This window comes from Pagrus major, chromosome 20 (assembly GCF_040436345.1).
Source record: "Pagrus major chromosome 20, Pma_NU_1.0".
Classification (NCBI taxonomy): Eukaryota; Metazoa; Chordata; class Actinopteri; order Spariformes; family Sparidae; genus Pagrus; species Pagrus major.
The window spans coordinates 9,836,819-10,125,176 of record NC_133234.1 but is presented as its reverse complement, the minus strand read 5'-3'; the positions used below and the strand labels follow the sequence as shown (position 1 = coordinate 10,125,176).

At 41.1% G+C, this 288,358-nt stretch overlaps 9 protein-coding genes and 1 non-coding gene across 14 annotated transcripts; 1 reads left to right on the top strand and 9 right to left on the bottom strand.

Moving 5' to 3' along the window:
- Positions 1–59,807: 59,807 nt before the first annotated feature.
- On the bottom strand, positions 59,808–208,011 carry snx29 (sorting nexin 29). Of its 2 annotated transcripts, XM_073490286.1 has the most exons (21): positions 207,643–208,011; positions 205,915–205,979; positions 204,921–204,973; positions 204,203–204,327; positions 201,270–201,450; positions 200,937–201,007; positions 199,383–199,643; positions 198,247–198,649; positions 197,029–197,141; positions 196,595–196,691; positions 196,310–196,392; positions 188,753–188,816; positions 188,038–188,166; positions 173,173–173,258; positions 134,349–134,455; positions 116,820–116,936; positions 115,262–115,317; positions 114,780–114,861; positions 88,256–88,396; positions 73,256–73,395; positions 59,808–64,343 (listed from the first exon to the last, which is right to left on the bottom strand). In XM_073490286.1, the coding sequence occupies exons 1-21, from the start codon at positions 207,647–207,649 to the stop codon at positions 64,217–64,219; spliced, it is 2,508 nt and encodes an 835-aa protein (XP_073346387.1). In that variant the 5' UTR covers positions 207,650–208,011; the 3' UTR covers positions 59,808–64,216. The 2 variants fall into 2 exon arrangements, with proteins under 2 accessions (XP_073346387.1, XP_073346388.1); XM_073490287.1 differs by lacking the exons at positions 200,937–201,007; positions 201,270–201,450; positions 204,203–204,327; ... (1 more) ...; positions 205,915–205,979; positions 207,643–208,011 and adding an exon at positions 200,611–200,658.
- Positions 208,012–219,027: 11,016 nt separating this feature from the next.
- Positions 219,028–220,793, bottom strand: LOC141015387 (transmembrane protein 238-like). Its single transcript, XM_073489446.1, has one exon. It carries the CDS (start codon positions 220,678–220,680, stop codon positions 220,210–220,212), a length of 471 nt encoding a protein of 156 aa, XP_073345547.1. The 5' UTR covers positions 220,681–220,793; the 3' UTR covers positions 219,028–220,209.
- A 2,321-nt stretch (positions 220,794–223,114) lies between these two features.
- Positions 223,115–226,319, bottom strand: rsl1d1 (ribosomal L1 domain containing 1). Its single transcript, XM_073489445.1, has 9 exons — positions 226,225–226,319; positions 225,823–225,962; positions 225,579–225,717; positions 225,217–225,365; positions 224,503–224,604; positions 224,024–224,117; positions 223,747–223,878; positions 223,533–223,664; positions 223,115–223,406 (listed from the first exon to the last, which is right to left on the bottom strand). The coding sequence occupies exons 1-9, from the start codon at positions 226,261–226,263 to the stop codon at positions 223,269–223,271; spliced, it is 1,065 nt and encodes a 354-aa protein (XP_073345546.1). The 5' UTR covers positions 226,264–226,319; the 3' UTR covers positions 223,115–223,268.
- LOC141016144 (small nucleolar RNA SNORA55) lies at positions 224,220–224,350 on the bottom strand. The gene has a single exon (XR_012180582.1). It is a non-coding gene; the product is annotated as a small nucleolar RNA SNORA55 (small nucleolar RNA).
- Positions 226,320–226,929: 610 nt separating the features above from the next.
- gspt1 (G1 to S phase transition 1) lies at positions 226,930–238,531 on the bottom strand. The gene is made up of 14 exons (XM_073489262.1): positions 238,107–238,531; positions 237,768–237,812; positions 235,287–235,553; positions 235,163–235,196; positions 234,337–234,414; positions 233,890–234,070; positions 233,589–233,743; positions 233,218–233,358; positions 231,387–231,480; positions 229,125–229,205; positions 228,710–228,883; positions 228,084–228,173; positions 227,824–227,992; positions 226,930–227,664 (listed from the first exon to the last, which is right to left on the bottom strand). The coding sequence occupies exons 1-14, from the start codon at positions 238,300–238,302 to the stop codon at positions 227,612–227,614; spliced, it is 1,758 nt and encodes a 585-aa protein (XP_073345363.1). The 5' UTR covers positions 238,303–238,531; the 3' UTR covers positions 226,930–227,611.
- A 3,160-nt stretch (positions 238,532–241,691) lies between these two features.
- On the bottom strand, positions 241,692–245,621 carry dmc1 (DNA meiotic recombinase 1). The gene is made up of 13 exons (XM_073489861.1): positions 245,278–245,621; positions 244,874–244,918; positions 244,528–244,674; positions 244,327–244,409; positions 244,064–244,116; positions 243,927–243,968; positions 243,746–243,818; positions 243,565–243,656; positions 243,367–243,440; positions 243,011–243,125; positions 242,781–242,841; positions 242,524–242,640; positions 241,692–241,888 (listed from the first exon to the last, which is right to left on the bottom strand). Exons 1-13 carry the CDS (start codon positions 245,341–245,343, stop codon positions 241,819–241,821), a joined length of 1,038 nt encoding a protein of 345 aa, XP_073345962.1. The 5' UTR covers positions 245,344–245,621; the 3' UTR covers positions 241,692–241,818.
- Positions 245,622–246,608: 987 nt separating this feature from the next.
- tomm22 (translocase of outer mitochondrial membrane 22 homolog (yeast)) lies at positions 246,609–248,686 on the bottom strand. Its single transcript, XM_073489512.1, has 4 exons — positions 248,410–248,686; positions 247,829–247,947; positions 247,508–247,625; positions 246,609–247,401 (listed from the first exon to the last, which is right to left on the bottom strand). The coding sequence occupies exons 1-4, from the start codon at positions 248,497–248,499 to the stop codon at positions 247,327–247,329; spliced, it is 402 nt and encodes a 133-aa protein (XP_073345613.1). The 5' UTR covers positions 248,500–248,686; the 3' UTR covers positions 246,609–247,326.
- A 1,337-nt stretch (positions 248,687–250,023) lies between these two features.
- Positions 250,024–257,146, top strand: maff (v-maf avian musculoaponeurotic fibrosarcoma oncogene homolog F). The gene is made up of 3 exons (XM_073490220.1): positions 250,024–250,116; positions 253,779–253,872; positions 254,242–257,146. The coding sequence occupies exons 2-3, from the start codon at positions 253,840–253,842 to the stop codon at positions 254,683–254,685; spliced, it is 477 nt and encodes a 158-aa protein (XP_073346321.1). The 5' UTR covers positions 250,024–250,116; positions 253,779–253,839; the 3' UTR covers positions 254,686–257,146.
- A 649-nt stretch (positions 257,147–257,795) lies between these two features.
- On the bottom strand, positions 257,796–272,671 carry tmem184ba (transmembrane protein 184ba). Its single transcript, XM_073490292.1, has 9 exons — positions 272,341–272,671; positions 272,202–272,248; positions 269,995–270,228; positions 268,721–268,886; positions 265,162–265,252; positions 264,809–264,976; positions 262,141–262,310; positions 261,852–262,046; positions 257,796–260,885 (listed from the first exon to the last, which is right to left on the bottom strand). The coding sequence occupies exons 3-9, from the start codon at positions 270,226–270,228 to the stop codon at positions 260,656–260,658; spliced, it is 1,254 nt and encodes a 417-aa protein (XP_073346393.1). The 5' UTR covers positions 272,202–272,248; positions 272,341–272,671; the 3' UTR covers positions 257,796–260,655.
- Positions 272,672–274,943: 2,272 nt separating this feature from the next.
- On the bottom strand, positions 274,944–287,227 carry csnk1e (casein kinase 1, epsilon). 4 transcript variants are annotated; one of them, XM_073490291.1, is made up of 11 exons: positions 287,176–287,227; positions 285,722–285,819; positions 285,425–285,535; positions 283,498–283,646; positions 279,728–279,956; positions 279,259–279,429; positions 278,981–279,129; positions 278,649–278,847; positions 278,397–278,542; positions 277,160–277,225; positions 274,944–276,314 (listed from the first exon to the last, which is right to left on the bottom strand). In XM_073490291.1, the coding sequence occupies exons 2-10, from the start codon at positions 285,795–285,797 to the stop codon at positions 277,193–277,195; spliced, it is 1,263 nt and encodes a 420-aa protein (XP_073346392.1). In that variant the 5' UTR covers positions 285,798–285,819; positions 287,176–287,227; the 3' UTR covers positions 274,944–276,314; positions 277,160–277,192. The 4 variants fall into 4 exon arrangements, with proteins under 4 accessions (XP_073346392.1, XP_073346389.1, XP_073346390.1 ...); XM_073490288.1 differs by lacking the exon at positions 287,176–287,227 and having other exon boundaries at positions 285,722–285,855; XM_073490289.1 differs by lacking the exon at positions 287,176–287,227 and having other exon boundaries at positions 274,944–276,311; positions 285,722–285,855.
- Positions 287,228–288,358: the final 1,131 nt, after the last annotated feature.

Genomic DNA, 288,358 nt, shown 5'->3' with positions numbered 1-288,358 from the left:
TTGGGATCTCAGGACTAGTTAGGACTACGTCAAACTAGCTGTATGGAGCCATTTTTTAAACGCTACAAAGCTGTTTTGATGTGACGCTCCAGAAATGTTTTGTGGACTACAAAACTTCACTTTACTTTCAATCGGCATGAGGGCGAGTAGACGATGACTGAATTTTCATTTTAGGGTGAACTTATCCTTTAAGGAAGTTCAATCATGGTAAAAGTTCAATGTGTAGAAGTATCTTTAGCTAGAAATTTGTCAAATCAGACATAATGTATATATTTGTGTTTTAATCCTCTTATTTAACACATAAAGATCAATTTTAATGACATGACAAGCTTTCTGGAACATTTCCCAGCATGCATTGGAAGGACATGTCACCACTCTGTCACAAAGCTAAGCTACAGTTAAACCTGCACTTTTACACTTGGAGTACTGGCAGTTTAATGTCGGAAATTCACCTGTGTGTGTGTGTGTGAGAGAGAGAGAGAGTGTGTGAGTGAGAGAGAGAGAGAGAGAGAGAGGAGTGTGGGTTGTCTGACATTTACACATTGATTTATACAGGAACATCATAAATGTCCCATAAAGCTTTGGTTCAGATGTTACAGTATAACTGTTTAATATGCACATTATATTCATCATATGCATCTTATTTCCTACATACTGTATTATAGCTGTCTGACAAAGCTGTCTGTGTGCATTTACATCTGCGTCACTCTCCTCATTAGCACAACTCCAAAGAAATCAACATTTAGCACAGGCTATCAACCAAGTCAACTGCAGGAGATTACCATGCATCTTGTCACACTCTCTCAGTCGAACGCCTTAATAAGGACTGGATTTATTCTGAGTAATTAGTGGCAATATTCCAGCAACGCATACATACACACACGTACTGGCCTAGAAATGGGTGTAAGTCTTCAAAAGCATTACATCTGTTCTACAGTGACAGATTATCTCTCCTTTTTCAGAATACAGATTTATGAATTACAGCCAATAACGCTTTGATCGATGGAAAAAAAATAAAAGCACCATTTTCCAGGCGGTGGAAAACAGCAGCATATGTCAGTGTCATGGTACATTTTGTAATTCCCTGGCTCTGGAAATGGGGAGGAGAAAACATTTGTTTTGTGTTGTCTCGTGAGCCTGGTAAATTACCTGTTGAACGGCAGATTCATAAAACAGAAATGGCAAATGCAGATTGTAGATGTGTGCACAATTTAAGGTTCACACATCAGACTAATGACTATTTACATGATGTATAGCAGTGCACTGACTATTAGTAGACTCTTAAAGGCGCAATATGTAAGAATTTTAGTTTAAAATATGCGATAAGTAACACTGTAAAATCTGACTAGGTGATCTTATGTAAAAAATAATAGTAAACCGATTACCTCAAAATTACCACGTGGACTACTAAATGTAAGTTTAAAAAGCAATTTTAAAGTCAACTTTTTACAATTTACAGTGTATCAACAGAACATGAAGAAATAATAGTTTTAATGTAATGTCAGTACAGTAGCCTTTTCATTGTGTTGAAGAGATATCTACTGAAAACTCAGAGCTCACACGTGTCCTTAGCGACTCTGTAAGGACACTCCCACACAGAGTTTAAAAGCCTGCAACTCCGCTCCAGTTAGTTAGAACTGAAGAAGCCTCTTGGATGAGAGGTGACACGTCTTCAAGAAACTGAAACAAGTCCAGTTGCCAACGATACAGCACTTAGTATTACCATGACCTGGATGACTGAGAACCTTCATCAACATACTGAATTTAACATGCTAACCAGCTAGCCGCACCTCATCCTTACTTATCATACCACTCCAAGCCCCCATACTTTACCTTAAAAATAAAAATCAAGGAAACCGATTACCTCAAAATTGACAATTAGATCAAATCATTTTAGCCCTTGACTTAAATTTGATAGTCTACTTCACTTGGTAATTCTGAGGTAATGGGTTTCCTGACTTTTTTAAAGTAAAGGCGACTTTTAAATGTACAGTGTAGCTGCAAGGCTAACTGAGCTAACTAGCTTATAGCAGCTACAGTTAGCAGTGGTTAGAGGTTAAACCGGCGATATGTGGCTCCCTATTTGGGTCAGGAGCATTCGGACCCCGAATTTCTAGGAAAAAGAGAGATTTGTCACCCTCAATAACCTTTATCAGTGAAAACATATAATTTGAATCATTGAAAACACTTATACACTTACATAGTCCATATGCTTTACAATGGTCCACTGCAAACCAACCTGCACCTCACACACCTGTCTCAGTGGAGCATCTCTCAGTGCGCTGCTGGTGGTGCTGGCGGACAATAAAACAAAGTTTTAGGTATAAGGACAAGAAACGCTTGGTCGGTGTGAGAAAAACACAGTGCTTTGGCTTAAAATAGCTCCCTGCTTCAGTCACCACAAACACAGCTGTAGATGTCCTGAGATCTTGGTCAAAACACCTGGTTTTGTCGCTAAAAATAGGGCTAGAAACTTTCCCGGGTTGCCCTTAAAAACATTCAGGGATGTCCCCTTCAGGAATTGAACTTGAGAATGTTTTCTGTTTATTGCCCCCTCCCCAACAGTCAAGCGAAATATCCGCCCTTATTGACGTCGAGTGCTCGATGACATACATACGGTGAAATGTCTTGTAGCTCAGAGCTAACACTGTTGTCTGTCACAAACAATAGCAGTTTGTGAACGGCCCAACTACACGTTCTTGTCACAAAGGAAAGATGCAGTGGCATCTAGATCTACACATAAAATCAAAAAGTTTAATTAGTTGCAAATTTGTTCATGATTGTTGCTACCTACAAGAAAAAAAAGTAAAATTTAATTCCCATGGTCAATCTTAATTTAGATATACTGGTTTAATGAGAGTCTTCTGGGCGTCATTAGATGTTACATGTTGTAATTATAACTACAAACAAGATGAACAACTGACAAGAGCTACAATTAAACCATAAAATAGATGATTTGAAAGAAACAGCCCTCAGACCAGCTTTGATTAATTAAACAAGAGAGATCGGTTTGAAAGCCTTATTAAATAATAAAGAATTTGGTTACTACTAATATGGTACCCCAGCTGTAGCTTATGAAATGAAGGCATGAACTTGCATCAAAAAGAAAAATCCAAGGCACTCTTCTGGCAAAAAAAGAGCCTTTATTGAAATGCTGAAATCCTTAAAAACATTTTTTTGTAATAACCACCCAAGTATCAGCACAAAAGACCTTCTTCACCATGTAACCCTGGGCACTGTTTCTCTTCTTCTTTTTTAAGATAGAAGATTAAACATTATTGATTGTAGAAAATATGGACAGCGCTTCCAGGTCTGAAAAATAAAGTCAATGCGGAAGTGCCTTAAACATGCATTCCTTCCAATGGCCTGCAGGGGGCAACTCCACTGGTTTCAAAAAGATGTTGGATTGTATTAAGCTTATGAGAAAATAACCCTAATTCTCACTTGATAAATCACCTCAGTAAACATTTTCCTAATGAGTAAATGTCTCAATTGTTAGTTTCAAGTCTTCTTCAATGCAGCATGATGTTCATTTTGTGAATGATGGTCCTGTTTGGACTAAAATAGACAACAAAGAAGGATATCTTTCTATCTGTCTTGTGATAGCTATCATGGTGTGTCCTCAGGGTCTCAGTCAGATCCAATCAGGATTCAGCTCCCTAGCAACACCATCTTGGCCAAATGTCACTTCTTGCTCCAAGAAATCAAGATGACGATAATCTTAATGCCAAACTCAAGTCTTCAAAATAGTAGTTCACAAACAAACTGGTGACATCATGATGGGTTTAGACTTGTGCTATGTTCCAGACTCAACAGACAGACCAGACAGCTCCTTCTTATTCTTCTTCTTCACTTCAGTCTGGATCGAAGTGATGGACTAACTGATATGGTCGTCCCTTGAGCACCTCCCCAAAAAATTGAAAGTACATCGAGGGTGAAATGTTCCCTTTGGGCATTCTCTGGTGGAGCAGAATATTCTATTACAAAAAAAACCTGATAAGACACATTTGTGGAAATCTGTTAACCTGCAAGGTTAATATTTTGGCAATGGCACCAATTCTATTTCCTGTAATTTTGGGGAAATGGTGGACCTGTCTGCACTTTTGCAGTTTATTCATAGAACATATAAAGACATCAGTCCAGACTGTCTCCAATCTCAGCGCAGCTCTCCAAACATACCGAGGGGACATCTGTCTCCTCGGATCTAATATACTCACAAAGATTTAGAGTGTGTTAACTTAATTCCCATACACTGAAGCACTGGAAGCACTTCCGTCGTCTCTTCTTCATTTTTGTGGCGTCTTTGTAACTTATTACTTAAAATGATTGAATACACAGCTGGCCTGCGTGGAGACTGGATGTACTCATATTTACTGCCCGGTCCAGCCTCTTATCTAGCTGACAAAAAAAAAATAATGAGCTTGTTCGTGCAGCAAAACCTAAAACAGATGACTGAAGTTAAAAAGATGCATGATGAAGGTTAGAAGGTACTCATTGTCACAAACGTCATGCTTGCCCCGACAAGCAGACATCCTTCACTGTCACAGAGTATAAAAAGTGCTCCTGATCAGTAACTCTTTGATACGATGGATGTGACACGGGAAAGTTGGTTTTCATAAGGCAGTGCAGGTCAAACACACGGCTGAATGATGATGAATCACGATGTGATGAGGATGACATGACCGACTTCAAAGGCACCAGTGGAGATCACATTAACTTTCTGACAGCATTTTATACACCGCTGGGATGTGCCTCATGCAGGCATGGCTGCACATGAATTAGCGCGCACGCGTTCGGATACACTCCATACACACAGAAAGCAAACAACAGACAAGCAAAGAGACACACAGGCATACAAACATTCATCAATCTCTTTCCTTTCACAGCTATATTCTCTCTTTTCGTCTTGTCTTTTCTCCCTCTCTCTCTCTTGCTTTCACATACAAACACACAGCCACTCAGGTGGGGTAATTGAATGTGACAGCAAATCCTGAGAGGGTTGTTGGCGGGTTATCAGGTTAACCTGTGAAATGGAACCCACCTGACACCAGCAGGTTGGCTCTGACACCTACAGCAGACACGGTTGAATCACTCCAGCTAAGACCGGAGGCTAAATACAGTAGCTTCTTCTTCTTCTTCTTCTTCTTCTTCTTCTTCTTCTTCTTCTTCTTCTTCTTCTTCTTCGTCTTCTTCTTCTTCTTCAGCACAGGCATTTTCACTTTTCTTCAGCAGTGCAAAGTAACAGCAAATGTAATCACATTTTTATCAGAGCTGATGTAACATTGGTGATAACTCCAGCTTTGCTGGAAAAATCCACCATAATTTAAAGACTCTCTCCCATCTAAAAGTGGCATCACTAAAGTCATGGCACTTGGCACTTCCCCTCAGTTTCACAGGTTCACGGCTAGAGACACACTTTAAACCATGGGTTATGAAAACTCTGTTGTTTCAATGTATTATGGTTCTTGAAAACAAGCATAATAAGGAAACAATAGCTACCAGTTTGCTAATGTCTCCGTGGCTAACTTGACAGCCAGCTAACATTACATTTTTATTTCTGATTTGTGCACGACAGTCCTGCATTTTGACTTACTTCAATGTTGCTGTCCCCCCTTTGATGGCATGTGATGTCCAAAATGAAACTAAAGTCCAGCGTCAAAGTTGCTGCTCTTGGTACCGCTCCTCTGATATCAGTACAGACTGGCAGTCATCAGTTACTTAACACACATGTTTATATTTTGGATTTTTGTGTAATCAGCTAGGCCCTGTGCAACTTAAGTATAAAGTGATTTGATGAACAAAACTTTGGTCAAAACATAAGACAACTTTATGTGGTTCATTTGACTCTCAAGAACTTCTTAAGCACTTTGTTTTTGTGTTTTTTGAAGGGGCTATTTTCAAGGTGTTGCAGTACTTGATTTTTCACCCCCTCAAAACTCTAGCACCTTGCAGCAGTGATGTAGGGTTAAAAGGAGCAGGTAAAAGAGAAATATTGAATAGACATCAATATTAGGTCATTTGTCTGAACACAAGGCTATGCTCCAAGGCTGGATTTTGACTTATTTGCATTACAAATGTAAATGGGATTTTGAACGAGGTTTTCTTACTTCAGACCTCCCGAAGGTAACTTCAGCTCTTTTAGCCAAACATCTTTGACAGCCTAACTAGATTCAGTTCGCCCACTCATGCAAATCCACTGATTGTGGCGAGTCCATCAATACGGATTTTGCTGGTAAATTCGGCTGCTTTAAATGCTGGTGTGACTCAACCTTTAGGGTTCCTGAATAATAAACATTTTTATCCGAATACATAGCCTAATAAAAGTGCATTCTCCTTGAACAGCTACTCCTACTGCTCCCATGCATATGAAATACATTTTATGATGTTCAGTACACTTTAATGGCAACCAGATGCAGAGGGAAGAAGATAAACTTACACACACATCAGTAGAATGGCAAGAAGATCCTCAGGTTATTAAGTTGCAGCCAATATTGCACAATCTCAGCTGTGTAACACCTTAAAATCCCACTAATATCTCAGTGCATCTCCTCCTTTGTAGTAGATACATGTCCAAAAGGAACAGAGGTTTTCATACCTGGATTATGTTGTCAAAAACAAAGACATGCTTTGTGAAAGAATATGTGCAGCATATTGCAATTACACTTCTCTCCTCTGGCAGCAAAATAGTGTAAGAGTTAAAATGGGATTGCGGTTGCTGTCAATTAATGGAGTGTGATGAGTATCTCCAGCTCGAGGCGCCCGTTCTGATGCGGAGACGCCCGCCACACTCCATTTATTGACAGCTCCAGAATCAACAATGTACCCATAACCAATCCGTCAGTGATTCCCGTTTCAACTGTTAAAATCTGCAAGTCTACAGCAGTTCAACTGACACCAACAAAGCACATGCATGATGAAATGGAGCGCAATTGCTGTGGCGCCATGTGTTGTTGCTGTCAGCCACTTCTCCCACACAATGAGGGAGTTCGAACTCAGTGAGGGACAGAAACATCAGTCACCGGTCTTCAGTCACTGATGGCAGCTTTGATCAGCAGGATAAAGGTGACTTTGAGGCCTTCTGCATGCGACCATGGCTTGCAAGCGCGATGATGACATGAAAATGTAACGATGGATACATCAGATACGTAAGATCAGGAAGAGGAAGAGATGGAGGATCAGAAGGAGATAACTCTGCTGTTGATAGTAGTGATATTGATGGTGATAATGAGGAGCTAAAGAGGAAGAGAGGAGGGTATATAAGCCTTTGATCATAATCATGATTATAATGATGATGGTTTCGCTCTGGTACCACCGGAAGGTTGACCTTTTTTTTTTGTTTAGTAAAGTTTCTCAACAACTATTGGATGGATGGCCATGACATTTGACACAGATATTAATGGTGCCCATGGAATGAATCTTAATAACTGTGGTTATCCTCTGTCTTTTCATCTTGTGCCACCAGCAGGTCAAATTTAAACTGTCAAGTGAAATATTCAGCCCGACCTCATCAGAAAAACGACCATATGGGTCAACTGTGAAGGCGGATTATTGCGACCCATATTTATGTTTCTTGCAAGGTGGGAACCCTCTAGTGGCCGTAGTAATTATAACATCAGCAAAGGAGGATGTTAGGTGAAGGTGTGTAAGGAACGACAAAGTCTGCAAAGGGAGGAGGTCGAGTCATAAGTTGCATCACGTACATAATGTAACTGAATTTACATAAGTTACGTACATTTGAATTTTTTCTTAAACATAACCGGGTAGTTTTTTCTTGCCAACCATATGACGAAGGTTCAATTCACCTGTCACCAGTACTCTGTAACGGTCATGGTTTTTTTGGAATGGTGGTATATGGTGTCATTTTAGGAGTTAGTAGCAGTGTACTAAGGTTTATGTATGAGGGTTTGTTGGTAATGCCGTAACATCTGGTGGCTGACTTTCCCTCTAGCACCACCTTTTGGTTCAGATTTGTAGTTTTGAGTGAAATGTCCTTACAACTATTGGATGGATTGCCATGACATTTAGTACAGTCATGTGTCTTCCCCTAAAAAAAAAATCATCATCACCCTGGCGATTCCTTTTCATCTACAGCCATGTGCAGGTTGAAATGTTTTACTTGTCCAGTACTTTGTCCAACATAAATGACTTCTCCACCTGCCTCAGTTATACTTTATGTTGAGTGTATAGCGTGCCAATGATAAAAATCTAAACTAAGATGGAGAACATGGTGAACGCCATACCTGGACATTGTCACTGTGAGCATCTTAGCATGCTAACATTAGCATTTAACTCAATCCACCACTGTGCCTAAGATTCATAACACACCCACACGACCCACCATCACACATGAACATGAACACCCCCGAAGGGACATTGTCGCAGGAGACCTTAACCATAACTGTGAAATTTCATTACAATTCCCTCCCTTGTATCCAGTTATCTTCCTTCTCTCTCTACAATTGCCGTTGTATAACTGTGTATCCTCTTGCTCTAGTATGAGTATATAGGTTACAATATAGTATAGAATTGAGTATTGACAGTATATAGCTCAGAGAATATTATAGATCCGAGGCAAAACATACGGAAGGTCAGAACTGAGAGAGAAAGGCTCAATAACAGAGCTGTCTGCTACTTCAGCACCAAGGACAGCGCCAACATATTTCAGAGCCATGGATTGAAACTTGCACAAACTGCAGTCTGCAGCAGACTACACCAACAAATTCAACTGAGAACCCCCTCTTTGCCCCTGCACTCCATCTGCTTCTAGGGGAGATGGAAGGTAAACAAGTGGGATGCATTTAATGAATCACCTACTGCTGCTCTCATGGCTGTAGAAACTTGTTTTCCCATATTCAGTGTTTTTTTTTTTTTTTTAATTCTCCTCTGTAGGCTTCAGTTAAACTTATCAAATGCTGGCGTGCTTCAATCTGAAGTCAAACAATTAGCTGTGAAGTAAGTTTAAATCCTGAGGGGAAAAGAACAAATTGTGACTTTCTAATGTTTTTTGGCTAAGTTCAATTCAATTCTGACTGAGAAATGAGCAGATTGGAGCCCCCAAAATGGAAGCAGAACTTGAGACTTTTTCTCTGATCTGTCTGGGAAGCGAGCACTTTCCCTTGCTAATCGACTTCACGCTGGCTCCTCAAGTGTGCTGTTGTAAATACTTTTCCTCCTGCAGTTAGTATTCTGGCTCCATAACCTTGGTGAGAAACCCTTGGTAATCGTGTCTTTTTTCTGCATTTCAGATGAATAATGGCCAGTTATGACCCCGGCATTATATTCAACAGCTTACCTGGCTTTGATCGCATTGATCACGCTACACTCATTGCCCATAATCCATCTTCACAAATCAATAAGAGCATTGTGACACTGTGAAATCGCTCCTGCAGCCCCTCACACATGCGTGATCATCATACTTCTGAGCTGCAAACTTTGTACTCTCCCTTTGAATTTATTTCAGGCTCCCTTTATGTGCATAAAGGAAGTGGGGGGTATTAGAGAGTGGATCACAGGTGTTTGAGAGATAGATATGGCTCTTTAACACATTTATGCACTCCACACACTCGCACATGCACACACACATTAATCTGTAGCCGTGGGCAACAGCTGGATCCATTCCCATTCCAGGAGCTAGCGGTAGCTTTGGAGGCTCATGTGGCTTTTGCATATGCATATGTAAACACACACTCGGAGTGCAATGCTGGTAAATTCTATCTGCTATCTCCATCAACAACTGGCTCGGAGAGATGTAGCCGCTGTGCATGGAGCGCTGTGTAAATATGCTCACATCCCCTCCTTTGGATTATTTGAAATTGCAGGTCTATTGTTTGTTTTTGATATTGCAATTTGCCCCAACAATAATATGTGAACCGTGAGACAGTTATCGGTTATTTTGCTGTCTGTGCGCGCCTGTGTTTGTGTACAATTGTGCCCCTTTGATGTGCATTTGTAGATATTTGTGCTTTGTGAATATGTTGCTTTGAAGCGCTCGGGCTGTTTGAGTTAAAGGGGCATTATGCAGTTTTAGAGAACTCAGTATTTTAATGTTTAAAATATTAATGAGGTAATAATACAAACTCAAACTTTCCATAAGTGAATAAACAAGCTGTTCTCAGAGGAAAATAAGGTCCCCAGAACACTGTTTGAAGCTAGAAAGGTGGCAGGGTCCGCCACATATAAACAAAGTAAAACAGTATGAAATTGTGTTGTCCTTTAAGGTCAGTTTGTTTATTCAGTTTATTCAGTCATGCCTTTAAATGTCAGTTTCATCACCTCTCAAAATATGAATTATTTTTTCCACAGGTAAATAACATTTTCGGCTTCTTAACCATTAAAAGGGACATTCATGTTGGTCTGGTGCACTGGAGCCATGTGATCCTTATCAAAGCGTGGCATGTATCTTGTGGCTTGATCCTCTGGATAAACAAGGAGCACCTAATAATGCAGGATTCCTCTGATTATTGCAGAGTTAGGTTTACGCCCTGCAGGGTGGCCACATGGGAGCATCTGGTTCTACATTACTGTATGTAACAGACACATATAGACAAACACAGCAGCCTGCCTGGATGCCAATCTCTCTATTATGGCTTTGATGTGCGTGCGAGGCAGCACTCCTGCAAGACACTCTGTGCTTGCCCCGGTGTGGATTGGCATTACTGGCATTATTACACACAGAATTATTATTAAGATTTCCTTAGAGGCGAAGGGGAAACACTGGAGGGTGTGTGTGTGTGTGTGTGTGTGTGTGTGTGTGTGTGTGTGTGTGTGTGTGTGTGTGTGAGTGTGAGTGTAAGTTGAACGGGCTTTGTGATTGTTTGTGCGTGTATAGTTTGCATGCGTTCGGAGACATGTGGAAAGAAATATGTGTTGGAAGTAGAAGCACCAGACTCAGAGGAGATCCTCTGTAGGATATGGCATCACGAGACACGCCCCCGCACACATAATGTAAATGACTGCAAGGAATATGGAGCATTGCTCGGTCCTCTGGGATCGATGCACACATGTAGCTGTGAAAGACAAACATAAAGACGTATCGCACACAGTCCAATATGCTGAGGAAATGATCTGATGCAACATGAGGCACGAGGAGTGAGATTCAATTCTTCAGAGCCTCGTGAAAGATCACTTGAAGAGCAACACTCAGTGAGCGTGTTCATCAGCTGAGAAATACTTCAGAGAGGTCACGCATTGATCACACAGCGGCTCATCTAGTGGGCTGAAATCAGATGGGTGAGAGTGTTGGTTTCCTCTCAGTGTGATGTTACAGATGGTGGGTGAGTCTGTGGTCACTTACAGTAGAATGTATGTTTGAAAACATACTTGAACATATAACTAACTTCATATATAATGTATGATAGTAGTTGCATAACAAATGATTCACCATGTTTCTTCTTCGGGGTGTGTGAATTTGATCTTCCTTCTCCATGGGAAGTGTTAAATACCCCTTGCGACATCAAGAGGGTTAGTTTATATTTTGTAAGTACATTCCTGCAAAGCACGGATATGTTGAAACTTTTCATTTTCTTACGCTGCGGCTTTACGTTTCTTTAGGTTCTATTTGTTTAAAGCCCCACTCCTGTCTGTGTTTCTTCCTGTCTTAAGGTCAACATTATGTCTAAAAGCAGAAAATGGGGGTGTGGTTAAAAGTCTGATGTAATCCATCACCATCACAACTGAACTGCTGTTCTAGCAAGATTAACAGCATTAGCATTGATAGCGATAGCATTGATATCAGCACACATAATAAAGCATGGATATTAGCATGAGAGAGATAGTAGTCGCTTTCTTGGGTATAGACCCTTTTCCGGCAGACATTTTGACTTGTCAAAGCAGGAACAGCACAGGTGCAATTTCTAACATTAATGATGGTTGCGCTGGTGAGCTAGTTCCAGGGCTCTGGTTGTCAGGTTTATCCAGAAATAGACCCAAACACAAGACCCACACAAAGGCAGGCAGGTTAGGAAGGGAAGAACAGAGGGTTAAATAAATATTGATACACAGGTGTACAGAAAAAGGGCGGGAAAACAGAAAACGAGAGGAAGTGGAGAGTAAAACATGACACATGGAAATCACAAAACTAAAACCCCAACCATGACACTGGTATTGTACCTGATCACTCACTGACACATCTTACTGTGACACTTAACAGAACTAAACTAACTAAAACTGAACTAATCTGCATGTATAGAAGCGCCAGTCAAATCTAATTGAAAAAAAGCCTTCAAGAGATTTTGCCCCCAAATAAGGTGCTTACAGCTAAAGGTAACTTATCTGTGTGCCTGTTTGTAATGTAGCTCAAATGTTGAACCCTCACAGTATACAGTAAAGTCTTGGCGAGTGTAAAAGTTCCCATTTCACACACTCATCATTTATCTAGCGTTCATTCCATCTAACAGGATTATAAGGAGGAGTTCCTGGCTAACATCAATCTTCTGAATGTCTCCAGAGACACAGAAAAACATGATTTTTTTTGCAGTGCTTTCGAAGATCGAGCCAAAGTGCGGCAGTTCACACACAACGGCAGGCAGTTATCTGGTTTTGAATGGGGACAGGGCAAGAGCTTTCTTTTGTTTCTACCCGTGATGAGATCTGTCATGATGATGTATTGCTCTATAAAGAGTGAACTAGTGACGCTGGAAGAGCTATGTGTCGCGATGGAGCCGAGGATAAGGTTCTGGTTGGGAACTTCCAGCTCTTTAATTGATTAAAGCGGACCAAAGGTTTTCTGGAATTACATTTGATGTTCATAAACACCAAATGAGTTATTTGGGGCAGTAAGAATATAATCTTATCAGCCTGGTTGCCAGAAAAAAATGGTGGCATTTTTCATTTTAGCAAACCACTGATACATTTAAATCTGTATTAAATCAACATTTCTACAATGTGTGTCATATCATGTTAATATCACATGTACATGAGGTGACTTTCCTGTCGGGAGGTGGTGGAGAATGTGGTGGCCTGATGGCTGGGTGGGACAGCTACCAAGCCAGAGACCACTGTTCAAGAATATGTTTTAACATTTGTAAGTGAGCAAGAACTGGATATTTTTGAGGAGACATCGGAACATTTCCCAGCCATGTTTGTGGCAACAGATACAGGAAAGCCAAACCATGAGCCTTCTCTAACCCTAACCGAGTGGTTATATACAGTTTCAACATTTATTATGACGATTGTGTTGGATGTTATTGCTTTAGAAGGAGCTGTATGACTTCTTATGTCTTACAGTAAATCTCTACTTTAGCTTTTATATTGCACATGAGATTGTAGTTGTCTTGAAAATCTGGGCTATGCGTCCAAAATCCACAGTCCTGCCACAACAAACTGTATGCAGGTGATCTGGTCGCTGTGATTGTCTTTTCAGTCCTTATTGATACAAATTCCTTGGATGAGGTTCACCATCTGGTGTCCTGTACATCCGTGCTGCTCTCCTCTGGCACACACACCAACAGAGGATCAATTTAAAAAAGAAAAACTCACAAAATGTCAGAAAGAGGGAACATTTGCAGACTGTTTTTCTTATTAAACTGAATAATACAACTGTACACTGTCTGAATTCAAGTTTCTCTCTAACTAGATGAGCTTAATAATTTTTGTTAACTCGTCTGCGAAACAAACATTCATTCCAACTTGACAAAAACAAAGTAAAAGTCATCCAAACCTCCTGGTTAGTTTTTCCACAGTTTTGACCATCACCAACTCAATATTTGTATATTACATGCATTTAGCATCTCATTATGCTCCTTTATGTTATGTGTTATGCACAACGTGTGTGTCACAGCCTTTTTTTTTGCTGGAAATGAATGCCTGCTGTGGCTGGAAACTAGCTTAAGAGAGTGTGGAACCAAAACAGAGAAACTGTGGGATGTAAAGGCAAAACTGAAAGAAGCTAAAATTCTCCATAAAGCTGCTCCACTCCACTCCAACACACGTCCAGAGACTGCTCCATAACACTTAACATTTACATTAACATCATGTATGCAGAGGTGCACAGAGTTGTTAGGCATTGGACCAATCCACTGTGAAGTAAATGAAGCGGGGCCCAGTCTTTAAAACTGTTGTCCTTCCTTTGAGGGCATCATAGTTCACATCTTGGCCAGAGAAGACAGATGGTTTGAAAGAGGTGTAAAAGAATCCATTTAAGTCAAACTGGAACGACCATCTTTGAACAGAGAAGGTGGCCTTTACTTGTCACCCACCTACAATGCAGTCCTGCGTTCCCTCCCCAGACAGCTTAACAACCATTAACACCCGGACTCACCTAGCCCTCGCAACCCACATGAAGGCCAGTTGGGTCAACGACCCACAAGTGGCCCTAACGCCTCTGTAACTCAGAGTTCACTTGTGACCTTTAAACTTTGTAAGGACACTCCCACACAGGGTTTAAAAGCCTGCAACTCCTCTCCAGTTAGTTAGAACTGAAGAAGCCTCTTGGATGAGAGGTGAAACATCTTCAAGAATCTGAAACAAGTCCAGTCGCCTATGATACAGCACTTAAAATTTAAAAAACTTAAGTTACACTGTTTACAATACAGTGATATAGGCTAGTGAGGAGGACATCTCTCTGTTTTTTCTACTAATACTAAGATTAAATGTGACAACATGTCTGTGTCTAGTGTCTAGTGTACTGTAGCCACAATATACCAAAATTCAATGCAATCAGAAGACACAAAGGGGCTGGACAGGTAACCTTCATGCGAAGATTCTGCACGTATTGTCTGGGAGGTAATTGAAAGAAATTCTGGGAAATGTAATTAATCACTTCAGTTACCAAAGTATAAAAGTTAAGCAGTCTGAGGCAAAGTGGGTAAAACAAATTAGTTAATTATAACATTTCATCAAACATAACCTTTAAATAAATTGACCATCGCTGATAATAAACAGTGTAGGAGCTGGAGAGTGCATGTTTACTGTGCATACAGTACAAACATGCAAGGGCATGCATTTTAGAAGCACAGTATCCACTAATTAAATTATCATGGACTGAGGCTCTCAATCCTTAATTAACCCTTGGTTAATTACATATGCAGATATTAAAGGACGGAATAAATTATTTCCTTTGGCCTGATAAGCTTATAAACAACCAATGATGAATCTTCTGGGTGAGATCCAACATAACCCCTTTCTGTTACATTTGTATTGCAGTTATCTTTGATAGGTATAATGCAGATAGATAGTAGTATTAGTAGAAGGAGTTTGGTTCGAGGGACAGAACATCTCGTCTCCACTTGACCTCGACTAACTGTACATCTGAACAGATTAATACATTTCTTGCTTTTGGCTCACTGAGCAGAGAGACACAGAAAGCTAACATCATGAATAGCATTATGCGTGATTCAATTTGCATTACTGGGAGTTAACATTTTGTGTGTGTCTGTTTGCAAAGATTTTCGTGTGTGTGCCGACTGGATTGAAGCAGAGTGAATTTATTGAAATCCTCTGCGGTCAGTGATTAGGTCTGCACAGACACAAACCTCTAACTAGCTATCATGAGCTCATCTCCAAACAAGATATCGACACCCTCTGGATCCAGATTCTCATTCTGCTCGGGTGTTCCCCAGTGCTGTGGTCTGAAAAGGCCAGGAGTTATTTCCATATTTATTGTGCTGCTTCAGTCCCCGATGAATAAATCAAAGGCGTAGCTAATGGCCTTCTACAGATTCCTTAATAAATCTCTGCTTTAATGCGCATCATTAAGTACTCGCTTGTGTGTGAGGTGGCTCGAAATGCCACAACTACTTTGTTTTCATTTACTAAATAGTCATTTCTAACTCTGTCGGTGTGCTAAGTCGCTCTCTTTCTCCTGACGCCATTTTCTTAGTCTGAGTTCTTGTTGTGTCTGAGCTTTGTGGAGGCAGTCATAGGGTCTTAATCGTGGTACTCTCCCTGATTAAAACCAGTGTACTAAGCCAATTAGGATGCCCACAGGTGGGCAATTAGGGGAGTGAATGTGCAGCACAGAGCTGAAGTGGGTCAGACGAGGCTACAGGTCGGGGACATGTTCTCCTTTGATTGTGAGACACTTTTCGACGTCGGCTCCAACAGTCATTAACAGAACTCCACTGAAATATACTTTGTTTGTTTCTCCTCCCTGGTAATGAACAACAAAATCACAAGCTAGTTTCAATCTTTCTCTCATGCTACCTTCCAGTACAGTAAGAGCCTCTCTTTTGTCATCCACAGTGGTACTCACTTATTTTCTTGACAAAATTCCTCTTTTATCCCATAAAATCTAAAGGTGTTGCATGCTGTGATGAAAAGCAGGCGGGACAGAGAATACAGTGGGTGGTACTTGTATTATACTGCTATGCAATACCATTAAGAAAGCAAGAATATACACCGAGCAGCCATAACAGTAAAACCATTGACTGGTGAAGTGAATAACAGTGATCATCTCGTTAAAATCAAATGTTCCTCTGGAGAAACTTTGGGTCCTGGTGTTCATGTGGATGCTATCTGACGTCCAAACACCGTTGCAGACCAAGTACCCTCCCTCACGGCACCAATGGTCCCTGCCACATGTTCCCCTGCCCACAGAACGTGACAAAGAGCTTGAGGTGTCAACCTGACCTCCAAACTCCCCCAGGTCCAAATCTGACCGAGCATTTGTGAGACGTCTCTGAACAAATCCAATCCATTGAAACCCAATCATGGATCAGACTTGGCTCTGAACCGTCAAGGCATGGATACAGGACCTCTGGGGTTGTCCTGTGGTTTCTGGCACTAGGGCGTTGGTAGCAGATCCTTTGTGTTTCTTTAGTCTTTCACCTCTTTTGACAGTACAGAACAGTACCTTATCATTGTTATCAAATAAAAACCAACCTGACCTCCCTTCCAAAACATGACATTATATAGTTCATGTAAACATAATGTTTAGGTAGTCGGTTTTTAAGAACCGCATACAAGAAACCCTTTAATGCAAGTTCCTTTCAAATTTCTGTTTTGCAGCTCAATACTTTTCCTTCAAATTCTTGTTTTCTTGCATTAGGCTGCCAACAGATCTCCGCCAGCTCAGTTCAGAACGCCTGAAACATAATTTTCAATCATCAGTTTCTACTTAAATTCTGGTCTTGCAAGCAGCATGACTGGGGACAGCAACGTCAGTCTGTCAGCCGCTTAATCCAACACATTGGTCCAGATTGAAATATCCAAAAAACCATGGCTCTGAAATTCATCCAGATGATACCGATTCGTTGTAACATTTTAGTCATCCCCAGATTTTTTCTTTTGCTCTACCAAGAGTTGACCATCACTATTTGACCACATTCATACCTAAAACTGATCATCTACACCAAGAAAAATACAATCTACAGTTTACCATCACAGATGATTGCCTTCCATCCTCCTACTTCTTCTATTTTTCATGTGAATTTACTCCCAGAGGGTGCAACATAAAAGCACTAGGGAGAGACCAACCAGTTTTATATTTGGTTTCTGCTTTCTAAATGGAAAAGGCCAGGGGAAGGGCTGAATGGCTGGTGCTGAGGAAGACAGCACCATTGAAGAGCCTGTGAAATGGGTAGCTGGGCTGTGCATTGTTCACATGGGGGAGAATGTCTCTGTGAATGGTGTTTGAGTTGACAGTCGGAGGTCCAGGACTCACACAGCCATCACTCTTCTCATGCTCTCTCTTCCTCCTTTCCCCCTCTTCCTCGCCTCCTTCTCCTCCCTTTCCTCCCAGAGGCTTTATCATTTTCAAACACACACACACACACACACCCTCTGTGCCACCATCACCATGCCTGTGTGTGGAAAGCTCATAATGGAACATCTGCATGAATAGGACATTTTCAGTATGAGCAGGGGAGAGGAGAGCAACATAAAAGTGGCTGGGCTAAAAGGGAGCTCGGCTTTGTGAGGCCGAATTAATCATTTTAATATCTGCAACCTTAATTCTAATGCTAAGCTCATGGGTTCAGATACTCAGCTTGTGGCATGGCTGAGAGAAAATAACACATAGCAGGCACCCCGAAACAGCCTCTCCCCCTCCACCTCCTCCTCCTCCTCCTCCAGCAGCACAGAGAGAAAAAGTTGGAATGCAGAAACAGAGCCTCAACTTCCCTTTTAAATAATTCAAGAACTGGACAAAAAAAAAAGAAAGTTTTTTATGAGACAGAAACTTCTGGTAAGAATTTCTCCCTGCAGGGAGCCGCTGTGCAGGCCCAGGTATGAAGCAGGGATGATTCTCTGGAGAATCTGAGAAGGAATGGTGTTGGGAAAGGGAGGTATTACTACAGCCAGCGAGCCGGTACTCGCTGCTCTGTGATCTATTCAAAGAATCCCCTCTTCAGAGGATATTAATGTAAACTCAAACTCACTTCCATCCAGTTCAGCATATTCGGTTCAGCTCCACTCGCCAGTTTTCTGGCTGCGCGCACCCACTCGGTGCGTCTCAGGAGGATTTCCTCTGAAGCGTTCAGCGTGATTTAATTAAACAGAACCCTATTCCCATCAAGCTTAAAATGGATGCTGTTATTTTCTCTGCCAATAAAGTTTATTAAATTCACTGTATGTTTGTTAGAAATTCGACGGGAGTTTGGTGGGCAGCTCACCCTCGAGAAAGTTTATTAGATGTTTTTTTTTTTTTTACGAACTATAGTCATCTCATTAAAAACAATGCATAACGTTCATCCTTCCAGCAGCTTGTCTCTTTGTAACAAGTGTGTGAAATAATTAGAGCCCACACTTAAGGGAAGGTGAGGAGAACGTTCAGCAGACTGCAGCAAATCTGTCAAATTAATGGCCATTGTAGAAAAAACAGAATGTCATTGGTGTTATCTTTAGAGTTAGCACTAGTCGTGTCACTCTGATCAGCAAACCTGACGGTGTTCATTTGTCCTTATAAAATCAACAGCGCCATGTTTATATTAAGTCCTCACCCATCAGAGTTCATTTGAACAGCTGCCTCCGAGCCGTATCAGCTCTACGAGTGGACAAACAGCCACTGCAAATAACTGTCACCAGGATCACAGTAGAAAATCGGTAGTGTGTGTGTGTTGTGGAACGGCCTGTCGAGGCTCAGGAGAACAAGAGGTGACTGACAAAAGCCCTTTGAAGACAATGTAAGCTCTTCCTGGGGCAAAGGGCAACCTCATTCAAGAGATAGCAGCCAGTTCAGTACATTTTTCTGCTCTAGAGGCCCGATTTCGATGCAGCGCTCCGGCCTTGACTTCTCTTCGCCTGTCTGTATTTTAGTCTCAGTCTGGTGGGAGGTTCATTCAAGTGAGGCAAATTCTTGGTGGAAATTGGGTCCAAGAAAGCATTCATCAGTCCTGTTCCTCTGGGCCCCCTGCTCTGCATGTTTTGGATGTTTCCCTGCCCCATAATTCACCCGATTCAAATGATCAGCTCGTCATCAAGTTTTACTGAAGCCCCATAACAACCCAGTGTCATAAAAGCAAATCACACCTACGTGGGCATTTATTGACAAGCTGAAGGACTTGGAACCAGCAAAAACAACCTCAAGTGCCACAGAACCTGACATAGTAGTGTAACGTCACACAGGGTCAGCAGGTCTGTGCGACGAAAACCAGCCCAGTTGTCAATCTTACCCACCCCAAAACAGTCAAACTGTTCCACTTCGTTGTAGATAGTTGAACCCAAAAGCGGACAATGAGGCAGAGAGTAGTGTGCAAAGTAATTTATTTGGCTTCACAAGGTATCTTGCAGGTGAAGGCGGGGAGAGACTCAGGCTGAGTCTCCGACCGGGTGGTGGAGGGAGGAGGAGGGGTCGCTCATGGTTAGCGTGGCGAGTAAAGACTCAGGTGAGCGTAGAGCAAGGCTGTTGGGTGGTGCGGAGAGCTGGGTTGCTGGAAATGGAGCCACTGGTAGCTGGATATGCTGGCGAACACTGGAGGTAGAGCAAAGAAATATTAGATCTCCTGAAGAAAGCACAAAAACACAAGTAGTCACACTAGAAGGCGATATAGCCAGAGCCATGTACCACGTCTGACTGACGAAATCATCTGGCAGCAGGTAGCATGAAGACCAGAGCTTATCAGCAGGCGCTGATTGCCAACCTGCTGCAGGTGCGTGTGTGAATGGAAAGCTCCGCCCAGCCTCTCAGTGCACCTCTGCAAGCACAACAAAAAGCAAACACCAAAAACACAAAAATCCACCACAGAGTTATGACAGAATGTAACACAAACAGCGAATAAAACCAGACAATTTAAAAATGCCCTTCCTAAAAGTCCAACAGCACTGGTATCATTGCCAAATGTACTGTGAGATCCACAAAGTAACACTATACATGTTTAGTGTGCCAGCATTACAAGCAGTCCTGTAACAGTTACTTCAGCTTGGTCTTAAAATGTTCATGTGTAATCACATACAGTGTGTTATCATCCAACCTGTTGCTCTGTCTTTAAGCTGCCTCTGTTCCCTCTTCCTCTCTGTCTGGACAACATGAATGTGCTGTTTTTACTTCATATGCGTTCACTGTAATTAACGCAATACCTTATTTCCACTGAAGCACCTTATCATGTGAGATTTTTAATCACATCCTTGCTGTAAATACTTCAGTTAATAGGTTTTGTATTTCCTGTCAGCTTTTTGTTTACCTTATCGTGACCAATACACCTTATCCTGTTATTTTACAACATTTTAATCATATACACAGTATATGTGAAAACAGGCTATGCATTCACAGAACTGAAATCCTTTCATCTTACCTGTTTAACTTGTATAAGGCTCACGACCTCAGAGGCATTGCTTCTTCTCAGTGTTGCTAGGTAGTTGTTAGCTTGTGTATTTCGCTAACGAGAAGAGTTGGGATTGTGAGGCAAAGAGCATAGGAACGTTGTGTGTGTGTGTGTCCCATGTCCTTGTGTGTATATATGCTAAACGCATCAGTCAGTCTGGTAAATTTGGGTTTAGATGAATGATTTCAATTAAAATATGGAATTTTGTTTATACATATTATTCATGTAATTTGCATGAAACAATTCTACCCAAGCAGCAACAAAAAGTTAAATATGCGGCAACACTTCAAAAGTAGATTATACAGGATTTCACACAAATAGGTTTATTTATTGTGACACAGCAGATGCTCAATAACAAAAGAATGAAAAAAAGAATGACAAACTTTTAACGCTTTTCTAGCCTATACACATTGTTTGCTAAGTATTTGAACTGTCCATCACAGCTATGTGCAGTAAGGTGGTGCTTGTGGCTGTAGCCAAACTGCTTCCCGCATATGACTTTTGAGAATTCTCCAAAGGCCCTGTCAGATGAGGTTTCATTTCAAAGCCTCTCTCTTATTCCTCTGTGCAAATAAAAAATTGGATCACACAATAATTGTGATGTGCCAGGCAGACAATCCTAAGCACCAGATTTTGCATACAAAACAGGAAACAGGGAAAAATCGTCTCAAGCAGTATAACACTTCACAAAGTAGTGAGCAAAGTGCTCATGTGTAAGTATAAAATCATGGCAAATACCAGCTTTTGCATGAATAGAAGCACGCCTGAAGGTGAAGAACTTTTTTTACATCCCTCAACCTAGCACTTGGCTAGCACCTGGTGAGCTTCTAAATCTATAACCACATCATATCATAGTGTGTAGAGCGTCTGAGTTCATTCACAGCAACAGAAACACCCCCAGGCTTCATGGTTTTAATTCCCTCGCTTTATCCACGCCTTGTCTTGACGACTGTCATCCATCGACTCACGCTCACAGCAGCCAGGTGCCCACAGTGTTGATTGTGGACATGATGTCAGACACAATGCCACATCATCTCCAAAAATATGACATTTTATAATCAATATTTAAACATAATATACCATCCAACCAAAAGTAAAACAGCAATATTGTTTTCTTTACTTCTACACTACACACATTTTCTCCCAACATATTTTTAATGTGCTCCTCGGTTGGTGTTTGTTTGCATCAATACCAAAAGTGGTTCATAATGTGTTTGATCCACACCGTGATTGCAGATTGGTCCTTTACGGTGCTGCTCTGATTGCAAGATACACAAGTGTTTAACAGGCACCGTGGATGCGCTGCCATAAAAGGTTCGCAGTCAGGTGTCAACATTTGGAAATCCAATCTTTGACAAAATCACATCAAATCAATTTTATTTATATAGATCAAAATCACAATCACATTGCCTCAGTGGGCTTTTCAATCTGTACAGTGAACGACATGCTCTGTCCTTAGACCCTCAATTTGAGTAAGGAAATACTTCCCATACTGTAAAAAAAGATGGAGGAAACCTCAGGAAGAGCCACAGAGGAGGGATCCCTCTCTCGGGACGGACAGACATGCAATTGATGACGCGTGTACAGAACAGAACAACAAAATTACAGAATATACAAATGTCATTGACAGAATATCTGATACAAGTAAATTAAATAAAACATATGTGAAGAGTGTGGATCCAGGAGGACGACGATGAGCAGGCCGTGGCCTCGCCAAGTGGTGCCCTAGCCACACAACTTCCACCGCACACACAAGATAATTAGCTAGATAATTTCAGAAGGTATGAAGATTTAATTTTACAAAAGTACAGGTATAGAGGGCTGAAGTTCCGCCCCCCAGCCAATAGTTGCATCAGTTATGTTGTTTCGATGAACGCTCACCAAAACACGTAACTGAAACTTTGTAGTATTATTCCTGAGTATTTGCAGTTCACAAAACTGACAAACTCCCCTTTTACATAACTGCAGTTGTCTATATGGGCAGATTTATTGTGATTTTCACCTTTGTTAATGAATCACCTTTCCCATTTTCATTCATTTAAAGAGGAGTGCAATTTTGCCATATTTGTTCCCTGACAGCAGTACATTTGTAGAATAAGATTTCCAGTGTTGGCTGCAAAGGATTGTTTCCAAATTGTGTCATCCAAACATTTCCAAGAACTCCAGAGCATTGTATGAGGATTAGTTCAAAAAAACAAAAGATTATATTCTGTATCTGCATCAGCATCCTACTAAATCCGATGAATCGCTTTATTCAACGTGAGGATTTGGCTGTAGGATTTTCTTTTACAGGTGATGACGTCGTAAAATATGACGACGGACATTCGTACCTTCATTCTCTTCATTCAGGCGTTGTCTTCTAGGATCTCCAAAGAGAGAGAGAGAGCCATGAGAAATTGCAAACTAGGAAAAGAGGGAGGGAAGGAGAGAGGCTGAATCCCCCTGGGGGACGAAGATCCAGACCAGCGACTGGACGAGACACCGACAGCCAGGAGAGGGAGAGACAGATCCCAGGGTGGCTGATGGTCCAGCATAGAGAGGAGAAGGGGAAGAGGCTGGGGAGAGAGAGGGTGGGGCAGAAACAGCTTGGCAGTATTACAGTCAAACTACCACCAAGACAAAATCAGGAATCCAAATAATCCGTTTTCCTTACTAAGCAATGCTGTTATCTCTGTGCGAGCATCCGTGACCAGTTCTTTCACAGGAATTGCCCATGTCAACGGCCCTAATGAAGCATTCTCTCTCCATAATGAAGGATTTTTTGTCAGTTTGCATGTTGTCAACGGTCACAATATGCACAATTGCCTCTTGATCAATGCTTGTGTATGTGCAGTAATGTGCACAGTGGCCTGCAGAATGAAGAGCACACCTGCCAGTGTGTTAAATGTATGCATCATCACAAAATACACACACACACACATTGAGAATCTATTGTGCCATCTCCCAATGAATACAGAAAAAGATATTGCAATATTACAGTAATTATATTATGTACTTTACTTCACAGACATGTCAATGTAATCAGGCCTCACTGAGGACAACCACAGTTTAAAACATTAGCTCTGTTCCTTTCTCTGAATTGTTCCACTAATTTAATACAGTACATGTACTAAATCTTAAAAAAAGTGGACAGAGCCTCAGTTTCCATTTGCATAGATTTAAAAAAAAGAGTGTGATAATTGCTCCCTGACAGCAGTATATTCATGGCCAGCATGAGGTCTCCACTATGCATGCCAAACCACAATACTACCAGGAGCTTTTAATTGGTTATGAAATAGTATCAATTTAATATCGATGGCTCTATATCACACTGCAGTAAGTCAGTCAGACCACAAGTGAGAAGATTGGCTCTTTCTATATAGTTATTATAGTTTTGCTTAATGACTGTCACTGGGTTGGATTCTGACTTTTTCATAGCAGCATGCTGAGGATGAATTGAGAGGTCTCACAGGCTGAGGTGAGAAGCTGCTCTGTAGTTGGGCGGTACGGCACTAAAGCAAAGTTTACTTTGCTGCACCATCGTCGTATGATACGTTTCATTTTCCTTTCACTCGCTTTCAAAACAAATACACGCACTAGCCAGATCAAGTTCCGGACAAAAGGGACCAAAGGTGGTGGCTCTTCTACTGTTTTTGTCCACAGGGGGCGCCACAATCAACACAATGAAAGTTCTTCGTAGCTGCTTTAATGGCTGTGAATTCCCCTTTCACAAACAGTCAAAAGCGGCAAAACTGTAACGTGAAGAAAAGGTATTGTTTTTATTTTTAATGTAAGATATTTACATAAAATCACAGACATTTTGTTTACATCTTCAGTAATCTTCAGGTGATTTTCTCTTGTCTCGCCCCTTGTTTGTCATCATTTCAACATAGGACCCAAATGCAGACACACAGAGGCAGGTAGGTTGAAAACAAAAAGTGAGCTTTAATGTCCAAAAAAAAACCAACAACAAGCAATTCACAAAAGACAGGCAAAGGAAAGTCCAAGTAGAAAACTAAAGAGAAAAACAAAACTGAGGAAAAAACAGAAAACCATGAGGAATAAATCAGGAACACAGGGATCTCAGGAGGACTGGGGAACAGGGACAGAAGCACAGAAGGTGTGTGGACAAAAACAACAACCAACGAAAGACTGAACTAATGACTGGACTTAAACACAAACTAAACTAATGAGGTGCAGGTGGAGAGAGAAAAACAGGTGAGGTGAATGAGTAGAGGGAACAAGAGAGCAGGGAAGGAGCTGATAAACTGGGAAAAACACTCGGAACAGGGCAGGGCTAATGAGGCTGACACGAGACAGGTGTGGAGGGAAAAGTCTGGCTGGGGAGGAGCACAAGAACACTGGAGGGAAACAGAACACTGGGAACACAGCGAGCAGGAAAAGGGCAGGAAAACAGACAAAGAGAGGAAGTGGACAGTGAAACGTGACACAAGGATGTAAAATACAAAATGAAACGGGAAAGCTAGGTCCTTCTTGTTGCTGGCTGAAGACCCACAGTTGGGGTGTGACGTAGTGCTGTAAAGCGTTATGCACATCGAGCAGGAGATCATAACCGGTCAGGGCGCAGAGTGGGAATTACAGGGGCACCTTTCTCCTGTACCATCAAAATAATTTGAAGCTGTTATTTTAAATAGTTACAGAATGTTGCTTTGAACCCTTTCCAACCAATAGATGTGTTTAAAGTACTTTCTACTGTATGATAAGTTTCTTCAGTTAACTAAATCCCTGTAGCCATCTGGGGGCAGGTCGTATATGTTGATAAATCTGCAGCAATTTAAGAGGTGCAGCACCAGAATGCAGTGCCATTATGCTCGACTAATAACATTGTTCATCTTTACAAAGTGTCCCACAAAAATCCACAAAAATATATTTAAGGTAGGAACTGGCCTTGCAGTTGCTCTGCTGCATTTCATACCTAAAACACTCAGTTCAGGTTGCTCGTGAGGTACAGAAATCAAGGTTAAAATTCAAAACACAGCGTTGGTTGTTGTTACCATAAACAACCCTCCATAGTCTGCAGCGAGGGCTGACTTCTAACTGCCTGGCTCAATTCTCAACGGCTCTTTTCCAGACAAACATCTCATAGTTAAAACTGGCTTTGGGAGCTATCATCAACCATGTTTTGACATTTATAAGAGGTGACCTGGGAACGGCCATCTGTAGCAGCCCTTAAATGAGATGAGAACATCTTTCATCTAATTAAGAATACCCAGCAGAGGATCTCCTTTCTGTGTCCACTCGGTGTATCACGGCTAATTCGATTCTATTGGTCATCACGCATCACAGGCTCATACATTTCTGTCTTGTACCACTGCAGGTTGTGCACAGCGAGCGAGAGAAGGATGAAGGAGACCACCTGTTTGACCTCTAACCCTCAGGAGGATGGTTTCATTTATCAGCAACAGTCTCCTCACACAGTGGCATCACTGCTCAACCCCGTCTCCCACAGAATGTTAATGTCCCTGCTTCCTGTTGTTCACCAGCATGCACAATGCTCACTAAACCTGCTTTTTGGTGTAAGGATTATAGCAGCTAGGAGGCTATGAAATGGGTATGGCTAACACGTTAGCAAACAGTTGCCTAGCTACAAATCCAGCAGACATGAAGTGGCATTAGCATTCATTAGGAGTCAGCCTGACAAAAATAAGTCTGGTATTTCCCTCTCCGCTCAGCTCTAGTTGGATTTCCACCAACTCCTGAGGGAAATATTTGTCTCTCTAACTGCTGAATGGACCACTGTGTTGAGCAACTAGTTGCTAACTTTGTCTGTCAGCCATATCTTGTGGGCAGGTAGCAGACAGAGGGACTATAAAACTTTTTCTTAGGCTTTAAACAGCTGTCTCCTGCTGGTTTTGGTTACTGTATGAATTCTTAAAACCCAGAAATAAGTGAACATTTTTTCCAATTCGTTTCACTTGTCTCAAAGTCAATAAGGTTTTCTGAAAGACTTTTTGGTTAAATGACTTAAATAAAGTCTGAGGTTAACTCAAGCTTGAAAGATTTTCACATTTTGTTCTGCAGCATAAAATACATCAGTAAATACCCCAAATGTTAATTATAAAGTTCTTATACGTATCTTTAAAAAGTCTGATGCTGACAAGTGGCTAAATGAGACTACAGAAGTTGTCAGGGACATTAAACGTTATCACACAGAACACAGAGACTCATCTACTCACTAGTCCGTCTGTACAGGGGCAAAATATTCCAACTCTAACTTTACAACATGTAGATTCATCAATTTATAGTAAAATGTGTATAGAATAGTGTAGTAAGAAGCTCAGTGGTGGTGAAGCTGAAGTCATTCAACCCCGATGTTGCTCTTTTGTAAGCTAACGTTAGCTCACTAGTTTGCTTCCGGCAAATGCAGTTACTCTTCAGAAAAAATAATTAAAGTGATGTTCATTTGTGAAGATTATCTTACTGAATAAAACTTGCAAGTATCATACATCCAAATTCAAAATCCCACTGGCTTTTTGTCGAATGAACCAGGACAAAGCTAACTTTCAGTTTAGCCTACAGAAACACGTCATCCCTACAGCACTCTATTACAGTCTGGTTAGCAACTCTGTGAGTTGTAGTTTACTTGCTTTGCTTTGAGCTAAATGCTAAAGTCAACATACTAATGTCCACAGCGACAATGCTTACATTCTGATGTTCAGCAGATCATGTAATGTTTATTAGTTTAGGGTGTTAGCAATATTTGCTAATTAGCACTAAACCCAACGTAAAGCTGAGGTGGATGTGAATGTTTTTGCTTGTCATCAGTTTCAGATGGATGTTGTTCTTTGCATATTTGTGACTTTAGGGGAACTTATTAGGCAAAACAAACAAAAGAATAAATCTATATTTTATACTTTTTTAGTGTTGTTATTTAAATTTTGTATAGATGAGGTTCAGTTGTGTTAAATTCCAACAAATGTCCCTGTGTCATTGTTCTGATTACTTACCCTTTCCTCTTCTTCCTACTGCGTCTTGTTTCTTCTCTGACTGTGTTAACTACCCATTTATCTTATTTCCCTCGCTTTCTTCCACTTGGATCCACTTGTCGTTTTCTCCTCTCCATCATTGCATCTTGCCTCTTAAATTCTCATCCCTCCTCACCACTTCCCCTGCCACCTCTAATTCCTCCCTCTTCTGTCTTCCGCGCGCCTTATCCCTCTCTTGTTTGCCTCCATCCGTCCCGTAACACCCTCCAATCCCTTCATGCCATCTTCCCCCTTTTTTCTCCTCTGCGTTTTCCCGCACTAGCTGATAGAAAGTGGCAGGAGGTCACATCAGCCCTTAGCCTGGCCGTGCAGTTCCAGGCTCTATCATGCCCGGCCAACTGTTCCGCTCTGTTTGGCACACCTGACTGGGCTGGGGTCTTTACAACAACCCTACCTGTAAATACCCTCCGTCCTCGTCCTGTGTCTCCTCCTCCTCTTCAATCCCACAACAATCAAACTCCACGCCAGTCACTGGGCCTGTTCTCAACTGTCATTAGCCTAATTGTCACAATGCCTGGCTCTTTTCTCACTGCCAAGTGTCGGACTCGTCCACCTGAATGCCAAATACTGGACTCATCCAAATGAGCTACACCCTACTGCGCCTGGATAAAGGCTAATGCTGTGCCAAGCAAATGCATCCCAATTATCTTTAACAACCCTGACTCTCCATCAGGGATTCAGTACAAAACAGTCCCACATCTCTTCTTCCATGAACTGATAATTATCAACTTAACTGGACCACACGGGCATCTGTAAATGTACCCGTTAGTCTTACCGGGTTGCTTTATTCACAAGCTGACTGTTGTCTACCATCACAGTATGAAATGGGAGTCATGGGAAATTAGACTTGCCCAATCTAGTCAAACAAATACACCAAAAACATGAAAAATCTTTTGAATCTAATGTTAGACAACACATTATCCAATCATGTCATGGTGCTGTGAGCTTGTTTTAGAGTCTTCTTATTCCTCTCTAGTGGTCAGAAATCATTTGGTAGAGCTTAAAACATGTCTTGTGGTTAAGAAACCATTAAAATAAGAATAATTGTTTTCATTTGACATACAAAAACACAGTGATAAACTCCTGCAATGTGGTTTGTCACACAGGCATGCTATTCCACCATTCATCCGACGTTTCCGTCCCCTTGGACCTTCCTCAAGAGTGTTAAAAACAATGATGCTCCGCCTGTTTGTCGTGCACAGATGTGGCTCAACTATTTGTCCCTTGATGATAAACCCTTTTCATAGCAGACATTTTGACTTGTCAAAGCAGGAAAAAAACAGGTGGAATTCGGATGATAAATGATGGATTGCTGCTGGGACACTTATAAGAATGGAGCCATTGTTTGCGTTATTGTTCACACCTGCTTTTCTTGCTTTGTCCAGTCATAATGCTGTGAGAAGGGTGTGTTGACTGTGTGTTCAATCTGTCACATTAATAAACATAAACAAGTGAGTTATCTCAACCCATATTCAAGTCTATTTACAAGAATATTTCCAGAAAATACATATCTAATAAATGAAAACATCAGCTATACAGCTTTTGTAAGTCATTCAAAGTTATTGTATGAACTGGTTCTATCTTGAGTGTACCATGGAGGAGGATATCCTCCAGAGATCCGGAGGATACTCAAGAGGAAGATAAATGTGTTTGTACAATAAAAAAAAAAAACTGACATGCCATGGAATCTCATCACTCAATCCTTTGGGGGATAAAGTCTTGCAAAGTAAATATCCAATATACTTCTATTCAGAACTTCTTCAGTGTTACCTCCTCCTTCTGGCAAAGTCACTTTTCCAATGCCATGGAACCAAAATGATGAGATGTCATGTATGAAGTCATTAAATGTTATAAACTATTGGGTCATCTCTATCATGTCTCCTTATGGAGCTCTTGTGTTCACTTGTTCTCTGCTTTAAAAGAGCAATTTATAAGATAAGGCCTTTTTTTAAATTAAAACATTAAAATGAACTAACATCAACAGAGTGTGAAGAAACAACCGTGTTGACATTATGCCAAAGACGTCCATGTGCTGTGCCCTGGTCCGTCCTGTCTTGGATTACCACTTTGTGAGAGGCAATAGTCGATAGTACGGAAGCCCTAAAGGGCCATGCATTCATACATTTTATTTCCTCCGTTTTCCCGTGATAACGAGTTCATTTCATTTGTTTTCTCGAGATCTCGAGTTATTATCTCGAAATAACAACTGCCGTTTTCCCGTGATAACGAGTTAATTTCATTTGTTTTCTCGAGATCTCGAGTTATTATCTCGAAATAACAACTGCAGTTTTCCCGAGATAACAGGATAATTTTCTCGAGATCTCGAGATAACGAAACTTTGTTTTCCCGAGATAACTATATAATTAATTCGAGATCTTGAGCTGTTGTAACATTCATTCATCCCTTCATCAAAAAATAATTTAGTATAGAAAGCATAAACGCACAAAACAATCGGTCAGCATGCCATGCCACTTGTGTGTGATGGAAATCTCAGGCCTATCATATCACAGTCATTATCTCGAGATTTCGAATTAATTATATCGTTATCTCGGGAAAACAAAGTTTCGTTATCTCAAGATCTCGAGAAAATTATCCTGTTATCTCGGGAAAACGGCAGTTGTTATTTCGAGATAATAACTCGAGATCTCGAGAAAACAAATGAAATTAACTCGTTATCACGGGAAAACGACAGTTGTTATTTCGAGATAATAACTCGAGATCTCGAGAAAACAAATGAAATTAACTCGTTATCACGGGAAAACGGAGGAAATAAAATGTATGAATGCATGGCCCTTTAGGGCTTCCGTTTGATAGAGCAGCAAGTGAACAAAAGAAACTCACAAAATGTCAAGAAATTAAATACTCTTACTTTCATTTTCCTACTAAACATTAAAATACAACCTTACACCTTCTGAATTCAACTTTCTCTCTTTTCAATCAATCAATCTTTATTTGTATAGTGCCTATTCACAACAAAAGGCATCTCATGACACTTTCCAAACTGAGCAGGTCTAGACCATACTCCTTAATTACTTTATTTACAGAGACCCAACATTTCTCCGATGAGCAAGCACTTGGCGAGAGTGGCAAGAAAAAACTGCCTTTCAACAGGCCGAAACCTCCGAGCAGAACCGGACTCAGTGGTGGGCGGCCATTTGTCTCGACCGGTTGGGTTGAGAGAGAGAGAGAGAGAGGGGGAGAGAGAGAACCGAGCTTACACAAGCTTGTTTGCCTCGTTAACCCATCGTGAAACACACTTCGAACTCGACATCCGCTTGCCGTGTCTCGTCGTCACCGAAGTCACATTCTTGGTGAGAGCTGTCGTATTACCTCTGTATTGTATCCCCTGTTGCAGTGGCTCTGGATGTTTGAGGGGCAAGGGCGAAGAAAATAAAAAGGACACTGGATATATGCGATGGGGCACTTTGTAGAGTTTTATCTTCCATAGGGGCATCCTAGAGGGCACTTTTTCATACCCTCATCCCACTGATCACCTTGATTTGATAAGCAGCCAATGAATTCCTGTTCCAATTGTCATGACAATCCATCCGATGTTGAGCCATTTTATTCAAAACCACAGATGTCGACCTCCTGTTGGCAGGGGATCATTATTATCTTTATTGTTATTCAGGATGTAAGTAAATGTGTAGATTTTGCATTCTAACTCATTATTTTAGTTAGATTACATTATTAGTCCATAGCATTATTCTGTCACCATTACATATCACCTCATTTATGGCATTATAATAGCTGATATTCACTTATGTGGGTTGTCATTCCATCCATTAACTCATTTGATATTTGTAGTTCATTATGAGACACATTTTATTCCATTTTAATAAGGCTACCGGCACTTATTATTGTATACTACAGTATCTGTCATTGCATTACTATATTTGCATTTTTCTGTATGTGTTTTAATAACTCTGACTTAAGCGTCAGCAACCAAGGGCACCAGGAGAGAGGAGAGGAGAGGAGGGGGGAGGAGACGGTGGGAGGGCTGGCTTTGACAGGTGGACGGATGACGACGATAGCTGCCTGTATCTGAGAGCTTTTCTGCACTTTGATCCGCAGCAGATGACTGATTGATCAACAGACAGACAGATGTTATCATCAACGCGAGACACAGGTGACAAATGACAGTCTGGGGGACGGGATGAGGGTGGAGGGTGGAGGGTGAAACTGAGGTGATGTTGGAAGGAAGTGGGGGGGAGTTGCAAGGAGAGGGAGAGAGAGACAGGTGAGCAGACAGGTCGATAAATAGCTGAACGGGGGGGAGGGGTTGTATGTGCATGAACGTACACAGACTGATAAAAATAGAGATTTAAGTCGGAGGAGGAATCAACAGAGAAATAGAAACAGCGAGAGATCCTATGCTCAGTAAACTGTGATAACTGACAGGATGAGAGAGATGTTGTTCTGCCTCCAAATTACTGACTGCAGCGTGTAAACATGATGCTGGGCAGAACGAAGCTGCTGCTGCACTGATCAGTGAGAAACCAAAATAACAATAATAAAGGTGAAGCCAGGAAAAGTACATTTACAGGCCAGGACAGCTGTTTGCAGCACCTACAGGTGTCGTGTGTGTCTGTACGTGTGAATCAGGTGTTAACGTGTGCAAGCGTGAACATACTTTTCCACACACAATCAGTTGGAAAACAAACAGCGCCGACGGCGCCGAAAAGCAACCACAAAACAGCCTCACTGTGTTTCAGACGGTGCTGTTGTCCTCTGAAGCCTGAGGCACAGCTCGGTGCTAGCGAGCATCCCAAAATGCAACAAGTCGAGCCGGACACACACGCAGACATACACACACACACACACCCAACCCTTGTTGCTATGGAAACAGGGCCCTCAAAAAAGGCTCAAAGAGTTTTGAAGGATGCAAAAAAATGTGCTGTGAGAGGTTCTGACTCGCAGGGAAATAGCTGCGTGAGAAAAGAAAAATGTAAGCACTTTTTTTTGGTGTGTTTCTCGATGCCATCAACAAGTCATGAATAAGTTTATTTGATTTATCGGTAAGGTAAAGGGTGTTCGCTTTGTACCACCTAACAGTGTGCGTTAGCTGTTTTAGGTTTTTTAGTACACTGAGGAGAACGCTTGGTATGCAGCGCGGCGGCTTGGCCCACTTTGTTCCTTCGAGCCGCATATAACACATTCGACTCGACAAAAGACATTAAAATAGATGTCTAATCCTTGACTAATTCTAACCAAATCCTTTTGTTCGTGTCCTGTCACATCATAAGCAAGGAGAGGCATGCGCACACACACACATACACACACATGCACACGTGCGCACACAGAGGTATCTTATTCCAGGATTTCAGACAGACCATTGTAATATAGAGAGCTCCCACCACCGGCCGAAGCACCCACACACACACACCAATCATCCCCCTCCCACGCTGCCGCCTACCGCTCTACCCACACACACACACACACACACACACACACACACACACAAATGTATCCTTCACAAATTTCACTATTGACAGGAAGGGAAAGTCTCCATATCAGCATTTATTCATGAAACTCTTAACTGAAACCCAGACTAATGAAATTCTTGAAATTGATCCACAAAACTATTCAATGATAGGGAAAAATCTTGACAGACACACACACACACACACACACACACAGTTAGTACCCACCCTCCATACTGTGCTATTTGACACTTGCCAGGGTTGCCTCTTGGTCTTGTGCCAGCCGGCTCCCCTCTCGCTCCGGCAGGCAAACAAATTAGCGAAGGAGACTTGACCCCTGTTCAAAGAGAGGGCATCGCCGGGAAATTGGAATTCAAGACTCGATTAGAGGCTCCACGAGCAGCGTCCGTGGATGCATGCCACCGATACGCCGCTTCGCCCTGCGCTTCGTTAGGGCCTGTAATTAACACACACCGCTGATGCTCATCGGGTGACAAGCATGGACAAGGGTGCGTAGATTCATTTTAACCACGGGTGCATGAATATACAGTGCGTGCCTGCAAATGGCTCTTTTGTATTCAAGGCGTTAATTACACGCTCTTTTGGTTTGACAGCTTCCAAAAAGGTGCTGAAATTCAGAGTCCCATTAATGTCTCGGCACAGAAATATTTATAAAGCTCCATTCAGCTGCTTTGGAAGCCAAAGCAACAAATTCCATTGTTACTGTGCTCACAAAACATGCTCGACACCACCCAAACATTGTTCACAGTCCTAATCTATTTGCTAGAAAGTCGAGCTTCTTTTTAAACTTTGCATAATGGTTTCATCAATATCCTTGTTAACAGCGTCGTCGCGTACGGCCTGTTTACATCAGCCTGTCGCTTTTTGCCCCTTTTTTTTCAGTCATTATGTCCCATTTGTCAATCTGTTGTCTATTTCATCCACTTTCTCATCTATTTTCTTCCCTCTCTCTCCGGCTATTTCAGAGTACATAAATGCCAGGCGGCAAGTAAGGGAGCAGGGGTGTTTCCAAACCCAAACAGACAGATAGATTTGGGCTGCTTATTGAATCCATTTGTCTTTGGATTGGCACTAATGAAAGAGCTATTAGGCCTGAGAACACATTAGGCTCTGCATATATATGCGTGTGTGTGTGTGTGTGTGTGTGTGTCAGAAAGACAGACAGAGCAAGAGCAATGATGGGTTACCTTTCTATCGGCCACTAAAGGCCAGTAGTCTTTAAAAGAGGATATTAGTCCTTTCTACTGTAGTGCTCTCCTCAGCAGTCCTCCGGGTGCTATTAGTGTAATGTATATGGACTGACTGCATCACTTAAATGCTTCCTTACACACGCAGCATGACTCATCTTCACAGATGGGCAAAGGATGTGAAGAAGGGTCAGGTTTGTTTATGGACCTGCACTAATTACAGTATTTAGATGTTGTAGTATGAGCTGTTTACTCCGGGAAAAAGGAGACAGACGAGCCCAGCTGCTGTCCTGTCAGCTCAGATGAACCACGCTGTGCTGCCGCGTCATTCCCCGTTGACATTCAAGTACAGATGAACCGAGCTCCTCTCTTATAAAAAATAGGCTTCTCTATTACCTCCACCTGACACTGCAAGCCTTCCTCTCTTCATCTCCACCTGCTCCTCCCACAGCCGAAGTAGCTAATTCAATAAACAAACCATTTGTTTCTGTTCTAATCAGTGTCTATCTTCCTGATGGAATAGAGTCTGACTCCAGTGATTGTTTCCTGTTGTTTTTCGGGCTTTCTTTTCCCAAAGTTTAAGTTTGATGATATGCTTGGCAAATGGGGATTTGCATTAGGAATGAAAGAGAACCGGTTCAGGGAAAACCCATCAGTTCTACTGGTTGCAAATAACAGACTATATGCTTCAATAGCTCTAGTTTAAGAGATTAAGTTTAGGCAACCCAAAACCTTTAGCTAAAGTTTGGGTGAAGTCTCGATACTGGAGAGAAGGTTTAGGATTCACTCAATTTATTAGTCTATTTCTAAAGAGAAGTAGTTCACATTTTGGGTTTGTCGCTTATTCTGTTTTCTGCCAAAGTTAGACAAAAAGAGACCAAAAGCTCTCCAATTAAAATGTTATCTTCTTTGTTTAATCAGCACAAAAACCCAGCCTGGCTGATGATGGTTTCCAGACTATAATCTTGTCCAAAGGCAGTATGTGATTTGAGTGTGGACAAGGGGGAACGCCATACCCCTTGTTATCAAAAATGTTGAGAATGCACCCCCCAACCCCCCCAAGGTCACCAATAGGTGGACTGCAGTCTGGGTCCGTTTTAAGCGGTGCAGCTTTTCTAGCCTTTTACGGCACAAGCTGCACAGGAAACTTACAACCAATTACATGTAAATCATCCTTCGTGATGCTACTACAAATCAGTGCATTTTGATAAGTCTTGTGAATCAAGTAGACAGATCCACACACAGAAAAGACAGAAAAGAGAGAAAGTCAGAGAGAAGACAAACAGAGACAGCGAAAACAGCTTTTAATCAAGAATGGACTCTTACATTTTCATTCTTCTCACTGGCAGTTCAAAAAGTCTCATATGAGAGACTGTGGTGATTATTAAATGCCACGATGTGAAGCACTACTATTAGATAAAGCAAAAAACATCTTTTGAGCAAACATACCCACTCAGGTTCGTACCGACGCCACGGATAAAAACAAATCAAATCATGACAACCGAGTCACCTCCTGTCCAACAGCACTGAGAGGTGGCAGGGTGTTACACTGCCATTATTGATCGAGTGAGAGTGATTTTCAATTTGTGGAATAAAAAACAGAGTGAAACGCTGATAATTGAAGAAAAAAAAATGCGACAAAGTGCAATGAAAACAGACTTAGCAACTAGACTGGCTCTCTACAGAGCTGTGCCATTGTTACGCTGTGATCGTAAAATACAATCCAAGATTCAGCCTTAATGAGATACTAAAAAGCACACACACACACTCAAAAGGTTACGAAACCCTCACAAAACTTTACAACTTTCGTGCCCACGAAACTGCACAGAAGCACCCTCACTCAGAATACATGAGCACATTTGATTAGCTCTATTGTCAAGGCGCTACATGATTTCGCAGTGTCTCGCACTTCCCTTTTGGCAATTTCTCTTCACCCATCTATTACCGCATGTAACATCATGGACGAGCTCCCCCCCCCCCCCCCCCCCCCCCCCCCACTCCCTCTTTTTTCTGCCTAAAAAATGCCTCATCTAGGTCTGAGTCAATGCGAGCCTGTGAGAAATTAAATTCCCCTAATTAGGCCAGCAGATTTGCCTGCTTTATCCTTCTGCCTCCCAAACCTCCCCTCATCCAGACAAATCTCTAATTAATCGCCGCATGCTGCTGTTGACTATACTTCAGAGGCCGGGCCTCAGTGAATGGTGGAGGGATTCTCATGCTTCTTCACTCTAGAAATGGGATTCTAAAAAAAGGCTATTATAATCAAACCTCTCTGCTCATATATATATGGAGCGTGTGTGTGTGTGTGTGTGTGTGTGTGTGTGTGTGTGTGTGTGTGTGTGTTCTCTCTTATGGGGTATACAGTGCGTACATCAAAGGAGAACTGCTCCCAGCTGTAATTAAGGATGATATACAGTAGTTCTGTGAATTTAAGGAGGACTAGTGGATGTTATATGAACTCTGCCTTCGCTGTCTGTGCATTGTAACGGCTGTGTGGCAGACTTTGGGTGTGTGCGTGTCTAAAAAAACCAACTTTCTATATGGACAAGTCGGCATTATGAGAACAAGAGGGCAAAGATGAAGCATTTCTGTAGATTTCTTTCGCTAATTAAGGATCAAAGTTGCCTTTACAGACAACTTCAAAAGTTCAGATAGACAACTGCGGCATCAGCTTCTTGGTTATGTACAAAAGTCCACAAAAATATCTGAGCTCACGAGTTAGAGTTTTTTGCATTAATCTCTTTCTAGATACTCCTGGAAAGATACTCAGTGGGCATTTTTAGTACGCTTGGATTATGTCGGCATTTTGGCCCATTTCAGGTGAACTTTTGTTGAACTCTGAACAATTTGCATTGCATTTTTGGAAAAAGGAACTCTCAATCTCTACAAGTAACAAGGCAGCAGGTCTTGCTAAAAGAGTGTGGCTTTTTTTTTATCAGTGAACAACAGAAAGAAATGGTCTGCAATGTCAATGTGGGAAAACATTGAAGTATTAACACCTTTTGACGGGACACGTCATCACTTGTGCAGCCAAGAAGTCACATAATTAGTTAAATGGTTAAATGGGCTGTGGGAAGTGACTGAAAGAATGATATCGGGGATACTGAAATGAGTTTCCTCTGTAGGATGGCTAGGTTCACTCTTAGAGATAGAGGGTGAGGCGGAGCTAAGAGTAGAGCCACTCGTCCTTTGTGTCTTCGAGACAGTTGAGGTGGTTCATCTGGTCACGACATGTTCACACTCCTACTTGTAAAATGAAGCAGCTTGGTCAGTGGGCCTACGCTTCAAAGTATTACAGTTTCGCACAACAGGGCTCCGTGGTCAAGTTAGCAATTATAAATAAAAACCATCTGACTAGACTTTCCAAATAAAGCTTGCTGACAATCATTTCACAAATTATGATTTCAGTTTTTGGACTGTTATAAATGCTGTGAAACAGTAGGGTTAGGCACAAAAACCACTTGGTTAGGTTTAGGAAAAGATCTTGCTTTGGGTTGAGGTAACTATGTTACTTACGTGAGTTCCCTAATGTGAAGTCACTTACGTTAGATTATTTACGTAGGTATCTCTACTTACGTAATGTAACTAAAAAACAAATCAAGCGTCACACATGGTTGCACACAGGACTCGAACCACACTCTCCTAGGAAGAGTCTTGTGTATGACCCACCAAACCACCCCGTCCATCACCCAACTCAGACTTTTCTCGCGATCAAGGGGCACTTCCAGATGTCACATTTATCGAGGTAACTACAGCGTCATACTTTTAATAGGGCCACTGACCACCCAGTGTGAGCTGTCTTCTGGTCATGATACCTCTTCCTGAAGGTTCTCCAGGCACGTTCAACTCAAAGGAGACTTAGAAATAGACCCTGAGCACATTGGAGGAATTATGCGTCTCATCTAGCCAGTAAGGAGGTGCTGCACAAGGTTGGTGGGGAGAGGGACATGTGGACAACCTTTTTGCCTGCTGCCCACCGTGATTCGGCCATGGATCAGCGGAAGAAATTGGATAGAAGGTTGGATGTGTGTAGTCCAAAAAGAAATTCAAAATACTTTTATGGTACGTAGATGTTGAAAAAGTTTGTTTTATCAATAAAAGCAAAATGTGAATGAAAACAGGCTTTATTTGAATTTTTTTTTAGGGATGATGCAGTTTGACATAGTGCCAATACAGAGTGTGAAACTGATGTGCTACACAGAGTTTATAAGCTATTGCTAATTTTATATTTTTGTGCTTAGCTGGGCTTTTACATGTACAGCATATGTAAAATATACAGTTTTCAGTGGTCAGTACTTGGTAAATAAATCATGAAATACATGACTTGACTTTAAAAATTCTGCTCTACATGTTCAAGCCTCATTTCCACCCCCGTTAGCCATAAATAGATGTACATATAGAGACAACCGAGCGTATCGATACTTGTGCCTGCTCCACCACTCATTCCACCTGTCAATGAGGACAACGACAAAGAAGAAAAAGAGCAATTTGACAGATTGTGTAACATCAGCAAAAGTTCTCCAACAGCACCAGAACAGCTGTTACTACATGCAACTGTTACACATAGCTGTGGGTATTTATGTCGCCCATACCACTACATCATCACATGTACCTATAAACCACCACCATGTGATATCTCAGGTGAAATTTATAATCTATAGAGCTCAAATTGATACAGATGTTACAAAGTGTTTTTACAATACAGGATAAAATTTAATGAAATATACTTAAAAAAATAGTAATGATATTAACTCATAATTTAAAATTAAGGTTATAAATTAGGGCTGCACGATATATATATAATGGAAAATGTACTTTATTGGTTATCGAGAGATAATGAAATTATAGCCAATAAATAGAACTGATAATACAAAGCCAAAGTGCTTAAGGTGACTTAACAAGTGCAGTATTTACACACGGTATGTGGCGGAATGCACCTTTAAAGCCAGCCGCCAATAAACACAGAAGAACAACAACAACAATGCTGCTGCACCTGTGTAGAGCCACGCAATGTAGACAAGAGCCACACATGTCGGCGCTGGGGTGGGCGAAGACAACACAATAGTTACTTGCAATACGCAAGTGTTCGGAGAGGAGAGAAGAAGTCTACGAGTTCAACACAATAAATCTTATCAGAGCTGTAAATAATAAATCATCCATCTTTGCCTGCTACATCTTAGCCTTTTTACCCTCAGGGCTGAATAAACTACAGGTTATGATATTATTTCTAGAATGCAAAAATGTGAAATTATTAATGGTTATTGGTATTGGCCGTGAGAAGCAAGTAATTATCGGTTATTGTATCAGCTGAAAAAATCCATATCGCTCATCCTTATTATAAATGCGCCCCTGTATTATATTGCATTCTACAAGTTCAATGGCAAACACTTTTTTAAAAAAAGTTTTTCTACAAGGTTGTGTTTCTTTATGTCCATCTCATGTGTAGCTCCCTAGAAAACATTATTCTCACACTGATGCTCCACAGATTCACATATAGATTATATGGAACATGGTTTGATCTATGAGGAATACAAACCAATTCCTACCCCACAAACGAGCTTTTCTTTGTAGTAATTGTCTACATTATGTGGCCGTGAGCATATAGTAGGTGTAATGCATATGAATCACACTCTCCCCAGCCAATATCCACACCCCACACACACACACACACACACACACACACACTAACACACAGACAGTCACCTGCTGTTTACCCCAGCGCTGCTACCGTCCCACTAAACCTCAGTTAGAGAGAGCAATAGAGAATCCATCTCAGACTCTCAGCTGGTCTGAAGCAATCAGTGTGATGGGATTCCACTCGCTGCTGGCTTTACATATTCAGCCCGTCTCCATCCTCTTTAGATAAACATAGCTTCACCGAGGTCCCCAGCTGCAGTTGCACTGTGGCTTCAGCGTAATGAGTCGACGACGGCTGACAGAGATGAGGGGAGAGACTCTGTTTCTGCCGCCGTGTGGGCCGAGCACTGCGGAGGTATGTGTGTACTGTATGGGTGTCTGTGTGTGTACATATCTGCGCAAATGAGTGTGTGTGCAGTATGTGAAAGTGTGTCACTGCCTGGACAGTCCCACTCCTGCACATTTATATGGAGCAGATGCATTACTTCTATAATGCACTCACACACACACACACACACACACCGCCACATCTGTCAGAGGTTAATTCAGTTCCTCTGAGGGTTGGGGGAAGAATGAAACACAACTAACTCTGTTCATTCATGTGTGTGTGTGCGTGTGTGTGCCACACTGGGGCCACGGCGGCAAAGTGAGGCTGGAATCTGTGTAAAGTCAGCAAACCCTGTACGTGGTCGCCATCATCTCCATGTTTACGTCCCATGTGGACGACCGTGGCCGTACGTGTATTCGCTAGCTGTACAGGCCTCATGGGTTTGAGTGCAATGAGCCAATCACCTTCCTCCGATGGGGTCAGGACGTCACAAAGCAGAACCGTCAGAACCACAAACATGACGTTCATTTACAGTGTAACACTGTGCATGACTGTACATTTGGGGTTGTTTGCTTAAATATAGAATCTCTCATTTTGTCTTAATATCTTCAAAGAGAGGCTGAAATTTAATGAACATCAGCGTTTCCATGGTGACGTGCGAAAGGGATGAAAAGGCCGGGTTTGCCATGGGGTTTGAGGCGTATATTGAGTTAAAAGCTCCCTAAATACACTGTCAACACACTCAGCAGTCTCCCGGGACATTACTGGGAGGATCTCTCTCTCGCACACACACACACACACACACAGGCTGACTGACAGAGACAGGGAGTGAGCACACTTAAAGACAAGGGCACATCAATCATCAGAAAAATCGGATTTAATTATAGATTTCTAAATTTATCAAGAGCTGATTTGCTTAAAAGTCCAGCTTCACTGTTTTTTCTGTTAAAAGCTGTGTCATGGTGAAAGGCGTCAGAAGAGTAGAGAGTCTGCTTTATAAAAGCAATATGAAGCATTTGATAATCGAACTATTATTTTTTATAGACTTAGATTTCTTTATTTGCATAGTTTATTGCTGTGAGAGAATCTTTGAATCGTGTGCATTTTCTTGACTGTGACACTTGCTGAATTGAAATCATCTAGTATTCTCAGCAGTCGTTACTTTCCTCAACATCTTACGTTTATTTGCTGTCTCCCACTCAGGTAGGCTGCTGCAAGTTTGCTCAAGATTTTTCCCCACTGTGGCTTCATGTGCAAACAGCTCACAGTGACTTCCATGGCCAGGTCAATTGTCCTCCCTAAACCTCTTGATTTCAGGCGACCTTTCAAGTGGGTCACAGCTGCTCGCCACTCTGCAGATGCCCCATGCTTACTACTGTCAAAACTTGACAAAACAACCAGACTGAGAGTACTACAGCCATGCTAACAGCACAGTGAGGCTGCACTAGATTTGGTGGTGCTTTGACCATCATATCAACAATAATGCTAACATGCTTATGTTGAGCAGTTATAATGTTAACCATGGATGTCGTATTAGTTTTGTGTGTTAACATGATGCAAAACCAAGTAAAATGTCTTTAAAATCTGACCTGGTGGCAGCACTGGATGGAGTTAGAGAACATGTCAGTGCCACATCTCATCTGAACAGAAGTGGTGGATGGTGAAGTGTTGAACCAAAACAACAAGCAACTGAAAGCTGCAAAAAATCTGCACAGGTGGGTGTTGATTCACAGTGGGACCAGCAGTACTAACAACTCTTTCACAATAAGAGCTGATTACAGCTGATGAGTCTTCACATGACCATGTTAGATGTGTACAGTCTACGCCTAATAGAAATGTACCTGACTTGTTTTTTTGCATCTTTAAAAAAAAAAAAAAAAAGTAGAAACTGCACTATATTTATTTACACAGATGTGTTCACATCATCACATCATTTCCAGCACAGATCAAAATTTCAACCTGAGCAGACATCTAGTCAGCCAGAATAAGCAGAAACACCAGTGTAGGAGTGCAGGGGCTTTAATGGAGCCTCAAATAATTGACAAGATGGGTCAATCAGTTAAATTAGAGCCAGGTGAGTTGACTTCACTTTTGTCAGCAGATAAATCATAATGGACTAATCTACCACTGACCTTTAATGGAATGGCCACTTCCCAGAATTTTCATTTTCTTCACTCATTGACACACCTGTTTTTAAGAGAAGTCCTTGAAATGTTGCTTTCAAATGAAAGGTCAGATTGTGTTTTTACTCTACCTTATTTCCTGCTCTGGGTTGAAGCCAGACATCGTTAATGGATACAGAGATGGAACTAGAAATGTGTGAGGGGTGTTTTTAGAAACTCTTTTAACGAGGAGGGTTTGTAGAGTGAACTGAGCCACACACAGATTTGACTTTATTCTGTGCAGTGCATGAAAGTAAAAGCAAACAAAGCCAAAAGAGGGTAAAGGTTAAATACCAAGGTGATGCAGATTATCTCAAAGGCAACAGTGGTGAATTGTCATCTCCACTGTATATACTGGGTGGAGTAATGACTCATGGGAAGCAGCTGTGCAGCCAGGCCACTGGGTCAGGTAATCACAGTAGCAGGTGACTGAACAGAGGTGACTAGTGGACAGGTGAGGCATTACAGGATCTGTCAGAGTCCCATGTCATCAATTACATTTTCCTGTGACCAGACATTAGTGTGGGCCGGCCTTAATTCAAAGCTGGATTAGTATGGCTCCCATCCTGGATCCTTCCCCTCTCCTCCCTGGGGTGATCCGGCTGGTCAGGATGGATGGTTGTTACATGCCACCAGGTATACCAAAGTAGAATTTGAACTTGCACTGACAGATTATTTCTAACTGTGTGAAAGTGATCAGGTGTTACTGAAAAAGAGAGGGTTGCTCTCAGTGAAGTCTCCCTGAATAATTAATAATAATAGAAAAGAAATGAGACAAATTAAAGCAACATTATGTGATGATGATGATTGATTTGGCGCCCCCCACAGTTTCTTAGTGCAACACCACTGTTGTGCATACAAATCCCAGGTCTGTAACAACTTGTCAGACGTAATGTAGGTGCTAAATACAAACAAAACATGTATGTAACGCTCCTTTTAAACCTCCATCGGCCAGGACACATTGGACCATCCCCCAAAGTCCTTGCAGACTTTTTGTTGTTGCACATTTGTATTTATGAGGATTCTGGCTGTCCTCCTAGTCTTTTTTTATGATTAATTCTCTTTAACATCGTTCGTACATTACTTAACAATTATTTGGCAGACTTGTTGTCCAAAGTGACTTGCTTTGAGGGCATCCTTTTCCATTTAATTAAAGGAAAAGTGACTGAGCAAAGTAACACTTTTTTTTTTTACCTTCATGAGGGTGTATGAGAGCCATTGTGGGTTTTAAAAAAATTGCAGAGCAAGGGATGGGGGCTAATATTAAAGAGAATAACGTTTTAAATTTGGTAGGTAAAATTCATCAACTTACAAGACAAGAAATCCTTGTTCCTTGACATTCTTTTGTCAAGGCACTACTTTGCTTCAAGACTTGATCAACCTCGTCGTCGTATAATGCCTGCAGTGAACGACCTAATCAAATTATACTCTGCAGTCAGATTTAGCAGTAAGGGAATACTCGTGATTTCAGCTGAGAATCATCATAATATCATAATCAATAGACTTTGAAGAAATTGCCTCTTAACAAATTATATCCTTGCATCTGATGCACAAAAGCTTTCCCCTTATCCAATCAGTATGTTGTTTTCTTCTGAATAGACTCAATTCACGGCAACGCCTCTTCAAAGTCCGGAAGCTTATGATAATATGGTGAGAGAATTTTAGATTCTTGGGAACTGAGTCAAACAAGACACACTGGACTCATGCCTTGTTCAGAATGCCAGCCCAAATCCTTTTTTCAGCGTATCCAGATTGATTTTAGGTAGTTAAATGTGATTTTTGCAAATTTGATCCAAGCTGCATTTGGAGGGGGTTTGAAATCCGATTCCAAACAGATTTCCACGGATGCATCTCAGCCTGACTTTGGCATCAGTTGCAACACAACAACATCAAATCCAGAATGATGGAAGTGCATCAGAGAGGCTGAGAAGAGTCCAGAGATGAGTGCAGATAAGTTGGTTATGTCTGGAAGGAGGAACAAATCTGATTTGCCTGCAGTCTGAACAAAGCCTTACCGTACATGAACGTCACGGGACCAATGTCTGACTACTTTGTCCTGGCTGACAAGTCTGCCCAAGGCCCCATTACAACCATATACTGTATGAACACTTTTGGCCCAGCTGTTCTCTAATCCCCAGTGCCATGTTGGAGCAGAGACGTCCTGTTCCAGCTGTAGGTGGAGCGGTGGCTGTCTTCCAGATCAGACAAAGAGGAGCCACCTCCTGCCCTGGGCCGCATGTAATAACTCCCACAACAAAAAGCACAAGTGAGCAGAGGAGGAGCGGCTGCCAGGCTTGTTGGAAAAAAAGGCAAACTCTGCCTCTCTCTCCTTATCTGTCTCTCTCAGTCTCACTGTCTGTCCCAGGGTTTTGTCTTTTCCCCACACTGTCTATTTCACTTTATCTCCCTTTTTTTCTCCTATACACACACATAAATAATGAAGCACAACAACACAAGCTCCCTCAGCTTCACATGAATCAGTTGGTTCGCGAGCGTCTGCACGCACACATACAAACCCAGACACAAACAAGCGGATTCCCACACAACAACAACAACAGCGCCTTCAGGAGTCCCGGAGGTTTTGTGGAGCACTATGGTTCATGGAGACGGTCTTATGTAATGTGAGAGACTGACTACGAGACCCAGCCAGAGCTGAAGCACTTCAGATACAGCAGTGCGTACGCTCACAGTCAGTGTTACAGCTGGAGCTACTGTACTTTCAAAAATATCCCAGACTGGGGGTGTAATAGGGTTGAACGTCGATACAAATGACTCAATAATTGCATCACTAAGTACTGAGATTTCAAAGTTTTTGGTCTATAATCTATTTTTGAAGAAAACTTTTTTGAACAGCTCCCAATCCCCCCCAGCTTTCCATTCGCACTTTTAGCTGCTTAACAAAGGAGGATGAGGAGCTGGTGTTGCAAGAAATGCCAGCATGGGATAAAAAGTTCCATTCCGCAAACCAAAAAGAAAATGTGCGATAGAGTCGCAAATAGACGTGTCTTAAAATAAATGAGCGCTCGGGGGCACAAGTTGACATGATTTTGATGTATTAAAGGATGCTAGATGTTCTGGCTCCTGTCTGTGTGAAAGAGCCACCTGTTTTGCAAAAACAGAAACATGTTAAAAATGAAACCGACAAGCCAATTGTCAGCTGTGATGAGACTGAATCGGAATACTAAAAAAGAAGTGTTCAGATAACCTGTGAAAACGAGGCGATCAGCCCGGCCGACCTGAGATGGTGTGATGTTGCACTTCTCTGAAATAGCAGCAGTCGCCACTGTTGCTGAGAAATCAAGGTAATTAGCACAAGCAACACGCACACATATTTGTGCACATGAACAAACAAAACTCACCCTGGGACTGATGCACGCACAATTAAATCAAAAACAGCGAGAGAAAAGTGTCTGTAAACACACACACAGAGATGCACCTTCTTCAAACAAAGCGCCAACACTTTGCAGCATGTGAGGGAAGCCTTGTGTAGGCGAGGAGGGAGTCTACAGGACTAAGAGTGTGATATTTAACACGTCTTTCACGGCACTAAATCACGAGGATTCCACCTATGACTCAGCAGTTGGGAAACTTCTGCCGTCGATGTTCTTCGCAAAAGGAAAACCTGCCACTTTCTTGCATTAAAGAAGCTGTTTGCCTGTGTGCTATCTACATACCTTTAAATACCACACTTAACATTCAGTGATGATCGATGTGACGTTAAAAAAAACCAGAGTGAAACATACAGCAGATGCTAGCTGCTGTCAGGGTGCTCTCAACCATGAGTCTTTAAAGTATCAAAATTGATGTTTAAGTGTTTTTATCACATATTTGCTCTGTATGTCAACTATACGCCATTATCAGGCCCAGTGATGGCAAAAAAAAAAAGTCATCGTGTAGGTATACTTAATGATATTTTTGAGTGTGAAACTTCCTGGGAAATGATTTTAAAAAATTGTTGATGAGTCATCCTGCACTCGTGGGCGTATACTGATTTTTCTTCCAATAAACGCTTTCTTCATTTTTATAATGCTGCCATGAATGTATAAAAAGATGGACCCCACGCTTTATTTACAGATTTGTGTTAAACTGGGTCATATTTTCTGTGTCCTTTGGCTGCTCTGCCGCAACTATGGACGGATAGCTTCACCTGTTGCTAAAGTAACCGCTAACCACTGCTAACCAGTAACCTCCAAATTAACACCCCCAGATCGAGCCTCCGAGAACGATGAAGGCCTGTTACAGTACAGAGTTGATTCATGGAGTTTCATGATAGTCAGATCACAGTAGCTCTGTTGCTAAAGTAAGCGCTAACTTAATGAAGCTGCTATTGGATAGTTAACTCAGTTAGCTGTGGGTTAGTGGTCTTATTTGCTGACTTATCAGGGTGCAGGGAGCCAATCCCACCAAAACCAGTTCAGTACTGCATTCCTTTTCATCAAACTGGCCTTGGTCTTCTTGGTGGATGTATTGTTGCATCCCGGTCCGGCTGTGTTCACTACTGGGAGCTGCCAGGCTGCAGAGTCTGCAGCGGAACGCTAGCACTAATGGCCAGGGAGGGGGGTGGAGTGCGGAAGGTGGTGGTAATGCACATTCAGCGATATCCATGACCCATGACTCCCAAGCTTCTTGTTTTACAGGATTTTCCAAAACTCCATTTCTGTCTATTTGTGTGGACGTGTAAAACAGAGCATTTAGGAAAAGACGTATCATTTAAATTTGGCGTGCCCATTGTTGTTTTGTGTAATGAGCATCCACCAGAAACAACAACAGTGGCGGACACCGAGTTTGTTTATGTTTGGTTAACATCAATGTGAGTTCATTGTTAGCACTGCTAGGTCTAGCATAGCTTAAATAAGCAGTTTTCTAAAGTTTGGATCGTTTTAGAATGGGCTCACTAGGCATGCTCCAAAAGTTTTTCTGTGGTGTTTAATGCATCACTGACATAGACTTCATCACCACCTCCTAGCTTGTTTGACTGGATGGAAAAAAATCTGTTTAGAAAAATATCCATGTGTATGGAAAAGGCGTCATGAAATAGAACCAGGAGACATAACCTGCTCAGAGATACCAAAGTGGGACGTAGCTTTTGACTTTTCATTGCAAAGGGTGCACAGGTATAATTAATAACATTAATGATCCGTTCCACTGACTGTAGGTCTAACGGGAACCATGTTGGTGAGCCAGCATGCACAGGAACCTTCAACTGGCACAACTGAACTGAATGTAGCACACCTAAGTGACACCAAGTACACTTTGAAAGAAGAAAGTCTGGTGGTTGTTCTATATTGACTTTTGGCCGGCTGCATAGTCTGATCAAAAAAGTGTTCACATCTCTCATTCACAATGAATTCAAACAGAATCAGCCAGAGAGCCTCGGGAGGAACAGAAGCTGTATTCAGGTGTGGAGTTTTGACACCTCAGCTGATAAAATATGATCACGGTGAAATGAAAATCAAGTGACTCTCTTATTATTCATTTCACACATATTTTACAAAGCTTTGCAAACATTTTCGCTCCGCTCCCTTGTCATTTTCCAACCCTGAATACATTTTAAGCCTTGAATTATTCAGACTTCAAAAGTTCTCAGTGTTACTCTGGGCTCCAGACAAGCAAAATTTGCCTTGTTCAGCCTTGAAGAGCGACCCGGGAGAAAGAAGTTGGAAAGGACTTTGCTGGAAGCCATCAAAGCATGTCATTTTTCACCCATGAAGGCCGTCCTTTTATATTCAGCGCGTGAAACACCATTACACATTCATGAGAAGCACCTGTTTGACAGTCAAATGTATTCCCTTTCTGTCAATTGTGTGTGTGCCTGCCTGTGACAAGAACACACAAGATGAAATCAACCTTCATGTTTCCCATCGCCGACCGTCTCATCTATCATCCCCTCTGTGCTCCCCAATCTCTCTCTTTGGTCACATGAAGGACCTCCTTGTCTCGGCGGAGAAAAAAAATGAGGCTGACCTTCGTTCTACGCACATGAGATGGATCCGCTGTGGCGTGCTCGGCGGCGGCTTTGAATTCTGCCTCCCCTGTACGCTCCATTTCCGTTTCTGAAGAGGAGAGTAGGCGGGTGGCTTCTCTCTGTCCGTTCTCTCCATCTTTTGTCTCAATCCCGTGATCTCAATTTTCTCCCTTCTTTTCCATCCACCCTCCTCCACCTCTCTGCTCATTTGTCATCTCCTCTTTGTCTCAATCGAAATATAACTTCTTCTTATTTCCCACACCTCCTCCTTACATCTTTTCTTTTCACTTTTCCTCTATCACGTGCTCCACATTCGTCATTTTCTACCCTGTCTGTTCGACTGTCTGCGCCCTACCAACTTCTCTTTGCCCTCCTTTTGCTGCCTGTCTGAGTGCACCGGCAGAACAGAGAGGAGATATAGAGTCTCTGTGGTAATGACAGGGGTTACTGTCCGGGGTCAGCGATTTCTGCCTCTGAGCTAACTACTATAAATGTCATGTTGTAGCCAGAAAATGGGTCCAGGTGAGACACAGAGAGAGGGAGACAAAGAGTAAGAGAGAGGGAGGAGCTGGAGGCACAAAAACTTGGTCATGAAATTCTTTTTTTTTTAAAAGTGGCAGTTTTTTTAGCTGGTATGGCCAGTCCCGCCACATCAGGGTCATCATGATAGTCTTCTTTCCTCCTCCGCCACTCCACCCATCCCTCGCTTCTATTAAGGGTCATCAGTTCTGGCCGTAAAACACCACTTCCCGTGATTAAGTGTCCAATTACAATCCCATTCTCCTCCCACGCCTGCTCTTACTCATTGCATGAAAGGGGCTTTCAAATCACGCTGTCTGGACGGGTCTCCGTTATTGATAGAGTCCACCAGGAGGAAAAAGCTGTGCAATTCTTGAAATTAAAGATTGAATTTACCTGAAGGAGCAGTGAGAGGGTTTAGTGGCCTGTCACATGACATTCAGACTCAGGTTTGATTGTGTTACCTTTTCTTTTATGTGCAGGGCTGGATTAACTGTCCCAGGGCTGAAACGCTGTTGAGGAAGATGCACCACTAAACTGCCTTTCGGGTGAATCTCTTCCTAATCTTGAAGGCCTTGCATGACTGTGTCAAAACCCAGCCTCTGGGCGTCTATTTCAGGCAGCAATCTCCACTATGAGGCGCCTTTCGGGACATTATTCAGAATTCCCTGTCACATATGAAACCAAAGTCATCCACATTCTATATTGAAAACCACACACACGTACAAGTGAAATGCTTTTACATGAACAACTGAAATTGACTGAAATCCTTGAGTTGAGAAAGAGTTTGGTTTCATATGTGTATGTGAGAGGTAATTCTGAATAACATCCCTAACGGCCCCTCATACATCATATCCCTCCCACTATATGCTGTTACTTTGTGTTACTGCATTTCATTTAGGTAGCTAATTCCAGGGCTCTGGTTATATGCAAGCTCACTCACTTACATGACTTACTGGGAATTGAGCCATCGTTAACGTCATTGGTCACACCGGTGCTTGCTCCTGCTTTGACAAGTCAAAAATATCTGCCGTGAAAAGTTCTATCGGTGCAGCCTGACCTTCCTTCAGGCTGACTCAGTGCTTTGGAGATAGGTTTTTTTATGCAAGACGAGGGAAAAGGGATCACAAACTGTCTTTATCTGTTTGCAAATCAGCAAACACATGCTCCAAAAGGTGTTGGGTTCAAAACGCTTACATAAAATCACATACTAGTGTCTCAAGGGAAGTAAAAGACAGCAACCTTCTTTCTTTCTCAGCACAGTGAGTCAAATCTTAAGTTTATACCTTTAGTCCATGAATAGCGATGAACAAATCTGAATCTGTTTACTCCTCCAAATTTATTTTCAATTCATTTTTGAGTGACCATTGATATTGGTGTATGAGCTTCAGGTCTCTCCTCTTGAAACTGTGTTGAAAGAATCAGAAATTATGTAAGGGCTAATGCCCCACGAGGTTAATGGACAGGTTAAAGAAAGAAAATTAAGCCCATTAAATATTTTCATGCATTTTGCGATCAAAAAACCTTTTCACAAGCCATAACTCTGTTTCCCTGGCCAATGTTTGGGGGGGACACCAAAGGTGCCGTTAAAAGTACTGTTGCATTAAAAAATGGTGTGATATTACTATTAAACCACACTGGATAATTGAAAAGTAAATAACTAACAGCATGTTAAAAGATGTGGCTGCTAAGTGTCAATATTGGGGGCGCGTTGACTCGCAAAATTCAACCGTGAGGTAATGGACTGGACAAAATGCAGTCTGGTTCTAACTGTGAATGTGTTTTGTTCTGTTAAGTGTTAGAAGTAAATAAAAATGTCAGTTACATTGTGTAAGTTAAGTTTTGTAAAGTAGCTACTTACTAGAGGTCAGCCACCAAGTGTTTTCAATGCATATTATTATACCATTTAAAATGATATGTTTACATTAATACAGGCTATTGAGGGGGACAACTCTCTGTTTTTTCCAGGGTGGGGGGTCCCTGACCCCCTTTCTCCCCTGTGATAAAAATAATATAACAATAGTTTTGTTCTTGGGTGGTGAAACTGAGACAGTCGTTAGCACTGAGAGGCGAAAAAGGCACAGAAAGGAATTCAGCTGGACCGAGAAGCCTTCTCTTGTTCCATCTGTCTGGATCTACTGAAGGATTCGGTGACTACTTCCTGTGGACACAGCTACTGCGTTAAGTGTATTAAAGCCCACTGGGATGAAGAGGATGAGAAGAAAATCTACAGCTGCCCTCAGTGTAGGCAGAGCTTCACACCGAGGCCTGTCCTGCTAACAAGCAGCATGTTAGCAGTTGTAGTGGAGGAACTGAAGAAGACTGGACTTCAAGCTGCTCCTGCTGATCACTGCTATGCTGGACCTGAAGATGTGGCCTGTGATGTCGGCACTGGGAGAAACCTGAAAGCCCTCAAGTGCTGTCTGGTCTGTTTGGCCCCTTACTTTGAGGAACACCTCAAGCCTCATTATGAAACAGCTCCTTTGAAGAAACACAAGCTGGTGGAGCCCTCTGAGAAGCTCCAGGAGAAAATCTGCTCTCATCAAAATGAGGTGATGAAGATGTTCTGCCATACTGATCAGCAGCGTATCTGTTATCTCTGCTCTGTGGATGAACATAAAGGCCACAACACAGTCTCAGCTGCAGCAGAAGGGACTGAGAGGCAGGGAGCTCAGGGCAGTCGACACAACATCCAGCAGACAATCCAGGACAGAGAGAAAGATTTGAAGGTGCTTCAACAGGAGGTGGAGGACAATGAGGAGCTGATCCATCTCATGGAGAAAAGACGCTCTGATGTGAAGCAGCAGATCAGATCTCAGCAGGAAACTGAAGTGAGTCAAGTCAAAGAACTTCAAGAGAAGGTGGAGCAGGAGATCACTGAGCTGAAGAGGAAATACGCGGAGTTGGAGCAGCTCTCACACACAGAGGATCACACCCAGTTTCTACGCAACTTCCCCTCACTGTCACGACTCAGTGAATCTACAGACTCATCCAGTATCAATATCCATCCTCTGAGGTACTTTGAGAATGCGTTTTTCTCAATGTGGTGCTCCATCTTTATCCATGGAGGCCATCATTGCTCCTGATAAGGTTTGTTGAACTGTAGCCTGAAGTAGCTAGTTCCTAGGTTGGTTCAGTTTTTGCAGCCTGTGTGGTACACACGCCATCAGCAGTCTTAGAGCATTATTGACAGAGGTGCGTCAATACTTGGAAAAACACTGTGTCATTTTCAAAATCAAATGACTACACAGCAAACCAGGGACCAGCTAGTATTCAGTGCACATTGCAAGTAGAGTCGGGTTAGAGGTCCCAAAGGGTTAATTTGGGGGATTAATCAGGTCATGTCTCCATGATCAGGTGAGTTTTATTTAACCATTCCAAGCCTGGTGAATAGTACAGTGCATCAGAGTTTTAAATTTCTCGCCCACATCACACAGATCAGTTGTGTTTCTATCAGCGACAACAAAAAGCTGCATAGAGCTGCCACCGGGGCCATAACCATTGCAACCCACTGTACTTATGACTTGAATTTTAACACAGTAAGCAGCTTCTGTTGCCACAATTCAAGTAATCTTTCATAACTGACCCGAGGCCACCCACGCCACTTGAGCTTAGCCAGCATTAGTATGGAGGACACAGCAACAAAGTAAAGAAGGCTGTGACTAACAGTTAATAAAATGTGTTCAAACGAAACAAAGAGCGGATGGTGGAGTTAATGTTGCTCTGTGCACACCCTGCCAGTCTGTGTTAACAGTGAGGCTCGTGTCCTTGAACAGGTGTAAGCAGCCTTCTAAGCTATCCATAGCTGCCCTTGAGGTCTGGAGGTGTGAATGTAGCCTGTATGGCCCACAGATATAAATGTGAGTGTGTGCCCGTCTGTGCAGTGGAATCACCACCTGCAGCGTGTTTCGCTGCCCTCCACACAATGGACGCTGGGATTGGCTGCTGCCCCTGTAACCCTGGAAAGGATTAGAGGCAGGTAGAGAAAATCCTGAATGAAGGTTTGGCTCAAGTGCTTTAGGATCATCTACATCCCGTATGTCCCTGAGATTTCTGAAAAATCAAAATATCTTCTTTGTCTCTCGGACGCTCTGCCTAAGGGGTCGCCTCAAAGATCATCTGTTTCCGGCCTTACCCGACCCTGCATGGAAATTGTTTTTTGATTAGCATATTGGATTTGGCATTGGCTTTTTACAGATTAGATCAGATCAGATCAGATCATCAGATTATTATAATGCTTTAATAATAATAATAAGAATAATAATAATAAGAATAATAATAATAATAATAATAATAATAATAATAATAATAATAATAATAATAATAATATTTAACAGTATTTAACAGTATTTGACTTTAATGTAAAAGCTACATGGAATAAGTTGAGATGGCCTTTAAAAGGAAAGTAAGCATTTATCTGTGCTCGGAAAACAAATAAATCAACAAATAATTCATATCAACATATATTATATATATATTCAAAAAAGTAAAAGTCAAATGTACAACAATGTGCACATATAAATTTCCTTCAGAGAAAACACACGTACACATATGTATGTTTTCTATTGAACTGTTACATTTGCGTGCTGTGATATGGTCAGGTTACTGACTGTTACTGTGTAAAACTGGAAAATTACAATCATATGTCTCCTTTAAGTATTTCAGAAAAGGAGACATTCCTGGCTAATTGTTTTAATATTGGAATATCGCAGTCTATTTAAGTGTAGTCATTTTAAGGTGTCAGTTCTATTCCTGATTCAAGTTATCAGACGCCGGCAGCTCTGCCGTTACCTCCGCACAGCTGCACCTCACCTCCGCTCATCTTGCACTTCCTCTCCTGCTACGATCGAGCAACGCCCCGAGGTGTTCAGATCAAGCTTCTGGGTTGATCAAAAGAGTGCCGCGGGCTATTGTGTGAGCCTGTGATAGCTTTGAGTGGCAGGCAGCGCACACTTCAGGATCCGATTGCATTGTGTAGGGGAGGCAGCCTGCTGGTAAAGGAAACAAATTCAAATAAGAGGCCAAAAGGTAAGCCGCGTGAGATATAATACAATATTGGTTTGGTAAGAACTGAAGCTGGAGCTAAAGAGTCCATCCTACCTGTTTACCTACAACAATTTGAAATTAACACGCTTATTTGCTTCTCGGTTCTTATCTGAGCCCCAACATGGTGAGAATCAGCATATCCGTGATCTAATTAAGTTGATGTTAACAGTGCTATAATACTGAAAAAGTTTCTAAACAGCTTAGGGATAAAGCACATAGTTTATTTCCCATGTTCCCACAACTGATAGCATATTAATTAACATAATCCATTATGGCTTAACTTGGGCTTTCATTCAGATAAGATACAACAGAAATGTACCCTCCTGTTCAGAGCCTTAGGTGATCCATTTTCACGATCCACCCTCCCTGCTCCCTTTAATTACAGGTCATGTGAACGTCACATAACAGGCACGAGTCGTCACTCGGCATGGGATGAATTGAAAAAGATGAAAGGATGGAAAAAAAACCCTGAAACAATCAATTTTCCAATGCAACATTTTAAGATTCAGTGACGGACAACAGAGTGAAAATCCTCCTGAGGGCTGGTTCTGCCTGTCTCTCCTGCCTCAGTGCCGAGGAGGTAATAAACAGAGGCAGCCAGTGACGGGCTGAGTAAATACAGTGTGCCAAGCAGGCTGAGTCTCAGGGGGGAACGAGAGATGGAGAGGGAGGGGGAGGGAGGGGGTGAGGTGGTGTGAGGGAAGTAGAGGGAAAGAAAGCAGAGAGAGGAGGATAAAGGTGGAGAGATAATTGGGAGATGAAGAGAGGATAGAGGAGATCAGTGTGGGGGGAGGGGGAGGACGGGGGAGCGTGAGATGAAAGGGGTAATCTGTAGAAGAAGACGATGGGGGTGAGGGAAGAAGAAAAATGAAGGAAAGGGCAGACAACGGGAAGGGACAAAAAGACAGGAAGAGATGACAGAGAAGAGGGGAAGATAGAGGAAACAAGGGATAGAGAGACAATAGAGGAGAGAGCAGGATGGAGACGGAGAGAGACGGAGAAGGTGTTGTGCTGTGCGTGTCGAAAGTACAGAGGAGGAGCATCTCACCATCTGCAGGGAATACAGTGAACCTTCAATTCAACTTCTGCCAGCTGTAGAGCCTGTATGACCAGAAAAGTGCTCACACACTTGTTTTCTGACAAATAATTTAAAACCTGGAAAAAAATTAAGAAAACAAACAGCGGTGCTGAAATACAGGCTGCTGGAAACTGACAGTGGAAAGAAGAAAAAGAGCTCCCAAATGTGACTTATTCGAGGAAAATATGCCACTTTCACTGCATGGATACAGGTCAGAACACATATTGTAGTGTTGGCATTATTACAGCGTGTTCGGGTCGCTCTACAAACCTAATAAAGCAAAAGAGTCAGACAATGCCGTGACCTATATATCCCTCCAAACATCTGCTTTCATTTTCTGAGAGATATTTTTTTCTTAGGGAATTGACATTTTATTGCAAAGGTCACACAGTTTGTGGAAGTAATAACATTTGTATGATTGTGATCGGATGTTACTCGTCAGCTTGTAGCCAGAAAAAATACAATTCTCCAATTATTATGTGTCAAGTCATGTTAAGTCGAGTCCTAATTTAAGGCAATTTAGGTCCCAAATCAAGTTAAATGGCTAAATACGAAATAAAAAGGTAAGACCTGCTCCTGACTATGTTGATGAGCCATGCTGTTCGCCAAATATTTTCAGACAAATAACTTAATTTTGTGTTCAAAGTCACTAAATGTACGCTGTTGCTAAGCCAGTACAAGTCATTTTTCAGTGTTTATGTGTGGCCTTATGGTAGAGGTTATATGCCACCTGTTGCTTTGGCGTGCGTTTGACAATGCTTGACAGCAGACAGATTTTTTTTAAATACCATTGGTGTGGACGGGAAGTCTTTTGAAACCGGAGGAGGAAAAAAATGTGTTTTTAAAAATACCCGTGTATGTGTGGACAAGGTCTTAGAGTAACTTGCCATTTTCAGTTTCTAGGTTGATAGCTCAGAGGTTGTGAACGTGGGCTAAAAGGCATCCGATGGCAGGTTTATACCAACAGTCTACATCCCCTGATTCAGACTAGTGAAATACTGACAGCCAGGCTACAACATGAAAAACTGGTAACAGATTCAGGCTTGTGGATTTTTTGTTCCCACCCACTATTTAAATAGCCATCTATGGAAACAAATCAAATATGTAAAATGGACATGGACAAGTCAATCAAGACATCGTGTGTCAAGTCAAGTCATGAGTCTTCAAGGGTTGAAAGTTGCTTTTTGAGTCTCATTTCCAACTTGCTTTGGGATTATGTACCTATTCAGTCATTTGAGTATGTGCTGGAGAAAAGGTTTTGTGTCCCAACAGATTTTCCCTCTAATACGTTTTACTTTTGCTTGCACTCAGAAACACATTTGAAATGATGAGTGTTACTACTATGTTATTATATCAAACAATGGAAGCTTCTGCCCTGATAGATATTATTCTTACCTGAGATTGTTGAAGTGGGTCTCTACAGTGGAGTGAAATATCATTGTAACCAATTGTCATAATGGACAGATAAATAGAAGAATAACACTCATGAATTCGCCTTTTAACCTCTAACTAAAAACCAACTAAAAGTTCCTGTGCTTGCTAAGCACTCATTGTAGTTTATGCCCTACATACTGCACACCACTCTATATTTTATCAGGGAACTGGGGTAATGAAAAATATCTCCTACAGTATGTATGAGCAAGCAGAATGCCCCAGCAATCAAAAGCAGCGTAGGCTGAAGTTACGGTAATTACTGACACAAGCATTTCATATAGATGCTGCTCAGCAGAGCTGGTGGAAACTCCTCAGTCTCTGAGGAACATCTGCTGTTGCCCTTCTGCTAAGCATAAATACGAAGCACATGCTAATTTCTATTACTAATCTATTAGGAAGCTCCTTCCTGAAGGTCCCGTTGTCTATAGGGTGCCTGAGACGTCAGCGTGTTCCTTATCATCATAATGAACATGCGTCCCGATGCCAAACCGGCATTGTGTCTTGAAGAGATAGGAGGACTGCTTATACAGTGACCCTGTTTAAACTAGGGTCCCCGTCTCCTTGATGTTCCTCACACAAAGGTAAGAGCTTGGTAATTACATACAGTCCTGTCCTAAAGAGAGCCAAGCAGGACCTCCATATCTTCAAGGAGAGGAAGGAGAAAGGGACAGAGGACAAGTGGACAGGTGAGGATGAGGAGGTGAAACACTGCAGATTTATTCAGACTGGTGGACGTTGTGACAAGGACAGTCTTTGTTCAAGTCCAACTCCCTCTAGTGGAGGAGTCCTTCATTGGGAAATAGATAAATCAAAAAAAAAGAAAAGAAAAGAAAAGGTGGTGTAACATCCATTTAAATAATACAATTAAATGTACCCGGCTATAACTACCTCTCCGATATTATACCCTGTTGCTTATGTCACTCAAGGTGCTCACCTCTGTTTCTCTACAGCATTCATCTAAGATCCACTTTTCAGCAACCTCATAAACATCTTGAGATCTCTTCAGTTAAGTCACATTTTTAGTCACAGAAGATAAATAGCTTTCATTTATGAGTTTGCAAGTAGGAGTAGAAGACAAGGATTTCTTTTATATTTTGCTCTAAAGTCGGACATTTTTGCAGCAATGGCTGCTTTTATGTGGAGCAAAAAGACCTATTCACACACATTATATGTCAAGCAGCATGAGGTTATAGACATGATTTACATAATGTGCATCAGTGAGTGAATATAGTAGGCTGTATAAACATGAAGCATTAGTCAGCAGGAAAGGTGTACCCAAACTGCAACTATGGTATTAACATTCATTTTAACTGTATAATTAGCCTTTATCAGGACAACAGGGTCTCAAAGGAAGCACTGCCTTAAAGTCTCAACTCAGGCTCAAACCGCCTGCTACATATTCACTGTAACATTTGTACCAAATCAAATACTAATGCACAAGGAGTTGGTCATTTGTGTTCCAGGTGCTGTTGTAATCACAGACATGAATCTGTGCTGTTGCTGGACATTAGAAAACATGACCTACCCTCCACCTAATGTGCCTGTTTGTCCACTGTGAGCGCTTTCTATACTCCTGGCCTGAGAGGAACAGGGGCCTCATTTATAAAACAAACCTACAATTTTGATTGATCATAAGTGTGTTTTCATATTTATGAATATTGCTTTGAGGTGGAAATGATCTCACCTCTAAGCAAAGTCTAGACTTGACTCAAGTGATTTTGCTGCTGGTTATGTTGTGGAGGTTGGGATGCGTGTGCAACCAAACCTGTGATGAATTATGCATGAGCTTTATGTGCAAAAACCCAAGCGGCGTGTTTGTCTGGCTTTAATCTCCTTTACCATTGCTGTGATCTTGTCTGCCGAGCCTGATTTTCTCTTTCCAACCATGGCTACTCCGGTCTGCACCCTTGAGGTTGTTATAACATTACGCAAACGATTCCTACCCAGACAGACCTTTTTGTCAAATAATAATGTCTATTTCTAGGAGAGGTCTCACTCTGAAATCTCGCAAGATGAGTTGGTAATAGTTGTTGCTGGCAGTTCCTGCAGGTCAACTCAAACCCCTCCCTCAACTCTTTTCCATCGTCGTCCATTCCTGTAGCAACTCACCTCACGAGATTTCTCCTAGAGCGTGACTTGTTACTGCTTACAAAACGGGTACCATTATTTAACAGCATCTCCATAGGAATCGTTCCTGTAATGTTTTCAGACACTTTGAATAAAAACCTCAGCCCTGCAGCGGCAAAAACAAGCTCTTTTCGCAGACGTGACTTTGACTGTTGGCAGTTGCCCCGAAGGATTTCATTGCAGCCATGTTGCGGCTGCCAGCTGAGGCAAAACAACTGAATAAACAATTCACCCTTGAGTTGCTGCTTTCCTGGTGTCTCCCAGCTGTTTCACATTAGTGGCTGATTTGAAGTCAGACTTGTCCCCCCGTGGGTGATCCGCTCCAATCTTCTAATCTCTTCCTACACAGCAAATAACATATTGTAAGACATATACTGTCTGTAACTTAAACAGTTAAAGACAGGTCAAGCATCATCTCATTGACTGTATTTATAATGATACAATGTTGGTTACACTTTTACAGCTGTGTTCTAAAATGTCAAAGCCAAACCAGGCTACCCTAATCCAGTCTATTAAAACAACAGAAACATTGTCGCAGATGTGTTGTGTCAGCGCTCTGGGTACTTGGCTTGCATGCAGCCAGTTGTGTTAGTGTGTGTGTGTATGTGTAATGTACTACTATTGCCAAAAGCAACCATCCACATCCTAAACGGGCTTGTAACCAATTTTCTGGTCAATGGACAATGAGCTATTTGAACATCCTCGCCATTCTTCTCTCTGGCGACCTGGTGCTGCATACCCAGTGCGGGTAAAAAAAAAACCTAAAAAAAACATGGCAGTCTTCCCCAAATTGGCTGGGTGGGTTGAATGAAAGCTCAGAGACTGCTTAGTGGAGCGGTGAAGGTTAAAGAACCATTTGACAAACAGAACAGATGCGAGGGGGCCGCAGATGCTCGGAAAGATGGATTTCACATTATCTATCCATCCATTTATGCATACAGCTCATATGCAGAATATAATGCAGGCGCTGCTGTGTTCATCTCACCATATAAACATGTGCACCTACCGTATGTATTCAAATGAGACTATACACACCTATTGTATGTTCCTACACATGCATGAATGCATAAACGTACGCTGACATGAATCGACACCGAAAAGCTTACTGTTGCAGCAGGATTGTGCGATGACCTTTTGCCCTCATCCACAGATACGAACAACAAGGTTAACGATGGCAGCACAGACACAGAGGCGTTGGTATTGTTCTGTACACGCTGTACTTTATTGTTGAGCCCCTCTTTACTGTGATACTGACAGATAAGGCCTGACTGCTGACTAAGGCAAGGACAGAAAAATATGCAAGAACAGACATGGTATACTGCAAGAGAACACTTTGGCTGCGTCTCAATAAACTAAACCTGCTTCCTTTGCTTATCATCGCTCTGATTGCAGCCTCAAAGTACAGTAAGATGCAATTCATCCAGCGTCTGGTGCTTTCTGAGGGAAGGAGATGAAGCCATTTAAAAGAGCTTGTGATCATAATGTGAAAACTTCTTTACCCCACGACAGAGCAGTAAACCTACATGGCTGCCAGGAACTCTCTGTACAGCGCTGGCCTCTTGTTTATTGTTATTCTTGTTTTTATCAGCCGTGTTTCCATCCAAGGAACTTTATGTCCCAGGAACTACTTTTTCGAATACTAAAAGGTTTGATCGGCGTGTTTTTCTCTGCATTCCCACCACAGAGATTAGGCAAATTGGTCTGCTGAAATATGAAACAGCGACATGGTTTTTACAATGGTCATTTTGTTGATCTGTCAGAGCACAATTAATGGCTGCTGCTGGTTGAAAATGGTGGCTGAAATAAAATTTCTAAAATTTAGACCCTGGTCCCTTGTGGTGGAAAGAGTTTCTCCAAAGGTGAGTCCCTGGGGAAAGTTGCTGTGGTGGAAACACGGCTACTGGCTTGCACTTGTGTAATCTCAACAGCACCTGAGTGTTATTTTTTAGCATTCAGAGCTTCAAACCATAGAAGAAACTTCATTTTGATTTAAGCGAAACAATCCTGATCAGAAACATAAAGTTTCTTGCTTCTCGGTAAAGTTTTCAGTTCATTTCAATTTCACTGTAACTCACCAAAATAAAAATAAAATGTTATATGCATTTCCTTCCAAATAAAAACATTTGCAAAGCTCATTATTTTCAAGGTGCAATATGTAAGAATGTTGGTTAAAAAGCATTCAAAACTAATCTAAAATATAATTATCAACAGAATGTGAGCGAATAACAGTTTTGATGTGATGACTTCTCTGTATTTTGTTGAAAAGCATGTTTAGCATGCTAACCAGCTAGCCCTGGCCCATTCTGGTCCAAAGATCCTTTGCGAGTAAGCAGTTAGTGGCCAAGTTTTACATATTGCACCTTTAATCTTTTAAGGGCATACTATGCGGGATTTGTGGGTTGCTGCTTGTAAACACACCATTCAAAGATGAAAAATAGTTGATGACTTCAATCTTTCTCAGGAATCACACAAAAATGTCCCGAACACAACACAAATACTAATAAAAGTAAAGGCAGGGTCTCTGCAGTTACAAACACCGCCACATACTTCTAGTGATGATTGCGTAGAATTATATTTGTATGAGCCTTTACAAATCCTGCATACTATACCTTTAAACCCCTTCATTGTTTACATCCATGTTTGCTAGCTAGCAGGCCTCTTCTCCACTCTTTGCACGTTACCTCCACCCAGCAGACTAACATGAAACAAGCAACAAGAGAGTGTAGAATGAGTCCCGTGTGCTCGTGAATCACAGAATCAAAATGGTGACCCACACATACAAACATTGCTCCATGGCGCTACAAGTGGTCAAAAACTCCAATGTGCATAATTACAGTACATTACCAATTCACTATGGATAATTGTGCAGGGATGTTAGACCCACCAGTGGTCCCAGAGACACACTGATCCCAAGCTTGGTTGTAAAAGAGACGTCTATGAAAAGGCTGTTGGTTATAATGGAGAGACTACTGTATGTTCTTCAGCGGTACAGGATTCAGTAAGATGCCGTGGGCTGATTAAAATGCATACAAGGCAGTGCTACACTTAAAATATCCCCAACTCTGCTGTTTTACTGCATCACAGCAGTGGAGTGTGTTATAAAAAGAACAAAAGAAATCCATGTTGATACTATATCGTGTTTTCTTTCCGATTCATTTTTTTTTAATAGACAGATCACCACGTGTTGACCTCAGACGTATTCTCGTTAAAAAAAACCTTTATTTGACGGCATCCCTGGGAGAATCCCCTAACAAGTGTGCAGTGTTTACCAGTAGTCAGATACTTGTGAGGGTCACTTCTGTGTAAGAATAACAACTTAATTAAAACCCACATGCCTTGTTTGTTTGTTCGCCTCCCCTAATAGACGGTGAACAGTGTTTACCGTTCTGCGAGCCGACCCTTTGATTCAAGTTTTTTCCAAAACCCTTCCGACACAATCGCTCCTCGTTTGAACATAGTCTCTGACTACTCTTGGGTAAACCATACATATGCATGAGCTTCTGTTTTACACACACTTGATGCTCAGCAGCCCTTTCCGTGCACTCTTACAAGCGGCTCTTCTTCAAGTGTTTAGTCGTCGTTAAAACATTCATTTGCAACATAACGCTGCATTAAATCCTGCTAAGACACATTAGTTAAACAATCTTTAAACATTGAATTTTTCAGTACAGCCAGCCGACCTCTGATGAAGACCCTTGTTCACATGATATAGTAGAAACACAGCTCACCCATCTATTTGAATGGTTAACTTGTGTGTTTCCTTCTTTCTGCTCAAAGAAACACATCACAGCAGGTATCTGAATCTAACCTAAGACGTGGATATGAGGAATATATTTTTTTTGTGAGGAAACAGCTAAAATGTATGCTTATATATGACCTTTTCAATTAGGGACCGTCCAAAAATTATTAGTGGGGAGGGGAGGTTAAAAAAAAGGGGGAGGGTGATGTATTCTATCTTTTTGCTGAAAGGAGGGTTGACAGAGACTTACAGACAGAGGTATTTTATATTTCAGCATTTCCTTGTGAGATGATAAAAAACAAAAAAATAAAAAATAAACAACTTATATAAATGTATTTACATTTAAATTTAGTTTTGGTTTAATATCTTTTTATTGTAAAACAGTGGAGCTTGAAAACTGAAATTTGTTATGTTTGGGGGTTTAAAGTATACATATAATTATCACTTTCAGGTTCATAATTTTATTTTGGGTTACTGCTAGAATAGGTTTACATGCTCTAATGCTCAAAAGACACATCAGTTTTCTCATACTGTCCAGTCCTGCAGCTCTGTATTCGCCCCCTCTGTCTGCAACGCTCTGTTTTAGCTCCTGTCTCTTTAAGCCCCCCTGAATACCTCCTCTGATTGGTCAGCTCCCACACGCCTGACGCAGCACCACTAACAACAACAGAGCAGCTGCGCTAAATTAATTTGTAACTGCCAAACTAGCCGATAGGCACTAAATATGCAAATGTGTGACATGGCAACGTAGTGTGATGTCAGAAAGTCATAGAATTAAAGGTGAGACTACTGACGAGGCGTTTCAGGAGCATTGTTTTCTGTGGGAGAGAGGAGCTTCTGTTGGTGCGGACTTTAAACTTTTAAGATCTTTTACAGTACATGCCCAAGAACCTATATGAAAAACTAAAGGAAAGGAAAAAAACAAAAAGCATAATGGGTCTCCTTTAAATGTGACTTCAATTCTTTGAACTTTGTCTCTTTTATTTGCTAATGGTGAGAGTCTTGCCTTTTCAAAAAAGTGAAAAATAAGATTCAACCCTTCTCTCCACCCCAATAATTTTCATACAGTCCCTAAGAGACTTTGGTTTTATCACTGGAGCTTAACCCTAATCCTCTAATATGATCATTATACGGAATTTAAAAAGATATTTTGATAATGATTGCATCCCTGGTGATATTGAGATATGTTACACTTCCTGCAGATAATCTGTAATAATGGTAATAATATAACAGAAGTAGGAAAAAGGAATGCTCGTTGCCTGGTGGTCCACGCCAGAGATTGTCGTCGTCTAAAATGCAATGGCACAATGACGCTGACACATTAGCTGAAAAACATTGTTCATTCCCCATGAGGACACTTTAATCTGCACCCTCTTTACCTCTCTACACACCTGTCCCAGAGCAGGAAAGCAGCTACAAAACACTGTAGGCACTGTGACCATGATACACTGTCACTACAAAACTGAGCAGAGTAAGAAAAAAAAAAAAAACACGTGCCCATCATCTCATTGTGTTTGAGAGTAGAAAGAGCAGTCCAGGCTAGTTCATGTGCAGTTTACAGAGAGTCTTTTGGTCTCTCTGTGAGGTAAGAGGTGCTGTATGACTGGGTCCATCGATAGGCAGCCTCGGGGGAGTCATTTATCCTTTACTCAATGAACAGAAACATTTACATATCTCCTGGAGAGGCCTACGACGTGAACGCATCCATCTCCCCTCCTCAGCTGAGGCATTGTTTCTGTAAGGCTTTGAAGGTCCATCAGATGCCCTTAATGTCATCACACACTGTGAGCCAGTCTGTCACAGTCCAGTCTAAGTTGTCCTTACAGTTGCCTCTACAGTGAGAAATTAATAGTCCAAAGGCTCTGGGGTTAAAGATCGCCACTCTGGGGCTCAGGTCTGGCCTCCTGGTTGCGGTTGCGGCCCAGTCTGGGGAACCGGGATGAAGTTTTGGACCGGGGGGTCTTGGCTCCTCCATCGTTGGCCTGGGGTGTGTCTCTAGATGAGAGGAGACAGCAGGAAGGAGAAGTCAAGAGCCATGGATGTTAAGTGAACATCTGGTGAAGTTTATTACCAAGTTTATTATTCCAATAAACCACTGATGCTGCATCTGGAGATTTAAATGCATCATTTCCCCTCTGCCGGAGGACTTTTTCCTGGCAAAACCCTACATTAGTCAAAAAAAAGCAAGCAGAGACGCTTTCATGAACCAAATAAGCTGAATCTCAATTATTCGACATTAATTGTTGATAGAGAGAAGCAACATGGACATGTCTCTAACAGACTGTAGCCTCCCTTTAGATTTGCTACATGTGAAAGGGACTTCTTCTTTTATCCTGTAACCCCTCAAAGGCTGGTAGTGGGTACTGGAAATAAAGCCATGTTACTAGTTGTTGTTGTTGGTGTTGTTTTACATTCGAAGCTTCTAATGAGGTTTTCAGATGAATCTACGTATGTCTTTCATCAGAGTTTATTACATGATCACATTAAATAGAAAGTAACAACCTTCAAACAAAATCTTCATTTGAAATAAAGTGATTCATTGGATTAAATTAGCAATTGAATTAACTTTCTTTAATGAATACAACCGAACCAAACTGGTGATTTCTTCTCTATCTTTCTACGGTCATTATGCAATTGCAGAGACATAATACTTTTTTGTAAAGACTTCAATAATTTGCTATATTAGCGTTAGAGCCGAGATACACATGCTGCTAGCCCCGCCCCCCTTTAGTACGAGTGTGTGCCTCCCTTTGTGTGCTGCAGGCAGGAGAGCGAACTCTTCTTTTGACTGCAAAGAAAATGCTGTTTTTGAGAGGCTAAACACAAACAGAGATGGATTGAAACAGAATATTTCATCAGATGTTGTGCATTCAGGAATTGATTACATCTTTCTTTTTTTCAATAAATTCTGGCTCTTGGCTTCACAACACTCTGGGGTTATTGGAAATCTTTGGATTTATCTGCAACTGTGCAGAAATACCAGGTTTAAACAGAATGAATTAGCATGTGAAAAGAAATAATAAAACAAATAAACTGGGCAGCATTTAAATGTTGATTTAGAAGTGAATGCCAAAGTTATGAATGAAACTGAAGCATCAAACTATTCAGTACAGTCCTAGTGTGTAGTGAGTTAGTTTGCAGGCCAATGTTTGTAGCTTATGTTGGAGAAGATTGTTTCATTCATTCTGTTGCTTTTCTCTTAATTTCTTTTCTTTTAGGTTTTGGAAAGGCTAAAACAAGACACCACCGTCAAACTCTTTAAATGATGAGTATCATGACTGAGTATAGTCCACATCGTGACAGGCAACTATTTCACTTTAATGTAGTCATAAGGGATTAATCTTCCAGTTTAGCTGTTGTTATGTTTTGTTTTTTTCATCATCTAAAAACCTAATCGCTTCTGCCCTCGCCACCGGAAGCCATTATTTGTGACAGCAGGAACCAAATTATAGTAATTTCAGATCTTATGATGATGTTAAGGCTCCTTATTACCCGAGAGGAAATAAGCTCAGCCACTTGATGACATCATCGCCTTAGTTACCCTGCCTACCGTCTTCACTACACATGAACCCCTGATCCCTCGTCTTATCTGATAGCGATGAGGATGAATGAGAGGCACTTGTCAAAGGCAGGAAATGAAAAGCAGAGACCGAACGCCTGGAGTTAAATGCTTTCTCATCGGAGACTTCTGAAGCATTTCATCCCCAAGACAGTGACCTCTCACCTGCTGCCTGTGATGCTCCAGTGATTCTGTAATAGGAGTGGTGAGTTCAAGTGCTTCTTCGACGAAGGGATTTTCAATAGATATTCAAAACAGCGAAAAGGCAGAGGGCATTTCTCTGTTGATGTCCAACTGGCCTCTTTAATTACACACCCCAGCTGCTACAGAGCTGTGATTAAGGTTATCTGGGACATCTTGGTGGTCCTGTGTTAGGAGTTTGATTCCCATTCGGACAACACGTGCTAAAAATAAATGCACTCGTGGTGAGGTGCTGTTGCTGAAATTGTCACTGTGAGCCATATGCTTGTATGTGAGGCAGCAGGGCCTAAAAAAGCAGCACAGTACGAGAGCTGAGAGGCTCTGTCGTGTTAAAGTAGGCCGAGACACGGAATAGACAGTTGCAGCGTGGCCCTGTAAGCACAAGTTGAGATTCAAACTTAGGTATGAAAAATGTATGGCTGCTAAGCGTCCCTGTCGTAACCATCAAGATCAAACAGCGCAGAGGGGACGGCGTGACCGGCCAATCTGAGAACAGCCTGAACTTTGTTAATATTTCGAGCGTTATTCCTTTTTCCCTTTGGCACAAAATGTACATTTAGTGGTGGCTCAAGTACCACTTAGTCCCATATCTCCACAGCACCAGGCAAGCTCAATCAAGTCCAGTCACACAATTTGGAATTTGACCGAGCTTAGCCAAACAGCGATGCGTTGGGGAGTAAAATCAGCAAAAATCACACTAAATTGGGAGCAGCATGCAGAGCTGAGACTGCATGCCATCTCATTTATTCATATCAATCTGGCTAAAGTAGCTAAATGTGCTAAATTAATTAGGCTTATAGATTTTTTTTCTCTGACTCTCAGCATGTGCTTGTCCCCCATTTGGACATGATATTGACTTGTGCAGCATAATAACTTTCCCAGGCACTGTTGGAATATTAATAATGTGACTGCAAAGTAGGATAATTAGAGTAAACGGGTACAGAAAAACAAGCACGCATTAAATTGATTGTCTGACAGCAAAATGCCTGGGACAGCGAACAGAACAGTCTGATCATATCTCGATTCCATTCTCTCTCTCTCACAACCTACCATACACGGACCTCTATACTTGTGAGGACCCTCATTGACATAATGCATTCTTGAGCACCTTACCTTCACCTTACAACACATCTAATCACCTAACCCTATCTTAAACCTATTTCTAGCCTAACTATAAAAAGCAAGACTTATCCTTTTTTGAGGAATGACCAAAATGTCCACACTTTGCAAAAATGTCCTCACTATGTTGGTTAAAAGCCAACATGCATGTGTACAGGTAGGCACAAATGAATTGTCTCAGGTCATTCTGACATCATGTGGCCTCAAACTGCTCTTGACAGTGAGACAAAGCAATGCTTTTTTCTGAGGTGACAGGTCAGTAAGGCCATAACCCAGACTGAGCGTGTGTGTACTTTGTGTTCTGTGTAAACCATTCAAGTGTTGCAGCCCGGCTGCATACTAAGTGGTGGCAAATCTAGGGAGAGTTTTGACCATGCTCTTTCCTGCTATTCTAGATAAGTGAGGAAAATTGTAGCAAGGTCCAAAGAAGTGAAGAGAGTGTGAAGAGGCACAAAGCGACCTGTACGTATCAGTGTGTTAGCCATCGAGCACAAACATCGTCAAACTAGCTGCTAACCAACAGGTTTGTCTAGTGAATTAGTTACGAGAAAGACGCTTCTCACCTCACTATGGATTCCAAACCCTTGAGCGAATGCACTTAACATTTAAAGTGAAAAGAGACTAGATCTGTGAAGAACTTCTTTTTTAAACTCTCAGATTCAAGTTTGACATCCTAAGTTGACCTCAGCAATTTAAACCAACAGAAAATGATAATAAATGGAAAACAGTGGGGCACCCCTACATCAAGAGACTCCTGGAAACTTACAGGATTTACAGAATCTGCATTATATCTGCCAAATGCATATAAATGAGACTGATGCCTAAATTTTCATTTGAATGTTTATTTTAGTATTTAAATTATTTATTTATTTAATTAGTTAGTTAGTATTACAGGCCTGCATGCTGATCTTTAACAGGCATTATATTGACCATGTTCAGAGTCTTTATTTAGGCTGATGATGAGATCATTAGTTTTGCAGGTACTGAGCTTTCACCCAAAAAATTGACAAGGGATCATCAACATAATTCAAATCCATTTTGAAGGGCATATAAAGAGCTGTTGAATTAGAGGTTGAGATATTTTGCTGAATAAGTTAATATTTTGACTTGATGGTGGTGCTGAAAGGCCAGGTAGTCATTGAGGTCATTCGCATTGATCCCCTGGACACCATGAAAATCGATGCCAAATTTCTTGGCAATCCGATAGTTTTGGATCTACTGACTGACACAGCCGTCGTTATCAGCAATTCCGCTAGCATCGCTGATAACAATTACAAAAAATACTCAAAAACCACAGTTTTACAAATCAATCCCAACAATTATACACTACTATACTGAACACTCGTATTTCTCCTGGGAGCAGCTATTTGATCCTCTGAAAACACAAGAAGTCATCCACTTTATCTTTGATCTTGTCTGTAAGGGATCAGTGCGATCAAATACCAACGTCTGGTGTCAGCGCCTTTGTCAAACTACTGCGTAAGTAAGTCAAAGCAGTGGGAACCTTTTTTTTTTTGAATGACTCAACTTCAAGCTGACATTTTTCTCTGACTTTGTAACAGGATATTTGTCACTGAAAATTACATAATAATTCATGACACTGCCAGTTACTACATCCTATTTTCATCAGGCGAATAGGTCAGTGCAGCATCATTAAGGGGTTTTGAGATCCATCTGGTGTTTGAGCACCGAGCACCCCAGCGGGAGATCTTGAGTGCTGAAACCCAATTTGTCATCCCCCTCTTTCTTTTGTCTCCTCCTCAGACAGGCTTTCTCTCCCTCTATTCTCTGCCGTCTCCTTCACTTCATCTTTCTTAGTAAACTGCTTCCTGTCATTTTCTATCTACGCTGGCCTCGAATTCTCTCAATGCACCAGAACATCTGTCATCTCTTGTTTGAGTCTCACCACCCTCATGAGGGCTTTGCCATTGTGTCACAAATCTGCCAGCAACAAAATATGGTGACATCATGGAGATCCAGAGGATAATTAGCTAGCAATACTACCTTATCTGTGGGCACAGATTAAATTGGTAATGTTCACGGTAAAAGTGAACATTCTGAGAAAGAACATATGATGTTTAGTCCATTAATGTCTATTTATACGGTGGAAATGAGCTGTGGATATGAACAATATGCTGAATTTACCACATTAGCCGTTAATTTCTGCGCCCTCAATGTTCAATTTTTTACTAACTGGATCAGTCACGGTTGTTACGTGATCAAGTAACGTATGGTTTCCATTTAGGGCCAAACAGTATTCTTGCTTACTTCAGCATCCTCTCCACGTACGTTCCCTCCCCCCTCATCAACTTAATGAGCAGACTAATCAGGCTTTCAACCCTCACTGAAGATGTTAGACCAGCGCAGGTTTGATCACGCCAACTGAGCAGGCAGTTACGGAATCTGGATTAGACAGTAACATCATGTTAACCCATTAAACATCATGACAACACCGGCTAGAAACTAGAGAGTACTGTATGCCTTAACACACACATGAGACAGGTTTATTATGGTATGCTGATCGGTGTTGATCCAATGTCGGCTGCAATTCCATCGACTCATGGTGGTGAGAATTCCAGTGTCAGCACAGATCACAGCAGGCCGAGACAGACCTGCGTATGCAAGTAAAAGTCATTTACTTTCAACTCCCTGTCAGCCGTCACCATAAAGTTTCATCAAACTCTGACAGGTTTGCAGGCTCTGTGCAACATGTTATGCTCAAGATGTTGCTGTGCAAACTTGTTAACTTGATGTACGGATCAACTTTCTCCGCAGGTTGCTGTGGTTGTTTCTCTGTTGCATCATCTCCCCTTCAGTGCTAACCCTTTCCTGAGGAGTTCTGGCACATAACATCAGCTTTTGTGAAAGAAAAGAGTTTGGCCAGCATCTCCTTTTGTTTGCTGTGTACCGACGGTTAACCTGCTGTGTTCCTTGGATAAAACTCAGAAGTAATTGGTACATAAGCAGGATTCAGACTCCCCAAAACACAAAGTAATTGTAACATTATTCAGTGCTGGAGGAACAGAGGAAAGTGATGTCAAGAAGTTTCAAACAGACTTTGCTGCACGGCAATATTTCATGCCATTCAAAGACGTGCAATTGAAATGTTTCTATTTCAGCTCTGAGATATGAGAAAGACAGATAGGATTATTAAGCCTCTCAGAGCAGACTAAATAATGAGCAGTCTGTGCTTTGGAGGTTTTCATTGGGTCAATGTTGTCTGCTGCCTTCAGAGACTTACCTCTCAAATTTAATTGTTCTATTCTTATGTACGATATGGAAAATATCTATCTATATATATATATATTTATTTTTTTTAATAATTGCACTGATGCTTCCCTGGTTTGGTGCCACTTGAAAATCCGTTTTTTTTTTAAAAAGGCTATTTCCTATTCAATTATTCAAGTCAACCTCAGCAAAGTTCCACCTTCCCTCAACATGAGCAATGGTCTAATCAGCCAGAAAATAAAAACACAGTGTGGGTGTGCAGGGTTTTTAAACGTCTCCACGACTGTTGTTCTAATCACGGACAACTGGCCACACATTTGCCAATCTGTCAAAAACAGCATTTCTAAAGTTCCCTGATAATCCCAGACTGTCTTTGTATAGAATACATGTCTCTATTCCAGTGATGTTACAAAAAATCCAATGATCATTGGGAAACCAGAGCCATAATGAAAGGCGATATGTTCCCATCTTAGGTTGATTTCATGTCTGTAGTTGGTCTGGTCTAAGAAACAGAAAGATACTTTTTTTGGCATTAACGTCTGGTTTCATGTTCAAACTGACTTATTACAAAAGAACCAAACGTCATATAGTTGGACAGACGATTCATTCATTGGACAGTTTTGGTGCTACCATCCTGCACCATCAGTGCTACACGAACCTGCAGGGAGTTTTAATTCCTGTGTCTGACGGCCAGTGATGGTAATTACATTTACTCAGAATGAGGGAGTACACCATTATCTGTATCTGTACTCAGAATGGGCGGGGCTTAAAGCTGAAGTGTGTGGAACTAACAGGAAGTTGTTATTTTAAGCCTGAAATTGATATGGGTTGATCAGAGGTTGCTATATTTTCTGTTCATCAGAAAACTATTTACAGCACAGCCTCCGAATTGATATTCAGATCAATGTTTTTGATCACACAAGTAAGAACTATTTATAGAATAGGTTTTTTATAAACTTGAACGAATGGACTTCAGTTAGCTACCCAATGAGGATTTCCTTTATCACAACACAAGTACAGATACTGACACAATTTACTCCGATGAAACATGCACTTGTAAAAAGTGAATTATCTACATAGGATATTCATTTTAGCCGAGCACTGCTCTACCCTATCTACTACTGAGATTAAGTACAATTCTGAGGTACTTGTACTGTACTACCATTTTATGCTACAAACTCCATTACATTTAATTTCCTTTTAACTCCAATGCATTTATCTGACAACTTAGGTCACAGTTACTTTGCAATTCTAATTATCACAACAAAATTTAAATCAGCTAATAGATTATGATGTAAAATTGTTATGCAGCAGTCTATAAAGTAGTAACAATTAGCCCCAGCTTTACCAGCTGCAGAAAGTATGCTTACTGTACATGTTAATGCATCCACAGTTATAATTTATAATATAATACGTGTGATTGAGATATAGGTCATTTTGCATGATTAGTACTTTTACTTTTGTTAGTTTGGAGTATATTTTCAGGCTAGTACTCATTTATTCACTGTTGTATTGCTGTATCTACTTAAGTAGTACTTCTCTCGTCACTGCTGACAGCAGGTCATGCTGCACTTTAAGGCAGCTAATGAGTTAACTGATCTCTCATTAACTCATGAAGGAATTATTGATTACAAGCATAATTAGTTAAGACTGCAACTGGACCTCATATGCCATAATTAATGTAGAATAGGTAGAAATAGGATATAGTATACGGTATACATGGAGTGGGACAGAAGAACAGCACACCTCTGTTTAAATTCTCTGCCTCCTGATGTATCTGGGAAAATCTCTGCAATCCCATGCTGATGTGCAAACATGTTACCATGGTTACCAAATGATCTTGTGTAATTATTTAGATCTTGAAGTTTGTCCTGGGAATTCATTATAAAATAACATCACACAGTGCAGTGAAAAATGCTCCGATCACATAAAAAATCTACACACAGTGGCTTTAAACGAGACCACAAAGTGAAGGGCCTGTGTTTATGTCATTTAGGTTGTTGTTGTTGCCTTAGCACGATGACTCAGATGTCTCCAGAGAGGAAATGACATTCCAGTCAGACAGCGCGACGGGTCACGTTCGCTGATGATCGCAGTAAGTGGAAACTGATGTGAGTATTGACAGGAAATGACTGGAATATCTCATTTTCAGATGTAGCCTGGTTGGTAGGTGGGTAGCTGAGGCATCATGCACTTTCACACTTGCTAGTCTGAGACTGTGTGAATGTGTTTATGTGAGAGAACATATACGCTGTATGTGTGAATATGTGTATAAGTGTAAAACGCAGGGAGACAGTGAAGTTTGTTTACAAGGGATTTGGATTTCCAGTGACATTAATCCTCTCTTTTTGTATCCTGTAACAACCACTACCACAACAGCCCTGGCAGCTGATACTTTCTGTAAATCTTGTTGATTTAATTAGTATAATGAATACAAACTACTGCCAAAAACTGGCCGACAGTTTAGATGTTATGTGAGCATACAAAGGGATTTCTGCAATGGTAAAACGCAGCTCTACATTTTTTTAAAGAGGTAAATAAAGAGCAAAAAAAAAACAGCGAAAAAACGCCATCTGATGCTATCAAGAACAATTTCCTGATTTCTCTCCTCATGTTCCCTGACTTTTCCTCTTTGGACTCCTCCACTCAAATCTCATCATTCTTTCACAGACAGGAGTCCTGCACCTGCACACATGTGTTGGCATCTTCTGCCTGAGTCTCTCACACCCACGCATGCATCGACACACAAAGGCTTAAGTGCTGTATCGAACACGCCTGTATGTGTCATGTGTCCACTTACAGACAGAAAGGCAGCAGAGACAGCAGGGTCTCTTTGGTGGGGCGGGCTGTGAACTCCGGCAGTGTCTGGATCAGTTTGTTCATCACCATGCGAAGGTAGCCCTGCAGCTGCTTCCTCCTCTCCTCCACAAACTTGGCATCCTGCAGACAGAGAGAGGGAGAGAGACAAACAGAGCGCGGAAGGAGAGAGAAGAACAAGTCAGTTCTGGCTAAAATGGTGTTTGGAAAAGCTGAGGTTAAAGCTGCAACATGCAACTTTTTATCACACTAAAGTAAATCAATGGGATGTATTAAAGCAGCTACAATCAATATTGATTTTTCAGCAATGGATCGCATGACTTTATGTAATGTGTAATGTGATCGGGTTGGAAAGAACTGGCACCCAATCTGTAGTTCCCCTCAGCTAGATGGAGCTTTATAGCCTCTTTAAGCTAACTGTTTTAGTTTTCCAGCTAACACCTTTCCAGATTTCCAGATGCAACAGGCAGCTGTTTAGAGGGAAAAAAAGCACTAAAAAGCAACCATATGTTACGTTAAGAAACAGTGACAAGCTGGTGAACACAAGGGAGCAACATTTTTCCCTCAGGAGTTGGTGGAGACTGAGCAATAAAGACAGTAAATATTGTGAATAAATGCTAAAAGTGTTTGCTCGATTGTTTGTCGAAAAGTTTGCCATATTCACTTCAAAGGTGACAATATGTCAGCGTTGTGTTCACAGCACTGTCCCTAAGTGGCCAAAAATTCTGCTATTGTAGTTCTTATAATTCTGATTTATTGCAACCTGTGTCTCATAGATGTAGTTTCAGCCATTGTTTCTATCCGCTGTTCTAACACTGTACTCACAAAAGTCATTGCTGAGACCCAGGGACATAGCGACAGTGCTATAAGAAACACGAGCAATCAAACTGGCTGTAAACCAGCAGTGAAGCCAAATCATATAAACCTGTTTTATGAGGTAAAAGTGAAAGTGAACAAACCTGAAATGTGAAAAATAATCACAAACATTGTGTGCACAAACACAAATGGTCAGAGCGGAAGGTCTGCACTATGATGGATGTTTATAACAGGCTGTCTGGGTAGTAGTTTTACAATTCTGTTTTAACTTGGTAAGTACAATTGTATTTTCAACTGGTAGGAATAATTACTAAAAACTACGACGATAAGATCGAACTTGGTGGGAAAAAAAACACTTGTTCTTTTAATTCTATCTCTTTGCAATGTTCAACAACTCTAATTTGCTTTATATTTACTTTTTTATGGTTGTACAATACTGATTATGGGCATGATGAATAAACTGGGTTGCAGACATCAAAGTAAGAACTGTAGCAGTCACATGTAGAACCATTAATGATGGCAGAAACCATGACATAACTAAAGACCGGCAAAGTAATATACAGTATATCAATTATATTAAGTAGACAGACAATTTCTTCAATGGCCATATATATGCTGCTTCTCTCAGCCTCAGGCCAAATGATGTTTCAAGTTACTTCATCAAGAATGACATTTATGGAGGTGTAGGTTGTCCAGCGCAGAGGGAGGATGGTGGGTCTTACAAACACATGCTGCCTCGAGGCAACAAGTTGCAAATTGTGACTTTAAGACCTGTGAATGATTATGTCTTGTTACTGTGCTACGATCAAATCCTGCATAGGTGTGCCCTGTGATTTGTCTTCATATGGCATGTTTGCAGTTAAAACCAACACTTGCTGCAAATGACTGGGCCTCCAAATCCTGTGTATCCCTTGACGAGCGATGCTCCACACAAAAAACATGCGTTCTCGAGGATTTACACACCTCAATATTTGTGTTTATTTTGTCATTTGGTTGCTGATGTTGGACAAAAAAAAATCATCCATTTGAGCTTTTAGTTTTCCCTCGCTGAGCGACTCTGGAAGCAGAGGCACAAAGCCACATGGCCGGTGTTAGCATGGCTAATCGGTGTCCAGCCAGGCTCAGAACAAAGGCTGGGCAATGTTCCGTTTTACTCTCTGGTGCTTGGGACTGGAACAAACAGCTACTGCAGGAGGCCAAGGTTTTTCTTTTTTTGAAACTACTGCTTCCTCTTTTCTAAAATCCCAGCACCCAAGTGAATTTAATTGATTTAAAAAAACAAATGTGATTCTTTTGACAAGAATGAACTCTGAATAGGGCTAAATGACTGCAGAACAAGCACCAATTGGAAAAAGACAAATGAAGGGACACAATTTAATATATACTGCATGTAGTAAACATGATGTTAAAACATAAGCCACAATTAAAGCACTGGTACCCAAGGCTGTTGTTGGTTCAAATTCATTAATCAAGGGTGCAATGAAATTATTGCTAGTTTGTTAATTGTTAATATATGAAGCCCAAAGGGATTTCTCACATTTGTTTTCAACAAGCCGCTTACCCAGGGGCAGTGACATTTACACTTGTACTACCAGAAATGCTTTTGAAAAAATGACGAAATTAAAGATTGCTCTACCTCTAATTTGAAAATTGGCTGGCAGTAAGGCAGACAATAATATCCATAACAGATATAAAAGAGATAAAACACAACAACAAGCACTATGAAAAATATTGGTCATTGGTAGGTAGGAATTACAGTGTACAGTGTCTGCAACATTACATTCAGAGCTCATTAGTTTTGCTTTCATTAATAAAAAAATTTAAAAAAACATACATTTGTCATTATAACTAATAACAACTAAGAGAAAAGTTGCCATGCGTCTGGTGTAGGTGGCTTTACAGACAAGTGCAAAGATTGATTTTTTTACTCCCAACAAGGAAATGATCCCTCACTGGCTTCCCATCAGTGAATACAGCCAAAATCTGCCGACAACTGGGATGAAACCCAGGTCTCTGCAGTAATGGCCAAGAATTCCGGCCCTACCAGGTGATAGGTGTGAGTCAAGAGTTTATTTTCCGAAAAGAAAAATAATCCACAACTCTCTGAATTTTGTAAGCAGACTCCTGTGTCACGAAAAGTTTTGTGAGCACTGACACACCTGAACTTGACAAAATGTAAGTTCATCTAACACTATTCATTAAACTTTTACGTGCGTTGTTGTACCCTCATGCTGAATCAGTAACTAGGATGACTGGGTATCCAAATAAAGCTGTGGAAAGGTGGTGAGAAAGAATTTCAATATCTCCAAAAATTCAATTTACAGAGGCACATCAGCCGCCTTTGGCTGCATACTTATGGTACAGTATATTCTCTGAACCTACCAAAAAGTTGGTATAAGATATGCACGTAGAGTGGTCAGAGAGAACTTTTAAAATGGGGGGGTAGATAAGAGGTTCACTGTCCCTCCTTGTAGTGGATAAGTGTGTAAGTTTAGGGCAGTATGAGTGGATAACTAAACTCTGCTGCATGCAGGGTAGACACGGCCGGGCCACGTAAATCTGATGTGTCAGATTAGGCTGTGCATGCCAGCGTGGGTTTCATGCTATGTCAACACAATAAGGGACACCCCGACTGCTTTCATGGATGTCAGAGCAGTAATAACACTAATGGACATCATGACACATTCATCCTCTCGTGGTGACAGAGAGGAGGGCTGAAGAGGCCAGGTGCTGTCTCTTGTTTGCAGAGAGGAACGAGAGGGCAGAGCAGAAACTACTGTGGCACACTGATGCGGGTACAAGGCTGATTCTGTCCTCTTACATCTGTCTGCTACATCCAGCTATATCAACACTGCTCTTTCCTAGTTTCCTCCCCCTCCCTGTACCTGCGCATGAGCAAGGCTCTGCAAGATAAGACATTTCTACATTCACGCTTATCTGCAACGTATGTTTGCCTTGCCGTTACGTGCATGAAATGTACCTCTATGGGATCATAAATGCTCATGTAATGGCAGAAAGAGAGACTGTATGTACAGTTTGTATACATGCACACCCACACATACATAAATACAGTAAATACGCATGCCACAGCTAAATGTCACTTCCCAGAGAGTACAGATAAGCAGGAAACGGGAGCCGTAAACGGAAGAGAAGCGTAAAGTAGTCATATAAGCATCAGGGTCTCCACAACTGCTCAGTGAATTTGCTGCCAGCTTCACACCATTGAATTCTTGGGGAGGAAAAAAAACCACACCAAATAGCACATCTGAAGAACTAAATGTTGCCTGGCAACAAAAAACACTTTCAGAAGTAAAAGTATCTGCACCCCACGGTAGCAACCACTTTCTTTTTTCTTCCAACAGAAAATCAATGCTTTTGACAGAGACTTCGATCCTGCTTGAAATTCTAAAATTAAAGTATGTTTACAGTGATACATATTCCTGTTGTGGGTGTCTGGTTTTATTTCTTTACAGAGAGCGAGAGACAGGAGTGGTTCAGGGATGCCATGTAATGGAAGTCCCAGGCTAAAAAAGCTGGTTGCATAATGAGCTGCTGTATTGGCAATTCAACACTTATAACAAGCAGACTGCAAGCAAACATTCTGTGTATGTATCTCTGGCCGTTGGGTGTTTCAAGGAAAACAAAAGGTTTATTAGCTTCACATATGAAGCAAATATAAAAAAACAGAATCTCCCCAGTCTCCACACTAAACAGGAACATCAACCTGAGTGCTGATTTGATCCTGTGGTACACTTGAATTTAATGAGAGTGGACAGCATTGGTACACGCTGGCAACTAAACAAGGTCAACGCTTTCCACCAAGTCAGCCCACACTGGACCACAGAGAGGCTGAACGGACTGTTCTCTCAGTGCCGCCTTTAAACAAGGCACCACAGCGCGGGTCCGGGCCATGCATAAAACATCACAGGCAATTCAGGAATGCTCATACAAGACCTCTGCAACATCTCTTTGTCATAATTAAAAGCGTAAAACATGTATATTGCATAATATGTGAACACAACATACTAAGCCTGGTTAATAATTCACTCTGTAGTTTCTGATTAATTAATCAGGGAAGCCTTGGCACTCCTCTCTCTCTCTCTCTCTGTTTGTATGTGCAGATGGGGCACCTGCCGAGGGCAAATGGTAGTTGTGTAAGTGCCGGTTTTTTCTGCGATCATTACCTTTCAGGACTTTATATAACTATATAATGTAACTAATCACAATCATCAAAGGTGTGAAGTATAACAAACTCAATCAAAACAAATATCTGGTATTGAGGGAAGCATCAATTAATGATTTTAATCGTTGTTTTCATCTTGTCTTAACAGCCCTGAGTAAATGTCATCCTGTATGTCACCGTCCTGTCACCAAGTATGCATTTCTTACTTGTAGGCTTCAACATTATATTAGTCAAGCATACAGTATGATTGGCTGATCAACTGAGCAGTCCGATCCGGGGAGGGAGAGGAATGATCACATATTCCAGTGTCAACTAACATTAACATTGATTTATTGGCTGGGAGCCAATCATTTGTAAAAGAGCAAATTGTTGTTCTTACACTTCTGTAGTTGTTGTATTGATTAAACAAACAGATTAAAGTGTTAATTAGTGCACCTTAAATGTGCTGATAGGTGGATTTTCTTCGCATTGGACAGAGCCAGGCAAGCTGTTTTGCCCATTTTCTGGTCTTTGCTCCAAGCTAAGCTAGATGGCTACAAGCTGTTGACTAACAGATAGGAGAGTTAAAGATCCTCTCATCTAACTCTTTGACAGAAGGTGAATAAGCATATTTCTCCAAATGTGGACCTAAAAAATATCATCTTACAGGCAACACGCTAAATCAGACCCTATGGTCAACAGTGGAAATGTATTGATGATAGTCAGACCGGTGACATAAGTTTATTCGACCAAAGCTTCCTATCTGGGAAATTCATGGTCTGGTGTTACCAGGTCAACATGTACCGATATCTGATGTGGCCCCTGAAATTATGTGACATCAGCACAGCAACAGCTCTGAAGATGGCCTCAAAAGCCAACAAATAGATCCATAAATGGCTGAGCCTTGGGAAAAACACCCTGAAGCTTCCAATGAAATCCATCAGTTTGGGATACAAACAGTATAAGATGAGGCTTGTGTTTGAACTCAGACACACTTCACCCTTCTGTCCACAACACCAAGGCCCAAGTTCTAGTGCTAGTCGTAAGTGGAACACGATGCAGACAGTAGACAAGCCAGTCAACCGGCTGAAACACCAGGAGATTGTTGGATTCCTGCAGCCAGGCAGCGATGGTAAAGATGTGGTCCAAAGCCACAGAAAATGAAACACACACAGACATTGTGATCTCGGAAGTTGGAAGAGAAAAGCTACAAAATCAGAGCTGTGAGGCAACAGCAACAAGGGAGATGGGCAGCCTGGGAGGCTGTGATGAACAGGACCGTTACATGGGTGGATATGTGGTGGATGCCCAAAGCAGTAGAGACAGGTAAATAGAAGTACAGCTACCCTCTAAACCACAGAGACTCAGTATGTAGCTCAACACAGACACACATTTGTCGTGGGTTGCCGTGGTAGCCCTTGCTGCTACCAAGTAGGAACAAAACAATGCAGCTCAGCGGCTTGGTGGGGCTGCATTTGCAGGCAGATAATGTGCAAAAATTATCTGCAGAGTGACTGTGTGGTCACTAAGAAATGGGAAAAATAGCATTCAGACTGAAGAATTCTTTAAGATTTTGTCTTTAAATGTGTGGCTTCTTAGAAAAGAAAACCACCATGTCTCCATTTGCAGCCTTGAAAATAAAAGCAGAGAGACAAAAGCCTCACAAGAAAATGAAGCGATTTTTATCAAAGCCTAAAGCGGGCGAGTGACTTGAAAGAGCAGGACGGGAGACAGTGATACAAGTGGGCAAATGAGAGAAATTGATATTGAGGGAGGAGAACAAAAACGAATCACAAACGCCTTTGGACATAAGCCATAAAATGTGGATGAGGTGCGGCCAGTGAGAAAATCTGACAGTCAGACTCTGGGGTCTGAAAACAACACAGCTTTGATGTAATCATTCTGCCCCCTCTCTGTCTCTGTGTTAGCATCAGGAGGGATTTGACAGGCGCGACTTGGGAACATTTAGCCTGTATGCCTGGCCAGGCCCCTGACAAATCAGCTGGTTAAGAGCTGTCTTGGGGAGTATGTGTGCGACTGTATGTGTGTAAAACATTCATCTGTATTGTTGGGTTACACAGCTGGACAGTCTCGCCTAAAGCACTTGGATACACAGAGAGGGAGAGTCTCATTAGCTCATTAGCAGGACTGAGAGACACAGATGCACAAATGAGTCACAGAGGCACGGTCCTGATGGTGACAAGGACCACAGTTAACACTGTCAGGGGTCAGCTCTGCCACTGGCTGTGGTGACATAAGCCAATTTACTTCTAAACGTAATTAATCCAAATGATGATTCGTTCAACGGTATTTACATGACTGCTACTAATGTAGTGATAGCTTAAGGTGTTTGGTTTACAAGCACCACAGTCAGCGGTGTTAATGAAGGTTTCTGCTACACGATGGATGGCCTTCACTAAAGACACTAAAAGGATGAGTCAGACTCAATTTACATTGCAGCTTTTGATCTGCTGAATCTTTTAAAATGAGATGGTTTGTTCTGATACCATGCGTTAGTCCTAGAGGTGTCGTGATACACTCAGCTCATGAGACGATACACGATATTGGGTTCACGAGATGAGACAATATTCTAACACTATTTTTAAGAAAACTTAAATGACGAAATATGTGACTGGAAAAATAGTCTTTTATTCCATCAAAAGTCACAGATTTTAAAACAATGCAGGTCCATTTTGAAATGTTTTAACTTGTGAAATAAAATAAATAGCACAACGTTTTTTTAGTCTGTGGAAGTTGAGATGCAAAGGCATTTGTCAGCGTAGTCTGGCCTTTCAGGGTTTTATTTACAGGCACGGTTTATATTAGTGTACGGCACTATTTTCTTGTTCGTGTCTTGTCTGTTACTCCAACACCGTTTATTGTTTCCACCAGGTACCCAAAATGCTGCCACACAAATGATTTACAAGTGTATAAATTTCAAGTTCAACATCAGACTCCGTCATGCTGGCTGCTGTTCTGTCTGTTATGTACTGATACTGCAAGATCGCTTTTCACCTCAACGATAATATTGTCATGTTTTAATATTGCGAGAACTTGTGGCACGAGATCTTGTCACACCCCTAGTTAGTCCTGCATCTATCCTGCAGATAAATCAGTATCATGACTCTCAACTGTCCACTATACAATTCCAAATAATGGAGCTTCTTTTCCGAACTGTAATCACAGTTTTCATATTTTTCACATTCTTTTGCTTTCTTGCTCAAGGTGAAGTCGAGGTAACATCAATCAAAGCTGTGTATCACTCTGATCTCATTGAAGCAGAAGAACCTTTATGTATCAGTGTTCAGAGAAATACACTTAAAATGCTTCAAAGAGCCAAAAAGTTCTTTGCTAAAAGAAAAAGAAACATCTTTCAAGTGATAAACTCCTTCTTATGGCTCAATCACTCAAGTGCTCCTGCAATCTATTAAAGAAAAATAGCCGATCAGCAGCTAGGGCGGGAAGGGGTACAGACCAATCCAGTGGCTGATTGGTGTTGCACTCCAAAGCGGCGCGGTCATTACTGTTGGACCAAATTTCATTGAAAAGTTGATGTTTTGTAGATAATAACCACTATATCTATCAGGTTTAGCAAAAACTGACACAAAGACACAAAAGACACACACAGAGGCAGGCTGGTAAATGAACACAAAGCAAGCTTTAAAGCTGGTAACCAAAATCCGAAAAGCAAGCGACAAAAAGGCAACCTCAAGAATCCAACACAACTAAAGAGTTATACGAAAATTGAGAACAAACAGACGCAGGATGAAAGTGGGATTGATGTGGGGAAACAGATGAACCAACAAAGAGCGAGGGAACAACACAGGCTTAAATACACAGGGAGTGATTAAGTAATGAGACACAGGTGTACACAGAAAAATGGTGGGGAAACAGACAAAGAGAGTAAAATATTACACGTGAGGAGAAACTTTGAAGAAAAAACAGGAAATCACAAAACTAAAAACCCAAACCATGACAACATCATAATGGCATCGATGATATCTTCAACAAATGCCTGGTTCTTCAGGATCTCTTCGACAGATTTTTATTTTTTGCAGAAGAGCTCAAAATTGAAATCCTTTATATAGATGACAGTGTTAAATGCAGAGGAGGGGTGCCACCGCAGTATGGCACCTTGTGGCACTAAATATGGCAGCTTGTCTGCTTCCACCTACAACCCAAATGTAGGATCCAATTTTATGGGAAAAAAAAACCTCATTTGGCATCTTCTAAAATCTGTCTGACTCCAAACTGGCTAAAATAAGGTGTCAGTGTAAACTCCAACAGTAGCAGGATAAACATGGACAAAGTAACTCCAATTCTCCACTTCAGCACAAGTCTGGAGAACATTTGTTTTAAATATCGCTAAGTTTCATGTCAATACAGCATGACCTGGAAACTGTCGGTAATGGATTTAGGTAACTGAAATACAAAATTCGGAAAAATAAGGCAAATTTTCCTGATAGAACATTGCCTTCATTACAATATAAAAGGCGACAATACAGGGGGAAAGTCATGATGTTCACCGAAGGTTCAAAAATGTCCCTGACAGGAAACAGGTTGAGCACGTTAGGTAAAATTCATGTCTTGCCTGATGTAACATGTGATTCATGTACAGTGTTCTGGAGCTAAGCGCACATCCGGTTTACAGCTCAGTGATTCACCTGATTCTCCCTTCCTGTGTTGAGTCCTGACGGCAACAAAGGCAGGAGATTAGCTTAACAGTCCAATCACAGGGCACTGGCATGTGTCACGAGTGAGTCAAGTGTTCGCATAGATAATCTCGCAAAAGTGTGTGTGTTTGTGCAGGTTAGCATTAGCATGTGATAGGTGTGTGCACAACGTTTTCCCATAAGATTCCTCATGACATAAATCCATAGCAGAGCAGATGCTCTTTGATGACTACAGCTGTGTTTCTCTCCGAGTTGTCAATCATTTTGGGAAGTAAGTGTGTATGTGTGTGTGTGTGTATAATGATGAAACTGAGAGAGTCCTTGGCAGGTAATACTGTTAGTAAGGGATGTGTATGCACACGTTTCCCCTGCTACCTGATCTCTACTGACAGTTCGTGTGTTTCATCCTTACGGCAGAGCAGATATTCACGGTGCTGTTAAAAGGCTTCTGAAGGCCTCCTCCTCTCACATCGTACCAGGTAACCGATTCCTAACGTTAACATTTCTCCATCATTAAGGCCCTGTGTGTGTTTAATGCATGTGTATGTGCGTATCAGAGTCAGCTTTGGATTTGCAAAACTCTGTGTCACTTTGTAATGGATGAAAGTGGGAAAGAGGCAGAAAAACAGATAGTAGTAAGAGACGGGGATGAGAAACTTTACAGAGAGGAAGACAAAAACAGAAACAGATGGACTGGGAAAGGAGATGAAAAACAACAACACCTTTTATCAACACAGGTGTTGTCACAGTCCTCGACTACATTTTTGGAGAAGCTGTCAGCTGAGGCTGGAAGTAAATAAATTCATTATAATCAAACATCATCACTTATTGAGTTCTTTCTGTGCATTTGTAACTTTTGGAGGACACTACAGTGACTGTGCCTTTTAATGTTTGACTGATGCATTACTGTATGCCTGAAGAAATATTTAATATTCATTCAAAACAGAGAACTAATTATGCAGTATTTCCAAAGCACTGCATGAGGAACTTATGAAAACCTCAAACCCTGAGGTCACCTTGTGTGGCTTCTGACCACTAGTAATGTTTTTAAGTGTTGGTCCCTGTTTTTTACACACGCACACACACACACACACACACACACACACACACACACACACACACACACAAACAAAAACTCAGATAGTCTGGACCTAATCCACTGATCAGCATTTGATGGTTTAACCTGCACAGTAAAGTACCAAAACTTCCACTAAGGCAAGAACAAGATAACTAACAAGCATATGTTAATGTGTCACTTACTATACATTATTATAAAGGAGACCTGTTATGCTGTGTGTTATATAGGTTCTTGTGTTCATGTAAAAGGTCCTGAAAGTATGCCGAACAGGTGCTCCTTTCTCCCATAGGAAACACAGCTCCTGAAACGCCTCGTCATTAATTCCATGACTTTGTGAAATCACACTAATGCTGTGTTCAGATCAAACACGAAGAAAATATTCCCGTTGCATTACTTGCGTGAGTTTGATCGCGGGGAAACACATTTTTAACTGTGTATACTCAAATAAAAATAACCATCAGTATGAACCCAAAACGAAAACATTTCTCTGTGGTCTGACTGCACTAAAAGCATCAGAAGGACGCAGAAATAACATCATAATGCCATCTTGTAAAAAACCTGAATTCATGCTTCATCAGGTCTGTCGGCCAGACGACAAGCAAACAACCTTCAAAATGCTTGTTCCCTGAATGGAGTTCGGATCAATAAGAGCTATGCTGTGCGGTGCTGAGACGTATTTAAAAACTTACCAGATAGCCTGACCTTCTCGTTCATTTTATTATTGTACGAGTGTCCGCAAACGGCCAGGATAAGTGATTATTATCCTCTCCATTGTTGTTTTATTCAATGTCCTGAAATCAGTGGCGTGAACGACATCACGTCAGTCTGAATGACAGCGCCGATAGGCTTTGCGACACAGCGTCACACAAAAATGTTGCTTAAGTTTAATATTTTCAACTCACTTGATGCAATTTTCGCATCATCGCTTCAATTTACAGTGCAACAGACTGGAGTAGTTTACCTTGAAGATCCAGAAGACAGTGCTCTTAAAAACTCACTATCAGCTCGACCTGTTGCATTGCAAATTCATTTTAAATGTGACTTTTTCAAAAAGTCAGCCCTATAATGAAAATAAGGTAGGTTTCAATATTTTTCTTCTTTCAAATTCTTGAAGAAATCAGCTTTGCCAACGTTTTAGAAGAAGAAAAAGGCATTTTACATTTTTGCTAGGCCTCCGGACACAATATGTTTGGTGAGAAACAGTGAATGTCAATATCAACGTAACAACTGTTTGTTCTTATACATAATCCCCAAATTTCAGGAAAACACAGCAGGACAGGGATCTTGTTTCGATAGTAAAGGCAGCCCAAATGGCCAGAGAGTGGCCAGCTCTTGACTGCCAAAGTTAATCATCTGATCTCAATCTAAATGATTATTTGTTTTAATTGCTGAAGACTGACTGATGGCAAATCACTCCTGAAATAAGCAAAAAAGTGAAGATGGCAGAGGATCACCAGGAAAGATACCAGGTGTCTTATGGAAGTTATTTATTGTATTCTTTAACAGCAGTTATCATAAATACTATAAAACTTTAAAAACATCAGATTAAGCTGTATTCATTGTGTTTGTATCTTTAGAACAACAGCTCTATTTAGGCCTATTTAAAAATCCCAGCCTTCTACAGCAGCTTTTCTCTCCACTTCACCTGAAGAAGAAGCTCTTGGCTGCTCCAGACTCTCCAAAGTACTTGTAGAGAGTCACAAACAAACACTGACTGGATTGAAATAACAGGGAACTCAGAGCGGCAGGCCTGCTGATTACTGAGAAAACCACACACACTTGAAATACAAAACACACACTCCATGCTGCAGAGACTCAATTCTGCAGTATAAAAACATAGTGGTACATATAGAGACACACAGAGACAGTACAGCACCTCTCGACAAAAGGTTCACACGCAAAGGCAGTGTGTATCTGCTCTTTTATGCTGCTCAGCTTCAGCTTTCACAGAGAAATTAATGTTTTGCATTCACACACACATTAAACATACACACGCATACTTCTCCAATCTGGTACTTATCAAACTATAAGCCATAAAGCCCTCCACCTGCTACCTCATTTCATTTCAGTCTGGCCCCCGAAGGCCTTCATCTCTGGTTTTTGTTGGCAAGTTTCTCCAAAACTTCTTCTACTGGAGTAACTCGTTTCAAATAAGTGAAGAAATTATTACATTTAATTAATTTTACAGCTCGAAGGACTTCCTCATATCCACTAGTTTGTGGTGAATTAAAGATTCTCCTCAGCCTAGTCTATACTTGTTAACAGCTGTAGCATGCATGGCTTAGGTTATATAAATTTTGCGAAAGTTGATCATTAGATTGTTACTACAGCATCACCGTCAAGAGAACTTTCCCTCAAACTGAGTCCGAATTGTAAGTGGGCCAGAGACCTCTCCGCAAAAATGTGTGAAACTTCAACCACTGGATGTGAGAAGAAAAATGTTTTAAGTTACTCTGATATATTTGCTAGACTACAGGAAGTCCAAAGCAAGGGCTCAGTGTGTGTTGGTCTTTCCAGCAGCGTGTGGTTTGCCTGCTTCAAAATGCGGTCAGAGAGTAACAAAGCCACGGCTGCTTTCCCTGGAGTGGTGGCTGACTTCCTGGAGATGGTGAAAACCAATAATTCACACAAACCTGCAGAGTAATGGGCTTTCAGAGAGCTTTCCAGGACACAATGACACAGACTGTCTAGGCCTTTGACAGAAACTTGCACTTCCTCATGATACCATACGGTTATGCGCGCACACACACACACACACACACACACACACACACACACACACACAACCTTTACTCTTATTTGCAGCTTCTGCGACTAAACGTTCAAACCGTGAAAGCACAATGTCTTTGAAGGTGGGGAGTCAGACCGAAGCTTTTGGCTGTGGCAGCGCCAAATCCAACCAGCCAGAGAATCGGGGTCAGAACCAAATTAGCTCCAAAAGGTTGGAGGGAGACAGAGAACAGGATAAAAAGGGGGAGCAACAAGGGGTGAGGAGGAGGAGAGAGAGAGAAATGGGAGTTCTACGAGTAACTACAAAGGTAAGTGAGTCATGGGGACCTGGAGCAGCAATTGTCCGCCGTAGGTTTGGTGTGTGTGTCAGCAAAATAGAAAAAGATGAGGCAGTGATGTTTAACCCCATCTAATAACCACTGTATTTGCTAATATTTGGACTATTCACTAAAACCCCTGGCTTTTAAATGTCCAATCAGAGCTTAGCATCCATAACTAGGCACAGCAAGTCTGACAAGCTTTGGATTCCTCTACATGTGAGCTGTAAACACTGCACCTAAAGTGTTTGGAGGGTGGTGTTTATTATAAGGGTTTTCAAAACCAAAAACACAAGCGACAAAGTGTGAAGAACGCCTTGACTATGTACTCTAAAAGAAGCTGCAAATGTTAGCACGTCCGGCTAACTAGCTTAGTAATGTACCTACACTAGTAAGCTAACCCAGTATTACTTCCAAGGCCAAGAAGCATTTCATTGGCTAACTACTTTATTTTGAGGGGTAACAATTTACATTATAAAAAAGCTCCATTCTCAATAGCACATGCACCGTGTAGTCTTTTGTCACTGCGTGGAAGTTACTAAATCAAAATATAAGGTACTGATAGCACTATTATCCTGCTGTGTTGGATTTGAATGCAGCGTTAGCTTCTGTCTTTTAGCACAATATCATGTATATAGCCATTGTGTGCCTAATTTAGAGCCCTTTGACAAGATTCACATTTAAAAACAAGTCAGTTATTAACATTAAAATGTCAGCTGGATGTGCTATAGTATTTTCAACCAACTCATGGAGCTAACTTTAGTTTACTTAGCTAGCTAGCTACAGCTTAACAGTTCTCATTTCAGCCGACAAAATCTTCTGTCGATGGCTAGAAATTATTAGTCTGCGTGTGTCTACCGATGCCTGAAATCAAGGACTGTAAATTTGTAAACTAGAGCCCGACAAACATATCTGTTGGCCTATGCTATCAGCCGATGTTGGCCTATAAGCGATTATAAGTGTTTGTTATCAACATTTGAGGGATTATTGCAAAAAATGTGTGTATATTGGCCAATATATCAATATAGGAATATTTAACTTCTTAACATAGTATTTGCATCAGCCCCCCCATTTCTTTTGTCCATCATTATCAATAGGAAGTTAACCAGCATTGTTTATGTACAACTACACTTTGACAGAGAGAGACAGCCACAGAGAAAGACCAACAATCAGTCACACAAACAGGTAATTGTTACATTTAACTCACCTTGTTCCCTATGGCTTTCTTGGGTGGGAAGTTGAAGGTGTCCACCTGTGGAAACTGGGTTCTCAGGTGGTTGTGGAGCTCCCTGAACTCAGTGTAACGTCTGTATACATTCCACTCGTTGTCCAGGATACGGATGTACACCTGAGGACAAGAAATACACATCATCATCATCGTCATCATCATAAGAAGAACAAGCATCAGTGGCATGTCGTGACTTCACCAAATCACTCAATGCTCAAATCTCTATTCAAATGCAGCACTGCATGAGACAAACTGAGCGCCTGTATGCTGAGTTATTTCAGTAAACCAGCACCCAGGCTTCGCCTCTCTATGAGAAGCGACTAAACCAGGACTCAGTAATCTCACATTCTAATGGATAAGAAAAAAAACATTTTTCATTAAGCCCTTACAGTGCCTCACAACACAGAATATAAATGAGATGGGTGAAAGAATGACTTCCTCTCATCCTCATAAATGTACATTTTCACTTACATACTGCAACACATAAGAGAGAAAGAGTCTGTCTATAGGCATGACTGTGCTGCCACCATTTCCACGCACCATTAGCTGCTTTATTCAGACTCACGAAAGAGAGAGAGAGCTGGGAGAGAGGGAAAGATGAGCCTATTACAAGAAAGAGAGGGAGAAACAGAGCAGGAGATGGGTTCCATTTTCACAGTAAAAAACACAGAGACAAAAGGGAGAGCAGAGCAGCTTTTGAGAATTCAATTTCAAAATGCCCAACCACAAAAAATACAGACTTGATGCAGGTACTGAAAACAGAAATTGATTTAAAAATCGACCAAATGTACCCAGGCACTGCTCCCCCCTACCAGGCAAATATGAGGTAAATAAAAAGGCAAAAACATCAGAACTGCGGCACAATGTCGAACTGCATGTTCCCTCCTGAGCTTTGTCATTATCAGCAAGAAAGCAAACATGAAAAGTCAAGAAAGTAGAATGGATTAGAGGGACTGGAGTGCGTCAACACCAGAGGCCACAACAACAGCGGGTGAACGAAAGGAGAATCTAGAAGTACCAGGATGTTCCAACAAGAGTACTTTCTTGTCAGTGGTCAAAAATTGAAAATGTTGCATGAGACAATTCAAGATTGATGCCCCTCTCACACAGTGATTGTCCAGATGTAGTGAAGAGAGAACGTGAGCAATGTTTGAAACGTCTCTGCAGCAGCTCTACAGCTCGCTCTATCGCTCTGTTGGTCAGTCAACAAACATTTCTTCACCCTTTCACAGCCACCCTAGGAGGCTGAAATTGGGCATGGAGGTCAAGTGTGTGTGTGTGTGTGTGTGTGTGTGTGTGTGTGTGTGTGTGTGTGTGTGTGTGTGTGTGTGTGTGTGTGTGTGTGTGTGTGTGTGTGTGTTCATGCTGACAGGCTAAAAGGGGGTGATGCAATGGCCAAGTGCAAATCACCAAAATGTGCATAACTTCCAAATGGATTTAGAGACTTGCACAAGATTTTTTGGAAAGGTTGGTCACAAGCCAAAGTACAGCTGATCAACTGTTCATGCCAATTGACCAATTGACAGAAGCGGGCGTGGCAGTAGGAGTGGCCTATAATTTCCTTGGTTGGTCCATCTGGTCATTGGTCCGAAAAGCTGCGTCCGTATCAATGAGGCTGAAAGTGTGCATAACTTAGTTTTACAGAACTACTTCTGGTACTTTCCATGTGTAAAGTTGAGTGCAGCACTATAAATAGCCTGTCATTAGTTAGCTCTTGACACACTTCATAAAAGACATTTGATGTCATTTAACGCCCTTTTCAAAAGTGCAGACAACAAACTGTCAGGGCTACAGCACAGGAACTCCACCACATTTTGGGTTTTGACGGACACAGGGGCTTATGAGTAATGACAGTTTATTTTCGTTTGGAGATGGCTGCTCCTTTACCAAGAGATCTTTTGTCAGCATGTGCAGTCTGGGTTACATGGTAAACATGAAAAAATGTGACATTTTGGACAGCCATTAACAGGAGACAGGCAGCTGAAGCTTTGTTAGCTGTCCACCATGTTAATACATCAGCATCAGTGACAGACACGTCTAGACATCATTAATGTTATAAAAAGAGATTAGAAAAAGAAACTTCCCAGTATAGGCGAATAAATGATCTAAAAGCATGTACCATCATTGAAATGGACATCTACTGGGTAAGTGGGAGGTGAGAAAGAATACCATGTTTTTTATTCAAATCCTGTGCTTGCTTCTCAATGTCTTTATCCATTACTGCTCTCTTATTTACAGTATCCTCACAGAATAGTAGGAACATATGCACCAGGGGGATAGGATTCTTATATAGTGGCACACTGTAATCATGCTCCAGTTCAGTTAGCTGGATGTGCAAATACATTGCACCTAAGGCAGTTACAGTATGCTGACCTTTTTCATGTTTTACATATTTTAATCTTTTATTAGTCCAGCACCTTAAACAGTCTTTGGATGTGCACAACTACTAACTATGCATTGTTTATATAGTGGTACAAACACATATTTTATATGAATGAAAACTTCTTTCTGATCTGAAGACAAAGAAATCAAATCAGCTCCTTGAATTTGGAAGAAACACAAACAGCAGAAGACACAAACATACTGCGTGAGGTGAAAGCTACAGGTGCACAATGGGAAATCATTGCAGTTTAGCACACTCATTGTACTGAGGCTACGCCTTTGTAGTTACAGCTGTTAAATCCAAACCCGCATACACAGAGATACACAGTTTTTAGATTTAGTGTGACTGACATTGTGAATTAGCTCCTTGTAAATCCAGAACTTGCCTGAGAATCATGGGGCTCTATCTTAGGCTCACTGCAAAGCGGCACAGAGTTCAGGCCAACTCAGTTGTAATTTTCAAGGCTAGCACCCACGTTGTGTAAAAAACAAATGTACTTGCGCCCACCTGTACACCCCCGGGTGTGTTGGTCTTAAAATGAGTTGTGGTCAGGCGCACTGATGGCGCATTGTTATCTTGAGGCGGCAGAAAGCGAAACAAAACTTTTGGCTTCTGAAATACATATGTTTAGACAGGATCTCAGGATTTATCAGGACAGTTGCTTTACGCCAAACTATTGTACTGTTTAATCTGAACGGCGTGTGTGACGTTTTGATGTGTAGAACAACACAGAACATTAACATGAAATACTAACCGATCCTAAATCTAAATAGAGGCCCGTGATGTTTTTAACTTTTCCTCAATATCAGAGTTATTCAGTGATAGTTGTCTGTACATCCACGTTACCACTGCAAACAGGAAGTGCTAGTAGATAATTCGGTATACTTTTTGTGGTGTCAACTCTCTTTTTCGTCTGGGAGGTTGCAAAGTGACAGACATCTCATAGTTACTTGTATGAAAAGCAGCTGCTCCAAAGGAAAGATGGGAAATCTAGTAAATGACAGTAGTCGCTGACAGGATTGAAGGAGACAAGGCCGCTAATGGACTGGAGACCTGTCATCTCAGCACTTTGTGTCTGACCTACAGAAGCACATCTAAGTTTTTACCAACTTCTTTTTTTGCAAGTTAAGAGAAGGACTGACTTGGTGTGGTCTGGCTGCATGTGTGTGTGTGCGTGTGTGTGCTATGCTTTCTTCTAGCTTCTTTTATAGCTGACTAAACTGGGCCATCATGCATTATCCAGGACATATCACAGCGTCTTTGGCTTTATTTTGGAATTCTGTGTACACAGATATTTTAAGCACTTGGATAAAGAAGAAATTAAAGTTCTGGTATTTCAGCTTTTGACAGATGGCCAAAAAAATAAAGAAAAACGGTCAATGTCACCAAGTGAATTTTTCACAAATCACCTTGATCAAATTTTCATAACTCACAACTTAAGCTGAGACTTGTAGTGTTAATTTTATTTTAAAAAAACAAACATTCTAATATTTCGGTCACCTTCACAATCTCACATGCGCTTTGTACAAAAACACAAGGAAGATGAATTTAAAGACATACACATCTGCATGCTTTGCCTCAATCACTTCATCACAAAACCAGGCCATGTCAAAGTGAAAGCATGAGCCCCACTGAACGATAACTGCAGCATTAAGGTGACACATTTCATGATGTGTTCCATACACCAATAAATATTCCATATGTGTGTGCTGAAATACCCTGCTGAACATTAAGCCCTCCAAGCACGACAAATATCAGTGCATTTTAATCACTTTTAAAGTGGCAGTTGATAGTTTTGGAGAAGAAATTCAAACTTAGTAAGTAATAATATTCCATAATGAGGTAATAATACAAACTCAGAAGTATTTATCTTTTCCATAACTGAATAAACAAGCTGTTCTCAGAGGAAAATAAGGTCTCCAGAACACTGTTTGAAGCTAGAAAGGTGGCAGGGTCCGCCAAATATAAACAAAGTAAAACCGTATGAATTGTGTTGTCCTTTAAGGTCAGTTTGTTTATTCAGTTTATTCAGTCATGAAAACAAAGAGAGTTTGCTTATTAAGTTTGTTTAGAAATAAAAATAAAAACCTTTAATTTCTGACACAATCCACTTCACAGACCTAAAAGTAACATTTGAACGAGTGTGTGCGACGTGATATCCTGGACCAAAATGTATCGCGAGTCAAATTGAGTAATCCTCATCAGAATTCTACATAATCCATAATGAATATCCTGCACATCCTGCTTCAAAGACCAGACTGTTCTTACTGTATAAACCAGCCACATGTAGCCTCTCGGGTCTGAATACACATTAGGCGCTGTATTAACAAAGATGTGATGATAGAACGGGCCCCATAGTGTCTGTAGTTTCTCAGACGTCGAATGGCTCCACACATATGGCAGTATTAGCACAGCGAGCTTAATCCACTTTACACCGTCTCATTGGCATACTTATTTATGGCAACACATTAGCCTCTGCACACAGCTACCAGCTCTCTCCTCCTGACTAATCACAAATAGTCTTTCATTATCTCCGACAAAAATCTTGGCAACGTCCAAACTGCAGCATCCCTGAATATTTGAGCACCGGCGCTTTGATATCTCGAATGAAAGCCGTCTTCAAACGGGGGACGGGGGGCTCTAATCATGGTTCAGAGGGACCTCGTGGAAAAGGGTTGATGGGTTTTGGCTGTTGTTGAAAGCTCCACAGTGATGGACACAGTCCTATTGTCAGTATTTAAATGGCTTATGAGAATATCTGAGAAAGCATAATAATATGTGTGATGAAGATATAACCTCAATGGTCGACATAAGAAGGAAAATCCACCTTTGGTTACTGAAGTATCAGCAATTTAAGATGCTGAGAAAGGTTTTCTTTCTTAGTGAAGTGCCGTAATTCTTCAGTATACTGATTTTTCTCCCCAAAAATTGACTCACTGAGTTCAGGTGCAAACTCATTGCATTCAGCTTCACATTCAGCCACCCACATTGTAGCAAAGTGAAGGTCAAGAAAAAGAGAAAGTGCTGCTCCTTAGTCCTAACACTACAATTTCTTATTGAGTAACAGCATTTTTTATCTATTGAGACTAATGTAGGTGCAGAGTTGTCCCTGCTTCTCGCACGATGGATTTCTTACTGTATGATACTAAACTGCAGGAAACAAGTCTAGAAACAAGTACTCACTATTTTGAGTCTGAGGAGGAATCCACAGGAATACATCAAATGGGTGTAGAGACTGGAACTGTAAGAGTGACCCATCGTATGCTTTACATTCACATCAGCAATGGGCACTGGGAGCCCAACACACAATCACTGTAGGCAGGGATTGATTCAAGTATAAAATGTACAACACAAACCAAACAGGCAACTAAAAAATTGGGCCAAAATGTTTCCTGTGTAGACACACTGTAAACTTTTCCATTTTGTAGTTTATATCTTCATGTGTCTTGTTTTATTTACCGCTTCTTCTCTTTGTCTGTTTTCCCCGCCTTTTTCTGTGTACACCTGTGTTCCATTAATTAATCATTCCTGTGTTTACCCCTCACTCTTTGTTGGTTCGTCTGTGTCTCCTGTGCCTGTTCCCCAGTCGTTGCGTGTTCCCTGCATTTGTCCACAGTTTTTTTCCTTGGACTTTCCTTTGCCTGCTTTTTGTTGCTTGCTTTTTGGATTTTTGGACATGGGTTTCCCAGCATTAAAGCTCACTTTTTTTTGTTCTTCTACCTGCCTGCCTCTGAGTGTCTTGCTTTTGGGTCCATCCAAACTGTTTCAGTTCACACAAAAAACAGGCAAAGGAAAGTCCAAGGAAAAAACTAAAGCAAAATAAAAAAAGTGAGGACAAACCAGAAAGCCAAGGGGAACAAATCAGGAACACACGAGGACCAGGAAACAGGAACAGGAGACACAGATGAACCAACACAGGCTTACATAAAGACGAATGATTAATTAATGGAACACAGGTGTACACAGAAAAAGGGCGGGAAAACAGACAAAGAGAGGAAGTGAAAAGTAAATACACATGCGGATATAAACTACAAAATAAAACAGAAAATGACCAAACCATGACAGTTTGCTCGTCCAAGTGTTCCAAGTCAGATTCACCAGACTCTCTTAACTGCACAACCTTGTTGTAAATTGCTCATTTCAATGTGTTGAATGCCACCTGTTGAGGAGTAGCTTCCACGTTCATTTGAGATTAAGGATTTGATCAGTGGTTCCGCTCCACTTGTTGGAAAGCATCACATTCACAAAGGTGTCACCCAAGAGTAAAAAGCGGAAATCACACAGCGGAAATCCTGTTGTCAGAAACCAACAGACAATTAGAGATTAAAGAAAATTAATTTAGCAGTGTTAGCAGTCATGTAGTCGGTGGCCCAGAACAATTCAATAATGTTAACAATGCAACAACAGCTGTACTGTGACAGAAGTAAAGGAGGAAAAGTTTTAATTGAAGTTAGATGCTATAAAACATCTCTAAAGCAAATGAATGGTCCATGTCTTGGGGGCAAAGGTGTAAAGGGGGATGTGACAGTCATGGAGATCATAGAGAACTTCACCTTGTACTGGTCGGTGTTGCAATGGAGGATGGTCCCCTGGACGGGACCTACTTAAAGACTTTAAGTCAGCTGTCTGAGTGACAGAGAAAAACTGATGAACTGATGAACCTCTTAATAAATTAGTAAGCCATTATGATAGACTTGATTATATGGTGAATAGAAGATTACATTTGCATTACAGTAATTTTGATTTTGTTAGCATACTTTTTTTCCAGGGGATTTTCGTATAATTTTAAAGGAGACATATTACGCTCATTTTCAGGTTCATAATTTTATTTTGGGTTAATACTAAAATAAGTTTACATGCTCTAATGCTCAAAAAACACACCAGTTTTTCATACTGTTCAGTGCTGCAGCACCGTATTCCCCCTCTGCCTGAAAACACTCTGTTTAAGCTCACGCAATCTCACATCAATTCTTGTTTGCCAAACTATGCATAAATGACGCAAATATGTGACATGGTGATGTAGCGTGATGTCAAGAAGTCACGGAATTAAAGGCGGGACTACTGACGAGGCGTTTTCATCACTTCAGGAGCAGTGTTTTCTGTGGGAGAGAGGTAGTGTAGGTGTTGACTTTGACCTTTTTAACTTTCAAGATCTTTCACATACACTAAAACCTAGATCAGAAGTAAAAGCACCGCAGTAAAGGAAAAATACAGCAGGTCTCCTTTGAACTTCAAGTTCATTCAAAATAAGGCACTATCATTTTCCAGTCAACAGGTGTCTTTGTCCTGTGAAAAAAGGTCAGACGGCTAAAACTGTTTGTAACTCACAAGACAGGTCTTAACCACTCAAGAATTTCATTCGTACCAAAGAAAAAAGTCTGAGCACAGGGAAGTCGGCGAATGCAGCAAGTTGTCTTAAATCATTTGTATGTGCCACTTCAGAACAGACGTGTCCATACGAGTGGTTCTTGTGAGAAATTAAATAGTTTTCCATTCAGTAATCAATGTACTGTAAAGACCATATCAGGATGTGAGAGGAGGAGGGGATAATCCTCCTTAGGTGTAAGGGTCATAAAGTCACGTGAAGGGCAATTCTCTCTGCCTGAGGTGGTTACAGGAAGGATGATAAGATGACATTTACATTTCAATGAAACAGCAAATGGTCACTGCCCTGGGAAAGACATGATCAAAACAAACACCAGGGGGTCATTGCTATGGGAAGAAGTAATTCATGACTGTCGTAAAGTATGCAACCACTGTATTTAAGGCAGAAACATTTGGAAGACTGGAGAGAACACTCCAGGTCTTCTCTCCATGCTGCATGTATTAAAGAGATCTGATTCATCACGCTGAGTCTACAATTCTTCTGAGATTTAGCAACTCTCAACCTCACAAGGAGAATTTCCACTACATTCTTCAATGAGGCCAACTCTTTCAGACCTCAAACAATTCAAACTTTTCAAACAAAAAAAGCACTTTTGAAGTGGACTGTCATCAAAAAAGATCAGAAATCTTCTTGTTATCTAGAAAATAGAAATTTCATCACAGAAACTGTAAAAGAAACGTATTGTCCTTCGGTGTGTCTTGAAATACTAACCCTGTGCTTTTTTTTAGATGCTCACTGAAATGAGTTGGACTAATTCATGTGGATCAGTGGTGACATTTAAGATGAAACGTCATTGAGCGAGAACAAGATTATTACTCTTAGCTGAGGCTCAACATACACGCACATAGAAATGATAAAGACAGAGGAAATAAAATGGCCAACGGACATCAAATGAACAATTTAAATCAGTTCCTCTGTTGAGAGTTTGTGCATATGTGTGTTTTCTTTTGTACTTGACATTCCAGCGATAATTCATTTCAACAATTGATTAGGAGAGATTCTACTCTCAGTTATCAAATCATATTAACTAAGCCTGAACAGTGACACTATAATAAAAGCTGTGCTCTGTGTTTTCCCAGCCTGCCTAGCTGTTAAAAAGCCTAGCGTGTCCTTTCATTTATTCATTAAGACCCCCATTAGCGGACACCTCAGCAACTGCAAGCTGAGGTCTGCATACACACATCCACAATGATACATGATTCAAAGTAACTAATTGCATGTCTGAAATGTGTGAAAATGTTCCAGAAACACACATGAAGCTGAGGAGAATCTTATTCAGGGTGACAGACACTGCACGGCGTCTTCCTGAGGAAGGGAGCACTTGCATACAATGAAATAACTTCAGAAAGAAAAGATCTGAACTAGGAAGTCTGTGAACGGATAATTGCAGCTTTTTCTTTGCTTGACATTCAACTGGATCTTTAGCCTGAGGGTATTCCCGACAAGCAGGTGGAACCCGGAGTAGTCGTGAGCCACAACTGAGAATTGCAGAAAGTGCAGATGATAATGATGTCTCTCTCCCTGCTGTATCTCTCTGAGAAGACCCTGGTCTGTTGTTCCTCTATCTGACAGGCAGGCTAACTGTAGGAGTTCCTGCGTGCAAACCCATTTCCAGCACCACAGGAGAGCCACACAGAGAGCCCTCTTGCTCACTTCACAGTTGGAAGGCTATGCAAGGCACAGGAATAAGATGGCTGACGTCTTCTTTGACCAATGAGCGATATTGCCACACTGACTGGTACTTGGAGCAAGCAAATAAAATCAGTTAAATCCATCTGCCTCTGAGCTGTTACAGCAAGTTCTGGTTGACTTAAAAGAGATGTAACACTGGTTGAAGGTGTTGATCGAACCAGAAGGAAGCAAGAACGACAACAAATTACAGGAAGAAATTAGCGGGTATTCATTGCAACCCATTAAAAAACAATTAGAACAGCGGGAAGAAAATGAAAAAGAAAAGCTTTGGAGCCCAATAGAGACATAAGAGGTTGTCTTTAAAAGGTGTGTTGAATGTGTTTTTTAGTAACTGAAGGAAAATGAGTGAGGAAAAGAAAAAAGCAAGCCAAGTCCAACCAACGCAGAGCCAGCAGAGCCTCATGTCATCCTCCTCCCTCTTCACAGATCATTGTAGGCCAACACATTTGCCCAATTAGGCAGAAAATAGAATCCATTTGGAGGTTTGGAGAGGGGACGGTAGCAAAGGACCACAAGAAATGAAAAAATGATTGCATGTGTGCCTGCAACCCCCATCGCAAGCAAGTACTTTTTAGCCATACTAGTGGAGAGGGTTGACGATGTTAGTTAGTCGCTCAGTCCTCTACTTTATCCAGACTAAAATATCTCAACAACTACCTGATGGATTGCTGTGAAATCCTGTACTGACATCGACAGGCCCATAGAGGATGAACCCTGATGACTTTGGTGATCCCTTGACTTTTCCTCTTGGGCCAACATGAGGTTGAGGTTTGTGTTTTTGAGTTAAGTCACGTTGAGTCACGTTCCTGAGAGGATGATAGTAATTTGAGTAATGCTCTGATATCTAGCGCCGTCATCAAGTCAAAATAAAAAAATTTGCCATTTATAACCAAAAACCTGCTAAACAAATTTCCATCAACTTCAGCTGTATTTGAACTTTGTACTGGCTAGAAAGGTAACCCCACTAAACTAAGATGGTGACCGTGGTCAACATTATACCTGCTAAACATCAGTACGTTAACACTTAACACTCATTGTGAGCATGTGAACATGCTGATGCTGAATTAGCTGTTAGCTAACTCTGGTGGGACTACTTTGAATTGTGTGCTTTTCCTGTCAAAATAAACAATAAACAAACAAAAAACTGACAAGGGCTGAAGGAGATCTTCTAATTGATATAAAAAGCAATTAACTAAGAGAACTGAGAGTAAGTCTAGAAAGATAGAGGCAATACAAAGAAAAACTGTCTTGGAGAGACAATGCCAAAGACAAAAAGGAGAGAGGGTGATTACTACCTTGACTGCAGTAAGGATGTTTATTTTAGAGCTCTGCCGCTCCTGACATCCTATAGAATTAGACACTGTGAGGAGAAGAGCTAGTGGATGCAGATGAACAAGAGACAAGAAGGAGGAGGAGGGAGGTGGAGGACTGTTGTTGAAGGTGTGGAGATGAGGAGGAGGAGGAACTAAAGACATCCAAGACAAGGGGCAACAATAGTTAAACCTGCAAAGAAACAAAAGAAAAAAGGGTGGAAGGGCAAGAAAAGTGAGAAAAAAGAGAAGAAAATGGAGGTGCATGGTCAGAAAATACGCAGTCCTTTAATGATTATGCTTGCAACTAAATTATGTCTAACTAGACCCATGTGTAACCTCATGTGCTGCGCACGGCCACAGTTACCACCAACACTATGGAGGCGAGTACAACAATTGCTGCTGCTCTCCTGTTTATCATAAGCTTTGCCAACAGGAACCTCACACAAGGCGCAAACAAAAGAATTGCCAAATGCAACGTTTGTGGAATGAATAAAAAAGGATGCTGGATCGACCACAATCAAATTTTATCAGGCACCTGAAAACACACCTGGATAGGTCAGTCACATGGTCATGTGAAAGTTAACCTCAGCACGGCTAGCAAACATGTTAAGCTCAGCATGTTAAACTCAGCATCGGCTATCTAAAGTTACATTAGCATGCTACTTGCTTTGTAGCTGAGGGAGGTTCACTTGATTAGATTGGTGTGTTGTGGATTGGCGTGTTGACTTGGACATCTCTGTTGTCTGTCTGTCTATGTATTGAGTAATAAATTAATTGATAAATGAGTCATTAGTTTAATCGACTACTCGAAAAAAGAATAATTCAATTGATCAGTAAAAAGTAATCGTTAGGTGCAGACCTAGATCACGTCGAGAGAGGCTTAGGGTTGACCGTCTCTGTCGATGTCGCTGGTTATCCTGGACCAGGCATCAGCTAATTCAAGCTTTAATGATAACGTTTTGACAACACCATGCAGAGTCGAGCGTGAAGCAGTTTGGGCGGGCGGCTCTTGAGAAAGCTGCAAGCCGATCTGAACAGGCACGTTTTGAACGAGCACGGCACTAGTGTATGATTAGAAATGAATGACTGATTGAAGTCCACAAAGAAATCAACAAGCAAAACAACTTCTAGCATCATTGTGGCAGCATGATGAAGCAACGGGTGGCAAAATAATAAGAACATTGTTCTGTTGCTCAGTGGAAGCCGATGAAAGCCACAGAGCAGTTACACCAAACACCAAAGACTACTGTGTCCTTTTGATTAACTTGATTCATGGATTCTGCGACGATGCAGGAAACATAACAGCCCCCCTCCTTCTTCGCACATCGATATAACTACTGCCCATCTTCGAATAAAAGCCAAGATATTTATTTTGGCAGATAAAATAAAGGTGTTCACCTTTAGTGTGTCCTACACCCTCTGTCTCTGTTTGGGGGAGGTTGCTGGAGGTTTATGAGGTAGAGGTGAGCTCTTAAATGCAGAGGCAAAAAAAAAAAGGCTTTCCCTCAAATCTGCCTCAACAATTACCTTAACCTTGACTTGTGTCCTACGGCAAGAAGATTCACCAGGACAAAGAAACCGATGGTAAATAAGGAGTTAGACCTTTGTTCTTCAACTGATCAAAGGATATAAGGAAACACAATTTCATTATGTTATTGAATAAGCCACCCTTCTATGTTGGGAAAATAGTCCTAGAATTGGGAATATGTGGTGCATACACTTTTGTGCTGCTGACATTAGTTTGTGAAATATGTACAAAAGTAGCTTTTCATTAAAATGTAATAACTGAAACTAAAAGAGAGTGACAAGTGAGGGATTTTACAAACTACCCAAGCCTCTCCTGTCTTAAACTCTTCTCTTAGAATGGGAAAGTGAAATATCACTAAAATATTCTGTTTTCTGTTTTATTGTTAGAATTGAAGAAATGTCATATCGCTCTGCAAGTCTTGGCAAACAACACTGCACCTGTAACCAATCCCTGAGTGCATACTGGTGTTTTTGAAAGACTTTTTTGAATTTGAGTTTTGTTGAAAAGAACATTGCCGGGCGGCAAACTGCATGTACTTCTGCAGCATAATAAGAAGGCAAAAACAGTTGTTGTTTGAAATGCATGTGTTTAAGAAAATAATGCAAAAACCTCATGGAAAAAGATGTCAGCACATAAGCTACTTAACTACAGTTACTAACACTGACCACAAACACACGTCATATTAGACTGAATACATCAATCAAAGCATTTCTTTGCCCTAACAGTACTTAAGCAATTGGCACTTGGACTTGCACCACATTAATTAATCAACTAAGCTATAAGGAACTGCAAATCATCTGTACCAAACTTTAAAAAATCATGACAACCACAGATAAACAGTACTGTATTTAAAGCTGCAAGAACTGCTATGGCCTCTTGAGGGCAGCGGACAAACTGTCAACACACCGTTTTAATATTATCACCCCTAAAGTTGATAAGGTGAACTTTCCACTATTCACTTTTAGTTCTGTTTTGGTCTCCGCCAACAAGGGAAATATCTGGCGTTTTTGTTGCTAAATGCTCCACCGTGTTCCCCAATGAGGGGCTAACTTTCTGTCAAGTCATATAGACGTAGAAAATTTGATAAAGTGTTATCATTTCACCCCATTCTGTTTGATCAGCAACTGAAAAGACAATGGACAGCGACAATTTTGAGGGTCATCATACCAGCTTTCAAGGCAAAACAATATATTTGAAAACCCATTAGCTAGCATTGGCATTTAACCAGGCTAATATATAATATTGTATTATATGTAGTGCATTTCACTGCCAGGCTTATATAAATGTGTCCTAGATGTGCGTTGATATTTTGGAATTAATGTACACCTTTCTTATTGCATAGCAAAACACTATGAAACAGTAATGTTAGCTAGGAAGTAGTTGGATGCTAATGATAGCTCTTGTCTAAAAAGAAGCTAATGGGTTATCAAATATGTTGTTTTACGGTGAAACGTGCTCAATGATTTTCACTATCTATTGGCTTTCACTTGCTGATCAATGGAGAAGCAGCGAATTGCTAACAGATTCCCAGTGTTTACTGGACTTGCAACCTGGAACATGGCCGTACGACATTTGAGCAGCAGCTTTAAAATAACATGAGCCAAGAATAAAGAAGCAGGGTCCTCTGTGACCTTTTGAATTTTTTGGATAATCATGATAATCACAGATTAACTATCTTGTCAAAGACAAAAAGTAATAAAGGAAAAGACATACTGTACTGGACAAATCCAATGGCCCATATGTGAGGCAGTGTTTTCGTGATGAGTAACTGCAAAGTTAATGAAGATTATTCTATCTGTTGCCTCAACCAAACAGCAGAAGAGGGACATATAAAGTAAGGTCTGTGAATAAGTCTCAACGCTGGTGGTAAGAACATATTCAGGGCCACTGGGCATGCTGGACAAAGATTGAATCCCACCAATGTAAAATACAGCTTTGAAGGCCCATCTGTAAAAACAGCTCTTTCTTTTTTCTTCTCTTCCTCACACACAACAGCCATCAATACCCCAGACACTGTAAGCTTTTTATCACTTGAGGACTCAGCACAAGTTCTTTAAGACCCGCGGGTGGTAACCAGATATGAGCACTCAACGTCTAAGTTGGAGGCTACCTTGGAAAAACTATCCGACGCCGCAGCGGGGGGAAAAGGGGACAAGCAGCAGTTCTTATCTCCGTCTTTCATCGCAATTGCTTCCCTCATTCTGTTCTCTTCATCTCCCACTCCCTTCTCCTGTCAGCTCCCTCCCTCCCATTCCTCCTCCTCCTCCTCGTGCATCCTCCCTTAAACACTTGACTAAAAACTCAGTCACAGTGGGGGACTCTTCCTCTCTCCCCCTCTTTCATGTGAATGAATGAGTCACTGACAAGTCCGAAAATTGGCTTTTAGCATAGTAAGGTACACAGTAAAGCCAGCGAGCAAATGATTGAAGGTGAGGGCGGGGAGTGGAGCATGTAGAGCAAAGTAGACCTGAATGAGGCTGCAAGAAAGAGAGGAGGGGAAAGAGGAGTGATGGGGAAAATGAAGCATGAGCGGGAGAGGCAGACAATTAGAGATGCAAACAAAATGGGTAAATATAAATTGGGAGTAACAAGGGAGAGGGAGCAGAGAGAGCAGAGCGGGGAGAGGAGGGGAGGATGACTGACGAATTATGTTCCAACACAAGATCTAATCACATGTCTTGAGGCTAAAGCAGAGATCATCACTCTGCCTTCTGACTCCCTCGAAGGGACAACGCCATCACCAGCCAAATACTGATTCCGCAACCCTATCCCCGCCGCAGGGTGAGAACAAAGTCCCCACCCCACCCCTCACATCCTATTTCCACCTGTTAACCACTCACCTTTGAAGTTTTTATTGGAGGGCAGTTCGCTGATGAAGTGACACAGCAGGACTTCACATCCGCTCTGGCTGCTGGGCGCCCATCAAGAGACCACATAGCTCAAAGTGTTTCTGTGCTAAGTTAAAAATCCAGATGATGTACACGGTGGACAAAAAGACGCAGCATGATGAAACAAGCTGCAGCTCTTGTCAGTAGAGTCACACCTGAACTCAATATACAGGTTTGAGGGAAGGTGCAGAAAAATAAAAAAAAACTCCTGGACACCATTGCTCCAAATCATGGGCTGTTTAGGGATTCAGAGACTTGTAATGTAGGATTTTGTTGTGGCTGTGTTAGGAAGTTGTCGTATGGTAATTTTAGAGGTTGTATATGTGGTGCAATGCAGTCCAACACTACAAACTACAGTATGGCAAAATAGGGCTTGGCACAATATAGTAAAAAAGATAATGGGAATCTCTAATGATTAGAGAATAATGGGAATGGTCATTTTTGCCTAATTTTATGACTAGCATTTCTAATTTAAGTTGAATAAAGTTTAAATTTGTTTTAATTCAACATTATTATTTAATACAGTTCAATAAGACCTTTGATTTTTTTACAGTTCCAACGACATTTCCTCATTATAAGGAGACACATTTCATAGTTAAAAAATATTTTTTCTTATTATAATGACTCACTATGTTTCTCATACCAAATTTTTTTTACAAGAAACATTCTTTGTTATGACAAAATATGAATTTATCTTTGTTAAATCACAGCACATTCATTATTAAAACTAACATATAAAGATATAACCTGATAAACTGGTTTATTATTATAACCACAAACTCCCATTTGTTCTAAAAGAAAAATATCCAGTCAATGCCTAAAAAGTGGAGGGCTGGAAACATTTGTAATGACTAATTTATATGGGTCGATTAAGTTTCATTCAATGCTTGAGGTGAGACACAGCCAGAGTATTCATTTATCCATCCATCCATCCTTAAAATCCTTAAACTATACCCACTGATCATGTACTGGGCTGTGGGAGGCTGAAACCTAGCCTGATGACAGTGTCACCCACTGTGAGCCTTGTTCAGCTTGTAGAGACTGTGTGCAGGTCACGAGTCTCACAAGGCTGACAAACATCGTAGACAGACAGTATTCACAGCAAGTGATTCTGCACTGAATATCATGAATATCTTTTTGGTCACATTACAAGCCATATGTAAAATGAACATAAACATGCAGGTAATAAAACGATGAGTTATTATTACGGCATCAATCAAATCGGATTCAGAAGTATCTCAATCATAAAAGGCTTCTTAATGTTTTGAATTCATGGAAAAGAAGATTATCAGCTGATATGTTATCATTTTTCGCAGAATATTGTGACGTCACAGTGCATTTAAACTCTGACCTTGTGATTATGAGATGTCATAACTTTATCATTTTATCCTATTAGACATTGGTTTGACAAACTTTATCCTGATTATGTAATGAATTCTTGATAAATGCCAAAAATGTGTTTTGTGAGGTCACAGTGACTGTGCTACCAAATTCTTATCAGTTCATCCTCGAGTCATAGTGGACATTTGTACCAAATTGAAGAAATTCCCTCAAGGCGTTACTGAGATATCGTGTTCACAAGAATGGGACTGATGTAAGGACAAACATACAGATAGATGGATGGACAACCCGAAAACATTATGCCCATTGCCACGGCTGTTGCTGTCGCCAAGGCATAAAAAAAAATCCAGTTTCATTTTGGATTTAGTGAAGAGGTGAAATGAAGGTTTGTTGTATTGTGTTGCATTATACTGTACAGGTGTTGCTATTATTGTGTCCTCCCCTTCTAGCCAATAGATCAAAATTTCGAGCCCTGCCACTGCCAACACATGCCCATCAACAGTTGTGCAGCTTGTTAAAGTGCCATTGAACGAGACACTGAACCACAACCTCCCTATTGTGAATCACTCTGAATAAGAGCACTGACTTAAGTGCCTAAAATGGAAATGTAATGTAAATTACGCTGATGCATGAAGTTGATGCGGTGCCCGTGCTGCAGTGTGAAAACAGGAGTAAAAGCGGCCTCTGTGCCTTCCCGAGGGTGTTTAATCTCTGACTGATGGAAGTAGGACCAAAGACAACGATCGTAATTATCATCATCATCATTGTAAAACATTCATCATTACCATCATCAACGTAATACTTATCTCCCTCTGTCACCAACCAGCCATTATCATAACCATTATCACTCACGTGCACGTCCGCACACACACGCAGGACCGCCGGCATTACAAGCATTTAAAAAAGGAACATCTATAAATGCAACACGCACGCACTCAAAAGTTCATATTAATACATATGGATGTATTATCTCATCACCATGCGGTCGGAGCCTCTGGCTAATCAGAGCAACTTACACCGAGCAGGCCTGGATGTAAAGCTCTCCACCTCAGCGGCCACAAGTCTCTCAAGCTAACTCAGCTATACGCAATGGATAATATAGAAATTAAAGGTACCAACACATTTCCCACATTGCATTTCTCTGGGGGCCTACAGACCATTGCAGGCAGCGGTGCACACTTCTGAAAGAGTGTCAGCGAGGACGTCTCAATTATTCATTGAGTGGCTGATTTATGTGGTTTCATACGGTGCATATTAAAGGCTTTGGGAGGCACGGGGAAGAGGAAGATGGTTTATGTAACTGCTATTAATTGGGGCCCTCTATCACTCTTTCTCCCAGAGTACACACAAACAGCCACTGTTAAAGGTATTGTTCTATGCATGAAGACACGCATATGCAGAAAAGGTAATACAAAGGCACTTTTGAAAAATGCAGTGGACGAGAGCGCTCTTTACACACAGTATCTCTTAAACTTGGTGTATAGAAGTAGAACAAAGGTGTGAAGGACAGATAGAGGAAAGGAATGAGAAAGAGAAAAGTGAGAGTTGACATTATCCAGCCTCATTAGCATAATCAAAACAGTGAGAAGTTTGCAGTGAGCCCCCCTGACTTTGTGTGGAAACTATAGGCTCAGCTTTTTGCTGATCAAAGAGAATTGCTCATTTGGAATATATGCACATATATCTATTAAATGTATATGTAAAACAGCCTGTGAGTCGGGGATCAGAGGTTCTCAACATTTGCGTGCAGCTATTTGTATATACTGTAATATACATACTCTTCATTCACACTGCATTCCATTGGTTCTTGGTATTTAGATGTTTGTGTGTGCATGGATGGATGCACAAGTACATGCAGATTTGAACAAAATAGGTTTTTGCGGTGAGCGGTCCCTCATTTTCCCCCCCTGTGGATAAAATACACACAGGAGAAAAAGACGAAAAGTGTTAGTCTCATCAGGGGAAGTGGCGTGAGGATACATTTGTGATTCATTGTTGTTGTCAAACTGCAGTGGAAGGGGGAGCGTCCCACCCATTATTGCCCTGAAACTCATCATGAGGAGCAACCCTCCTGAACCCGTCTATGAATGGAAAGTGATTGGGAGAAGACTGACAAAAGAGTGGGAGAGAGGGCGTACAAGACAGGAAAGACAAGACTGATTAACAAAAAGAAGAACATGAGGCAGATAATAGAGAAAAGCAGAGTAAAGGGGAAGGAAGGGGAGAAAGGCGGAGAGATGGATGATGAGGGGTCGAATCCATGAAAGAGGCAATAAACACGGCAAGCTTATTGGGCTAAAACTCTTAAATAACCTTTAGCGCCATTGCTAGCTGAACATTAAGAAGAAAAAGATGAAGATGACTGATTATGTGTTGGTTGTTAAAGGTTCTGCCCCAACATCACTGGCATGTAAGCAGTGTGCATGTGTGTCTGGAGGGGATAAGTAGCTACTAATAAGGTCTTTTAAGCTCCTGCTATCACAGCTTTGCCCTCTTTTGTCGTAAACTGAGGTGTGAAGATGTTTCTCTGTGAACTTTTATTAACTCTGCCCTAATTCAGCAGAGTGAAACTGCATTTACTATATGCGACTTGTGAAATTATCCAGACGCCCAATCAGAGCGTACAACTCAAGATTAGTCAACAAGGAGTCACAATTATATTTGTCTCTTCTTTGTCAGCAAACAAAACTTTATCAAAGCTCGACGGCGTCAGCTGCTATACAAAGAGTATATCCCTCCCGCTGCTGCAGCACTGCAGGTATGACACCCAGTAATCAACGACCTGAAAGCTCCCATCAGAAGGCAGCACAGCAGTCAGCTTCTCAGCAGGACTACCCCAGAGTGTCTGACAAGAGAAATGTAAAGTACTCTGAGCTAAATAGGTTGATTCAGAGTTAAAGCTTTTATGTTGGATATAAACATGAGGGAACTTTAGCAACAATCCCAGAACTTAAAGGTCTCATACTGTAGAAAGGTAGATTTCTGTCTTTTTTCAGAATAAAGCAGGTCTAGGTACCCCAATAAATACAGTGAAAGTATCAAAACGCTCGATCCACGGAGAAATACATGCAGCCCATGTGCAGAAACAACCATCAAACGAGCCATCAGGACTTCTGTATGGTTGTGCTGTCACAACTACACAGTCACCCCCCTCAGCCACAGCCCCAGAAAAGCCACATTTCACTTCTCACGTGACAAGGAGAGTGGAATGATGGCGGAGGATTTGTTGTCAAAGCAAACAGCAAAAGCAGCTATTTGGCAATATTTCGGATTCAAACCCAATGCTAATAAGAAATTTGATCATGTTAATGAGAGAGAAGGAGTCGGTTACCTTACTGAGAAGTTGGAGGTGTGCAGCCTGTTGCCTGCAGCTCTTATTTGAAACTGATCTGCTGTCAACAAATGCTAAAAAAGACTGTTGTTTTGCTCTGTAAATGCATTTTTGATGAACAGTAGCGGTAAGTGCTAAATTCACTGAACACATCGCAATTCCTGCAACTACGTCACCCTACTTCATAATAAAAGTCAACTCACATTTCGGCAGTTGAATGCTTTTAATGTGAAGTCTGCATTACTTACTTTACTGCATACAGTAAATCAACAGTGCTCCACAGGACATCTTTTCTCATAAAAAAGCCTGGTTATTAGTTGGTGGAAAATTCCATCACCGCGGCAACCTTAATATGAAGTAAAGAAAAGTTAATTGGAAATTTAAACCTTGGAGAAAAGTGCACCATGAAGACAGGTACAGTAAGTCAAGGTTCAGCAGTCTAGATGTGCCAAATAAGCTTTTCATTAAAAACCAAAAAAGTCGATCTCACGGTGGTGATAAAAGAAAAGTTAAAGGCAAAGAAAACATCACGTGGGAACAATGAATGTCTGTACAAGTGTATTTTGTGCTGATCTTAGCAAGTAGAAGTTGTGCTATTTCACTGGAAAAGTGTAAACAGTGACCTGCTAGCAGCACTAAAAGGTCAAAGGATCAGGAAAGTACTGGACCTATCCTGTGGCTACCTCTCCTGTAATTCATAGCTCTCGTTCCCAGAGTGACCTTTAGCTGACTGGCTTATTGCACACACAAATCCACACATCTTCAGATCCTGATAACATACAACAAGCCAGCAACTCATTTATTGAGAAATGAAAGAGTTCCTCATCAGCTTCTGACTGATGCTCTTTTCACAGCACAATGCCAGCCTAAAATACACAGGTGATGAAAACACAGACACTGCACACACCAAATGACTCCTCGTGTTCGTTGTCGGCGTGAAAACGATTCTTCCTTCCCTCCTCTCATGATAGCCTCTATTGTTGGTATTGTGTGGGAGGGAGACACTGATTTGCTGCGGCCGGTATAATTCTTTCATTATGAGTTCAGAAGGGAAAAAGAGGCACAGCGAGGGATGGAGCAATGGAGGGATGAAGGCCCAGAGGGACGGGGTGCCACAAAGAGCAAAACCTCACTGATAATGGAGCAAATCAATCAGCCTCTTGCTTTCCATCTCTGTCTGTCTCTCGTCATCCATCCACAGGCCTTACTGAGCTTTGGATGGAAGTCATTTCGGAAAGCTTGGAGAGAAAAGTAGCTCTGAGCAAATGCAAAGAGAGAAAATGGAGTACAAGCCGTTTAAGCGGCGCCATAATGCCATGCAATCTGGCAGAGGGAGGGCGATGGAAAGGGAGGCTGAAAAAGACAGGCAAAGAGAATGGAGAGATGACACAGGAGGGGAAGAGAAGACAGATTAGAGACACATTATGAGAGGTGGTGGTTAGATCAGCCCATCTTCCTCTTTGGGTGAGTTAAGCAGCAGTGTAGAGCTGTTAGCGTGCTTATTTTCAACCACAAGGTTGCTGTGACCTAACTTAGGCTCCAGCTTCGAAAAATCCCACTCACTCTCCGAGCCTCCCAAAACCCTCTCTAGCTTCAGCTATGGCTCATTGCTCTCATCATTGGTTCAATTTTGTAGTCATATGCGTGTGTGTGTGTGTGCGTCAGAATGAGAAAAATACTGAGAAAAAAGTCCATGCACCCGCTTGAGGGTATTTTAAAGAGACCCCTGCCTTCTCCCTCATGATACTCTCCGGTCTTTAAGAGTGTTGGCTCGGTGTTCAATCACCATAACCACCTCACCTTAACAACAATGACTCCAGTCACCTTGGCCATCCATTAGCCTGTCTAAGAACAAAAGCTGTTCCATAGGGAGCCATTAGACGAATATAGCTCTGGGAAGGGAAGTATCCAATACACCAGATGGGCTTCGCTTTATATCCGCTCCAGGGCTGGACAGCAGTCTCACAGAGACCATTGTCGAGAGGGAGAAATTAGGCTAAATCGGTGCAACACATGGAAAATGTTCAGGTTCGATGCTGGACTCCATCCATGAATGTGGAACTGCAGGTGGACACTGATTATTGCCCAAAGCATGGCAGATATCCACACACTCCACACAATAGTTTGGATCAAACTATTATCATCTTTAATTAAATTGAAGAGTGTGGGATTTCCTCAGGTAAACCATTACACTATCTATCTACTCTCAAGAAGATACTGACTTCTTTTATTGTTTGTTGATGGGAAATTTGTACCTTCATGCTCCAGTTTGTGCCTCTCCGATATTACCAATTCTGTACATATGAGTCACAAAGTTAAAGGGTAACTCCACTCATTTTACACATTAAAGTGTGTTTACAGGGCTTGGGGAGTACTACTGCATATATAGAAAAAGTAGCATGAAGCCTAGTGGCTCCAGTGGAAGCTGCATGTAATCTGATAAACTGCCTCCTGTGATGTCACTCACTGGCTAAGTTGCATTGTGGGTAATGTAGGCACCACATTTTTCCACAATACAATATGTCCCGGCTCCTTCTGTAAAACTGAATATTGAAATATTAAGATTATATAACATTCGTTTTGCATAAAAATGTTTACGGTGCAATATGTAAGAGTAACATTATCAACAGACTTTGAGGATAAACAGTTTTGACATAATGTTATGGCACGGATCCCTGCCAGCATTCCCCACTGGGTCCACTCCATCCCGGGCATGAAAACCTCCTCCTCCTGACAATCCTAACCCCCTGTGAAATGTACAAAATGTAAAATGCAAGTCTTCAAAAACAATCCAAGCACACATATATCTGAAATAGCCAATGCATCAACAACAGATCTTCATCAGGGTCATTGTCAGCAGTAATTTGCAGACTTATATTGCATTAAACCAATAAGGTGAGTGGGATGAAGGTTCTCTATCAATGTGCAAGCATATTGGTCAAAAACGAGGAAGTGATAAATCTTCAATACAAGGTAGAGGGGAGGAGGTGGGAAGAGAAGGGATGAGAGAAGATTTTTAATAATTTTTTAATCTTGGTTCACTTTGCAGAAGGTGAGCAGGAACATATATTTGGATAAGGGCAAAGAGGTACAACATGTTAAAAAAAAGTTATTCATCAAAATGCAGGTGAAATATTTTGCGTCCTTAGAGAAGTGTGTGGAACTGCCTTTGGGTAAGTATTGTTAAGTGATCAAAGATCAGAGGGTATTTATTTACTCAGAACATCAGATGCTTAGCTCAACTCAAACGTAATGGTACTTCATGAGAGGCACAAACTGGGGCTGTTCAGTAATATGCAGTGATAGTGCCACATCACTCTGTAATGAATCCTCCAAAACCGTGCTTTTGTGACAGTACCATTACAATCCACTCACCTTTAAGTCCTCCTGCATAAATAAACTCCCAAATTGTAGGTAACAAGTCGCTTTCCAAACACTGTGCTGCAATTTCAAAGTAAGCTGCTTCCCACATGAGCATTTTACCGCTGCCAATGCCAGAAAATTCGAAATCATTTTCATCACACATTTTGAGAAAAGGACAGATATTTTTATCAAAGCATCTGCTTTTCAATACACTTAACCAAAGTTCCAAGCAGGCATGTTTAAAGATTTAAGAGACACGAACAAGTGGAATTAAAACAACGCATCTCATTTGCCACTGACAAGCTTCTGTCGTGTCGGGAGGATGTTGATAATATCACACAAAAAGGTGTCAGGGAGCTCACAGCTCGAACCCCGAGTTGTGAATTTACATCTATTATTTATAAGTTGAGCCGGGCTGAGCTCCGTGGTCAGCCAGTCCTGACTATCAGTTAGAGCTGAGGATGTGTCACCTGTCTCTTCCAGTCCCATATGGTTTCCCCTGACTAACGTTACAGCTGTACCTCCGGCTACAGAGCAGATAACAGCACAGTGTTTGTGTGTTTGTGGGCGTGTGTGTGTGTGATATTCTGTCTCACAAATGGTTCTGTACAGCATGAAGAAGTGTGTCTACTGTACCTGCTCTTGCACATATTTCTGTGTGTGTGTGTGTGTGTGTGTGTGTGTTTGTGTTTATCTGTATGTGCGTATTCCACCCAGTGACCATTATATTTGTGTCTGTACAACTATGGACATGGGTGTTTATTCATGTGTGTTAGTGCGACAGGCTGTCTGCATGTGTGCCACACTGTCAGTCTCACAAAACTGGACCAGGGGACTGAATGTCTGAGTGAGTGTGTGTGTGTGTGTGTGTGTGTGTGTGTGTGTGTGTGTGTGTGTGTGTGTGTGCTTGCTTCTGTCTCATAGGGGGGAACCGGTGGACGGCTGCAGCGAGAGAGCTGAGGTGTAACTACTTGTTAATGTGACAGACACAGTAAAACAGTCACAGAGGGAATGAGCCGCCATTGTCTACTTTGCTCGATAACTTGACAGATAGAAGAAAAAGCAGCAGTTCAGTTTGTTAAGCCGCTCTTGAGTTCAGTTCCCAACACACCTGACTTAGATAAGTGCCTGGCGCAGAGCTCAGGAACCACTATTTTGATTAAGTGCAGCTGTGCCATTATCATTGGCATAAATGCCAATGATAAGACTTGACTACAAACTTAGAAATGGCTCAGACTGAAGTGGGAAGTGCCGTCACTATTTTGGGATTGACTTTGGTCTAGAAAGGTTTCGGAGAGATGCCAATCAGTGATAAGGGACACAGCTATGATGGAGGGGTGACAACATAAAAAAGACACTGTCACTTTAAACTTCTTCTTCTGTGATAAAGATCAGTGAAAAAGAGGCTTAAACATACTATCTTTCCTTTTGGCACTTAGAAATGGCTTTATGTTCGAGAAGACAATTCTTCTCTCAGTTGAAAAGTGTTCTTTTTTCACATGATAGGAGGCATACAGTATATTTTAGCCAGTCTTCGGGAAACAAGACATAAGGGCAGTCCACACCAAGACCGATCATTACAGTATAGCAATAACTATAAAAACAATGATGTGAGCATCCACACTGATGAATGATAATGTTCTGGAAACGGTGGCGCTGAGCACGCACTGTGCGTTCCAACTGTGTCCGCAGCTTAGGAAAATGGATATTTATGACCTGTCACTGCTGTATGTTGTATAGAGACACAAAAGAAGAAAACCCCAAGAAGGATATGGTTTATGAAATTCTTCACTGATGTGAATCCAACACTCTGTTAGGATGGTTGCTGTCTTTTGAAAAAAATTTTGTATTCATACTTTTGGCTGAGTTAACATCAATTATCCTGCAATCATTTTAAAAAACATCAAAGCAAACTTCAGAGACCCCATCAGCACCAAAGATCATTTGGCAGTATGTCTCGAGTAAAATGTTTTTTGTGTAATTTGCAGCCTAATAAAGGTTATTTAAGCATTTACTAAGTTGGATAAATATCCAAGACTGAGCTGTTGGAGTAGACCATCTAAAAAGTGTCTCCTAAATGCCATCAATTAGCTTACACAAAAGAAGTAGGCTACAGTTAGAAATCAACATCATTCATCAAATCGCCCTGAAAGTGATCCCAACATTATTGTTTCCCGCTGTGGTTGTCATTATAGTTGTGGTGTGGATGCCGCCATCTACTTGAGTAAGAAAGATTTTTAAAACAATCTCTTTATAGTTATTGTTATAGTTAATGTTCTTGGTGTGGCCCTTAAGAGTCAAATGCTAACATTAGCATGGTAACAAGAGTTAACATTTTACATGAACATAATACCCAACCATGTTCATCATCATACTTTAGTGTGGTAGCATGCTAGCATTTGCTAATAAGCACTAAAAACAGAGTAACGCTGAAGATGATGGAACTGCCATTAATTCTGCAGGTATTTGATCATAAACCCAAGTATTGGACGAATTACAAATTTGACCTGATGATGGCGCGAAAGGACAGAGGATCACCAAAGTAGTTACAAGTGGAACATAATTGTCTTCACCAAATTTCAATCAATCATTGGCAATCAATACAACATTTTATTAGGCAATTTACTAAAAACCACACATTAACCTCATTGAGATGTTGGCTAAATCAAGAAAACATGAAAATCATGATGATTTATCACCTGGGGACCACGGATATCTGCACCAAATTTCACTGCAGTTCATCAAATGTTTGTTGAGATATTTCAGTCCGGACAAAAGTGTTGGAGCTGACAGACCAGCAGACCAACACTGGCATCCCTTGAGCTTCCCCGCTAGCTAGGTTAACAATAGGTTTGTCCCTGCTGATTTAAAAAAACACTGGCCAGCAAAGAGTTGAGAGGCACAAAAAGCCTGGAGTGCAACAATGCTAATGAACACTGATTATGAGGCATTCATGCAAACTTGGATTAATGCATAATTATTTCAGAGCTGGCTCATTCGTTTCCTCGCTCCGTGCCTTAATTAACTTGTAACACCATCCCTCTGTTGTTTTGTTAAGTCAAGCAAATTGATCACAAAAACTTCTCCCTTAACGCTCTATTGCTCTTCATTTTCATCAGCTTCTTTATCCTCTAGGGAGGTTATCCCACAAATCGCAACAGCATAGATGTGGCCATTTGTTTGTGAGCAATATGTCCTTTTTTGATGACTGTACTAGTTTTGCCTGGTAACCAGAGGACACGACTCAGACAGACAGATATAACAGTCGCTGAATGTACCTGATAGACGTGGTAGGCGTTGGCAGCTCTGCCCTGCAGGAACACAGAGGGGATCCACACGTTGATAAGAGCGCGATGAGCCCTGAGTGACACAAACAACATACCGTCCTCACTACCATCGTCATTATCATCATCATTATCATTATCACTGGCAGCAGCAACATCAACAGTTAGTCAGCAGTATGCTTGGACAGCTACGGCAAATTACAGCTCACTCTGGTAAAACACCTCGAAATCTAATTTGGTCACGATCTGGGAGCGGAACGAATGAATGAATGTATGAATTCAAACAGTGTTTGAGCTTTGCTCCAAGGTAAACTTGAGGAAGAATAACACACAATTATACTGGAAGAGCAGATATTTTACAAGAGAAACTCAGAAAGTAGGTAGATATCAATATAAAAAGAGGGAAGGTTGGGGAAGGGGTAAGAGAAAGACTGAGTTAGAGAGTTCCAGAGGAAAAATAAAATAAATATTCTTACGTTTCAAAATCTGACAGGCTGGGATCATCTGACGTCTGGCTTAAATCGCCTGGAACCTGGAAAAAAGAGAGAGGGGGAGATTAATTATGAGTAAGAGAGAAACAAAAGAAAGACAGTCATTACACATAGACTACAAACTCATGCACAAATGCATATATATATATATATATATATATATATATAGATATACACACACAGACACACAGTGTCCTAAATGCAAGTGATCCGCAACAATGGGTAATTACGGAGTAGCTCAACTAATTTGAAAAAATGCTTTAAAAACATACGCTTAATACATTTGTTCTAAATGTCCAAATGAGATGACAAGCTGGTGTGATAGGTATCTGAAATACCTCTTGATGCACATGAGTGTGGTTTGTGTGTGATGCTGTTTTTGATGAGTATCCTCGGTTAGCAATGGTTATCCTAATCTGACACCCATTATGTAATTTTTATGTGTGTGCGTCCATCTTCCCTCCATCTCTCTTGTCCAGAGCAGGTCTGTCAGCTTTTCAGCTCTCCCGCAGAGACTATCTAAACCTGGGCCAAGACACAACGAGGCCACAGCCGAGTCACACACAGACACATACAAACAAAACACACACACATAATGAAAGAAACAGAGGACTGAGAGGAGGAGAAAGAGTGCGGTACAGAGGCAGGGAGATAGTGACCCGGGTTTGGTCAACTGCAGCAACTCTTGGGAGCTGGAAGCATGCAGCAGGACACACACACACACACACAGAGGGAGTGAGTGGTCCAGCAGAGCAGGGCTGAAGCTGGGGGATAAGAGGTCCTATCTTCAGCCTGGGGCTCCCATCATTGCCACTGTGGACAGTTTGTGTGTGTGTGTGTGTGTGTGTGTGTGTGTGTGTGTGTGTGTGTGTGTGTGTGTGTGTGTGTGTGTGTGTGTGTGTGTGTGTGTGTGGGTGTCTAAACTGCTTCCAGCTCTCCTGAGCATGACCAGATGTTGGCATTATGTGTGTGTTTGTTGTTATTGTAGAGGACAACTTTGAAAGTGGTGGGGAAAGTAGTTTGTTTGAAAAAATGGACAGATAGCATTAGCAGTGATAGCTGCCGTGGTAGAACAGGCACCAAAAGAGCACCACTCACAGAAAATCAAACTTCATCAACAGAAAAGTAGAAAGACGCGAGCACACACTGTTGACTGACAGATTATCTCTGGGAACTGCAGTGCAGCAGCATCAAAGAAAACTCAAAACAGGAGTCTCACAGATGACAACTTCAAGCAAAATGCAGTTAACTGTTATTGGCAGCCATTGACCGGCTAGAAAAATGAGCAGAGGACAAAACAAACAGGGCAAAGTGGAGATGAAAATCAAACAAAATCACTAGGAGAGTCAGAGAAATGGCAGGGTGACAGAGATGGGAGGCTGGAGGGAAAAAGAGAAAACCTGCAGAGAAATCAGATGAGAGGGGACAGCACTGTGTGTGCGTGTGTGTGTGTGTGTGTGTGTGTGTGTGTGTGTGTGTGTGTGTGTGTGTGTGTGTGTGTGTGTGTGTGTGTGTGTGTGTGTGTGTGTGTCCAGTCACTCACCGGTCCTCTCAGGTCAATCAGTTCCTGTCTCATCTGGACAATGAGGTGGTCTTTGGCCATGAGGGAACGGTACAGTCGCTCATTAAACTCTATCAGCTCACCATGCATCTCGGCTACCTGCAGCGCGCACAAGCACAGAGGAACAAAACACACAAAAAGGTACTTCAATTAATCATCCTGAACAACATTATTATTAACAAAACAATGTTAAATAATGGACAATAGAATATCACGTGAACACTTTATGTATAGTGTCAGACCATTAAAAAAAAACAACAATTCTCAGCTTCCGTTTAACACACAAAAGGCAGAAACACTCCAGGTGAAACGTAATGCGTGTTGACAGCAAGACAGATTCTGGGAAACAGTCAAACCCCTGACAGAGACGGGAGGCATGGAGGGAGAAATGGGAGAGAGACATAGAGAGAAACAGACAGGGAGAGAGAGAGAGAGAGAGAGTGAAAAAGTGAGGGGGTGAAACCAGTTCATATCCTAAACAGTCAGACTCCTGCCAGCCTGCTAATCAATTGTCATCAGCTCTAACTAACCTTGACGTGGTGTTATTCACATCTGTGTGTATGCGTGTGCTCATGCAAATACAGCCACCCTGTTCTGTGTGTGTGTATACGTGTGCGCCTGTCTGCCTAACCATGCCGGACAGTGTGGACAGGTCTCTGTCAGGAGACTGACAGCTGTGACACACACTGTGCTGTATGGAGGACACCTGCTGTCACAGCCACTTCTGCAGAGCGCTGACAGGTGAGCCGAGTCGCTGCGGCGCCGTTGCTCCAACACCGACCCTAAAACATTAACTTATTCACATTCCATTTAAGAGCCCACACACTGCCATAAAGGAGGAGAGGCTTCTTATGTAATAACAACAACAGCGATGATGAGCATAATAAACTTGATTTATCACAACACTTCAGACACTGAATGCTTCGCAAAATAGTTTTTTGCTGAAGTAGATTTACTGGTTTGAATCCAAAATTCAAAGCTGTGACAATAAAGCATGAGAGCCTGGACCCGTGCTAACGTTATAGGTGACAGTTAGGATGACACTGCAATAACAATTTGTAGCACTTCTGATGTTGCTGGGCATCTATCTTTGTTGGTTCAGTTCCATTTCATCTTTATTTAACCAGGTATGTTCCATGGAGGTTGGTAAGCTCTTTCCCATCAGCTACATATTTTTAAAAAAAGTCTATCATAACAACCAACTTGTGGTTTGAAGCAGTTAGTTCCTGAAGTCTCCATTTGTCGGTGGTGACAAGACTTCAGGAAACTGCTCACGCCAAGAAATAGTCATGGAAACATGAAACATGATGCCAATAAAAACCAAAAAGCAAACAATATAATATGTTAATTAGTGAGCTTTAGAGGTGCTGGCAGGTGGATTTCATTACCTTCTGGCAGAGCCAGTTTTTATGCTAAGCTAAGCCAACTGGTTGGTAGCTGTGGTCTTTTATTTAACAGACATGCATGGAAGTGGCATCGATCTTCTCATTTTTCTCTCACCAAAAGAGTGAATAAGCTCAGATCACAAAATGTTGAATTATTAATTTGAAACAACATTTACAATAATGAAATAACTTCTCACAAGGTAACTGAATTCAGTCTTTCGTAGTGGCATTGAAGTAGATCCAAACCTTCAGCTGTCACGGCAGCCCTCTTTGAAAAATAAAGATCCACCTTTGTTTTGTCGATTTTTGTCAGTAATGCGCTGGTTACAAAATCAACAAAGATAAAAAGGTTTTTCTCTCAGTTTGCCCATAACCATTATCAAACACGATATGTAACAGACAGACGATTCATACTAACCCAAAGCAAATACAAGTATGATACAGAAAGCAGTTATTCACAGAGCCATGTCCGGTGGAATTCAATTACACTGCATATTATTCAAGAGAAAGATCAGTTCAAAATGTCTGTTGGAACGGTATCTTCAAATGTTTGTGAAACCAAAACTGAATTATGTGTTTTGTAAATATAAAATGGTGTAAGTGTGTTTTTCTGGGTGAAATTAGAAATTACCCGTGACAGTGAAATTATTTCCATACCCTATTTTCTTGGAATCAAATATGTGAGGGTGTATGAAGGATTAACTATAATTTAAGACTGTCAATCAGAGAAAGAGTTACAATTATGAAGAATTATTACATGTATTTGACTGAGTGCTGAAATCAAGTTTGCTGTGATTTTTTGTGGAATTGTGATTGATTTATTATTTTGTGTTTACTGAAAGGATCACAATGTTGTTTCTCTTCCTCTTCTCTTCAACTTTGATGTTTATTTGTTGAGATGAGATGGTTTGCTCGTTGTGTTTATTCATATGACTGTATGTGGGGTGGAACGAAAGGGGACTAGCCAGTGCTTGGGCTGGTGCTAGTGGGGGATCCTAATAAAAAGAAGAAAAGAAAGAAACATGCCTCCTGAAAAAAAAAAAAAAAAAAAAAAAAAACAACATGCCTCCTCATTTGACCTCCAACTTTTTTTATACACAAATAAAAGCTTACAAATGTTAGTGGGCATGATGGGCAAAATCGAACGTGTTGCATAAAGATCAGTTTACGCGTGAATGTTTGAAAAGACTGAATGGAATGAATTTATTCCAGAGGTAAGGCATTCAGTATAACAGGGGCCCTGATGGCAAAAGAGTTGCGGATTTGCAGTATTCACCACCACAGGAGCACAGATTACACTCGTCAGGAGGTCTGCTGTCTGTTTTCCTTAAATTATGACAGCTTTCACACACCATTGCTAACTTAGGTGGGGATGCTAAAATGTTGCTTCTGGTGTCCTACGATAACACCAACTTGTACTTCCATTGTTAATGTCCATATTTAGGGTTAGGGTTGCAGCGCAGAGGTTCTGGACAGGCAAGGGCGATCACTGCGTAAGTTCATGTGTTACATTTGTAGCAACAGACACCAAAAAGCCGGACAGGACAGAGAGAGAACATGAAAACTGGATGGAACGCATAACTACCATTAATTTTGTGTTCAACAGGCAGAATCAGAGTAACATGACTTTACAGATTATGACGCATAAAATGACAGTACACAACCACTTTCACTAAACAATACTAATCAAACCACAGGTAATGATAACAACCACCCTTGTCTATATTATAGCGCTAGTAATTGGACTCTCCTGTCAGCAATCAGTCCCTCTCATCAACACAGCAGCTGCTAGAAAGACAGAAAGTTTTACCAAACAGTCCCAGCTTTGATTTGCCAGTATGTCTGCCTTTGTTTCTTGATATTACTGCCATTACTGCAGCTCATCATAGCTCAGTTATGAGGTGAATAACAATGTGTGTATCCTCAGGCAGGCTATTAAATCCCTCCACTGTCAAACACAACCTATAGGCAGTAATCCATCCAAAGAGGCTGCAGAAAGTCTGGGAGTTGTGGAAGGCCTTCGGTCGCTGGTGGCAGATTTCAGTGATAATCATTTTAACACAAAAACTGCAAGTACCTCTTTTTACTTAAGGGTGACATATACTGGAGGACTACGCATCAAAAATCTTGAAACATGGGAATCATATTGCATGAAACCCTTTGGGCTCCGCTGATCCCCTGCCTTGCCACATTTTATTTTAACCGAATAACAGATATATCAATGTGTTCAGTCAATATCTACATGTCTCTAAACGACTGAGGCTTTTGAAATCTCAGCATCGGACAGAGCCGCAAAGCAATAAAACACAGCCGATGGTAATCTCAGAACGTAAAACACAAACGTCTGCGGCTCAAAAACGAATCCCCAAACCTGACATCTTAATGTGTCTGTTTGTATCCGAGAAGGGGACACAAACACACACTCCTGAGTCACGTTTAAGCCAGGTCCAACAGACACATGTCGCCTCCTGTCATTTTCAAGTCAGGGGAACAGGAAGTGCACACCCATGGTTACACACTAAAACACTCCTTGGCACAGCAGCCATCCATCACCTCTATTTATTTAACCAAGCCACAACGCTTAAATGGGACATTATAAAAGAGGGAATTAATTTTAAGCGTGAAGAAACCCAATTAATTCTCAGTGAGAGGGAGCTAATCAGTTTGTCACTCTCCAACCGCGCATGTGTGTGTGTCTGCATTTACAGTATGGTGTGTATGTGCATGCACATGCGTGTCAGCTTGCGTGAACGTGAATGTGAGAAACACTGTCGTCTATAATAAGCAGTGGTTATGTGCTAGTGTTTGAACAGGCAAGTTCATCTTATCCACTGTTACTACGCAAGACGCACAACCGGTTTCAGCGTCCTCACACTCACACCTGGACCTCACATGCAAGCGACATTAATCAGTTGCATTATTTTAATCTCTGGTCAATCTTTCCTCTAGTCACCAAAATGCTTGCTTTAGGTTTGCATCAGGCAGTAAATATCTGCAGGACAAGGGCCAATTTGGTGGCTGCAGAAATCTCCATTCACATGACAAAATATATGAGAAAGAAAAAGAGATCGGTACAGCACAAGGTAGTTATGGAGACTTCAAATGCTAAAGGGTGCTGTCAGAATGAGTTAGGTTTGGAGTTGAGTTTGACTGCATGCGTGACAACAAAGACAAGAAATACAAAAAGAAAACATGACAAGCAATGACATAAATTGGATCCAAAGGACATGGCACACAAACAAAACTTAATGAACAAGCTGTGAGTGTGACAGAATACAGCGTGTGTGTCTACTTTCGCTGAGTCTTTTCACCTGACACTCACAACCCGAGCAAAAACTTGTTAGTCTTGAAGGTGACGGACTGGCTTACAATTTCTTTCGAGCCGAACCAGTTTCAAGTTGAAAAGCTCTGAGTGTGAAACCATAAAAACATCACAATGAACCTGACAGTTCAACAAGCCAGCAAAGTAGAAGCCTGACAGACTGCTGCTGTCTGCTTTAGGCTGCAGGGCTGATCAGAAGCCTTGAAGCCATGGATGAGCCGGCAAGCAGGAAGCTTCCAAAGACATCATGCTGTCAAAGATCAGGAGCAAAAGTGACCAGTGTTGAAATGCTCTGCCTCGGGAGCTGGGACAGGAAAAATCAGCTTCATGTTTACAGGTCTGTTTTCTTTTTGCAGTCTCATGAGAAGAATGGAAGTGTATTTCTTGACTAAAGGTGCACTATGGTACACTAGAGAATTAGTGGGCAGCATATGACCAGAATAACCACTAACTGCTGCTAAGTGTAGCTGCCATTAGCTTGTTAGCTTAGTTAGCAGTGCAGCTGGCAGCCTGGATTGTGAAGTTAGAGAATCGGAGTAGTGTTGGTGAGCTTTGGACCGGGACAAGCTGGGACTAGATGAACCTGCAACCAATTAATGAAAGGGAGTAGTATGTTTGGCAGGTTTAAAGTTACCCTGTAAAAGTCTCAGCACAAGTAATACTATGGAGCAATGTTTTTGACGAGTGGTACCCCACTTTGTCTGTATCTCTGTTTGTAAAGTATGCAGGCACACTAGCGATGTGCTACAAATTCCTGCTTCCAGTTTAATGCCATTCCACTGATTGACAGTTGGTGGCAGTAATGTGAAAATAGAAGAAGAAGACTGAGCTAGCAAACAGGGAGGTAAACAATGCAGATCTTAATTAAAAAATAGCTTTCCAAATGTTTTGTGAGCGGTGAAATGTAATCTATATGTTTGTTAGGCATCAAGAATACCTGTGAATTTGTTTTAAAAGCGAGTAAAAGAACATTTTTAAATACAGCTGTTTGCACGATGGTGATTAGGTAACGTATCTATTTGAGTCTTTGTTCGATTATTAACTGAAAACTTTGTACCGTACCATGAGACCACAGAGCAGCTTCTTTTCTCAGGCAGTGAGAACCCTCAATTCATCCTCAGCACTCAGCAAAGTATTTTTAATAGTCTTCATTTTATGACTTATCCAACCTGGATACGTCAGAAAGTCTGAACATGACAGCCCTAAATAGATCCATTGACTGTTTGCTCTGTTTAATCCTCCATAAAATCAAATTGATTAAAAAGTATCTTAATCATACTGCAGAGGACTTTTAATTATGAATTATGAATGTTATGAAACAATCTCAGTTTAAAAACTGAGGAGACTGTCAGGACCAAAACAACAAATAAAATATTGTGATCAGTTCAGGTCTTGTTGGCTCAAACTTGAACATAGTGATGATGTAATCTGCCACACATTTAGAACGTATGTATGTAATATAGAGTAAGGGGTTTTTTGACCCAATATACTAAAAATGGGGCCGAAGCAGAGCAAATTGTTGTTTGTTATCAAACATTTTTTATGGCCTGCAGGGCTGGTTTAGCATGATGCAACTTGTCAACACTGCTGGAGTCATCACAGTTAAGTGCCACCCAAGTGATGCTGACCTCCCTCCTCTCCCACATAAACACACTCACACCATCACACCATTTCCAAAGCACACATGCAGACACACACAAAATCTCCTCCTTCACACAACGCCTTATCCTCCTCCTCTGCGCTCCTCTCCCATCTTTACTGAATCTCTTTGTGCCTCTTCCTCTCCTCTCTCTTGTGTATGATCTGATCGGAGCTGCGCCAAGCTGAGCTGGCCTGAATAAAAAAGGCTAAGAAAGCCTTGGCTGAGTGGAGCCCCCCTAAAAAGAGTCAGAGACAGAAAAGGAGAGCGAGAGGAGCAGTGATATAGCCGACCCAAAACCTAATAACCTTAATTAGACGGGACTCAAATGATGAATGGGGTGAACCAAAATGAGGTCAAGAGGATGGAAAAAAAATATAAAAACATGTCAGCGTACAGATGGACGGACAAGTGGCAAGAAGAGGGCAGAGCGGGACATGAAGAGAGGACAGGGGACGGTTGATATCAGTGCACAGGGTCACATACAGTAAGGTGGCAGTGTTAACGTGCACGTGAACCTTGGCACTCAAGTAATGGTATACTCATGCCAGTTATGATTTGGATAAAATATTCCAGAAATGTTGGCATCTGTTGCTGTTTCTCATCAAAGCATGTATTTGTGTTTTGATGAAAAATTGGTTTTGTTGCTATGGTGATAGACCAAGAGACATGCATCAAGGGCCTCTGTCTGGACTCAAACACCTCCGTTCTTTTTATAGCTTTTATTTTAAAGGTATAATATGTAGGCTTTGTCGGTCGCTGTTTGTGAACACATCATTTAGAGGTGGCCCCCCCCCGCTCCGGCTCAACAGAGACACAGAGAGAGATCAGCGGTGGCCAAGCAAGCTACAGAGTGAATGAAGAGAGGGAGCGACATTAGTGAGAACAGTCATGAAAATAAAGCTTAATACTTAAGAGAGTGCAGCGAGAGGGCAGGATCTCTGCAGATACAAACACCACCAAACTTCTAGCAGGTCATGAGTGATGACTGAGAGAGATTACTTTGGTATGTGTCCAGGGTTCGAGTTATAATCCGAGTTTTGTGGGGGCTTCACTTCCCCGCTCTTTATGCAAATATTCACCCACATCACTAGAACAAACAGATACAATGCTTTAGAAACACAGGATATTGCCGTTACTAGAGGTATGACAGCGCAGAGAGAGAGACTGACGTGGTCATTCTCACTGTCATTCAGAAGAGAATATACTCATTACATTGACAAATTCATTACTTATGATTGAAATAATGGTTGTTGGTAATGTATTTGTGATCCCCACAGATGTGTGATTTTACTGGTTTCATGTGAGCTCAGCTCCCATTGGCTCCCACGTAACTAGTTTTATGAGTCTATACAATGTTTTTGAGAAAAATCGGCATAGAATATTTTTATGGGGGGTTTCTTGGGGAGTGGGAGCCTGTAACATTGAGTTACAGCATCACATGTACGCTTTGTTTATTGAAGAAGGTACAGAGGCAGATACAGCAATGGAAACTAACCTCCTGTTGGAAAAACACAACTTTCTTTCATTGTACATTGTACATGTATTTTATGTACATTTTATATTTTGTGCATTGTTTCAGTGTTAACAATCTGTACTAGAATACATGATATGTTTCAGCACAAAGCTCAGTCAGTCAGAGGTCAGATCTATTGCTGCCCTTTTGGCAACATTACAAAAGTTAAAAAAAACAAAACACAAATACAGTACAACAGAGATCATGAGCCAGACTGCTACGAATGATACCGTTATACTGTACACATTTTAGAATACAACTTCATTAATCTTATACACTATGTTTAATTTCATAACATATTCAACTGAATCGTTTCTTAAAAATGATGTTACATAAAACCTAAAGGCTCTTAGTATTCATATTACAACTGGGACCATTTCATAGTGGGCAGGACACCGGGACTTGAAAGGGAAATTCTTTCATGTCTTTTTATTCATGGCAAAAGGGAGACCCATGCAGTCGCATGGTATCAAAGGTTCATTTAAACATCTTAAACTGGGTGAGACCTCAAAGGGAATATGGCCAATAGTGAGTTACTTTGTAAATCTAAATGCAGCTTGTGTCTCTATCTGCGTTCCTGACTCACTTCAGCACAGCTGCTCCTAAACATGAAGAGACGTGGCTGAGAGACGGGAAAAGAGGAAGAAAAAGAGGGTGAGAAAGGACCAATATAGACATCACAAGCTGTGCTGTCCACTCTGAACCGAGGTGGAAAAACGATACAAAGAGAGAGTGAGAGAGACAAGCTAAGAAGTGTGAGCACATGAGAGCGGCAGATGGACCAACAGAAAGGACAGAAAGGAGTTTATAGAAAAGGCTAAATCTGGCCCGTGGTACAGAAGTACCTCTTTGTCACTGCCGCATCATACAGCAAGCTCCGAGAGCACTTGGATCACATATTTTTTAGTTATGTGGTATTATTACTTTGACAAGCCGCAGTGATGACAATGTTAAAGTACAGTCTGCCAGCTTTAGTTTCGGGGTATTTTCATCACAACCAGATGAACACTGAAAGTACTAAAGCCCTCTCTTAGAGCCGGTTCTCCTAGTCTACGGGTGCCAAAAGTATTTGGACAGATTAAGATTAGGTTTACATTCAAAAAGTAGTCACTTTCACTATCAACAGCCCAACGCTGACAGGACTTTGCCGTATGAAAACAGCGGATTAAACGGCAGTCAGCCGGTAGGATAACTGCAGAAACATGGTAAAGTAGTTTTCACTTGTTCACTCGTCACGGATGACTAACAGCGATTTTCCAATCATAGCTTTGCAACCATAACTAGACATGGCTGGTCTGTCATGGAGCAGCGACACTTAACATTAAAAGAGTACGGAGGTGTGTGTGTTTTTTTGTATTTTAGCCTTTCCAAAACCAAGTAAACAAGAGCAACAGTGTAAAAAAATGGATTAAACGGTGTATTTATCTTCTCTAACGTAAACTGCAGTCGTTAGCATGTCAGGCTAACCAGCTTTCTATCTACAGTAGTAAAAACTGAGCATGACTTCCAAGGCCATGAGCTTATTATTCCTACATTAGTTTGTGGGTTGCAGGTAAAACACCTTATTATTATCTTTAAGGCTTAAAGTGAAAGCTTTACTATGTGTTATTTGAAAATACCGCATCATCAAATATATGAACCAAGCAGCCAAACAGCAATTTTGGAATTAAATAACAGTCTGGTCTTCTAGTTTTCCTTGTCATATTTATCATTCTAAGACTAAGAAGCTTTATCCTGCAATGCAAGAACAATGCTGTTTATTTATTTAGCATTACATGCCTCAGTCACAGTTTTAGCCTCAATATTTTAGCATGTCATCATGTATGTAGCAATCAAGGACATACTATGAGAGACTCACATTTTAAAACAAGTCGGCTTGAAACACTAAAAAGCCGGCTAGGAGGCAGCATTTTCAAACAATTCATGGTGCTAGCACTGGCTTAATTAGCTAATTAGCAACAGCTGACAAAATGTTCCTGCTCGATTTTTCACTTCTGAAACCAGAAACTGATGGTTGTGGGCTACAAATGAGAACATGCTTTTGTCTACCTCCGTCTAAAATTAAGGACCAATTGTTTCAAAAATGACTTGATGATTTTTGATTTTCATTGTAAAATGTGAATGTGCCGTGCGAGAACTGTAAGTTTAAGACGTGTAGCGACTGAAAGGTTCTTAGCGAACAGAATACAAGGCCGGCAAAAGTCTAATCACATTAATGTTGCTTTAAACAGACCTTCAAACCTCACCATCCTGCTACAGAGCTTAAGTACCAACAAGCATGACTCCACCAATCATTTCTGAAATAATACTAGAAGTAGCCAAGATGAACTGCATGACTTTAACATACATGCACATCCTTAAGCTCCATAGCAGGAGCATTAAGTTTTAATAAAGCGCTATAGGTCTTTAATGATTAATCCAAAGAGGAATTAAATGCCTTCAAATTGTAACTGAAAAACTGAAATCATTATTGCATTACGCTTTTGCATCCAAAGGCATTAGTAAAAAGATTTCTACTAATATTTCCTATTCTGAACATGGACATCCTTACATGGAGTCTTACAAAACAAAAAATAATTCCAGCGAAAGCTAATTTAATAAGGCCTAGGAAGGCTTTTGTTCTCTGAGCGTGTGTGAACACTTCAAAGCAGATTCACCTGCATTATTCTGAGAAGAATAGCATGCATTATGCAGTATTTTGGCTTTTCAAGAGTCACATTCACTTGCATTACACAGCAAAGACAACAGGCATTATACAGGCGTATCGGTTCATATCCTCCCAGTTATTACTGCCTCTCCTCTCCGAACAGAGGAGATTCTGAGTCGGTGGCTTGTAATTGTTGTTCTTGTTCTTGATGTTGTTTATGGTTAATTAATGAGCTTGTGGATCAAAGGGAGAATCCCTGATCCCACTGGAAGTTTCGACCCATATCTCTTCTCTATCCTCCAAGAGCGCTCTCCCGCTACTTATCAATACAACAGAGCAGATATAAAAATACACCATGGGATAACAAAAACCAAAAAAAGTTCTGCTGTAACTGCAACGGCATAGTCACAAGACTTCTAATGTAGTTAGAGTCTGTTTGTTTATTGGATGTGAGTCAGACGACTGCTGAACAACAGACGAGTTGGTTTACGACCAACGAGATGCTTTAGTTTTAGCTGCTTTCTAATTATTTACATCAGCGGGTATCTTGAGTAAGAATATGTTGTTCTGTAGCAGTGACTGACCATGACTTACTACCTCTGCACAGGTTTATTTGTGTTTTTTATTAACAGCTGCTGAGGTTTCTCATCTTCCAGTCTGTATTATGGTTAACACTTTCAAGTATTGTAACACATTTTTTTCACGAGCCAAATGGACACGTTACAAAACAGTATTAGTCTGCACTGTGATATCTCTTCAGGCAATTGTGTTGGACCACTGCTCTAATAAACTGGCTAACCATTAGTGCTTAGAACGTGCACGTGCTACAGTAACCTGTTTAATATGATGGTCATCGACAGAGACTGACAAAAGTCATAAAAACTACTTCATGTATCTTCAAAGCCTTCATGAAAATCTCCATGCTTAGACAAGCAAAATCAAAGTAGAAATAAAGTCGTTAGATATAATTCATCTACACTCTGCTGATCTGCTTCATCAGGACTGTGTGGGTGTGCTTTGATCATGTGTGATGTACGGTAATAAAACGACCTACCAACTGACATCACGTTATGATTCAGATGTTGCCGAATGCTGATTTATGCACGAAAGAACATGACATCACCTTTTCCTAGCTGAGCCCCATCCACTTTAAAGGAGGCATAATATGCTCATTTTCTAGCGCTGTAGTCCCCCTCTGTCTGACAAGCTCCGTTTTAGTGCCTGTCTCTGTAAGGGCCCCCTCCCAAATACCCAGTCTCCTCTTGATTAGTCAGCTCACACGCCTGCAGTACTACTGTTCATACCTGCGCTTTTCTTCCACCATGGTTTAATGGCAAACAACTGGAGAATAAGCTCCACCGACTGCTTATCTTGTTGCTCGAGTACAGAGGTGGATGGAAACTTATATTAATAAGCATTTTCTTTTGCAAGATTGTGCTACATTTGGATGGAAACTTGGCAAATGAAAAAAGAGGACCAAACTGATGTCTAAAATTTGGGAGGTTTTCATAGCCCATAAGGATAAAAATGTATTATCTTATAACATAAATATACCACAATTTTGTCACTACATAATGAAGCCAGAATGTTTTTTTGATTTTAGAAGTATTCATATTGCAGATTGCAGGCCGAGGTGAGGTGGATTCCCAGATGTCAAACATTGATGTGAAGATGCCGACCATATTATCAAAAGAAAAAGATGCACTATGTGTTTAAGTATATTTGTATATAAATAATTGCATATATGTTCTGTAATCTATGTCGTGGGAAGGAGTTCATGAACTTCCATTTTGTTATGCAACCCTGTGTTGTATAATGGCGATTAAATTACCTTGTACCTTGTATCTGCAACTACAGACTTAGTTTCTATCAATTGTTTTTCAACTATTCAAGGGTGAAAGTTGACTTTTGACCTTGGCAGCAGTACTTAGCCAAAAAAAAAAGTTCACTCAAGGTCCCTTTACAAGCTTTTACTAAAGCTCTTGATTGCATCTCAAATGGAGTTTGCTCAGTTGATATATATAAATGATATATATAGTTGGACATGTGGTTGTATTCGGTAAGACATTCAGTCTGTAGTACATTTTTCTTAGCCTTCACTTTGGTATGTTTAACATTCAACCCATTCAGCTATTCAGCATTAAAAAGTTCCTAAAAACATATAAATTTGGTTTTCTCAAACACAAAGATACCCTGGCTTCACTCGAGAGGAGTCCCTGAACGTCTCTTTAGTAATGGCCAGAGTTGCTTAAAACCATTTTTCTCTACTTTACCGCTTCAGAGAAATCTTTCTTTTCTATGAATTCCTGTTTCATTATTTTCTGCTTGCTAGCCTGTGGCTGTCTAAATTTGATTTAGTAATGTATTCTGAGCCTATGACAATTGACATTGATGATAATAATATTGACAACACTCTGGCATAAATCAATAACAAAGGGCAACACATACAACAATAATAACAAAATGCCAAATCAATGGTGTTATCTTTTTAGTTTCACAAGTGATTAAAAATTTAACTAAAATGCAGGTGAGGGTGACTGATTTGCAGGCTCACAGGTTCAGAGAGATGGTTCGGCACCTTCAGCCCGACACCACCAGCTTGTGTGCACTGATAAGAGGATGTGTTACATCACTCCCTGCCCACCTTTTCCTTATCACTCGAGCCTCACAGATCAATGTCATGCAGTTGTGCTGTTTCTCAGAAACCTCCGTGGACATGTTAACTGCATTATGTAATCTGTTTTTATTACTCACAGACAATGAAAAGCACCACGCAATAGAGTTGAAAATTAAAATGCTTATGCCTCTATCCCCTGGAGTTGTTGTAGTTTCACTTTCTTCCCTCTTTGTTTTTATCTCCATCTGTCTTTCACTCATTTCCTTTTTTTAAAAATCTTTTCATTGACTCTCGGTTCCTTTCATTTCAGGCACCGGTCCATTGGGATATGTTAAAGTGCCCTCCTACTCTGATAGCTTTTTAAAGCCACTTAGATCAGACATCCATGTGGATTCATGTGAGAAACCCCCACTCATCTGGTCAAAAATGTGCACATCTGCTGAATGCACGTGTTCATGAACACACCTCATATCGCTTTCTCACTCGTACGGCTGAGAAGTGAAGAAGCGAGTGAGAGGGCGGCAGCAGAAGAGAAGGTCCTGGAGTCATCAGAGGGTAAAAATAAAAGCTTCCTCCTCAAGTCACTGCAGTATATCAGGCTACGTTGTTAGTGAGCTTAATATGAGTCAAGGATTGAGCAAAACTAGGGGAAGCAATGAAGAAAAAGAAAACAGGATTTATAAGAGAATTCAGGTAGGAAAAACTTCTTCCAAGAGAGGAAAGCAAGAACTAAGGAGAAGTCGGTTTAACACTATTAACACTATGGTCAATTTCTAAGTCGCTTGTCCTACTCTGTGTGTCGCAGTTAAACTAGAATGGCACTCAGTAGAGTGTATACTTCCACCAAGGCTCAACAGTCCCCTTTTATATACACAGATTGATACCAGCCACCTAAATGGCCCGAGTGTTCCCATCAACATCCATGCTTTATAACCTAAGACATTTGTCGAAAATGCCCTTTCTTGCAATGTTAAAGAAAGTGAGAAAACATTTCTGGATCCATCCCTTTATTTGGACCCGCACCAAAAGTTAATGAGGTCTGTTCTGGGCTGAGACCAGTCCTCCATCCAAGTTTTGTGGAAATCTGTTCTGTAGTTTTTGTGTAATCCTGCTGACAAACCAACCAACAAACTAACGGACACGAGTGAAAACTAAACCTCCTTAGCGGATGCATATCTTACCACTAATCATGTTCTACATTAATTTGAACATAGAAGAGTGCAAAGAAAATGCCATTAAAGCCACACTGATTAATATTTTTATATTAACATTGGATCAAGTGACTATGTATAATGTTAAATAGTCATAGTAGCAAACCCAAGTCCGATATCACAAAAGTTTACAGTTTGCCTCAGTTGCAGAGTGTTTTCTCTCTTTGGAGCTCATTGTTTGGGTGGTTCCGGTTTGCAAACTCCATTCTCCTTAATCGTGTTTCCAGCAACAGCTGGCAGCTGTTTTCAGCAAATAAGCTCTAATAAATCAGATGAACTACTCCTACACTACCTGTCCAGCACCAAACAGCAGAAAGGCAAAGTTAGGGACTAGCTTAGTGGAGCATTTAGCAACTAAAGAGCTAAAGGAGAGTGAATATTGGATGACTTCTGCTGGATGACAGATAAAGATATGTGTACTGGAAAAGGGGTGATGGAGTGAATATGTTAGCTATTGATGGCATGGCCGATGGAGTTTTTCCCCCTAAATTTAAATTTAATTTTTAGTGCCACATTTAATGCCTTAAATGCTGAAATCAGTAATTGGAACTTTCAAAACTTTAATTAAGATCATTTATCTTGAGAGTTATTCTATTTCATAACAGAAGAGAATGAGGAGGAAAAGAGCAAAGAGTGCCTTGAGATTTGGCTCAAATACAAACAAGTCAAAGTCAATACACAGCATTAGCATTATTAAATTAAAACTGAAGTAGGTCACAAACACGGGCGTGTTTCCCACGTTAACGAAGGCTGAGCCCTGTCCAATATTTATTTGTGTCTGGCAGGCCCGTATGTATCCAACAAGGCTCGATGTGACATTTTCAAAAATCAATAACTCCCTGGGTCAGATTCTGTTTCAGTTGCTGCTGCGAGACAGCTGAATCAGCAGTGTTGACAGCTGCTCATGTAAATCACACAATTTATGAATCCTCGCATCAGGACGGACAGTAGGACTGCTGAGCCTGATTGAATACACGCATACACACACTAACACACTTTAATATCTAAAACTGATTGTGAACAATAAAAAAAATATCCTGTGATTTAGACATTGACTGGTATCCTTTGGCGAAGAACCAGCACTACCCTCATTGCTTCAGCCACTTTCACCTTTTGATATATTTCCACGAGGCAACTAGTTACGTATCAGGGACAGGAAAACCCTTGCGTTCTGCATGACAGGCGTATTTAAACAGAAAACCGCACAGCTTGGTTGGCCTGGGATCAGAGAAGAGCCTGTGGTGCGATTGTGTCCCACACAAGTCCTCCACACTCACTGTGAAAACCGGATGGAGAATGACAGCCAAGCAAATGGACAAATAAATAAGTAAACACCATTAAAAATGCACCACACATACATGTGCATAAATAACTGAAAACACAGTTTGGCCAAACACAGGCGGGATTATTTCTTATTAAAGAAATATAAAACCATGGATTAATTATTCATGTAGCAGCCCCCCCACACCTCACCACCCATTACAATGCACAGATGTTGTCTTTACTTTCCTCTGCTGATGTCACTCTTGCTGGGAGTATTTCCTCATCGGTCATTCTAACAGGAAAGTGGAGACAACTCCCATCATCTGTCACACAGTTGGTAACATTACGCCCGATGTCCAGTTAGAGATCCTCACCACGCACTGTGATCAATATTTTTGAGGAGAAGCAGCTCAGGGAGTAGCTCTCGGTGCTGTTAAGAGTTTTAAATCAATGCAGCTGCAGAAAGTACAATTTTCTCCTTTATTTAGACAGAGTAGTTGGGCGCTGCACAGCTCTCACAAGCCCTAAAAACTTTAAAACATGTTTTATCAGTCTTTATTTAACTTAGCTTGCTAATGGACCAATTTGGGTGTTTCTCAACGCAAGGCTCCAAAAGATCAGTGGCATTAATAAATCATTATCACATATAAATTAAATTACTGTAAACAAACAAGATTAGCGGCTGCTACACTATTTTTTGCACTGCGTGGCAGCAGCTGAAGCAACAATATAGTGAATTGTGCTATTCATCCGGAGCAAACAGAGCGAATGCTGTTTGAGGTTTTGTCACTGGCAGATGACACAAAGAGGGACATTGAGATCGAAAAAAATCATGTTTATCCTCTTCAGTAAAGCAAACAGGATGACCTTATCATGAAGAAATAACTGGGTTATGTGACCCAATTTTATATAAAGAGACTACAAATAACCATGTTTTCTTGATAAACAGTAATTATATAAATTGTGCTTGACATTTTGTGGAACACGCTGATTTGCCATCTTTCGAGTTAGATGAGTAGATTGATACCACTCTAACGTCAGCATAGTAAAACAAGCCAGAGCTAAAAGACAATTAGTGTATCTTAGAATAAATATGGGAAACAGCCAGCCTGGCTCTGTCTAAAGTAAAAAAATCACATTATACACATATACACATTATATCTTGTTCATTTAATCTGTACACAAAAACTAAGATGTATGTCACATTTTTATGAGTTATATGCCAGAGTATATGTTATATTTCTTAGCCAGAGCAGTGTCCACCAGGAGTCTCACCGGGAGGCATTAAAGGTGCAATACGTAAGAAACTTAGTTTGGAGCACTCAAAAAGTGACTAAAATTGTCAACAAAATGTGAAGAAATAATAAGTTTGACATTATATCAAAGACATCTATGTATTGAGTTGAAGAGATACCTACTGAAGTTAGCATGCTAACCATTTAGCCCTGGCCTGTCCTTTTTCATAATACCACTCAAAGCTCCCAGTCTGGGCTGCTAGCTACATGGCTAACTGAGCTAACTTGCTAATAGCATCTACAGTCAGCAGAAGTTAGTGGTTATATGGTGATATGCTATTTGTATGAATTTGAAAGCGCCAATTCATAAAAATATTGCACCTTTAATGTGAGGTGACAATGGTGACATCAGGCTTCACGCCGACAGTATCCCCTGCTTCCAATGTTTACGCTAAGCTAGCTATATTTAGCCTTCAGACATGAAAAAGTTGTTCTTCTCATCAAACTGTTGCACTGTTATTTTAAATGAAGTAGATTGTTATGTAAAAATGTGATGCATTCACAACCCTCCAATTCACAATGATGTGTTCCTCAATGGGAAAAGGAACATCTGGAACACAGAATTGTGGCACTTCCTTAACAAGTACCATGAGGAACGAGAAGCAACAGCACTCACCTCGATGAGTTTGCGTTCGTAGCTGGCGGCCAGCTCCTCGATGTCACCCATGAACTTATTCTGTGGGACAGGGGCCTGCTCCTCACTCGACTGCAACATTGACAGGGCTGCAGCAAAAAGACGGAGACAGGTTAGCCACGTTTACACTAACAACTTATCAAAAACACAAACTGTGAGGAAAAACTCTTTTTACAACCAATTATAAACAATGGGCTTCTGCCAATTATGCACACTGTGTCGTCCTCTATAGCGAGCTGTGTGCTTTTTTTAGCAGCGAGAGAAGAATACACAGGGAGCAACAAAACTATCTAATATACACATTACCAGTCAGGGAAAGGCCGTAAATCTTTTTTTAATTTCATTAATGGCACACTGAAATAGATATGAGTCATTCACATTACAACAAAAACATACAATCATGGAGAGAGAGGCTCACAAATACACCATCAAAAGGACACACAAATCTTAGAAAACAGGCATGCACACTTTCTTGTATGTACATTTTCCCTTCTGAGATAACTTCTTACTGTCCTGTCAAAATGATAAACTCCCATCCTCTCACCATCGTCTGTTTTACTCTCACTTCCTGTTCAGACAGAGCTTATTGTTTCTGTGCACGGCTGTAGCTCGCTAACCAGCTAAACTCATCATGACGGAGCCTAGAGCGCTGCTTCTGAGCCTATAAACATCAACTAATCGGGTTCCCTCGGCGATGAATGGCAGAACTTAGAAGAAGTGGTATCTTTTTTGCAGAGGGACGGGTTGGGAGACAGATTGTTTTTTCACCGCGGCAAAAAGCAAATTAGCGCTGTTATTTCACTGCCACCGCACACTGCCAACACCTAGACAAACACACTGAGGCTAGGAGGAGACAGACAGAGAGAGAGAAGGAGAATAAAGTACGGAGAGAGAAATTCAGCATGTCCAAAGGCTGCACTGAGCTCAGATAAACTGGTTGCTCTTAAGGGAGGACTTTTAAAGAACATATACAGCTGGACTGTGATTAGAGAAAGAGTGAACCCCCAGCCAAGTGTCTGAATGTCTAGACAGAGTGAGGCAGGTATTGATGAAGGTGGCCGGCTCTTTGTAGTTCCAAATAGATGGGGCCGCAGGGGAAAAAGCTGCTGAGAATAACCTGGGTCTGCACCTGGCAGTGTTGTAGTCAAGACCACCTAAACTGAGACTAAGAGTGTATCGAGGCTGAGACACGACCAAGACTTTGACGGGTTGAGACCAAGATAAGACCAAGACCAATGTGAGTCCTAAACTGCATGATACACACTAAAATGTGGACTTTGCCAACCATAGGCAGACATGAATTTAATCTGAATGATCCACATTCGCATAAAACACCCACAGATGAAAAAAATGAAAATTCCTCTTCATTCACCTCTTTTATTGCCATATATATTTTCAGTTGGTTGATATTATCAGCAGGTACTGGCCTATCACGCATTTATCAGTATCAGTGTATATGTTTTCCTTTTTGGTTTTACAGAACAAGATGCAGAAAAAGATGCTTGGGGTGATTTATCATTCTTACATTTCCAGTGAAGTGTATTGTTTCAGTTTGTTACTCACTGTTATCAGTATTGGTATTGGCCACAAAAGTTGTGTATCGGTAGGGTTCTAATATATATATGTGTACATGTATAAGCGTACTTTAAGATATATCTTGATAAAATAATCAAAAATCATAGTAGAGGTAGATTTTAAGTTTGGGAATTTAACTTATACAAACCCTCAGCAGCTGAAATTAACTTTTTTATTCACCACACCTTTTTCATGTTTTACCATCCACCTTACACAACCAGATGTTCTGGTTGCATTCAACAATGCATTAAACAAACAATTTAGTCGTCTTGACTTATCTTTAAATAAATTCCAGAGACTGAGATAAGAACGATTAAAAATGAGGTTGTTTCTGAGATGAGAACGAGACCTTCAAAAAGTGGTCTTAAGACCAGGACTGATCTCAAGCACTACAACACTAGCACCTGGGTCTTTCATCTTTCCAGGAACATTACAAGGTCTTCATGAAAACAAGCGTCAAGGTGTTCAAAATGTTGATTATGCCTCAGCAATGAATAAAATACCCAAAAAGATTCCGTTTATAATGGTAAGAAATGAAGAAAAGCTGTATATAAATCCCATATTTTGTATTTTTATTTGATTAATTGCTTAAACTTCCAATACATTTTAATGAGTAATTAGCTCTTAGACCCCTCAATAGCACATAACCACATACTGCATATAGAGTACACGTACAGAGACACAGACGTCAAACCTAAACGACAAAGTTCTGTCACGCTACAACCTACAATTACTGGCACAGCAAGAAAGTTACACACACAAACCAGCCCACACACAGATAAAAGGTTGTACGCACACATGAACTCACACTCTCACACTCTCACAAACACACACACACACACACACACACACACACACACACACACACACAAGCAGAGGCTGAGAGAAATGCATTATCATGGCACCTGCAAAGGGCCCGGCAGCACAGCAATCCCCAAGCTTATCTTTGGCCCACCAATAGCACTGTACTGTATACCTCAGTCAGCCCCCTAATAGCCTAGAATGCTATAGCACGCAGACACACACACACACACACACACACACACACACACACACACACACATTCATTCCCACACATAAAACGAAAATATATACGAACTGTAGAAAATACTAAAAGATGTGCTTTCACAATGAGAGGGGAATCCAAGAAGGCAGACATAAAATGGGAACAATGGCATAAAGGTGGCAAACAAACCCTTGGATACACACATACACATACACATACACATACACACACATGACACACACATGACACACACACACACACACACACACACACACACACACACACACAAGCACACAGAGGATTGCTGACGATTGCTCTTGCGGTACCAATTTGCCTCAGCTCTGAGGTTTTTTTCCCCCCCGAAGTTGGATTTCTGTTACCTGTCACATTGATAGACTCTTAATAATGAAACATACACCGATGTGTGGGTGAATGAGAGAGAGAGAGAGAGAGAGAGAGAGAGAGAGAGAGAGAGAGAGAGAGAGAGAGTGAGTGAGTGAGTGATTGAGTGAGAGAGAGAGAGGTGGGGGTGAGTTAAAGAGAGGGGGGGGGACACACAGATGTTCCTGACTCTAGGAAATTGGGCAGACAGCTGGTCTGTAATAACAAAACTAACTGAGCAAAACTTCCTAACAGCTGTGTGTGTGCATGTGTGTCTGTATGGCATGTAGAAAACATCAGAAATGTTGTGTTACATATGAGCAATCTGCCGTACTGTAAGTGCAACTACTGCAGAAAAGAGTATCAGATCATATCACAAAACTGTGTTAGTGTGTGTGTGTGTGTGTGTGTGTGTGTGTGTGTGTGTGTGTGTGTGTGTGTGTGTGTGTGTGTGTGTGTTGTGCTACACTGTGCCTTCCCAGAAGAGTGCATCCCCTGGGTTTTCACCTGAGAGAGAGCGTCTCCAGAGACTCCTCTCTAATGATCACAGAGTGTGCGCTAATGAGCCAGTTTAGTGGGGGAGTCCACTGAGAGACGGACACACACAGGCCTGTGGCTGCATCTCCACGCTGAGGAGAAGTTCCCCAAAACTGGGCTGAATGTTCAGCAAAGGTAAAACTTTGCTGAAGCTCATGTAAATAGTTACATGAGGAAAACCGGCGCAGCAAAGTTTTAGCTTTGATTTGGCAATGAATCATCCAAAGATGAAAAACGTTTGGTAAACCTGCTTTCAGATGCACAGCTCGTCCGTGTTTGTTCGGAATAAGCAGTCAGTTGATGGGATCCAGTGAGAAGTGAGAGTACAGGAGTTAACTGGAACACCTTCTACTCTTCAACCCCTGTGTCAGGTTCACATAGAGGTTCAGACAAACAGGTTTCACTTGTTATTTCTAATGATTTCTTGTTTCAAGTGAGGCTTGAAACAAAACCATCACACTCTTAAAGCTGCTGTAAGCGCTCCTGTCCATCAAGGCAGCTCTCTTTGCCTCTTTCTTATCTTCGAGCATTTTTCATCTCTTGGCCTGTTTGGTCGTATAGGTTTTCACAGGAAGCGCTGGAATTGGTAGCTTATCCTAAACAGGAGGATCCTGCTCTCCGTGCATGACATTACATTAAAACTTGTATACAGTGTGAGAGGCAGAGCCCCATTCATTCCTATGATAGCTGCTCAGTTCAATTACACAGTCTTGCCCTTGGCTGCATTTTATTTGCATCCAAGACACGTGAAACATCAACAAGGGGCTGCTGCCGATACACTACCAATTCCTTCAGGTCACAACTGAATTCCAATGTCCAATCATCCCCTGCCTTTGTGAGACCTTCATCCTTTTGTTTTCTTGGGTTTTGCCTCCCAGGAGCGCAAAGCTGCCAGGCATCATACATAGATAATGGGCTACTGTACACAATGAGTAGATTCCCCTCAGACAACAGAGGACAGAGTGAAAACACACTTAAAATTGACAGAAAAGCAGGTCAATGCTTTTTGAGGAGAGGCTATATCTGTGAATGTTAAACAAATCTTTACTGAGAGAGGTCAGGTTGTCACTAAGTGTGCAATGTCCCACCTGTTTGAATTAGCCTTTATTGGAATTTCTAAGATGGATATCACAACTTACAGAACAAACTGCTGTCTGACGTCTGTCTCATTTATCAGGCTTTGGGTGTTGCAGACAAGCAGCTGGAAACCGCCTGCAGGTCAAGAGGTTAAGAGAAAGATTGAGCATAGGTCTGTGATGGCAAAGGGTGAAACATGGACGAGCTAAGACATTCCCTCTCTGCTGTGATACCAGCTGGAAGGGCAGGCGGGGCCAGCTTGACCTCAGACGCATTACACATAGCAGCAGGTTCACACATGTACAGCCCGCACTGCGTTTCTTTTCGGCACACTCTTGAACAGAGGAAACGGCAGGAATGGATACATCCTCGTAACCTAAGTCTCCTGTGAAACAAGAAAAACCTTAAAAATCCTCTTCAAAGCGGAAGCTGTGACGGGTGATAACAGCGTTGGTGCCTGTTTTCGGGGAAGCGGGGCAGAGGCTGACACACTTGACTAATGTGGCTCTGTCCATTAGCAGTGAGGAGACGTGGCTCTGCAATCCGCGACCCCGAGCACGCAGCGGGGCCGGAGAACAAACAAACGGTCGTCCGCCCCTCTCCAGCCGAGGCCGCTCGGCGAGCCGGAGCGAGCCGGAGCGAGCCTGCTAAATAAAACATGCGCAGGGCTCCCTCAACAATAGCACTAATGTGCAATCAAGTGAAGCGCTCCTTGTAATGCCGTAACAGCACAAACCCGCAGCACTCACACCACTGTGAAATTGGGGCTCTTCTGAATCTCGTCTTCCGTATCTTATCTTCTTATGAGATCGCTCCATCCCTCCCAGCTCCCGCTTCCCATCCTTTGTTCTTTCTGGTTTTCGTGCCCCTAACTTTCTTTCATCTTTATTTCCTTTCAGAAACATGTCCTTGTTTTTCTTCTCCTTTGTGAAGTATTGATTTGGTTTCTTTTTTTGCCCGACTTTCTTCTAAACTCCTTCGCTCTCCATCCTATGCTCGCTTATGCAACCTTCATTCATCCTTTTTCTTCATACGTCCTGTTCTTTTGAAATCTTCCTCACTTCTTACCTGTTCATCCTCCTCCTCCTCCTCCTAATTATCTTTCTCTCATCTCTCCTTTAATTCCTCCTCTTATCAATCATGCATTGCCATTCAGTTTCACCAGGCAGCGTACTGTGCTGTGGCATTGCAGCAGTCCCATGCCGCTAATCGCTTACGCTGTGAAGGCCGGCCACTTTCCACCATGCATATTAATGAGAACATGCATACAAATTTTCACACGTGCACACACCTACACACCAAGTGAACACCACACAATCAGACAAACATCAGAGAAAATTGAGGTTCAAGGTTCATCTGTTTTTCATTATAAAACGTTAAGATCAAAAATCAGGAGGAAGAAAAAATGTCTTTGTGCCTCGCTGCACTAACAACAGCAAGCACACACACACAGGCACACACAAAGTTGAGTTAATCACGCAGTCGGGCCATACATTTCTGATGGGCTAGCTAGGGAGCAGGCAGGCAGCTGACTGAGTTAATTAACGAGCACTAATCAAAAGCAATCTTCTTTCATTTTCTAATCGTTCTCAGTTCATTTCTTGCGTCCCCCTCCTTCAGATAACAGAGGCCTTTGTGTATCAGTCCATGTATGTGTGTTGAAAAAAAAAAAAAGAGAGATCAGGCCAGCTTGCTGCACAGAACAAACACTTCAAGATTTTTCATTTGCTCGTACGTGAGGCAGAAGGTGTGGAAATTCTCTGTTCGCCTCGCTCTGATGCCTCCAATCAGGGAGCTCAAGGGCCTGCTGATCAGGAGTGGAGAAACACCGACATCCTGGTCACACATGTATTTATGAAACATACTGGGCTAGTCTACACCTGTCTCGAGCTTTCTTTAGCTCTCTGAGGTGACAGGAAAGATGCTGCTGCTGCTATCATGATGGGAAAAGATGCGTCATGGAGAGAACAGGGTTGTTTGGTTTGAGCTTGGATGAGAGATTTCACTACAAAAAATACTAAGCAATGTGAACACAAAATGGTCGGATGCATCTGAATCTCAAAACATCAAATCCTCCTCAAGATCGAACAGCTTAAAGTGTTATTGATTACAACCCATCCATTTCATTCACGTTACAACACTGCTGTAGTTCGAATCAGCTGACCCCTCAAGTTTGTGCCCTAGCTAATGTTGCTAATTGGGGCAGTCATGTGACAGTATGTTGAGTGCAAACTGTAGAACTACGTTTTTTTCTCCCACAAACTACCAAGACTGATGATCACTGACGAAACACGGATACCACGTGATACCAACAGCATTATACTATTGGCTGACCCACCTTGGTATAAAGCTAGAACCAACGGTCCATTTTGGACCTGAGGAACATTTTAAAATGATTAATTCACAATCATAATAATGTTTTTAAGGAGAAGAGCTACTTTATTCTGCACCTTTCTACAAGCTCTGTAGATTTTTTTTGTTTGTTTGTTTTTCTAAATGATTTGTCTACATAAAAATGTTATTAATGTGACTTTTAAATATACAGGATAATATACTGGATGATTAAGTTAATATGACACCCTGTGTGATGTTGATGTTCGTGTTTTGTTCTACACACACAGTAAAAAGCTCTTGATGTATAAAAATAAACCTACAACATACACACACTCATGCCTATCATTTCGAAACCATCTGGCTGTTTGTGTGCATGCTCTACTTTCAGGTCAAGAGTGTTTTTTTTTTTGTTTTTTTTTTGCTCTGTTCTTGGAAATCTAGAATAGCCCCAATCAGAGCAAACCACTGCCATCTCCCATCTATCACGACAAAACCACAGCCCTTTTCAGCTCGCTTCTAGCCATGTATCACACAAAAGGTGAAAAGCGGTCGAAAAGTACTTTTCTTCCACCCCTGAATATCCCTTTTCACACCTCACACCAGGTCAAATTATGTTTCAAGTCTTTGAATGGAAACCTCAAAGCAATTTCGTTCCTGGAAATGGAAAAAGTGCAAAACATCATGATTTCAACTTGATTGTACTTTTTGATCACACTGTGACCTGCTCCCTTAACACAACGTCTCATTAGTTTCAAAGCATCAACTGAATAACCATGATGTTATACATTAAGTGTAAAATCAGATGGCAGATGGTCAGAAATACTGAGAGACAGACCTTTCCTATTTACCAGCCAATTATTGTAACAGGAAGAGATGTCTCACGCCTGGTGACATAAGAGGATCTAAAGATGGTCATGACTCATGCGGAACATTTGTCATGGGAGGAAAACATTATCAGTGTGTTGCTGTTTTTTACACCTATGGTCAGATTTTGTAACGATAACATGGTCACAGTCAATAACACATGTTGACAGACTCCCCGTGGCTTGATATTTGAATATTTTACTTATCATAGTTCCACTACCACTTAGCTACACTGCTCTTTAAAGCTGCATGTAGATATCAATGTTGTCATATGAATTATGGAAAAAATAGCAGAATATGAAAGAGGTCACTCGTAGTGATGAACCAACAGTGAATTATCATCCAGTTGTGCTTTTTTCTCAACACCCCGAAGCATTTTAGCCCTTTTCAGCTCACTGTTTTCATTTTATGGCCCACCACTTATCTGTTTTGATTCACTCATCATAATCACCAATATTCCAACACATTTATTTTGTTTAATAATAAACCATTAGGTTTGTATTGTACAGTATTGTAAGTTGAAGTATTTTTGACTGGTTACGCATGTTGTTCTATAGGCTCATTTGCAAATAGATACACACAGCTTTGCTGGCTAGCCATCTTGGTTAAAAAGAAGTGTGAAACAAAGCTTAGTGTGAGAACATTTTCTCCAGAATGGCAACAGACAAATGCAAATGCAAAAAGTGATGCTACTATTCAGTTAGTAGTAGTACTAGTAGTACCACATTAAGAACAAGCAGCTGGCTGCCACGGGCTGCAGCCAAAGTTCAGGTCGCTGCTAGGCAGGGGGAGAGAGCGTGATGAGTGTCGGTTTGAGGCCACCACCCAGTTGGTGTGCTGACTGATTGCGACCGATGTGCTGCCAAGAGCTGGTTTGCCATAATGCCATCGAGAGCTACAGGGACTTAAAGCATTGAAAAAACCTTTGAGGAGAAGAAGAATGAGCTACAGAAAGCTACATTACAACTACCTGCAACTTCTACAGTGCTGACTGGGCCATGCAGTACAGTGTGCTCCTCACTCAGAGCCTTTCCATCCAGCACGTGGCAGACAACCTTGCTGAGGAGCTCATGAAGGTAATAGAGAGCTGGACTGACAGGAAAGTGTCTCTTGGATCTCACATCAATTAAAAATTGACCAGACAATTACTGGATCATGGGTGTCGGGCTATCGGAAGCAAAATTAAGGGAAACTGACATCCCTACTTCATACGGATCCTATCCCCTTTTTGAAGCATGCTGTGGGTTTACACTGCAAACAAAGCAGCAAAATTATGTGTACTCAAATATGTGTGCTACATTTCCCACCTGGGTTTTAAGATGATGCTACTGACACTATTGTCCCACAATGCAAAAAGAGGATAAAAGGAAGCAGCTCACAGGTGGCAAACATTGACAACAACATGTAAACAATGCTGAGACTCCAGAAACATCTCAGAAAACATTTCTTCTTTCTTTTTTTTACTAAGATTAAGTGACAGTACGGCCATGTTAGAACAAGACTGATAACTGCATGAATTTTGTAAATACTAACTGCAAAAAAAAAAACAGTACAGACCACATATTATATAGAAGAGAAAAACATCCCCTCCATGTACCAAAGGTCACACAAAAAGATTAAATCCTCAACAAAACAACAAATCAAAAAATCACACCTCTAATCGCTCTTACTGTAATGACCCAATTTAGCTGCCTGGATCAATAAAGTTCATCTGATGCTCTTATAAGGACTCGGATGATTAAATCTGATTATGGTGCGCTGCGTTTATGATGAGAGATTCAGCCTGCAATCAAACTGTGCGTCTGCAACAACACTGATCAAATCAGCGAGACGATTGTTTGGACAAGTACGCCTGTCACCGTGACCTGAACAAGCTGCAACCTTAGACAAGATTATTTTATAGCTTTTTCGGCCTCATTAGACACAGTTGCATGTACCTAAACAAATCTGTAAATGGTTGGCTTACATCTGAGAACATATGTTTGGAGCATATGTTCCAAGTTCTGTCCAAATGAACATGACGTTTCTAACCTCCTGCTGCCAACAAATATGCCCCATCTCGGCTTCTCCGGTGTTTTAGCCTCCGAACAGTATGTTCTCTGGTTGTAATTACTTGTATTATCTGCAAGTCTCCATTTTCTCTCTTCTCGTCTTCTGTTCTCCACTTCTGCGATGACCCAGTTTCCCCACGGGAATTATTAAAGTTTCATTTTATCATCTGCTCTAATCTGAAGTACTCAGCCTTTGTTTAGCCTTCATACCTCTCAGCGTTACATGAATGCTCGCTGAGGTTACAGAGTACAGCTGCATGCGCGCAGCATGCAACACTGTGTGGTAATAATGATGAGATGGGATGTTGTTCATGTAGGGGAGGGGCAGGCGATCAATATTCGCATTATGTCTAGTGGAATGATTGAATTAATATTTATAGGAAATGTTTAGGCATGTAAAGGGGTTAATCATGAATTCTCATAATCTGAGTGTGAACAAAAATTGGATTATGATGTGCATGTGTCACTGTCAGTATCATAAATGCAAACACACACACAAGGATGTTTCTCACATACACACACAGATGGATATAGAGAAGTCACACAGACTCCAAAACCTCACAGTTCACTTCTCCAACTCTGCCGTGCAAAATCTCATTTCACAAAAATTAAACCTGTGGAAAAACTTTTTTCATTCAGTGCATATTTAGTACCTTGATGGCTTAAGTTTCCGCAGGGGAAACTCAGTTGTGTGGAAACTCTCAACTCAGAAAAATAAGCCATTTTGCTATGGTGGGCCAAACTTTTTGACATATTTATAACAGAAATGTCTTCCTTCTGCTACGTTATTGGTGATTAATCGATTCATTGATTTGTTGTCAGCTAATGAATTAATTACCAACTGTTCAGATAATCAATTAATCGGTTTGAATCATTTTTAAAGAAAAAAACTGTCAAAATTCCCTGATTCCAGCTTTTTAAATATGAATATTTTCTGGTTTCTTTACTCCTCTGTGGAAGTAACCTGAATTTCTTCATGCCACAGACAAAACAAGACATTTTAGAAGGTCATCTTGGGCTTTGGTGAAAAATGTTTCGCAATTTCTGACATGTTATAGACCCAACAACTAATCAATTAAAGGAGCCATATGTAAGAATTGGCCGCCTGTGAACAAACAGGGGGCAGCTTGTTACCTGTATAACCGCTAATTGCTTCTAACTGTAGCTGCCAATGGCTAGTTAGCTCAGTTAGCTGTGCAGCTAGCAGTGTGGACTGGGAGCTTGGGGACCGGAGGACTGTTGGTGTTAACGTGGGCCAAGGCTAGCCAGTTAGCGTGCTGACTTCACATAGACTTCATAAAGTCACAACTGTAATCTCTTCACATTCTGTTGATGATTTTAGTTCATTTTTTAATGTTTTCAACTTAGATTCATGTAGGACAAAAATGATATAAAATGCTGTTTGTTGTTGTCGGATCATAATTCCATCTTTACAACCTGGAAATCAATCAAAACAAGAATAAACTTGCCAAATTGCTGTGCTTCTGAGAATCCACTTCATCGCACAATATGATTGTACTTCCAAGATAACAAAGACTCCAGAGGAAAGGAACTCTGTGGGGGGTGTTGTAATTGAATTTTGGGTTTTATAAGTCTCCACCTTGAGCACAGCGTGCCCACCTCTGTTCAACAAATAGGTAACAGTTAGTACAGCAGCTTCAAGAGAGTGATTATCGCTTCTTATCCTGGTGTGCTAATGTGAAGTTTCTGTTTGAAATCTTGGCTGCATGCATTAAGAAGATTGAGTCTCTGCTTAATCTTCGACCTGACAGTGCTTCACTTGTTTTGTTGCCTCTTCCGAAACCTTTTGTCGGTGCATTTTAAAAGGTACATCACTGCATACTGACGGACAGGAGAGAAATGTGTGTGAGCAGGTGCCTGTGTCTGCGAACGTTTGTGTGGGTACACTGAGCAGTGGAAAGAGGAAAAACCTAATTATTACTGTGATCAAAGCAATTATTAGAAAAGAGAAGACTCTGACCCAAAAATGTCTCAGCTGGAAAGCATCACAACTCAATCTGCTGCAACCTATTAAAAGAGTTATCGAGCATTCGCAGAGCACTCGCACACTCATGCATGACAAAATTTGCACATTTACGGGAACCAAACACTTGCAAAACATGAACCGGTTTAAACAAAACAATGCTCACGTACAATGTGTTCTGCCATTTGCTTACAAAGTGGCTCACAAACACACAACATGAATCAATTTGCGTGACTAACAAAGGCACTCACATAATGCAGCACATCTCCACATACATGCATACACATCCATAACCTTTCTTATATCATTTTTTCCTGCTCTAGACAGCTCAGGGACAAACAGCTTGTACCAAATCAAAAGTGGTGCATTATAAGTAAGCTTTAACACCCACAGTAGATCATTTGTTATTCATATATGAAGTACATTACAGTAAGTTTTTACAGTCTTTCCTCCATGCAAATTAAAGTCTGTGATTATCACTGTGAGGTGTTGATTTACACGTTGAAAAATAGCACTGAGAGCTGCAGTATGTGATTACAGGTCTTTAAGTAGTGTTATAATTGGATTGATAGATCAGCCTGAAATCCTATCTTATCTCAATTTGGTATGACGTTTAGGATTTTTCATACAGAATCATTGTTTCTAACTGCATTTAGGGAAAAAATCCTATTTTATCTTAGACTAAGAATTTAGCTATTACAGAACTGTCTCAACTGAAGATTTTTTTAAGTTATGATTTAATTAGCCCTGTAATTAATTCAAAATAACTGTCAGAAAAAGCACCACTACTGTTTCTATGGGGAACAACATGAACACCAAAATACAACGATTGCTACTCAAACAGTAACTGTCAATGAAGCTAACATAGATGTCAGCCTGTTGGAGGAGCTACCATCAATTCTGTAAAACAGCAGTTAAATTCAGGTTTCTTTGCAAATTTTTATTTTCTATCTAAATGTCTCAATAAAGGTCTTCACTTTACCTGCCATTGAACTGGTGAGGAGGGTTGAAACCCACCATTTCTTTATTGTAACTTTCAATACAGATGCATTGCCCCATGACGGTCTGAATGTTTTGTCAGTCTCATCTATCCAGCTGACAAGATATTCCGAATATTTTCCAATTTGGCCTTGAAAATGGAAAATACTCAGATACTGATAATACTGGCACAACAGCTTTTACATGTTGGCCTGGCTATTTGGTGCCATGGCAGACTCAAGGCTTTGTTGCCCATCCAAACCCCTGAAGAAAGACCCAAACACTTAAATCAAACCAGGTTTTAGTCCTCTTGTAGTTTCATTTTTTTCAAGTTAGGTTGAATTGATATTTTCATTGGCTCAAACAGAAAGAGGACCTGAGTAATACACAAGTAATACAATTTCCTTAAATTACTGAACTGATGTGGCTTCATCACATTAGAGACCATGAATGTTTGTTTAAAGGGCATGTTTCAATTATTGCCAACATGGGCTGCCATGCCTCAATGCTTCAGTGTACGCCATTATCCTGTTTCCCAGCATTGCTGCATGTTCACACCCCAAAACAATGAGAGATTTGATCAAATTCACAGAAAACAGAGCCAGTCCACCTTCAGAACAGATCAGCCTCTCATGTCTGGCCAAGGCCAACCAGCCTATTATCTTGTCTATACCCATGACAACACAAGTTTCTTATTTCCTGTCAGCTTCCTTTTAGTGGCAGATTGCGCACTGAGAGGCGCCATTACATGTGCAAAAGCATACAATCACACCTGGTTGATTCACTCTGCAGATCAGAGAGTGCTCTCACTTCCTAACAGGATACAACCAAAACATCTCATATAGTTAATACCTTTCATTTGCACAGAGAGAAGGTGCCTTTTCTTCAGAATTTCCTTTAAAGCTATACACTTCTCTCTTGAATAACAAATAGACGGGGCCTCACAGACAGAAGTGTCTGTGAGTGCTTCGAATCCATAGACTTTATTTGAAACTTCAGAAATTTGGATGAATCTATGTCCGTCAATCTGGCTCTCTCTTTGTTCTTACAGGAAACTTCAGGCGAAGGCAGGTGGCTGCACCACACCGCTTTAAGCAAATGTTTAAACTTTTTTTAAGCCCCAAACAAAGACACTGTGTGAGAACAGACCTGGTGAAGTTTACTTTTAAGATTATAAAAATTTGTAGCATCTTCCAAAAAGTGCTTTGACCAGATTTTTCCTTTGTTCTTCAGGGTACGTTTTAAACAAGTAAACTTTAATATTGCAATGTGTGAGTGGACCGACATGGATTGATGAAAGAAAAAGACATATTTGAATTGATAAAGTCCTTAAATGTGAAAACAGGAGTATCAATGTCAGTAAAACCATACACAAAAAATGGTGTAGTTGGTTTACTGCATCTTGTTGTATAAAAGCCAGAATTCAACAAAGGTCATAATCCAACACACACACACACACACACACACACACACACACACACACACACACACACACACAGTTTTTCCAGATTGCTGTTTTCTCCGATTGATGTTAACCTACTGTCAATGAAACTCAGCACTTACTGCAATTTTTCATATTCATAGCCTATAAACAAAAGGAGGGCTGGACAAGTTCTGAGTTGCATTCAAGGTTTCTTCACATCGATCAGAAAAAAATAAGAAACTGAGAGAACTGGAAATAATTGGAGAATGAAAACATTAGTTCTGTTAGAGAAAAGAGCAGCAGAGTGTTGAGTAGGACATGACTCTGCTGTTGTTTTCAAATCAGAAATAAAAGCCTATAAATAAAATAATAAAAGCCCCCATTTGAGATTCAAAAAATGATGATTTAGTCTTAACTGCATCAGATGACGAGCTATAATCTGATGTTTCTGGTGTCAGCTTCTTTGCTGACTGTTAGCGATCAGCAGCTGCACCGTCGCCCACTGTCCCAGTCCTCTCATATCCTCTGTGTCTCTAAGTCTTTCTCTCTTACACCTCTCCCACCACGCAGCACAGCAGCTTTGCTAATTGACTGCCATTTTAGAAAGTCAATCTAATTGCTTTTTGGTTATTGTGTTAATAGTCTCTGTGCTCTTAAAGGGCACCTGCGCCGCTAACATCCTATTTAATGACACAGACCATTTGTTTGCAGGCGCCCACTGACCAACAACCACTTATCACTGATGACTAATGAGGAAGGTTAAAGGGGTTAACTTGTTAACAACTACATCAGACATTAGGTAACTTTGCGGTAGCAAAACCTTTTAACCAGAATGACATGGTAGCCTTAACATTTTAACCAAGGAAAATTGGACAAAATGGAAAAACTAGGGTGGTAAATGTTAATGAGAGCCACTCAAGGTGCCCTGAGTGTAAGCAAAAGAAAACAACATGCAGATAAAGACTGGTTTCACTGGGCAAGAACGCTTTAGTGTGTAGTTGATGAAAAACAGAAGTGTGTGTGCTCAGTCAACCTTCCCTGATGAAATGAAGGTTAAAATACTTGTAGCATGAAAAAAGATTGAAGAGTTCGAATTCTGGTCAGCGCAGTCACTTTGCTCTCAAAACAACAGCGTTTATGATTCTCCTCGTCTCTACCAAAACACAGTGAACGCAGATATTTTGAAGACAGGAGAAAATGGATATAAAACGGATGGTGAAAACACATGCCGTACATCACAGTGAGAGAAAAAAACATGTAACTATGCAACCAGAAAACATCTAGCCCTGACATTTACAGGTGTATAGTGGCTGAGTTCCTCGCACGAAAAGGCAACATGAATCCATACTAACAAATGAGCACGTCTAGCCATCCTGTCTGCCATGGATCGCTGCCCAAATGTACATTGAGGCAACAGCATCCACTGTGATTGAACTACCGCCAGTTCTGCAGAAAATACAATGAAAACAACACTTGTGAGAGCAGGAAATGCTGGTGGAAAAAAATGAATAATATAGATGAGACAAGACTGGCAGCCTGTGTTGTTCTAAATGAAAACAGTTGTCAGTTGCAGCTTTAATTTTGGTGAACTGACCCCAAAACAAAGAGGGGATCTTTAATTCTTTGGTTTAGGAGAAACATATCAGAACTAATCTCTCTGTCACTTCTTTCACTATCTGCCATTTTGAGCAACTTTTATTTCCATTTGTACATCACAAATAGTGCATTTTTATTCATGTGTCAAAAAATAATTTCTCTCTCTGCTCTAATACATTGAAGCCAAGCTCCAACCAAATCAAACCCATCAGCACAAAATGCAGAATACACTGTAGAGGCCAGAGGAAGCTGCCAATCTTCTCAGTGATTGTCTTGTTATTGTTAACAGTTATTTTAATGTCTCAAAAATTAATATGTTAATGATCTGTTGATGTGTGCGCGCTGCATGAAGTAATTTTAATGAAGATTTGGCCCAGATGTCTTGGGAGTGTTTATTAAAAAGACAAGACGACATCATCTTGTAGGTGTTTCAGATGAGGGAGATACTGAGTGTTTGAGATGGTGCCCTGTGCTCTGGTTTTTGTTCGCCCAGAGGGGGAGACGGGTACCAGCGTGGCAGAATGAGCATTAAGAATTGATGTTCCCATCTGGAGGAGAGGAGAGGAGAGGAGAGGAGAGGAGAGGAGAGGAGAGGAGAGGAGAGGAGAGGAGAGGAGAGGAGAGGAGAGGAGAGGAGAGGAGAGGAGAGGAGAGGAGAGGAGAGGAGAGGAGAGGAGAGGAGAGGAGAGGAGAGGAGAGGAGAGGAGAGGAGAGGAGAGGAGAGGAGAGGAGAGGAGAGGAGATTTTCCTTTCTTTTTCAAGAGTTGAGAAGAAACATTCTTTCAGTTAGTATCAAATGAAATGTGTCTGTCCCTTACATTAAATTAAAAAAGAAGACGACAGAGGGTGAGAGGGAGGGAAACAGTGCTGCTGCAACCTATTAGCAAGTGTAATTTAGACATTTCCTATTTTAGAGCTGAGGGAAAGCCAGAGGGATGGAGACAGAGGGAGGCTACTGAGAATGACAGAGAGACAGACATGAAAGTCACAGAATTAGACCTATAGTGAGAGATAATGAGAAATAGTGGGACAGAAAGTAAGAGAGCGGGAGCAGGAGAGAGGAGAGAGGTTGGCATAAGGATCAGCACAGGGCTTTGATCCTGATGATATCAGTGGGTTATTATGAGTGTAAAGGGGAAAGGCAGTGTCATGAAAGTGTAATACATACACACACATTGATATGAGGAAACAAATCAGTTAGAAAAAAGAGAGGGCCAGCGAAACAATCGTTTCAGAAACACAGGCTTGGTAAAGAACTACACACACAAAGACGCACGTGCATACTGTACAGTCCTCAATCTGTATTTCTTGATGTTATCCACACTGAAGGGTTGCCAGACACCAGAGATACAGTTAAATATACCGGTGTTTTACCTTTTTTTGTTGCATTTTATGTTTGTTTCACCGCATTAAAAATGTAGGCAACATTTACATTAAATGTCTTTGTCAAACATAGCAAACCAGGAGAAATAAACTTTGAAACCATTTGTCATATTCGTCAGCAATGACTGGTGACAACAACTTATGGTTGCCAGTTGTCAAAATAACTACAGTGTATAGTAGTAGGAAGTCACAGCCAGCAGCAAAGAGATTTGTCACTGTAAATAGAAAGAAATGCCAGTACATCCCAGCCCTCAATTCAGTCTGAGATAACTGTACCTGAGCCGATCAAATGTAGTGAAATCAGACTGTACAGTGAAAGCTACTTGGCTTACAGCTTTTCATGGATAGTGGAAACTACCTGTTCCACACCAAAATGTCTCATCGTCTGCAGGGAAGACATGTCAGAGTGACAGTGGTGCCAGGAGACATTTTGAGACAAAACCCCTCTTAAGATAACCAAAACATGAGATTGGTCTTGCTCAGTTATCTTATACTTGTACTTCTTAAATTTATACTTGAACTTACAACGTCTTAAGTTAACTTCCGGAAGGTATGCTCGAAATTCATTAAAGATGCTGAGCATAGTACTCGGGTAAAAAAAAAGGACCTTCGGAACCTAAAAGTGCAATGGAACGGTCATCCATGATGATCGTAAATGAGGGTTTACGTCTATCAGCCATAACTTATAAACCACAGACATGTGAAGTGAGTAGCAGGGATCTTCTCGTTACAATGCACTGTTCTGCTGGGAAACCTTCGGTCCTGGCATTCATGTGGATGCCACTTTGACACGTACCATCCACCCATCCAACACCGTTGCAGACCAAGTACACCCCCTCATGATAGCGACGTTCCCTGATGGCAACAGCAGGATGATGCATCCTCTCACACTAACGGCAAAACGAGCTCAAGGCATCACCATGGCCTCCAAGTTCCCCAGATCCCTATCCGATCAAGCATCTGTGGGATGCGGTGGAACAAGTCAGATCCACAGAGGCCGCCTCACAACCCACAGCACTCAAGGCTTCCACTGCCGACGTCCTGGTGCTAGATTCCACAGTACAACCCCACAGGTCCTGTGTCCATGCTTCAACGGGTCAGAGTTGTTTTGGCAGCACAAGGGAGTTCTACACAATATCAATCAGCTGGTTTTAATGTTGTGGAGTTTGTTGCTACTGCACATTGTTTAAAAAAGCTCATGCAAAGTTCACCACAGGCTTGGACGCATTTTATCACCCCTTGACCAGTGGTACCAAATAACTAAGAAGAGGAAAACATTGCTTATTATTTGTGGTTTGCCACAGTAACCTTTTAAAAAAATACAGTAGTGAGGAATTTCATTTTTGTTTGCCCAGGGAAACTATCCACAGCCTGTCTTTTACACTCTGTCAAGTGTGGGATTAATTTCTTGTGGTTGCAAACTTTTTCTGAATCAGTTTTTGCTTTTTATTGTTGAAATATCCAAGTAAAATGTCCTTGTAACAGTTGTTTTCTCTACAACATGAACATTTTCAGGAGTAGTGAACAGACCGGATTAGGTTGACCGGGCTGCTCGGTCAGCCATGTGTCAAAAAAAAAGTCTTTATTTACCCAATATACACATTTATTTAGTCCTACCTAGAAATTGTCAAGAATCTGAATTCTAGTAAAAGTAAGTCCGACTTGGACTTTGATCTAGGGCAAAGTAAAAGTCTATCTTTGCATAACCAGCCCTGGAATGCTTTGAAAGACTAAGAGAAGTAATTGCATTAAACCAATCATGTCTTTTTCTTTGTCCTTACTTTTGAATATCAACTTAACTTGATTGAAATTTTAACCTCTGATGCTGATATATATAATAAAAAGTGTGTAAAAGGTGTCAAGTTCATCAATATCATCACAATCATCCAGCAACATCCAGTTCTTGCCTATCAAGTCTATCTGTGCTTCTACAGCACATGAGATGAAGACATCTCTTTATTAAAAACACCCAAAACGCTGCTCTCACTGCTCTCGCTCCTCTCGGTGCTGATCCATAATGGATGAGGGGGAATGACACAGACCACTGGCTCCGTATGAGCCTCGGGAACAAAAGACAGCCTTAATTGAGGGACCCAAGTAAATGGACAAAAGAGGAGGTGGAGGAGGAAAGAGTTGGCAATTTCACAGCAGACGAGGTGAGAGCATATGTCGACGGCGCTCGTTATTGTACAACCCTCCACTGTCCAAAGAGCAGAGATAAAAAAGACATACAGGGACTGCTTTCTTTTTTCTATTGTCCTCTCCTCCCACTCCTTCACTAGTATCATTAATCAAAGTCTCTGTCAAATCAATGATCTGGTCTGGTGTTTCTCCGGCTCATAGAGCAAGGTCAGGCCATGGCAGAGCGGCACAAGATGTCTTTCCAAACTATTTAACAGTGTACATCTCATTTCCCTGCAGGCCATTATGGTAAATCTACATTATGGAGGCCTGTCAGTGGCTTTCTGCCTCTCCCCACACCGTTACAGACCAGCAGAGACAAAGACAACATGCTGGAGACTCATGGACACACTGCCATCTATGGGTAAAAGATATAGACCCTGAGAGAGTGGTGCATCTCCAGTACAAAAGAGATGACCTCACTGATGGAAAAAGTCACCATGTCCATTAACAGCCATAACTGAGCTCCTACCTGCACTTTTATTATAATGTGGGTCCCACTAGAATCAAGCATTAATTCAGTGTTTATGCAGAAGTACAGTACAGTAGATATCATTAATACTTAACAGAGAAAAGAGTTTGTTGAAAAGTGTTTCAGCTGCTATAAGAGAAAAAAACAGTGCCAGTAACATGAAAGTGTCATCCACATGAGTAATGTCGGTGCTGAATTTCATTATAAACCGAAGACAATGGATTAGAGAACAGCTAAATCTGCTGCTTCAGCCTGCCAGAAAAGTCAAAAACTCTGGCCAAAATCACAACTGAAGGAATAATCCGTGTTTAAGACTTAAGAAGCTCCAACAAGTTTTATTTTTGTTGACTCTGGCAGCCCGTGTGGACACCACCGCCTCCTGTGACAAAGATTTGAAACTTCAAACACTGCTGTTTGCAAGACACATGGCGATGGGGTAGTGTATCCATTTGTGTCATGGAAGAATAACAGACATGAGTTGATAATTGTGAAGTAAATTTGACTTTGAGTAAACTTTGTTTTAGCAACATTAGCGTTCATACACAAGCCAACAGCTGACGGATTCAGTTGCTTGATAAGCAAGGCGATGTCCTCGAAGTTTCATCCTCAGCACTCATTAAAAGTAGTTTTTGGAATCCGACCAAGTTACAGGCATCAAGAATAAGTATATAGAAATGTTTGCTGTATGTAGGTCATACAGAGAAATCAGTATTAAAATGACCTGTTAAAAGTTCCTTATAGAAGGTTTAAATGTGCAATATGTAAGAAGGCCACCTGTCAAAAGTCACTCCAAACAGAGACAGGGCCGCATATCAGCAGAGTAACTGCTAACTGTTTCTCACTTTATTCTTTGGCTGCAGCTACTAGCTGCCATTAGCTAGTTATCTCAGTTAGCCTCACCGCTAGCAAAGATGACTTGAGGTACAAAGTGGTATTACAAGCAAGGACAGGCGGGGGCTAGCTGGTTAGCAGCTAGTTAACTTCAGTGGACATCTCTGCAACACAGTACATAGACATCTTTGACATAACGTCACCACTGTTGTTTCTTCACACTCTGTTGATAAAGTTAGTTTGTTTCTTGAATGTTCAAAATGCAGGCCACACATTGCATCCAGGAATATTGTAGCAATGTACTGTAACATTATCAGACTCATGATGGACAGTTTAACAAAGATCACTGCAGAGGAACCATCCTTTGTCTATCATCATTCATCTTCATTGACATAACCTTGCACCTACATTTCCCACAATGCAACTCAAGCTGAGAGTTTGGGTGTGTTGTACTAGAAGGGCCTAATGTAGCCTCAAGCAGTGATGGCTACAGAGATCACTTTCAAACTCAACACCAACAGATATTTTGAAACTTTGAGTCTTCAGCCCCAACTGACACTGACTCAAGTGACATCAAATGACTTCATGCAGCTCCCTCTGGAGCTAAAAAAGTATTTTCGAATATGCAGTAGTATTCCTCAAGACCTGTAAACAGACTTCGAAGCGCAGCGTCAACAGGTTTTTGTGTTGGTTTCTGTGACTCAAAGAGCAACAGCTTCTTCATAGAGCTGCTGTTTTCTTCAACCACTGCAAAAAGAGGCAGAGATACCAGTTTCTCCAGAGACGTTATAAGAGATTAGACAAACCACTTACAGCATTTTGAATTGGAAAGTTTATAAAGCCAGAGATGGTGGTTGTATGACACATATCCCGCCCCTTCTCCCCAAAAGTCAATTGTGTGCTTTATCACAGCCGAGCCTGGAGACATAACTCTGAATCATGTTGTTGCACTGAAGCGAGTGCACACTTAAGATTCACGACAGTTTTAACCAATTTGGTGCAGCTTCAGACAAACTTCTAATAGTCTAAAACATTAAACTCACATTTGTTGAAGATCAATGATTTCAATCGTATCATCCCTGAGTGCAAATCTACTCTCCTCTGAAGGGGAAAAAGGCCTGCTCACATGCTGAAGCACATAAGCAACAGTTAAATGAAAGTTAGGAAATAGGAATGTGTCTAAATAACTACAATAGGAGCTCCTAGGGTGTGTTAAGGATTACAAATTGATCCCATCAAACAGGGTAGACAACATCTTATGAATATGCATCTTTCCTTTTACCATACAGCTGCCATTCACAATGAGCCCCGGCACACGGGAGGACGCCTCAACCACACAAGTTCAAGAACTTCAACTTCCTGAGTTCCTAAACAAACATTACCAACTGCATACGTTATTTAATCAATACGAGAGCCAATTACTCAGGAGATGAGGGAGCTATTACACACCGAAGATCAGACATAGCTAATCACCGAAGGTGACAGCAAGTTTCAATCAGCACCACCTGCTTGTCACGCACTGCTCTTGAAAACAACTGTGCCGTGCTAGATTTTGTTTTTGTAAACTCTTCAACTTCACCTTGTGTGCCTGTCGGGAGCCTGGCTCACTCGTAACCACAAATCGGCTCAGTGCGCTGTGGCTAATAAGTTCTGACACCAAAACTTGTCAAAGTTTATTAGGTGGCCTTTAATCATCCTAACTTATCTGCAGACATCCAAGCTTTCTCTTTGTCGAGCCTAATCAGCAGAGCAGTCCTGCAGAAAACATAAGGGAGAGACAAAGCGTGTGAGCTGTTGAAACAGTGAAGTGACCCCCGCTGCTGTGTTGAAGCGAGGGATCTGCATTAAGCTGATGATTTCAGCAACACAAAAGCACATCAGATCACCTGTCTTGTCACTGGCATACGCAAAACACACGCACACGTACGATCATTAAGCAGTGAACTTCCAGGAAATAGTCTGCAACTTCTCTGATGTCAACAGCCCCCCCCCCCCAAAAAAAACATCCTGACACTTCTTTCCATATTCATATTTACACAACGAGGAAAAAGATGAAGGAAAGAAACAGAACTTCAGAAGCTTTTCACGGACGCAGAGGATGAAAGAGATGAGGAGTGTAGCACAGACACTCTAAAGTGTGCTTTTGTGTTTCTTTCTTTTCGCCAGCTACCTCCATTATTTCTCTGCGACAACTGCTCAGACACGGCAGCAGTTCCAAACACAGCCTGATATTAGCTGCAATAGCTGCTCTCTATGGGTGGTCAAAGGTGCGGGAGATGATCAAATATACATACAGCCTCTTATTATATCTTCACATCCAGTCAGCATTAGCGTGGATTATTAATGCAACACGATCGGCAGCGAGGAAGAGAATAAACGTGAGAGAGTAAAGATGAGAGATGGAGGGACAGCAAAGGGAAAACAAAATGTAAAGGACAGGAAAAATGTGAAGAGCGAAGACAGAGGCATGAGAGAGAAAGGGATTGCGCGAGGCTCGGTGCCAGTATTAAATATTGCGATCACAGATTGAGCTGCTATGAAAACGCTTTTGATCCAGACTCCAAAGGACTTTTACCAAACAAGCATTTCTTTGAGTTGGCTGCAGCACAGCGGGATCCACCAAGGGAAAACGTCCAGAAAATGCTCTGGAGGAAAAAAAACAAAAAAAACTTTTCTCACTAAGTGGATTCCCTCCAAGTGAGTTATCTTCATTATGTTGTAGAAAGTTATTTTGTCATCTTCAGTAGTTTTGTTCTCATTTGAACATAAAAGATGCCATGGGTTTTGAATGTATATTATGTATTGGGGACATGCTAATTCTGAGGACTCAATTTAATCAGTGCGACAGGGTTTTTACAGTTTAGGAGGAAGTAGTGCAGTAGCAGGGGGCATGTGGAGGATAACACCATAATGAAGGTTTTATCTTTGAATTCAGTCGACACATTAATGAGCCCAACGTGTCAACATCTGATGGGGTATTAAATTGCAAAGGCCTGTAATAATCATACAAAGGGAACTAAAACAAGCTCAAGGAAGGCAGCTAGAGACTTTCCTTCATTATAAAGTAAAACTTGTACAGAGCGATCAATTCAGTTTGTTTCTAGCGAAGACTTCCTGTATGGGGTACATGGAGCCAATACCCAGTAATAAGAGTCGATAACACAGTCGACAAGAGTCGATGTTATTTTCACACTTTGGTTTTTGTATGGATGACACAAATAAGATATAACGTGTTAATTAGAAATCTTAAGCGGTGTTGGTAGGCAGATCTCTTTCCTTTGGACGGAGCCAGGTTAGCTGTTTCCCCCTGCCTCCTGTCTTTATGCTATGCTAAGCTAATTGGCTACTGGCTGTAGCTTCATATCTAATGAACACGTGAGAGTGGTATCAATCTAGCAAAAAAGAAAATATGCATAATTTCCAAAACATAGAATTAAAGCTATTTTATCATCAGGGATCATGAAGCTTTCAACTAAAGAGTTGTGAGGAGCCCCAGAGGCTTCCGAGAATTACCTTTTTTTTTTTTAGGGTGTGCACAATTTAAATATTAATTCTTATTCCTTACAACTCCTTATTTATTTTTTTTATCATGACAATCTCGTAACCATATCTGTAAAGCAATTAAAAAGCTGAGAAATGGCTGTTTGCATTTGTATGCATGTAAACATTAAGACAGATGATGTAAGATGAGAGAAAGATGTGGCTGCAAAAACTGTATTCAATTTTGAATACTAGAACCAACGAATATACGGACTTGATTGTCATGCTAAAAACAAACCGCGGATCAAGTTAATCTCAAACCCCAATCTCTAAAGCCGTTGATCTAAACTAATATCATAATCAGATGTGAGCCAGTACAAAAATTATATTTATCTCATTCTAATTCACAGGCCTCGAGTACACTCAACGCAGAATCTATTCAGATCAGCGAACTGATTACAGCGGCTCAGATGAATCATATACAAGTGTTGGCTGTCCAAAACTGAGCCAGCCAGTGTGGCTGTTCACTTAGGAAAGATTTGACTTTGACAGAAAATGTACTGTTTACTTCTTTCTCAGTATGATCATTTACATCAGACATGTCAACTCCGAGGCGCCTTTCACTTTGACTCACTTGTTTTTGAACATTTTTGATGCAGGTGAGTGTTTAACTCCATCTTCAGCACATCTTGAGTGCATTTACACCTGGATTTCGTTCCTGAGCTCACAAATTAAAATCTGCTCACCCTTGACGCAGGTTAGTGTCAAAGGAGAACATAAATTACTTGTAAATGACTCATCCCCACCGTGTGCTGATGCAAAAATGTGCTGCAGACAAACCATTTCAACTCTTCATCAGTATTCTGGCTCTGATTTGGTACAGCTGGCTGGATAGACAGGTAAAGCCTCATGTCCCGTCCCACAGGAGGAAAAAGAAATGAGATCAAGAAAGGCAAAGGCCTTAAGAGAGCTCTCTTTATCCTCAGCACAGGTGTTTGACCAAAACAAAAGAGCCTTCTGGAGTGAAGATGAAAAAGGTTGTCAGGAGGTGGTTAGAATAAGAGCCAGCTCAGACCTGGTATTACCATGTGTCCTGGGGGATCTGATCACAAGTGGACAGCTCTAGGTTTGTCTCTATAAGCAAATAAACACATAGATCGCTGGGACAAACAGACACAATGCTTTTAAGATAAGAAACAAAGAAACTAATGTATAGCATTTGCTAAATTAACAAGACGATCCAAATAATTAAGAATTTGTCAGAGACATCGTTTCACAACGTTTCTACGAACTCAACAATAGAAATAGAGCTTTTTTTTTCTCCACGTGCAGCAGAGAAGACTGCATTGGTCATATTGCATTTGTAAAATTTGACAGGTTTACCGCCAAAATGTTGTCTTCTTTCATAAATTTAGAGTGAATGATGAAATTAGTTGAAACGGTGTGTTAAAACAGCTGCTAAATGATGTCAGGTAAGACGCACTTTAGACATAGAAGCAGACAGGCTGGTACAGCAATTCTGCAACACTTTTTACCAGGAAATTAATGTATTGTGTTTAATGCTGAATTTTCAAGATGGCCCGACTGATTTAGATTTTTGCCGTAGCAAAGCTTCACAAAGGTTTTTAAGTTTCCCCTCACTCAACAACTCTCTAAACTGCAACATTTGTTAATGGAGTCTGGTAATATTGTGGTTAGTAGTTCAATGGTGGGATTGGGATCGATATGGTCAAATGCTGCCCAGACCACCTCTTAATGTGGTCTGAGCTATCGGATCTCAAACGCCTCCTCAATGGGTCTTGGGGGGGCTTTCACACCAGTACTATCACTCAGGATAGCAATACCAGCTCTGAACAGGGCCTAAGAACCTCTCCATCATCCCTCATCATATCCTTCTCCCCCCTGTGCCCTCCCCTGTCTAGTACTGCCAAGAACTGCGGCATGTCAATAATACTTTGATGCTGTTGCAAAAGATTGAATTCAATATCCACGCACTTCTGATTGTTTTACCAAACCTGTTCTGCAAGCTCCAATTCCATTTCAGAGTCACGCTGGGTAGAAGCTTATGAGCTTAGATGGAGGGAATGGTTTTAAAAAGACTGCAGAGCTACAGTGCTGTTGACACTGAATAAGAGCAGAGGATAATTTAAGCAGAAAACATGGCTTGGTAGTTAGCTTGTTAGCCTAGAATGCTAACTCTAGCAATGTCAAAAATTACAATTGTGACTAAAACAACTCAAAATAAACACCAAAGACGTATACATACACATCACATACTGACTCAGAACGACTTGAGAATGTCAAGCTGCTAATGAGGTCAACAGGTTTCTACAAGGGCTTCACCGCTCCTTTCATCTACATCTGCGCTCCTTAGCCTCCTCTTACCTGATTACAAACCCACTTCATACCTACTTTTTCTTCTACCTCAGCCTTTCACACACACATATGTATGCACACACACTCACACGCTCACCTTCACCTCTCCTCCAGGGCTTTAGAGGAGCAGAGAGCAACATAAGATGCAGAATTAAGTTGTTTATAAAGCAGGGCTGTTATCGCATAGCACATCAACAAGCTAAACACTCAGACATTAGTCGAACACACACATACACGCACACACAAAATCATGAGGGGGGGGGTCTTAGAGGGAGCGGTGATTTGGTGCGAGGGGAGGGGGTGAAATGTGCTCTGAGGCAGCGATAAAGAGATAGAGATTTGCTAGTTCGCTGGTGGCACTTATTCAGGAGAGGGTTGCGGCGGCTTCTCAAAGGCTCCATGGGGTTTGAAATGAAAAGACTCCAAACGAGCGTGGATAGTTATCTGTGTAAGACTCTAAATATTCATATCCAAATCCCAGCAGTGCTCCAAAAAAGAAAAATAAAACTCATAATCAAGCCGAGACATATCACTCAAAACAGATTACTCCCACATGTTTGGAGACTCAATCTGAAACTAGACAAGAAGAATGAGTCCTTTGTGTTGTAAGGCATCCTTGGGTTCCTTCAAAGGCACTCCAAACCAAATTTATTATTATTCCTATTAAAGGAACACTGGTGAGCAGAATAAATTGGAATGTCTTTTTCTACGTTGCTCTTATTTTCTGCCATTTTCTCGGCGCTCACTCGACTCTTAGCGCACCCTACATGAACCCGCTCTGGTTGCAGTAATCTGTCATGGCATTCTGGGTTTGACCTTTGCAGTCCTTGTACTGTCTGCTTGTAATCTCACTGATCAAAGAGCACAAGCTCATCAAGTCTGTACTCAATGAAATTCACTCTGGATAAGAGCAGGAGGAGTATTCATGTATTCATTTTCAAGCTTGCATTATTTCCCTTGTTCCTGCCATTATACCAATCAATTCTAATCATGATTTACTAGTCGCTGTACAGTTACCTCCCTTTGAATTTGCAGGGCACACGGCAACATGGCTCTAAGGAGAGCACACCACTACAGGTCTTTTCAATAAAAATTTGAACCAAAGACGTATTTTGATGACGTGAAGTAGTGTGGGATCATAGAAAGTTTTCTCCCCATTGCAGATCTAAAATCTATCCAATGCGACTCATGCAGAAAAGTTCACGGACAAGCTAATGTATAAAGTTTTATTCACCTTACATTCACCGACCTTCTTCTTCAAGCTCTGGCCTTGTTCAGACCTGGTATTACCATGCGCTCTGAGTGAACAGCTCTACAGTAAGTACAGATGTGAATGCCCCCAAGACACATTGAGGATACATTTGACATCAGATCACTCATACATTCAGAGATGGTTAACGCCGCATGTGACCACGTTGTTTTAGCAGTGTGTACACACGAGTCCTGGGCCACGCTGAAGGATCGCCAACTCAACTAACATCATCCACCAAACGACAGGAAGAAGCCACAACAACACGCAGGGATTACATGCCAAGTTCTGTTTGTTTCACTGTAATGTTAATGACATTTTTAGGCCCTGTCAATACAAGCAGCAGACGTTTGTGAACACACGTTCTGTTTCAACTAAGAATTGAACCAGTAACCGAAATATCCTCTGAATCCCTTAAAGGTGCGACATGTATATACGAATTAAAAGTTGAAAACATTCACAAATTGACTGAAATTATCAACAGACTGTGAAGAAATAGCTGTTTGATATTATGGCATGTGTGTATTGTGATATTTACTGAGGGCAGCATGCTCACCTCGGTGCGTATGCTTATTAATTTCAGGTGTGAACTGCAGACTTCAAATCAGAAATCAGATCACTCAAGACAGATGGTTATATCAGCTATGAGCATGTTCATACCCAATATTACCATCTGTCCTGAGTGATCTGATTTCTGATGTCTGACGTAACTTGAATAAAATTACGGATCTCCACGGTTTTGAACATTATTCGAAAACATTTGGGATGGTGTTAGTACACAACAAGAGGCTGAGTCATTTCTAGACATTTTAATGCAGAAATGTTAGATATCATTTCTTTAAAATATCCAGGTCATATATTTCATTTTTGTCCAACACCTTGGTTTAAAATCAAATACCTGCTAAACTTATGGCATTACCCTCAGGCTCAGCTGTATTTTGTGTTCAGTGCCAGTGCTAACACATTAAACTAAGATGGTGAACATGGTAAACATTACACCTGCCTAACATCAGCATGTTCTACAGAGTGTTAATACACCTTAACATTGATGTTCTATGGTTTCTGCTAATATCAAAGGAAATTATAACAATTTCATGAAACAGAACATTAAGCTTTAGGGAAAAGGGGACGATCGCCTGCATTAAAACAACAAAAGCTGTATGTTCAATGAGTGAGGCAACTGTTTTGACAGCCATCTGGCAATTAAATTGATCATGAGACAGGATGTGTCACAATCTGTCAAACTGACAGTGAATGATTGATCACATTGTGCATTCATTTTGGTAATTAATCAGAGCAATGTGAGGAAAAAACAGACCTCAGAGGCAAAACGAGTGATGTATTTCAAGATGTTGAGCTCCTTTTGATATCTTCCACCTGGCATCACAAATTGTGGAAATGAAACAGAGACATTTGACATAACAGGGATGTCAGTTGCCTTGAGTGATCAAGATCTAAATTACCTACCACATTCAAACTAATTTATTCACACTCTATTTTTAAATTGGGTAACATCTGCTGCAGCTCATGATGCAATTCCAAATTAAACATATGAACACTTAAATATGCAACAGCAAACCAACAGCACATCACCAGAGTAACCACTGCCTGCTGATAACTGTAGCTGCTGTTGGCTAGTTAGCTCAGTTAGCCTTGCAGCTAGTGGTCCGGACTCTGAGCCAGGAGACCAGGGTTAGCATTGGAGCTTTGAACCTGGGCGGGACAGAGTTAGCTAGCTAGCATGCTAACTTCAGTAGAAATCTCTGCAAAACAATATATAGACTTCATGATGTCAAAACTGTTATTTCTTCCAATTTTTGTTGATAATTTGGGTAAATTTTTTAACCACAATTCTTACATATTGCACCTTTAAATGAAAACAACAGCAATTCATTGTGCTGCATCTTCTCATTCAGGATAAAACAACAAGCAAAATGTGAGCATCGTGTATCACATATCACAAATCAACAGATACGGAAACTCTTGAACGAGTGAAGTCAGTTGAGTTACGTTCAGGATCAATCATCCAACCAAAATGTTTTTCTAGCCTGAGGACAACACTAACAGGGGAAAGGACAACAGGGACAGATGCTCCTACAGTTTCATTATCAGCTCTGTGTGTGGGACACCACGTAGGTCGGCTGTCGGAGAGCACCAATCAGCTCTGATTAATATCTCCCTCAGTCTGACCAAAGCAATGACATCATTGCTACTAAAGTATGCTTGTGAGCTTCCACCTTCTACCCAGAGTGCACTGCAACAACTGTGAGAGGAAGTGTAATTGTTGGGACTGCCGCAGGTATCGGACGTACAGCTGCTGTTGTAATTAAAAACCTCCTCCTTTTAGCAAGTGCACACACACACTCTCAAACTCTCCCTCTGTTCTTAGTGATGCACACACCCATCTTCGCAGCCCCACCATGCAGCGCCGCAGCAAAACATGTGTCAAAGTAAAACAACAGTTGGTGTAACAAGCAGCCGTCGTGTCGTCCCTCTGTCCACGACATCTGCTTTCTCCGCAACCCGGACCGTTTAGCCAAAAGTAAGTCTGTGCTGTGTTAACATCGTTGCAGGCAGTCATGCAGTAAATGAGTGGCTAGCCTGGACTCTGCTAATACAGCACCAGTTCCTACGCTGGCTGGGAGGCAGGCGAGCAGATGTAATCACTCCCAGGATAGAGGTGGGAGGCAGACGGGGAGAAGAGGAGGAGGAGGAGATGTTAAAAAGAGAGATGTTAGTTTAGAAGTGGTGCATTCTCGCAAACCACACCCAGCCTCACACACATGTAAACCTGTGTGGTGAAAAGCAGCTCGCGGAGACCTTGAGCACCAGGTACAGCAGCGGCCTGGAGGCATGCGTGTGTGTATGTGTGTGCAAATTCCAAAACACCCTGAGGCGAGAGTGGAGGTGGATCTCCAGGTTATTCACCTGAGGGTTTTCTACTCCCTCACTCTTCAGTCTCTTCAGTTTCATAGCCGCTCTCTCTTTACCTAATCCAGTCTCAGAGACAGACACCTCACTCCATTACAAATCTTCAAGAGGATTGAACGAGCACAAATATTAGAACCGTCCTCCTTAAATTGAGTTGCTCTCGAATTTTGCACACAATGCCTCAGTCGCCTGAAAGCTTATAAATCCCTCTGCACCTCCGTAAGCTCTTCTCTGATCCCTTTTGAAGATGATTTGATAGTTGAAACAAGTGAGAGATCTGAGCTTTCACTTACATTCACCTGTTGGGCTATTAGTTTATATTCAAGGGGGCTTTCAAGACAGCAAATGTATTTATTAAGCAATGTGGACTTCGATACTGAGACAGTGACAGTTCCCAGAGGAAGCTCACAGGTTTGCACCCACATTGCGCAGCTATAGCGCAATTGATTAAAAGAATCAGTGTGGAAAATTAGATATTCAATTCAATTGGCTGAAGTGAGAAAGGACTGGACAGCTGAAGAAAGATCTATGAGGGCGACCACCTACGACAGGCCAGGTATGCCAGTTATCACGTGACCGATGTCCACACTTTTATGTCAACTGAGCCATCTCCATGAAGACTGATTAAACTCAATAGAGAAGCCCCTACAGTGGTCAACCACGGGACCTTATTTCAGAAAGAAATATGTGCAGTAGCAGTGTTTCCCACACATATATTTTACTTGGGCATCCATATGATGTGCATCATTTCAAAACCCATTTTTCTACCAAAGAAAGTCGCAGTTCGTCATAAAAGTAACAAAGTATAAAATTGTGAAAATGTGTAATTAGAAAGACTACACACACAAGAGAGGTGTAGGGCAAGTGACATCTTCACTAAAGCCAATAACAGAAACCCTCGACCTGCATATTAGCTAGCTCGCAGAACTCCTTTTGCATAACTTCCGCTGATAATATGTCCAGACTGGGTTGCATTTTCACCTTTTTCATACCTTTTCTGTGCCGAGGTGACGGCCATGTTGGTTTTGGTGACGTATATTGAGCGAGACGATATAGTTAAGTTAGTTAGAAATTGGCATTTTGTGCGATTTGGCATCCCCCAGAGTTTCAAATCCCAGGTCTGGGTCCAAAAAGTTATTTATCTCTTGCCATTAACCACTGTACATATTTTTTCTGAAACTTCACCTCTCTATACAGAGTTATTGTATTGTAGTCTTAAGTTCCCATGTGTGAAGAGTTTATTATCATGTAATTATCACAGTTAATCACAAGAAAATCAATTGGAATATTTTATGTGACACTGACTTTTAAACATATGACCCAACACCACCTGTTGCACAGTGGAACTGACAGAACCCAGTTCTTGCTTTTGGGCAAGTTTTTGTGAAACCTTTACATTCAGACATATTTCTGGGATATTTTCTATACCCAACTTGTAAGAGATCAGCTTTTTTTTTTTTTTTTGGCGGATGAAGTTTAATTAGATTCCACTCTTTTCTGGCACTGTTAAAATGTGGTGATCTTCATAAGTCATGCTGTAAAACAAGCTGCTCCTGGCAGCATTACGTACGCAAAAAATATCAAAATCACCATATTAAAACCTTTAACCTTTAAAATGCAGTTATGCAGCAGATAAGGACATGTAAGTTCACAGCTGCCAGGTGTCAGAGTAATGCTCTCTGGCTCCGGTGAACAACAGTGAAAGAAAGACTATCAGAGCAAGTGATGGATAGATTTGTTTATCAAACTCAATCAAATGTTGATTTAACTCGATTTTTACTGTTGTCTGAAAAGCATGTTTATTTCTAGTCTTAATTTGTGACATGTTTTAACAGCTGACAGTGGAGATAACCAAACATTGCAACATCCGTGATATCAAATTCAAGTGAGTCAAACAAATACAAAGATTTGGTTCCCTGAGAGCCAAAAGAGGCATCAGATGGGAATCTACGGCCCCGCTGGAGTACTTCCCCTGCTCAGCCGCACTTTTCCAGATTTATCTCTGAGAAAGGAGGATGTGATGACACCCAGCAGGCTCTGGCATTCAGCGAGATGATTAAAATGTTCATTAACACCGACTCGTCCAGGTGATGAAATCTGTCACACACCCCTGCTGCGGCCACATGGAAATGCCTGCGAGATATGACGCCGCGCATAAATCCACGCAGGCGACAATGGGGAGGTGACCACCTGGCCCCACCTGTGACAAACAATATGCGATATATCACCTCTCTCGTGGCAGGTAAATAAACAGTGTGTGTTGGATTAATTGTCATATATATAAACACACACAAACAGACCGCCCTGTGCTGAATAAATGAAAGTCCCTCACACCTCTGAGCTGGTAAACAGGCACAATCTGTTGGATTAAGAAATGAGAGGCTAAACAATGTGAGCTGCCGCCCGGCTTCTCTTGTTCTGATCTGAGGGCTGTGGCTAAACGTGTGGGCACAATTAATCTCAATTCACATAGAGAGTGAGTCATCATTTGCTCTTTTACAGTCAGCCTACTGGGATGTAAATAACTTTGCAATATAAACCACTTACACACCAGTTACAACAGTTTCATACCCACCTACAGCCGCTAATGCACAGTTTAATTTAGGCTTCACACACACACATTCATACACACCGTGTCTCACCTACACTCACTTGAAGGGATGTGGGACTCGGCCACAACAAGACAATTAACACTAACACAGTACATGAACATGCATATGCACACTTGCCCTGAAAAAACACATACCTACACACATTTGCTTAATAATGACCCCCTCTCGCCACCGTGACCTGCTTTTCTCACGTTAACCCCCAAACACACCCTGATCATTAGTTTAAAAGTAATGAAAATCCACCTCCATACTAGCACACACACACACACACACACACACACACACACACACACACACACACACACACACACACACACACACACACACACACACACAGACCATATTGTTGGTTTCATAAAAACAGGTCAGCCACAGAAAACAACATAACTACGCACAGTATTTATTATCATGCTAACACACTTTATCACCTAAAGTGAGGCTTGTGCACAGAAACAAAACCGCAGACACACACACACACACTACACACACACACACACACACACAGCAGGATGCCTGACCTCCCCGAGGCCTTACAAGGGCAAAGCGGAGCGCACGGCGGGACAATAAACGCAGATCTATGTGTGTAATGAATAAGTTACACACTCCTATTAGGGCAGGCAGCGGTGACAAATGCTTCTCATTCACTCATTAGGCCAGTGGCTGTCGGAGGAAGCAGGAGAGACCAGGGCGCACAAGGGAAGCTTATTGGGTTTTAAACGGCCATGTAATCCATTTCCTTATTGGAGATGAATAAGCTGCTGTCCACGGCGGGTTTATTTATGGGCGAATTAAACACGTACGCAGCAACAGGCAAAAAGCAGAATGAATCAAAGAGCAGGTCTCGTTGGGAAAGCACAGGTGAGAGAGGAAAAACAGGATGGATTATTTACATATGAAGTATAAATCGTAAAAACTGGGGGAAAGATTGGAGAAATAAAAATAGAGGAACTACATGAGGCTTTGAAAAACATATATCTCCAAAGTCACGTAAAAATAAACAGTGATATCTTAAGGTCACTCTCTCCCATTTATGCTGTTTCTACAAAATAAGAGTATTAATGTAATGGAATAACGGGTCGCAAAGATAAAAATGAAAGCAAATAGAACGATCACAGAGCTCTTGGCAAGGAAATGGAAGAGAGGGAATCCCATCTTGCCCGACTCACTGCCCTCTGACCCTTCATCGATCTCCTCGAGTGTCCTCGATGTGCCCTGCCAGCACTTGACAGGTTAATAACTCCTGATCTCTATCCCGGTCTTTTTTATATACAGCACAGCAGGCCAATCTCAGCTGACCATATGCAGTAATCAGCTGTCCCAGGGGGGAGGGGTGAAACCGTTTCCACAGGTTCAGTGACTCTCCCCCTTTGGGAATCAGTCCACGGGGTAAAGCAGTCAGTCAAACAGCAGCCAGTCAACCAGCCAGCTATTATACCTCCTCCTGGGAGAATGAAACTTCTTGAAACATAATCTCCTGAGAGACAGCGAGCTTCCACTGAGGACAGGTGCAGGTTTTCTGAGAGAGCGAATGTTTTTTTATGCAGTCATCGCCCTGGTGTCCAATCCTGACCCTCCATCATTGACTTCAGATGCAATTCACCTCAAGTCACACTGTCCTCTCGCACACTCACGTTGTAGGTCACAGTCTCTGTTTAGCATCACTGTACATTCAAAAAGTAGAAAAGCGTCAAGCTCCTGCTCCTCAAGAAATGGAAGACGCAACAGCAGCCAAAAGATTACACCTAGATGCATCGAAAGACACATGTCAACAGCAAAATCATTGTTTTCCTATGGTATGATGTGTCTAGCGTGCGCTTCTCTCTCTGTCGCATTTTTCTAGCAGGTTTTGGACGTGCATAGAAGTTAAAATATTCTCAACTTTTCATCTTTGAGTTGCACCTCTTGTCAATGTCATACTGTTAAAGTTCATCAACAACGGACCCAAACACATGACACTCAAGGTAGGCAGGTAAAAGAACAAAAGGAATGAAAAAATAGCATAAGCTCAATGTTTTTAATGTTGGGTCGGTTTTCTGCAGGTCCATCGGGTACCCAAACACGGAAAGATGCTGAGAGTTGGGGCAGAATGATGAAACTTGGTGCAAACACACAGAATTTGGTTGAAAGAATGCAATTTGGGGTGTTGTCACGTGACACAAAGTTAAAATGAGCTACTATTTTATATACTGTAGGCCTTCAGCGGACTTATAAACAGCATAGTAAATTTTTCTTTCGAATCCCCTGATTAAAGTTCCAAAAACTGGTACAAGCTTATTACATCCACGCAAACCTTCCAGGAGCTTCAAGAGCCAAGGGAACTGTGTAAAACTGGGTTACTGTGTGTATGTGTCCCTGGAGATTTCTCTTCATCTAACTCTGCCTTACAGTAAACATGACTGTCACTGTGACGCTACAAGTCCTCTGGGGTTCGGTTAATGGCTTCTCTTAATGACTTATGCACATGCCAATGCACAAGGAAACACAGGCACCTATCCAGAGCAGTTAAATGTTCAACTCACTTTCATGTTACACAAATTGGATCTAACGTCAAATGTAAAGTATACGCACATCCTGTCATCTACTATGGCGACGTAAGCAGATTTTCAAATTGGATTCATGCAACACACATTCGTACAGCGGTGTGATTCACAATCATATGAATAACACACAGTAACACAAACATACTATTCTCTCATATGCAAGTAAAGAGGGGAAACCCCCGAAACAAACGGAGATAGGCGGCATCGCGCAGGAAAGAATAATTATCGCGGCTTTGAACAGTAGAAAGGAGAACCGTTGTTTGTGGGATGTCAGCGGGGCTGACAGCGCCTGAGGAGCGTTCGAGAGATCACGTCTGAAACGTAATCATTAGACAGAAGGGGTTTCAAAAAGGCAGCGCACGAATCACGGGGAAGCCGGCTGACAGCACATGAAGAAGGGGCGCTTGTGCAACGATTCATCTTCGTTTTTTTACCCCTCGATTTTTGCTCCCCATAAACTGCTCAAACATCTTCCTCTACACCACCACCACCACCCGCCAACACACACACACACACACACACATATATATACCAGCAGACTGTGGTAGTCAACATCAAAGTATTATGGAACGAGGCACATCATTAGCAGGAGAAGACAGAGGCGAGGGAGGATGAAATCATTTAGACGCCGCTGTGGAGAGGGAATTACTACGCCTGTCGGGATGAGGGGAGCGGGGATGGAAGGAGAGGGGAAGACAAGAGGGATGAAGGAGGGGTGAAGAAGAAAAGGGTAAGGGTTTCGAATGAAGGGAGGATGAAGAGTCAACACGAACGAGAGAGGCCATGAGTGGCAGTAAAACAAGAAGTGCAAAAACTAAACAAGAGGAGAGCCAGTAACTCAGGACGAGAGACGAGAATCGAGGCTTGATGACACACCGGATGCAGTTGAGCTGGGTGATGGCTATTTCCTGAGAATATAAGTGCCTCTTTATGTGTGAGGGATTCACCGCTCCTCCCTCCAATCATCTCCCATCATCTGCGTTCCTTCATACTGTGCTCTCCGGTGTCAGCGGGCTGAGAAGCCCTGCTTGACAGGCTGAACACGGTAATTGCCAGGAAGCAGAGGGATGAAATGTGAAACCGTTGTGATGTTTTAAACATGACGCTGCTGTAGGCCAAAGCTGCACAGGCCTGTGCATGGTTAACAAGTAAGAGTTATTAGTGCACCTGACATTATTTGACTGCTTGAACTTGAAAATACTGACTAATTTCATCTTTTTTCCAGAGAAGATATCAGCAATGTTTTTTAGTCAGCGGGTGATCCAGCCTTTGAAGGAAAACATTGCCTTTTTGGAGATTGATTGGTGGTATATCTGCATGTTAAAGGGAAAGTCCTATTTCATACAACTTGGATCTTGTTTTCATGGTTTGGCTATCATTCCTTTCATTAAGAATAACACTGTATTCACTGATGTAATTGCAGGAATCTGGGAACAAAGCAAAAAACACAAGCAGTAAGAAGATCTGACAAGTTTTAAACAAAACTAAGTTAGCTGAGTGGATTTGGAAGAGGAACAAAGGCGAATGGTAAAATTATTACCTTAACTCTCTTATCGCAATGAGGTTGGTTGATATGACCATCACTGTTGGGCAGAAACTTTTTCAAGTAACAAGTAGTGTAAGGGAATTAAATTTAAATACCACTAATTTCATTATAATTACCATCCCAGCAATGCCTGTTATTCCCTCATTATGTCATGGGTTGGCATGTTTGCATTTTAGCTGAAGATTGATGGAGGGCTGATATCAGATCAGTCTGGAGTTGTAGGGAAACCTCAACCAATGCTGCTTATCCAGCTTGGATCTAAGGCTGCTCCTGGCTAATGTCAGGTCGCAGGGAAATCAAATAGACAAATGGGACTCAGCTGGCCAAGCAACGGGAAATCAAAGACTGTTGTGCCTGCATCTTCACAGAGACCTGCCTCCACCACAACAACCTGGATCAAGCTGTTGTACTCACCAGGTGGGCCATGTTTTGAGCTGACGGAGCGTAGGACGAGAAGAGCTGGACTCTGTGTTTTATATAATTGATGCTTGCTTGGTGCTTACATGGAGTCAAAGTTGATGGTCACAGTGTTTACCTTAATGTTGAACTTTTAATGCGAAGCTGCTAACCAAATGCAACTTTAAAAATGCACTGCATAATTATATCCGGGGTGTGCACCTAATTATGTATTTATGTTAATAGATAACTGTATATATGTTTATGCAGCATGACAGATTTACAAGCTTTCATTTCGTCATGCATCCCTGTGGTGTATTATGACAAATAAATAATCTTTAACCTTGAATATCAATTATTAAAACAGACAGACTTTTCTCACCAAACAATCATTCACTCTCATGGCCACTTGAAAAGTAAATGAAACATCATTAACTTTATATTAAAAAGTTGTACGTATCTTTTACCTCTCCGTCTTACAAAAACATACAAAAAAAACTCACCAACACATAAACCCTTTGGGGCATCACAGATAACCACTCTCCCTTCTACCCCCAAATGCAATTAGCCATTATGTGGACCTCAGTAATCTGCCATGTTCATTTTATTTGCCTTTGATAGAGCAGGGGCTTATCTCGCCGGTCTTTACACAGAGCACTGCCTACATCCCCCGGCATTGTGGAAACAAAGTCAAAGTGATCAAATCTACCCAAAAATAAAAATAAAAGGATAAGTCAGAGTCAGAGAGACGGAGGAGCAGGAGGCTCACTCGCCATTTGACAGGGCTTCACACCGTAAAAAGGGAGTTTAGTCATCTGAACCCCTGAGAAATGCATCAGAACTGATCTGGGATGTGAAGGAAACTGATGACCTTATTTTTTCTGTGTGTGCATCTGTGAGCGTTTCTGTTTGAGAGCAAAATAGATGGACTGGGACACAGATATGAAATCTAATTTCAGGTTGGTGCAGTGTGTGTGCGTGTGTGTGTATGTGTGTTGTTTACCGTCATTGCCCTGGCTCCCCTCTCTCTTCAGCATCTGTACCGCCCCCACATACTTCTTCAACTGGACCTTCAGGACCTCATTTTCCCTGAACAAACAGACACACATGCACAGCTTATAACCACAGAACACTCCAAGTATGGAGGCTGTTAGGACAATACATTGCATCCAGGCATTTCAGATTCTTTAATGTCAAATATCTTTGCTGTAATTCCCAACAGACTAGATAATCTTATGCATTTAGACAACATGATCGTCTGCTGGCAGTGGTCGTCACAGTCAAGATGCTGCCGTGCACAAAGTGACAAAGGGTACATTTTCTGTCCAACGACTCTGGGAGCTGCACCAAGGCAGTAACAGGAAGTTGTTTATTCTTTTTTATGACAGCGTGGTGTAGAGGGAGACGGTGTGAAACTTGTTGTGACATCTTGTCACCTGAGGAAGGATGAAAATAAAAACATTTGAAATCTAATCCAGGTGGTCAGATTGAGATATATTTACGGTGAGTTGACTCACATTTCAACCCTCTCACAGCACAGCCGCAGTCAGGTTACTAACAGGTGGCTCGGAGGCCATCTTTACACCTGATATTGGCATGAATATTTGATGCTTCGACTGTAATCAAATTTTCTGTGCAAAAGGCAGAAGCTCCAGCCAGAAACGCACTGAAGATGTGTTGAGCATCAGTTCATTAAAACCAGCTGTGTAGGTGGAGTGAGACGTATGTGGACTTTCAAAATATATACGTAGGAGCTGCAAAAACAGATAATGAACTTTTGCATGTGAATACAAACAGTAAGCAAACAGATGGCACTCAGCTTGTGTAGTAACATATTAAAACTACGAGAGAGTATTATGGGTGAATCAAGATGACAGGGACTTGCAGAGATGCCAACACACATCTTTTTTGGACCTGCGTGTAGAGCTGGTTGATTTGTTGATTCACCTCCTGTCCAGAGGCAGGTTCAAAACACAGACCAAAACAAAAGTTAACGTCACAGTAAAGTTGTACAAATATTAAAAAAAAAACAGATGGGCAGACGTCTCCCGGTGACTCCATGCATGTTCGTCTATGTGCAGCCTGGAGAGACAATTCCAGTTTCAGTCCAAATTTGTGAGCAAGCAAGGCAAGATGTTAATTGTGACAATTAAACACATAATATGTCTCCAGACCTTCTGGAGGAATAAACACCCAGACTTACCTGAGTCACATTGGATTCTGCTCTGATCCAGAGCCATTTACTGACGCAAGGGGAGCTCAGAGATTACTTTTTAACTTTTTGGATTAAAAAGTTGATCTATCTTCACTCCCATAGATCAACCTGACTGCAGTAGTGATCCGCGGAGGTGACCTCTTTTGTCAAGTGTTAATGTGTTGTCATGATGATCGCCAACTGGAGCTGGAAGGGATATGTACTTAACTCCATCAATGTAACATTACAGAGAGGAGAGGAGAGAACCGGAGTCTCTGGTTCTCGCGAGTAACGTGAATAAACATCAACAATCCTGCGGTTTACCTAGTTTTGTGGTGGTGAACACCATTAAACAACCACCATCGCTGGTGAGAATTTATCTGGCATGACTCAGGCACAAATATCCATGGACAGCGTAATGTTAAAGTTTTATTCAAGTTACGTTTAGTCGCATTCCTGGACTTCATTACTCACTCTTCTGGAAGCTACAGCAAAATCAAATGCACTGTTGCCTTGAGTAAACTTTGTTGCATTGTTGTTGGAAATATTTGCAAAAACGTAAGTACACAACAAAATACTCAAACAAAATATACTAACAAAGATCAAGTCTTTTTTTAGACATTTTAATGCAGAATTCTTATATATATCTTTTAAGACTTAGATCTGATGCAAGTCAGGGATATGGCTGACGCGACTGTCCACATTCTCTTGGGCTGTAGTTGTTCTTCCTTGTTTGAGCTAGAGCCCTTAGTCCCTATTTAGAGAAATCTTAGTGTAACAACATTCGATCATATTTTAGACAATAGTTCGTAAGCAACTTTGTGTCAACAGTTTGTGGAAGGTTCATGTTTGACAGTGCTGAAGCCCTCGTCAAAGAAGCAAGTTCCATGCAGAAATGGTTTCTGTGGCATCCTGTTGGCTGAGTGGTTAAGATCTATACTGTACAAAACATCCCTGGTTTGATTTCCCCTGAGAACCCCTTCCCATATAGCTAGCTGTTAGTCAGGTTTTATAGGCCAACATCATCCTCAGTGGTCTAATGGGAGCAAATTCCTAATTATTGTGGAAATCCATCCCAGAGGACAGGAAACTGTTATAGCTACAGATGAATGCTCATAGTTATGGAATGAGATTTTTAGCAACTGCATATATATTTTTTATCCTATTATATTCTAAATGTGTCCTCTATATTTTCAGTGTGTAGCATGAAGAGAACTGTAACTTTCATTTCATTGTGCAACCCTGTGTTGCCAAGTGACACATTACTTTTATACCTTGATATATTGTAGTTGTAATGTTTAGGGAATATCTGTCACTAGTGTTTCATCAGGGTAAATATTGACAAAAGGGAATGAGAACATAAATCTTACACATGTGCTTTGTCTTTCATATATCAAGTTAATTACAGTTGTTACATATCTCAGACACTTAGGAGAAATCAACAATATAAATTCCTAGCAGGAGAAATAAAAAGGAAGGAAACATTGCACAAACATCTGTTCAGTAAAAAAGGTCAGTAAAGCCAACCCTCGAAACACATAAATAAACTTTACCTACTGCAGAATTATCATATCAAAATCTGCAAAGATGAAACCCTTTTCTATATTAAAAGATGAAGCAGTATGTGTTCTGACCTGCTTTTAGCAAGTGAGAGCAAAACTGAGTTTAAGTGTTCAGTATTTCAGAGATGCATTTTAAAAGCTCTTGTAAATGTGAACCGGCCACATCAGATTAAGACTCGGTCTGAGTAGAAGACGCAGTTTAATGACAGGTGTAAATGGGATAAGAGTTGTGGCCCAGTTAGGCTACAGTCCTACATAAAGTACTGCTCAGATGAGTGTTGGTTTGTGTATGTTTGTGCTTGACTGCAGATGAGGTCGCAGACACAAAGATACAGTGATAAAGAAGTGAGAGACAGAAGCAGTCTCCTTACAAGCCGTGACTGGTTGAACATCATCGACTTTGGGGAGGAAATCAATCAGAGCTGGAGTGTGGCTTTATGCCCTTGGCGCTTAAATTTAACAGCCTTTGTCTTGCTCCGCCGCCGTCCCCCCGCCCCTCATTCTCCACGAGTGATTTTTGGTGCCCTGCTTATCAGCCCTCATTCCCCACCAACAAAAGAGGCGCCTGCCGGGAGACCTCCTGAATCCACATGACGAGCTCTCCGTGGAGCCGTCCACATCGTTATCAGAACCACCCGCAGCCCAGACGCTGTTCCAGACTGATTAAATTATAGCTGATACACGCCGCTTGCGCTAAGTGTGTGTTTGTGTATGGGCGTTGGGAGATACGAAGACATTCAGACGCATCTCATTTTACTGAGAATGAGTCTTTTGTCTGTTGTTATACTAGCAGGCAGACTACAGTGTTTGACAAAATGTGAGTGAACTGACAGTGATACTTGACAGGTAAAAAAATTACTTTTAGCAAATCTAGAGCTTAACAACTCGATTAACTCAGCTTTTTTGTCTTGTGTGTTCCTTTCAGTCTCACACAGAGACGATGAAACCATTCCATCTTTACAAAGGTGAAATAGTACACACACCTACAGGTGTCCACTTTGTACTTACACTTCAGATGTTTGTTGTCCTTTTAAAGACATTGTTAAAGCTGCAATGATCAATATTTTCATACTTTTTATATATTTACACACAGATCTAATGACTATGTGTAACCTGAAAGACGTGTAACCTGAGTTCTTGTAGAGCGCTATCACCTGTTACTAGAGGTGTCACGATTTTCGTTTCTAAAATCGGTTGAAGTTAGCCACCATAAAACATTTCTACCCACCAAATCAAATACAAAGTAGTCCAATTGGGTGGAAAGCCGTCCAATCAACATTGCCACCACAAAACAGTGACAGATAAAGTTAGCATGAAGCTGGTGAACATGGAGCATTTAACAGCAAAAGAGCTGGAAATTTCCACTAGGATTGGTGGAGACCAAAAGCAGAGCAAAAAGAAGACAAAATATCAGACTCATATTCACCAGGCGTCCAGAAATACAACCCCAAATGGACGCAAACGTTGCTCTACATTTGCTGGAAGTGTAAATAGGGAACTTTTAACTAGCTGTATCAGCTTGTAAGGCGTTATTCCAGTGTGTTGACAGCCTTTTCTTCTGCCACCAAAGTGGAAGTTTTTTGTTGTTGTTGTTGTTTTTTACATTATAGTGTTGTGGAATTGCTTCTCCTTAGGTTTAAATAAAGGAACATTTCTAGTAGGCTACCATATAGCACAACACAGGGTGATCATGTCAGTTTGGTTTCTTGGGGTTTCTGGAGACTTAGATTATGCCTGACAAGCTGTATGGAGCCTTACTATTTTATTAATGTTTTTGTTTTTACGTTTTAAAACAAGTCCCCATTAGCTTCGTTGGGGAGAATGCTGTTACACTGTTTTGCTGTGAAGCTCCAGAAATGTTTTATGGACTACAAAACTTCACACGATTTTCCATCGGCATACGGGTGAGAAGATAATGACTGAATTTTCATTTTTGGGTGAACTGTTCCACTTTAACCTGGAGGTCACTGTTTAATTTCACCTCCAGTGTGCTAGCATTCAACGGGTGCTGTGAATTGAGTAAAAACTCTGCCATCAGCGCCGAAATCTGAAATCTACTGTCCTTTCAAACCTGCTCCATCAGTCTGGGTTTTTTGAACACCTGCATCCATTCATTTTAACACTCCTAATGGCACACCACAATTTAAGAGGCTGTCAATAGAAAATAATTTCCAAAAAGCTCTTTCAGTTATTCAAGAACATCACTGTTTGTTCAGTCTTCTTTGTGCAGAGAATCATGTATTCACAGCAGATTGTCACTGCTGTGAATAAATGATTCTCCAAACAAAGTTGCGCCTGTGCATGAAATGGAATTTCTTTTCAGGTTACAACAGCCTGATAGTGAACACATTTTGTTGAATTATTGATCACTCTCTCATACAATTGAAGTGTTTTCTGCTGATGTAATGTGCTTGCTTTGTGCATCATTTAAGACAGAAAACACTGCTTGATACGAAAAAGCAAAATCAATGTTTACGCAGGAAAAATGTCACCTTGTAAAATATATATAAAATCAACTTCAGCCTTGTTAGCCAATAAAAGACTAATCAGTAATCAAGCATATCAGCCGAGCTGGTTCTTAAAGGTCAATCTAATCTAATCTAAGATTTATTCAAATGTTCATAATTCGACCTTTGGTCATCAGATACCTTTTCACCTGGACTTTCTATCAATAAAATACACAGCGTACACTGGAGTAGCAAAAGGTTGAATCAGATGTATGGTTCCCTGCATGGAGACATATCCACGTACCAGTGTGCCACTTCGGGTATGTAGAGATGTACCGATACAATAACCAGAAGGAAAAATTATCTCCATAACGAACTCAGATGATGGAGTCAAACGCTCTTGTACAAAACAAACTCCTGATGCAGGTGTAGATCATCACATATGTTACGACCTGCATCTACAATTCAAGCAGTCTTGAGGGAAATTGGTAGGGAAATATGAGGGAACATCGGCTTCACCTGCACATTACATTTTCAAATCCAATTTCAGAGCAGACTGATAAAACACGACCTGGAGGTGTAAAATACACCCTCTGTGTCCTGTCTGTATTATAGCTGCTTCCCTCAGGTCGTACAGCAGTTCAGGCCGCAACATGCTAAATCAAATGCAGAATGTCTTGTTTTTCCCCATGTGCAATAAACCTTCTCATTACTGACAGAAAATTCACTTCTTAACATCACACCGTGAACTGGAAAGACCTTAAAAAGGCTCTAGAGGAGAAGTCAGGGGATCACAAAGTCATTATTCATAGTCATTGTTCCATTAACAAGATGTTGAGATATTTCCCAGTTGACAGTGAAAATCTTTGACTTGCTAGTGTTGCTACATCAAAAGTCAGCGGTTCTCCAAAATCATGGGGAATCATACTTTGGCCACTATTAATATCTGTACCAAATGTCACTGCAATCCATCCGTTTCTTGGCTGTCCACACTGTTATTTGCAAGTGATCAGATCGGATTTCCGTGCCTAGACATCACCAACCTATCTGGCTTGGTTGCTGCAACAATGTAGGCGTCAGTCACTTCATGCGCTGGTGATGTGGCTTTCCAACAGGGAAGCATGAGAAAATGAGATCCAGCATCTCACTCTCAAAACAATCTGTAAAGTCACTGAGAGACAAAAATATTTCAGTGTGACGGTCCACAGTCTGTTGTTCTCTGTGTCGTCATCCATACCGCTCTGCTAGTAGCAGCATGGTTTCTGCTCAGCCGCTCTAATGAACTTCCATCACTCTGGATTTGAGTATGGTGTAGACCTACTCAAATTGGAAAGTGTCATGAGATGACTTTTGTTGTGAATTGGCGTTTTACGAATAAAGACTGATTGTGTGATTGACTGATTTAGTGCACTCAGTGTGTTTTGTGTGAAAGGTGACACAAAAGCTAGTGCTGCTTCGTAGTTCAACCTGCGAACCCTCTAAGATCTGGTTTGCTTTTTCCAGTGGAGAGAGCAACCGTAGAGTCACATAATTACGCCCCTGTAAATGCTGAAGATTTCCCAGCAACGCTATGGTGGGCTACGTCGGCTCTGGCATAAGCCATGAGCAACACTCGTTGCTCCTGACTTTGCATGCCTCCAGCATCCAAACATGTCTGGTCCTCTGACCACTGTTGCTTCAACTTGGCATCTATAGCAAAACTCTTTTGTTTACTCTCCCGTGGATAAGTAAGAACACATGCTACACTAACTCCCTGCCCCAGCCCCTGACGTAAGCAGTTCATTGTTCTAGACCAGCAAAGAGTTGGTGCCACCACTTTCCTGGACAAGAGCCAATTCTTTAGCTGTCGAAACCCAAAGAACTGGTTAGAGGATAGGCACTGACTCTGAACTGGCACTCGAAACACCTTGGTTGAAAAGGGGTATTTGAAATCCGGTGAGCGGCTAGAGCATCGAGACTGAGATGCATCTTTAGAAACCTGATTTGAATCGCTTTATAAACCAACGTCTGACTTGCAAAAATCCCTTTCAAAGTGTTTTTTTGCTGTCACGACCGCCTATAATCAATCTGGATACAATTTGTATATGCTGAAAAACAGATTTGGGCTGGCAGTCTAAATATAGCCCAACAGACTCGGTGCAAGCATTGCTAAAACATAATTGTGTGGAGATAAAACATTTTTCATTTCTCTTTTATTAATCATCTTGTGGCCACATCTCATCTTTATGTGCACAATGCAAGTGGCTGATTTAAAGACTCAGCAGCAACACAGAAAAACATTACTGATAATATTCCCTGCCATGTGCCCTGATAAATTCAGCTTTATATTTCTGAGCCAGTTAGCAAACTACCTTGCAAACACAGTACTGAATCATTGTATGCTATTAAATACCCACTTGGGCTGCAATCCTAGATTTCTGTGTTGCCTTCACCTCCTAAACACCTCTGGCGAGTCCATCACTACAAACTCAGTTTAGTAGACAACCATTATTGAGACCCACAGGACAGAATTTGAACGACGGATACCAAACAAAACTAAACCAAAAAGCCCTCTGGGATGGACAACGATGTCAAATTTCCTCAACCCCAAAACTGTAGCACGAAACCCCAGCTTTGGCTCTCCCCGTTGATGCTCTCAAATTGAGTGCGATCCATTAAGTTGTTTGATGTTCTGCTTGGAGTGAACGTTAGGTCGCTGGAAATGCGGCGAGAGAAACTCATCTGAAACTCTAAGTGTCTTCTCTGCCTTCAGGGGCCGCAAAGTTTTAAATGAGTGTGTCGAAAGTGAAGTCCTTGCTCGGCATCTCTGTTGCGAAAAAACTGCATCCTTTGTCCGGCTGATATGGGGCCAGCCACAAGCCGATTTCTCATTAAGGGCAATAGTCTGACCCAGAAATGCTGTCAGTGTGAATGTCTGCTCAGAGGATAAGCATAGTAAGTACGCTGGTTAAAAAAAAAATGTAGAAGTCATCTCATGTTCTTTCACATGAGAGACAAGCGTGAAAGATGAACAGTGTTTGTGCGCAAGAAGAGTTTGTGATTGTTTTAGTGTGCAAAATAAAGATAGTGTTACAAAAATAACTGTACTCTGTGCAAATAAAGTGTGCCTCTGAAAGATAAAGAAGCTGTAAATATTTTGTGAGAAAGAGTGACAACTATAAAGTTTGTGTATCACAAATAAAGCAAATACTATAAGAAACTATTAGAAAGAGAGGAAGCATGCAGGTTCTTATCTTCTCTTGAAGAACGGGCGAAAAAGTATCTCAAGAGGGAGGCTTAAACTTAAACTACACGCAGTAATTACTTAACTTGAGTCGCAGCCCTGGGGTTATTTCTCTCTCTTTCATATAATCCCCCCTCCCCTTCCTTTATTATCCCGGTGCTCAGTAGTCATCTTAATGTGCAATAAACAGCTAAATTGGCTCTTCTTCAGGTACTGGTTTTGTTTGGAAGTAGTAAATGAGAGGTACAGAGACGCCTTCAGAGACAGACAGCTCAGTCGCTGGGTAATGCTCCTGAGTGCAATTTACTGCTCAGCCTCTAAAAAAAAAAGAAAAACTTCAAGCATACACACTTGTGTCACACTTCCAAAGGCTCAAAGCCCAGAGCTGTATAAACACACACACACACACACATATATATCCACACTCAGGCACAACAAGGCTATGGGGTGCAGGGCTGGGTTGTTAAAACTTAGGCGTTGAAGGAAAAAGCCCCCCCTGGGTAGAGTGACATAATTGACTTCCCAAAGAAAGAAGAGAGCGAGCCTAAACACTCCCAACAAGTAAACTAGGCAAACTTCACAGCCGCTCTCTCTGCCACCGCTCAGATCAGCCGTACCAGACAGCCTGGAGAAAAGACAGCAGCTCTGCCAGCTAAGAAAAAGGCATCTGCTCCCATTTATTTTGTGTGTGTGTGTGTACGTATGTGTGTGCGTATGTGTCCGCCTGTCCAACCGCCCCCTCTCCCAGTGACGAGGTACCACTTCCTGGCCCGAACCCACTCAGCTGGCCGCCTTCCCATCTTTCTGCTGTGAGCGGCCTGCTTACTGCTGTGCCAACTGACGTCTAAAAAGGGGGACAAGAAATAGTTGTGGGGAAAGAGAGTTTATGTCTGCCTGTATGTGTGTGTGTGTGTGTGTGTGTGTGTGTGTGTGTGTGTGTGTGTGTGTGTGTGTGTGTGTGTGTGTGTGTGTGTGTGTGTGGTGTGTGTATTATGTGTGTTATATCCTTGAGGGAACAAGTTTGAGGGTTAGACATTCAGAGCAAGACCGTTTGGGTTTTGGTCATCTATTTTTAATGCAACAGTTTTTTAATGACTCCATGTCTGTTATCATTAGCAGGGACAGCAACTAAATTAAAGGCACGGTGAAAATATTGAGATGTGAAGGCAGATATATGGGAGTTTGGTTATCATAAAATAAAATACATTTTTAACCTAAAGTTAGGCTAAACGATTTAAGTGATATAATTGAGATATTTCAGACTAGACTAGGCTTTTTAATACTTTAAATCCTACATTGTTAACACCAATGTTTGCTAGCTAATCTTACCTTTACTGGCGTGTTATTGACACAAACTGTCCATCAGTGAGCAACCATTTGAATGAGCAAAACTCACTCATAAATAAATTGCTCATTAGTGCTACTAGTGGACAAAAATTCTAAAGGGTGCCTTTAAATTGTTATCTAGTGTTACAAATTAAAATTCTTTTGGTGGTCTAGATAAATATCAAACAAGATAGTTTGTGCAAAGTATTATCACAAACTTATTTCAATAAAAGAAATCTGATCAAACTATGCCGTTACTTGTTATTGAGGTCCTCACAGGGTTCAATTTTTTTAGTAAGATTATAGATGCATAAGTGATACTATATTTTAATATATGACATTCATTTACTAGATAATGCATTTCCTGTAGAGATGTTTTAAATTTTTTAACAAACAAAAGCAGAGGATGATCAGTGGGTGTCTAAACTCAGAGAAGGATTGATTTTAACAGTCCAATTGCTGTAGGTCATCTACTCGGCAACCATCTAGCTAATAAGGTAGGCTACTAACTGCTTGTCTGAAAATGATGTAGAGGAAGACTCACCACTGTTGGCGAATTTGAACTTCATTCAGTCTAAAAAAATATAGATGTTTTAATACATATCAATTCAAATACTTGAAGCAGCTTCAAACCTAATTTTCGGCACTATCTATACACAGGTACCGGTCGCTCTCACTCTCTCTTCTCTGCAACAATGAGTTCACACATACACACCAGGGTTTCCGCGAGTGTATTGCAAGACCAGTGGAATGCCGTGCCAAAGCATCGTGGAATTTTTAAATGTATTTTTATGAGTTTTTTTAAACTAAAATGTGTTATACAAGTAGCAAACTCTTCTGAGGACTAACTCGGTGCAGAGGTTGTGTGTTTAATGTTAGTAAGTGAGCAGTCGAGAGAGAGGGAAAGAAGAAGACAGTGGGTGTACGTTGAGTATGAGCTTTGCGGTAGTGTTATATCTATGAATGTAGCAGTGCAGTGAGTGTACAGTTCAGGCTGTTTGTCAGTGAATAAATACAGTTTTCTTTCCTGATCTCAGCATTGCAGCAGCAGAGTAAATGACTACCAAATGTGTGTTCTTGCTTATTATTATAGTCATGCTACCAATGATTGGTTTGTGATCTTTGGATTTGTCACCAAGTGGCGGTTCAGTAACAAGTGGCAGTTCAGTAACAAGTGGCAGTTCAGTAACAAGAAATCAATTTAACGGTTTACTCAGTGAAGTTCCTCTGCAGACCATTTAAGGCAGTGTGTGCATGCAAACATGCATGAGGATTGTTACATGTGTGCTCCCATCTCTACAGTCTGGGAGAGTGAGGATGTGGGTTGCTACGTGTCAATGTGTGGGTAAGGGTCTTACATTCTCGTGTTATTTTTGGCTGGGGTATGTGAGTACGGGTCCTGGCTGTGTATCTGAGTTTTATCTGTGAGTAACTCAGCAAGTGAGCAGCGGCTCGTTTTAGCCCACTCCCCTCTGCCGGAGTCTACGTCAGCTGAAATCTATCTATGGCGGCTCGCTCATCCTCTGCCACCCCCATACAAACCTGGGCTTGAGAAAAAAAACACGCACACACACATACATACACTTCCTTGGGGTGGGTGTTGCTCTACTATAAAAGTACAAAAACTAGGGAAGACACTAAAATAAGCAAATGACTGGCAGCGTCTTCCTCAAACAGCATCTGGTTTTGAAAATAAACAATAAACCTGAAAATTTCTGGTCTCAGTGAAGTGATTCCTATCAAAGTTAGTCGAGATTAAACAATCTGTCTCAAATAAGGTTTCAATTGACTCAACAGCAGTTGAGCCCTCCAGCTTGTTGCCGGTCAACGAGCAAGCCAACTGCCCCTCTCAAGATGTTACTGTTCGGTGTCAGATTTTATGTAAGGCTTACTGACTCCCAATCCACCCTGAGTGCGAATGAATTCCAAAGAATTGTGGGATACATAGCAACCGTTGCCAGTAGCCTCTTTCACTGAATGATGCTGACAGCTTCCAGCCCTCATTCATTGGCTAGCTGCTCCTTCAGTGGTATTTATAGCCGCTATTGATCGAGACAGATTTGGCCGAGAAGGAAAAGCAGCACTTGAGATTTAGCGGCGGACTATAGAATAGGCTTTGTGTGTCTGAGTGTTTTTGGTTGTGTGGGAAAGCACACTGTAGATCACAGTCACCTGCAGGGAGAGTTAGGCGTTATGAGGCCATTACTTGTTTCTTGTACAGTATGTCTCTATACCTCTCTTGCCATTTGAAGTCCATTAAATTGTTCCATGTGAACATGAAAATCATCACATATTAAAAAGCCCCGGCAGCCACTACACTGTCCTCGCAACAGTCCCCACACACTTAACTTGAGTCACTCAATCAATCCTAGCTGGTGGCTTGACTTGCTGTAGGAGGCTACGATGTGAACACAGACTTCCTGGGGTTTTCTGTTTAGACTGCTGAAGGATGACTAATCCTCTATTTAAAGGGCTCAGGGCTCGACTAAAGACTGCTGGCATATGGGCAATCAATTGTAGATGTGGAAGTGAGGCAATTCATTTTCAAGAAAACAGTAGGTGGTCACTTATTGGGATTAAAGTGCGCGTTTGTGTGACGCGAAGAGTGCGAAAGGGGAAAAGTTCTCTATGTTGTTCTGACATTTTTGCCACTGAATACTTTTAATCGTGAGCAAACTGAACTGGATGTGGAGACTGAATAGTAGATGCGGACCCCAATATTCCACAAATAATGAGAATAATAGCCCAATTAAAATAAAAATGCCTCATGTAAGCAGCTCAATCAGAAGAGACTGATCTGATCTGGCCCAATCTGAAGGAATTTTCAATCAGATGACACAATGTGGGTCATCTTGACAATTGTATTAACAAGCAGACAAATTAATGAATGAATTGAATTTTCTCAATAAAGTTAAATAAAATGTATTCTTCTTCTTCTTCTTCTTCTGTTATATTTCCTGCACATTAGACACCTCGCAGAGGGCGGAGCCATCTTGTGCATGTCAATAAAGTTATATTCTAATTAAAAGCTTTGGGGCATGTAAACACTCATCTTACCATATAACTTTATTTAGCTTCCATGTAAACAGTTAAGTTGGAGTCTGAAGAAATATGGTCCATGTAACCACAGCTGGTGATAGTTGCACAAATGTAACTCCCCTTCCTGTCTGGGGAAGAGGTTTGGGGCATGAGGCACAGCCCGGCACAGACCATAGCAACAAAGCAACTTTGATCCTGGACATGAACGTCCTCAGGGAAAACTTTTTGGTTTGAATTTGGAGCTACAAACGACAAATAGACGGAGAGAAGTCAAAAGTTCACAAACTTGCTCATCATCTTTGATAATACTGACATTCTGAGGTCAAACACAGGTGCAGCTAATAACCTTAATAACGCCTGTGTTCACCCGAGCCGTCGCTAATGTTATCAATCAGACCTGTGTATTTCCTGCCATCGCGAGCCAAAAAGCCTTATCTGACACAGGTCTATTCAAATGGCTTGGATGGCCAAGCAATTAAATCCACATTATGTAAAAAATGTTCTGCCCAAAAGCTCCAAACAGCCATTATAAAATCTGCAGGGGGTTGATAGGTTAATGATCAGTAACAATGACACAATCATTACAATGTCAAGTGATTCAAATTCTGGCCTTTTCTAAAACATTTTTCAGCAAAATTTCTCCCACCAGCCATGAAAAGAACAGCTGAACAGAAGAAGAAAGCTGTGTTACTGGACACAAGATATACTAACTCTGCACTAGATGCTTCTGCTGGTTTTTTGCCCTCAAAGCAGACACTTCTCCCATAATGACATTTAAAATGACTCAAGTTGCTTGAGAGCAAAACGGAAAACATGTTCTACATAACTTTTAATATTGTAATTTCTTTGCTGCAGAGACACACTGACAAAAGACAGTACAGTACAGAACTACATTTGAAAATGTCACACTTTAGCTTCTACAGGTGGAAATAGAAAAGTTAGTTTGGAGTTTCAAGGACAGAGGAGATACCATATTCACTCATCACAAGTGGATCAATTATTTTGTGCAGGACTTGTGAGATGTGGAAGCTTTGTTTGTCTTTGTTTTGTTATTTCAAGGGCAGTACATCCGTAAATTTTTAATTTAATGTTTTTTTCATTATCGATTGATCTTGCAGATGATCTTCTCAAAAAAAAAAAAAAAATCAATTAACCGCTTGGTTTATAAAATATCAACAACAAAATAAAAATGTGATAACTGCCTGTTGTAATTTCCAAGAGCCCAAGGTGAAATGGGGGACAAAGAAAATCAGAAAATCCCGACAATTGGGATGTTGGAAACAGTACAATTTGAGGATTTTTCCTTGATAATGTTTTAAAAGATGACAGAAATAATTTCCAATTATTTTTCTATTAATTACCCAATTGATTAATTGACTAGACGATTCAGCTCTAGTTACCAAGAGGTAAATCTATAATGTATAAGTCTGGGTTGATGGAAATCTCTGCTTTGTTACAACTCTTGCCTGTGTTAACAGCCTTTAGGATGGGTTAGTTTTTCCTTTAGAGGGTAACTCCATCAATATTACACAATGAAGTGTGTTTAAAGGTCTTACAGTAGTATGAAGCCTTTCATGGCTCCAAAGGAATCTGCATGTAATTTAATAAATTGCCTCCAGTGATGTCACTCAGTGGCTGAGTTGCATTGTGGGTTATGTAGCCACCAGGTTTTGAAACGGAAGAAGAAAGTGTGGAATAAAAAAGGTGATACCTCTGGTTCTTCTCTATCGACTCTGATCATTTGTTTTTAAACTGTCCATAATGAGTACAACAGTGTTATAGGAGTGCAATGCTGGACTAGTGGACAACTTTTCAAAATCTAGCACCTACATTACCCACAATGCAACCGTCACTGAGTGACATCATACATGCAGCTTCCTCTGGAGCCACAAACGGCTTTATACTACTTTATTTTTTCACACATGCAGTAGTGCTCCCCAATACCTGTAAACATACCTCATTGTATAAAATTGGTGGAGTTACCCTTTAAGAACTAGCTTGGCAAGGGCAGCTTTAATCTTCAATATTGCAAGCAGAAATGACAGTGTTAATGTTTGACACCCCAGCTGTGTCTCACCTGGCCAGTGCCTGGACCTTGGCTGTGTGTCTCTCCTCCAGCTCTGCCAGCTTCCTCTTCAGCAGATCAGTTTCCTGCCTCAGGCCTGCTGAGTGCTCCATCTCCCCATCCAGCAGGCATCGAAGAGACCTGTCCAACATGTCAAGTAGATCACGTGTTTGTATACAAAATACTCCCTAATCCTCTACTCTTAGTATAATGTAATTTTCATAAACAGCAGATTTGATAAACATTAGTAAGTTTCCTTATTTGCAGTAATAACCATCTGCCTGAATCACATTCATCTCTAAAATAAAACACTTAATCAACACACATCTGTGATTGCATCTCTATTATTTTAATGCCCAGAGTGCACATCATAGTTTATAGTATAATATTTCTGATTCATCACAAAGGTGTGCAAACATTATACTCTGTTTTTTGGTCATTACAAGAGAATTGTATTGTACTATGATCCACGATCCTTTTATGCAGCTGTTAAATGAGTGTAAATCACAGTCTCAGGTGGCTTATTGCTAAAAACAAAACACAACAAAACAGTTTCCTGCCCCCAAGTCAGCACAAAAACACATCTCATCCCAGGATAAAAAGAAAACAAGCTGACACAATTTATACAGAAAGGTCATTCAATATCTTCTTCCAGTGTGAGTGTGTGTATGTGTGTGTATTTGCGGGTTTGCGAGCAGCAGATAAGGAGAATATCTCCCACACGTACGTGTTTTGTTCTTCCAGTTCGTCCTTCCTGTTCATCATGGCTACGATAGCTTGACGAAGCTCCACTGCAGAGGAGAGAGACCAAAGTGAGATTTCTGCACTGAAACTACTTCAAACGGATGAAATACACACAGACACTACACACAGCAATATACATAAACTAATAACCGACAGTTTTCAAATGTAGAAATAACAGAATCCCACTTTCACGCCACACTTGCAGGATTAATGCTGCACTTTTGTTCCATCCTTAAGATGAACTGCTTTGATTAAATCAGGTTTTTACTTTTTTCTGCTGACAGAAGTTATACAGAATGATATCTATCTGACTCACAGAGAGCAGTTTTATTGCTAGAGTAAAACATACTTTTGTGGAAGCTACTATAAACCTCTGGAGAAAGAAACTAATCCAAGATTAATGCAGGGGAGGGAAACACTGGCTACCTTATGCATTAAACTATTTATCAAGAAAATATGAGACCAAACTCTGACTCTCAGTAATGTATTATCATGTAAGACAGCCAAATACACACCTACTGAATGTAAACAACAACAAAATTACTCATGAAAATAAAGGTGCCATTTGCAGAAGGTCTTTGCATCAAAAAACATCACAACAACACAGCAAGGCAAGAAAACCATCATCTTTACTGGTGGTTTTGGCTCATACATCTCAACACAAAAAGCAGCCATTTTTATTGTGTTACCACTCAGAGCCAAACTAGCCGAAGCCCTCCTTTAAATTCACTGATATATTCAGCTGATGTTTGCGTCCTTAATAAAATATTCTGGGCTGTCACCGTCACCCACCTCTGATATAATGGAGGTTCCTCCCTAACGACAGCAAAATAAAATATTAAACAATATCTCAAAATTGTTAATGCTACAAAGCTGTCACCTAACAACAGTTTCCAGAGTAATGGTTCTGGATATTTCTCCAGTGCTGTCATAGTTACAGAGCTCTGATTATAGAGATCAGCTGATTTGAAAATGCTGTTATGTCTACAAAAACTAAATCAAAACTGAGTCTCCAAGGATGACTTGTACAGTCATCTGGCAATTTAATAATATTTTTTGAAAATGTGCAGAATTCATGTCTGTATGGAGAGTTTTTGCATTGTATGATCAATTTTATGATGTTTTCCTCACTGAGAAGAATGAAATTATCGCTTTGTTCTCAAGGTGTGTTAAGAATTAGCTGCTTTATCCCAGATTCAATTTTAACTTTAAGGAAAGGTTAATGGCTTACCAAAGTTAATACAATATATCCTGAGGGGGGCATGAGTGTGGCAATCCAACTCATAGTTGTTTAGACATTTCACTTAATGACCTAATGGTGGAATCATGCGGTCAAGTCAAGGGATCACCAAAGTCCTGACTGTACAAATTTGCTATTATACATTTTACTGGGTAAGTGACCTGCAAGATGAAAAGCCTGTGGATCATCATATTAATTAGGATTCATCATCTGAATCATGATCATGAACGTCTGCATCAAATTTCATGGCAATCCATCTAACAGTTACAGTAATATATCAGTCTTGAGCCATACAACTATGGCTAAAAAGAGGCCAAGCCAAAAAACTGACACTTCCAGGATCAGGGCTACAGACCCTGGTGCACCTAACTTTTTTATTTAGGTGCACCCAATAACACATTTTAATTTAATTTCTTAACAAATGATTTATTAACAGGGATAAAGGTGCAGAAAAATGATAACAACAACATTTTTATACTTTTTTTTCCAGACCTGCTGAATATTAGGTGCCCCAGTGCAATCAAAAAGTTGGTTCTGCGCTGAAAACAAAAAATAGTAGGTTTTCCTTGAACTGAAGTTCAAAGTGGGTGTGTTATATCCTACAAGTCATTTTTGCAATGCCCTCTGTTGATGACACATCCTTAATTCTAATGGTTTTGCTGGTGGAAATGTGGGCTGGTTCACTACATAGAACCAAGGTTCCACGAATCTTAAAGGGAAACGCTTTCAAGAATTTGATGGATAAGGGCCCTGAGTGGGAAATAACATATAAATAATAGTGTTAAATAAAATTCTGCTTCGAGTTAGACTCAGGTATTATCTATTGAGGGCTACTTGAGCTCATCTGATAGTCATGTCCAGGAAAATGTGAATAGGAGTCAGACAAAACAAGTTATTTGTATATTTCAGTTTGCATTAGAGGAAATTGTAAAAAACTATTTCTGACTCATTTCAGACAGCAGCAACTTCATACTAAAATCCTCAGTATCCTTTCCACCCTTTAAGCACTTCAACTGTATCAGCTACAGCCAAAGTCTGCCAGCAGTCAGCTGCCAGCTGATGTTAATCTCCGTCCTGATGCGAAGATTTGGCAGATTTGGGCCGGGCTGTGAGGTGGTACAGTGACTCATCTCCATAGTTACGCTTGGAGGTGCACATGAAGGTTTTAAAGCCCCTAACTAGGCTGTTACCAGGATTTCCAAAAATAACAACCATGAGGAGTTAATCTACCCTGCACTTTGCATTCCACCATTAACACACACACACATACAAACACACGCAGAGACCACAACTCTATTCTCATAACTAATGTAGGGTGTCGATGTAGCCCCAGACACAAGTAGGTCTCCTCCAGCCCCGAGCTAAGAGCCAGTTTGGGGGAGGAGAAAGAGGAGAAAGAGGAGGAGGAGGTGAGGTGTGATGATGATGATGAGCACAACAGAGAGCCGAGGAGAAAAGAGGAAGTCTATTATCTCCATGGCTCCATTCTCCACATCAGCAGGCCAGGAATAAATATGACCTTTAGTCCGACCACGCGTTCACAGCAGGTGCCACAGACGAGCCATTAGGGACTTCAGTAGAGCCAGGCGGCCTTCTGTCCTCACAGGAGGACATGGACAAATTACAGCACGAGTGTGTGTATATATGTGTGGAAATACATATGTGCGCAACATCACATGTGCAAGAGCGAACCTTTGCCGGGAAAAAGTGTGTGTCTGTGAGTGTGTGCGTGTGTGCCTCCACCGGAACCTACACGCTCTTGCTCAATTGTTCCAATAATAGATGCATTAGCAGAGAGCTAGGCCATGTAATCGAGGTGCCTTGTGAATTATAGACTCCATACTCTCCAATCAATGGACTGCTTGGCCTCGCACGCTGTCAGACCTGAATGGAAATCACTGAGGGATCTCTCTCTGACACCATTTTTCTCTCTCAGTTCCTCCTGCGCATCTTAAAAACCCAGCAGGTTTTGTATTCTCTGTGTGTTTTTGTGTGCGCTTCACAAAGCCTTAATCACAAAAAGGGCAAACAGTCATTAAATGTTTTGCTACTCTTTAGCACTAAACATACAGACACTGTAATGATATATTACAAATTTTCCTATTCATAGAACATCTTATTACTCTCTTATTATGTATTATTTGCATATGAGCCAATCATCAGGCTTAATCATCATGCTGAAGCACATAAGTATTGTGCTTGGAGAAATTTGAGGAACTCACAAAAGACAGATTTTTTAGAAAGAATGGTAAAATCAAACCAGCAAAGCCCAAGATATCCTGGTTTTTAGTTGCCATTATGGCTCCTAACAATCCCCATGATGCATCTTGACTGCATCTTTCAGTAAACCCCCAGTCCCTTCTAAACATCCACTTAACCCTCCACCTTCAGTTTTCACTTAAATTGAGTCTCAAGCTTAAACAGATAGCGATAACCTTGTTGGCCTCACTATTACCCCTTTTCCACTGGTCAATAATCCTACTTAAACCCGCTAAGATCAGGCTTTTGTGTGCAATGGGAATGTGTAAACTCTGCATTTACACTCGGGTCAATTGACTCTGCAGTAGACCCGGGTTTTTATCACCTCGGCTTGGCTCGGCTTTGATCTAAATGTAAGAGCAGGGTAAACAAGCTAAATTCCACCGTGTGAATGGATGACTATGAAAATACTTGGATCGCCGACCAAGCCAGCTAACTTCCAGTTTAGCATCCGGCTAACTTGAGGGGGGATAAAAAAATTTAATAGTGTGGCTATTCTAGACTTTCCAAATGTTATTGGACCGAATGGCTCAAATTATGACAGTCAAATGAGTCATTCCGCGGGGGTTGTGACACTCAAAAGAATGTATCCACCATTTTACAGACATCTCTTTCACAATGGGTCTATTGTTGTTTTCTCTTCTGTTAAAACTGTATCTGGTGATAAAAAAAATTAAAATAAAAATCACAGACGGGGGTCAAAAGTCAAACTTTAGAAAAAAGCTACATCAAAAAAAATGTTTTCACTGGCACAGTACTACTCCGCCTGACAAGTTCACTGAACTTGATATAAAAAAAGTGATTTGCCCCCCCCAAGTTTCTGAGTGTAACAGCTCTGACGTAAATACAAATCCCAGGACTGTAACAACTTGTCAGACATAATATAGGTGCTGACTACAAACAAAAGTCATTACATCATACCAATGTTATGTGTTGAAAACGTACTTTGAAGTAAACATGTATGTAACACTGTGATCCTACCCTCTCGCTGAAGTTACATAGTGCAGAACTAAGTATATGGGGCTGAGACAGAGACACCATTCACCCTATTACAAGACACTGGACGATCAAAATGATTTTAAGGTTAAAAAAAAAGTTACTTTAACTTTGCCTTTATGAAAATTGAAGTGTTGAAGATTAGTAAGAGATACGTTCAGTTGCAGATAAGGCCAGTGAAAATTGCTTCAAGGCAAAATCTACAATGAGATATTGTAATCAAATCAGTGTATCATCACTGTGTGATGTGAGGTTTTCAAGAATTTCTCTTTGAGTTGCTTTCCCTCACCCCGACTTTTATTCTTCCTCTGTGGTTTTTCTACGTTTCCCAGGAACAACTTTGCACAACCTTCTAGAAAGCGCGTCTGTACATGTTGATTTGGGTTACGTGAGTGGGCGGGTGGAGCAAAAGCAGCAGTCAGCGAGTGATAGCGAGAGCAAGAGAGAGCGAGATTTCTCCAGTCGAGAAAAAAGTCACGGTCTTTCACTCAAAATGCAAAATTTGTTTTGGCTGCGTTGCATTCTGGTCTATTGAGCCGAGTCGACAGTAGGCGTAGAATTTGGTATCTCTGCCTCCTTCACAATGGATTTCTCCCTATGAGACTGTTGGGCGTCTGGAGAGAGAAGCTCTTTGCTCTTTGATTCTGAGGGACTGGTGCCAAAAAACCTGATGTTACAGTGATGTTACAGTCTTCAGGGTGGATTTGACTTTTTACTAAAACCTTCTCCTTGACTCAGGATCTGCTGCTTTACATCTTTCTAAGGAGCGCTCTCTCTTGAAGACTATTTTCTCAGCCTCCACATCAGCGACTTGTAGATCCCCAGCTCTCCTTGTGACCCCGTGGCCTCCTTTTACTGACGGCTAATAGATTGGAGGACAGCTCAGTCCCTGCACTTACAGGCAGCTCCACTCACCTTTCCTCCCCTGGCTTTCTATATCTTTCTCTCTCTCCCTCACACACACACACACACACACACACACACACACACACACACACACACACACACACACACACACACACACACACACACACAGACACACACAAACTCCAAGGAATCAAACAGCACCAGTGTGAGCAGTCTGATTAGCTCCATGGCACCGAGCAGAACACCAACCTGTGAGTGGGTCGCACACACGCGCTAAAGTGTTCATCAAGTGCTTTTGGAATCAGATTTTTTTTATCCACATCTGAAATCACACAGCTGATGTAAATAGCAGGCATTCACACAACCTGACTTTGTGTCACACGCACTTTTTCCCCACAAGTAGCAGACGGGTGTGTACGTACATACAGTAAGGTTTGCATACACTGGACCAACAGTGCCACCTGGTGGACAGAACTGAACAATCTCTTGGCACAGGACGTCACTCATTGCAATTAGATCACTTTAACTGCAGAGAAAAACAACAAAGTTTGAAAATACAAATGAGCCAGTTTGATTTAATTTGCTTCAGACGACAGCTGTGGTGAAACTTGCCCAGGCTGAGACATGTCAGGACATCCAAAGGATTCATTACCATCACAAACTTGTTGTCAGTATTCTCCGAGATAAGATTGTCTTCTGACAAAAACTAAAGAGGGACTGGTGATACAACAACTGGGATTTTTGATGTCATGATGAATGTAAATCAACTTAATGTTTGATTAATTTATCCTCATTACTACAAAGAAATTAAGAGATTTCACCTACTGCAACTTGTGCTCTATTAGACGCTACATGTTTATTATTACATTTCTGTGCACTCATGTGACTGGCTGTTGAGCAGACCACTGCAGTCCATAATAGAATAATCTAGTTTTCTAACGCTAAAGGTGCAATATGTAAGAATTTTAGTTGAAAACAATCAAAAATTCACTAGAATTATAAACAGTTATGACATTATGCACCTATTGTTTGTATTGTGTTGCAAAAGTATATACTGAAGTTAGCATGCTAACCAGCTAGCGATGACCTGTCCCGGTCAAAGCTCCTTGTTAGTGGTGTAGATACTAACACTTTCCTGGTTCTCTGAACTCCCAGTCCGGACTGTTAGGTGCATGGCTAACTGAGCTAACCAGCTAACAACAGCTAAAGTTACAGTAGCAGCAGTTAGCTGTTACTCCAGGATATGCTGCCCTCTATTTGTTTTGAATTCGACAGGTGGTTAATTCTTACATATTGCACCTTTATCTTGATTTCCTGACAAATCTATCCATATATGATGCTAAAAAGGCTTATATCCAACTCTTTTTTACTTGGTTCGCTGAGATTTTGAATTTGCAGTGGCTAGATTTCACCTAACGGTTCTATATGTGAGATTTTGAACATTAATATAGCAGCAAACAAGTATTTGCTAGATAAAGATATGTGGAGTAATGCTATCCTGACCACAGAATAAAGTCTCACTTCCTACATGTGTGTTCTGATCCAAGCCTCTCTGTTTTTTGTTTTGGCGGCCAGCCTGGCCGCGTGTGCATGTTAATGCACGTGAGATATGTACTACAAGCTGCTTAAGGGCTAGAGTAGAGTAGAGTAGAGTCAGCATGATAGTTAGTTAATTAGCTTTTACTAATATGATTATGAACGTTGCAATCACTAGATGACGCTGAATGTCGTTTAAAGCACTTTTAAAATTGACCAATTTTACTAATTGTGTTGTTTCTAGGAGGTAGTTTTTCAGTGCATGACTCTGCTGACTCTCCAGTTACTCTTGAGGATTCATGAGAAGCTTGGCTAATATCAGACGTGTTTTTTAAAGAAGTAAGGGATGGTAATGAATCCTTTATATTGTAACAGCACAATTCCAGGCATGTCTTTCTTTGGTAATCAAATCATCCATGAGAATTGAGATCCACCTTGTTGGTTAGCATGTTCAAACCTTGATTTATGCAGTTAAAGTTACATAATTGCTCTGGGTCAGGTCAGTTTCTGTGCAAAGACACTGTTCAGCTGCTTTTATGGTGATTATGACGTGGCATAATCCACAAAACCGGTTTGAGCACAATGAGAAAGAAAGACAGAAATAGTGAGAGGCAATCAGGTGGAAGAAGATGAGATACTCACCCACTGTCATGGACTCTGGCAGACCAGATGTTGGCAGCACACTGGAGAGTGGAGCGGACTGCGTTGGTGGACTGGACTCCATACTGAAGCACATGAAGAGAGGAATCAGGTATTCTCAATCAGTTTGTCCACAATTCATTTTTGTAAAGAAACCTGAGGCTGCAGCACAAAAGCATACTGACTAGACTTGCCTTCTTAGTTCTCTGAATAAAACTGCTGCATATTTTGCCCTAAATTGCAAATCATTCACACAACACATCATTCCCGCATCAAAGGATAGCTTACTTGAATGTGAGCAGCGATGTGCTGCTCTCACAGTTTCCCAGCGGGCCTGTTGACTCACACTGAGCAGGAAATGCAGCCGAGTCCTCCACAGAGCTCACTGAGGCAAAATGGAAGTGAAAGTGAAGGTGCAGACCAACAGAGAAAGTACCGAGATTTCATCTAATAGACAACTGATCCCTGCACTGAAGCCAACAGCAGCTGTTGTCAGCAGTAAAACCACTCAAGCAAACATAACAGACTCACAACAGGGAAAGAAAACGTAATGTTAGAGCACTGAACTAAGTAGGAAATGTAAGCTGGAACCAGTGTAAGTTAGAGGCAATCAAGAAATAGTATACTGGTACCAGGAAGTGTTTTTAATATGCTTCTATCTTCCTTGTAGGTGCAGGATTCTGGATAAAGTCCAATGTTTGGTGTTTTTAGGACTACAGTACCTGGCTGAGGGTCCGTAGGGTTCAAAGGAATGAGGATGTCTGAGCTGCTGTGGTCAGTCATCACCTGTAGAGGGCTCCACGTGGACACACTGGACAGGCTGCCTACCACCACCCTAAAACAAGACAATTTTAACCTCAGACTGTTTCAGTCCCCGTCTGCCCCACAAGGCAGTTGACACTGGGGCCTGGTTTTGCATAGCCACCCCTATGTCAACAGCACTATGTCTGCACTATAGAAAGATCTGGCGGCAACCAAAATTATTCTGGTATAGGGGGGAAAAAAACACTCTGGCCCATACCAAAGCAAGACAACTGCTACTCCCATAATGCTTTGGGGGATATAAACAGGAAGTATAATGTAACCATGGATTCAGAAAGCTATGCTGTGGGCTACAACAAGTCTGCACTTGTTTACATTTTGGCAAATCGTCACCATTAAAGAATGCCGAATTAGCTATTAGCCTTTCCTTTTTGCATCGTACCCGAGGATGTAAAGACGACTATCCCTAAATTACTTTGACATGACACATTTTAGGCCAAGTTCTTTTTCAAATGTCTTTTTCTCTGATTTCTAAGCAGATCTAGGGAAGGTTATTTGCTGTGGACACTGCAGACAATGATATCCTTGGAAAGTGTAACACTGAATTTAAAATAGATCGAGCATCATAATGTGTTTGTCACAGCCACTACAAATGCAAACCCTAAACAGTCATCTGTGACCAGTTCTAGTCTCCTGTCTTATGAATAAATGTCAGGACCAGGGTAAGATATCAAACATTTTCTTCCCCTCTGCTCTGAATCAGGATTTTAGTCTTTTTTGGGGATAATTTTATTGAACTATGAAAGAATGCACCTTGTACTTATATTGGAAAAAAGAACCCAACATTAATGGTATATAATAATGTTGGTCAATTTTCTGTTTCTGCAGTTTTTTTCTGGTCAGACAACAGTTTTATTTTGCTCAGAGGAAACTGAGTTTCTGATCCAACTAATTATCTGCAACTGGCTTTAATTCTATAACTCAATAACAAAACAGAGTGAAACAAAAATATGAGCACTTTTTAATTAAAGCTGTAATGTTTTATGTACCAAGTGAACAACCTCCAAGGGTACTGGGCCCCAAGCTGACATTCATTTCAGCATGAATGATTAAAAACGTGAAATATTTCTTTAAGTTTGTTTTATAAACCAACATTCAACTGAAGTGATCTGACTCACTGATCAGAACTGATCCTCTCCTCCTCCTGGGTTTGTGCTTTGGGTTTGTACATCTCCTCCTCTTCCTCCTCCTCTTCATTGTCTATATTCTTACTGTCAGGCAGAGGAGGTGTAGCAAGGGGTGGAGTGCGAGAGGGATGGGGGGACCCCACCCAGCTGACTATGCCTGGCTCAGCCAGGCCATTTTGGGTCAGAGACTCAGAGAAGACTGGCTCCAAAGGATCTATTCCCTCCTCCACACTGTTCTGAGCGGGAGCAGTGTGGCTCTTCCTCATCGCGCCCATCTTCTGGGAGTCATCCTCTCCCTCCTCCTCATCCTCCGCCCCTCCATCCAGATCGTCGTCAAAGGAAATGATGTTGGTGATTTTCTTTTTCCTCCGGCGCTCTTTTCTCAGCCCTGAGTCTGGGTGGGATAAGATGTAAAAGAAGTGAACAAAACCTCAATCTCAACCTTGAATAAAGTTAAACTTCCATGAATTCAGTACTTTTCACCTGTCTAGACTTACTACCTCCATTTATTCATACAGCAAAGTTTAGTCCTGGTGACATCAGCATCTTAAGTTCATTTCAATTAGGCCTTTTAAAGTGCATTTCTAATACAGTGCGGTTCAACTCTCTCTTCCTCTTCAGAGCCTGGCTGTGCATCAGCGAGTTTTATACCAGTGAATAATGTGAATTGGCCGTCCACCTCGCGGAGCTGGCACACCAGTTTAGAATTTCATTTACATTCATTCCAGTGAAAAGTTTTAACACCACACGGTTAAAATTTAAAAGCTTGTTCATCCCTCTGAGCGGAACATATGGGAGGAAACGGTGTGAGTTTTCCCGATGGGATGGACCGGGCCAGACGGCTTAAATTAGGTCAAACAAGGAGGCCGACATTCTGGAAGTTTATTCATGTCATGGGGGATTTCATCGCCGCGGAAGCACTCTGCTGCAGATGTGTCGTGTTGCGTTCACTAGATTTGTTCTACCAGTGCATTCATTATGCATGCTCAAAGTGAACTACATGTTGTCGTGGACCATGATGTGTTACTGCATTCATGGGGTGGACAAAATAACAGCAACACCTTAAAATATAGTAAAAAATTCCCGATTATAATTTAATTTTCATATCAAATATTGCTGTTTCCTACCAGCAGAGGTGCTGCGTGGCACGACAGGTAGCGGGTCTGAGGCTCCGTCCGTTCTGGGGGTGAAGCCGGGCACCACAGCTGTGGCGGTGCTGATCTCCCGCAGCAGGCTGCTGACTCCCTGAGTCGACTCTTTCCACAGGCTCCCGATGCCCTGCGTTGACTCCTTGAGGAGGTTGGACACTGAGGGGCCTCCTCCTCGAGTCACCCCGCCGTTCAGGTCACTGTTGTCGATGTTGATGGCAAACAGGATGGAGTTCAGACCTGAAAAGAGAGGCGAGATGAAATTTATTACACAACGGTCGAGTTAAATCATATGAAGCTTTTGAACTCCTGCAAAGTGCTTTGTAAGCTGTTCTGAGCACACACAGCAAAAGTGGGCAGCCTCAGATGAACTCGGACTCTCTGCCTGTGTATGAAAAGAGAGGGGAAGCTCTGGCATAAGATCAGTGGTGTATATTCTTAATATTTTAGAGTTTGTGCTCATCTGAGTTGCGCTCATCAATAGTTCAACAGCAGGAGCGCAGCCATTAAGACCAATTCCCACCAAACAAGTGCAAAGTCAGTTAAATAACTGCTTATAAAGCAGCCTCAATTGTGTGAAGAATTTTTAAATTTAAAGTTTGAAAATGATGCTATTGATTAATTGATTATGCTCATTACACAACAAAAGATACCTAGAATGAAAACTTTGCTGTTCTGAGATTTTTTAACACTACTTGGGCAAAAAATATAGTCTTGTCTGACGGTGGCAACAGAAGAAATACCATAAATCAAAAGGATATTCCCCCGACATGTTCACAGACTCAGATTATCGGACACAGCTGTATTTTTACATATGTGCGTGTTTACATTGTTATGACGTAATGAGTTTTGTTTGTAGTTAGCACCTACATTACATCTGATAACATCATGTTGCTTTAACTTTAACCAGTTTTTAGCTGTCCTTTGCCAGCTTTAGCTGTATTACTGCTAACAACAGCATAGTAACATGCTCAATGATGATAAACAACTCACTGCAACATATTTGTCATGGTAACTTTTTTTCGCATGCAAATATAATCATGATATCATGCTATGTTGATGCTAATGCTACATTATATGTAACAATATTACATTATATGCATCAGTAGTATACATGCTGTCGACTGTCAGTAAATTAGCCGTGCCATGTTAGTAGGCTACTTTAACATAACATGCTAAATTAACATGTCAACAGGAGTACACTTACCTTTGAGTGGCATTTCAAACCAAAACAACCTGCCGTTAGCATGGCTAAAATCTCGCCACCACCATAGCATGGCTAAACATTTGGCAAATCACGCTCCCACTACATTTTGACTTGTCAAAGCAGGAGAGCACAGGTGGAATTAAAAACGTTAATGATGGCTGCATTCCATTTAGATGAGTGCTCTGGTATTGTGCATGCTCACTCAATGACATGGCTTAATGAGACACTTAATAGAATGGAGCCATCGTTAACGTTATTGGTCCCACCTGTGCTTTTCCTGCTTTGACAAGTCAAAATATCTGTTGTGAAAAGGTTCCATTACCGACCTGCAGCCATGGTGGGGAGCATACTTGCTCTCTCTTCATCGAGAACAAAAGCCCAGTCCTCGTAATAAGTTCTAGAAAACAGAGAGCAGGAGAACAATCACATCGATGCAGACGATAGAGAAGTTAAAGTCCTCCATTTCTGAGGTCATATTAACTGTACAGTTGAATAGATTCTGGAGTGTCAGTATAAATTATAAAGAGAACATGGAAGACTACGCTGCTATGCAAAAATGTAAAAACATAGTTCACTGAACTTTAGTGAAAGTGGTACATTAACTGCACACACACACACACACACACACACACACACACACACACACATCCTGTACTAACCCCAGGCGTGGGCGGTCAGCCAGCAGTGTGTGCAGGTAGCGCTCCAGCGAGTGCTCATTGAGGGCGCAGCGCAGCCAGGCACGACCCCGGCCGAGCTCTGAGGAGATCTGACGTAGGGAGTAGAAGCGCTGGAGCTCGTGGCGGTTCAGATGCTCCTTCACGTAGAACCAGAAAGTCAACTCTGGTACAGGGGATAAAAAAGAAAGAAGGAGGAGGGGGAGAGGCAAGGGAGTAAAAGGTGCCAAGATGAAGGAGAGGAAGAGGAGGGAAGGCAGTGAGTCGATGGTTGATAGGTTGGAGGGAAAGATTGTGACAAGGCATGGGAAGCAAGGGGTGCGCAAGATGAAAGGTGAGGAAAAAAGAGGCAGGAGACACAAGGAAGGTGCATGGAGCAATAAAAGAGAGGTATGGAGGGAGGTGGAGGAAAAGAGAGAATCTTATTAGTGAAAAACAACAACTTGAGTTACACAACAGGTACGAAAGGTCAGTGAAGCAGCAGCAAAAACACTTCTGGAGTCCTGAGAGTCAGCACATCTTCAGTCTCTCATTAACAAACATCCACACCTCCATTTACACAGCTCCATCTGGACCTCCTACCTGTCACCTCTCCATATTGTGCACTCACTTCTGAACTCTCATAATTTTATTATTTTCAATAACACGGGGGGAAAAGATGAACAAAAAAAACCTTATGTAACTCCGTTTCAATGTTAAGTTTTCTGAGGTTTGGAAATTAATAGGAATGTGTGTTATGCTAGTCTTTTTTCGCATTTGATTAGCATATAACCTCAGAACAATGCGTTAAAAATTAGGACTGCTATTTCTGGCTTTGTCAGAGGGCTTGGCTTCATTAGGGAGCTCCAAATCCATGAGTTCAGCCACAATCCCTTCTTCTAATTGACTGTGAAATGCAGGAAAACGTCAGATATGCTAATGGTTATGATGTGGTAGCCATTACAGAAGTCATGCATTTCTCCTCCGTCTGGAATTAATAGCCACAAGGTTCTTAAATATGACACAGTGGAAACAATTTAGTCTAATGGGAAACTAATGTCTCTCAACCAGCAGAATGGTCTTTCTAAGCTCTGATGGCTGCAAATAACACTGAATCTTGAAGCTTTTCATACTTTTCATAGTCTCATGAGATACCACAGATAGAGCAGTGGTTCCCCATCAGGGGTACTTGTAAATCACAGGGTAACACTGCAGTTACCAGTGGGTACAATTCCACTATTTAAAAAATATGTCCACATATTTAGTCACTTATAACCCCCTGAACGACACGAGTTGCAACTAAGACTGTGTGAAAAATAGTAAGAAAGCAAGCAGAAAAGCAAAGACAAGCAGCTAAAAGGTTTTTTAAAATGGCTTAACATAACATATAAGCAAAATAGTTGCTTATAAGTTAAGAATTACCAGTTAAGACATTGTTAAATAAAGGTAATGTATAGGTTAAACAGTTGAAATACTTACCTGTAACATTAGCCAATGGAAAAATTAATTAAAAAGCTAATACTAATGCTAACAGTTGAAATAGTTAGCTGTAAGTAATGGATAAAAATCATGAGCTAAACGTAATTGTAGAAGATGGCTAAAAAATAGTTAGCTAAAAGTAGTGGATAAATAGTTACAAACCTATCTGGCTAAAACTAGTGGAACTGTTAAATGGTTGTAACGTTAGTAGTTAGCTAAGCTAAGACATAGCTAAAGGTAGTGGAGAAATGGTTGAAATAGTTAGCTAACACTAAAAGAGAACAATTAAATGGTTGTAGAAATTAGGCTGTCCAAAAAATATTTAGCTAAAGGTAGTAGATTAATGGTTGTAGTCGTTAGCTGAATCTGATGGATATGGGTTAAATGGTTGTAACAGCAATAGTTAGCTAAGCTAAAAAATTGTTAGCTGAAGGTGCTGGATAAATGGTTGAAGGTGCCAGCTAAAAGTAATGGACAAATGGTTGTATTAGTTAGCAAAAAAAATGTTAGCTAAAGTAGTGGATAAATGGTTAAATAGTTAGCTAAAATGAATCAACAGTTAAAAGTTAGCTAAAAGTAAGGGATGTGGTTGATACGTTCAGCTTGGTGGTAGAACAAATGCAAAGTGTACTAAACACTGACAGTTCATTTGTATGAAAACATATTGTATTATTCACAGTACCAACTTTTATAACATTAGCAACTAAATAATATCTAGTTTATAATCAATTTAAATTCAAATATTTGTCAATGATGGGGTAACGTTACTGGAGCTCATCTGTACAATTAAAACAGTGGAAGCTCCTTTCTTGCTACAATTAATTGAAAGTTAAACTATTTCAATTAATTGTCAAATATTGAGGTGTTCTGGAATAAAAAAGAGCTATCTTCCTCAGGATAAAATGAGAGGCAATGTGATGTTTGTGATCATGCCTGGAATTTAAAATAAACTTCTGTGGGTTTGAACGATGTCTGAGCACACAACTCGCATTTATAATGACGGCACATCTCAGCAGCACTTTTGAGGAGTGTAAAGCCACAGCAGGTGTGCTGCCCACCACAGACTGAGACAGAGATGCAGAGGTTTGGAGACAGACAGGTGAGCGCAGCAGAGAGAGTGAAACAGGGAAGCAGAGACCTTCCTGTGCATGCCATCTTGACCTGTCTGTAGTCTAACCATCTGGTGTCACAGCAAGGTGTGTGTGTGTGTGTGTGTGTGTGTGTGTGTGTGTGTGTGTGTGTTGTGTGTGTGGCAGATCCCAGCTTCCCAACTAACACACTCGCGTCCTCCAACCCCCCATGACTTCCAAGATAACAAGCCGAGCCACAGGGTAGCAAGGTTAGCATTCTCAGGTCTCCTCTTTCCAGGGTAAAGGCTAGAGGCTGAATTTCAGTTGCTGCTTTGATTTTCAACTTTGGACCCGAGTTTAACGGACCGTACAGCCAGTTAAGTATCGTACCTGCTTCGGTCCTGCTGCTGAACCCTGCAGCCTGCTTGAGAGCGGCGGCGGTGAGGGCCAGGCCTCGACTCTTCCTCAGGCCGTGCTGCAGCACCGCTTCAAACTGGGCGCACAGACAGATCACCCTGCAGAGGCAAAGAAAAGTTACCCCGAGGCGAGAAAGGGGGTCGATGTGAACAGTACATGTACAGTGCTTTGAAGGAGTATGCCCTTGAAACTATGGGTGCACTTTAAACTCAGCCAGAGGAACCCCGATGTACATTCCCAGACAAAATAAGGCAGTTATCATTATAGTTTAAAAACTGTAGCTACACCCTCAAAATGAGATCTGAGCAGCACAGGACATGAAATTTCGATCGATTACTTTCTCTTTGAGTCCTGATGAAACATATTTTATCAATCATTCCCTAGATTTACTGTTCTGAAGGTCATTGACATCATCAAACAACACTTTTTTATGACTAAGATATGATGGAAAATATTTTAAAACACATTATTTAATTCATTTTAAAATATTTTTTGTAGAAAAGAAATCGACCCCCAAGCTGGGCACGTTGCCAGATCGCTGCACAGAAGAGGCTGAAGGTAACACAGGAGCCTAAAGCAGCGCAGCCTCAAGTGACCTGGAGCTGCACATGCAAACCAAACAGCTCCTCAGGTGCTAAGTAAACACAGATACTGACTGAAGAATGTCTCGGTAACAGGCTGCTTCTCTTACCTGCTGTCTGAGTCTGTGGCAATCTCCTTTCTTCCTCCAAAGCGGATTTGGCACTGGGAAGATATGAAGGGAATGATAATAGCTGCCTGTGAAATGCTTCAAAACTTACTCCAGCACACAAAGAGCACATTTCTAAAGACTTTAAGGGCTTAAATCGCTCAAGTAGCCACAGAGTAGACTGTGTTTTTCTGATGAACAGTACTGATAGTGAACTATACTTTTTAATTATACCAGACACCCAACGGCCCACTGTTTGGCCAGTAGCTGAAAAGTTTAATGTTTTATCACCAGATAAAATGAACTGGAGATAATGGACTTCAGACTGGGGCTGGGTCATTGATGTCACTGACAGAAGGGCAGTAAATCTGTTTAGATTCTCACCTGAATAATACCCCATAATGGCTCCAAATCATGAGGAACTTCTATAAAAGGAATCTCTGTTCCTTGAAACCAGAAACCTGATACTGTACACGCAGTTCCCACTTTTCTTTTTCCCTCTTTGTACGGCAAGTACATAACATCATCACCCCATCTGCAAATGTGTTTCCAAAAAATCTCACGCAATATGACTCTTAAATACCACTCACATTTCACTCCTTAGTTTGCTGCCCAATATATCTGCCTTTTGAATAGATTATCAAATTATAAAGTTGTGAATAGTGCTCAGTTTTACTTCCTCCAGTGAGTTTTGGTACACAGTGAATAAAGGAACTAAAGGGTATTCAGAAACCACATGGTCTGACGTTAAATAGATTTCTTGTTCTAGTGAAATGTAGAATTTGGGAGTGTCTTTCTTTTGTAAACAGTGATAATCATTCACAGATACAGATTATAAAGAAAATGAATACATATTTCTTTATATTGAGGCCAATCTGACTTTGAGATTTAGCAAACAGCCAGGTGTAATTTTATGGCCTTCTACTACGATGCTGCTAAAATTTGAAAAGTGAATAAAAGTCAACGTACAGATGCATGAACATAACAGGTCACTTACCTGTTTGACAGCATCCAGCAGCCTCTCCAGGAGGTGCTGTCTCTTGGTATCACTCTGCTGAGTGCCTGAAGAGATGAACACAGACAAACAAAGGGAAAATTACCCAGATTCAGTTTGGGCGATGGATTAAGAAAATGAGCCTGTAATACAGACTCATTTTCCAAATCATTGCTTGCTCCTGTATTAATTATGCATGTCCAAGAGGCGAGGACGGAAATTAACCGCAGAAGAAAGCCATTACAGTCAGCATGCAAACAGCTGCAGTTTGTTAATGTATTTTTTTTCCATTACTACAGTATGAAACCCACCTCACCTGTATTATTTACACCCCAGCAAATAAACAAACAAACTGAATAAGATAAAGATAAAGGAAGCTCTTTATTACGAGAACTTTCAGCGTGTCTGCGACATTAAACAGCAAGTTTATCATGAGAAAACTACACTTTTTGCCACATTATGTTTCTTAAATTGTCCATTGATGCAGCACCTCTATTCACCCTCTGTCTAAACGCTCTGTTCTAGTGCCTGTCTCTTTAAGGCCCCTTTCCCTGAAAAGCTCGGTGTAGGGATTGGTCGGCTCTCACAGGCCTGAGAAGGCACCGTGACCCTTTAATATTCATTTGCTGTTATTGCTCTGCATGCTTTTAAACTATTTTAGTAACTGTTTGGAATTAATCTTATTCTTTTTAGGATGACACTAGAACGGTGGCAGGGTCCGCCACATATAAACAAAGTAAAACGGTATGAAATTGTGTTGTCCTTTAAGGTCAGTTTGTTTATTCAGTCATGAAAATGAATAAAGATTGTTTAATAAGTTTGTTTGTTAGGGATTTAAAAAATAATCAGTCAATGAAGATCTTTCTCCTCTGATTAAAATTGATTTCTCAAAACTACATAGTGCTGCTTTAACCTGCAACAATTTGTATATTTTTAAAGCAAAATCCCCAGAAGTCTCTGACTGATCTGCTGCTTTTATAACACATTTAAATTGCATATCTTAGGAATTTGAACCATGGGTCAGACAAAACAGGACATCTGATAGCATCTCGTCAGGCTCTGAGGAATCAGTGGAGGACTTTTGTTTACTATCTTATCACATTTTATAGACTATTGACTTTATTAACAAATGATTGATAAATCCAAAAATGTACTCTGCAGGTGAAAGTATAAGCAATCAGTTACACAATCTCAGGTTTTGTAATATAGTAGAATATTAACCATAATCCAATTCTACCACAGTCTTCTTCAAGCTGCTAACCTAATGGAGCAGCTCTGGCTCAAATGCTTTGCTGAAGGACAACAGGAGCTGGAGCAGTCACTCTCCTCCAGCCACATGTTTAAGTAGGATTCAAAACAGAAACTACCAGGTGTTTTCCAGGTCACAGTCACAGTCTGGACAGAGTGACATAGAGTGCTCATACATGGTTAGAGCCCACAAAAAATGCCTTTGAATAGTCTTGAATTGCTTTTATTTTCTTTGAAGTAAAAGCTGAACATGAATGTATTGATTCAACAAGGTTTGAAAGAGCAGAGAGGCCATTAGCTGGATGTTGACAGTGGGGAAGTAGCTGCAGACAGTGCAGTTAACATGTCAGCAGAAATCCCTGACTCCCACTCTGAGCACACAGGTTATTAACAAGTGACTGAATCCCCTCTTTCATGCATGAGTTGACATTTGCTGCTTTAACAGGTGAGTGACCGACAAAAAGCACGAAACACAAAACTCACCGTTCATTCTGACAGCCAAACCCCGTTAGCAGTGACATCCAAGCTGAACAGTTCACCAGCGATATGATTCATCCCTTTTCTGTAGCTTTCAGGAGCAGAGGCTAGCTGTGCAGCGGGGCCATGCTGCCTCTGTGGCCGAGCTGGACCCACCCAACCGCGGCGTGAGGACTGATGCTCACACGGTAAACAGAGAGGCCTGCCGGGGAGCCGCTGGGGCTGTGAGTCTACCAGTCTGACATGTAAGTCTTGTACGAAGCCTAATGAGCAGATAAACTGTGAGAAACACAAGCCGGAGTGTGTTTTCAGAGCCGTGTGGTCAGCCGTCTGAAGTGTAATGGAGTCTTTTAGCAGAGAAATGAAGTGTTTTCAGTTTTGAGCCTGTGGCTCTGCCAGACAGGGAAGCCGACAGAGCGGTGTCAAGGTCACATGACCAAACACACAGCTGTCATATGACCGGAAAGGCATAGTGGGAGTTGTAGTCTTTGTTAAAAGAGCCGCGAAACTACAAAAGCATAATTTTCATGTAGACAGGCAGTTGAGATAAAAGTGTGTGTGTGTGTGTGTGTGTGTGTGTGTGTGTGTGTGTGTGTGTGTGTGTGTGTGTGTGTGTGTGTGCTTGACTGTGAGCAGGGAGAACAGTACAACACAATCTTATGGATTAATTCACATTTTGGGTTGAAATGTATAAACAATTATTGCATATGTTGCATTAAATTAGGTAAAAGCATTCATGTTTCCCTCAGGATCAAATGTAACACCATTGGTGATCCCTTAACTTTTCATCTAGCGCCACCTTCAGGTCAAAAATTCAATCTCTCAAATACACTACTCAGAATCAGTTAGGGATTTTGGGATATTGGGTGCATATATGCATGTGAAATAAAACGTGTTGCATTATTTTTGAGGACTAAATATATTCACAAAACACGAAATAAGAGTTCATACGTAACAATCAAATGAAAACACTAAGATATCCCAACATCCCCAACTAATTTTGAGTAGTGTATTTTGTTTAATGACAAGATACTTGCAAAATTAATAACATGTCCCTCATCCTTAGCTGTAACTTGTGTTTACTGCTAATTAGCAAATGTTAGCATGCTAAGATGCTGAACTAAACTAGCATAGATATAATGCTTATGATGGCATTAATTCTGATCCATTTGGCACACTTGAGACTAACATTTCACTTGTCTTTAATTTGCTTAACACATCCAAGCTTTTGTCAATTCCCAATTGTATGTATGAGATAAATGATGACATATTATTATATTTAGATTATTTATAAAAGATTTGGATTTGTTAACTCCAAACTGAATTGCTTTATTTGCAATCTGGCAAGTCTCCATATTTCCATGTTGGTGCCATGCCTGCTGTTGGCCAGAGGAGGGTGCAGACCACCACATTTGAGATCTGACATCACATTAAAGATAGATTTTGTGTAGACCTAACAATATTTTGGATACACTACTTGCAGAATTGTCGACTTGATTCAGACCCAAGTCATGAATTTAATTACTTTGATCAATCCCTCATGACTTCACTTTAGACTTGACACTTTTGACCTGGAATGACTCTCTATCCTTACCAAATTATGATGTTATAATCAACTCTTTATTGTCCTTGAAACATATCCAACAACCAACAGTGTCTGACAGTGTATACAAGCAGACAGACAACAGATCATGTGTCTAATCATCAGAATTCACTTTAAAACTCTGCTGCTATTGACACTTTTCTTTTATTTACTAAATCAACAGTACATGCATGAAAAGATTTTTAAAGGTTACTTTAAACTTAGTAATTTAGTTTTTGAAATGTTTTGAAGCCCCAAGTCTTTTATTGTACACAAATACATATTCTAGTTTATTATGCAATTTTAAATATATATTCAAAAACATAATTCTAATAAAATATATATACATATACATACAATATATATGTTTTTGCACTACAGATATCCTGTGATGTCTGTGGACAGTGGTTCCACTATGCATGTGTTGGAAGGCCAAAGATAGAGGACAAATTTGTATGTGCAGCATGCTGAAGGAAAGGAACTTAAAAGACGATGAATGTGGATGTTTTCTTTACAAAGCCTACATGAAAATTTTCATGTTTATCATTTTTTAAAATTATTTTGATGTTTTTGTTGATGTGTTAAATATTGCACATTTTGCCATTTAATTTTGTATTTATTGAATTTGAATAATAGTTGTATGTTCTAAAAAGTAAGTATACACTATTTATTTTTTGTTTAATGTTATTAAAGTCTTTAATGCTTGTCTGAGCCTCCTTTAATATTGAACAGAGGGGGACCACTATCTGACAGTAATACTCCAAGCTGTCAGGATGCGTTCCCCCTGTTGTAAATGGTCAAATTTAATGATATCAGCCTGAAAATCACAGGACTTATCTGTTGCGGGGAAAGAAGTCAGGAGTATGAATTTGAAAGAGACATGTATGGCTCGAGTGATGCCATTAGAACGTGGGACTCCAGTGGTCTACTGGGACTGGACCATAGGCTGTACACAGTCAATGGACTGGACCGTGGGACTTTTGGCACTCAGACCGGTGTGTTGTTGCTCACCATGGATACCGAGCGACTATACATTGTGCATGCGCAAAGCGTGGCCACACAGCAGAAATGTACCGTGGGAAATGGTACAACAATAACGGAAAATGTAAATTAGGTTTATTATTTCGTTTTGGTTTCCTTGTTTATTATATTTTCTGTTTTGGGCTGAAAATAGGAAAACAAACACCAGTTTTCAATGTTTGGTGCATACAGAAAAACGAAATATTGACTCGTTTTTTCGTTTTTCGTTTGCCAGATTAAATGGAATAATTGAATGATCACCATACTTTAATATGATAGGGCAAATTTTCACTGTTTAATCTTTTTCGATTAGTGAATTATTGTAAAAGCAAAATAAAATAAGTGACTGTTTGAAATAATGATCAATTGATTAAAAATAACCTTCAATAATTAATAATTAATTACTAATTATTAATTCACGATTTTGATTTCGTTCTGCACCTGATCGCTGACCGGAGCTGGAAGTACAACTCTTCACCTGTGAGAACAAGTGCTGAACTGTTGACCAGCGAGAACCCGAAATATTAAAAAGAGTAAACTGTCGACATCTTCAGGAACCAGCTGCTGAAGTTTCTAAAAAAATGGCCTTACACCGTGACAAACACTTGCAGAGCATTGGCATCTGTCGTGTGCTGGATGAACGCTATGGTAAATCATCATAGAGCACTTAAGTCCTCTATAAAGTGAATTATGTTAAGTATAGAATAAGATAGTATGATTTAAGGGTGGAAAATGTTTGAATATTAATACAGTGACTGAGAAAAACATCAGTTTTGAGGGGGGCACCAGGGTTGTTGAGTTAACATTAGAGTTACAGGGTGCAGTCACTTTTCGGCAGGCCCTGCCGAAAAGTGACTGCACAGTGACACAGTGATATTGACCAAATTCACTGTACATGCACCTGGCAAACACAGAGAATGTTATGCAGAATGTAAAGGCAATCCGTTACAGTTAGCCTACAGTTCTATATATACTGCATTATTGTATTCATAATTATGCTCTTAAAAGTACAAGTTATCCAAAAAGTTACTTAAGTACAGTACAGTGAATTTGGTCAATATCACTCCTTGCAATAAGGACTTACAGGGTGCAGTCACTTTTCGGCAGGGCCTGCCGAAAAGTGACTGCACCCTGTAACTCTGGATTGGGAGGGGTTACATTCTCTGTCTTTTCAGCATTAATAGTAGAGGAAACCAGGTGCATGTACAGTGAATTTGGTCAATATCACTCCTTGCAATCCAGAGTTACAGGGTGCAGTCACTTTTCGGCAGGGCCTGCCGAGAAGTGACTGCACCCTGTAACTCTGGATTGGGAGGGGTTACATTCTCTGTCTTTTCAGCATTAATAGTAGAGGTAACCAGGTGCATGTACAGTGAATTTGGTCAATATCACTCCTTGCAATAAAGACTTACAGGGTGCAGTCACTTTTCGGCAGGGCCTGCCGAAAAGTGACTGCACCCTGTAACTCTGGATTGGGAGGGGTTACATTCTCTGTCTTTTCAGCATTAATAGTAGAGGAAACCAGGTGCATGTACAGTGAATTTGGTTAATATCACTCCTTGCAATAAGGACTTACAGCGTGCAGTCACTTTTCGGCAGGGCCTGCCGAAAAGTGACTGCACCCTGTAACTCTGGATTGGGAGGGGTTACATTCTCTGTCTTTTCAGCATTAATAGTAGAGGAAACCAGGTGCATGTACAGTGAATTTGGTCAATATCACTCCTTGCAATAAAGACTTACAGGGTGCAGTCACTTTTCGGCAGGGCCTGCCGAAAAGTGACTGCACCCTGTAACTCTGGATTGGGAGGGGTTACATTCTCTGTCTTTTCAGCATTAATAGTAGAGGTAACCAGGTGCATGTACAGTGAATTTGGTCAATATCACTCCTTGCAATAAAGACTTACAGGGTGCAGTCACTTTTCGGCAGGGCCTGCCGAAAAGTGACTGCACCCTGTAACTCTGGATTGGGAGGGGTTACATTCTCTGTCTTTTCAGCATTAATAGTAGAGGAAACCAGGTGCATGTACAGTGAATTTGGTTAATATCACTCCTTGCAATAAGGACTTACAGCGTGCAGTCACTTTTCGGCAGGGCCTGCCGAAAAGTGACTGCACCCTGTAACTCTGGATTGGGAGGGGTTACATTCTCTGTCTTTTCAGCATTAATAGTAGAGGTAACCAGGTGCATGTACAGTGAATTTGGTCAATATCACTCCTTGCAATAAAGACTTACAGGGTGCAGTCACTTTTCGGCAGGGCCTGCCGAAAAGTGACTGCACCCTGTAACTCTGGATTGGGAGGGGTTACATTCTCTGTCTTTTCAGCATTAATAGTAGAGGAAACCAGGTGCATGTACAGTGAATTTGGTCAATATCACTCCTTGCAATAAAGACTTACAGGGTGCAGTCACTTTTCGGCAGGGCCTGCCGAAAAGTGACTGCACCCTGTAACTCTGGATTGGGAGGGGTTACATTCTCTGTCTTTTCAGCATTAATACTAGAGGAAACCAGGTGCATGTACAGTGAATTTGGTCAATATCACTCCTTGCAATAAGGACTTACAGGGTGCAGTCACTTTTCGGCAGGGCCTGCCGAAAAGTGACTGCACCCTGTAACTCTGGATTGGGAGGGGTTACATTCTCTGTCTTTTCAGCATTAATAGTAGAGGAAACCAGGTGCATGTACAGTGAATTTGGTCAATATCACTCCTTGCAATAAGGACTTATAGGGTGCAGTCACTTTTCGGCAGGGCCTGCCGAAAAGTGACTGCACCCTGTAACTCTGGATTGGGAGGGGTTACATTCTCTGTCTTTTCAGCATTAATAGTAGAGGAAACCAGGTGCATGTACAGTGAATTTGGTCAATATCACTCCTTGCAATAAGGACTTACAGGGTGCAGTCACTTTTCGGCAGGGCCTGCCGAAAAGTGACTGCACCCTGTAACTCTGGATTGGGAGGGGTTACATTCTCTGTCTTTTCAGCATTAATAGTAGAGGAAACCAGGTGCATGTACAGTGAATTTGGTCAATATCACTCCTTGCAATCCAGAGTTACAGGGTGCAGTCACTTTTCGGCAGGGCCTGCCGAGAAGTGACTGCACCCTGTAACTCTGGATTGGGAGGGGTTACATTCTCTGTCTTTTCAGCATTAATAGTAGAGGTAACCAGGTGCATGTACAGTGAATTTGGTCAATATCACTCCTTGCAATAAAGACTTACAGGGTGCAGTCACTTTTCGGCAGGGCCTGCCGAAAAGTGACTGCACCCTGTAACTCTGGATTGGGAGGGGTTACATTCTCTGTCTTTTCAGCATTAATAGTAGAGGAAACCAGGTGCATGTACAGTGAATTTGGTTAATATCACTCCTTGCAATAAGGACTTACAGCGTGCAGTCACTTTTCGGCAGGGCCTGCCGAAAAGTGACTGCACCCTGTAACTCTGGATTGGGAGGGGTTACATTCTCTGTCTTTTCAGCATTAATAGTAGAGGAAACCAGGTGCATGTACAGTGAATTTGGTCAATATCACTCCTTGCAATAAAGACTTACAGGGTGCAGTCACTTTTTGGCAGGGCCTGCCGAAAAGTGACTGCACCCTGTAACTCTGGATTGGGAGGGGTTACATTCTCTGTCTTTTCAGCATTAATACTAGAGGAAACCAGGTGCATGTACAGTGAATTTGGTCAATATCACTCCTTGCAATAAGGACTTACAGGGTGCAGTCACTTTTCGGCAGGGCCTGCCGAAAAGTGACTGCACCCTGTAACTCTGGATTGGGAGGGGTTACATTCTCTGTCTTTTCAGCATTAATAGTAGAGGAAACCAGGTGCATGTACAGTGAATTTGGTCAATATCACTCCTTGCAATAAGGACTTATAGGGTGCAGTCACTTTTCGGCAGGGCCTGCCGAAAAGTGACTGCACCCTGTAACTCTGGATTGGGAGGGGTTACATTCTCTGTCTTTTCAGCATTAATAGTAGAGGAAACCAGGTGCATGTACAGTGAATTTGGTCAATATCACTCCTTGCAATAAGGACTTACAGGGTGCAGTCACTTTTCGGCAGGGCCTGCCGAAAAGTGACTGCACCCTGTAACTCTGGATTGGGAGGGGTTACATTCTCTGTCTTTTCAGCATTAATAGTAGAGGAAACCAGGTGCATGTACAGTGAATTTGGTCAATATCACTCCTTGCAATAAGGACTTACAGGGTGCAGTCACTTTTCGGCAGGGCCTGCCGAAAAGTGACTGCACCCTGTAACTCTGGATTGGGAGGGGTTACATTCTCTGTCTTTTCAGCATTAATAGTAGAGGAAACCAGGTGCATGTACAGTGAATTTGGTCAATATCACTCCTTGCAATAAGGACTTACAGGGTGCAGTCACTTTTCGGCAGGGCCTGCCGAAAAGTGACTGCACCCTGTAACTCTGGATTGGGAGGGGTTACATTCTCTGTCTTTTCAGCATTAATAGTAGAGGAAACCAGGTGCATGTACAGTGAATTTGGTCAATATCACTCCTTGCAATCCAGAGTTACAGGGTGCAGTCACTTTTCGGCAGGGCCTGCCGAGAAGTGACTGCACCCTGTAACTCTGGATTGGGAGGGGTTACATTCTCTGTCTTTTCAGCATTAATAGTAGAGGAAACCAGGTGCATGTACAGTGAATTTGGTCAATATCACTCCTTGCAATAAAGACTTACAGGGTGCAGTCACTTTTCGGCAGGGCCTGCCGAAAAGTGACTGCACCCTGTAACTCTGGATTGGGAGGGGTTACATTCTCTGTCTTTTCAGCATTAATACTAGAGGAAACCAGGTGCATGTACAGTGAATTTGGTCAATATCACTCCTTGCAATAAGGACTTACAGGGTGCAGTCACTTTTCGGCAGGGCCTGCCGAAAAGTGACTGCACCCTGTAACTCTGGATTGGGAGGGGTTACATTCTCTGTCTTTTCAGCATTAATAGTAGAGGAAACCAGGTGCATGTACAGTGAATTTGGTCAATATCACTCCTTGCAATCCAGAGTTACAGGGTGCAGTCACTTTTCGGCAGGGCCTGCCGAGAAGTGACTGCACCCTGTAACTCTGGATTGGGAGGGGTTACATTCTCTGTCTTTTCAGCATTAATAGTAGAGGTAACCAGGTGCATGTACAGTGAATTTGGTCAATATCACTCCTTGCAATAAAGACTTACAGGGTGCAGTCACTTTTCGGCAGGGCCTGCCGAAAAGTGACTGCACCCTGTAACTCTGGATTGGGAGGGGTTACATTCTCTGTCTTTTCAGCATTAATAGTAGAGGAAACCAGGTGCATGTACAGTGAATTTGGTTAATATCACTCCTTGCAATAAGGACTTACAGCGTGCAGTCACTTTTCGGCAGGGCCTGCCGAAAAGTGACTGCACCCTGTAACTCTGGATTGGGAGGGGTTACATTCTCTGTCTTTTCAGCATTAATAGTAGAGGAAACCAGGTGCATGTACAGTGAATTTGGTCAATATCACTCCTTGCAATAAAGACTTACAGGGTGCAGTCACTTTTCGGCAGGGCCTGCCGAAAAGTGACTGCACCCTGTAACTCTGGATTGGGAGGGGTTACATTCTCTGTCTTTTCAGCATTAATAGTAGAGGAAACCAGGTGCATGTACAGTGAATTTGGTCAATATCACTCCTTGCAATCCAGAGTTACAGGGTGCAGTCACTTTTTGGCAGGGCCTGCCGAAAAGTGACTGCACCCTGTAACTCTGGATTGGGAGGGGTTACATTCCCTGTCTTTCTGCATTAATAGTAGAGGAAACCAGGTGCATGTACAGTGAATTTGGTCAATATCACTCCTTGCAATAAGGACTTACAGGGTGCAGTCACTTTTCGGCAGGGCCTGCCGAAAAGTGACTGCACCCTGTAACTCTGGATTGGGAGGGGTTACATTCTCTGTCTTTTCAGCATTAATAGTAGAGGAAACCAGGTGCATGTACAGTGAATTTGGTCAATATCACTCCTTGCAATAAGGACTTACAGGGTGCAGTCACTTTTCGGCAGGGCCTGCCGAAAAGTGACTGCACCCTGTAACTCTGGATTGGGAGGGGTTACATTCTCTGTCTTTTCAGCATTAATAGTAGAGGAAACCAGGTGCATGTACAGAGAATTTGGTCAATATCACTCCTTGCAATAAGGACTTATAGGGTGCAGTCACTTTTCGGCAGGGCCTGCCGAAAAGTGACTGCACCCTGTAACTCTGGATTGGGAGGGGTTACATTCTCTGTCTTTTCAGCATTAATAGTAGAGGAAACCAGGTGCATGTACAGTGAATTTGGTCAATATCACTCCTTGCAATAAGGACTTACAGGGTGCAGTCACTTTTCGGCAGGGCCTGCCGAAAAGTGACTGCACCCTGTAACTCTGGATTGGGAGGGGTTACATTCTCTGTCTTTTCAGCATTAATAGTAGAGGAAACCAGGTGCATGTACAGAGAATTTGGTCAATATCACTCCTTGCAATAAGGACTTATAGGGTGCAGTCACTTTTCGGCAGGGCCTGCCGAAAAGTGACTGCACCCTGTAACTCTGGATTGGGAGGGGTTACATTCTCTGTCTTTTCAGCATTAATAGTAGAGGAAACCAGGTGCATGTACAGTGAATTTGGTCAATATCACTCCTTGCAATCCAGAGTTACAGGGTGCAGTCACTTTTTGGCAGGGCCTGCCGAAAAGTGACTGCACCCTGTAACTCTGGATTGGGAGGGGTTACATTCCCTGTCTTTCTGCATTAATAGTAGAGGAAACCAGGTGCATGTACAGTGAATTTGGTCAATATCACTCCTTGCAATAAGGACTTACAGGGTGCAGTCACTTTTCGGCAGGGCCTGCCGAAAAGTGACTGCACTGGATTGGGAGGGGTTACATTCTCTGTCTTTTCAGCATTAATAGTAGAGGAAACCAGGTGCATGTACAGTGAATTTGGTCAATATCACTCGTTGCAATCCAGAGTTACAGGGTGCAGTCACTTTTTGGCAGGGCCTGCCGAAAAGTGACTGCACCCCTCTCAGGATGAAAAGTAAACCTTTGGTGATCCCTTAATTTGTCATCTATCACCATCTTCAAGTCAAAAATTCAATCTGTCAGATACTTTTTTCATGACAACATACTTGCAAAACTAATTACATGTCCCTCATCTTCAGCTGTAGTTTATGTTTACTGCTAATCAGCAAATGTTAGCATGCTAAGATGCTGAACTAAATAGATATATATCCTAGACATAATGCTTATGATGGCATTCATTCTGATCCATTTGGCACACATGAGACTTACTTTATTAATCCACAAAGGAAATTTCACTGTCGCAGTAGCAATTCACATAAAATCATAATACTCACAATAATACACAATATAAAAACAGAAACCTGAATGGTAAAAATAGCACAGTATTTACAAATATATACATACATACACCTACCATACTGCAAGATTAAAAAAGGACATAGAATAAATAGAATAAAATTTTAATATTAATCTAAAATGTGCAAAATAAGAGCATTCACATGGGTCACACTTTATAATAACCATCAGTAATAAATGGTATATTTATAGTTCAGTGATTTTACTGTGAAGAGACAATAACATGGTTCATAAAACATTTATTAAGTAATTGTAAAGGTTAAAAGCATCAGTTGCAACTCATCCAAATAATGTTTATAAATGAACCACACAGTTTTTATTATTACGAACATCAATTGCAACTTTCCAATAAACAATTGCTAATAAGTCGTTTATAGAGCTTTTCATTGCTTGTTAACAGTAAAATAAAACTGGTAATTAAATTAACTATGAATTTGATGTTTTTAATTATATATAATTGTTTATTATAATGATTTGATAGATATTATAAGGTCTTACCAAATATATATATATGTATTAAGATATCAAAGACGGAGAAGAAAATACCGAGGACATGACCTCAGTGGCCTCAATGGTAGCTACGGCCCTGCTTATGTACGGTCCTTAAATTAAACTTGAAGCAGCACCTGACAAATGTTCATGAGGTAATTTTAGGTTTAGCAACAGGTGAATGGTTTCAACCACAACCAATAGCAGCTAGATGGAAGTTCAGGGGCGACACAGTGAAAATATCTAGTCAGGTGACAGTTAGCTGTAGCCCTTTATATACAGTATTAGTCATATTTCAGATAAGTGTGAGCTGGATCTTATGACTCAATATTAACAAATTAATTAAAATTAATATAGCTAGAAGTATTGGATGAAGGTTACACATCACAGGTTATCACAGTCTGCTGAAATCTGCACTCTGATCAGTCTGGTCATATCTAATCTAAGGTTTTAGTGTCTGTGTAAATTCATATAGCATATGTATGCGTTGCAGTTTTATTGGCGGGTTAGCAACAGAAGATATTGCCCGCCCACAGATGGAAAAAGAGATTGTGTGTGATTCAGATAACTCTGTTTTACTTGTATGCTACAGTTTGGATGCTTGAGCTGAAAAGAGCTTATTTTGAACAATGATTGGGCACTTAAGTCTGTAAACTCATAGCTTGTTCTCCTTTGCTTTTATACAGCTAGTTCTGTCTTGTTCATGTCAAAGAATCTATACATTTAAAGTTCATGCTGTGAATGTTATCTGTTATCTGCTGTTGTGGGCCTTTGATGCCAGTTGAAACAGTGAGAGTTCAGCTATACAAATACACTGCTCGTGATGTTAAAGCATGGGCAATTTACGTATCACACTGCTATGAGTGCTCTTTTCCTATAAAAACATTTTAGCAATGAAACGTGAGTGAAGACAAAGACACTTTTTAGAGTGTTCAGTACATTTATTACATGAATGGATTTGGTATTATGGGTATGAAACAGGATTTAAAGCAGCATATAGGTGAATGCAGTTAAATGACTTCATAAAAGATCAAAAAACTTCAACAATCAGAACTTTTTACAACTTTTTTTAGTGGCTAGGCAAATATTTCCTGGAGAGGTGGTGATGCGGCACTGAACATGAACATCTCCTGTGTAATTTTTTTTTTTTTTTTTTACCACACAGAAGAAAAGCAGCTTTATTTAACAATAATAATAAAACTGTAGGAGTGTTTTCATCCAACACTTAAAGGCGACCTTACTAAAAGTGAGTTTCTCGTGCACAGATTGTAACAAAAGGGCCGTTCACATATGCAGAAGGAGGAAGATTCGTCTGTTTTCCTCTGACGTGCATCTTCAAGCACAATTAGCGACTTCACAAATATTATGAAAGCCATGGTCCAATATTCAAATACATAGTACAAATACAGAAGTTGTACACAGATGGCATCAGGTGGCTGAATTCTTGAAACAGATGGAAATGAAAAGCTTGGAGATTTGTTATGTTTACAAAACCACCACATGCTGGTTTTATGTGAATCAGGAGGGAGTGCAATTTGAGATTTCTAAATCACCGGTATGTTAACGGACACTTTACATGTGAGACAGATAATACAAATTACACTATAAAGTTAGAATTTACCTTTATACGTAAAATAAATAAGTAAAAACTGTGCAACTTATCCTTTCTGGCTGCATTTGGGTTAATTTCTACTGTGTCCTTTTACAAAAGGCAGCTATAAATGTTCTGCTTGCACACCATCCACAATAAGATTTCACCTCCCTTATGACAAAACTCTCATTATCACATTATTACATCCTTAGACTGCTAAATCTGTGAATCAAGCAAACATGACTGATAACAAAGTAGTGATGGGAATAATCTAAATCAGAGTCATGCGCAACACTGTGTTATGGTGAGCAAAGTTTACTTCTTATCAGCTGGATAAGAGAGCATGTGGATCTTATCTAGATTTCAATATTGTGTAATTATTACCAGTGCATGTTAGAAGAGCAAACACAAAATTCCTTCAGACAGAATAAACTGATGAGCAAAAGAAAACAAATATTAAGATCCAAGTTCAGAGTCTCTTGGTGTCGTTTACAGTCTGTGATGGGTTGGTTCATATTGACAGTGTCTCTCTCATTATTTCTTTAGATGAGGATTGGATGGTGGTGTCATAGATAGTGGAGAGTGCCATCTCTGTACCACCGTTTACAGGGTTGTTGTTCCGGCCGCTCCTTCTAAAAGAGTCCCTGATCCTGCTGGAGAGGCGGTCGGACACACGCCTCACCACCCGGCTCAGTCTGCGGTTCTTCAGCTTCATCATGCCCACGTCGTCCTCTAGCTCCTCGGGTGGCACGTCGATGTTCCCGGAGTACCAGAACACCCACCAGATCAGGCTGAGGAAGATGATGATGGCCCCCGCGTAGATGAACAAGTCGTGGATGATCAGCCCTCCAAACACCCCCACCATCATGATGAGGACGCCGAGTATGTCGTGGGCCACTGCGAACCAGAAGGAGCACTTGCAGCGGCCCACTCCTCCGTAATTGATCTCCATGACTGGCTCCACCTGGACAGATGTTGACATGGTGGCGGTGGAGATAATCCAATTCAGAAATGTATGTCTTTTCCCAGAGTTAATCCAGATGTGGAAAAAGTAGCAGGTGCTGGCAGCTGCAGGACAGTGAAGTGTGATCCTCTGACAGAAACACACGAAAGAACCTGCAGTGACATTGGTCAAAGTACACAAGTTGTTATCAGCTACAGTCACACCAGCTTTGTGACTGTATTGGATGTTTCAAAGGAAACAGTTGCATCATCGCTGACAAAAAATAGTTTCAAAGTTCACAAGTCATCTCCATCCTTTCCTCAAGCCCCCTGGCTGTACCGTTTCCTCCTCTGCTTCTCTTTCAGTATGGGGATCCACACCAGCCCCATCACAACAAACAGCAGCCCTATGGACAGGCAGGCTGAGGCCACAGAGCGAGATGCCTCAGTCACCTCCAGTGACTGGAGCAGGAAGAGGAGTCCGCCTGCGGCACACATCAGAGATCCCATCACCATCACGATGATGGGTTTGTGGAGGTAGGCCCAGCCTGGGGCCACTGCAGTGCCTGCGTCAGAGTCCGGACACAAGCTTTGACTCCCAGAGTCATCTGGAAATGAAGTTTCTCCAATTGTCTCCATGGTTGCTATCCCTCTGAACCTTTAACACATAAATAATGAAACAAAACCCACTGAACATCCACAGCTCCCCAAGTTTCCTCTCTATTTCTGTCCTGAGTCTTCCTGTTTGCTCAGCCGGTCCCTGCTGAAGTCAATACAGCCATCTCCCAACAGTCATAAGAAGCAGTTATATCATCTGTATGATCAATATGAGAGTGTCTGCGTGATGCATCTCTCGTCCCCCTCGCCAGAAAACCGTGATCACACTGTAATTCCAGATGGCCCACCACACCCACACAGCAGAGGAAGGGCTTGGATGAATAGACAGACCCTGCCCACCTGTTGACAACAATATCATCACCACTGATTGGCTGGATCATCTTGCTCTTCCAAAACAAATATACTGTCTTTGGAAATGTAATACCTCAGTATCTCAGACAAGCTTCTGTGTACAATGCATGTCTGACATCTTCATTACTGCGGACATATAAGAGTTGTGAGGAACACATAAAGGATGTATTTGTGCCCATGCAGCATTATTGCTTGTGAGCAGCAGCTGTACAAGCCAGAGTATAGTCTCAGAGACAATAGGCATGTCATCTGATACAGCTGGCAGGTATACATGCACAGCTCTGATGGCTAAACTCAACACAAGCAAACATTGTGAAGGCGAAAGCACTTCAGATGTTAAAGCACACAGAAGCTGTCTGAAAACATACAGTACTCTGTTTTAGCCTGATGATGTTAAAATGATGCACCGCTAACTTCAACTACGTTTAGCAGATTTAAAACTGTTAATAGAGGATGTAAACCAAATCCTAAGTCACAAACGCTAAAGATGTCATGATTGTCTATTTATGTTCAGCGAGTCCTACTGATACTTTAAAAGGGCACTATGTAGTTTTGGAGAAGAAATCCAAACTCAGAATTTTAATTTTCATAATATCAATGAGGTAATAATACAAACTCAGGATTATTAATGTTTTCCTTAACTGAATAAACAAGCTGTTCTCATGGGAGAATAAGGTCTCCAGAACACTGTTTGAAGCTAGAAAGGTGGCAGGGTCCGCCTCATATAAACAAAGTAAAACAGTATGAAATTGTGTTGTCCTTTAAGGTCAGTTTGTTTAATCAGACATGAAAACGAAGACAGTTTGTTTAGACATATATCAGTCAATGAAGATTTTGCTCTGATTAAATTGTCTTCCCCGAAACTACTTATTGCTCCTTTAACTTCGCTTGACTCAATGTTTAAATGCATACGCATGACATCAATTATCCATTCTGACAAAAATGGGTTTTCCTGAGGAATGTCTGACTAGTAGAACTACCATTAAACAGTGGTGAAATGTAACCCGGTACATTTACTCAAGTGCTATACAAGAATACAAATTTGAGGTACTTAAGTATCTCCATGTCCTGCTAAACTACTGAGAAGTATATACGGCCAGCTGCAACATTAAAGTGATGGACACGTTTATGCATCAATGATTATAATCAATAATATATTAGCAGCGCATTATACTAAAAGTATAATAACACTTATACTTCATTAAAAGATCTGAATACTTCTTCCACCACTGCCTTGAAAGAAAATAAAGTCTTCTGAAAGGTTTATGTAATCATTTTGTTTTGTAAAGAATAATACTTAAATTCCCTGCTGAATTGTCATTTCCCATTCAAAAAAAGGAAACCAAAACCACTTTTTACTATATATGAATAGTCCCTATAAAGTCATCATAATGATTTTATAAGTCTTTTTCTCACAGACTGACACCTGTGCTTTTTAATGCGGATAGAAATACCTGCTGTGAAAAAGGCCTATTGTTACAAAGCATTTAGGGAACAAAGACAAATATTGTTTCAAATAACAAAGTTTATAATCTGTTATATTCAAGCAAAAAAAGACAAAACAGACTGAATATATTGACGAACATCCTGCGAACAATCTGCTCCTGTGTAAAATGTCCATGTTGAGGGGGGTGATGTGCAAAGACGCTCTGCTGAGAATCATTTCACTTTAGGCACTTTTCTTTTTACTTTGGAGTCAGTCTTCTTGGTCTTCTTGTTCAGTTTGCTTGGTGATTTCTTCTTCTTCGCTGCAGCGGGTTTGGGTGCTTTCTCCAGTTGCTTCTTTTTGGATGGCTTCTACAGGAAAGAAAGACGATAAAGGTCCGCAGTTCATTTAAGACACAGCACTACCCGATTCCCTCAAATATTTTAATATTTTAATTAATTTAAGTGTTTAAATCTAGAGTAGTGAGTAGTACTGACCTCCAGTTTAGGCTTTTTGCTTGGTGTTGTTATAGGAACAAGCTGTGGGATTTCGTCATCCTCCTCCACCTTTTTCTCCTCTCCCTCAGCAGTTTGCTTTACGTCCTCTGTCTTCTTCTTCTTTGCCTTTCCCTGAAAACACAAGCGCTGGTTATTTTACACATAAAACTGACTCAGACACAATAGAGACATTTGAGTACAAACTTGTTCTCACCTCTTTCTTGGGAGTCTGAGGACTTTTCTCTGCCGACCCCTGCGCATCGAGGTGGCTCAGGTCTGAGCTGTAGATGGGCAGAGCCACTGACGTTTGACTCTTTATGTGGATGATCTTCATCACTGGTCCCTTCTGTAAACATTAATACACAATTGTGACAAGTTAAAATTATTCAGTTGTCAAAAATGTGCCGTTTCCAGCTTCTTAAATGCAACGACTTCCTGCTTTTTTTTGTCCTTTAAAGACACAAGATAACTCTCTGAGCAGCAACACTCACCATACGTAGTTTGGCCACCACTGTCTGGACTGCAGCCTCGATGTTTTCTGTCACCTCATCTGCAGTCATGCCGGAGTGGGCAACACGTGCCATGCTACAGTAATCATGTGAGATAAAGGCAACACTGTAAACAGCATCCATACGAGTAAAATAAATGTAGGCATTTTTGTTTTTCATGCGAGCATGACAGTAGACACTGTGTATCAAAGTTGTAGAGACAGACTCCACAGGAAGAGGAGGTCCATCTGGATTTACATTGAATCTTTATAGCACCGCTACTGCCCGTATCAAACACTTAACAGAATCGATAGGGTTGCTGAGAGGTGCTAACCGTTTTAGCACAAGACCTGAAAACATTCTGTTGAGGCAATATTAAGGACAGAATGTTTTCCTGAAGCTCAAAAGGGTTAGTCTCACACAACGCTGAGATGTAAAGCAGATTTTATCAGGAGCACAAAGAGCAGTCGAGTGAATCTCACCAGCAGCAGCCTTTGTTGTTAACCTTCAAGCTGGTGCCCTGGATGACTCTCTCGATGTCTCGGGCCAGATGTTTGCTCTGCAGGTTCACAGACAGCGGCTCCCTGTGAAGTCAGAAATTGGGTAAGAATGCATCTAATGCAGCTAAACAACCAACCAACCAACAGAAAGAAACACAAAACAAACCCAAGTTTAATACATAAATATGCAGATTTGTAGAGAAAAACTCAGATATTGGTAACAAATGTGTTAAAGTAGCAGTAATTAACATTATAAAAAGGAGTTTTTTTAAGCTGTATGTTATTATATAGGGGCAATGTTTTTAATTTCATATCAGCCATCAAGCACTGTAACTCTTTAAGTACAACATCTTGTTTGTTCTCACACAGTAAGCACTACAACAGCTGTTGTTTCAAAGACTGAAGAGGAGAGCAGTCCCACTGTGACATGAATACGACATGTTGTGTCATAGAAATATGATGACTGGTTAATATGCAGTATTACTGCTCTTTCCCCCCTCATTAAAGCCCTAGCTTTTGACAATGCTTGCTGTTTTGTCTTGTTAACATTCAAATGTTTAGCAGTGTCATAATAACAGTCCACTTCAGCTGACTGACAGGAAGCAAAACATAAATCTACACACAGATCAACACCCAACAGACACCAAAACACCTGTTTGCTGTGGTATCGTACTGAAGATAATAAAAAAGTCTTACTTTTTCCTCTCATAGAAATGTTTTCCAAGGTGGGAGGGCAGCAGGCGGCGGACGCGGTCGTCAGACAGGAACATGTCAAAGTTTCCCAGCAGACGGCGCTTGGCTTCGTATGGTTTGTACTCCGTCTTCAGGACCTTGTATGGGATGATCTGCTCCGGACACAGGAACACATCATGACTATGGCTACCATTAATAGGAGGATGGTAAATCACTAGTGGTTTGTAAGATTTCAGATTTAAAGGGCACTATGGCTAGTTAACCAACTTTGCTGTCATGAGTGTATATAATGTTTATTATAATCCACTGTACATTTATGCATGCTGAGCAAAGTGTTTGTTGTCAGGACTCTGACTGCTAAATACCTCACTGATGTTTTTGACTCCCCTCTCCTCCAGCAGCTTCTTATAAAACCTCTGGGTCTGCTCTGCGGTCATTTTGGGCTCATCTCTGGTGAACAGGCAAACCTCGTCTGTGTCAGACCGCTGGCCATGGGGCAAGGGACTGAGGACGGAATCAACATCATTAAAAGTGTGTTCAGGTGAGAGATGACAACTGCTACTGAAGAAGTACAGGTCAAGCATTAAAGCAGCTTCGTGGAGGACTCACATGCGGATGGTCTGTGCCACTTTGGGGATCTTCCAGAGGGTGAAGAGCAGGCTGATCTGCTGAGTGTCGTCCAGGAACAGAGAGTCACTTGTCGACTTGGTTTTCAGGAAAGCTTGCAAGGCTTGGACGGCCTTTTTCACCTGGCAGACATGAATTCAAAAGTTATAAAAGACGATACAAACCGCCGACAAACTCCAGTTTTCTAACACTTGTTGAGATTAAGAATTATTACAGTGCCACTGTGAATTAGCTCCGTTGCTAAACAAGCTAGCTAATGTTAGCTATCTTACACCTGCTGACGATTCAAAACAACATAATCTGTGACAGTCAACTTCAACTTTAAGTCCCCGACATGCTGTTTATAAAGACTTTGGATGTATGACAGTAAAATGTAGTTTTTACCTGTGCCCGGTCTAACGCGACTCCTTTTTCCTCTGCCATGCTGTCTGCTTCACGTGTGACTCTAAGACACGCATGCGCAGCTGGTACACACTACGTCACATAGAACCACAAAAACTTTATTTGTACGACTTCCCTGAACACTCACAGGAGACTCACAGGAGAAGGGTTGCCTCCTGACCACCAACCTGACAGATACAGATATATGAGTTTTAATATGAAAGTATCGGCATTGTAAATTAAAACTTTGTAATATTATGAAGTAAATCACACATGTAGGGTATCCCAAAAGAGTAAAAAATACTTAAGTAAAATATATCATGTTAAAATATTACTCCTAAAAGTATCTGATATCAAATTTACATTAGTATCAAAAGTAATTTCCTGGAAATGACTGTACTTAAGTATCAATAGTATAAGTAAAAGCAATTTCTACATATATCTACATGTATGTATGTAAATATTTTATACTATGGAATCAGTGTTTTTGCGTATATAATTAATTAAATAATCAAAATATCTGCTACTTTGGCTCTGACGCAGCATATCTGCAAAGTAACTACCAACTACACTTACCAAATACATGTAGTAGAGTAAAAAGTACAGTAATTTATATATATAGACAATACAATGCTTGAGTAGATGTACTTTATTTATGTTCCATCACTGCCAAATGGGAATACTTCTTAAAAGAAAAACAAACACGACTTTCTGTTGCAGCTTGATCATTTATTTTCAGTTTAGATTATGTAACAGCTGTTTGTGTGTCTGTCTGTGAGTGTGTTTATCCATGGTTCATCAGAGTAGTATGTGACCTCTATCCAATTAAACCATCTCATGTGGAGAGAGACCAAACTAAAAATTTTGGTACAGCAATCCTTAAAACCAAATAAAATGTCCGTCGGATTCTTAATCCCACTCTTTAAAAGGGAGATGTACTTTGCAGATTATAATTACAGCCTAACTCCGGCCTTTTACAGGATATGAAATCTTTCCATGGTTTTAGTTTTTCTTCCCCAATCTCAGTAACACTGCATCCATCTCCATTCTAAAAACAAATGGTGTGGCCAGCCGGCGGCTTGGTTATCCAGGGGAGTACAGAAGGGGCACATGTAGCTACATTAGTGGCATAGCTGAGCTCTCAATATGAGAAAGCTGACACACTGGACTTGGTCTCTCATTTCGTATTGTTCATCATTAAAACTGATTCAGTCTTGTTTTCTTCATTTGATGCATTTCATTTTATTCTCTTTCTTCGCTCCTTGTTGTCGTTGTTCTCCTCTTCAGCATAGTTGTGTTTAAAGAGAGAGCAGCTGTTGGGGTCGGCTCTAGCAGCGTTTCTCCTCTGGTAACAAGTGGAAGAACTCCATGCATGCTGCCACTGTTGCATTTAGTCCTTTTCTGGCACCAGCTTCAGCACTTTGCCGATGGCGATAGTTTTGCCTGGGAGAGGAGCGTACAAAGTCAAAAAAATACAAGAAAATAAGCCAGGCATTCATTAAAGCAAATACAATCCCAATATATCATCTCTGCTGTCATCTGTGTACAAAATCTATTAGCTAAACATACTCAAACTCTCTTGCGAATACACAGTGTCCTTACCTTCGTCTCTCAGTGTGAATCGTCCCATCTGAGGGAAGTCTTTGAAGGTCTCTAAGCAGATGACTCCGGCTGCCCGAAGCCTGGCGATACACACCTGGTCCTGCTTCACAAAGCGTGGTCGGGTTTTGCTCTTCTCCCCCGTCTTCTTATCCACCAGACAGATTAAGGCCTACAGTCAGGATGTAAAGAGTTTAACAACTGAGGCCAGGTGGAACTCAAAAACTGATACTGGCTGCTTGAAAAGCAGAGCGGTAACTTACTGTGATTTGCACCTCTTCAATGCAGGTGTGGATGTGAAGGACTGCATTGTAACCAGGACAAATGATTGATTTGTGCTCAATGATGACGATCTGAAATATAAGAAGAGAGAGCCTTTTGAGGAGGATATAAGAACACATATATTAGTTCATTGATTATTCTGTAGATAGAATACAGGAGAGTGTGGCGTCACATGTAATAAATGAGAGCTGATTAAGCCTGTAGCAGCCTGAACCTGACTTGATTTGAATTCGTACCAGAATTATTGACTCCTAAATAACGATTATTCTTATTGTCATTTACTCTGTTGATAATTATTCTCTATTAATCGACAAGTTGCTTTGTCTAGAATGTCAGAAAAAGGTGAAATCTGTTGTTAATGATTCCCGAAGCCCAAGATGACGTCCTCAAGTGTCTTGTTTTGTCCACAACCTACAGATATTCGGTTTACAGTAAAGAAACCAGAAAATATTAAACTTTAAGAAGCTGGAATCCAAGAATTTTGACGATTTATTTTCTTAAAAATTAATTAATTCAACAGTTAACAACTAATCAACCGGTCCACTAATCACTGTAGCGCTAGAGAACACCAATACTTGCAGGCAGTGACTTCATATCTTGTTATTACCTGTGCGTCAAAGGTGCGTCCGGAGTGGCAGAGATTGTCAGGGCTACAGAGGATAAAACCAGGGAGGATTTCTTCCTCCTCAATACCCTTCAGCCTCAGCTTCAGATTCTCCCCGGGGCTTGCATCATCTGTCTCCACATCGTCACTCAGCAGGCTCAATACCTCCACTGTGTGCTGCAACACACACCAATTCATTCATACCTTAATTAAATGCTTTAAATAAAGACATTATTGCTGTACTGAAACAGTACATGGCAGGTGTCAGAACTGAAACTAAGTCATTTTGGTTACAGGATCTTCGTTCCAACTAGGCTGCAGTACATTTACTACAGGAATGAGGCCTTGAAGTTATTTCAAGGAGAAGGTTTATTGGTCCCTTGAGAGAAGGAGCAAAGTCACACAGAGGAGCTCTCACCCTGTTTGGCATCATGACCAGCTGCTGGGCTTTGCTGATGCATCCAGACTCCAGCTTTCCAAGGATAACTGTGCCCATGTCCTGCGAGCACACACACAAACAGACACACACACATCAAAAGGTTCAGCATTTTAGTATTAGCAGTAAACCTTTTATGCATTATTAGCCATTACTTACATAGAGTAAACGATTAATTGGCTAATAAAAAAAAATAATCACAAAGTTACGACAGCTGAAACGAGGACAAGAATCATTGAATTCAAATGTTTTGTGACCTGAGTCACAAAACAGGGTGAAGAAGGAGTAGGCGTCCTGTTTTATGAGTGTGGAATATTATAACACATATAACATCAAGGTGGAAACATAGTGCATTTTGAAAAATAGAATAAATTGTCACGTCCACTGAAAGCCATGCATCTCCAAATTTGGAGATGCATGGATTATTATTATTATAGAGATTATTTAAAACTCATTGTGATGCATAAGGAATCAATTCTGGTGAAGCTGAAAACTGCTCATGAAAAGTTGCAATTTTTATAATGCTAATGATATACCAACGGCCTACATCTCTATAACAACTACTGCCTAATGTAAACTACTTGTGTCTTCTAAACTCATCTGTGCTCCATTTAACTGCCTTACATGTACAGGCTTTTCCTTGCACACTTTAGTGGACTAGTCCATCATTCTATTCGCTTCCTTGACAAGACTTGGATGAGAAGATTTATGCCACTCTCAAGCTCTATTCGCACAGGACTGGTATTACCAGGGGACCTCGTGGGATTTAGATATTACCCCTCTAAATCAAAGTGTCGTGAGGCGCATCCACATGGGATCAATGAAGTCTGTATTTTACGAGAATTTACTGACATTATTCCCTGGATATGATGTCAAGGCTTTGCATAACATCAACTTTCAGAAGCGGAGCATCTGTTCTTAAATAGCCACATTTTTTTATATATAGTGTAGAGTTGTTTTGCTCACTTTTTGCATTTGTTACAGAATAAATACACAGTAGCAGCTCATTTAGATCAAGTAACAGATGTTTTGTGGCTGTACTTGAATATGACAACCTTTCATTGTTCCTAACCTTTCCTGTCACTCATTTTAAACGTCGATATAGTCACAGCTGTTGCCTGCTGTTCTACGTGATATGAGCCACTATCAAATTTCATTCTTGTTCAGTTCTCTGACAGCAATACAAGTCAAAAATCATGGAGATGCCGATTCTCACGGGACTAATATTATCACCTGACCTCTGTGTTTGGTGAAATATGGTCTGTAATTTGTGGTGGAAATTTTACTTTACAAATTGGCAGATTAAGATCACAGACGTCCTCTGCCAAATAACTAGTGGTCGCAAGGTTATACTAGTCCTGTGCGAATAGGGCTTCAGTGCGAATGGTAAATATGAGGCTACCATCAGCAGTAAGAAAGCTGAGCATAAAGACTAGAACAGGGGAAACAACTAACCTCTGTTTCCAGTCTTTTTACAGTCTGAGCTAAGCTAACAAGCTGCTGGACGTGGCCTCATATAGTGATACACACTTTATGTGAAGGTTATAAATCTTCATGTGTAACTCTCATCAAAGGAAGTGAAGTGTTATTAACCAAAATATATAATCAAAACAAAATAATAATTGTTTAATCTACAGATGTTTGTCTCTGCAGCAATCCTGCTGTATGGAAGTCTTGCCTGGGCCATTGGTATGCAGCACCCCGCTGACTGAACCATAATCCCCTTACATCAGGAGAAGACCAGTTGGGACTACTTAATCATATAACCACTATATAAGGCTCTTATGCAATCACAGCCAGAGAGGAGTATTTTAACAACTTAAAGACAAGAGGATAAAGAGAAAGGATGACAAGTGAAGAAAGAGAAGAGCCAATGATTAATGTAGAGACAACAGAGAGAGCTCCAAAATAACTCCATTCCACCAACACTTATGTGTTGAACTGCCTCCAACATCTAAACTGAGGCCAGTGCCAAGAAGCTGAATTATCCTAAGGAGGAATGCCTGTCAGAGGCTGTGGTGTGTGTGTAAGCACGCTGCTGTGCTCTTGGAAAATCACATGAGAGGAAGGAGAATGACAAACTGGAGAAGGAGTAAAAAAACAAAAAATGGCAACGTGAATAAAAAACAAAAAAAAAATCTGACGCCCACTCATCCACTGAGGATAGTGCAGTGAAGAAGACGAGCTGCCGTAGATTTCAGTTTTTCTCTTTGGAAAGAGAATTAATGGCTTCCAGCTGCTCACCTTGTACTTGTCGACGATCGGTAGTCTGACTGGTCCATCGCTGGATCTGGTGAAGTTTGGCAAACTGTCCAGATGGGCAATAAATGGCAAACCCCTGGCAGAGAACAAAAAGGGAAAACTGTCCATCACCATAGTTATAAAAATTCCACCTGCCTGCCATGGATGAGACAGCCTTTGACTCTTACTTCAAGTGAAGTCTGCCTGATTTTTTTGAACTTCTGATCTAACTACAACGGAAAAATGAAGACTCAAAACAAAGCCTCGCAAATAAAAAGAAAAATACCAGCGTAGAAGACGGAGTGAACAAATCTGCTCTATCCTTTTCTGTAACACTTCTAAGCTGTGCTCACCAGAGAAGTATTTAGAGTCTATAAAAAAATGACAATCTTATTTATGAACCCAAGTTTCTAGTTTTCTAACAGAATGTCCAAACTGGCTGCGAGCACAGCACACTGTTTTGACCTGAATTTTTGGATTACTGGATGGCTGCTTAGATGCCCTTTTGCTATTCATTCCTGTTGCACGTGTTGAAAGTGCTGTGTGGACAAGGACGGGTTGACGCATGAAGTTGAAATGAAGAGTTATCTATACAATACTGTCTCATTCTACAACAAAAACCTAAAGGGAGGTTGACAAGAGAGCTGGTAGTTTACTGTTTAAAAAGTACAAATGCAGGGAGATGAGCTTTTACTAGAGTGGTTACGTTTCCAGTCTAATCTCCAGCACACATCTGATAGGTAAGTGGTTTGTTTACATGGCCTAACAGAATTGCATATCTAACAGATTCAGTGTGGACAGCGAGTGTCCAATGCAATGTGCTAGATGCTCGCTTGCTTGCTGTTAGGACACGTGTATGAATTTGTCATTAATGAATGTCGCCAAGCCTTACCTCCCACTCCTTGGTCACTAAAAGGTCTTTCATGAATATTTAGATTTAAAATGTGCTGGTCTTTCTATACTCAAGGCAAGGTCAAAAAAGAAGGCCTGCGTCAGATGGGGATGGAGAAATAAGGCATGTGGTATTTTTGAGTGGACTTATTTGACACAAAGAATAAGCACTACTTTCTATAGTGTAAAGCTGCAACCTTTCAGGAAAAACAAAATGTTCCATTATGAAAAGGTAGATGCCAAGAGGGTCACTACTGTTAAATGACATTGTGTTCAGTGTCACTAATGGGCACAAAAAGGCACAAGTCTGGGATATATTAGCAAACCTGTGCCAGTAAACCTTGTGTGAATTAACTAGTGGACAGCGAAGCAATGCAGTTGTTTTACCGTCGTTGTCGTTGGCAATGCCAAGCCGACTCAATGCCTAAAGCAGTCTCATGTCGTCCATATTATGTGTTTATAGTAAGACAAAACTTAAGACAAAGATGAAATTAATAAGGACTAAAGATAGCCACTACAATAACAGTGATACTGATCATTACTTTCTTCTTGACGTTGCACTTAACTTAATTTTAATTTACATTTTATCTTTAGTGTTTTAATGTTTCAATTATCCGTTGTTAGAAGTTTTCTTTTTCTTGTACTTCTTATGCTGGCCTGTTTATTCATACATAAACTAATAATACAATTAATGTTTAATAATAAAGGAGCAGAAACCAAATATCCTGAATGTACTGAAAAATCGATTCATACAGGGACATGAGAATTTTCTATGACCACTTCAGTTAAGTTGTGTGTGTGTAGCTGTGTTTAACCACTGGTGAATAAAGGCTGAAGAGGATGACTGCACATCCAGTTACAGCATCTAAAATTCGTCCTGTGGACAGCCTGTCAGTACTTCCTACCATACGACCATAGAAACCCATTCACAGCGTCCACTTACGTGTACCAGGGGCACTCAGTTACGGGGTCCTTGAGGTTGGCACCTGTGAGTCCAGAGCAAGGCATAAAGTGGATGTCCTTCTTGGGGTTGAAGCCCACCTTCTTTAGAAAGGGCACCAGCTTCTCCTTACACTCTTCATATCTGCAGTGATGAAAAGATGATTTGCTTGCATATGAATTCTATAACATCATGGACTGTCACATGTGTTGTGAACATATGAAGGCCAACAACAGTGATATAGTCACTGATAGACAATGTTTGGCACCAATCTGCCACATCTTCCTTAATGACAATTTAACACAAGAAAAAAGTAAAGAAATATTGATGACACAGCATTAAAGCCAACATAAACACGTCATCTCCCTGCTCACCGCTCGAGGCTCCAGTTGACAGTGGGGTCATCCATCTTGTTGACCAGGACGATGAGATGTTTGACTCCTGCTGTTTTAGCCAGCATGGCGTGCTCCCGAGTCTGTCCGCCCTTCTCAAAGCCGGTCTCAAACTCCCCCTTCCTCGCTGAAATAACCTGATACAAACCAATAAAGTGAGGCGGAAATAATTACACCAGTTAGTGACAAATACTTAGCTTAAAATAGCTGTCTGCTTTTAATAAATTCTTTGAACTTATTTATAAGAAATATACAGGATTTAATCTCTGTGTGTCTATCTCACCAGGACTGCAAGGTCGGCTTGTGACGCTCCACCAATCATGTTGGGGACGAAGCTCTTGTGTCCGGGCGCATCCAGGATGGTGAAATGTTTTTTCTCAGTCTCGAAGTAAGCTCTCCCGACCTCCACTGTCTTCCCCTTGTCCCTCTCCTCCTGGTTTGTGTCCAGAGCCCACGACAAGTACCTGCAAAACACATGTTTATCTATTAATTTATCCTTCACACAACTGTGTTGTGAGCACTTAAAATTACTGCACGTGTGGCAAACGAGTCTCTTGCAATCAAAAGCTTTGTAAAATGTGATTAGCTGCTAACATGCAAATTATAGGCATGCTATTTTTAGACACAAGAAAATAAAGGGGGGAAAAGAAAAGCTAGGAGAAGGGGCTGGAGAACAAAATATTTGCTGTAAAACAAGTCTTAATCTTAGGTACAACACAAACATTCTCACCATGTCTCCCTGTTCTTTTCTTTCGCTTCTCTTTCATATTTCTCCAGGGTTCGCTTTTCCACCATTCCAGTTAAGTACCTAGCAAGGAGAACACAAAGAAAAGGCAACTTGACAAAACTAATGGAAATGCAAAATATGTCATACTTATTTAGAAAAAGTGAAACTGAAGCTCAAACTGAAAACTAACCTTTGTGCAAGAGGGAACACAGTGCATGTACATGTTTTTCTGCCAGCTATACACACTGATTTTTTTTGTATTTAATTTTCTGGGACTGAACACAGAGGTGGGGCCAAAAAAAAAAACTATTCTTAGATGCAATGTGATTCTCTCTTGAAAGATTATGTCTTGATGCGAATAAGTGCGGAAATTTGAAACAAAATCAAATCAAAATTTCTCAACGTTATGATCGCCTGCAAGTTTTTTAAGAGCTGGCTGTACGTATTGGTGAAGATGGCTGAGCACGGCCAAAGATAATAGCAGTAAATTCAAATGTTTATTTTATATGTTCTAATGGAGCAAGTTGTCACGTGGTGAGAAATTATAAATCATGTATAGAAAGTTAAAATTCTGACTCATCGCGATGCACTCAGGTGAACAGATGATCATTTATGAAGTGCATTGTAGCCATCTGAATCAGAATCTAATTGTATTGTAAGGTGCCTAGAGATTCTAATCCTAACTGAACACAGTATAAGATCAATTAAAAAGGCACAATACTATGTTCAAGAGAAATGTTAGTACTTCATATTTCACTTCTTTTGTCTATTGTGCAGCCCTGCAGCATAGTGATCAGCCAACGCAGGATATGAAAAATGAATTACTCACATGATCTGTCCTCCAATAGTTGATTTACCAGCATCTGACAGACACAGCAGGCAAAAACATTATGAGTAAAACTTCCTATAAACTGAGATAAAATAACAAACACACGTACAAAACTGAGACGCACCCACGTGACCGATGAAGACCACATTCACGTGCTCTTTCTTGGGCGCATCAGGCAGTGCCGGAGCCACTTTGGGCATGGGCATCTCCTCCTCTTCCTCCTCCATCATCTCCTCATCCTCTTTCCTCGCAGCGCCCTCCTCACAGACTTCTCCTGAACCCATGTCCTCCTGTCCTCCGCCTCCTCCGCCTCCCCCCGGCTCCTCCTTCTGCTCCCACGTCTCCTCCTCTGTGGTCATGTCTGCCTCTGTGCTTCCATTCTCCACTGGAGCTGGAACCAAAGACTCCACCTGTTATTTCTCTGTAATGTCTGGATGCTACAGACACAGTTTTGGAGGGAGGAGGATCTATTTAATGATACGACAGGCTGTTTGACTTGGATGAAAACCTGAGGACTGACCATGAGTGGATCCTGATTGATTCTGTAGCTGGACTGAATTCAAGCTGCTACATTTCTGCCAGTTTTAGTCCAAACTTAAATCATTTTACCACATTTGCACAAACATTTGCACAGAGATCTCCTCTTACCCAAACAATTCAAACTTCACAGATAGAACTGCACTGAATGAAGTCCTCTCATTCATTTGGATCTCCTACACCATTATCATCCATGTGCTCTATTATAGACATGTTTCTTTTGTGTGTTATTATCGCTAATTATTGTGTATTATACGGAAGTAGTTATGTCATTAGACTCTATTGTAATATAGTCTTGATTCGAGGGAACTGGCTGTAAAACCAACCGTAACTTCAATATCCAATCTGTCAGAGTGAAATGAACACTTTGGCTGTCACAATAGCTGCCCTTTAGTTTCCTTTAGTTTTTAGCCTTTCTGGTAGATACAAATATAAACTGCTGCAGATGACAGTGGTATTTAATTTCCAGGTGACCCAACTACTACTGGAGCTGTGTCTTTAATCTACATACTTTATGTAATATGTGTAATATATAGCATGGACACTGGAAGTCGGTGTAAACAAGGCAAACAAGGCACAAAAAACGTCAATTGATGGAGAAAAAAAACTCACTCCCACGCTCTATATGCAAACAAACACATCCATTTTTACACAAAAAAAGAAATACATTAATATATAACATATGCTAAATTTACAAGAAGGCCCAAATAATTAAGAATCTCCTATCCTATTTCAATAACGCTCAAAATTGAGCAGTTTTAAATGGGAGTCTGGGGAATGTGCCTGCCTCTTCATCCCCTTGCTGTTGTTTACTGTAGTTGCTGTGGCTGCTCTGACCTATGGTGTGCTGGTGTTCAAGTTAGCAATCTGATGTAGTGCAAAACTTCTCAAAATGTTGTAAATTGTTAAAAACTATGTGCTTTAAATCATCCTGGCCATTCAAATGAATACAAAAAACATTACTGACGTGCACTATTTACTATGATATCATTATGACTGACTTCTGAGCGTCCCTGTCGTATAAAGCCCTTGAGGATAGCACATGCTCATAAAACTCATTTGCCTTCACAGATCACCTAAAAAGTGTTGCAAGGCCTCACTGTGGGTGGTCTGCGGTTCAATGTTCATTAGTCCAGTTCACTTGTTAGTAATGTGATGCTCTGCCAAGCAAACAAATGCAAGTCAACACAAAAAAACTGACCGAACATAAGCGTACTATGAAATCTGCCAAGCCCTGCAGAAGAGGCATCTTCCCATGGCAACACACAAAAAACCCTCCCATTTCAGTAACTATGAAATTATGCAGCCGAGTAGTCATGTACAATGCCTATTTTCCTCTCAACCCTGGTCATTTATAAGCAGCCTGTGAGATATTGCTGCTTGCGAGAGCCATTTGTGCCTTGACTTTGTCAACAGTCTCATTATGTGGTAATTATAATTTGTCTTTCAGTAATCTTCAGAGCTATTTGAAGAGCCAAGTTGAGTATATAGTCCGTAGTTTTGCCTTCCTTTGTCACACACCCGCCTACAGCTGCAGCGCTCAGTCACTCCATTAAAAACAAAACCACCAACAGCTCTCTGTAATTTGAGGAGAGGCATGCAGCATCCAGGTTCAAGCCCAAAAATGTGAATGAACCTGACTCCAACTAGTCAGCACAAAGTGACTGCATTTTTCTGGAGTAATCAGATACATTCAAATTGCTCTGACACACAGCAGACCAAGGCCTTGGACATCCATCCCCTGACACATATCACAGCCGTCTATTTCAGGCATGGACAAGTGAGGTTGCATCATATTATACGTAGGCCCATGCACAAGGGTTAACCGATGCCAGCAATCCAAATATGGCTCAGTAAGTGAACCTCGGAGCAGAAACCCAGCAGTGAACATCCACGATTTGGTAGCCTGGATGAGGTCTGGCCTGAGATATTGAATCTGGCTGCGGGGGAAATGTGCACACCTGAGCCTGTAACCACACCTGTCATGTGGTAACAACCTGCCTGACAGCCAGATTAGTAATCTAATAACCTGAACATGTAGCGCCTGCAGTGCTCTGTGGGTGCATACCGACTGTTTCTGTCACCTCCATGGTGGCCACTGGATCAGGGGCACCTTAGAGGAGAGAAAACACAGCATGTCAAACTTTCATACATATTTATTAGACAGGGGTGGTCACGTTTTACGTCTTGTTGCGGTTGTTACCGCGTTATAAATACACTATGACACCATTACAACACATGACTAACACTCGGGTCGACTTGTTGATTAGTTAGTGGAAATGCGGTAACTGTGGCGCTGGCTGGACTGAGCGCAGCGAGTTGCAGTCAGGAAGGCTAACTTAGCTGGGCTAGCAAGCAAGCTAGCAAGTTAAGCTAACTTCCAGCCCAGCTGTCTGGTTTCACCTACCGTCTGAAGCTGGTATTTCCACGGCGCTGGCTTGAAGGAAGCTCGGTACAAACACCGGAGCGTTAACGTTGGGGACAAACGGCTTGGCGTTGACGTTTAGCGCTGCGAAGGCGGTCGGGAGCCCCGCCGCGGCAGCCGGGGCCTCGGCATCCTCCTCCAGCTCCCACGAATCCGGGGCTGTGTCTCTCGGGTCCATCGCTCCTTTCACCAGAGTTGACAAGCTTACCACTCCCGGGGAAGGTGGATGATCTTTATGGTTCTGTTAAAACGCGTTTAGTTGCTGGTGTGTTTTAGACTCTTAGCAGCACGTTTGTTGAAGTTGCCATTGCTTTGTTGAGCCTTGCTTTTGAGCATATGGATCCCGTATCCGACGAGAAGTGGTGTAACAGCCGCTACACGTCCCCCACACACCGCCAGAGGGCAGCACCGGGCCTCTGCCTCCTGTACCATGTTACCTAAAACTTCACACCTCTGCAGGTACTCTGAGCCACCTCAGCTCATCAGGGTCAATTATAAAAAGTACATAACTGTTGTCTTTTTTGTTGTTGTTTAGTTTAACATCTCTGAAACACAGGACCAATACAAAAAAGTCTATAAATATAAAGAATGAATACATCTAAAGTACCACAGTTAAAGGTTGTCACTGTAACTTCAAGAAATGAAGACATAAAGTCAGTCAGTAAATGCAATTATTAAATAATAAATTAAAGGTGCAATATGTAAGAAAGGCTGCCTGTCGAGGGTCATTCCAAACAGAAAGGGTAAAACCGCTAACCCAGATTAAACCGCTAACTGCTGCTCACTTCACTCTTAAGCTGTACTGGCTGCCATTAGCTGATTATCTCAGTTAGCAGTGCAGCTAGTGAGCCAAAGCTGACACAGTGGTATAACAGGATGGGACATGCCGGGGCTAGCAACTAGTTAACTTCAGTGGACATCTCTGCAACACAGTACACAGACGTCTTTGACATAACGTCAACACTGTTGTTTCTCCACTCTGTTAATAATGTTAGTATGTTTTTTGAAAGTTGAAACTTAAAATTTGGGTCATATTCAGTGTCTGTACCTAAATTCTTAAGAGAGGCTCATAACTGAACATGATGGCAAGTTATTTACACTTTCTAAAGCCATGCTGGATTTTCTATTCATGTAAGTCCACTTTCAGTTGGCTAAGATTAATTTAAATGCTTAACTAGAATATTTCACCTCTTCATCCTGAAAACCTGTATAATCTTCAGCAACCTGATCCTGTGCACCTTTTATTTTCAATGTTTAATGGGTTAAAGGTCCAGTGTGTAGGATTTAAGGGGCTGTATTGGCACAAGTGCAATATAATATTCATAATTGTGTTCTAATTAGTGTATAATCATCTGTAACCAAGAATGGTTGTATGTGTTTGTTTGTTGTTTGACCTTAGAATGAGCCCCTTGTATCTACAGAGGGAGCAGGCCCTTTTTAATGTTCAGTAATGCTTATTAGTTTCTGCTCTGAACCAAAGGGTAAATGTTCCCATTGCACACCTCTGGACCAGGAGGTGTTGTTGACGTGTCACAGCAGAAACACACAGGTGTAAGTGATAATGTTAATTAGAACTGCATTACATTTAGTTTCAGTCCCAGCTCTCTGGTAGTCTTTAGTGTTATTAGTTGCAGTGATAAAAACATTTGTACACTCTCCTACACTCATTTTAATATCACAATATCATTAATAATCCCTTTTTGATCTATTCAGTTAAATAGCTAAGTCAGTTTTAGTCATATAGCCCAAAAGTACAAATCACAATGCCTTAGGAGGCTTTAAAATCAGTAGTCTATGACACCCTCTGTCCTTAGACCCTCAGTTTAATTAAGGGAACCTCCCCAGGACGGATAAACATGCAATAGATGTCCAGTGTACAGAACAGACCAACAAAGTCACAGAATATACAGACTACAATGACGACATTTCTGATATATTTAGATTATAAAATATATGTGACGAAATGTGTATCCAGGAGGACAACTGCACAACTGTACAAACTGTGTTGTAATGTGCAAGATGTGGCATTGCACTGTCTTGCAGTGACATCTCTGAAAAAGACGTTGTCTGGGTGGGAGCGTATGTTGTTCTAAAACCTGTATGTACCTTTCAGTATTGAAGGTGCCCTCACAGAAGATACACGTCATGGACACTGACACACCCCCTTATCATCACAGACACTAGCTTTTGAACTTTGAGCTGATGGTTGGTCCTTTTCCTCTGCACACTCTGATGCAAAGTGGAAAACACTGTGTTTACAGACAATGACTTTCCAAAGTGTTCCTGAGCCCATGTCATAATATCCCTAACACAAACATGTTGGTGTTATTATAAATTATTACTATCAGTATGATTAGTTAGTGGAAACGTTTTAACTGTGGCACTGGCTGGACTGCAGACCTACCAGAGACTTCATGAGTCCTTGTGGTGTAAACCTCTGAAAACTTAATGTATACAGATTGAGTTTAGACAGATTTTAGTGAAGCATAGTTGTATCCTTTCTTTAAACATTTTAACTACAGAACTGTTTTGCTTTCTGGCAAAGTTATACACTAATTAAAACACAATTATGAATTTGCCAGTAGATAACTATTTTACATTGGAATTATGTCACATGTGGACATGGATAAGTTGATGTCAGTGTGTGTTGAAGAGGCTCAAAGCTCTGACTGCACTTTTTTGTACATTGTGTCATTTCACTTGTCAAATTCTGTGAAACAGTCCGCACAATGCAGTGATTAAAAACAAAATTCCTGCTATTTGCAAATTTAGGAGCATTTTAAGACTTAATTGTCTTGCAGTGTATCAAGTATCACAGAATTGTTGTATTGTGATAGTATCATAAGTTAGCTGGAATAGCAAGTAAGACAGCAAGGTAAGCTAACTTACAGCCATCTGTCTGGTTTCACCTACTGAAGCTGTCATTTCCACTGCACAAGCCTGAAGAAGGCTTGGTACAAACACTGGGGCGTTAACGTTGGGAACAAACCGCTTGGCGTTGATGTTGTTGAGGGTTGCGGAACCGGTCGGGAGGCAGGGCGCGGCTACCTGGGTCTCAGCATCTTCCTCCAGCTTGCAGGAATCTGGGGCTGTCTCTCTGGGGTCCATCGCTCCTTTTGACATAGTTGACAAGCTTACCAATACCAGGGAAACTTTCTGTTAAACACGTTTAGTTGCTGGTGTGTTTCAGCAGGTTTGTTAAAGTTCTCATCGTTTTGATAAGCCTTCCATTGGCAAGTATATGTATCCTGTATCCCAAGAGAAGTGGTGTTCCGCTGCTGCACGTCCTGCAAACACCGCTGGAGGGCAGCACCGGGCTTCTGCTGTAGACTGTACTGTCCACCATCACTTCTTCTTCTGCTGTGTGATCATTGCTCGAATGTTATATAAAAATTCTTGGTAAACCAAATTCAAAGGTGCATATCGCCGCCTACTGTTACTATCATTGAACTACAAAAAGATAACAAACTTATCTTTGTTGTAGTTGTTTATTTTAATATCTCTGAACACAAGAAAAATACCACAACCCTTATAAATAGAATAAATACATCAACAGCCACAGCACAAGATGGCCAGTGTAACATTCAGAAGTTATATGAAGTTAAAACTCAATAAATAAATTCATTAAAAACACCTTAAATAACATTGACAGGATCAGGGGACTGTACTAACATGTGTCTCTTCCTTTTATCTTTCACTCCTTGGCATCAGTTACTCCCCCAGCAGAGATCGCAAAAGTGGCCTCATTCTCAGGCATATCAGGACTAGAAGGAGAGATAAAAGAGAGTAAATTATGAGTCATAAGTGTTCAAATTAAAGTCCAAATTGTCATTGAGGTGGTTCATGCGATACTAAGTCCTTAACGATCAAGTTTAAGCAAGCCACTTTTAGTTCTACTCATACACTGAACATCGTTTTCAGTTAATATGCTTACACAGCTTCTCCTGCCAGTTTATTCAAAATCCACATACAATATCATAACAATATTGTGTCTAGTTTATGTTGTAGTATATAGTTTGTAATCCATCATTGTTTTGCTTTATTTTAAAAAATATAAATTTTAGCAGTCAAAATAGAAGTTTAGTTTTACTTTACTCCAATTTATTGACTGTAAAAGTTATTTTGAATATGTTCATTGCACAATTTAGATTGTGTGTTTTTATCTTTTATACATGTATTATTTTTATCACAAGATCTATTCCGGTATGGAAAACCCCACGTCAGTTTTTTTTGCTGATGTTTATCTGATCTGATAGTAAGAGGAAGTAAAACTTGAATCGCCATGACAAACATTTTCAAGAATTTTGCGTCATTATTTTACACAATAAATTGTGCGTTATGACTCACTGAATCATAAAATGTTGCATCATGACTATTATACACAAAAATTCCCAACTACCTGTCAAATATTTTGGCAATCCTCATCTCGCCACGCCCCTTCCTCAAGCTGATCCGTGTGGTGGAGGCATGAGCCAGGATATGCCCACCAATTGGTTTCTTGGGATCAGCTTGAAACCTAAAACAGGGAGAGAGAAAAAAAAGATGAAGAAAAACAACTTATCAGAGCTTCAAACAATGTTGCACCCAATGTGTCAACAACAAAACAGAATTTCAATTAGAAATGTATTCAGAAAGAGATAAATTTCCATCTCTTACGTCATTCCTGCACCGGGATCGGCTGTCATTTGGTTGGTGACGAACACAGCTACGTTGTACTCTGTTGAAAAACAGAAATGAACGCTAATAAGATACATGAGCACATTCCTAAATTATTTGTCTTTAATCTCTTATACTTGAGACCACCATGTTTATAAGCCAGATAAGATATATGACTGATTGTTTGTGGTTTTCACATAAATGCACATAAGTACTCTCAAAGTTCAGACCTTCAGAGATCTTCTGCAGCCTGGAGAGCATCTGGGCCAGTTTCTGCTGCCGCTCAGCCAGCTCACCCCGACCAGAGAAATCTACTCTGAACAGAGCCATGATGGAGTCGATGATCTGAAAAGGACAAACAAGAGGGAGACCAAAAGGCTGAGAAATTCAAGAAAGACTCCCTTTTTCTTAAATTGTATGTCTGTTCTGCAACTTACATTCCCTTGATAAAAAACAACAAAGTGTCAATTGTCGCTCTCTTATAGCTTCACACAGTAAATGACTAAAATGGAGGGGAAGTACCAGCAATACCAAAGTAATGATGAATATGTGAAAACGTGGTTTCAGAATCCATTCTTTTACTCACCAACAGTTTGAACACTCCTCCTTCCTCGTGGAATTTGGCTGCTACGAAGTCTAACAGCTCCATCTGATGTTCACCTGAAAGGCGAGCAACACAAAAGTTAAACACATCAGGAGACAGTGTTTCATTGCGAACTGCTCTGCCTTTGCACACCACAAATGTCTCAATGTTTACTGGTCTGAATGAATTGTATGTTCATACTGGTATAGGCCCTGGCGTAAAGCACGTTGTCCAGCACAGCATCATGGTCCACATTAAACCTGTCAGCTATATCTCTCAGTCTGTCTGGACGACTGGATCCAAACAGGTACAAGTTAAGGATAATGTGAAACAGAAAAACTAGAAGAAAGCCTTTGAATAAATTATTTGGTTGTGAGGATACAAGGTGTTCTCTGTATCAATGAAGATGACTTTCCCGCCTGAGTAGCCGTCCTCGCCTGGCAGCTGAGCAGCAACTTGACGAAAATAACACAGAGTCTGTTTCATTCAATCTATTTGACTTGTACAATGTTGTTTCTTCAATCCACTCTGAAGCAGCCATTTTCAAAATTCTCCCTACTCACCACAGAGCGTGTGAGACAGCTGGGTTTTCCCTGTGCGGAACTCTGCGGGTGGAAAAAATGTTGGGAGTTTTTCAGTCAGCGGTGCAAATTATTACAATCGTCCAATCATATGCGGTATACTGAAGACATCTCCTCACCTCCAAAGGCCTCCGTGATAGCCATGCTCTCTATACCTCCACCCAAAAGTTTACTGCAGAGATAAGAGATATACTGTATGTTGTAACATCTTTGCTGTGAGAATTTTATTTTCATATACCTTGCCACAGTATCTGCTGGTTACTCTGAGTCACATCAGCATTTCACCAGCCAAATACCACACAACATTTTTAAGTGTCAGTGTATCTGGTAACGTTCCTACAGTCCTACAGACATGATAACAACATGGAGCGTAAATCTTAACTCAAACTCCTGACTCCCAGTTGTGATGTGGAACACCTGCTTCCTCTTCGCACTGTAATCAAAGGCGGTCTGGAAACCAACATTCTATAATGTAAAGAAAATCATCTCATACATAAAATGCTCTCTAAATTATATTGTTAACCTTATTTCTCAAGTAATTCACTCTTAAGGCAGGGTTAGGTAATAGAAAATCCCATTTTACCAGCATCTTCCCAGCGGCCTCCTTGATTTTTTCCACCTTTGCCTCTGACAGGCCCTTGACGTTGCACAAAGCCTTACGAGTCGTCATCTGGATCCCCTTCACAGTGCAGATACCCACTGACTTCAACTTTTTGATGTCTGCCATGTTCTGTGGTCACAGGTGGGGAGGGACAGAGGGATGCTCACACAGACAACTGACTTTTGATCTGACTGGACACAGTGACTTTGCCATTTAAACGTAAAATAATTCACACATCAAATGTTGTATGAATGATTACATCAATTTGAGGGTACAAGGTGTTCTCTGTGTCAACGAACAGTATGTTTCAGCTGTGCTGGATACTCACAATCCCATGTTTCTGTAGGAGGTCAATGTCTTGGAAGAAGGACTCCTGTTAGGATCAGAGGAAAAGAAAATCTGTATGAGATAGTTGCTGAGTTGAAGAGAAGAATACAGCTTTTACCTTGAAAACAACCGTAGCATAATTTACCAAACAATTATTACAAAAGTTTATGCTGTCACACTACTTTTTAAACAGTGTGGGTTTGTACCTTAATTCTTATTTTGAGTAACAACATCTTATATTAACTTATATGACTATAAATTGGTTATTTCACCTGTTCTTAGACAGGCACTTGTTTAACATTAGATTTGTATTCATAGCTGATTGCCTTTAAATGAAAGGTCACTGCAAATTAGCATAAAGTTAGCAAAAATTAAGTAAAATACTAAACAGCTATAGCATCTTACCTCATCATCCTGGAAACCAGTGACATCCTCAACAACCTGATCCTCTGCAGCTTTCGTTTTAGACATAGTATGGGTTAAACTTTGAAAATGAATGTATTTCGCTGGTTCAGTTAGCTTCCTCCTGTCAATCAGCAAGGCTCTTTAGCCGAGGTCAGCTAAGTTAGCTAACTTTCTAAATATGCTAACGCTAGATAGCTAACTTAGTTAGCTAGCTATACTCTGGTCTTTCAACTGCACGCATATAGAAAAGAAAGCAAAGTCAGTCAAACTATCATATCTAAAACTCGACTTGTTCAATTACCTAATCTAGAAAACGAATGAATCTCGAGACAATGACTGAACAAATAAACAATTACACTATTACATTCAACGTAAAATGCTCCTTTGTGCACTTGCGCGAGACAACTGGCGGGAATCGTGATTTTGTCCCATTCAAGTGCAGTCGGAAATCATAATTTCATCAGTTGGGTGAACATAACCCATGAATGTATCATGACATAACCATGAATGAACCGACACTTGCAAATACCGACAGTTATGACGCACTTTAAGACCTTCAGGAACATGAACAACTCCTGAAAGTCTTTTATTGCAGGTTTGAATCTTCTAAAATGCTCACGAGTCACTACTCCAGGCCTTTGAGCTGAAAAGAGCTGTGAATGCACCATTAGACACTGGCATTGAAAGAGTGTGCATAGACATTTTTCTTTTCTGGACTCTTTGTATAGTTTGATAATGTGTGTGTTGCATTCTGGATATGGTTTATAGTAATTTGTGATGTCTTGTAAACCCATGGGGGCTGGACATTGTTGTATACATGATAGAATTATAAAAACTTCAGCTTCATCATCTGCTGTGACATGTTTATAACATGTCACAGCAGGAAAAGCACAGGTCTAAATGTTAATCTTGATATAACTGCACTACATTTCAGTGCTCCAGTTCTTTTATTATAGTATAATCATTTAATCTGGTCTTTAATTCATAACTCCCTAAAGCTTTATTGGCAGTTTTATAACAGCACATTTGTGGAAATGCACAACACACAAGCTTAAAATAAACACTTGACTTTCTATTTGATTTGGTGTTTTTAATTACTGCAGTCATGTTGAACACAAAACAGACATGGGTTTGCTTACTGAATAGAGGCAAGAGATTGTAAATTGTCCCATGGATGACAACAGAGAAATGAAGACAGGACGTGTAACGGTAATATTGAGACATTTAGCATCAAAACTTCATGCATGACATGTTTCCTGTCCTGAAAAAATAATGTTGTATTACACTTATTTTCACTGGAAAGGACACAGTAATGACTGGACAGCATTGAATCTAGTGTTGCTGTATATTACCAACAGTTGTTTAAAACTACAGAAATATAATAAAACCAATTACTGTGGCCAGTTTGATGTGAGAGGCATTGCAGAATGACATTCTCTGCATCCCTAGTACACCAGTGAACTGAGTCTACAGACGCCATTCTGTAGACCACATTCTTATCAGTTATTACTGTCTACAGTATGTTCCACAATGCATCGGACCGGTTAACAAAATTCTCCACATCGAAGTGGCACCAGCGAGCACATGATGATGACAAAACTGCCAACATATCGCAAGCATCACAACATTCTTCAGACTGCAAACACCAAGACATACAATTGATAACCTCCAATTTTTTTTCTTTCAATTTTTCCATCTGTACCTGCTATCCCCTAGAGAACACATTATTCATGTTTATATAAGTATTTATTTTTTAAAAAAGAGAACAAAATGGAAGCAGTGCTCCTGGAAATAAGTCTCTGCATGATGTTGGAGTAAGGAGAGACAGTGAGAAAGAAGTGTTAGAAACGCATCACATTCTCCTCCTCCTCCAATCCCATTGGACAATCCAATATGTTGGAGTGATCCTAATGTTGCGCCTCTGACACAGCTTTGCTTCTTTTTATTTTAACTGCAGCCCTCCTCCTTGGTCTTGCTGTCTCTCCTTGCAACCGGCCGCACTACACTGGCAGCAGCCGCTCTCAGGTTCACGTTGGCCCTTCCTTTCTCTCAAATCTTGCCAGGTGCAGGAGGCATCATGCCCGGCATCCCGCCAGACATTCCAGTGTTGGGCCCCAACAGGATCTAGAAGGGAAAGAGTCAATCGTTTAGATTGTTCACCGATGTACTTGTCATGTGCAGCATGAGTCTCTGCTCTCTCAGCTATTGTTTAACACACATGGACACCCACCTGTCTCTGCTGTTGTAGCTGCTGCTGCTCCAGCTGTAGTCTTTCTGTCTCAAACACAACAGGCAGCACCAGGATCATGAAGGAGGTAGTACCCACCCAGAGCGCAGAGCGGGAAAAACTGAAAGAAGTTAACAGCTTGATTAATTTCTGTTCAATGTGTAACCATTTGGAAGATGTGAGTCTTGCTCAAGAAAAGACAGAACCAATGGCTGCTGCTGGGATCAATCCCACGAATTAGCAGTTAATCTCTTTATCTACTGGGCTACCAATGTATACATTCGTGCAGGGATAAGGTGAGACAAGAACACCATAAAGAAATACCTGTAAAACTTCTTGGCCAGTGAGACGGAGCACTGTGCAGACACCTCAGCAGCGCTGCGAACTGTGTCAGGAAACATCTCTGTCAGGCCCCACAACCTCTCCATCAATGTCTCATCCAGCTTAAGGAGGGAGCACAAATCAAACATACATGTCAGACAAAAAATGTATGATTAAGTATGCAATCAAGCAGCACATCTCATGAATAAAAACACACAGACAAAACAGATCCACATACATGTATAAATTGGTCCATACTGAAGTCTGGTGTTAACACAGTGAGAGACTCTCCTGCTACTGTCATGACATGCAAAATAATAACATGATAATGAAATGGACTGCTAATTAGACTTTATACTACTTTTGACACTTCTGTACGCTTGCAAGAGACCACAGAGTCAGACACAGTTTGTCAAACCAGGGACCTTAGGTAAGAAGCTAGCCTGTTAGCATTGGTACAGCCATTTTAGCTTGCCATGTACAGCAAAGAAAAGGACAAGCTAGAATTAAACCACTGTTAGTCTATGTTCATTTTCTATTCTCATTCGCATTTCCGAAGTACCCCACTATGACTAGCCACTTACATCTTCATCTTCATCGTCGTCAATCTCGTCCTCGGGGGGCCGAGTGGACACCGGGCCCGCAGAGGGGGAAAGCTCCTCGATTCCGGCCATGTCTCCTACCAGCCCGCTAGTCTCTGCCGGGTTGTTAAAGCTTTACGTACTGCGAGCAAGTCGCTAGAAAACAGACTAAAGCCGACAGACAGTTTATTTGTGGTTAGCTCCCTCCAGCTTTCATTAAAGCTAAGGCTACGAGGCGTGCATCGGTTAACGACAGTCTGAGGTCACAGCGAAAAAACGTGAGGCTTGTCAGGGACGGATGACGAGAGCAGGGCAGGGGTCAGTGTGTACGTCACCAAAAAGTAAACAGCGCCCCCTGTCGCTGCGGCTGTCTCACAGCACGTGGTGTAAAAAAAAAAAGAAGAATGTGATTAACTGGCTAAAAATACTGACATTACGTGCGTTTTTTTATTAAATCCAGAGCCTACAAAGTCGTCATTGGAAGATAGATTTTTTAAAAATCATTTTCTAACCTAGGTTTTGATTCTGAATATTTAAATTGCAGATAAAACTGCTTTCTTTTACAATTGTGACTTGAAAAGTGCACTAATGAATCACAATAGCGTACCAATAGTCCAGTGTATCATTTATATCACTAATTAAACACAGGTAAAACACCTGTATAATGTTATAATAGTAAATTAACACTGTAAGAGCGCTTATACATAGTTATAACACTTTTGAAAGATTGGTCAAACACCTATCCAATAAACCACAGAAACACTAGTATATAGTTTTAACATTAATGAAGTGCAACATAACAACCCTTTTAGCTATGCTGTTATATGCTCCATTTTGTGCTTGACATGCCAAAATTTGCCTCTCTTTTGCAACTCAAGGGAGCTGGATTACAGCCAGAAAATATAATACCACAAATATTCCCATATGGGGTAATGTGGAGTCAGTTCAAAGGCAGGCTACCAGCAGCAGAACACAACAGTCAAACCAAACTGGGAGAAGTTAAAACAAGAAGGGAAAAATAAATAAATAAATATGTACAGTGTAGTTCAAATGTTGCTCCTAATCACAATGCTCAATGTAAATTTGCAACTGTGGATAAATTGAAATTGGCCATTTGTAGATCTATTGAGCATATTCAGAAGTAGACTATTTGTGATGTAGGCTTTTCTCCTGCTTCGTCTATGGATTTTCATTTATCAGTAACCGAATGGAAAACCTTTACATAGATGTCTAATTTCTATCAGTGAAATAGACTCTGCCATAAACAAACTCAGTCAGCATATGTAGCACTTATTCTGTAAACTATGAGTGTTTGTTTAGGTGTCGGGGTTTTAGTTCCAGTATCTGTAATTTATTGTTGGATTCTGTTGAATTTCTAACTCTACAATCATGTGGCTCCTAATTGAAAACAACCTCAGTAAAGGGTGGCTGTCTCGGGGTTTTTAAATCTCCTTCCAGAGAACTTGTTGTTGCTGGGAATAGCAGAGGGGGGCTGGTCATGGAAAAGTTCTGGGATGCAGGGATTCCTTGTTTACATCCTCCCGGAGTACGCCGCGGGGGCGGGGTTAGCTCCGCCCTCATTCTTTAGACCTGACGTCATTGTCGCTTGTGTTTTTTATGAATGAAGGAATCCAACCTCAGAGAGCAGCGGAGTAATTCCGGGAAAAGGCGGACTGACATTTTGTCGCCAGAGTCGCTTCGACCCAGCAGGTAAATGATCTTTTTTACATTTTATTAAACGTTCAAATATATATCTTGAATTTGTTGGTAGCAGCCGAACACTAAAGGATTTGTATCCGCCGGGGCTCGCCAACCAACCAAGGACAAGGCAGCTGTTTGCGTTAATCTCCTTTAGCTCGTCAGACACCGTTGATGCTAGCTGCTAACGGTTAACATTACTAGCATGTTTAAGATGATGCGGATAATTTGGCCATTCTTCTCACATTTGTGCCTTTATACTCGCAAAACATGGCAGCCAGAGACGCTTCTCACTTCCTTGTGTAAAAGTATGGTTTGAAATATTTTGAATAGATTATTTAAAGCCCTGCTAAAATGGATGTCGAGGGCACTCGTGATGGCTGTTTACTATAGCAGCAGCGCCTTTACCCCTAGCTGACCAGCTCCTCTCCCTATAAGGATTCTGGATGGAGCTAGATGGATAAATACCGTTTCCATTAGTGGCCTGTCTTGGCTGTGTATTATTTAGTCGCTTAAAACCACAAAAAATAGATAGTAGTGCGTATATATAAACCCGTTTCATTAGTTGTAGCTTGCGTTTGGCAGTGCTGCGTTCACTTGTTGCGTTTCACCGTGGTAGCGTTATTCAAGAAGTACCGTGTCCTCTAAAGTGATATTTATAGTTAAGTACAAACGTCGATACCCTGTGCTGTTTGGACCAGTACATAAAGACGTGGTCGCAGCTGTTTTCCCTGGGTTTGGACGGTCTGGCAGTCTTAGCAGAGCTGAGCAGAGGTTTATTGCTGAATCACCCTGACTTTACGAAACGGCGGCGGTCTCATGGTTTACAGCCGGAGTCCACCGGCTGGTTGGACAGCCACTGTTGCTGCAACCTCGACTTCCCACGCATTTCGGGAAATGCAGTTTATGTCAGCAAACTACAGACCATTTTACCATGTGCTTTATTTAGCTGATGTGGAGCAACACCTCCTGTACACGAGTTGTAGGCCTACATGTGACGTTTAAGCCTATTCTACTGTTATGAAGGAATGTTTCCTAGAACATTTTCTTTCTTTAGCTTGAACTCAAGAGGCCCTCGGCTCGTATGTTCCCTCTTCCTACCCGGCTGCATGGTTAGCCTGTTTGTTTTCTGAAATGTTGCTGAAGAGGGCACAAATCAAGTCTTCTGTTTACATCCAGGAAGCTACTCCTGTCGACACAAATGTCTGCTCTTTTTTGGATTTGACAGTTTTGAGTCCTGGAAGAAAAGGCCATCAAAGAAAGCTTTAGTTATTTTTCATTTAGCAAGCAAATTTAGGACAAACAAGCTAACAAAATGATAGTAAAACTGAAATATAAACACCTCATGTATAGAAGTGTAATACCCATTTATAACTACACCCGCACTGTAACAAAAATCAGTAGATCAATAGAAAAGCAACTTAATGTAACTTGAAATTATATTAAATGATTCACATTATGTCAGTCCAACTTTAAGATTTCTTAAAATTCAAGAAATCAAGAACAGCCGACTATCCCAAAGGCTCTGCCACATACTGCTGTTAGAGAGCATGCTCTCTTAATAATTTGTTATTGATAGATTAACCAGAGGAAAGAGTTGGAAAAAATCAGCTACAGCTTGATCTCTTCTACGTCAGTCTGACTGAAAGAAAAATGAAAGTGCAAGGAGTTTAGCTCATCAGTGAATCAGCTTAAAGGTCAACAGCAGCCTCTGGATTGTATTTTGTCGGCATGCAACTTTGCGTCAGTTCACCCCTCATCAAAACCACATATTTTTCCTCTTAGTTGTAGCACTATTTCTCCATCTACATTGTTTTGGTGTTAGTTTTGGAGATAACTGCCTTAGAGATGTCTGCCTTCTCTTGAATATAATGGAACCAGATGACAGTTGTGACGCTCAAGGCGCCCAAAAAATACATGTTAAAAACTCAACAGCAAAGTTGTTTTTTTCCCCAGAGATCATGACCCGGTTACTCAAGATAATCCAGACCTTGTTGTGAGCAGTTTCATGTTGGATCTGTTTTCTTTCTACCAAACCGCACCTGCCAACCGTGTCACAGCACAGAAGGAAATGTGCATCAAATCATAGAGGAGAGGCTAGCTAACATAACAGCCCAGCCAAGGAGGGTGGCATTAATGTTTACATCAGCCGCTGTCACAAGTAGGAGCCTCATGTCCATGAGTAGATGCACGCTTCCTTCTGCGCATGTAGTTCGGTAGAAAGAAAATAGTTCCGACATCAAACTGCTCAAAACAAGGTCTGTGGAGTACATGGTCAGGATTTTTGGGAAGAGACATGCTGTTGAGCTTTTAAAAAAACACATTTTTGGAGCTTTGAACACCACAAGCCTCGCGCCATCTAGTTATATTAGAAAGCAGCAGGCGTCTCTATGGCTGATATCTCCAGAACTCGGCGATTCACACCAAAACAATCTAGATACATAAATAGCACTACAGGTAAGAGGGTAAATATATATTTTTGATTTTTGGTTGAACTGTCCCTTTAACATTTTTTTCATGTTCTTCTTTAATAGAAAGAATATAAGTGAAAGTGCATTGTTCTGAAAGAAAATTCCAATGTTGCAATAAATATGAAAGTGAGAACATTCACTCTATAAAAGCTGCGTGGGGAAAACACCCGGTGGTTTGATGATGTCAAGGTAGAACTTGCCAGTCTCAAGTAAACATTAATGTCAAGAGGTATTTTTTGCTGTACAGTCAGCACAGTGTGGCTCCTCATCATCAGCGTGCTGCGTGGTGGTTTCTCTCCTGGCTGCTCTGGTCAGGAGGGAGGTGAAATGTAATACAGCTAAAATGGCCTCAAGTTTAAATGCAGAGTCGTTTCATCAGCACGATCGGCCTTATCAACCAAGAAGTGACGAAGCAAAATTCAAGTTGTCCCACTGAGATGTTGGACTTTAATCCCACAGAATGACATTAGTGAGCTGACCTTAAGAGGAGTGTAGGAAGTCCCCACGCAGTCTGTGAAGTGCTTAGCAAGAAGAATGGGAGAATTTCCTAATACAGTAGTGTGAAGGCAGCCCAGACTTAAACAAACACTCCTGCCGCTGTTATTACCGCTTGTTACTGGAAGCAGCAATTTAAGGGTGTTTTAAAATGAGCCAGTGTTTTAGTCTGCTATTTTTGATTTAATGTCAGAAATGAGCAATTGAGGAAAAATGAGTTTTATTGTAGGTTTCATGTCAAAAATAATAACTGTTTTATTGTGGAGGTTATTGTGTCTCTTTCACTGAAATATCACTTCATAAAAATAGTTTTCTCTTCTTCAGACTTTTTCACAATGAGGGTTTTGAACCGTTGGTGTGGTGTTGACAAGAGGAAGTGTTGAGGGAATTGGTTAGGACACCTGCTTTGAGCAACCAAAGGGCAGACACATGATAACTTCCTCCTCACCATTCCAGCTAACAGAGAAAGGCACGTTGCTTTCAAAACCTCCTCTTCCTTTCATATCGAACCACAGAATTTAATGAGAGAGCGCGTTTGGAGAAGCATGAAAAATCTGTGGGTTCTCCTTTTCTGTATCGCGCATGACTGGCTGTCTTGTGAGCGGATGGTAAATGTCAAGCCAGACGCCGACCAAAACAGCATGATAGCTTGAGTCACATGTGATAACATTACCTTTTTTTGTTTGTGTCCTGTTTCTGTTCTTGCAGTGTGTTGTATCTGTGTTGACTGGTGTTTGGGAGGGGGAAAAAAACCGAAGACAGTCGGATCATGACGACAGAGAGAAGCAGCAAAGCCCTGAAGGTAAACACAGCCACAAAGGAAACTCAGTTTTCACAGGAGGGAAAACGTCAGTGTTGAAAATCAGGACGGCAACTAACAATAACTTTCATTGTCAATTAATTTGCCAATTATTTTCACGATTAATGTCACATTCCTTCTTTTGTTCAACCAACAGTCCAAAATCTAAAGACTCTTCATTTACCATACATATATTTGACATATTAGCTTGAAAAATGACTGAAACTGTTGTCAAAATAGTTATCAATTAATTTTTCAATCGACTAATCAATTAATTGACTGATTGTGTCGCTCTAGGTGAAAAGAAGTTTTACTTTCCTCCCTATCGATCAATTTTTTAATGCCTTTTTTCTTCTCTTCCTTCCTCTTCAGGTCAAACAGGAGTGCGGCGAGAACGTGCCCATCCTGTCAGACAGCGAGCTCATGTCCCTCTCAGTACGAGAGCTGAACCTCCACCTGCGCGGCCTGTCCCGCGAGGAGATCCAGAAGCTGAAGCAGCGCCGCCGCACCCTGAAGAACCGGGGCTACGCCGCTAGCTGCCGGGTCAAACGGGTTTCCCAGCGCGAAGCTCTAGAGCAGCAGAAGACGGAGCTCCAGAGGGAGGTGGAGAGGCTCGGGGCTGAGAACGCTGGCATGAGGAAAGAGCTGGAGGGGCTCGGCGCGCGTCTGGCTGCGCTCCAGAGGTTCGCCAGGGGCCTGGAGGCCGGAGGGGGCCACTTACTGGCTACGGCCCCGCGCCTCAACACCGCCTCAGTTATCACCATCGTGAAGAGTCCACCACAGCCTCAGCAACAGAGAGAACACGAGCCGTCCTAGAAGGAGCTCCTGGAACCAGACTGGGGGGGGGCGCACAACCTGCAATGCAAACACATACACACACACACACACACACTCACATGCATACATTGACTATACACAAATGTTGAGAACAGGAAAACAATAATAGTAGGAAAATACTAAAAACTTGTTTGAGTTACACCTCGTTCGCATTTCCAAATTCTGCTGGATTCTATGTGCAGGAGTCAGTCACTCCTGTGTGACACAGTGTTGACCTAGTGGTGTGTAACATCACTGAACACACAACTGCTACGCTTAGTTTTCCAAAGCAATGGCTCGGAACAGTTTAAAAACAGTATAGGACGGGTGGAGGTGTCCTCCACTTAATGCTCTTTTATGACACTGCAGTTTATTTGACTGAAATTTAGCAAAATAAGTTTGTTTAGAAGCCGTCAGATGCAGCAGGTTTAATGTGAACAGCGTGTCAGAGCACTGATGCGCTTAGTCGTCTCTCTCACACTCACACACACACACACACACACAAACAAACACACAAATACAATGCACAAGATCCCTCACACACGTAGACATTGACTACCTGGACTCTGACTGAAGCAAGACCAACCGAGAGTTACTGTACACCCTCACTCCTCTGTGCTCCAGAAAGGCTTCTCTCTGCTTCAGTGTATGGCACCTGACCAACAGGGTGGAGCAAACGTGTGCGTAGCTTCTTCCAGCTCTACAGTGTCCGCAGTTTTTAGCTGTTTTTTATACCAACCCTGGCACATGTGTCTCTGCTACTGTGCAGGAAGGTGTCCCAAAGTATGAGTCACTTCTGTTAGTCATTAATGAAGTTTCTCAACCTCGGCGTCACTTGATATGCAGGGCGCAGTCATGGGAGAAGCTAATACAGTCACATTTTTTGCAGGTTTAATAGTTTTCAAAAAGGATAATTTCAATAAGATCCGTCTGGATCGCTCACATTCACTTAACAGCTTTGCTTGGGTCGTGACGATTTTGGGAGCAAAAAAGGTCACACAGTCCAGAAAAAGGTTGCTGCATTCAAGCTCACCACTCAGCGAAATGTCTTTGATTCACCACTCCCTCCCTGCCTATTCCACCCCTCCACATGAGGCGAAAAGTAGTTTTGTACTGCTTTGTGTACACATTTTTCACATCAATGCAGTGCCTTCAGTGTATGTTGGAGTTACAAGAACACAAACCTAAGAGGGAAAAAGCTTCAAAACAGACTGTAATCGCTCCGTCTCGACTGCTCACGACAGCACATTTCTTTGTTTAGGTTTCTCCTATTCTCTGAGCTATAATCCCTCATCACTCATTTCACAATCCCTACCGCGCAGTGACTTTGCTACAGTCTGCTGTGGCTTCGTTTTTTCATATCTTGGTAGACTCCCAGCAGCAGATGTTGGTCGTTTTGCTGAAAAAACGTGTAAAAGCGCAGTGGCATCTGGTAGGAATTACGTTCAAGTCGATGCAAATCCTCCTGCATACATTCCCGTTCTGTGTTTCTTATTTGTATTGTTTGTACGTGCCGTTGAGAGACGAAAATGTTGAGTGACATTTATCAGAGATATATTCTATATTTTATTTGTATTTAAAGGTAGATATTATGAAAAGACAAGCTAACGAGTGCTGTGATGTTCTATATGTTTTCAGAAGTACTTACTTATGACTAGTCCGGGGATATTCTCACGTCTAATTATTGTGTTGTGTGGCAACGATGATTACTTTACAAAATGTTAATTATTAGCTATGTAGAAATATGCTCAAAGCCAATGGCCATATTGCTGTATGATGATTTTTTTTTGTGTGTGTGTTTTTGCAATGTTTGTACTGGCTTGTCATAGTGGATTCTTGGAGGGATATTATTTTTCTATGCTGATTTGTATGTTATTTGTGTGAAAAATTGAGGTCACTTCTGAATTGGCGGGTTGGGCAGATCCATGGGATGTTAAAGACAAGTGAGGAGAACAAGGAAAAGAAAGATGGAGATGAGGAGGAGATAAGAAGGTTGAGGAGTTGTCAGAGGATGGAGAAAGAAAGTAAGGCAAGGCGGACGGGGAAAGAAGATGGAAAGGGGTGGTGCTTTGATTCACTTGAAAACCTCCATCAGTCACAGGCCTGTTTCAGTCCAGACGTGCTCAGACAGGCTTGGACTTCATGGAGTCGAGGCCACTGAATAGTGCTAGCAATATCATTTATAAGCAGGCATTGTAACGCATTAGACTGTGTTGACAAATAACTCCTTAAAGATATGAGGCATATATATTTAGCTATATGAATATCTGTGGCAAAAAGCATTTATTCTCAATATTTTAACGTGTCACATCTGTCAAACTGTGCTGGATGTTTTGTAATACCTGCAAAACAAAAATGGTTTTTGTATTTATTACTTGTATTTTTTCTATTGTGAAAATTTAAGTACATTGTCTATTTTATATATTAATTATAATAAATGTTGTACATATTGTACATAAAATGGTGTGTTTGTGGTCGACGCACACAGAAAGGAAGTGGATCTACAGGATGTGTTGCACAAGTTTATCTCTGCAGATCAGATAAGATGAAGTCAAGTTTAAATATAAACCAAGGATGACATGAAGTGAGACCATTAGTCACTTTACTGTGCGCTATTTCTCTTAATATTGTGACATATTTTAGACAAACGATTTCTAAGTCATGTTAAGATACACATAACATACAATAATAAAGATGCTGACTCATACACCAGCACACTGATGATGTTTACCTCAACGGAGGTAAATCCGTCTGGGCCATTTTAGCTGTGGTCAGTGTTTATTGGACAGTACATGGATGACATACGTGTGTTAAGATAATGTTTAATGCAACGCTACGTTTTGTAACATTAATTTTGACAGCAGTAGAGGATCAGCATATTTGGGATTAATGGTCGCACAGGTTTGCAATGAATTACGTAACTGGATTTCTCAATGAGGGAGAAGAAGATGCAATTTTAAGAATTTTTAACCAGTTAATAGAACTTTCTTACAAACGTACAACTTGTTATTGAACATAGTGTTTGTATATGTCTTGAAGCATATCTCAAGGTAATTTTTCAAACTTTTACCTACTGTGGCTTTACCAAAACAAAGCAGTCAACTCAAATATCAGACTAAATATCTTTTATTTCTTCAGATTCACTTGACATGAAATAGTAGCATCATGAGCAGCTTTATAATATACAAAGAATTGAAAACAAAAACATCACTGAAATAAAAAAAAGACAGTCATGAATTAAAAAATAGAAAACTAGGCCTTTTTTTTCTCCTGTGCTCCTCCTTTACAGCATTTATGACTATTTCAACATACATGGCTACAGCTCCTCCTGTAGACTTTAATCACAACATGAGTCTACGGCATTTCCTCTCAGCTATATTCATTTATATCTCACAAAAACCTGTTTCACACGTCACCAAATAACAAAGACGTAGAGAAGGAGGATGATAGTGTCTTCAGTTTGAAAATGAATTATGGCATTCAAAGTGTGATACGACTGACACACCATCTTTTAAATTGTAAATTATAAAAGGATAAAAAAAAATTCAGATGATTTTTTTTTCATTATTGGTGTGTTTATTCACGGTTCAACGTTGAAAACGTTGAAAAATATAACATAATGAACTGGCCAGTGCCTTTAAAAAGGAGTACATGGTTCAATTTGAAGCTGGATGAAGCTCAGTCATGGTCAAAATAATCCAGTTTAGATCCACTGAAAAAGTAGCAAAGCAATAAGCCAGACAACTCTCAGTAATGCCCAAAAATAAACCACTGCTCCTGTGGACAGACAAGGCTTCTCTACTATGAACCACGCCGTGACCACTGTCTGAGGCTGGGGCTTGCATCTATTTTCCAAAGAAACAACACAGACGCACACAGAGACTGGCGCTCAGACAAAGCCTTTTTTCTGTTACAAGTGTACCAAGCTATAAGTGTGTGATAACTGCCTGTCTGCGTGTAGATAAGACTGAATGTGTCCTCTCCACACAGCCCCCTGGTGTTTGTACAGAGCTACAGCAGAGCAGTGAAAGTAGTTACAGTAAACACATCGGCAGACTCAGCATGACTCATTGGGGGTGACTCAAGAACTTCAATTATGTGGACAAAATAACCCTCGGCCAGAAAAAGACTGCCTGGAAGAACAGAAGAGCAGTTAAGTCAAAGAAACGCAACCATGACAAGTTTACGCAGCATATGTTATTTTTAACTGAGAGAATATTGAGTGTCTAACATATTGTAAATACATAAAATGAATGTTTTCCCATATCACTGTGCTAATATTCAGTTTGTGATGGTTTTTTTAGCTTTCAAATATACCATATGTCAGGTTAATAACCGTTTAGCATGTAGTTAAACTTCAGTCCATACAAGAAAAAAAACTGACAATAGCTTTCTGAAACCTGACAAAGAAGTCATAACAGTGGGTGTGTCAGGGATAATGCAAAAATCTCACTTGGTTTGGACGGATATTAGTTATTCTTAAGTTGGAGCCAATCAGGAACATCACGGTGTGAAGATGGGTTGAAAAACTCAACTCAAAACAGGTCGAACTGAAATTAAACTTCAGAGACATCAGTAGATCTATATATCTTTAACTCTTTTCATAACATGTGCACTTGTTTGCTCAAAACTTGTTATCAAAAAGAAAAGTTTCATTAATTGATCTATTAATAACCGATGTTGTGTGTGTGTGTGATAGAGTTGGAATAAAAACTTAAGTCTCTCAGATGTCAGTTGCCTGTTGCCAAGGGAAACGCCCACCCAAAAGGAAGCCAAAATGGCAGTTTCCACAAATACGCCTTAAAATGTGTTTATTCTCTTCAGTAAAACAGAAAATTCTGCACAATAGCTCAATTGTTTCCTTGCACAAACAGTGACTGGATTTGAATTTCAGTTTGACTTTAACTCTCTGGCTTTAACTGCAGAAAGGTTTAATTCCTATGATAGAGCTCCCCTACTGAGAACAGGCATCTAAAGTTAGCTTTAACCTATATTCCTCTTCTGCTTTTCCCTCAATCCAGTTAACCTACATTGTGGTCTGCAGAGGTCTACCAGCTCGAGCTTTAATCCCATCCTTTCAAATAACGCCCAAATTACACCAGTGTAATCCTGGGCAGCTCTGCTACCCCTCACTCCTGGAGCAGACGTCCTGTATAATGTATAATCTGCTCTGCCACGCTCTCATCTGTAATATTAATAACAACATTGATCCATATGACTGACTTGAACTCATGTTTTTGGTTTGGCTTCCCTTTTAAATCTGACACCCACACTGCAGTGAGGGATCTCCCTTAAAATCCCACAACACACCAGGGTCCCCCGAGTTCACTTACAGTTGATCTGCACATATATCTTCCATAACTCTGTAACACATTTTATTACTGCGACGATACTGAAAACAGCTTCCGTTTGAAGCAGATAAATGTACTTGCAAATTCAATTCCAAGCTCTAAATATTAGTTTTAAGTTTACAAATGAAAAGTTCAGAACTTTTAAAGGATATTACAATTTCCAGTCATGAAAAATAAAGATTCAAATTCAACTTAAGGGTTTTTATGACTGGGGAAATCTTGATAAACACAGCCAATGGCGTTCTGAAAACAACAAGACATTGAAAATGCAAACCAATCCAGAACCAGAACAAAATAACAACATCCATTAGAACAGGTTCACTGACAAACGCACTGGAGCCAAGGAAACATGACTGAGCTGAAATGAGAAATGAAGCTTTTCACCAAGTTGGAAAACTTGTGTTCCAAAAGTCAAGTATGACTCAGTTTGAACAAATGTGACTCACAGACTTTCCAAAAACAGACACAACCCTTTTCATTTTGTGGTTTTAACACCAAAAAGGCTTAAATAAGACGCCTGGGAAATGTTTCCTCTTATTCAACATCAGTCTCAAAAACAGGAGGAAGACTCCTCCATTAAAACAGTCTGAATCTGATTCAGCTGGAAGCGTTTCCTGCTCTAGAACTCGTCGTCGGAGCTGAGCAGGAGGGTCTTCTCTGTGTCGCCGCGGCCACTGGTGGTGCTGTGGGTGCGGCAGACGGGCGGAGGCGCCCCCTGCTCCAGCGTAGACTGCTGGGTGTATTGCTGGTAGGCCGGGGAGAAGTTGTGGATGGCATCCTGGACCATGTCGCCCGGGTTCATGGTCTCCTTCAGGCTGCTGGAGATGCTTTTCATGGGGGCACAGCGGCCTGCGGGAGGCGGACGAGATGAGAGAGTTATAGACGTCCGGACAGAAGGTTAAAGAGAAAGAGTTAAAGGAGGAGGAAAAGGATAGAAAAGGGCAGTGGGGAGGGGGAATGATGGGTGATTTAGAGGAGAGAAAGTAAGGAGAGGAAGGAAAGGGTGAAAGAAAAAAGAAAACATTAAGGGAGGATTTATGATGATTTAGGCAGGGATGTGGGAGCGAATCACATGAAGAGGAAAGGAGGAGGAGAAAAAGGGGAAGGTAGAGGGAAGGATGAGACAACAGGAGAGTGGGAAAAGGAGTGATTTAGTGGAAGGAGACGAAAGGAAGGGACTAAAATGGGGAGAAGACAAGAATTGGGGGGGGCTGTGATTTAAGCAGCGAGACAAAAGGAGGGAATGGCTGAAAGAGAAATCAGAGACCATGGATGTGATTTAAAGAGAGGGAATGGAAAGGGATTTAGAGGGAAGCAAGACAGGAAGGAACAGTAAAAAAGGATGAGAATGATTCAGGAGCAGAAAAAAAAGGGTGACACGTAAACACAACCAATCACATTCAAAACCTTGGATAAAAACAAAAAACAGAACAGAAACTAACTTAATACATCTTGGAAGGACATGACTAGCTAACCAGTGGCAGCAGAGGAAAAGGAGGGATTAGGGAGTAAACGTCAACAGTGGTTAACCTACCAAACTCTCCATATGTAGGAACAGGTCCTTTATGACGCAGCAGAGAGGAAAAGAGACAAATAAAGATGGGTGTGCAGAAACAGGAAGGGAGAAAATGACCCCAAAAAAACATGAGTGATGGAAGAGTGTTAAAAGTAAAAGATTAAAGGAGGAGGAACAGATGTAGAGATTTTAGAAGATTTTTCCTTTTATACTGTTAGTAAACATGCAGTTAACTCGTCATCATACTCGTCATTCCAAACATCTACTGTAAACATCCTTCTTTTTTTCCCCGTTCTCACCATGCGAGTCCAGACTCTTGTCCATGTAGACTCTGTATGTGAAAGCGTGACGCAGAGCCAGCGCTGCGAAAAACATCTCGATGCAAATGATGAAGTTCTGGTACCCAGCGGCGACCGTCCCCTCGCCGACGGACACCTCCACCGAGTTAATCTGGGGAATGGCGCCGCACTTCTCCAGGATGGCGAGCAACATGCCTGACCACAGGTGATAAGATGTTACTTGATGAAGATAAAACAAACTTTATGTACACGTTTAATAAAAAGAATGTTGTGCATGTGTGGTCCCTACCCTGCCAGAAGGAGAGGAAGATGACCGACTTGACCATCAGGAACTTGAGCATGGGGCTGTAGGGGCTGAGAAGCTCCCTGGTGGAGAAGTAGAAGAGGAAGAGGGCGTACAGAGACAAGCTGACTGAGATGTTGTAGATGATGGTCACGTAGAGGTAACCGCCAGCAACACTGTGGAGAGAGAAGTCAGAGACAACAATGTTAGAGGTGTTGATTTATGGGTCGGTGTTCTGATTTTTATTGTTGACGGTCATGCCAAAAGCCTTAATCTCCCATTAGGGATAAATGAAACGATTACAGGAAGAGGTGATGGTGAGGTGAAGTCTGGAACACTCAATTAATCTAAAAATTAAAGGAGTAATCCACTGTTTTTTTTCTAAATTTGGTAGCATCTTTGTAAACTGTTCCGAATGGCTATGTTTCTCTGTACTGAATCTGATGTGTTTGTAAGCTGCTGTTTAGGTAACTACTCCTGTGTTCTCATTACCAGCTCAGTCAATCAGAAACAATATACAGTGCCTTTAAAAAAGTACACCCCCTTAATTGTTTTCCCCCTTTTATTGCTTTTATAGATGGAATCATGGTCAATATAATTTGGCTTTTATGACAAAAAAAAAATTACATCAAAAACTCTTTAATGTCACAGTGAAAACAGATTTCTACAAAGTAATGTCAATTAATTAAAAATATGCAATGTAAAATAAGCAATGCAATCACAGCACTGAATCTGTTTGGACAGGTCTCAATCAGGCTTCAACACCTGCAAACTGCAGTTTTACTCCATTTTTCTCACTGCTCAAGCTCTGTCAGGTTGCACGGGGATCAGGCGTCAACAGCCCCTTCCAAGTCCAGCCACAAATTCTCTATTGGATTGAGGTCTGGGCTTTAACTCTTGGAAAATAAATCTTCTCCCAAGTCGTAGCTCTCTTGCAGACTGAATCAGGTTGTCCTCCAGGATTTCCCTATATTTTGCTCCATTGATTTTACCCTCTACCTTTACAAGCCTTCCAGGGCCTGCTGTTGAGAAGCATCCCCATAGCATGACGCTGCCACCACCACGCTTCACGGTGGGGATGGTGTGTCTGTGGTGATGTGCAGTGTTTGGTGTCTGCCAAACATAGCGTCTAGTCTCATGGCCAAAAAGCTCAATTTTGGTCTCATCAGACCAAAGAACCATCTTTCAGTTGACCTTGGAGTCTCCCACATGCCTTTGCGTGAACTCTAGTGGAGATTTAATGAGCTTTCTTCAACAGTGGCTTTCTCTTTGCCACACTCCCATAAAGCTTTGACTGGTGAAGAACCCTAGCAACAGTTGTTGTATGCAGAGCCTCATCCATCTCAGCTGCTGAAGCTTTTAACTCCTTCGGAGTAGTCATAGGTGTCCTGGCGGCCTCCCTAACTAGTCTCCTTCTTGCACAGTCACTCAGTTTGTGAGGACGGCCTGCTCTAGACAGATTTACACATGTGCCATATTCCTTCCATTTCTTAATGGCGGATTTAACTGAACTCCAGGGGATGTTCAGTGACTTGGAAATGTTTTTGTATCCATCCCGACTTATACTTTTCAATAACCTTTTCAGTTGCTTGGAGTGTCTTTTGTCTTCATGGTGTAATTGTAGCCAAGAATACTGATTAACCAGTGACTGGCCCTTCAGACACAGGTGTCTTTATACTACAATCACTTGAGACACATTCACTGCACTCAGGTAATCTCCATTTCACTAATTGTGAGACTACTAGCACCAATTGGCTGAACCTCTGTTGAATTAGGTCAGTCACTTTAAAAGGGGTGATTATTTATGCATTCACTTATTTTACATTATATATTTTTAATTAATTGACATTACTTTGTAAAAATCTGTTATCACTTCAACATTAACATTTCTTTTTGGTCTAAAAAGCCAATTTATATTGACCATGATTCCATTTATAAAAGCAATAAAAGGGGAAAACAATTAAGGGGGTTAATACTTTTTACAGGCACTGTATTGACCCATTGGTTTATATACGCTTAGACTTCAGTTATAAGCTACAGTTAAAAGTCCTGCATTCAAGATGTTGCTTTAGTATAATAAGGAATATGTACTTTAGTATTAAAAGTAACAGTATACATTAAAAGTATACAATTATATATTATATCGCAGAATTTATATTGTTGTAGTTGGTTGAGTTGGAGCTATTTTTTAAATACTTTTAGGACTGCAACTAATGATTATTTTCTATATGAAATAATCTGGTGATTATTTTCTTGATTAATCAATTGATTACTTGGTAAAACGTCAACTCCCTCACAATGCTTGTTTTCTTCAACCAACAGTCCAGACGATCAAAATTATTAGAAGTATATTCAAATTACAAAATTAATTTAAAGAAAATGCTGCAATTATTCACATTTTTTAAGCTTGAACCATTAAATGTTTGGCATTTTTGCTCATTAATTTTCTGTTCATCGCCTAATTGATTAATTGACTAATCTTTTAGCTGTACTTGTGTATATGGTTTCGTAGTTTGATTTATAACAAGCTCTTCATATGTTTTGTCTGCACAAATATTCATTTGAAACAAAACTAAAGTTGTCAAATAATTGTAGCGTAAAAAGTCAAATATTTAGAGTAGTAGAAGTATAGAGCAGCATAAAACAAAAAGATTCAAGACTCTGCATCACTTACTTAAAGTCTCCATCCTTGTATTTGCCGTAGGCCTGCAGAATGACTGTGATGATGGCCATGAGAGGTTTGACCACGCAGAACTGAAGAGTGGCCTGCTTACAGAACCGCAGGAAGCCGATGGAGTAGGCCTTCCCCCTCAGACAGCAGGTACCGTACATACAGCTAGATCTGATGGGACAACACACCAAGGTTTTACGTTATGGTCAGTTCTAACATCAGTGGTGAATTAAGTGTATTAGCAGCAAATCTTGCAGGATAATAAGCACATTAATTGCTTTGAATCTGCTTGTTTCATGCTAGTTTGGAAACAAATATTGTTTAAAGGCCTTTTAGAATCTCCTTCATTAACTTACTCGATGGGTTTCCCTCTGATCTCAGCCATGATGGCGCTCTCTCCTCCCAGGTATTCATAGCACAGACTGAGGAAGTTGTAAATGACGAACGCTGGAGAGAAACAAGGAGACAGAGGGTCGGTTGTTATTACTGCACTGACATTATTTACTCATTGTAATAATCATGGTAGCTCTGCACAGGCCATAAAAGATGTTTAAGACGGTTCTATTTGGCTAGACTTTGGAATTATGTAGTCACTTCATATTAAAAATGAAGTATGCATAAGGAAATATTATTTTCAAAGAACTTTTATTATTTGTTTTCTATTTATTGTTCTCTCTTTAACTAATAACATTGACCATGACTGCTTTATTCAGGCCATGACAGCATGACATTGAGGCAGCATGCATGACAGCATGACATTGAGACAGCATGCACAACACCAGGACACTGAAACTGAGGATGCTAAATGGAGTTCAGTCATTGTTAACTTCATTATTCACACCTGTGCTTTTCCTGCCGAAACAAACAAATTAACACTTTAAGTAGCCATGTGAACACCGATTAAACAGAATGCGTTATACTTGAAATACTCAAGCACAGTTTGAAACTTTGCACAACAGCAGCTACAAATGACAACTAGAAAAACATGTGGGCAAACTGTTTCAACTCTAATACCAAACACTAAAATGAACAGAGCAGAATGAAGCATTCAGTCGCCCACAGACCCCCAAGCTGTCAACACATCACTTCCTGTCACACTTGTTTTGGAAGTTCCAGAAACTGTACTGAGGTATGACCTCAAAGTCTGAAATCAGTTTAAACACCATCACCTGATTCACTGTTAAAACATTTCATATTTAATATGTGACAAAAAGTGAATTCAAACCAATCATGTAATTAAAAAAAAAAGGTAAAAACGGGAAATTTGCAACATTCAACATCATTTGCAACACTAACACGTAGTCAATTTCTCTCTCACACACACACACACACACACACACACACGCACACGCACACGCACACACGCACACACGCACGCACACGCACACGCGCGCGCGCCCCTCTCCCTGTGAAACTGATGTTCACCTGACTGTCTCTTGTGACCAGTGGATTATCTCTCCTCTGTGCAGCTTCAGTGAGAGGGTGATGACGACCAAGAAGCTCATAAAAAACACAGCCAGGCTAATCCTGTTAACACACACACACTCTCAGGGGGGAATGTGGTTGTGTGACTGTGCATGTGAGGTAAAATAAGGTGAGCGTCATGGGTGAGTATCAGTTAGCCGTGAAAGTGTGAAAATGTGTCAAATCCTGGGTGTGTGCCATAGTGTGTGTGTGTGTGTGTGTGTGTGTGTGTGTGTGTGGCGCGTGCGTGTTGCAGTGTTGTGTCACAACACTGATCTCAAAGCAGCTGCACTGCTGGCAGTGATTCTTGTTACATCAGCTGAGTTAATAAATTCTCCATTTCTCACTCTGAGTTCACCTCTTCTCTACTCCACCCACACACACTAGAAATTCGTCACTGCCTTCTGTCTGACGTCAGACAATACTTTGGTAATGAGATGCCGTACATGCCAGTTCACTGTCTGACGTAAGCACAAATGCTAGTGTACAGAGCTGAGTGATGAGAGCTGGTTTATCTGCTCCGAGTAGCTCTGTCGGAGTCTCAGCTGTTTACCATTAGGCTCTTTCACTTCTCTCCAAGGACCACCGTCAGCAGAGCTAGTTGCCACGGTGATACAGTAGGCTTACATGCAATGAGAATGGGAACTTTGCAGCGAGTTTGGTTGAGAGAAACTCATTATCTGACGCAGCTATCCTGACTGATGAGGAAGATTTGTGAGCGCAGTTGCCATGCAACAGGTCGGTCCATCCTCGCAGAGGAGAAGATCTGGGCAGGGCTCAGCAGCATTGTGGGAAGGCAAACAGAAGGAAAAGAGGAAGGGGAAGAGAAGGAGTACGCAATCATAAGAGGAGGAGTAGGAAATGTACTGGAAAAGATCTGAGAGTGATGTAGAAGTCTGGAAGTCATGTCAAGAGATGAGGAGAAGAAATAGAAGGAGTAGGAAAGATGTCTGTCTAAGGGAGAGATATGATGAACACAGTACTGACGGTACTTCCTGCCAAAAGCAGACATAGAGTTCCTCGATCTACGAGTGAGATCATCAGTTTGCTAACACAGGAAGTGACGTCCGAGTAAGTGTCACAGCAAGTGGACTATTTCTATCCTGACCGTCACTGCTGACTCTGGAGAAAGAGGAGCGGAGGCAGTCAGCCACCTTTCAACACTTTCTGCCAATTTAAGAATTTATCAATAGTCAGAGATACAAAGCATCAGGCCGCATTAGTTTTGTGTGCGTCATCCATCCGCTCAGCAAAGCTGACAGCTCACCATCTTCAACTTTTCTGATCTGACAGCAGTAAACATAGTCCACAAACTAATATAGGTCTCAGCTAATATAAACTAAAAACAATTTGGCAATGAAAAGTAGCTCCTGTCCAAATTCATATGGACACTTTTGAATCAGTGTATGTATTTTAAAAAAATCTGAACAAGCAGGATAAGATCTGGCAAAGTGGTAGTGTTGAAAACGTTACAGTAAGATGTAACAAATAAGATTTACAGAATTACAAAACAGACAATCACATTTAAAAATGTAATTAAAAACTAAAAGTCCCAACAGTCTCATCAATCATCAACATCCTCCAAAGTTACATAAGGGTTCATTTCAAGCCTCTCAGTCCAAAAGAAGAGAGTTTCAAGACAATTAATAATCTGGTAAACAGTTAAACACAGGTTCAGTATACAATGGAAAAGGCAGGAATCTAATAAGGGTGAGAGGGCACTTTGCAAAATAAACACTGAGTGTGTGGGTGGAATAATCTGTTAAGGATAGAAAAAACAGACTGTTCCAACCTGATTTGATCACAATGTGTTTCAACAGCTCAACTGGAAAACTTGCCCACAGTGAGGTGGAAAGGATTTTAATCAGTAACTTCTATCCATCAGCAGTATCACAACAAGTGCCATTTAATGGGTCTTTACGGGCAATATGTCATTATATCATTATCAAAACACTATCAAATATAGCAGAAGTGCTTTCCTTTCCTGTTTTAAAGGCTGCATTCAGTGAAGTGATGTCATTTCCTGAACATGCCATTTTATTCCACTTGCTTTAATACTTACACAGTCTGAATATTTACTTTTGAGAAACTTTCCAAATGTTAGGGTATATATTGTGATATCATTTCAAGGCCATATCGCCTAGCTGTACCTAGACTGACAATGGGTGGGTACAAAAATTACTAAACATGTCAACTGTAGGGCCTTTTAAAAAATAAATAAATAAATAAAAAATGTATACCATACCTAATGTGGAGTTGTGGTGACCATTGTGTGACCATAATGATTTTAGCTTTAGGCAACAGTTGTTCTTGTGCACTGTACTGTCAAAGCAGTTAATTGATTTTTTTGCACCCACCCTTGTTGTCTGCCAATTCCTGTCATTAATGAAACTACATCATCACGGCACATCACAGACTTAACTCATCGGAAAGACAAATGTACGTCCTTACCCTCATAACAGTCCCTGATGGTGTCGAAGTACACGTAGTACTGGTCATTGGTGAAAAAGAGAAGGCTGAGCCAAGAGTCGAAGGCGTAGATGGGAACAATGAAGAGGATCCGTACGATATGGCGCTGCTCCCTAGGTGAGCTATAGAAACGTAGGTGCATGTAGATCTGGGACAGACAGAAGAAAAAGACACTTACATACACTACTTAGAATTCTGTAACAGACTTTTTTAAGTTACAACATCAGCACTATGCCAGCATAAAATAAAGCGAATGGTGCATGCTAGGGTAAAAGTAGCATGTTCCACAGCTTTGTGGCATGAGTAAAAAAAGCTGCTTCTGTGTTCTTTCTCTGGTTATCAACTAGTAGGCCTGTATCAAAGGGCTTAAACTCCTGTGTAGAAAGATAAGCCTGTGTATCATTAATGTCTCTGGGTCTGTCAATGTCACTGACCTTAACGATCAATACATTACCTGACATCATCTCACAGGGATGTGTGAAAGAGAAAAAGTCTGACTCCATTCAGCTTTTTGTTTTTCAGACAGATTTCATACAGCCTTTTCATTCACCTGGATAAAGTTTCACCTTTGTGTGTATGTGTATGTGTATGTGTATATGTGTGTGTTTGTGCGTAGTCATGCTCTGTATCACAAACACCTGCTGAGGGATGTTGCCAAGCAACCTCTGCCCTTCTCTGGGCCTAGGCAGACGTGTGTGTTTGCAGGATTACGTCACCTATGCATTAAACAGCACACCAGATACACACACCTGCCTGCCGAATCCAGTTTTTAAATCTTTGTGACCACTTTGCTCAGTCAAATCTCAACATCTATATCTCTAGCATGGTTAATTAATACTGAACTAAAACCTAGGAGTGGCATTTTAGTGAACTGTAATGAAAATAAAAACTGGCCTTTAGAAACTTTAATATTGTGTACTTACAAAACTACATACAATAAAATAAAGATATACAGGAAATGTCTTTAGTTTTAGTCCGTGTCAAATTGGTCAACACAGGAAGCATGAGGTAACATAAGTGCATATTTTTATCCAGACTGTGAGGTTTACATGACTGTCTCAATTGCCTTCACAAACTGTTCTGTTTGTATTGTAATACCTACTCTGAACTTCTCAAATCTTGCCCCTAACAAATACCCCCATATCATAACAAAACAACTTGTAAAAACTTAACTCTGATCTCCTGCTAAGTAAATTAGTATTATTAAAGACCAGATGATTTAACCCCCCTTCTTTGTGCTGTATGGAAGCAGTTACCTGGTGGCAGGTGAGGATGAGTGCTGTCCAGACGAAGAAGCCAGACACAGCCTGCGCCGCGGGAGTCATGAGGAAGATAGGCTGGTCTTGGCTCAGCAGTGGGGCTTCAGGGAGCCATGAAATGTTGGGGCCAGTCGGGGCCGCTGTTGGTGGGGGGCCAGGTGCTGCGGCCAGAGGAGAGTCCTCCCCCAGCCTCTCTGAGAGCGGCACGTCTCGCCTCCACAGTCTCAACATCTAGAGGTGACACGACACAATAGGGGACATATCAGTTAGTCTGTGTGTCTGTACATATTGAACCCACTGAAACTCAAACAGTAACATGTGTGACACAATTCATAAAGTATGAACATCCATTTCCACCTGTAATCATCAACCTGAAATATAGATCACACACAGATCACTGTGTCATCAGAGTCATGTGTAATCTGAGATAGGAAGGCAGATAGAGGATAAACACAGATACACTGCAGGTCGACATGTCGTGACTCATGCAAGTGAAGGATGTGTGTGTGCGTGTCATTTGTACAATAGATTCTGTATTGCCTTAAGGAAAGACAATTGATTTTGTTAGTTCCTACATGTCCCAGAATGCCATTTGTCTGCTGCCAGATAATTTGCCTGAACATCTACAAATCATCTGCGGTTTTAGGTGGAGTGTGTGAGCTTGATGGCATACTGTGTTTTTTTTTAAGTTTACAGAAGGCAACGTGTCATTTGGCTGCAGGGTATTCTGGTATTTTAACGCTTCATTGATTCCTCCTAGGATGATGACTGAAAGGTCGGACAAAATGGTGAGATCTATAAGAAAGTGCTCTTTGATTTGATTCAAAGCAAAATTTTTTCAATCATTTTTTTTTTTTTTTGTCTTTCGTGATGACAACTAACCTTGGAAATAACATGTTTTTCCGATGTCTGATATTCACATGTCCTTCCATGTCTGACTAGTGAGTCAAACAAGAATCAACAGCCTGTAGCCTGACAAAATTAGGTGGCGATGAACAAAAGACATACATACGCTGCCAAATCCACTTCCATCTCCTAAAGATGGCTGGACTTGAAGTGGCCAGAAGACACGTTACATAAGCAGGAGCTTGTCACTGTCTCCAAGGTGGCACAGACATGTTCTCAGGGTGTTTGTTCATTCTTGTGCACTGACAAGACAGTTGTCATGTTAGACTGAGCTTGGGGGAGACGGAGACCTTCATGATATGGAGGTGGAGTGGGGGCTGACGCAAATTCACCCACAGGTAATTTCAGAAACAAACAGAGAAAATGAAAAATGAAAGGAGTGGGCAAAAGCATTAAAATGGCCACTGAATGAGAGAGAGAGACGGTGAGAGAGGGTGTCTTTCATTCTGACCTATCATGTCTCATCTGCCAGAATAGCATGGCAACCAGAAGTCACATAGGACATTGAACAAACAGCACGGACAATGACACTCACACACCACCATTTAGTTTCTTTACGACACTAATCACATTAAACTCAAGTGATTGGATTTGGTGGTTCGATAAAATGAATTAGGCTGCTTTCACGCTTTTATATGCGAGACTGAGAGGAGATATGGTTTTGCTGTTTGTGTGTTCGTGTGTGTGTGTAACTTGTGTGTGTGTGTGAGAGAGAGAGAGAGAGAGAGAGAGAGAGAGAGAGAGAGAGAGAGAGAGAGAGAGAGAGCAGGTCATTTGTATTGGTTTGCCAGTGATCAGCAGATCCACATGTCGACAAGGAGAAGTGAAGGCATCAGCAGCCACACACACTCTCTCACACACACAATACCAGTGACAGTGAAATGCTGTGCTGGAGCAAAGGGACATCTGTGTGTTTCATTTGAAAGGCAAAAAAGGTCAGTCCACACACACACACACACACACAAACACGCACACGCGGGGGGGTCTGTAATAAAGCAACAGATGGAAAGGGGTGATGGGGGAGCAGACAGGGTGTGTTTATAATTCATAGCAAGTAATGATATGGGTGACAGCCAGACTGGATTATCATACTTGCTGAAGCAACAACAACAACACTGGGATTTACTCAGCAGAAAGCCACTCAAACATTTTGGCACGTCTGTCTTAGCATTATTTCCATAACAGTGGTTTTATTGTACTGCTGCGAGTAAATAACTCTGATTTAACAAGTTGAAATAATACGGAAATGACGCTAAACTTCAAACAAAAGAACCACAAGTAGCAAAGCGCTGACTTACCTTAGCTAATAGCTTCAACAATTCACGGATTCACTTGAATATAAAGCCTGTAATTGAGAAAGGGACACTTTATTAGTCGGGTACAGACGCGTTATGGAAAGGCAAAGTATTTCTAACCTGTTATGGAGGCTTGGCTCACCTGGTTGATAGGCTGCTGCTTTAAAATCCCCCTAAACACCGTCTCACGACCAGAAATAACGTTAAACCAGAAACGGCCTTAATTCCTCCTCAGAGCCGCACCGTTGCTCCCCGGACATCCATGTTGAGCCCTCGGCGGACTGCCCCGTCAACCTCTGCGTCACCCCCCAAAAACTCACCTCTAAAGTTTGTCGCTCATGTCAAAACACGTCTCTGTAATCCTTTTAGTAACTCCGTCTGCACAATAACTTCGTCTAAAGTCGGTGTTTTCGGAGTTAAACCAGTGAACTTCGTCATTCCTCACCGCTCATCTTTCTCCACTCCGCTTGACTTCAAAACCAATCCCTGTCGGATTAACTACAGATCGCAAGCGCTCCGCCCACTCCGCGAGGATGAGCCCGTTCGGCCAATCACACGCAGAATACCATTAATAATCCGGAAGAGGGCGGAGTTTCTTTATCCAACACTGAGCATGCGCGGATCTATTCTCGGTTCAGCAGCAGTGAGTGTGCTGTGGAGGACAGGGTGAACACTGCTCCTACACACTTAATGACGACTTATTTGTTTTCCTGTCTTAACTGTATAGTCGTCAGTGTGTGTGGGCACCACGTACTCCACAGTGGGTGCTGGTATTGGTTGTTGATCGTACTTTTACGACGTTACATTGCCCTCATCAATTTTGAGTTCTTCAATTTAAAAACCTTTTATGGACTTTTTTTACTTTTCCTCCCAAGGACACTCAAATTTATATTTGAGTGAAAACATCAACTTTTCTTACAAATAGCACCTTTAAGAGAAATCTATATTTTACAATTACATACATATGTCACAGTTTTAAAGGCTGACTTATGACTCTTTTTTTTTAACTAAATATCTAATATATTTTATATTAGATATGTTTGGGGGTTTTTTTTGTCTTTTTTTAGGCATAATATTTAGTATTCCATCAGAATGACGTATTGTACTGGTCATAATGAAGGGAAATAATTAGTGAAGAACTTATAATTGTATAAATAGTAAGAAAATCTCAGAGGCGTTTGTTGGTGGTTGATCAGAGATTTCTTTGTTGGGCGGGGTTTCTGTTCTAAAATCCTGCCTATCGACTCTCAGGTGGTCTCAAACAGGTCTGCTTACTATCCCCAGAGTCAAAACAAAATACAAATGAGCTATGAACCTTGCAAAAGATTGTACTTGTACTTCATTTGACTCTTTTAAAACCTTTCTAAATGTTCTAAATTTCTTTTTTTCATAGTGTTTTTGTGTTATACTACATTGTGCTTCTTCTCTCAGTGCCTTTCTCTTATGTAAAGCATGTTGAATAGTCTTGTCATTGTAAGGGGCTATAAAAATACACATTGCCTGTGGCCCTTTTTTAATTGGAGACATTGTGACTTGTCATTGCAGGAAAAGCACATGTGTAGCTTATGACATTAAATAATGACAGCTAGATCCAATTAAAGTACCACAGTGAGTTATGCCAGTCAGCAAAAGCGGACAATATCACGGCCTTGGAACCATTAAATGAAATACGGCAAGTATTTGTTATTGTTATTGTTATTGATATCAATCACTGCACACCTGCAGTTTCCTTTCTATGACATGTCAATTATGGCCCTAAGGATGTTGGCACATGCTTAAGGGCCTCCTTACCTCCAGGGGACCCAGTCAGAGGGTAAAAAAACATCAGCTGCCTACATTAAATAATGTTTAACATTTATTTAAAAAATAAATGAAAATAAAAAATCTCTTTCAGTGCTTATAGATGAATTTATTCATTTATGTTTTCTTTAAAAATAAGCATTAGGTTCAATGTGTGGGAAAAAGTGTATAATTTGTTTCACCTCCCTTAAAGACAGGAGAAAGCATCTTTACATTTAAATTCCCATTTAAATATCTAAACCTGGATAAGACACATATTAAAATTAAATGTTAAATGCATATAAATTATATGTATAATGAAGGGCTATACTTTTCCTAAAAATAAACGACTATCCAATGGCATATGAATACCGAAATATGAATTGATATGCTTAAATATATACCCAGCTACATTAATGAAGATAATAATAATAATCATCTGGCAGTTATGTTGTTTGTTTACCAAATGTCAAAATGTATGTGAAGTGGTGGGCCTCAAAAAAATGTCTGGTGTGTGATCTATTCATTTATGCATTAGTTCATTTGATCTGTTATGAATACAGCATTTAATTGGTGTTTCAATTGAAGCTGCAGGTGCAGTGACTCCTTTAGAAAGAAAAGTAAACAACAACATAACAGCATAAAGTAACATTAGGTGAGCTGTGGTGAACTTGACACAGCATTAAACAGATAAATAACCGAACAAAAAAAATCAAGTAGGGCGTCCATGTGCCCAGTGGTCTAAGATGCATACCATGTAATCGTTATATCTTAAAATGCCCAAAAAATATTCTTCAAAAAAAAAAAAAGAGCAACAGAGAAAATCAATATAATAGATATATATATTTAAGAGCTCGGTGCAATTATAAAATTTAAAAGAGGTGGAAATATATATTTAGCATCAAATAATAAATATGACTAGTCAATATTTTGCAATCAAATGAAACACACTATCAGAAGTCTGTGTAAGCTGTGTATATTTTTATTGATTCAGAAAATATACACAAATATCATAGTAATAAAGTTGAAGCATGGTAAAGAAATGTACAGGACATCAGACAGCTCACTCCCCTCAGTGACACCAGTCCATCCTGACAGGCCCGGGTCAAAACCCTCCTGAAAATATTAACAATAACCTTTTTGTCATTGCCCACCACAGTGGAGACCAAAACACACACTTCAGGCGGACTCTAAAGGTAAAAATCTCTGCTTCACTTTTCCCCCAGAGCTGTCAGGAAGTAAACAGCACTCTTCTCTCCAAGCTCCATCTTTAAACAATCTGTGACATTCTGGCAAAACTTATCTACACATTTTTACATGTATCATAAAACAAAACGAACAAAAATACAAACACCAGACTTGTTCACCACCAAGATCTTACAACTTTCTCAAGTCTTTTTCATACCTGGAGTTACAAGCTGGACTAAGGCTTTTTCATATCATACAATCCTCATGGCTCTCCTTTTTATTCTGTCCTCAGCTAAAAGTAGTCTTCCTCCCACATTCAATGAAGTTTTAGGTGGGGACCAGTCTTCTGTTAGAATTCATGGGTAATACATCACTTCTTCCTCCTTTATACCTCCTTCGTCAGACTCTCTGAAGCAAAGCTAAAGGCTAAACAAACATTGAAGACAATAACACACAGACGGACACTGACATTTATTGACGGAAAGCAGCCTCGCTTCCATTCACAAACTCACTGCAGACTCTCTCACATTCATTCCCGCCTCTGATATCCTCCTTAGTCCATTTTCAAGCATTCTCCTGTCTCGTTATATATTCAGGCTTATATATACTATAGGCCTGAATACACTTCTTTTGTGTTCATCTCCATAGTTGTTTACATATTTATTTATTTATTATCAAGAACACCATAAGCAGCGGATGTAGCTCTCAAACGTTAGCAGGTTGATAGTTGATTTTTTTAACCACATGTGTAAACCAAAGAATAATTCAATTTAAGTCCATTTTTGTGCACTTTGATGGTTTTTTTTTTTTTTTTTTTTTGCAAGTCGAGCCTCTGAGTCGATGGACAGGTGAATATGAGTAAGAAGGGTTGGGACCTGTGTGTTGTTTCACCCCCTTCCCCCTCCGGCCGCTCCCCGAAAAGCAGTACCAACCAGTTCCAGCCAAGAGTCAGTTTGTCCCACTGGTTTTTTCCTTGGGCTCTTCCTGGTCACCAGTGTTCACACAGCATACTGACAGACACACGGATGGCCTCGATCCCCCTTCTTTAGGGCCTGCAACGCCTCATCCGCCTCCTCTTGTCTTCCTACACTCACTCATGTTTCCATTCATCCATTTGAAAAGAAAGGGGTATTTGATACCCTGCAGCTGCTGAACCACAAGAAACAAGGAAAGAAAGAGAAATGTCACTTTAGGGATTAATATTTTTGTCAAGTCAATCTAAAAAGTAACCGTTGTTTATGGCTTATCTTGTGCATGTGCAACTCTCAACAGAGATGAGACGGATGCATGATGTCTCACTCCTTAGCAACTTCTGTGATCAGCTCTGGTAAAAAACAGTGTGTCCACTTCCGAATTATTATTGATATTATTGATCTTATGCCTGGTTTTCTGGCACATTCGTGATGATGAACATGATAAAGAGGGCGGGGGGAACTGAAAGGGAAACTGGCAGTGTGAAAAAGTGTAACGCCTATTTTTAGAATCTTTACCCACATTTTAAAAAAACACTTATACACACAAATTTTGGTGCAAATGTGGCATAAATCTGTCTCTAACTTTGTCCTGTCTCTGGCCCAAAGCCCATTGGTGCCAACTGAAGACATTAATCTTTATTAATTTACTTTCATTTTTAATAAAAGGCTAAAACAGCTGGTAGTAAAACAATAAGGAATATATAGAATATCTCCAGACCTATCCAGTAAAAAAAGGCTTTGACGGAAAGTTTTGTTTTTACTGCCATGTTGTTGCATCCACTCCAAAATACATCTGTACTTTAACTGTGACTCTGAAGTTCAGGTGATTTATTCTATGATGTTTAGGGTATTTAAGTTTTTTGTTTTTGTAAGTGTTTTTTTGAGCATATCACTGCTTTTTGTTGAGTATCAGCAATTTATTTCTCTACCTGGCTATGTAGGGTTAGAGGTGTCAGAGGACAAAAGATGCAGATAGCTGTTCAAGCATGCTGTGTGTGTTTGTGTGTGACATGTCCGTACCTGCCACTGACCTGCAGGTCAGCCAGGAGGAGCTCACTTTGCCAGATGTTCAAACGGCACACTGACCTAAGAGTGGAGGGAAAGATGAGAAGCTTGAAGCGGATCAAAGGGAGAAGACAGAAACCTGAAGAGAATACGCTGTAATTTAAAATCCAAGCTCTTCCAAGCCAGTACTCTGTCCTAGTTCTTTATCTCCTGAGTTTGGTTCTTTGGGCTATTTGGTCAGAAAATGCTTATTTGTGATCTGTTGGCAGTTCCAAACAGGTTTTCCTCTCAGAAACGTTGCTGAAACTGGCTCAATCATTGGCTACTAAATAGAACTGTCAAGATCATAAGAGGATAATATGCAAATATCCTTAATTTGTGTAAGACTGTGTGTATTCAAATTACCAACATCTGCTTCATCACATTATTTTAGTGTGTGTAAGATTCTTCGAATAGTGATATAAAGATACAGCACAATCAGTCTGGATATTTAGGATGGCTGCTGCCGTTACTGCAGACGGCAGACATGATCCCTAATAAATGAAGAAGCACTAGAGGGAGTCCAATTACAAATTATAAAGAGGCTATGGGACACAAGGAGCCAACCTCGGCGGATTAGTCTATTCTGTGTCTATATCATGTCAGACTTAAACAAAAACTCTGCACATCAATATGCTGGTGGTGGTAATTATGAGTAGATTATGTTTGAATGTTTTCCCAGCTCCAATATTTCCAAGTCGAAATGATAAATTATGAATCTGTATCAACATGAGTGGCGAACACAACAGAAAATAGAGCAATGTCAGCAGTCCAAGGTAATGAGAATCTTTCTGATGCACAAAAAAGCAGTTCATGCTACATAGAAAATGGGAGTAATATCAGCTGCAGTTAATTATGGTTGATATGTAATTATGGTCTAAAATAAGACTCAGGAGACATTCTAGTGACACTGCAATGCTAAAGTGGTGTACCAACCGACCAACTAGCATGGGTAATAGCATGAAAAACACAAAAACTTGCAGCAATAAGATGTCACCAGCCTCTATAAATATTTGGTGCATGCAGCATTAAATCTAAAGCATGTAATCTGCACTTGTAAGCACTGTGTTCCACAAACCTCCACCTTAATCTGAAGGCACGTTTTTATGAATAAGACAAGAGCACTCGGCTAAAGCAACGGATGCGCATAAAACATGCAGCTACTCCCCTCACAACGAAACCTCACTGAAATGTAAATCCACTATCTCCCTACCTGTGATGCAGTGATGCGTGATTGGTCGAGTCGCGCAGTGAGGTCAGAGGAGGAGACGTTGGCGGGGGCCCCGCGATGAAGCCTCATGGCCACCTTCCTCTCTCGCTCGGCTCGCTCTGCTCTCCCCGCCTGAGGAGAGCGGTTACCTGCGCACAAACAAAGATACACGTTTGAATTTAAGACCCTTCATTCTGTTACAGCTGTAGGCCACAGTTCCTTCCAAACATCCAGAACCACAAACAGCATCCTCACCTGACTGCTGGACCCCACGTGTGGCCGGGTTGGACGGCGCAGCATCTGCCTCGTTCCTCACTCTGTTGGCTGCTGATGGGTTCGGACCAGGCGGCAAAGCTCGGCCTCCGGCTCCTCTTTGGCCTCCTCCTGCCCGCTCCTCCCCTTCTTTTCCCTCCCTTCTCTCCCTGTCTCCATCCTCTGCGGTCCTGCTTGCCCCCTGAAACACAGAGGAACAGTACAGACGTGAACCTATGCTGTGGAGTAGAGAAAGGACAGAAAAGTAATGGAAAAGCAGGGGACAGTTTGCAGCTGTCACTGTGAAAGGTATAAATTCTGAACAAGCTACTCACAAACTTCAGCATGTTCCAGTCAAAAACGTAGTCGTAGGAGAAGCCCTGTCTGTGGAAAAGGTTCCTAAAAAGCTGCCTCAGATATGAGTAGTCCGGTTTGTCATCGAACCGCAGCGAACGACACAGATTCAGGTAAGTGGAGAACTCAGCTGGGAAACACAAGAAAAAAGGTGGATTTTAAACAAAGACAGGTCAACTGTATAGGTTTTTTAGAAAGAAATGTGACTTCTTTAAATTGGTCTTTCTGCTTTTAGAACTCTCTGTTTCTCTACACTCACAGGGGTATCCCTTGCAGAGCACCTCGATGGGGGTGGACATTTTCTTCTCACTGATGCGTTCATACTTCTGCCTCTTGGTGGCAGCCTTGAGCCCCTGCCAGGGCAGAGAGCCCAGGTTGAAGTACATGAGAACGTAGCCCAGAGACTCCAAGTCATCTCGCCTCGACTGCTCTGTGGAGGCAAACATGGAACGGATAGAGTCAAGGGAGATGAGTGTGAAATGGCGTAAAGGTTTGAGAAAAGAGAAGAAGAAAAGGGAGAGGAGGAAAGGAAGAAAGATGAAGGAAAGGAAATGGAAGGAGGCTGTAGCTCTGAGAACTGAGAATCTAGTCCTGATCAATAAACATGCATATTGCAGCATCTCTGCTGACATTTTACTGTGAACACACACATAAACCACAGCGGGGTTAGCAGAACACACACATTCACACAGATATTTAGGCCAGCCTCAGTGTGTATGCTGTCTCACCAATGCCCAGATGGGTGTTGATGGAGGCGTAGCGGGCGGTGCCGGTGAGGTTCTTATTCTCACGGTAGGGGATGTGCTGGTGCGTCCGGGCGTCACGGTATTTCTTAGCCAAGCCAAAGTCGATGATGTAGACCAGGTTGCCTTTCTTGCCGAGCCCCATAAGGAAGTTGTCGGGCTTCACGTCTCTGTGGATGAAGTTCTTGGAGTGGATATATTCAATCCTGCTGATCTGAAGTACAGAGATGACAGCAGGATTTAATAGAGATTAACACTATCCCATTACCAAAAAAATGCAATTCATAAGAAGATGCTATGAGTTTTTGGGTTTAGACTTTCAAAGAGTTCCCCGGGTTGTCTCATGTCAGTATGCTATGACAGTCAACTTACAGAGACATGAAATAAATCTAGATGAACATTTTGGCTCAAAGTGATACTACTATTTTCTCAAACGACTGACTGTATAGAAAGGGGTCAAACAAAGAAAACCACAAGGTACGCACAAATAAATTCCTCCAAAAAGATGTTTCTGTCATTCTATGTCGTTCTTAATGTGCTAATGTATGTTCAAGTGTTTTTTTGTTCAGTTATCACTTAGTTATTTGATGTTATAAAAAGGGGGGAGATGTCTTTTTTTACACTGAGCCCTGCTCAAGATTGAGCTGGGCATGTGTATAAGCGGAAACTTGATACCACGGCTCCACTGCACCAATCAGTTCTAGTGTTGTCAAAAGTATCTAAATATCAAAACATTTTGATACTGAATATTTGGAATGGTCCCAATACTCATTTTTTACAGTATCGATACTCCAGTACAAGCTGCATCTTTTTGCTCTCCTCTCCAACAGCAAGTGGTGCCCACATAGTCCCACCTGCTCCAGAGGTAAACTAACTTAGATGCTGTTTTGCTTAACACACAGTACACAAGCCTCGATATATTTATCTTTTCATAAAAATCTGAAAATGTATGCCTCCAATGTTATGTCAATGTTTCCCTGCACTATTAAATATTGATATTTTTCAAGGTATTGTATCGAAGTTAAAAATTCCAGTATCATGACAACACTATTTAGTATCGCAGAGACACTGGCTCATGACGTCACCAGATATTTTGGCTTCTTTTCTGTACAGTATGATGAAATGGAGATACGTCAATATGTCAATGTTGCAAACCTTAGAAGTGCCACAGGATGCTACTATGTGTATTTGGAGATATAAGATTTTTTTTTTTCTTTTTCGAGTTCATCGTTTTTTTCTTTTGGGTTACTACAACAATAGATTTACTTGCTAAAATGCTAAAAAAACAAATCAGTTTTCTCATACTGTCAAATGCAGCAGCACTGTATTACCTCTCTGTCTAAAACGCTCTGTTTTAGCTCCTGTCTCTTTAAGGTCCCCCCTCCCAAATCCCAAGTCTGCTCTGATTGGTCAGCTTACACACGCCTGAGCCTGGACTGCAACAACAACAGAGCAGCTGTGCCAAATTAATTCTTACGTACCAAACTAGCCACTCTGCAAAAAGTATGCAAATGTGTGACATGGCGACATAGGGTGGTGTCAGCAAGTCACAGAATAAAAGGCGGAACTACTGGCGAGGCGTTGCCAGAGCAGTGTTTTCTGTGGGAGAGAGGAGCGTCTGTAGGTGCAGACTTTGACCTTTTTAACTTTCAAGCTCTTTTATATGCACAGGAACATATACAACACACCAAAAGAAAGAACAAAAACGAAAAGCATAACAGGTCTCCTTTAAGCATGCAACTATAATATGTCAATGCCATAGTGTCCTTGAATGCACCAACGAGGAGGGGTTTTGAAACAGTCCATGATTACAACTCCATAGCCAAACAGTTATTACAATTTTTGAAAAAAAAAGGAAAGCAATAAAATCTTTAGTGATGGAATACCTTTTCTCGCACATCTCTGCAAGCTGATTTTCACAGCGTATTAAAAAGAATTGCACAATTCAAAGTAGAAATTGATCATTTCTGCATTGCTCCAAAACATACAAATACTGGCCAAACCCCCAAATCTGACTGATCTGATGTTTTGTTGTTGGACAATATAAATAAATTGATTTTTTAAGGAATCAAGTTTTCCTCAGGTTTCCAGAATAGTGATTATTTAGTCTGAGCATCTGGCCAAGAGTTGTTCCCTTTTCACATAAGAATGTGTGAAGGACTTTTGGTAGAGTTGTGATACTTGGAGTCTTTATATTCCAGCAGTTATAGAGTGTTTGGTCTAAAACTGAGAGTGAGTTTTAAAGGCTGCAAGTCTCATTGCCTGGTAAAATAATAGTTGAGTCACTGGTATTGATCAATAATTCTAGTCGCTTGTCTGCAGATATATTGAGGTCATTTCATGTTATAGGACAGTTAAAATCTTCATTATCGCCCTTTTAGAGGAGAGGAGAGGAGAAGAGAGGAGAGGAGAGGAGAGATGTTACAATGACAGAGCGATTAGGAAAAGAGGTCAAAGTTGCCAAGAGAAAATAGGACGAAAAGAACAAATGTGCCAGTTGTAGACTAAAGAATGACATATGAGGGATTAAGGAGGCTCATAAAAGACACCGCAGGCTGACCCCTGCGACAAGGATTAGGCCGACTTGCGGAGCTTCCACGTCCTAGATTTGAAATGACTTTTATGGAGGAGCTGAATGGTGGAAGATAGTGAGGGGATAAGCTTTGTCTCGAGCCAGGAAACAAGCTTCAGAGGTTTAGATGAGAATTATTCTCCGATTTCAAATGATCCACTTAGTTCCAGTCCAAAAATAGCCACATCCATTTATTGAAATCTGTGTAACTCCCCAGCCTGAGGTCGACTTCAGTGCATCATACGTGAGCAAAGGTGTGACTTTAGACTACTGTTATCTTTTTAAATTTGTTTGTAATTGCATAATTTCAAGTGCACCTTTCCATTGTCTATAACTTTAACTGTGTATCCATTGTTTCTCATCTTTGGGTGCCTTTAAAAAAAACCCAGACGCCATCAGGAAACATAACACTGTTCTGCAGCAAGCTTGGAAGGAAATGAATTACTACTAACGGACTGTCTGACAATTATTGGCTCTGGATCCCAGAAAAAAACCCAGATGAACTGTATGTGGGGATGGGAGGATTTAAGTTGCAGACGAATTCTAAGTGCTATATCGTAGGAAACTGGACAGTTTCTTGAAGACGTTTCACCTCTCATCCAAGAGGCTTCTTCAGTTCTAACTAACTGGAGGGGAGTTGCAGTCTTTTAAACCATGTGTGGGAGTGTCCTTACAAAGTCGCTAAGGACACGTTCACGTATGAACTCTGAGTTTCAGAGTTGAAGGCCCACATGAAGGCCGATTGGGTCAATGACCCACGTTTGGCCCCAATGACTCTGAAACTCAGAGCTCACACTCCCACACAGGGTTTAAAAGCCTGCGACTCCCCTCCAGATAGTTAGAACTGAAGAAGCCTCTTGGATGAGAGGTGAAACGTCTTCAAGAAACTGACACAAATCCAGTTGCCTACGATACAGCACTTACAAGTACCATGACCTGGACGACTGAGAACCTTCATCAACATCATGCAGAAGAATGTTTGTCTCTCAAGAAAATGTAAGGTAATGTGATTCCACTATGTTTAGTGCCATTTTAAGAGTTTTAAGCATATTTTGATGATAATCAATAATATCATGAATCATGATTATTTTGGCGAAGATAATTGTGACATTACATTTTCATATCATCCCATGTTGACTGTTACGTTTTACAATGTTGACTACAATCAGTCAGTCTGTCTCACCATCTGGTCGGCCAGCAGCAGGACTGTTTTCAGACTGAACTTGCGGGAGCAGAAGTTGAACAGGTCCTCCAGACTGGGTCCCAGCAGCTCCATCACCATAACGTTGTAGTCGCCTTCTGCTCCACACCACTTAATAGATGGGATTCCTACTGTTGGGAAGGGAGGAGGGGGAATCAGAAGGTTAGGAAACCACCAATTTTCACTTTATTTGGTTTCACATGCAGTTTGCATCTATAGTCCTACCACTGCTATAACAGAAGATGAATGTTAACATTATTTTTAGGTTATTCACAAATCAATATTTCAAACTTTTTCAAACTTTCTCCAACTGCAGAAGTTCCCCCATGGGTACAAATACCCCTAGTTGGGAACCATCGCTCTACTTCCCAGTATTTGACTTTCATTTTACTGATAATAACAATTCATCTGCAACTTGTCCTCAGTTATATATTACTATTTTTATTATCACTGTGGAAGTAGTATTATGAGTAGTAGTACTGTAGCTAACACCATAGCTAACATTGCTTTATATTACTTATATCACTATATAAAAATGCAATATTACTACTATATTTTCATATATATTTCATGGTGGAGAATTATTACTGTCTAGGCTGTATGTTACATAGACTGCACATACTGTATATTACAATACTATATACTTAAATATGTAATTATGTATATTGTATATTGTATTTGAATACATTTTTCAAGTTCTGTACTTGATTACAATTTTGATCACTGCATACTTCTACTGCACTACATTTGAAAATGAATGGTATTTTTTGCTCCACTACGCAACACGATATGCGTCTATATGATATGATGCAGGACTATACTAATAATCTAAACAGTGGCATCTCTGCATGTAAGCAAGTTCTGCATGTATTTGTTAGTGAGTATCATAACAACGTAATGATATATTATTGTATAATAATAAAACACTGTAAAAGCACAATGAGTACTTTTTATTTTTTATAGATGTAAGTACATTTTGTTTATAATACAGTACTTTTACGTAACATTTCAAATTCTGGGCTTTAATTTGTAACAGAGTACTTTTAGATCATAGTACAGTATTCTTGAATCCTGGTCCTCGGTGACCCCTATCCTGCGTGTTTTAGATGTTTTTCTCCCCCAACACACCTGATTCAAATGATCAGCTCATCATCAAGCTCTGTTGAAGCCTGTTCATGACTTATTCATTTAAATCAGGTGTGTCGGAGCAAGGAAACATCTAAAACATGAAGGACAGGACTCCCCCAGGAACAGGATTGAAAAACACTGCCATTATACTTTTACTTAAAGGTGCAATAAGTATGAATTTTAGTATAAACACACAAAAAAACAAAATTCAATTAAAGTTTTACTTTTATTTCAATAGAAACATCTGGGGGGCTAATTCAAACCTATAGCTGATGTAGTATGAAGGTTTTCTGTTTCCCTAACCATCCGTAATGCTATAGTTACATATATTATTTAGTTATTTCATTCAAATAGTTCTTGTTGGTTTTCTAACCTTAGCCTGCTATGGAATGTGAAAGCTTTGGAAGGATCAATTAAGTCTTTCTTAAATTATGCATTAACATGCAAGGCTTCAACAGAGATCAACAGCACTCAGCAGCCATGACTTCACCTCAGTGAGACTGAATGACCTTTAATATCTTTCAACAACCCTGAAATGACATAAATGCTCCTTCACTCCAGTCAAAGATTCCTTCTGTGTGTCCCTGAATGACCCTGAATGCACGCAAATGCCCTTAAATGTCCTGAAATGTCTCTAAACGCCTCCTCGGCAACAGTAATCATTGTTAAAACCCCTCAGCAGCCTTCACTACCCCTCAGTGCCCCTTAAACTCTTCACTGCCTCTCAGTGCCCCCTAGTAAAGCTTTCAAAAACCCGGAAACCTTTCCCGGTGTGTCTTACCTCCCCCCTGCATCATCTTGTAAAATTTGCTCTCAATGTGGAGCTGTGGGTGTTTGGTCTTCACACATTCCAGTTTGATGGCTACTTCCTCTCCTGTAGCGATGTTAGAACCTGAAATACCAGAGAAGTAGTTACAAAGCATTAGTCATTTCCAACACATAAAGGGACCTGAGAAATTTAAGAGTGAGATCTATTTTAAACAGTGCACAAAAACTGGAATATGTGTATTATATGCTTCTTGCTATTTAAAGATAAAAATAAGGAACAGTGTCAGCTTAGCACAGTTCAAATTCTCACCAAGGTAAATATCTCCAAAGGATCCGCTCCCTATCTTCCTCCCGAGGCGGTACTTGTTCCCCACCCTCAACTCCATGGCTCCTGAGCTTTTCAACTCACTGAGGGGGTAAACACACGCAGATACAAACACACACAGAGCTTCAGTCATCAGTCACCGTTGATCAATAGAGTTAAAGGACAGGGGTGCCAAGCTGCAGACTTTGAACTTAAAGCTATGAGCCCTGGGGCTGCTGTATCATGAGAGAAAATAAAAGTGGAGGCATGGGAAAAAAAACGACAGGAAAGATGAGAAAGAATGAAAAGCGCAAATAACTGATCCACAGCAGTGACGTAGTCCAGCCTGAGTTGAACCCACTGGAACCAGGAAGGAAAATGTTGCTCACTTCCACTTCTAACGCCACTTCGTGTGACTAACCCCACTATGGAGGCCAAACATTTTTCAGTGTAACCACCCTGCTCGTAACGGCCATGTTTGGTTGAGTTAGAGCTCTGACACCTCCAGAGGACCTGATAATAAATTCTGGTATCTCAGAGGACAACAATTACAGTGTTTATAAAGTGCACGGGGAAAAGGTGAGAGCAAAGAGGAGCAGAGCGTGGAGTTGTATAACATGATTTATTCAGGGCTGCAGGAGGTGGGGGCTGGATCAGCATCTCACACTCTTCCCAAAGCACTTCAAGGGAGTCTGGTCCTGTGTACAAGAGATTTGCATAAACTCCCAATTTCTGGACTGGAGTCCCCTGACGAAATCTGAATGAGTCATGTTTTCCTCACCCAAGCCCTGTATCTGTCTGAATAGCCATGAAATACAGACTTAGAGTGGGAAATGACTGAGGGCTCTTACCGACAGAGGTTAGGCTTCACAAGCCGGTTTGACATTGCACTAAACGCTGACTGAGTTCATTTTTCTAGTCTTGGCTGCGTTGTGGACCTACATACACCCCATCCACATATGCTGTGTGGGGGGAAACAAGGCACTGCTGCACAGTACCAAAGCCTTTACCTCAGGTCTCTCCAGCTCATCTCCTCTCACAGCCTCTTAAGAGCTGCTGTGTTACAAAACTGAGAGCCACTGGTGCTGCAAAGGACTGCAAAAACAGGCAAGACGTTATATTTTCAGAGAGATTACTTCATGCAGTTGCCCCAGATAGCACCAGCGAGGCAAAAAGGGAAGGTGCTGAATGCAGAAAACACACCGTTCATCCCTCACTGGCCATCAAATGTGCTGATAATCCCCATAACCGCACCCTCTATATACAGGTAGGACCTCTGAACAAGCGCACCCCCCACACCCGCCCCAGCACGACTGTATTTGGGCTCGATTTATCTAACCCAAAACCACCTCACACACACCATCACACACACACACATACAAGCCTCCAGACACCTTGACTAGCCAACATACACCCCCCCACACACACATCCTCCTCCTCCTCCTCTTCCTCCTCCTCACCGGGTTATGTCAGGCTCCGTGGTCGCCCGCTGGCTCTGTCTCACTCAGGACCCTGGACAGCGACGCACCGACGCGGCTTCGGACGGCTCATAACCTCGGAGATCTGTGACCCGAACCCCTCCACAGAGACCCACCCAAAAAATACAGCTGATCTGAGACGAGCCGAGCCGTGCTACTCCGGAAGATTCTCACTGTCACGATTTTCTTATAGGTGGATAAACGCCGAAACCAGACACTGAGGTCCTTCTCTCCCTCTCTCTCCCTCTCTCCCTCTCTTGTGTGGCTGCGCCTCTCTCTCCCCCCTCACACACCCCCACCCAGCCCTCTCTCAGTTTACACCATTGACAATATCAATGATGTCATCCACAGACTGGAGGAGATGCCCGGATTGTCTTAAAGCCGCCGCGCTGCTGCTGCTGCTGCTGCTGCTGCTGTGTGCAGGCATGAATGAAGCAGCACTCACACACCTCACTTAAAGCTGCAACATGCATCTACACCGACACATCTTTTAATTCTTTAATTATAATGTAATAATGCCCAGTGTGCTACACTAAGTCACGCGGGGTTGCTAAATGAGCATGGATTTATGTGTGTGCAAATGTGTCAACCCCCTCTAGTGGTGATTCCAACAATAAAAAAAAAAGTCTTTTTTTGCCTGATATATATTCTTTTATTCTTCACAGCAAAGCGGCGTAGCAGCATTCTCCTAAACAACTGAAGTAGATGATGAAAAATAATTAATTTACACCTTTTATTAGCTGAAATCTTCACCGAAGCTGCTACGCTAGAAGCCTTAGCGCACACCCCGTCTGAAGTTGGTGCAGGAGCTGCTCAACCCACAAGTCAAGGTTGTAAATAACGTCTTTTCAAATCAATTTGGCTCGTCGGGGCTTCCGGAAACTTGGACTACCGCAGACAAGCTGCATGAAGCCATTTCACGTGGGTTTTTTTACGTTTTAAAACAAGTCCCCACCTACTTATTTTTTAAAGAGAGCGCTGCAACGCTTGTTTTGCTCTGAAGCTCCAGAAATGTTTTTGTGGAAAACAAAACTTCAACCAACTTTCTATCGGCATGAGTACGTAAAGACTGAATTTTCCTTTTTGTCTGAACTTTTCCTTTAACATTTTATCAAAGGCCTGTCTGAAGCGGAGTTGCAGACTTTTTGTATAATTCAGAATACAT

What these genes read in the sequence shown, in the direction of transcription:
- snx29 (XM_073490286.1), bottom strand. An exon ending in GAACTGGAAGAACAAAACAC is followed by an intron (nt 188,167 to 188,752) that starts GTACGTGTGGGA and finishes CATGTTGGACAG; the next exon opens with GTCTCTTCGATGCCTGCTGG. An exon ending in GGGGAGCCAGGGCAATGACG is followed by an intron (nt 134,456 to 173,172) that starts GTAAACAACACA and finishes TTTTTGCTGCAG; the next exon opens with CCCTGTCAATGTTGCAGTCG.
- LOC141015387 (XM_073489446.1), bottom strand. Translation starts at nt 220,680, where the DNA reads ATGTCAACATCTGTCCAGGTGGAGCCAGTCATGGAGATCAATTACGGA.
- rsl1d1 (XM_073489445.1), bottom strand. Translation starts at nt 226,263, where the DNA reads ATGGCAGAGGAAAAAGGAGTCGCGTTAGACCGGGCACAG. An exon ending in GTGGCACAGACCATCCGCAT is followed by an intron (nt 225,718 to 225,822) that starts GTGAGTCCTCCA and finishes TTCCGTCCTCAG; the next exon opens with TCCCTTGCCCCATGGCCAGC. An exon ending in GCAAAAAGCCTAAACTGGAG is followed by an intron (nt 223,407 to 223,532) that starts GTCAGTACTACT and finishes TCTTTCCTGTAG; the next exon opens with AAGCCATCCAAAAAGAAGCA.
- gspt1 (XM_073489262.1), bottom strand. Translation starts at nt 238,302, where the DNA reads ATGGACCCGAGAGACACAGCCCCGGATTCGTGGGAGCTGGAGGAGGAT. An exon ending in ACTATTGGAGGACAGATCAT is followed by an intron (nt 234,415 to 235,162) that starts GTGAGTAATTCA and finishes TCTCCTTGCTAG; the next exon opens with GTACTTAACTGGAATGGTGG. An exon ending in GAAAAGAACAGGGAGACATG is followed by an intron (nt 234,071 to 234,336) that starts GTGAGAATGTTT and finishes TGTGTTTTGCAG; the next exon opens with GTACTTGTCGTGGGCTCTGG.
- dmc1 (XM_073489861.1), bottom strand. Translation starts at nt 245,343, where the DNA reads ATGTCTAAAACGAAAGCTGCAGAGGATCAGGTTGTTGAGGATGTCACT. An exon ending in GCTGTCTCACACGCTCTGTG is followed by an intron (nt 243,819 to 243,926) that starts GTGAGTAGGGAG and finishes ATTTTCGTCAAG; the next exon opens with TTGCTGCTCAGCTGCCAGGC. An exon ending in TTACGCCAGGGCCTATACCA is followed by an intron (nt 243,441 to 243,564) that starts GTATGAACATAC and finishes CTCGCCTTTCAG; the next exon opens with GTGAACATCAGATGGAGCTG.
- tomm22 (XM_073489512.1), bottom strand. Translation starts at nt 248,499, where the DNA reads ATGGCCGGAATCGAGGAGCTTTCCCCCTCTGCGGGCCCGGTGTCCACT. An exon ending in CTGGCCAAGAAGTTTTACAG is followed by an intron (nt 247,626 to 247,828) that starts GTATTTCTTTAT and finishes AACTTCTTTCAG; the next exon opens with TTTTTCCCGCTCTGCGCTCT. An exon ending in AGCTACAACAGCAGAGACAG is followed by an intron (nt 247,402 to 247,507) that starts GTGGGTGTCCAT and finishes TTTCCCTTCTAG; the next exon opens with ATCCTGTTGGGGCCCAACAC.
- maff (XM_073490220.1), top strand. Translation starts at nt 253,840, where the DNA reads ATGACGACAGAGAGAAGCAGCAAAGCCCTGAAG. An exon ending in GAAGCAGCAAAGCCCTGAAG is followed by an intron (nt 253,873 to 254,241) that starts GTAAACACAGCC and finishes CTTCCTCTTCAG; the next exon opens with GTCAAACAGGAGTGCGGCGA.
- tmem184ba (XM_073490292.1), bottom strand. Translation starts at nt 270,228, where the DNA reads ATGTTGAGACTGTGGAGGCGAGACGTGCCGCTCTCAGAGAGGCTGGGG. An exon ending in CATCAGGGACTGTTATGAGG is followed by an intron (nt 265,253 to 268,720) that starts GTAAGGACGTAC and finishes GTTTCTCTCCAG; the next exon opens with CGTTCGTCATTTACAACTTC. An exon ending in CTTCCTCTCCTTCTGGCAGG is followed by an intron (nt 262,047 to 262,140) that starts GTAGGGACCACA and finishes ACCTGTGGTCAG; the next exon opens with GCATGTTGCTCGCCATCCTG.
- csnk1e (XM_073490291.1), bottom strand. Translation starts at nt 285,797, where the DNA reads ATGGAGTTGAGGGTGGGGAACAAGTACCGCCTCGGGAGGAAGATAGGG. An exon ending in CTTTGGAGATATTTACCTTG is followed by an intron (nt 285,536 to 285,721) that starts GTGAGAATTTGA and finishes CTGGTATTTCAG; the next exon opens with GTTCTAACATCGCTACAGGA. An exon ending in CAAGATGATGCAGGGGGGAG is followed by an intron (nt 283,647 to 285,424) that starts GTAAGACACACC and finishes CCTTCCCAACAG; the next exon opens with TAGGAATCCCATCTATTAAG.